Source organism: Sorex araneus, chromosome 3, assembly GCF_027595985.1.
Source record: "Sorex araneus isolate mSorAra2 chromosome 3, mSorAra2.pri, whole genome shotgun sequence".
Taxonomy (NCBI): Eukaryota; Metazoa; Chordata; class Mammalia; order Eulipotyphla; family Soricidae; genus Sorex; species Sorex araneus.
In genome coordinates, this window is record NC_073304.1 from 76,758,641 (window position 1) to 77,002,628 (window position 243,988).

General features: G+C 44.0%; 13 protein-coding genes and 1 pseudogene across 17 annotated transcripts; 7 read left to right on the forward strand and 7 right to left on the reverse strand.

Annotated features, from left to right (window-relative positions):
* Positions 1 to 249: 249 nt before the first annotated feature.
* Positions 250 to 12,826, reverse strand: PNP (purine nucleoside phosphorylase). Its single transcript, XM_004609714.2, has 6 exons — positions 12,673 to 12,826; positions 8,649 to 8,818; positions 3,079 to 3,182; positions 2,714 to 2,889; positions 2,416 to 2,606; positions 250 to 924 (listed from the first exon to the last, which is right to left on the reverse strand). Exons 1-6 carry the CDS (start codon positions 12,681 to 12,683, stop codon positions 707 to 709), a joined length of 870 nt encoding a protein of 289 aa, XP_004609771.1. The 5' UTR covers positions 12,684 to 12,826; the 3' UTR covers positions 250 to 706.
* Positions 12,827 to 13,694: 868 nt separating this feature from the next.
* On the forward strand, positions 13,695 to 13,850 carry LOC129404059 (small nucleolar RNA SNORA53; annotated as a pseudogene).
* Positions 13,851 to 23,627: 9,777 nt separating this feature from the next.
* PIP4P1 (phosphatidylinositol-4,5-bisphosphate 4-phosphatase 1) lies at positions 23,628 to 28,185 on the forward strand. Of its 2 annotated transcripts, none has more exons than XM_004609514.3 (7): positions 23,628 to 23,936; positions 24,224 to 24,414; positions 25,051 to 25,157; positions 25,960 to 26,065; positions 26,260 to 26,312; positions 26,406 to 26,496; positions 27,360 to 28,185. In XM_004609514.3, exons 1-7 carry the CDS (start codon positions 23,774 to 23,776, stop codon positions 27,501 to 27,503), a joined length of 855 nt encoding a protein of 284 aa, XP_004609571.1. In that variant the 5' UTR covers positions 23,628 to 23,773; the 3' UTR covers positions 27,504 to 28,185. The 2 variants fall into 2 exon arrangements, with proteins under 2 accessions (XP_004609571.1, XP_004609572.1); XM_004609515.3 differs by having other exon boundaries at positions 23,628 to 23,915.
* A 258-nt stretch (positions 28,186 to 28,443) lies between these two features.
* On the reverse strand, positions 28,444 to 31,004 carry APEX1 (apurinic/apyrimidinic endodeoxyribonuclease 1). Of its 2 annotated transcripts, none has more exons than XM_004609516.2 (5): positions 30,909 to 31,004; positions 30,483 to 30,608; positions 30,109 to 30,296; positions 29,408 to 29,600; positions 28,444 to 29,281 (listed from the first exon to the last, which is right to left on the reverse strand). In XM_004609516.2, exons 2-5 carry the CDS (start codon positions 30,538 to 30,540, stop codon positions 28,764 to 28,766), a joined length of 957 nt encoding a protein of 318 aa, XP_004609573.1. In that variant the 5' UTR covers positions 30,541 to 30,608; positions 30,909 to 31,004; the 3' UTR covers positions 28,444 to 28,763. The 2 variants fall into 2 exon arrangements, with proteins under 2 accessions (XP_004609573.1, XP_054987046.1); XM_055131071.1 differs by having other exon boundaries at positions 30,791 to 30,930.
* Positions 31,005 to 31,404: 400 nt separating this feature from the next.
* OSGEP (O-sialoglycoprotein endopeptidase) lies at positions 31,405 to 40,531 on the forward strand. Its single transcript, XM_004609517.2, has 11 exons — positions 31,405 to 31,673; positions 34,080 to 34,199; positions 34,564 to 34,739; positions 38,167 to 38,262; positions 38,589 to 38,638; positions 38,776 to 38,854; positions 39,446 to 39,511; positions 39,625 to 39,715; positions 39,931 to 40,006; positions 40,108 to 40,206; positions 40,353 to 40,531. The coding sequence occupies exons 1-11, from the start codon at positions 31,559 to 31,561 to the stop codon at positions 40,390 to 40,392; spliced, it is 1,008 nt and encodes a 335-aa protein (XP_004609574.1). The 5' UTR covers positions 31,405 to 31,558; the 3' UTR covers positions 40,393 to 40,531.
* Positions 40,532 to 47,080: 6,549 nt separating this feature from the next.
* Positions 47,081 to 57,062, forward strand: KLHL33 (kelch like family member 33). 2 transcript variants are annotated; one of them, XM_055131068.1, is made up of 5 exons: positions 47,081 to 47,271; positions 47,500 to 48,267; positions 52,772 to 53,696; positions 53,812 to 53,979; positions 54,117 to 57,062. In XM_055131068.1, the coding sequence occupies exons 2-5, from the start codon at positions 47,517 to 47,519 to the stop codon at positions 54,667 to 54,669; spliced, it is 2,397 nt and encodes a 798-aa protein (XP_054987043.1). In that variant the 5' UTR covers positions 47,081 to 47,271; positions 47,500 to 47,516; the 3' UTR covers positions 54,670 to 57,062. The 2 variants fall into 2 exon arrangements, with proteins under 2 accessions (XP_054987043.1, XP_004609575.2); XM_004609518.2 differs by lacking the exon at positions 47,081 to 47,271 and having other exon boundaries at positions 47,318 to 48,267.
* A 6,820-nt stretch (positions 57,063 to 63,882) lies between these two features.
* On the forward strand, positions 63,883 to 111,911 carry TEP1 (telomerase associated protein 1). Of its 2 annotated transcripts, XM_055131067.1 has the most exons (54): positions 63,926 to 64,067; positions 67,541 to 67,955; positions 70,280 to 70,459; positions 70,928 to 71,041; positions 71,788 to 71,949; positions 73,721 to 73,972; positions 78,229 to 78,353; positions 78,733 to 78,890; positions 81,166 to 81,275; positions 81,707 to 81,797; positions 82,152 to 82,326; positions 83,313 to 83,481; positions 84,007 to 84,165; positions 84,345 to 84,440; positions 85,515 to 85,645; positions 85,953 to 86,012; positions 88,187 to 88,345; positions 88,879 to 89,055; positions 89,251 to 89,371; positions 90,043 to 90,167; positions 90,389 to 90,502; positions 90,586 to 90,703; positions 90,854 to 91,048; positions 91,138 to 91,313; positions 91,416 to 91,572; positions 91,684 to 91,863; positions 92,438 to 92,530; positions 92,804 to 92,936; positions 93,064 to 93,214; positions 93,633 to 93,766; positions 93,978 to 94,066; positions 94,301 to 94,415; positions 95,374 to 95,614; positions 95,839 to 95,962; positions 97,584 to 97,708; positions 97,810 to 97,909; positions 98,045 to 98,200; positions 98,348 to 98,560; positions 99,082 to 99,235; positions 99,527 to 99,739; positions 100,984 to 101,144; positions 101,407 to 101,520; positions 102,821 to 102,928; positions 103,561 to 103,693; positions 103,777 to 103,853; positions 104,074 to 104,209; positions 104,338 to 104,474; positions 104,608 to 104,732; positions 106,783 to 106,926; positions 107,180 to 107,273; positions 110,593 to 110,695; positions 110,801 to 111,003; positions 111,117 to 111,221; positions 111,699 to 111,911. In XM_055131067.1, the coding sequence occupies exons 2-54, from the start codon at positions 67,569 to 67,571 to the stop codon at positions 111,819 to 111,821; spliced, it is 7,695 nt and encodes a 2,564-aa protein (XP_054987042.1). In that variant the 5' UTR covers positions 63,926 to 64,067; positions 67,541 to 67,568; the 3' UTR covers positions 111,822 to 111,911. The 2 variants fall into 2 exon arrangements, 1 of the variants encoding a protein (XP_054987042.1); XR_008629189.1 differs by lacking the exons at positions 104,608 to 104,732; positions 110,593 to 110,695; positions 110,801 to 111,003; positions 111,117 to 111,221; positions 111,699 to 111,911 and having other exon boundaries at positions 63,883 to 64,067.
* Positions 111,912 to 116,212: 4,301 nt separating this feature from the next.
* Positions 116,213 to 129,781, reverse strand: PARP2 (poly(ADP-ribose) polymerase 2). The gene is made up of 17 exons (XM_055131070.1): positions 129,684 to 129,781; positions 128,217 to 128,378; positions 127,224 to 127,385; positions 126,179 to 126,249; positions 124,369 to 124,419; positions 123,015 to 123,111; positions 122,480 to 122,555; positions 121,479 to 121,581; positions 120,424 to 120,586; positions 119,858 to 119,996; positions 118,633 to 118,696; positions 118,418 to 118,552; positions 118,035 to 118,162; positions 117,776 to 117,875; positions 117,155 to 117,253; positions 116,568 to 116,692; positions 116,213 to 116,475 (listed from the first exon to the last, which is right to left on the reverse strand). Exons 1-17 carry the CDS (start codon positions 129,772 to 129,774, stop codon positions 116,316 to 116,318), a joined length of 1,926 nt encoding a protein of 641 aa, XP_054987045.1. The 5' UTR covers positions 129,775 to 129,781; the 3' UTR covers positions 116,213 to 116,315.
* Positions 129,782 to 135,238: 5,457 nt separating this feature from the next.
* Positions 135,239 to 142,812, forward strand: CCNB1IP1 (cyclin B1 interacting protein 1). The gene is made up of 3 exons (XM_004609519.3): positions 135,239 to 135,535; positions 138,978 to 139,311; positions 142,610 to 142,812. The coding sequence occupies exons 1-3, from the start codon at positions 135,239 to 135,241 to the stop codon at positions 142,810 to 142,812; spliced, it is 834 nt and encodes a 277-aa protein (XP_004609576.1).
* Positions 142,813 to 146,862: 4,050 nt separating this feature from the next.
* TTC5 (tetratricopeptide repeat domain 5) lies at positions 146,863 to 165,040 on the forward strand. Its single transcript, XM_004609520.2, has 10 exons — positions 146,863 to 146,959; positions 151,203 to 151,335; positions 153,047 to 153,258; positions 153,639 to 153,789; positions 158,727 to 158,818; positions 159,482 to 159,538; positions 160,846 to 160,992; positions 161,177 to 161,391; positions 163,989 to 164,133; positions 164,486 to 165,040. Exons 1-10 carry the CDS (start codon positions 146,909 to 146,911, stop codon positions 164,603 to 164,605), a joined length of 1,323 nt encoding a protein of 440 aa, XP_004609577.2. The 5' UTR covers positions 146,863 to 146,908; the 3' UTR covers positions 164,606 to 165,040.
* A 30,731-nt stretch (positions 165,041 to 195,771) lies between these two features.
* LOC101538992 (olfactory receptor 11H4) lies at positions 195,772 to 198,378 on the reverse strand. The gene is made up of 2 exons (XM_004609521.2): positions 198,363 to 198,378; positions 195,772 to 196,754 (listed from the first exon to the last, which is right to left on the reverse strand). Exons 1-2 carry the CDS (start codon positions 198,376 to 198,378, stop codon positions 195,772 to 195,774), a joined length of 999 nt encoding a protein of 332 aa, XP_004609578.2.
* Positions 198,379 to 212,817: 14,439 nt separating this feature from the next.
* On the reverse strand, positions 212,818 to 217,179 carry LOC101557711 (olfactory receptor 11H6). Its single transcript, XM_004609717.2, has 3 exons — positions 217,100 to 217,179; positions 216,400 to 216,589; positions 212,818 to 213,810 (listed from the first exon to the last, which is right to left on the reverse strand). The coding sequence occupies exons 1-3, from the start codon at positions 217,177 to 217,179 to the stop codon at positions 212,818 to 212,820; spliced, it is 1,263 nt and encodes a 420-aa protein (XP_004609774.2).
* A 4,449-nt stretch (positions 217,180 to 221,628) lies between these two features.
* Positions 221,629 to 225,735, reverse strand: LOC101539254 (olfactory receptor 11G2-like). The gene is made up of 2 exons (XM_055131072.1): positions 225,723 to 225,735; positions 221,629 to 222,566 (listed from the first exon to the last, which is right to left on the reverse strand). Exons 1-2 carry the CDS (start codon positions 225,733 to 225,735, stop codon positions 221,629 to 221,631), a joined length of 951 nt encoding a protein of 316 aa, XP_054987047.1.
* A 5,900-nt stretch (positions 225,736 to 231,635) lies between these two features.
* Positions 231,636 to 232,561, reverse strand: LOC101557975 (olfactory receptor 11G2-like). Its single transcript, XM_004609718.3, is given in 2 exon segments — positions 231,636 to 231,856; positions 231,859 to 232,561. Coding segments are annotated over 2 exon segments (921 nt in total). The 5' UTR covers positions 232,559 to 232,561.
* Positions 232,562 to 243,988: the final 11,427 nt, after the last annotated feature.

Sequence of the window (243,988 nt, forward strand, 5' to 3'; positions counted from 1 at the left end):
GTGGTCTCAGAGCCTTTAGCCTATGTCCCAATCTTTTTTATTTATTTATTTTTTTTGCCTTTTTGGGTCACACACAGCAATGGTCAGGAGTTTCTCCTGACTCTGCACTCAGGAGTTACTCCTGGCGGTGCTCAGAGATCATATGGAATGCCAGGAATTGAACACAGGCTGGCCATGGCAAGGCAAATAGTACCCGCTGCACTATCGCTTCAACCCCCATCTTATCCCAAGTGCCCAGAAAAGAAGAAATGATCACATTTTTCTCTTTATTGTCAAAATATGATGGTATTAAAGTTCAAGAGGTATTGGGTTGGTCTTTGGGTGGTCTCCAGTGCTTTGGGGGAAGGCAGAAGCGAGCCCCCAGGAATGTGAGAGAATCATCTCAAAAAAACTAGCAGCGTCTATTATGCCAAGTTTACTGCCCAAAGCCGAGCCTGGGAAGATCCATGGATGCAGAGATCAAGGGCTTTTGGGCTCCAGTTCTTGGAGGAAACATAGGTGGAAACTGTTTTTGAGAAGATGATTTCTCAAAAGTGAACCTGGCACCAGAAGGGTCTTGTGGAAGAAAAGGGCAAGATGAAGGACAGGAGAGATTGTCCTTTCCTTTCTGCTGCTACCTAAGGGTCTTGTGACCCTAGCAAAGGCCTAAAGTTGATAATAGATACATGGCTATCATAGAGGAGCCAACATCTCACTCCAAGCCTGGTTAGCTGCCAGTTTTAGGCTGTGGAATGCTTGCCATCAGATTGGAGATAAACTGTTCCAATTTCTGTGCAGCTTGCTTCCCGGCTTCTAGGACTTCATCGTGATTGGCTTTCTCCAGCGATTCATAATCCATGATGACCTTATTAGTGATGAGAGAGAACCCAAAGACTCGAAGTCCACAGTGCCTTGCAACAATAACTTCTGGTACTGTGCTCATGCCTTGATGGGGAGAAAGAGGAAAACCAACTGTTAGGATCCTAAAGTGACTCTTTCCCTCATCCTTTAGCTCCTCCCTTCTGCTCAATTCCTGGACTGGCAATTTAACCTCTCAAAAAAAAAAAAAGTCAAAGCAAATAAGTTAGTTTTGAACTTCAAGCTTCGTTTGCGTAGATGACCTTACATATTTTGGAGCCAGGATTTCTGGGTCACACCCAGTGGCGTGCTCAGGGATTACTCTTGGCTTTGTGGAGGAGTGTCACTCCTGGTGGTGACCAGAAGTTACCCAGGATTGAATGCAGGCCTCCCTTAGTCTGTTGAGCTCATTCCAGTTCCACATTTCCTATGCTACCAAAGCAATACTCTATTTCCACAGATGTCTGTGGCGCTTCTTTTTTTTTTTCTTTTTGGGTCACACCCGGTGATGCACAGCGGTTACCCCTGGTTCTGCACTCAGGAATTACTCCTGGGGGTGCTCAGGGGACCATATGGGAATATGAGATGCTGGGAATCGAACCTGGGTCACCACGTGCAAGGCAAATGCCCTACCCACTGTGCTATTGCTCCAGCCCTGTGGCACTTCTTTTTTTTTGGGGGGGTAGGGCCACACCCAGCACAGGGGCTACTCCTGGCTCAGTTCCTGGAGGTAGTCAGGGGACCATGAAGTGCTAGGTATAAAACATCCCAGTCCACTGTGGCAATTTTGAAGTCCGTTTTATGCATGTTTCTCTTCTGTCAGAGACACAAAAAGCACCCATGAAGATATTTGTTACAATAATCCTTAGAAGGCCAGAGCTGGGGTAAATGTTTTGCATGCAGAAGCCTGGTTCAATCCATAGCAATGCACAGTTCCCTGGGCACCCCCAGGAGGGAGCCTCTAGAACCTAACTAGGGGTGGCTCCTGAACAATTCTAGGTGTAGCCCCGAATAATAATCCTCAGAAATAGTCATCAATCATTGGCTACAGTTGTTAGAATTTTAGAGCTATAAATTTTGATGCTAAAATGCAACCAACCTTCATTTCTTTTTTTCTTTCTTTCTGGTGATACCAGGCATTGAACTTAGATCTTACACATGTAAGCCATGTGCTCTACCACTGAGCCCACAACTCCTGACCCCAACCTTCACCACTTTGATATCTTCGAGAAGTCATTTTATTTATTTATTTATTTTTTATTTTTATTTTTTTGCTTTTTGGGTCACACCCAGCGATGCTCAGGGGTTACTCCTGGCTTTGCACTCAGGAATTACTCCTGGCAGTGCTTGGAGGACCATATGGGATGCCGGGGATCGAACCCGGGTCGGCCGCGTGCAAGGCAAACGCCCTACCCGCTGTGCTATCGCTCCGGCCCTCGAGAAGTCATTTTAATTCAATCTTTCCTCAGTCAGGATCTCTCTCAACCTATCATCTAGATCCAAATCTCTTACTCCCTCCCATTTCTATTTTATCAGCTCTTTCCATCTTCAAGCCTCCCGCCATAATCCCCTTCTCACCAACAGCATCCGCTCCCAGCTTCTGCAAGAGACGAGACTCTGCCACGGTCTCAAAGCTGGGGCCAGCCACCATGACATAGGTCCCTTCCTGCAGCTCTCGCTGCTCCCCCATTTGATTCCAGATATTACGAGCCAAATGCCTCATATTCCGGTCGTAAGCATCAGACATGGGTGGGAAACGAACTCCAAACCTAGGACACAGGTTGGATTATTTCAGATTAGTGGAATATGCTCTCTCCTAGCTACTAGACAAGTTCCTAAGCCCTGCCTTCTATAAACCAAGGAGCAAGATGCATACTTATCATCATTGGGGCCTCTGAGAGGGTTCTGACCACAGAGGCCAGGTAAGTTGATATGATCACGGATCAACATGATATCTCCAACTTCAAACTTGGGGTTGAGGCCTCCAGCTGCATTGGTGACTACTAGAGTGTCCACACCCAAAAGATGGAAGACCCTTACTGGGAATGTCACCTGAAAAGCAAAAGAGCAGTCTGTTAAAATTTCACCAGTCTGTTCACAAATATGCACGACACATATCATTAGGGAAGAGAAAAAAAGCAACCCCAACTCTGCCTCGCCCTGGTCAGCAGTCAATGAAACTGCATCGCTAATTCTCCCCCTCCTCTTCCAGATGCAACCAAGTTTATGTCCATATTTTACCTTTGAGAGCGAATAGCCTTCATACAGGTGGAATCTGCCCTGCATCATCACACAGGCTTTGCCATTCAGGAACCCAAACACCAATCGACCTGCGTGGCCTGGCACTACAGACAAAAAGAAAGGAAAAGGAAAGAAATGAAGCTTTTGCAAAACACATCCATCCATTGAGCACCTACCTGAGTAAGCGCATTATGTTCAACATACAAAGGGATAATTAAGCCAATGGAGACATGATCGCTACTCTCAGAAAGCTTAAGCCTGGTGAAAGAGACAGATATTGCACACACATTTACAAAAAAGTACAGATGCACACCCAGTGATTAGTGATACTCAATGTGAACATATGTTGAATAAAGGCTGTTAAAATAGATTTCCAAGTCTCGGGCCGGGGCGGATACTGGCGCGTGCTCCGCCGAGACTCGACCCAGGTGGCCACACTTTGGTGCGGCCGTTTTGCTGCTGATTGACCATGATCCGGAGGCCAGCTAGACTACTTTTGGTCCCAGAAACTGCTTGCAGCCATGTCTCTAGACTGTGAACTAAGCCATTGCCCCATACTGCCCCAGGAAGGGAAATGATGCAATTTCTAAAATAAATCTCCCTAGACTTAATTACTAAAATACTAAAATACAGAAATCCTAAACCACGCGGCTGCTACTGCGGCCTCACGACTTCATATCTCTTCATTCTCAGCAATGGAAAACTAATTATCAAATGCTTCCTTGTCAGTAGGGCTGTATTTTTTGGGGGGGAACTCCAACAACAATAGTGAGTTTTGTGTTGAAATATGGAATGTAACCAAGGTAAAGAGAAAATGGGGTGAAGTTTATCAGTTATGCAGGTGGGGGTGGGGGGTGGGGGGTGGGAGGTATACTGGGGTTTTTGGTGGTGGAATATGGGCACTGGTGAAGGGACGGGTGTTTGAGCATTGTATAACTGAGACATAAGCCTGAGAACTTTGTAACTTTCCACATGGTGATTCAATAAAATAAATAATTAAAAAAAGAGAAATGTCTGTTTATTCCTAGTTTACTAGGGGATTTTCAATAATGAATTAATGTTTCATTTATATTGAATGTGCTGTGTCTATTCAGGCAATATTTGTATACCAGTAGAGATTCTTATTATAGTCTTTTACTTATGAATGAAGATACTTAATCGTTATCTAAAATGTAATATTTTCTAACATAAAGCCAATGTTTTCACATTTTTATATTTATATATAATTCTCCTCTTCTCACTCTTATTAAATATTTGTCGAATTTATCTTTTTCATGTCAATTTTAAAATGCATTAGCATAGAACTATTCACTCTTCATTTTCAAAATGTGTATGTTCTTAGAAAAGATTATAGCTCTTGAAAAAATAAACTTATAATTAATAAAAAAAAAGTAAAAAAATAAAATAGATTTCCAAACTATTCAGCTGTTAGGACTGGAAGATAGCTCAATGGCCTAATATTGCACTTAGGAGGCCTAAGTGGGTGGGTTTAACTCCCAGTACTGCATGGGCCCCCACGCAACATGGGGAGTGATCCCTGGGCATAGAGCACAGAGCCAGGCAAGGTCTAAACAAAACAAAACAAAACCAAAACCAAAACTCCTAAAACAAGAAGCTCTTTAGGGGCTGGAAAGATAGTACAGAAGGTGAGATGCTTGTCTTGCATGCAGCCAGCCCTGACTGGATCCCTAGCACCAGTAGGTGTGGCCTGAACGCTCACCCGCCAATCCCAGGAAGAAAGAAACAAAACTGTACACAGGCGTCATCCTAAGTAGAGAATATGGTTCCCTGCTCCAAAAGGGAGCTCAGAATCTAGTCTAGCTCCCTAAGAGGCTCCTAAATAAGGGGAAGAGTTTGGATTCAGAAAAGTTCCCTGCATCATGACTCCTGAAACCTATGGGAACACTCACCCGTGATGGTGCATGCAGGGGTGTGGGAGTGCGAAGATAACTCCCCACAGGCATTAATAACTATGATTATTGTGCCTTTATCTGGCATTTTTTCCCTAATGGACATGACCAGCCTGTCCCTTAGGGACAGAAGAGTCTGGGAAATGGACCAAAACCAAGAATATGCGCTGGGGAGACAGCTCAGAAGGCCAGTGCGTATGTTTTGTATCCAGGAGACCTGGGTTTGATTTTTGGTACCATATAGAATGATCTGTGAGCACTGGTGATGTGATCCTAAAGTCAAAACCAAACGTAAATGAAACAAATAAACCAAGAAAAACTGAGGGATACTTAGAAAGGAACTTAAAACATATTAAAGGGATGGGGATATGTTTGATTCCTGACATTATGCTCTCCTCCAAGCATCATTGGGAGTGACACCTGAGCTGAGTCAGATCCCTGAGCACTGCCAGGTATGACCCAAAGCAAAAAAAAAAAAAAAAAAAAAACCTTGACTGTCAATTCAGGAACATAGCTAAAGATCCAGTGCACATGGCTTATATATGCTAGTCCCAAGTTTTGTCCCAAACACACACACACACACACACACACACACACACACACACACACTCCCCAAAGATAGTACAGAGGTTAAGACTCTCCCTAAGCACAGCCAAAGTGGCACAAACACCAAAAAGAAATTAAAATTTAAAACAAAACAACAACAACAACAAAAAAGCCAGAATAAGAGAACAGAGATAACTACAGATGTGCAAACTGAGGAAAATTCAAGTAAAATACAAAAAGTGGGTGAAAAATTGGTAATTCTCTCATACCCATTTAAAATAGGTTGATGTGGGGAGAGGCAAGCTGGAGATATAGTACAGCAGGTAAGTGCTTTGCCTTGCAATGTGCTGACCCAAGTTCAATCAACAGTACCTTCTATGGTCCCCCAAGCATGGCCAGGAATCATCCTTGAGCACAGTGCCAGGAGGAAACCATGAGCATCACTGGGTGTGGCCTAAAATTTAAAGAAAAGTTAACTTTGCCCTTTGCCTCCCTCTCTTTTTAATATTTCCTTCACTCACCTCCATCAGCTCAGTCTTATCTCCAGTCTTCCTCAAAAAGGTTTGAAAAAAATGTTAACCTCAAGTAACCATAATACCTAAATAAATTTGTTTTGTTTTATTTTTTCGGGTCACACCTGGTGATGCTCAGGGGTAACTCCTAACTCTACACTCAGAAATCACTCCTGGCAGTGCTTGGGGGACAATGCAGGATGCCAGGGATTGAAACTGGGTCAGCTACATAAAAGGCAAACATTCTACCCACTGTACTATTGCTCCAGCTCACCTAAACAATTTTTAAAAAGAACTCTGGAGAGATAGTGCAGTGGGTAAGGCTTGCACTAGGCTGATCCATGTTTGACATATGGTCCCTAAGCCTGCCAGGAGTGATCCCTGAGCACCACAGTGATCTGTGCACAGAGCCAGGAGTAAGCCCTAAGTACCACAGGATATGGTCCAAAATAAATAATAATGATAATGATAATATAGTTCTCTTTTCTGGAGAAGGCTGTGTTCTCTCTTGAACACACAATTCTCTTTCTTTTCATATTTCTATAAAACCATTGTACTTTAAAATAATAATAATAGGGGCCAGAGTGATAGTACAGTGTATAGGGCCTTGCATGCAGATGACCTGGGTCAGATCCCCGGCATTCCATATGGTCCCCAAGTCCACGAGGAGTAATCCTGAGTGCAGAGCCAGGAGTAATCCATGAGCATGCTGGGTGTGACCGAAAAACCAAAAATAAATAGCACTGTAGCACTGTTGCCCTGTTGTTCATCAATTTGCTCGAGCGGGCACCAGTTAGTCTCCATTGTGAGACTTGTTGTTACTGTTTTTGGCATATCAAATATGCCTCGGGTAGCTTGCCAGGCTCTGCCGCTCGGGCAGGATACTCTCAGTAGCTTGCTGAGCTCTCCAAGAAGGACGAAGGAATTGAATCCGGGTCGGCATAAATTAAATGAAATTAAAAATAATAAAATTAGTTAATTTTAAAGATGAAAAATAAAATCACCAAGATCTGGCCCTCACCAAAAATCTCATCTCAGGCTAGAGATCTGGTTAAATGGGCTAAGCATATGCTTTGTGCACAGGAGACCCAGGTTTGATCCCTGCCATCCATTATGCTGTTCCTCAAGCATGAGTCAGACCCCTGAGCACTGCCAGGTATGGCCCAAAGGCAAAAAAAAAAAAATCTTGACTGTCAATTCAGGGACATAGCTAAAGATTCAGTGCACATGGCTTTTATATGCTAGTCCCAACTTTTGTCCTTGGCACTACATGGCCCCCCAGTAATTCCAGTGGTAGCCCTATAACCCCACAGCCCTACACACACACACACACACACACAATCTCCCATACTACTTTGCCTGAACCTGAACTACCAGGCCTGAAGAGGAAGCTGAAGCGGTGGGCCTTGTGCCCCCTGATCTCTGCTCAGAAGTCCCCCACCCCCAAAAAGCCAACCCTTCCAGGAAAAGAGGAAGTAAGGTAAAAGTTAAAAAGAATTATAAACTAAAGCCAGAGAGATAGTTCAGCAGGCTGTAGGGCAGGTTTTACAGGAGGCCTGAATTTCCATGCCCAGACACACACGCAGACCTGGAGCACAGAATCAGCAGTAGCCCTAGGCATTGCCAGGTATGGTTCCACAACAGAAACAACACAAAAGTAATAAAGGAAACTCATTATCTTCAAATTAAAATTCATTTCAGAAATTAATAAGTAACTCAAATTAACTACCCTGTCCTTTATTTAACCCTGGGTTGGTTTTTTTTTTTTTTTTGCTTCGTTTTGGAGGACCACACCCAGTAGTATCAGGGTCTTTTCTGGCTCTGTGCTCAAGAGTGACCTTTGGAGGTGCTCAGGGAACCATATGCGTTGCCAGGGGATGGATCTATAGTCTGCCATATGCAATGTAAGCATCTTACTTCTTGTATTATCTCTCTAGCACCCACTGACCTACCTAACCCTACTTCTCCTGGTCCTTTCTAAGCTTTAGCCTCAAGATTTTTCAGCTCTGATACAGTATTTTCAGACCCCTCAGAGCTCCATAGTGTATAGGGGGTACCTATCTGTCTATTTGTCCCTTTGAAGGGAAATGAATGAATCTTATATGTCCACAAGTCATTTGTGCATTTACTTGTCTGCAAGGACATGGTAGGCTGTGTGCACAATGCCACAGGCTTTCCCAGGATTGGAGCAAGAGCTGGGAGCATTGGGAGTAGCCAGAGCACATGGGACAAGAGAGGCCCATCCTTCTCCTGGCAGGTTGGACACTGCCCTTTCACAGTTAAGCTGCAGACAGAAAGAAATGAGACGGGTGAGTGTGTCACGACCACAATGTCTACAGTGGGAGGAGGCGGGGGAGGTGTGACGCTTTCCGGAGCTGAGTTATTAAAGTAAGGAAACTGTCATCTCATAAGTGACACTGACACTGTGAAATTTCTACCAGGGGGGTTTCCTGTAAAGTCACTCTGATCCTTCACAGTCTCTTTTTACTCACCATTAGTCAAATGTTACAGAATTATCAGGTCCAGGTGTAGAAGCACAGCCTTCCCCTCAGGACCCCACCAATACCCTTCATTGCTCCCCTCTCGTTTCCCTTGCCAGTACCTGTACTTTTGGGAAAGTGTGGTATTTCACTGTAGTTAAAGATCTGCGTCTGTGTTAACTTTTCTGTCAGTCCTCCTAAACCAGAACCACAAATCACCGCGACTTGAGGTCGGTGGCTGATGTGGGACTTAAGCCATTCTGTAGTCTTGTGATAATCTTCATATTTAAATCTGGAAAAGAAAACACAAAATCAAGGTCAACTCCACTTCCATTACATCCACAGACTAACAGCCTTCCATGTAGAAAGGCTGACAGATAAGCAGAGGGGGCATGGAACAGAGCTTAGGGACCAGGAGCCACCCCAGAAGGGACACTCTCGTCTCAGATGAATTTTTTTCTGACTCATCTGAACCACAGGCTCCTGCAAAGTCTGATGTGAAACTCCCATCTCATTCTAGAACTCACACAGGTTAACAAAACAAGTTGTCACCACCAGTCTCAACTTCCTTTTTGGTGCCTGATAGATAACACAAAGGCACTGGAGCACATATTTTGCATGTGAGATTCCTGTGTTTCATTCCGAGCACTGCCAAGAGCTACCCCTAAGCATTAAGTCAGGGCTGGCTTCTGGGAACACAGGATATGATCCAGAAAACAAAAATAAAACATTGAAAGGGGGAAAAAAAAGACATCTGCTTTGCTGCCACTAGCATGATTAATGTCTCTCCCAATGACAAAGATTTAGAGAGGAAGAGACAATAGAGTTGTAGAAAGAAAGAGACAAAATGGAGTTATATGTGTGTTATGTGTCAAACAAATCTACAATGGACCCAAGAGGAATATAGGATGTATAAGTTACGCCAGTTCCTACCCCAGTAGAGCTGAATAGAGCCGGTGATTGCAAATACACATCATGGGAACCTAACTCACAACTACAAAGTTTAGTAACAGTCGAGAGGCTGAGCAACAGGCCATTTATTCTTGCTTGAGTCACCAGAGACTGTAACTGATCACACAGCTGTGAGAGGCTGACTAGTAAATCAAACCTAAGGAGGTAAAAGACTGGGTGTGAGGTCAAAGGCTATGGAAGACCTGGAAACTGGAATTGAAACCCTGTCAGACAGGCTGGGGGTGTGGCTCAGGGGATGGTGCATGTGGAGCCAGGACCAAGGGTCCCCCACATCACACTCCCCTGTCACACACTGCCCAACTTTCCCTCCTACTTTCCTTACCACTTCCCATCTCCCTGCAAAAGGGAGAGTGGCCCCAAGTCCCCATTTGTGTGACATCCCCAGAAAAATTAAAAAGAAAAAATTGTTAACCCTCTGCTCAGAGCAGTACAGTAATAAACCCCATACAGCCCTCCTTGAATGACACTCAACATATAAGCATGACTAATGACCCTGAGGGTAATGATCTGCACACCGATAAGTGTGCAGATCGTTACAACATGCCAATCGACCAAAAGCTTACATTCAGTAGACTGGGGACACTTGTAAAGGTGATTAGAGGCCACCCCAAAAGCCTCTGTCCCTTTCAGAGAGCCCAGCTAGCTACCGAGAGTATCCTGCCCCCATGGCAGAGCCTGGCAAGCTACCAGAGGCATACTTGATATGCCAAAAACAGTAACAATGACGGTCCTCATTCCCCTGACCCTGAAAGAGCCCCCAATACGCCACTGGGCTACACTAGCATGCAACAGGGATGAATGGAGACATTACTGGCGCCCACTCGAGCAAATCAATGAACAATGGGATAACAGTGATACAGTGAATGACCGTGAGGGTAGGGATAAATCCGATTTCCTTCTGTGTCCTCACTCTCCAGCTCCTTCTCAGAGAAAAGCTAGGGACCAAATTCTTAGGTTGGCCAAGAAAATCATGGGAACACTCATAAAACAGTTTAGATGGGCCCTCACTGGATGACCTCCATCAGTGTGTCTGGGACCTCTAAATCCCCAGAGACGCTAGCCATGACCCTGAGTCATTTAAATTAAAGACTAAGATAAGCACCAGAAAGCAGAGCACCACAGCAATCACAGGCTGCTCGGCAACTGCTACCTAAAATGCAGACCATGGAGTTCACTCCTACAAACTCATAATCCTAGGAAGAGAACCCAGAGTTATATTTTGTGTAAGCTTCTCAGGTAATTCTGACTTAAAAGCCAGGTCCTGGGGCTGGAGAGCTAGTAGAGGGGTTAATGCACGAGGCTGGCATGTGGCCAACCCTGGCTTGATCCCTGGCTGTGAATGGACCCCCAAGAACAGAGCCAGGATTAGCCTCTGAGTACAGGGCTAGGAGCTGACCCCAAGCACTGCAGGGTATAGTTCCCCAAGATCCCCCCCCCCAAAAAAAAAGAAAGAATATAGGCTTAGGAACTGCTCTTCTAGAAGGAAGTAGAGCTCAATTTAGATTCTAGTCCCAATTTTGTCTTTTGAGGCAAGTACAGCCTCTGCTTCAAGTTCTTTCCTCTGGTAAAATGGAAGCAGGCATAAAGAACATTGGAAGCTTTTGAGGTCAAGGATCAAAGTCCTACAAGTCCACAAATCCTGGTTCAAGTCCAACATACTTGAATTCTCCTCCCTTCCCAACTTTCCCTTTCGGTATTCTCATCCCTCCTCTTACTAGGTATCCTTGTTTTATCAGCGCTGTACCTGGCAATGCTGCTAGGAGTGCTAGAGTAGGGATGAGGGTGGGTGATTACACCAGGACCACACCCAGTGATCTGGGGAAGGACAATGAAAGGCGGGTATGCCACCCTGCAGAGCATCTAAATCGGACCCTGGGTATGCTAGTTAGTGTTCTTCAACTTGTGACACATCCTCAGCCCCATCACCAAGAAGGTTCTTCACCCTTTAGAGACCCACTTACAGAGAGCCTTACCACTGGAGAATCAACCAAGAATTCTCAGTGTAATTCTCTCAGACTGACTTGAAAAGACCAAAGTTTTAAAAGGAGGAAGGGGGGGAAAAAAGAATTCAAACTATCTCAAAGGTTCCATCCCTAGCACCACATGGTTTCCCCTCTAGTGATGCCTGGAGCCACCGTGAGCACCATGCCAGGAGTAAGCCCCAGCACCAACAGGTGTGGACTAAATACCAAAAAAATCAAGCCAGAAAAGAACAACTAAACAAAGCAGACCCTTTGAAACCAGATAACTCTAACGACTGGGCTGTCTTCAGGGAAGCCGCTGGATAAGGGGGGAGGGGGGCTGGGGGGTCGCTCAGTAGAGCTGGAGCTTCAGGATGCCAGAGAAGCAAAACAATGAAAGGACAAAACGATAATCCAGTAGTGTCTGCAAAGGGGGCAGCCAAAATGAAAGAAGCAAGAAACCCTGTAGCACATTCTAACCACTCTCTGTCGTGAGCATCCATCCTCTCCCAAGAACACCCTGAATCCCTGGGCTTCCAAAAGCCACAGGGATCTTTAATACCAGAGACCTGGACTGGGATTCCTAGACCCGTTCCGGGAAGGGTCTTCTAAAAATGGGAGGGGTCTGTGGCTCGGTTGGATGCAGAGGGAATTCATTTCTCTCCTGGGGTCCTGAACTCTCAATTGGCCAGAACTTCCAGTTTGGAGGCAAGGAAAGTAGTGGCCGAGCGATGTGAGTAATCGCTCTTCTAAAGGAGTGACTCTAGATAGCCACACTAGAAGAAGAAGGGGGTGGGGGGTGGGGACCGCCCCGTGGCTCTCCCTAGACCCTAGAGTGGGAGTATAGGGGAAAGCACAAGGTTTGGGGGCGAGGCGGGGGCATGCCTTTTTCCACACTCCCACCAAAGAGCACGAGCACACAACACGCGCTCACACAAGCCCGCGGCTCCTCCGGGCGACATTGTAATAATACCTGTCCCCTTCCTGCTCCGGTGGCGCCACCCCTGCCCGATTCCCGCGCGCGCCCCTGCCTAGCGCTGGCCGCCCCGCGCCTACCGCCGGGCTCCGTGCCAGGCCGCGAGGCATCTCCAGGGCACCCGCTCTCTCTCCCCACCCCATCAGGACGCACCAGCCGGGTTTCCCGGCCGCGGTGACAGCGCCTTCCCCTCTCCGGGGGCCCCCGGGCTTCCCCCGGGCCTGGTGCCCGCCTTACTCGTTCTCCATGGTCCCGCCAACGCCCTCTGGATGAGTCTGCCCTTCCCGGCTCCCTCGCGCTCCGCGGAGTTGCCCTCGCCGGGTCAAGTCGGCACAGTTAGCGCGCTGTTTGCTCGCTGCCTTTATAGCCCCGGGAGGCGGCTCCAGCCAATGGCAGCCGCGCACGCGGGCCGGCCCATCTCCATGGTGACACACCCTGTTTCCAGTGTCCCAAGCTCGGAAGCAAACCTCCCGCGGCCGGCTGGTCAGCCTTTCGCGACTCACCCTCGTGCCTGCCGCTCTCTCCCGCGCGGGGTGGAAGGTCCGAGAGACACCTGTGTCCCCACTGCACCGTGGGAGCAGGACGCAAAGTTCCCGAAAAAGAAAAAGCCTAGAAGTCGAGGAGACTTGTAGTACATGCTAAGCCAGCCCGCGCGAGACAAGTCTGGAGACATTTGGAGGCGAGGGGGAGAAAAAAAGTATGTGTGTATATATATATATATATATATATATATATATATATATATATACATACACACACACACACACACACACACACACACAAAGTGTAGCACTGTCGTCCGTTGTTCATTGTTGTTCATCGGTTTGCTCCAGCAGGCACCAGTAACGTCTCCACTGTGAGACTTGTTATTACTGTTTTTGGCATCTCGAATATGCCACCGGTAGCTTGCCAGGCTATGCGGGGGGAGGGAGCGGGGGAATACTCTCGGTAGGTTGCCAGGCTCTCCAGAGGAACTGAGGAATCAAACAGGGTTGGCTGCGTGCAAGGCAAACACCCTACCTGCTATGCTGAAAGTCATCAATAAAAAAAAAAGGCAGCTCATATATATATATATGTATATATATATATATATATATATTTCCCCCTCGCCTCCAAATGTATATTCGATCTTAGGTCGTGTGAACCAGAATGAAACGAAGCGAGCTTGTGTCAGAATTGCCTCCTGGAACGCGGACAACAGGGTCCAGCAGTACTGACCTGCCTGTTCAAGGATTTGGAAGACCAAATTAGGGGTCTAAATTCAGACCCAGTTGAAAGAGACGTCCTGCAGTTTTTCTGGTTGTAGAGTCAAAAGTGCTTGAGTCATTATGCATGTTAGTTTTAGGTTCTAAAGAAATGATATGCAATTATGCTGTCATTCTTGACTATCAGAACTTAGCTGGTGTGCAGCTAAGTTTTCATTTACTGATGAAAATTTCTGCTGGGAAGTGGCTACAGCTGAGTTAAGCAAATCCCCTAGATTCTACACAGGGGTTGTCTGTAAAATAAAATGGAAATTTTAATGAGAGTTTAAAAACTCAAGGAATAAAATGCTAATTTAATCACTTAAAAAAAACAGACCCAGAATGGGAGAAGAAAACATTCTCTGGGGCAAGAATTTTTGTATATAAGATAGAAACAGAGAAAGGCTGGGAATGGGATAAAGAAATACAGGTTATCTCTTGATTTACATAGTAGTGGATCCAAACCATTCTGTTAACTAGAGAAGGCTCCCCCACACTGCACCAGGTGAAAATTCCTGTAATAGAACTATAGAATAGAGGGCCAGAGCAATGGTACAGCATGGTAGGGCACTTGCCTTGCATGCAGCAGACACAATCCCAGTTCCATCCCTAGCACCCTGTATGGTCCCCTGAGACATCAGGAGTGAGTGATCCCTGAGCACAGAGCCAAGAGTAAGCCCCAAGCATCACTAGGTGTGACCCTAAACAAAAAGAAAAAGAAACTATAGAATAGAATGGCTTTGAAAAGAATTTAGATGTTACAAGTTTAACCAACTTCTCATAAAATCCAAGTCTTAGGTAGGCTATTGGAATTATCATCATCATTATTATTATTTGCTTTTGGGGTCACACCTGGCAATGCACAAGGATCACTCCTGGCTCTGCACTCAGGAACTACCCCTGGTGGTGCTCAGGGAACCATATGGGATGCTGGGAATCGAACCTGGGTCGGCCGCGTGCAAGGCAAACGCCCTACCTGCTGTGCTATCGCTCCAGCCCCTTTTGGAATTATTTTTACCTCTTACCACCTGTGAGCAAAGCCACTATTTTGCAACACTGTTTCTAACCTATGTAACAAATATATAGAGAGCGTCAATTATTTATGCTAATTATTTATGTCCTTAATCCTGTTTTAGGCTTAGGGATGTGAGAGTAAAGGTAATATCTGTAAAGAAAAAAATACTAGGGACCAGAGTGATAGTGCAGGGAGCAGGGAGCTTACCTTGCACTCAGTCACATGGGTTCAATCCTAGACATCCCATATGGTCCCCCAAGGACCACTAGGCATGATTCCTGAGTGCACAGTCAAGAGTAACCCCCAAGCATCACTGGGTGTGGCCCCCCAAATCAAAATAAATAAATAAAAAAGAGAAAATATTATAAAGAATTTGGTTCAAAAACTAGTTAAGTAGTATAGAGATTATGCTTCTTGCCTTGTATGTGGTCAGCCCAATTCAACCTCTGCACAGAAGTTATCCATGAACACTGAGTCTGGAGTCTGCCCTGTGCACTTCCTGGTATGGCAAGGAAAAAATAAAGGGGGGTTGGAGTGATAGTATAGTGGATAGGGCACTTGTCTTGCACACGGCTGACCCAAGTTCAATCCCCAGCATCCCATTCCATATGGTACCCTGAGCACTGCCAGGAGTAACTCCTGAGCACTGCTGGGTTTGAGCGACTCTCCCCCACAAAAAAAGAGAGAGAAAGAGAGAAAAGGTAGTCGATAACAAATAAAACAATCAAAACCTGCCGTTAGGTCAAAGGCAAATCATTATCTGTATGGCAAACCATAATACCCATAAATAGAGAGAGTAAGAGGGAAATTGTCTGCCATAGAGGCAGGGGGAGGAAAGGAATATGTGCACTGGTAGAGGGATGGGTGTTTGATCATTGTATGACAAACTCAAACATGAAAGCTTTGTAAATGTAGCTCACAGTGACTCAATAAAATAAAATAACTATATTCAAATTTTAAAAAATCAAAGACAAAAATGTATCACTGTAGCTCATTGGTAAACAAGCAAATAAATGTTTGTATTTTCTATAGCGTTTTTTAAAAAAGAAAGGAAGGACATAATGGAAAAAGAAAATTCAAATCAAATCAAATAATTTTTTGTCTTTCCATATTTCCACATAAACCTAGCCCTCACACATTCAAAGTATATGCTCTCTCCTAATCAATTTAAGTACTTTGTCTAAAGCACATATACGTAAACAAAAGATGATCTCCTATATGGGCCAGAGAGATAGTACAGGGTTCGAATCCCCAGCACTACCTGTGGTTCTCCCTGAGCACCACCAGAAGTGATCCCTGAGATAGAGTTAGAAGTAAACTCTGTCAGGTGGCCCCAAACATGTCCACCCTCAAGGAAACTAAAAAATGAAAATTGTGGATACAAGTCTCAATATTCCATGTTTTTTCAGTGTCACATGAGGAAGAAGTTGTAGTATACACAAACATGCTGAACTATGTCCCCTCACCCCCTTGAACATACACACACTCACACACACACACACACACACATACACACACACACACAAAGTACTGTTATGTGATAAGCAAGGGTAATTACCAATCTGCTAGGGTAAAATAACCTGAAATAAACAGTCACCAAATACTGTGTAATCACTTGGCCTTTTAATCTATTTCATCTCAGACTTGCCAGTGGACCAGAAAGTTGTCTACCAGGCCAATAAGCGTCAGATCATTTCCATCTTGCCACCTATCCAACAAAAGGTTGCATCAAATCCTACCACGGATCCCACGCTACCCAAAACATGGTTTGTTTTACATCTCTTAATTGCTTTCCTACCAGGCTTTTGATCTTGAAAAGGTATGGATTTGGGTATTTTGTGTGTGTCTGCTGCACTGTGAATACTGGTATATAGTACTTAGTGAAATGTCTGTTATTTCCCTGCAGGCCATCTATATCAAGTTCTCATACTCTGTTCCCTTTGGGCCATTTTTACCTATTTCCAACACCCCAGTTGAGAGATTCTTTATTTCTGTTTTTAGCACAATCAAGGGGTCCTGGAATAGCTCAGCAGTAGAACCTGATAAGGCTGGTGAGCCCAATAGTCCTGATAGCTAGTAGCTATTGTAGATCACAGAAGCCTTTTGATCACAGACAGTTCTATGCATAATATTTCTTTTTAACCTTTTTATGTACAGCTACCCTGTGTCTACATAAAAGAAGTAGGAGGGATTTTATTCTGTAGTTATAGGGTTCCTATAATTAGGAACCAATCAATCATCAAATTTAGGGTTATTAGAACTCATTAAAGCTTTATTATCCTTACTTCTATCACTACTTTTCTAGCTTCTGAGGGACTCATGTCAGGTATATTCATAGGAACACTGTCATGTCCAGCATCATTTATTAAGCACTCCTTCATGAATGGAGAGATGTCTCTATAGAGTGGCTTCCAATGTAGCACTTAATGAAGCACATCAGCCTTTCAGGAACCTTTAGGTGTGCATAGTATTTTATTCGTATGCTCTTGTCTGAGGCATATTTCTAGCAGATGAGAAGATACATATTCTCCTCATTAGAAATCTACTTACCACCACAGAATCTTTGACCTTCCACTTATCAAATTCTTGAAGTACAGATATTATTTTATTTTAGTTCTCCCCTCCCCACCCAAAGGATCAGCTTCAATTCTCTATCCTTATCTGTGCTTCACCCTGTGGTAGAAACAGAGAGGAGATTAAAAAATAAATAAATAAAAGAAGAAGAAAAAACAGATTGTACACCCTTAAATTTTAGCTTTTCTTTTCTCTTTCTTTCTCTTTCCACCATAGAGATAAGCACACTCTACCTAAAGAGAAAACAGGCAAACAAACAAAAAATTGGAAGCAAAGGCTCATTAAAATATAAATTAATCCTTTAAAACTAGACCACACCCTGAATCCCTGCCCCCAATCTCCTGTACCCAATCTTATCTTATTAGGCACAAAAGCATTAAGGTATAAATCAGAAGACTTGGACCTTTAGTTCCACTTCAGTCTCTTATTTAGCTTAAGTGATTTGAGTTTACAGAATCTCAGTTTGCATTTCTCAAAAATATACTTGTGCCTTCCCCCTTCATCTCATAACAAGTTTTGAAGTCACATAAACATGGATATTAAAGTGCTTAAATACTTGAGCAAATTACAAATATTTGTGTGATTTTTGCATTTATCTGCCTATTGGTCTAATCAGGAGAAAGCTCAGGTCCAAGTCATCTATGGACAATAATATAGTACTTTTATGTATTAAAATATTTTAATTATTAGAAATATAATCTATCCTGAATTTGGTTTTGTTTGTTTTTGGACAACTCCAGCTGTGCTCAGGACTTACTACTGGCTCTGAGTTTAGGGATCACTCCTAGTAGGTTTGGAAGACCATATGAGATGTTGGGAATCAAACCCCAGGTCAGCTGCGTGCATAGTGCATACTCTACCCGCTGTACCATCATACCAGCCCCTGAACTTGTTTTATACTCCTTAGTTCATCTGTTATAAAATATGTGTTGTATCGTAAGTTTCTAGCATTTTTTTATGTAACAGATTTCTAGTGCTGATATTTCAATACCAACCAGATGGGAAATTTCTGAAAATTTTTTACAAAGGTGATATATTTTTGGGCTGGAGAGATAGTACAGTGGGTAGGTTGCTTGCTTTGCAAACTGGATTTGACCCCAAGCAAGGAAAGCACCTTAACCCTTATTTTACTTTTTTAGCCCCTCCCAGCCCCAGATTTTTAAAAAATTTTGGCACCACATCTGGTAGTGCTTGGGGGACTGTGTGTTGCTGGCGAAAAAAACCTGGGGTTCCTATATGCAAAATATACACACAGACCCTAGCAAATGTTTGTTTGTGAATGACAGTTAAACTTATTTTTCTTCTCTTCCTCTTTCTTTTTTCCTCTTTCCTCTCTTCTTTTCTTCTTTCTTTCCTTCTTTCCTTCTTTCTTTCTTTCTTTCTTTCTTTCTTTCTTTCTTTCTTTCTTTCTTTCTTTCTTTCTTTCTTTCATTCTTTCTCTCTTTCTCTCTTTCTCTTTCTTTCTCTTTTCCTACAGCTTCTCATCTCCCTAAATGTATTGACCACTAAAATTCTATCACTTGAAAGCTGGGATTATGGCTCGGTGGAAGACCACTTTACTTGCATATGTAAGGCCCTGGGTTCAATCCAAAGAACCACCCAAAACACTTAAAATAAATTTTACCACTTGTACTGGGCTGGAAAAATTAAGTAGGATTATATTATTTTGCAGCTCTTCTCATCAAGAATTAAAAGACTCACCACACCTTGAATCTATTTTGTCCTTATGACTTGCTATGACCACAGGAATGTAGACAGAATGAAGTTGTTCTAGTGCTGGAGCATAGGTCTGAAGAAGCCTTGTTGCTTCTTCTTTCCCCCTTTGGACTATCTCCTAATTACTATCATACTACAAGGAAGCCCAGTCATGTCAGTCTGTTCAACTGCCATACTGGTGGGTGTGTTCAACTGCCACACTGGTGGGTGAGGCCATTGGATCATTCACTTGTTTCAAGTCACTTCTAAATATATGTTCATGAATAAGCCCAGGTGGGACTAGTCAAAGAGACATCCAGCAAACCATAGGACCAAGAAGGATGTTATTCACTGGCAACAAGAGAAAACTAAAGACCAGGAGAGTTATTGCTCTCTGTGCTCTTGTATGACCTTCCTTTTGAAGTACCTTCCTTTCTGGGCATATATCTTCTGGCCACTACCAGACTGCAATGTCACTGAGGGTGAGATGATATTTACTGATCTTAGATTTTTCCTAAAGGATCATGTCAAGAACTAGGCAAATAATAGGTGATCAATCCACTTGCACAATCATTAATAGCTCCTTCTTGAATCCTGGGACTCCAATCCCAAGGGGATTTTTAAAAATAAGGCAGTGTCATCATGAGAGTACCTAGAGAACCATTATACTCCTCACAGCCCTGTCCCATACTGCATGTCCCAAATCTATATACAAGTTGACCTTAAAAGAATATACGGAGCCATGGATGCAGCTCGAGAGCAGAGTTCTTGCTTTGCATGTATGAGGGCCTGGATTTGATCTCTGGCACTGCAAAAATAAAAAAGGATCTATATAGTTATTCTGGAATTATTCCACCACTCCCTGACATCAGTGTCCTCCCAAACTATCAACACATTCTTCCTACTGATTGACACTTCTTCATTTGCCATTCTAGTCACAAATCCCTACTACATACTACATAAATACATATTTGTTTTGTAGGTCATCTCCAGCATGGAGATACTTTGGAGGATACTCCTAGCTCAGTGCTTGAGGGTCATTTCTGGTGGTGCTCTAGTGACCACTAACCATGGGGCTCCAGCATACACATCATGTTCTCCAGTCTGTTGAGCCCATGTCCTGGTTTTAGAAAATATCACTAAAAGCCCAAACTGTGAAAAAAGGCAACCGATCTATTAGTCCATTATTTTGAGTTTCTTCAGGCCACACCTAGTGGTATTCAGGGTTTACTCCTGGCAGTGCTCTGGAGGCTATCTATAGTGCCAGGATTTGAATTTATCTGTCTCTCTAGGATCCAGTTTTCCATTTCTCCCACAATTTTATAAGGATAAGACTCCATTTTGAATGAACATCAAATATGGCTTTGCTGAGGGCTAGAATGCATATGTAATGAAAGTGCAAATAATGAATGCTATTGCATTCATTTCACAATGCCCCTGGGTGTATGTGCACCAGAAAGAGCACAGAGTATGGAATAATGTCCCAATCTTCTATGAATTATAACCCCACCCCATTTTGCACCCAGAAATTACTTGTTTCTTTAAGTTTAATTGGGACCTAACTAGTGGAGTAATATTAGCTTCTAAGTGGAAGTTGGCCTGGGAGAACTGTTTGTAAAAAAAAAAAAACAAAATCTAGGTGAAATCTCTGGCTCCCAATCTAGCCACAGGTGCTAAGACAGCAACAGTTTCTTTGGGGGTCAGGAGGGGAGATGTTTGGGTCACAAACATCTGGTAGTGCTAAGGAGTAAATCTTGGGTATTTGAACTGGGCTCAGTTGCATGAAAGGTAAGTGCTCTAACCCCTATCTCTCTGGTTCAGCTATAGTTTATTAATATTAGTTGCAGGGGACAGGCTGCACTTTCCTGTAGGTTGTTAGATTCAGCAGAGTTTGTTCAGTCCCTAAAGTTTGTTCAGGCTCCCATAAAAAAGCATATTTAATCAAGGAAAAGGGCTGGCCGGGGCCTTTAAATTTGGTTTTAGAATTACTGTAGGACTTCAGTAATACCAGATAGTGATTACTTCTTCCTTTATAACAAAGTATGAAGGAAAGAAATAAAACAGAACCTTTTTTGGGGGGGTGGGGCATGAGGCGGTCTGGGGGTTTTGATTGAAGGTGTTTAGGATTTATTCTTGGTTTTGTCCTCAAGGGCAGTGCTCAAGACACCATATGCAATGGCATGAATCACACAGGGTCCTTGCTGCCAGTAAGGCAAGTGCCTTAACACTTGTACTATCTCTCTGATTCCAGAACCTTCTTTTGTCGTGTTCTTCAGGAAATACAGCCATTCTAGTATACCCTCACTCAAGGAACGACTACAGTTAATAGAACTTAGCTTGAGCTAGAATCCTTTGATCTTCCAGTAATCCTCCTGTGATAACTGCCCTTCCTGTCTACACTTGCTTAACTAAGGTAAATTACTTCAATAGCACTATAAAACAAATGAGATCTCTTTAAGGTGATTTACTTTTACTTTTATCCACCATTAACTCCAGAATTATAGTCAACTCACCCTACACATTAATAATAATTAACATGGGAGTCCTTCTAAATTATTCCTTCTATAATAAGCCATTCATTCACTTTGACTGCTGGTCCCTGCTTTACCCTGAAATACCCAACAAAGTTGCAACAATTAAGGGGAAAAAATTCCCAGAGGGACCTTACACATTTTGTTTCAATCTGGGTAACCATTTAGTAGAGTATTTTGATAAACTGTAAAAAAGGTCGTATGGAGGCAGAATACAATATTGGGGACAATATGCAAGGTAAGGTGCTCGCCTTGCAAATGCCAGACCCAGGTTGGATCTCCAGCAATCTATATGTATGATCCCTCAAATTCCCCAGAAGTGATCTCTGAGTGCAGAGTCAGGGGTAAGCCCTGAACACTTCAGGGTGTGCCCCAAAAAAGCAAAGAAAAGGGAAAAAAAGAGAAATCTTATATGCTGTGGAAGCAGTTTGAAGAATATGTTGTAACATACTATGGGGTGGTGGATTGACTGGAGTAAATGTTGCTTACAATCACTATCAAATTTGTTGGGTGGCTAGGGGCAAAGGTGAGACAAGTCCGAAGATCCTCTGATCTCCAGAATAAGGAACTAAAATAGCTTACACTCTGTCAAAAAGACTGACTCAATTAGAATTAGGAATCAAAGTTGAGTAAACTACAACTCTTACCTAGTGCTAGGCAGTTATAAAAGAATAAAGTCCAGAATTTAATCAGGGATAGAGAGAGGAGGGCATCTGCATGGTAGCTTCCAACCATTCAGAAATCCCAGTGAGATTCTGGGTTGTTCACCTTTTAAACTCATTATTATCTTTTGGTGAAAACCCCCAGAATCCAGCCACAGCCATGCTCAAGGCCACTCTCCACACGCTTGGACAAGCCTCACCCATGAAAGAACTAACAGAGGAACCCAGGTATCCAGGACCTGTGGCTGAGATCTCCAAGCCTGCTCAGATCGGAACTGGGCCTCCTACACCCAGATCCCCAGTTTTCCAATAGCTTGGAAGTCACACCCACAATGCCCCCTCCCCCCCATGTAATGTCATCAACGGCCAAGATTCAGATACTATAAAACAAAGCTCCGGGAAGAGAGCAACGCAATTTTTCCTGGAGTGCACGGTCGCGCGACCTCCTTATTTTTACTTACTTACTTATATTATTATTATTCCTCAAGGCAGAGCCTGGCACGCTCTCCGTGACGTATTTGATATGCCAAAAAACAGTAAAAACAACATGCTTTTGAGTTCCTAGAGCGAGCAGACTCCGTTGGGCTACATAAGCACATAATAGGGACAAGTGAAGACGTTACTAGCGCCCAATCGAGCAAATCAATGAACAACGGGATGACAGTGATGTGACAGTGATTATCTCTTGCAATAGCCCCTAAGAAGCTCGGGAGCTATTCCTAGCTTGGTCCTCCAGATAGCGGTGAGGAGACCATGCAACGCTCGGATCTAACCTAGCCTACTGTATGCAAAGCAGGTGCTCTAGCCCATGGGGCAACCTCCTCAGCTGAGGTAATCGCGGTACCCTTCTCTCCTGGCCCGTCTTCACTCTGCGATTTCTCAGGGAGGATAACCGTTTCTCCATCACTCTCTGAGAAGCTTTCCGCACTTGCGGGGCTCTCCCCTTGAGCCACGCCCCTTGAGCCACGCCCCCTAATTAGGCGTGAAGTTCGGGCCAATAAAGGGCGCCTCAAGGATCACAGGACCAGAAGAAAAGTCTTCGCCAATGACAGGCTAAGAATAACCGCACAGAGGAAGAGCACTCTGAGTGGTGTCGCTGGGCCAATGAGGAGCAGTGATTAAATACTGGCTCCCAGCGCAGAGCCCCGGACGCCGGGGCTCCTCAGACACATGACCCGCGCAGCGAAGTCGCCCAGCCCCACCTCCTGATCTTGAGGTAGCGCGATGGGCCACGCTGCCAATGGTTCTCAGAGCCTCACGTCACGTGCACTGTGTGCAGGCCCAGCGGCCTCTGGAACGTCATGTGACAGTTGACGTTAGCGCGTAGCTGCCCAATGGCAAAGAAGAGCTGCGTTGGCAGGCCCGGAGATTGGTTTCTTTCGGCGAATCTAGCACGAGGGGAGGGCGGACAGAGCCAATCACGAACCGCGGAGGGCGGAGAGAGCCTATCACGTGCCGCGGGACGGAACGGGGCGGGCCCCTGGTTGCGGGGTGTGCGGGACTCGCGGCGCGCAGGCGCCCTGGGGACCCGGTAGCGGCGGCGGCGGTGGCTTCGGCGACGGCAGTGGCGAAAGGGAGCCGGGTCTTGGGCCGCAGCGGGAGTCGGTGGCGGCGGCCATGGCAGCAGATGGAGAGCGATCACCGCTGCTCTCCGACCCCGTCGACGGTGGTGCCGGCGGCAATGGATTAGTAGGGCCGGGCGGGAGCGGGGCTGCGCCCGGGGGAGGCCTGACCCCCTCCGCACCACCTTACGAAGCCGGTAAACATGCCCCGCCCCAGGGTAAGCCGGGGCGGGTCCGCGGTGTGGCCGGGAGAGGCGGGCCGGGGGCGGGGCCGGGCTCCAGGTGCGCAGTGGAGGCACCTGTTACCCCCTGAGGCTTCCTGGCCTCCCAACCCCACCCCCGCGATCGCTACCGGACTGGGGTGTGGAAGGATTTCGGAGGAGGCCGACAGACGTTGCAGAGCTGGGTCGCAAGGGTTTCGGACCGGGAGTGCCTTCATCCTGTGCAGCATGGCGGGGGCGTCTGCCAGCGATGCCAGCTTGTTTTCCTTCCCCTTTCTCTCCAGCGTTTCCCCCCTTCCCCCAGGGGCACCCAGCCGTGTTGCCTGGGGAGGACCCACCCCCTTACTCGCCCCTGACCAGCCCGGACAGTGGGAGTGCCCCCATGATCACTTGCCGAGTCTGCCAGTCTCTCATCAATGTGGAAGGCAAGATGCATCAGCATGTCGTCAAATGTGGCGTCTGCAATGAAGCCACTGTGAGTTTCACAGATTTATAAAATGGGCCCTTTTCTTGGATCCTCTTTTTTTGGAAGTGGGGGAGGGGGGACTGGGGCCACACCCGGCAGTATTCAGGCTTACTCCTGCTCTGTGCCCAAGGGATCACTCCTGCAGGATCTCAGGGGGCCTTATGGGATGCCCAGGATGAGCCCTTGTTGGCGGCTGCACTATCTCTTTTACCCTAGTGAAGATATATTTGTTTATTTGGGTTTGGGGCCACACCCAGCTGTTCTTATGGTTTACTCCTGTCCCTGTACTCAGTGATTACTCCTAGTGAGACTTGGGGGTCCATGTGGGGGCTGGGGTTTCGGTATCTACCGTACTCTCTGCAGCCCCTTGGGTCCTCTTCTTTAACCACCCCTGTTCCCCCACCCTTCCCCTTTTGGGGGGGATCCACGTGCTTTAACGAAACTCAAGTTTCACTTCCAGCAGTCTCAGTCATTGCCTAATCACATGTGCCCGGATGCCCCGACTACTTTTTTGCTTGCTAATTTCTTGCTGTATACCATTTTTACTGTCCTGTCTCTTTGATTTCACCTCCAAAGGTGCTTTGGAGGAAATGGGGAAGAATTCAGGGCAGAGGTTTGCTTACAGATGTTCCTGTTATTCTTTAGCCAATCAAGAATGCACCCCCTGGGAAAAAATATGTCCGATGCCCCTGTAACTGTCTCCTTATATGCAAAGTGACTTCCCAACGGATTGCCTGCCCTCGGCCCTACTGGTAAGGCTTTAGGTCGGGAGTGGCATTAATGGACAAAAATTGAAAGCAGAAACCATAGGGTTTATAGAGAGTATAGAAGTGAAGAGATTCTGGTATTTAGAAGAGAAGGTGAACTATTGTGCCTCTGTATAGCCATCTTTCTGATAAAAAAGAGTAGGGCCTTTAGGGGAGAAAGGGGGAGGTGGGAGCTTACTGAGTGCTCCTGACGAAAAAGGGGAATTAGAAGCCTGTCGTGTAAGCAGTGTCTCTTCCTCGGTAGTATAAGCAGGCCTCAGCCCTACCGCACCCCTTTGGGATAGGGTTGGGACAGAATACCTTCAGGGTACAACTAGAGGAGCTTGGGCAAAGGGTGGTGGTGGGGGGGCTCTGAAGGTAGAAGAGTATGGGAGTCCTTAGGATTCAAAACTTCTTGTTAGTTTTTAGGCCACACCTGCCAGTGCTCAGGGCTTACTCCTGGCTCTACACTCAGGAATTATTCCTGATGGAGTTCTGGGGATCATATAAAATGCCAGAGATCAGACCCAGGTCATCTGAGTACAAGCATCTTAACCACTGTACTTACTCTCTCCAGCCCCTAGGATTCAAAACTGTTCTTGTTTATTTGTTTTTTGACCACACCTGCCTATGTTCAGGGGTTACCCCTGGCTTTGCACACAGGAATTACTCATGGTGGTGCTCAGGAAAATACAGGATGTCTGGGTTCAAACCTTGGTCAGCCATTTGCAAGACAAGTGCGCTGTCCCCTGTACTGTTACTCCATATTCAAAACTTTTTAAAAAAACTGTCTTTGTCTTCTCTACAGCAAAAGAATCATCAATCTGGGGCCTGTTCACCCGGGACCTCTGAGTCCAGATCCGCAACCAATGGGTGTCAGAGTTATCTGTGGACATTGCAAGAATACTTTTCTGGTGAGGAGGTGCATTGGGAGGCTCTAGGCTGAGGGGTAGGAGTGGGAGAAGGCATTAGGAGTCATCAGGATTATATTTCTGAATTACAGCAAATCCCAACATCTGTTCTGTGGGAACCTATTCCCCACCCACCCCCACGCTGAACCCAAGGTCTGTTTAAGATAGTCTCTGCTTCTCTTTCTCTTTTTCTGTAGTGGACAGAGTTCACAGACCGAACCTTGGCCCGTTGCCCACACTGCAGGAAAGTGTAAGTGGTTACAGAGTTTCATGGTTGATTGGGTAATGTGTAGAGTCAAGACTCCATAGCCTTGCAAGCATCCGTTTCTTTGCCTCCTTGCAGGTCCTCTATTGGGCGCAGATATCCACGGAAGAGATGTGTCTGTTGCTTCTTGCTGGGCTTACTCTTGGCGGTCACTGCTACTGGCCTTGCTGTGAGTAATCAGGACCCGTTCCTTCATTTTTGAGCCTCTCTCTCCTCCACCTCCCTACACACACACACACACACACACACACACACACACACACACACACACCACCACCACCACCACCACCCTTTCCTTCATTTTTGAGCCTCTCTCTCCTCCACCTCCCTACACACACACACACACACACACACACACACACACACCCACCACCACCACCACCACCACCCTTTCCTTCATTTTTGAGCCTCTCTCTCCTCCTCCACCTCCCTACACACACACACATACACACACACACACACACCCCACACCACCCCCCCACCACCACCACCCCCATGATAGAAGCTGAGGGATTTTTGTCTGCTTTGTCTTGATTTAATATATAGAAAGTCTTTGTTACTATTGTAGAAGTGAAAAAGAAGCCATCTCTATTCTGCTGAGGATAAGACATGGTGAAGTGCTAAGTAAAGAGTTGATAGTTGGAAACCTGGCCCAGTTGTCAGACAGTAAGAAAAACTGACATGGGACCAGAGAGCTCAGTGGGCTAAGCATCTCATGAAGGTCCCTTTGATCCCTAGCACTGCACGGTCCCCCATACACCGTTGGGACTGACCTCCCCCACACAGAACCAGAAGTAACCCCCCTGGGTACTGCTGGGTGTGGCTTTAAAGGAAAAAAACACCTGACAGATGGGGATTGTGTGGGTATGTTACTGTCCAGGGGAAAGGTACCCAGATAATTGGGCCCCTAGAAAGGTCCTAAAGGGGACAACACTGGAGTAGGGAACAAGGCAGCTTGAGGTATGTGTTATTTATGATAGCTCCTAGAAGTTGCTGTATCCATAGTGAACCCATCTTTCTTTTTCTTACCAGTTTGGCACATGGAAACATGCGCTGCGATACGGAGGCATCTATGCAGCCTGGGCATTTGTCATCCTGTTGGCTGTGCTGTGTTTGGGCCGGGCCCTCTATTGGGCCTGTATGAAGGTCAGCCACCCTGTCCAGAACTACTCCTGAGCCTGATGACCCGCAGACTGTGCTTGGCCTCTCCGTGGTGGGGACTGTGACACTACAAAGGGAGCCGTGGTGAAAGGTTCCCTGGGCTCCTCTAAGGGGAGCCAAGCAGCTGCCTGCCTTTTCCTGGGGAGAGGTGGGAAGGCACCAGGCCTGCATCTAGGTTTGGGAAGGTAGAAAAGACTACTACTGGCCCTCTGCTTTCCTCCAAGGGTTGCTGTGTTTAGGGTGAAATAGGTGAAGTGTTGCCCCTAAACTTGGATGCTGAAAAGACGGTTTTAGACTCGTCCTTCCTGTATGCTCCCTGAGCCATTCCCGTCCCTTACACATTCCAGGGCATGGTGGGGGTGGGTAGCCCTGGGGGTTTCCCTCCTTCTTGTGCACCATTAGGACCTTGCTGCTGCTATTGCACTTCTCCAGGGGCTGGCTCTGGCCTTGGTACCCTCAGTCTCCTCTCCCCCCCATTCTGTGTCCTGTGGGGGTGGGGTCAGCTGCTGCTCTGTACAGAACCACTGGAACTTACATGTATATAACTATTTAATGTGGGGTATGTTCCCCTAGTCCCGGGTCTGTGAATTCCTCCTTCCAACCTTGACACCCGCTAACTGGACTGGGTCCCGGGGTTGTGGTCTTGGGGGAGGTAGGGACTTCTCTGTGCTTGTAAATAAATAAGGTCATGACTCTACCCTTTTCCAGTTGTTAATCCTATGTATAAAGAGGAATTTGTAGGAGCCAGGGAGATAACTCAAAAGGCTAGTGCATACTTTGCATGGAGACCAAGGTTTGACAGCTGACACTTGGAACATTGCCCAGTGATAATTCCACCCTCCTCCCCACACACACACTCCCTTTGTCAGCTGTGGTCCCAAAACCAAAAGAAAAAAAAGAGGGGTTTATGATTTGATAGTCTCATAAACGGGTAGAAATAACAAAGACAGCACACTGAAACTATGGCTTTTTTATTTTCACAAGAATAGTTCAAAGGAAGTAGCTGCTTTTGGTGCAACATTTAACAAACAAACCCCCAAAATGCCAAAACAAAAAAAGAAGAAAAAACCCCAACAAAACCACCCTTGAGTTAAAGGATTAACTTGTCTGTCACTAGAAGCCTGGTTCAAAGGCTCACATTTTTATAAGGGAAATGCAATGCAGATTTCTTTAGAAAGCAGTAAAGCAATTTGGGAAATAAGAAATTTAAAGCTAACAGGGGTGTGGTGTGGGTACAGGCATATTTCCCAGGCTCAAAGTGGTTTAGGGGAGGTGTCACAGTGCTAGGTAGAGGGTAATAGGACAGTGGTCACTGCCCATAGCCTTGGAACGAATCTTGCTGTCACACAAGGCAGGTAACAGAGAATGAGACAACAGGAAGTAGTCAAGGCGCCAACCAACGTTTTTGGACCGAGCATTCATCATGTAAGTCCAAAAGGTGTAGGCATAGGCCGTGTCAGGGTAGAGGTGACGGAAGCTGTCAGCCAGAGGCACCGCCTGCAGGAGCTCTCCAAAGCCTTCACGTTCTTGGGGTGTGAAGCCAGCATTCTTTTTGTTTCCTTTGGGGTTGCGAAGGTCAATTTCTTCATGAGCCACATTGAGGTCTCCACATAGCACAAGGGGCTTGTGGGAAGCCAACCCTTTGAGGAATTTTCGAAAAGCTTCATCCCAGCGCTGGCGGTACTCCAGGCGCACCAGACCACGGCCTGCATTCGGTACATAGGCGGTTACCAGCACAAACGCCTCAAATTCAGCCACGATCACTCGGCCCTCCTGATCATGTTCTTCCTCACCTGCAGGAATAGAAACGGCAATGATGTGGAGAAGTGAAAGCAAGAACGTACATGAATGGAGAAGTGGGATAGAAGTGATATTTGCATTTGGTTTGGAAGCTCAGCAATCAGGAAACACGGTCTCACCAATGCCATAAGAGACTTTTATTGGGCACTGGCGACAGAGTAGGCCCACGCCACTGTACCCTTCCTTGTCTGTAGGGGCTGCCCAGTACTGATGTGATAGTCCAGGCAGCTCTTGAAGTTCAGCTGGTAGTTTGTTCTCTGAACATTTGGTCTCTTGGAGGCACAGGATATCTGGTGCTTCTTCCTTGACCCACTAGGAATGAATTGAAAGGTAGAAAAAAAAAAATTAACAAACATTGAAGAATCCATGGCGAGTATTAGAAACATAAGTTAGTCACAGTTCCTATACATAATAATTGTGCAATATTTATATAAAAATACAACCAACAATGGAGGAAGGTAAGAGTTCCTATACATGCCACACTGAAGAGATTCAGTGTTTTTTTTCTATTGGTACTAGGGAACCAACAGATTTTGAAATAGCTATTGAAATAGATAATACTGGAAGCAAAATGGAGCAAGTCAAGATTTTTTTTTCCCCCAATAAGCTGGGGGTCTTTTAACAAGGTAAGGCAATGGAATCAAAGGAATGGATTTAGGAAGTGTAATACCTCCCACCTCAGAAAAGGGTCCATATAGCTCAAAAAAAAAAAAACAAAAAAACCTGAGATTCTCAAAGCTAAAAGGGAAAAAAAAGGTGAGGAAACCTCAAGATCATTTATTACTACAGAGCTGTCTTCCCTTCCTTAAATTCCACTCACATCTAAACCCTTCTTCTTAATCCAGGCCCGAAGCCCATCCACATTCCAGGAGCAGATCTTGACCGAGGCTGATTTGCCACTGGGTGAGGTTTTCTTGTCTGGCGGGTCCTCATAAAGGGCTGCTCCTTCTCCTGCTGCCTCTTTTTCATTTTTCTTTGCTCCCGCCTTACTTTTCTTAGCCTCTGGCTCTATAAAATGAGTAATATATAGTGACAGAAATGACAGGTTGCAACTTTGAAGTTACGTTCCTCAGGTCTTGCAGTCTAACAAACGGCGAAAATGCACGAGTTGGTTTTACTTCCCGTTCGTGGAAAGCCTTCCTTGCAAGACCTCTGCAGCGGCCTCCCTTCGGGGCTTATAATAAACGTTCTTACCAGTCTTGGGTTCGTCTCCATCTTCTGCCACCGCTCCCTTTTTTCCTCGTTTCGGCATCGCGGTAATTAACGCCCTTCGGCACCTATTCCACGTCGCCCACCGAAACAGTTTTCTTAACGCGTTGTCTAAAGAGGCAAACAAGTCATAAAACCATCTATGGCTAGTGAAAAGATCCCTCCCTCAGGCGCTCCGACGCCAGGTCCGGCCTTGGCAAACGTATCATCTCTCCATCTTTCCCCCGCCTCCACGCATCGCGGTCCTTCAACCCCTCACCCACACAACATGATCATTTCATGAGGTCAGGTACCCTCTTTCGAGAGCTGCCCTCCAAATGAGACGCTAAGTAGGGCTCCCGGTTAGCGATCACTGACTACGAGTCCAGCGAAACCACCTTATGGCCCGAGAAAAGCAACCCTGGATCAGACCTGCTCAGGTCCCAAGCCTGGCTCCTCCTTTTAGCCAAGCACAAAGAGTCGAGCACGCTGTGTCTGCACGTGGGTAACTCGCGTGGTCACGTGAGCTGCGAATCGTGTCACGTGGTGGAGAACTGCGGCGTGATTGGCCTTCCTAGCACCCCGTGACGGAGAGCATCGACCTTCTCCGGGTCGTCAGGGGGACCGAAGGCCCCAATCCTCCATGTTGGGGCTGCCTATTGGGTGCCAGATTTTAATACCCATTTCAGCCATCGTGAGCATAGAGCCCAAGGACGTGGAAGGCACGAAGTAACACAGGGGAGAATCCTGAACTGGGTCGCGGGATTGAAGCAGAAGCGCGGGATTGAGGCAGAGGAGCGGATAGGAAGGGAAGGCGTACACGCCAGCTCACTGTTTCTGGCAATTACGAGGACAGGCTCTGAGAGGGGCCTTGGTGGGTCGCCATGACGACGGGGGCGGGGCCGGCGAGCGCGCCACCCCAGGGAGCCCCCGTTCCTTGGCTGTCTGGCTTCGTGTCGCTCCTGGGCTTCCGTAGGCCGCTCCTTTCCCTCTGCGCTCGGGGATTCTGCGGCCCAACACGAATTATTCAGCTTCTCCGTTGGGGCTAGGAGCCTTGTCGGCGTTTGCTCGCAGTCGCAGGCATGCCGGCGGTGCTGGGCTTTGAAGGCAGCGCCAACAAGATTGGTGTGGGTGTGGTGCGGGATGGCGAGGTGCTGGCGAACCCGCGGCGCACTTATGTCACGCCTCCAGGCACAGGTATGGGAGATGGGAGTGCACCAGTCTGCAGCGCAGCCGGTGGGCTCAGCATCCTCTACCGCCTTCTAAACCCTGGTCAAGCAGGATGCGGAGCGCGTGTTCCCGAGTGCCCGAGGTGATGGACAGTGTTGAAGTCATTAGGCGGGTGCATAGAAGAGTCACAGACCCATGAGCCCTGTCTTCGGGTTTCGTTCAGTTTTTATTCGGCCCACTTCTGTGAGCTAAGCATCAGTTGGCTGCCGGATATAACAATAGATGTTTGGGCCATGTTGATGTAATAAGCACTTTCGTAAATGCCTTAACGTAAATGCAATCAAAATATTGTAGTCTGAGCAGAGAGAACTGTGTAAAGATTCGTAACTTGGGTGTCTGATTTGCAGTAGACAAAATTTAGCTTTTATGACCCTGGACTTAATACCTTACTTTTAAAAGTGGGAATAATACCTGGGCCTGAAACTGACAGTAAAGGGGGTAGGGGCGCGCGAGTTCAGAGCCAGGAGTAACCCTTGAACATCACGAGATGTGAATTCCGACCCCCCCTCACCAAAAAAAAAAAGTGGGAATAATCCTGTTGTGTTGAGTACCAGGGAAAAAAAGTTTATTGTGCTTTGGGAAGACTCCCAGTAGTGCTTGGGGGTTTGGGGTGGGGGCGGGGAATCATGCTTTGCCAGGGATCCACTTGGGTGTTCTGCATGCAATGCATGTGCTTCTGCCTGTTAATCGGCTATGCTTGGTTTTTTTTTCTGGTTCCGTGCTCAGGGATCACTTTTGAGGTTATATAGAGGACCATGTGGTATGAATGGAACCCCAGTTGGCTACATACAAAGCAAGAATTCTGTTTCTCTGGCTCACCAGATACACTTTTTGGGGGGGCGAGAGGGGCACACCTGAGGATGCTCAGGGGTTACTCCTGGTTCTGTAAGGAGGACAATATGAGATGTTGAGGATCAAACCCGGTTGGCTTCTTTCAAGGCAAATACCCTACCCACTGTACTATCACTCTGGCCCACAAGACACTTTTAAATGAATGTTACTTGTAAGCTGTTATATCTTGCCTGCCCACACCTGTACCTGACTTGTATATACATGAAAACATTCTGTAACAGGCGGTATAGGGATAGGCCATTTATTAAGAACATATGGCGGGGGAATGTAAATTGGGGCTAAAGAGATAGTGCGGTGGGTAAAGTGCTTGTCTTGTACATGGCTGACCTGGGTTCGATCTCTGGCATGGTTCTTGGAGCATTGTCAGGAGTAATTCCTGAGTGCAGAACCAGAAGTAATCCCTGAACACTGCCAGATGTGGCCTAAAAACATATATGTATATATATGTATGTATGTATATATATGTATGTGTATATATAGGTTTATATATAGGTTTATATATGTATATGTATATATATATGTGTATATATATATATATGTTGGGCTGGAGTGATAGTACAACTGGTAGGACAGTTGGATTTCACATAGCCAACCTGGGTTCGATCCCTGGCATCCCAAATGGTCCCCTGAGCCCCACCAGGAGTAAGCCCTGAGTACTGTTGGTTGTGGCCCCAAAACACCAAGAAAAGAATATATGTTTGTGGAGTATTCATTCTTAGGCCACGTTGGCAGCAGATAGATAATAGCCAAGGCTTAGAGATAATCATGGCTAAAGTAGGGAAACTGCAAATAATTGTAAGGTAGTTGTTATGTGTTAATTGCACTGTAGCACTGTCATCTCGTTATTCATCGACTTGCTCGAGCAGGCACTAGTAACGTCTCCATTGTGAGACTTGTTACTGTTTTTGGCATATCGAATATGCCACGACGAGCTTGTCAGGCTCTGCCATGCAGGATATTCTCGGTAGCTTGCTGGGCTCTCAGAGGGACGGAGGAATTTAATCCAGGTCGGCTGTGTGCAAGGCAAATGCCCTACGACACACCCCCCAATCCCGGGTGCTGTGTAATCCCATCAACGGCCAACATCCAGAGACTATAAAACCAAGCTCCCTTAGAGAGCCACACAGTCTCTTGCCCTTGTGCCTGGCTGTCTTCACTGGGGCCCCTTTCGGAAGGGGTGGGGTTAGTCTCCCTCCCTCTGATAGCCTAGTTCTCCCTCTCAAAGAACCTGGCAAGCTACCGAGAGGTTCCTGCCTGCACAGGAGAGCCTGACAAGCTCCCCATGGTGTATTCATATGCCAAATACAGTAACAATGATTCTCCTGACCCTGAAAGAGCCTAATGTGGCACCGTTGGGACGAGTAAAGAGAGGCTGCTAAAATCTCAGGACTAGGACAAATGGAGACATTACTGGTGCCCGTTCGAGCAAATCGATGAGCAACGGGATGACAGTGACAGTGATTATTTTTATTTCTACTTTTGCTATAGAAAAACCCTGTGAACTCTGTCTTTGTTTCTCAGGGTTCCTTCCAGGTGACACTGCCAGGCATCATCGAGCTGTTATCTTGGACCTGCTGGAGGAGGCTCTAACAGAATCTGGATTAAAGCCTCAAGATATAGATTGCATTGCTTTTACCAAAGGTATGCAAAGACCGGAGTCAGCAGTGGGGAAGTAAATCTGGAGCAACCTGACAAGATCTAAAAAAGTTGTGCTAGGGTCAGAGTGACAGTACAGTGGGTAGGCCTTGCATGCAGCGGACCTGGGTTCAATTCCTAAGTATCCCATATGGTTCCCTGAGATGGCCAGGAGTGATCTCTGAGTGCAGAACCAGGAGTAAGCCCTGAGCAGCTCCTAGTGTGGCCCCAATAAATAAATAAGAAGGTTGTGCTTTGCTTTTGCTGCTACCTGTATCTCTGTTCTACCTCTTATAGCCTCTGCTTCCCCCAACTCTGTTTTTCCCAGTATCTAGGAATAGGATTCTGAGTCTTGTTTCTGTGTGCCTAGGGCCTGGCATGGGTGCCCCCCTGGCTGCTGTGGCTGTTGTTGCTCGTACTGTGGCCCAGCTGTGGAATAAGCCGTTGCTGGGTGTGAACCACTGCATAGGCCACATTGAGATGGGCCGCCTCATCACCGGAGCAACCAGCCCAACTGTACTGTATGTCAGTGGCGGAAACACGCAGGTATTTAGAGTGACCCTTCATTCCTTTGTGTCGTAGTGATTGTACCAGCAACTTCCATAGCCTACCTCAGTGGCGGAGATTGTAGGAACAAAGCAGGGCTCCTCTGAACTAAAATGTTAGACCCTAAAATATCCACAAAGTTTGTAATATTGCAAATTTGGGGAGGATAAGAAAAATGTTAATAACTTTCATGTCTGTGCTCATTAAGATTAGTGATCTCCAGTTTTGGAAAAGCAAAGTGGGAAGGATTGATACAGTCAGAATATTTGAAGGATTTTCATCTTGATTATTTGGAAACTTATTTTTCCTATAAATCTTAGCAGCTGAAACTAAGGGCATGCTCAGTTTATTTCTATAGTACAACTGTATTCTTTTTGTGCTAAATATCTGGAAGTTATTATAAGAGTATGAGAAACGCGCATCATTTGAGCAATGCTTTACAAATAGAAGAAGGTATTTTAAGTTTATAGGTGAAGTCACAGTTGTTTGGAATTCCTTTTAATTTGTGATTGAAGAATTTAAATTTTTGTCTTCCTTTGCCATAGAGTACCTAGTGAGTATATCGTCAAAACTAATTACTGTCTGGGATGAGGAGATGGCTCAAAGAACTGAGTGCATTCTTTACCTGAAATGTTCCAAACCTCACACTACATAATCCCCCAAGCGCCGCTAGGAATGACTCTCTAGCACTAAGTCAAAGGAGTTCATGACTTCCATAGGATGTGACAGAAACCCCAAAATTATGTCAGTAAAGATAAGAGACCAAAGAGATAGAGTAGCAGGTAAGGCACTTGTCTTGCACACAGCCACCTAGGTTCCATCCTGTCACCACATATGGTCCCTTGAGCCCTGCCAGGATTAATATCTGAGTACAGGAGCATTACCAGAGTGGCTCCCCTCCACCTTACTCTCCCCTGTCTGCCGCGCCCCCCCCCCCCCCCACTGCAATAGACATGGATACACATTATCTTGAAAATGCCAGGGGAATTTTAGCAGCTCAAGAACAAAGTTCCTACAAGATTAGGGCCATGGGGAGTGGAAAATAACAGTGGAGGTTATAAGGGTTAATAGATATCAATGACTTTTTTCTTTTCCCCTTTTGTTTTTCTCTTTTTGGTGGGGAGGCCCACCCAGCAATGCTCAGCAGCTGTTTTTGGCTCTCAGCTCAGGAGTGACCCCTGACGGTGCTTGGGGACCATATTTGGTACCAGGGATCAAACCATCAAACCAGGGCAAGCACCTTAACCTCTGTACTATATCTCAAGTCCCACCTATGGGAAGTGAGCTTAGATAAACATGGAAGATGGTTGTGTAGAGAGGAGTGGATAACAGATATCAGGTAAAAAGACAGGATTTTTTTCCTGACCCTCCAAACACACACACACACACACACACACACACACACACACACACACACACACACACACACACACATGCACTTTATTTTTTTAAAAAAAATTCTACTTACTTTTGTCTTTTTGGGGCACACCCTGTGATGCTCAGGGGTCACTCTTGGCTCTGCACTCAGTAATTACTCCTGGAGGTGCTCGGTAGACCATATGGGATACTTACCCACTGGACTATTGGGTTTTGTGGTTTTTTTTTTTTTTTTTAGTTCTTATTTATTTATTTATTTATTTTAAATTTTTATTGAATCACCATGTGGAAAGTTACAAAGTTCTCGGGTTTATGTCTCCATTTTACAATATTCAAACACCCATCCCTTCACCAGTGCCCATACTCCACCACCAAAAACCCAGGTATATCCCCCGCCCCCCCACCCCCAACTGTATAACTGATGAATTTCACTTCATTTTCTTTTTACCTTGATTACGTTCCATATTTCAACACAAAATTCACTATTGTTGTTGGAGTTTCCTCCCAAGAAAGACAGCCCTACTACCAAGGAAGCATTTGATAATTAGTTTTCCATTGCTGAGAATGAAGAGATATGTAGCCCCACTGCTCCAAGTACATAACTCTTTTTTTTTCCTTTTTCCTTTTCCTTTTTTTTCCCCCCTCATCCCCCTTCCCGCACCTCATAGTATGGTGGACGCCACGCCTCGTTTCTCCCTGAAAATGGGAAACAACTGGGAAAGAGGGATATTTCCTCTCCTCGGCCGGTGTGGGGCTGTTGCTTAGTTCACAGTCTAGAGAAATGGCTGCTACTTTAATAACCTTCAGTATTTCAACAAAAACTCACTGTTATTATTTGGAGTTTCCCCCCCAAGTCAGACCTGTTAAAAAGGAACCGTTTCACATTGCTGACAATTATAGATGTTAAGTTGTGCAGACACAGCAGCATCCGCGCGGTTTTGGATTTCTGTATAAAGTCCAGGGAAAATTGTGCCAGAAATTGCATAGCCCAGCTCACAGTCCCAGTGCATTGCTGTAAGAAGACTCTGGAATCAAAGTCTTTAGGCACAGAGGGTCCGTTTCACTCTCAGCAGCTCTGAATTTATCTGGGCCGAGGGCATGCTGGTTATACTCACTTCCCATGAGTCCCTAGGAGCCCCAAGTGTAAAAATCGTCTACCTCTGGGTTAGGAGTCTTAGAAGATGGCTCCTGCCATGTGGATGATGCTGCCGCCGCCATTTTCCATGCAGGGAGACAGGGTGGGGAGGAGAGATCCACCCCCAGGTAGCACGGAGTTGTAGCCCAATTCACAGTCCCCTCCCAGTGCATTGCTATAAGAAGCTGTGCTGGATGCCCGAATGTGTTAGGTCTCTGGAATCAAAGTCTTTAGGCACAGAGGGTCCCTGGACTATTGTTTTGACCTTGTCCCTTCCCCTTTTATTGCAGGCCTTTTGACAGCAGAATAAGATCTTTGTTGGGATGCAATAAATCCCTTATAGCAGCAGGTAGAAAAAGGACCTATTTTGCTATCCAGAAAATACTTGGTCTCAGAAATAGGGAATATATGTGTCAATAGGGGATAAATAGCATCTGCTAGATGTTTGAAGGATGGACATAAGTTGATTGTGGTGCTGATTGGCTAGGATATTAGTTTGATCCAATGTAGGATTTTTTTAGTTTTGCATTTCAGTGTCATCTCTTGTTTTCAAATACCACTGGCCTGAAAACAGTTTAGGATCTGGCTTCCTGTCTCCAACAAGGAAAACTTGTCTCCTGATCCATAGTGTCAGACTTACTTTTAAGAAAAATACCTAGAATCTTCATGCTAGAAAAATGTGTTTGAAATGACAGTTTGCTTAAGAATCTATTTTGGGAGGTTCAGGGTATCTACCAGGCATCTCAGGTACAAACTATTAAAAAAAAAATTTCCCATTTAGGATTTGGGAAAGTGCTTTTTTCAATTTCTTACTGGAATCTTTGGCAGCAATTTGTTCCTTGGCTGTGTTCTTCCCCAAGCCAAATACTCCTCTTTACAGACTTGAGGTTTCATGGACACCCTCGTCACTCTTAGGTGATTGCATATTCAGAACATCGTTACCGAATCTTTGGGGAAACCATCGATATTGCTGTGGGTAACTGTCTGGATCGGTTTGCTCGAGTGCTGAAGGTAAGACTTCGGGGCTGCAGAGAACATAAGATAACGGGCAAATTTTTGGGGTCATAGAAGTACAGAGAGAAAGCAGTAACTCAGCTTCTTACATTGCCTTTTTCTCTGAATTTATCCTTCCCACCTCCCTTCTCTCCCTCCTTGCTTTTTGGGTCATGCCCGGCGGCGAACAGGGGTTAGTCCTAGCTCTGCACTCAGGAATTACTCTTGGCGGTGCTCGGGGGGCCAAATGGGATGCTGGAGATTGAACCTGGGTCAGTCGCGTACAAAGCAAACGCCCTACCCGCTGTACGATGGCTCCAGCCCCATTCTCATTTTTCTGCTAGATTTCCAATGACCCGAGTCCAGGCTACAACATTGAACAGATGGCAAAGCGGTAAGAGATGTCAGTGGGAGGAGCCCAACTGGTGCTTCTTCCGGGAATCCCCTCTCTCTGCTCAGGAGGTGTGGGCGGGGCTGTGAAGGGCCAGCAGCTGGCTCCCCATCGCTCCTCATGGACTCACTCCCACATAGAGGCAAGAAGCTGGTTGAACTGCCCTACACTGTAAAGGGGATGGACGTTTCATTCTCAGGGATCCTGTCTTTCATTGAGGTGAGTGTGGAAGAAGTGAGATGTTGGGCACTTTTAAGCTTTTTAACAAATCATGTTTTTTTTTTTTTTTTGCCCAACCTTGTATTGCATGCAGGTAGTATAGTACTGGCTCATTAATTCTGAGTAAGTCTGTTTAGCAGATATTTATTGAATAGCTTTCATTTGCTGATGCTGTTTTAGGTAACAGTGATAACAGCATGGAGTGAAATAAAAATCCTTGTCTATATGGAGCTTGGATTCCAGTGGGAAGATAAACAGCAACCCCCTCCCCACAAAAATAATTGATAAAGCACATGCCTTGTATGTGTAAGGCCTTTGGTTTGGTCCTGACTTTAAAAAAAATTAAAGGGGAAAAATAATAAAACATAAGTTCTGATTAAGTGCCATGGAGAAGGATTAAGCAGGGTCAGGAGTGGTGGATGTGGCAGGGTAGTCGCTTCTAGTTATTGATGCTTGACTGAGTGTTGTTGAAGGGCAGAGTGTTGTATGAGATCTGGTGTTATGGTCGAGCACAGTGGTCCTCCGAGAGTCATAACTTTTGCTCTCCAGCCATCCCCCAAACACTCTCCATGTTTCCCCCTTTAATCATAGGACGTAGCTCAGCGGATGCTGGCCACAGGCGAGTGCACTCCTGAGGATCTGTGTTTTTCCCTGCAGGTAATGGAATAAAAATCAGGGACTGGGAGTCGGGGCTGGAGGAACTTACATATAAAAGATCAGAGGTCATATGGGATCCCCTTTGATGTCTTTACCTTGTCTGTTCTCCCCAGGAAACGGTGTTTGCTATGCTGGTAGAGATCACAGAGCGAGCCATGGCCCACTGTGGCTCCCAGGAGGCCCTTATCGTGGGAGGTGTGGGATGTATGTATCCTTGAGCTCCACTCATCTCTCATTTGTGCACATGTATCTTCTCCTAACACTTTAACTCTCTAAGTTCTAGAAAAATCATGTGCGTCAGTTGTAGTCGTGTGCTTTTTAATTATCTTCTCCTAGCTCCCTACTGCTTTTTCCTAATAAACACACGAGGTGTATAGCTGGACCCTGGAGATGGCTAAAACCCCCTTTCCTCATCATAGGTAATGTGCGGCTACAGGAGATGATGCAAATAATGTGCCAGGAACGTGGAGCCCAGCTGTTTGCCACAGATGAGAGGTAAAGGCAGTACTATGCACACTACCCCTCCTCTCCTCCACCCCCCATGCATCACTGTGTTTAAACGCTCAGGTATCCAATGTATGCCTATTTTTTCTCAGATTCTGTATTGACAATGGAGCAATGATAGCCCAGGCTGGCTGGGAGATGTTTCAAGCTGGACTTAGAACCCCCCTTACTGATTCTGGGATCACACAGAGGTAAGTGCCCCTGTGGTGGGAGGTAAGATAGATGGGATTATATGAGAGAAATGGTGGAAATCAGCAGGGACAAGAGTCTGGAATCATGAGGGCAGAGGAGAAAGGAAGGTGCTGGGGGATAACCATCAACTTTTTTTTTTCCACAGGTATCGGACAGATGAAGTAGAAGTGACCTGGAGGGATTAGAATGTTAGCAGGATGGTTGCTGAGAGTGCCCTTGGGGGACCCAAGGGATTCTGGGCCTTAACCTCTGTCCTGACATGGGAATCTGCTCTTCCATCAGTTGGTTGATAACCTGACAATAAAATATTTTTTGTATCTTGGTGATCAGCCTTTGTTGCTCAGGTCTAATACAGAGTGGGTGCTGGATACATTCTTGTGATGGAGTGAGGTAGGGGTCAGAGCAGTGCTCTGGCTCACTGTCTCGATAGACTTAGGACTATTGCTCTGAGCTAAAACTGAAGGGATATTTTAGGCACTCCTGTTTAGGTACATTCCCTGATTAATAGCACAACTAATACTGCTGTAGTATTTGTATTTTATTAATCACTTTACATTATTGCCATTAATTAAATTCTTTGAAATTTAATATTTGAACTAGATGATTGGGAATTCCTTTAGAATAGTATGGAGACAATGTCTGAATTTATGTTAATGTATAACTCAAGGAAAATCCCACTAGTCTCTGTATTTCATTGTCTGGTTCAAAGTGGGGACCCAAATACAACCTTCAGAAGTAAACTTATCATGTCTTTTATCCTGTTTAAATTATTCATCATGAAAGTTCTGAACTACCAAGTTACCTCTCATCTTTTACACAACTAATTAAAACAGTTGCCACCTTTATTTTTGGTTTCATTTCCCTCTTCCGCCTCCTAAATTATTCAATTCCCCAGTCCTCAGTCTCCCTTTACATTCCTGCTCTGAGCTGTTTTGTCCTATAATCTCTACTGATGGTGTTTTCTTTCCCAGATATATTGTGCTACTGAGTGTAGAGGCAGTTCTTATTTTCTCTGATACCATTATCTTTTTTTTTGGGTCACACCCAGCAATGCACAGGAGTTACTCCTGGCTCATGCACTCAGGAATTTCTCCTGGCAGTGCTTGGGGGACCATATGGGATGCTGGGAATTGAACCCGAGTCGGCTGTGTGCTGATGCCAGTTTCACTGGTCTCTGATGCAGGGATTTTCCACCTTTCACACCTGCAGATCAGCACCAGTCCATGGGCCAGTGGTTGGGAACCATCATTCAAACATCATTCTAACATCGTCTTCAGCTCTGAAACACTTTAGATTTAACTGTGTCAAAACCATTCATGTTCAAATGATTTCAGTGTCCATCTAGATCATTATAACATTCTCTGGTTTCAGTTCCTTGTATCTTCAATCAGCCACTCATTCCCTTGGTCATATTCTAGACTACAACTCCACTTCTCAATCTCAGGTGTCCTACAAAACCTGTCTTTCTGGTTCATTCCTTTTAGTGCATTCAATCCAGCCATTTATCCCTCTACCAGGACTTGGAGTCAGTTCATTTCCACTGACTTCATTGCCCACTTCTCTTCATTTCCCTTCTCTAGCTAACTCCCCATTATAAGTACTTGTGTGAAAAACACCTTCTTTGCCTCTCTTGCTTTTCGTGTACTTGTCTCTTTGCCTAGGACCTGTGCAACTGAAAGAGCTAACTAGAAATATCCAGGTTGACTTTAAACTCATCATGAATCTTAGTTGGATGCTTTGTGCTTCCTAGTAGTATTATTCAGCTCTTTCATTTGCCCTCATTTCTGATAATTTGCATACCTCTGAGTGCTCAAATTTCTGACACCATTCCCCACTCTTTAATTCCTGTTTCAAGGAAAATAGATGCTCAGAAAGTTTGTGCAGGCTCCCCCTTCTCCCCCCATACTACATCTACCAACCTTCCAATATCTGTACCTCATATCCTCTGCTTTCTTTGCTATTGCTATAAACCAGTCTTCCCAACCAGGACTAGTTTTATTCCCTGGAGGAAATTTGGTTGTCACAACTGGGAGACAGTACCACAGGGTTGAAGCTAGGGATGCTGCAACATACTCTACTGCACACAGAACAGCTTCTTGCAATAAAATCTGGGCTAAAATGCATGAATGTCATTTTAAAAACAAATTACACTCAGGCCCAAATTCTGCCATCTGTTATTTTGGGCCATCTACCAACAATTTACTCTGTATGAGTCAGTATTTCTCTTCTAGCTCTTTCGCATCAGCACACAAATACATTATCATTTTTCACATGAGTATATGAAGCTCAATCCCATTTCTTCCAATTCTTTGCTTTTTTTCCTGCTCCACTGTAAAAAGTCCTAAAGAGCTGTTTTTTTTTTCTCATCAGGCCACTATTCTTGTCATTTTCGCCACTGACTTGCACATGCTAAGCCTAAAGGCAAAATTCTGCATCATCTTACTACCCTATCTGGCCTTTGACACTACCTATTTGAAACATTTCCTTCACTTGGCTTTTGAACACAGTCTCATGTTTGCTCATGCATAATCCAGTGTCTATCTCCTTTGCTGGTTTTTCTTCATCCCCACAACCTGTTCTCCACACAGCTTCCCTAGCCACATCTGCAATTAGTGATTTAATCTAGTGTTAAACATTCAAACGCTTTCAATAAGACTCTGTAGCTCCAACCTGGACTTTTATCCTGAATGTCTAGCTGCTCAGTCAACTTATTCTTCTGCTCAACTTAACTGCTATAGTTTTTTCAATTTAAGATAATGGGACTCCATCGTTTTTTATTTCGGGAAGGGGGTTGGTGTTTGTTTTGGTCACCACAAGCAGTGCTCGGACTACCCTTGGTATTCTGCTCAGGAGTGCCCCCTTGGGGTGCTTATGGTTTACTCCTGGCTCTGTAAGCAGGTGTATTCCTGATAATGTTGGGTGACCCATATGCAGTGCCGGGGATTGAACTGGAGTCAGCTGTATGCAAGGCATTCTCCTTACCTACTATATAATCTCTCTGGCCCTGAGAACTTTTGCATTAAATTGTTCATGATGGGCCAGAGCGATAGTACAGCAGGCAGGTCACTGGCCTTGCTCACCACCAACCTGGGTTTGATCTCTGGTATATTGATCCACTAAGCCCTACTAGGACTGATTCCTGAACACAGAACTAGGTGTAAGTCCTGAGCACCATTGGCTATGCCTCCCCCCCTCCCAGATACAAATTCATGGCAAACAATTTTATCTTTTGACACTTCTCTTTTATCTCCAATTCATCAAATTGAAATGTACTGATTCAACATTTAGAATGTATCCAGAATTCCATTTCTCCTTACTGCTTCCCTAGAGCAAAGTTTTCTCTCTGCGGTTACTGTGGTTGCAGGTATTACCAGTGTCATCCTTGCCTGCTTACCGGAGTTGACCATGTTATGCTGGTAGCCAGGTAATGTCACTCTTCTGCTCATAACCTCTGTGTTTTCCTATATTAGAATGAAAATCAGACTCCTCCTGGGGCATCAGTAATCCTCCATAATGAGCTGCCACTCTTTTCCCACTGCTGCCTTAACCCCACTTTCTACTGCTCTTCTTCACTCGGCCAACATTAAACATTTATGGTATGGGCCCTCTAGGGACGTTGCACTCGTTCTCTCTATGCCTGGAAGCACTTTCCCCAAGTACTACTTCAAAATCCTTTTTGCTTCATTTTTTTGTTTGGCAGAGTGGCAGCTGGGTTTGGGGGAGGGGGGATGGTTACTCCAGACTCTCCTTAAACAGGACTCCATGCAAAGCAAGCACTCCTGTCCAGTAGACTCATTTTTATTTATACCTCTATCCTCTCCTGGATTCTGAGAAAGGCAGAATCCAGGCCTCCAGGTCACTCTGCACAGAGAGCAGGAGTGTAAGGCCTTACCAGCTGTGCCAGAAATACCCAATAGGACAGAGTGCTTGGGGGATACACGCTGGGAATTGAACTGGGATCAATGGTGTACAAAATAAGTTCCTTATGGCCTGTACTATCTCCCTGGTCCCCAGGAGGAAAATATGATTCAGATGATGGCAAGAAGGTTCGTTTGGAGACAGCTGGTTAAAGGTTTTGGGAAAAAGCAAAATTCGGTCACTGGTGAAGAACAGTGTGTTCTCTGCCTTTTGGACACTTCACCATGAGGTCACCAGAGAAATGAATTTTTATTGACTGATTTTTGGGGGCCTCTCAAGTAGTGCTCAGGAGACCACCAGCCCCACTGGTGATTCTCAGCCAATCATACCAGTGGTTTGATGCCCAGACCCTGAAGTGCTGGGGCTACCCAAACAACACCCACTCATGCTCTGGGCCTCAAGGGCTGCACAAGGTAGTAGTTGGAGGGCCAGGTGATAGGTGCCAGGAATCAAATAATTGTTGGATGTCCATGCTTTAATTCCTGTACTACCTCCAGCCATATATATTTTTTCTTTTTTTGAGGGGGTGGCATGCCCAGCTGTGCTCAGGGATCAGGGCTCAGGGGACAACATGGGGTGCTGGGGATAGGACTCATGTCAGCCACATGCAAAGCAATTGCCCTACCTACCTCTCTGGCCCCTTTTATTTACTTTTTGTTGCCTTGTGGTGTGTGAAATTGAGCCCAGATTCATGTAAATAAGCCAAGTACTTATCACTGTTATGAACAGGTCATGAGCCAAACTGTCAGGCCTACCCCAGAGATATTTGTTCAGAAGAGTAACCCGGTTGCCATGGAGATAGAAAACATACTTTAAAGAAGATACAAGGGAGGGGGGTGCAGAGTGATAGTACAGTGGGTAAGGTATTTGCCTTGCATGTGGCTCACCCAAGTTTGATCCCCAGCATCCCTTATGGTACCCGAGCACCCCCAGGAGTGAGTGCAGAGCCAAGAGTAAGTAACCCCTGAGCATCACTGGGTGTGACCCCCCAAAAAAGACAAAAAATAGATAAAGATGCAGGGTCAGAGCTAGAGAGAGTGTTGTGGGTAGGGCATTTGCCTTGCACAAGTCTGTTATTTTTTTTTTTATTTATTCATTTTTTTTGCTTTTTGGGTCACACCTGGCGATGCACAGGGGTTACTCCTGGCTCTGCACTCAGGAATTACCCCTGGCCGTGCTCAGGGGACCATATAGGATGCTGGGATTTGAACCTGGGTCGGCCGCGTGCAAGGCAAACGCCCTACCCGCTGTGCTATCTCTCCAGCCCCACCTTGCACAAGTCTGATCTGGGTTTGATTTCCAGGATCCCAAATAGTAACTCCAGGAGTGGCCCCTAAGCTCAGAGTCAGGAGTAAGCCCTGAGCACTGTCAGGTATGCTCCTCCCCAAAAGCCCCCCTCAATTTTGGGACTGGAGCAACAGTACAGTGGGTAGGGCTATTACCTTGCACATACCCTACTGAGATTTGATCTCCAACACCCCAGGTGGTCTCCTGAGCCCACCAGAGTGATTCCTGAACTCAGAGCCAGAAATAAACCTGGAGCACCACCAGGTATGCCTACCCATTTTTTTTTTAAATCTATAAAAATGGGACTGGAGTGATAGCACAGTGGGTAGGGTGTTTGCCTTGCATGCGGCCAACCCAGGTTTGATTCCTCCATCACTCTCAGAGAGTCCTGCAAGCTACCAAGAGTATCCCGCCCGCATGGCAGAGCCTGGCAAGCTACTCGTGGCATATTCAATATGCCAAAAGCAATAACAAGTCTCACAATGGAGACGTTACTGGTGCCCCTTCAAGCAAATTGATGAACAAGGGATGACAGTGCTACAGTGCTATAAAAACTGGGTCAGAGGGCTCAATGGACTGAACACATGCTTTGCATGTGGGGAGGCCCAGGTTTGGTGCTCAGCACTGCATGATCCCCTGAGCACCATTAGGAATGATCATTGAGAAGAAAGTAGCCCCTGAGCATTGCTAGTGTGACCCCAAAACAAAAACAGCGAAACAAAACCTAACAGCATCTCATGCATGTTCACTACTGTACTACATCCCTGGCCCCAAACCTACTCCATAGACGACACCATAGTGAGACCATCTTTTCCAACGAAAGTGCTTCTAACATAAAAGAAGAGAGAAAAGGTGGGGGGGTTGAGAAGTGCTTCTGGCTTCTTTCCACTCAGCCCAAATCATGTATTACTGTCTACAGTTAAGAGCAGTGATTTAGTTCCTGCTGGGAAGACTAAGGGACGTTTTGTACACTAGTTAACCCTGAGACTTAAGGTACCCTGGATGGTCAATTTATAAATGGCAAACGGATTTCGAAGCCAGACTTTTCTGTGGCTAATCATGTCCCTGGCTCCCAGAGGAGGTGCCATTCTGAGGCACTCATTCTCTTCAACACATTTCTGAGCCAGCTCCCCACTCTTTTACCATGAAACCCTAGAGAAGGCAGTGGGAGTGTGTGGGGGTGGGGGCAGGGAGTCCCCAGCAGGTGGTTGATAGGGAAAGATCAGGCAGAAGTAAATTATTTGAATCTGAACTACCACCGATAACAAAAGAAGGGGGGGGGGGATGAGAGGGGCAGGGTAGAGCTGTCGTCCTCGCCCTCCTTAGCCCATCTCCACTCTCCACTCTCCACGCTAGTTCCCTCTGCCAGGAGCCCCTTCTGCAGAGCCCACACTCACCCTCCACTCTTCCTGCCTCACGTTCCTGGGGTCCGCGCAGCACAGGCTTCACCGACGCGTCCGAACCCGTGCAAAGAAGCGCAGCCTTTCTGGCCCCACTCTCCCCCGGGGCTCCCCGCAGCCTTCTCTGCGTCCCATTTCGCCTCGCTCAGCAGGAGGAGCGGGACATGCATGACCGACAGGGCGTGTGTTTGTGGTAGTGGTGGACGGGGTGTTGGGGGTGGGGGGGTAGGTGCTGGTGGTGGAGGTCATCCCGGGACGTCACGTCCCTCCCCACCCCGACGATCGCGGGGGGGATTGGGTGTCGCAGTCCGAGCCCCGGGAGCCCAGCCCCTGGCCCGCAGCTCCGTGTATAATTAGCCGCGCGCCACTGCCACTGTCGGCGACGTGGGGGTGCTGGACGTCGGGACACGCGAACCCGCGCGCAGAGCAGGAGAGAGGGAGCTGCTGCACCCCCGGAGGGTGACTACGGGGATGGGGACAGGGCGGGGGGTCCGGGGACCCGAGCGTGCTTGTTCTTAATCCGGTCCCCGAGCGCCGCACAGCCCGGCGGCTAACGCTCGCGCCTTGTTTTCAGAGCTCGCGACTAACTCTTAGCTGGGGGCCGCTCTGGGGGTACTGGGAGTGTCCCCCCTCTGACCCCCTCTTCTCTTTCCTCCGCCTCTCCCCCGCCCCCCCGCTTGCAACAAGTCCCGCGGACCTGGGCCATGAGCGTCTCCACGCACCGCCCCTCGGACCCGGGACGCGCGTCCCTCCTTGCCCCGAAGGACACCTTGGACCTGCCTTTACCCACCCGCAGAAGCCCCTCCTGGCCTCCGTCCCCGGACGACGACCCCGGCCTGCCCCCCTTCCCTCGGGAAGAGCCTGGCCCCAGGCCCATGGCCCCGGGGTCCCTGCCCTCTCCAGCCTTGCCGCCGGAGGAAGACGAGGACAGAGACGAGGACGAGGGGGGCGCGGGCGCGGCGGAGCCCGAGGGGCTGCGCAGCGAGGAGCACCCCAGCCAGTTCTTCGCCGAAGCCCAGAGGTTGCGCGAGCAGAGGCTGCTGCTGGACGAGGAGGTGTCCGTCGGGGGGCGAGTATACGGGGTGCATAGGGTGATTCTGGCCGCCGTGAGCAGCCTGTTCCGAGACAGGCTGCTGGGGGACGGAGGACCGCGAGCCCCCTTGAGCCTCGACGTGTCCCCCAGGGCCTGGGAGGCCGTGGTGACCTTCGCGTACGAGGGGGTGCTGGGCCCGGCCCCGCCGAGAGATGTGCTGCTGGCGGCCGAGGCTCTGGGGGCGCCCCGGGTGAAGGCCGCGGCGCAGCGGGGATGCAAGGCCGTCGGAAGCCCCAGGGACGAGGACCAGCAGAGTAGCCAAGTCGAGGAGCTGAGGGAGAGCCTGCGCAGCATCGAGCTCCTGTACCAAGAGGGCGTCGGGTGCGACCTGGAACTGGAGGCTGCGGGCTGCAGGCTGCGGGGTGAGGGCGTGTGGGGCGCTACCTGACTACAGGTGCATAAGTCACCCAAATGCGGGGTGGGGAGTGGGGTGGAAGCAGCAGGAGGCTTGACCACTGCCGCGGTGATTTCCAGCCCTCTTGCCTTCGGAATCTCCTCGGGTGGCCTTGGGTGCCTCCCCTGACCCACTAAGAAGAGGGCATGCGCAGTTGAGTTGTTTTCCTGGGCTGTCTGTCCTGACAGACTTAAGCTGACCCTCTGCCCTCTGGCTTTGCCTGTGCCCAGTGACAAGGAGATTATAGCCAGCTAGCTGATGCCAAGGGTACCGGCATGCCAGCAAAACAAGCAGAGAGTGATTGACTCAACAGGGATTAACGTCTATTTGAGACACAAAAAGGCACCGTGGAAAGCTAAGAATGTTTTCCTAAGCATGTTGGAAACCATGTCAGAGATGGATTCTGCAGTCAATGAGTAAGATTTCGCACTGTTTTCCTGCCAGATTAATAGGAATAGGTATATGTATATACCTATTCATATGTATATATATGAATAGTTTTTTGTTGCTGTTGTTGTTTTGCAAGACAGGAGATTGAGCCCAGGTATCATGCATGCAAGGAACTACTTTCACTGAGTCACATCCCTGCTAGGCCATGGTCATTTGCAATTAACTCTGCTCATCACCAGGAAAACTTAGGAGGCCTGAATAAATATTATTCAGATTCTACTAGCACTTAGTGAGGTATTGAGTACTAAGAATTTTTACATGCCATCTCTTTTCATTCTCAGGGAGAACTAGTGATTTTCCTAACATTTAGTGAGATATTGAATACCAAAATTTTTATGTGCCATCTCTTTTCATTCTCCTGGAGAACATAGGCACAATTGTTCCTTGATGCAAATAAAAAGCATTAAATCCAGAGATTGGCTGGAGAGATAGGTGGTAGAGGGGCTACCTGGCTTACGGACAACCTCCATTCAATACCAAGCACCGCATATGATTTCCTGAATACCACCAGGAGTGATCCCTGAGCACAGAGCCAGAAGTGGCCCATGAACATTGTTGGGTAAGGCGCAAGCTTCCCCTAATCCCAAATTAAATTCCAAGACATTAACTGGTGAGAACCTAGATACAAAGTCATAGATACCAGCCAGGTCTGATTTTGGGTTGGGTGGCAAAATGCTTAGGGACCACTCCTGGCAGTGCTAAGGAGATCATATGCAGTGCAAGGGATCAAACTGGGGCCTGAACCATTAAAGGCAAGTAAGTGCCTCAAACCCTTTTACAATCTCTCTAACCCCTAGCCATATCGGCTTTTACTAGGGTATTTATTGCCTCCTATGCTACTAAAAACATGTATGGCCTGAAAAGTAGAATTAAAATGTAGACACACCAAAGTTTAAAACGAAATAGTTTACAGGTGAGCCAGTTCAGTTTTTAAACTTTATCAATAAAGAGGTCAGACTTCAAGATATTTCCAAATCATCATACAACTATTGTTTATTAGAGTACTGATTGATGCCCAATGCTTCTGGAGACTCCAGAAGAAAAAAAATTCCTATTTTAATCCTCTTCAGATGCTATAACAAAAGTACCATAGAGAGGGGTGGCTTAAAAACAGAATTTTATTTCTCATAGTTTTGGCTGTAAAAGTTCAAGGTCCGGTCCAGGTTTTGGTAATGGATCCTTCTGTATCTTGGTGGAGTATACCATAAAACACACATACACACACAGAGGCACGTACACATGCACACAACACCACCACCATCATCATCATTATTATCATCTTGACAATAATCATTCATAAGGGCACCCCTGTTCATGAACCACAGTTACACTGGGGATTGGGACTTCAACACATGAATCAGTGGGGGGGCAGTGCAGAGAAAGTATTAGGTTTATAGCAGATCCTCAATGTATTTGTCCTCTCTGCTAACACTGAAAGGAGAGGAGGCTAAATTTTCACAATTATAAAATCTTCACTAGTGTTTTGAATATGAGTATACTCATATTAGTGATATATTTCCTTTCCTTTTTCTTTCTGGACTACACCCAGCAGTACTCAAGGGCTACTCCTGACTCTGCACTCAAGAATTACTCCTGGCAGCGCACAGGGGGCTATGGGATACTGGGGATTGAACCAGGGTCAGCCACATGCAAGGCAAGCACCCTACCCGCTGTACTATCACTCTAGTTCATCCATTCCCTTTTTCTTTTGGTGACAAAGGGGAGTTGGGTCACATCCAGTGGCTCTGTGATATTTCTGCTCAGGGGTAATTGCTGGAAGTACTAGGGTAACTGGGCTGGAGCGATAGCACAGCAGGTAGGGCGTTTGCCTTGCATATGGTCAACCCGGGTTTGATTCCTCTGTCCCTTTCGGAGAGCCTGGCAAGCTACTGAGAGTATCCTGCCCACACAGCAGAGCCTGGCAAGCTACCCAAGGTGTATTCGATATGCCAAAAACAGTAACAAGTTTCACAATAGAGACGTTACTGTTGCCTGCTCGAGCAAATTGATGAACAATGGGATGACAGTGCTACAGTGCTACTAGGGGAACTATATAGAGTGCTGGAGATCAAATTGGGATTGGAATTAATTTATGTGCTGTCTTTCTGATTCAACTTCTTTTTTTTTACTTCTCAACTTAATGGTAACCTGTGATTTATAATTCTAAGTAGTATGATGAGTAAGAGGAAAGAGTACAAATAGTTGTGAGCCCTTTCATGGGAACACTGAGCTATAAAGAAGCCAAAAGGGTTCACCTGCCTTCTTTCTCAGGCAGTACATGTATTTAGACGCTGTCTCAGAAGTTTGGTCCTTGGTAAGCATTGAATTACTATCAACTGCCTCACAGGACAATGCTCTAGTATCTCTTGCCTTTTGAGAGAAGTGAATGATCCTCAGCTGGTTAAAGCAGCCAGAGGCTTCTAAGCTTCCTGGGGAGCTTGACCACGAGACTCACCTTAGAGGACTTAGATCTTCATCAGCCTCTTTCTCTTTCATTGTTTTGGTTGTGGGGTCATACCTGGTGGTACTTAGGGCTTGCTCCTGGCTCTCTGTTCAGGGATCATTCCTGCCAGTGCTGAGGATCAAACCAGGGCTGTTCATGTAAAAGGCCAGGGATTTAATCCCTATACTATATCTCTGGTTGTGATGCCAAAAAAAAAAAAAGTGATTTTTCTGTGCTAGGAATAGACTCCAAGGCCTCACACATGCAAGGCAAGTACTCTATCACTGAGCCACATATCCAATGTATAAGGAATCTTTTTTTGGGGGATGGGAGTGTTTATGGGCCATATCTGGCAATACTCAGGGGTTATTCATGACTCTGCACTCAATAAGTACTCGTGGAGGTGCTAGGAAACCATAAGGGGTGCTGGGGATCAAAACCAGGTTGACTACATGCAAGGCAAGTGACCTTACCAGTAGTACTATCTCTCTGGCCCCAGTTCATGAGGAATCTTAAGTATTAAAACTTGGGTAGAAGGAGAAGACCATAATAAAGTTTGGGTCAGCCATTCCCAAGTGAAATAACTTTCTGAGAAAAATTTTACTAACAGAATAGATGATGCTGGGGTTTTCAATTGTAAAAGGAAGGAAATGTACCCAGTGCACAATATAGAGGGACCTATATAAAATACACATTGATTTTTTTTTCTTTTTGGGTCACACCCAGCGATGCTCAGGGATTACTCCTGGCTCTGCACTCAGGAATTACTCCTGGCAGTGCTCAGGGGACCAAAGGGGATGCTGGGAATCGAACCTGGGTTGACTGCATGGAAGGCAAACAACCTACCCACTCTGCTATCACTCCAGCCCCTAAAATACACATTGATTTCTACCGCTCATTTTATGCCTCATTTTAGTAAGTGTCATCTATAGCATTTTCATCTTGATTTATCAAGGTTCTTCTTCAAACTGACCTGGACCAGAACAACAACAACAAACTAAAAAATAAAAGCAATGTTTATCAAAGTATTTGTAGGCCACTAAAATAAAAATCACAAAAGGTCCTCAGAAATGTTGCAATACAAATTCCTGGACACAGAGGTAGTGCTTGCCTTTCGTGCCCCCTCCACCTTGCCCTGTTCAATTCACAAGCACTGCCAGGAGCATGCCCTGAGCACAAAGTCAGAAGTAGCCCCTGATGAGCAATTCCAGATTTGGCCAAATAAACAAATGAACAAAAGTTCCTAGACTATCCATTCAGAACTATGTGTCATAGAGGGTGAATTCCTCAAAACTTCATTTTAAATTTCTTATTTTTTAAGGTGTAAGGCACATTTCAACATGTGATATCTTTTCTTTTCTTTTCTATAGTTTAGCAACATGGTTATAATAATATGAACAGCTTTAGTTCTTATGTACAATGTCGTCGCATTTTAAAAGCACCTCATGGTGTTCCGGTGCAGGCCACAGTTTGGTCTGGCCAAAATTTGGCACTGGCCAAAAATTAGGATGGTGGGGATTGGAAAAGTGCCTGGCGGTTTGCAACACTCTGGGTCTCCTTCTGCTTCTCCCTCCTGCAGTTCATCGAGCAGCCCTGGCCTGTGGCAGCGAGTTCTTTGGGGCCATGCTCCTGAGCGGAATGAAGGAATCCCAGGGCACAGAGGTCTCTCTGCACACCATCTCTGCCCAGGACCTGCGACTGCTCGTCTCTTTTGCCTACTCCGGGGTTGTGCGGGCAAGATGGCCAGGACTGCTGAGAGCTGCACAGGCCGCTCTCCTGTACCAGAGCGCTTCCTGCCTGGCTCTGTGCCAGAATGCCCTGGCCCAGGGTCTCAACCCGGCCCGTTGCCTGGTCCTGTTCCCCATGGCCGACGCCCCGGGCTTGGAGAGACTCTGGAGCAAAGCCCGTCACTACCTCCTCACTCACCTGCCTGCTGTGACGCTGTGCCCCTCTTTCCCGTCTCTCCCGGCTGCCTGCCTGGCCGAGCTCCTGGACAGCGATGAGCTCCACGTGCAGGAAGAGTTTGAAGCCTTCACGGCTGCACGCGTCTGGCTGGCGGCCCACCCCGAGATGCCAGAGGCGGAGGCCAGGGCCCTGCTTCACTGCGTCCGCTTTGGCCGTATGTCCACCAGGGAGCTGCGGAAGGTGCGGACCGCCGGGCTGCCGCCCCCGCTGTCTGCAGACTTGCTGCACCAGCTGATGGTGGAGGCCGAGATCCCGGGCCGGGCGAGGCGGAGGGAGCCTGACCAGGCCCTGATAGTGATTGGTGGGGACGGGCTCCGGGCTGACATGGCCGTGAGGCAGCCGTCCCGGAAAGTGTGGTGGGCACGGGCCTTCTGCTGCGGCACAGGCCTGGTGCGCACGGTGGAGTGGGGGCGGCTGCCCACACTGCCTGCCCCCGGGCGCTTCAGGCATGGGGCTGCGAGCTTGACCGGAAATGAACTGTACGTGTGCGGGGGACAAGATTTCTACTGCAACTCCAGCACCCTGGCCTCGACTCTCAGGTACGGCCCTTCCCGGGGTGTGACATGCCCCAAGCTGAGCAGCTGAGGAAACTGTTCAGTTGACCTCAGCACCCCAGGGTCACTCTCCTCATCTCTTGTCCCTCTGCGTGTCCAGGTGGGACCCCAGTCAAGAGGACTGGGAGGAGATGGCCCCTCTGTGCCAGGCTCGCTGCTTTTTCCCACTGGTGGCACTGGATGGGCTTCTGTATGCCCTGGGTGGACGAGACAATGGTGTCGCCCTCAACTCTGTAGAGACCTATAACCCAGAGCTCAACGTCTGGAGGTGAGCTGGGGAAGAGGGCGAGCAAGGGCCAGGGTGGGGGGTGGAGGGTGTTAGGGTGTTGGGCATGGGGAGGCACTTGGAAGAGAAGGGGAGTTGACCATCATCAACGCCTGCTCATGTGTCCTGTCCTTCCTCAGGCCTGCACCACCACTTCCGGTGCACTGCTTTGCTCACGCAGCTGCTGTTTTAGATGGACGGCTGTACCTGAGCGGCGGCTGTGGCAAGACTGGTCAATTCCTGGGCTCCTTGCTTCACTATGATCCCAAACTGGAGAAGCCGGGCACGTTTCTGAGTCCCATGGGAGTCTCTCGGGCTGGCCACGTCATGGGTGCTCTAGGGGGGCGGTTGTATGTGGCGGGTGGCCTTGATGAGACTGGGGATCTCCTGAGCTTTGAGGCCTACGACGTGAGGACTAACAGCTGGACCCACCTGGCACCTCTGCCCTCGCCCCACGTAGGAGCTGCAGTTGCTGTCCTGCAGGGGGAGCTGTTGGTGTTGGGGGGCTATAGCCACCGCACTTATGCCCTGTCTCACCTGATCCATGCCTACTGCCCGGGCCTGGGCCGATGGCTCTGCCTGGGAGCGCTGCCGCGGCCCCGGGCCGAGATGCCCGCCTGCATCCTGAAGCTGCCCACGGTTCAGCACGTAGCTTTGATTTCCTCCCAGCTCCAATCCAAACCTGCTGGATGAAGGAGAGCCGCAGAGGAAGGGGGGCAGTAGGGATAAGAAACATCGGCAGAGAACAGAAGTTGGGGGCAGAAAGAGAAGGGCTTATTCATGTAGGAATTTCTTCTTGCACAATGCTTAACAACACACAAACTGCTTTTGTATCTGTGACCTTCGTGGAGGAAAAGGTGTTTTAGAGGAGGAAAGGGTGTTGGGGAAAGGAAGATAGCTGAACAGTGAGGTTAAAAGAGGCTGCCCCAGAACAACTCTACAAGGCTTGGGAACTCCGGTATGATTCTTGGTCCGAAAGAGCATCTGGCTGGGGAAGGCGATCAAGAAGTGCCAGGGGCCAAGGTACAGGGGTCATGAGCAGACAGTTGGAAAAAGGATGATTCTGACCCAAGGATTAAGGAGGAAAACATGAGATCATCTTTGCAGGAGTTTAAGGAGTGCGGGGAAGGACTGTAATGAACAACCTGCCTTTACCAGGATTTGTTTCTGTCTGTTTCCTGTTCACTGAGACATCTAACGCTCTTGACAATATTCTTCCATTTTCTTTTTCTTTTTTTGAATGAGGGGGTCTTCCTCATTCAAGGTCACCAGGGTTATCCCTGGCAGTGCTCAGGAGGCCATGTGATGCCAGGGATCCAATCTGGGGCCCTGACAATGCCAGGCATGAGCTCCAGCCCTTTGAGTTATCTCATTGGTCAATTGACAACATTCTTTCTCGGCTTAGCCTCTCAATTTCTCGACTCAGACACCACAGGTTACCCCTATGACGTTCTGGGTTTTCAGTCAGAGACAGAAATTCTTGCCTGGACCTGGCATAGCAGCAGGGCTGAGGTGTCAGAGTGATGGGGAGAGGATGCTGTATGTGAGGAAGAGGAGGAGGCAGAACAAAGGAGAAAGGCATCCATGTTGGAAATGGGGTGTTGTGAGGCCATTCTGGTGGAATGGAAGCAATCAAAAGCCTGGCTGGTTCATTTCTTCCTTTTGGAGTGAATTCAGGGACAAAGAGTAAAAACAGGGCAGGTGTGGAGTGAGGCTCTAAGAGGAAGTGGCAGAGAAACCAAAGAGATGGCTCAGAAGGCTGGAGCATAAGCATCCCCAGCACCACATGGTTCCCTAAACACCACAAACATCAGAACCCGAGTCCTGCTAGGTGTGAGCTAAAAAAAAAAAAAAGAAAGAAAAAAAGAGAGAAAAAATAAGGTGTGGCAGAAGAAAGAGTGAGAGGCAGAGAAGAACAAGAAAAAGTCGCATTTCTCTTTCCCCCTTCTGTCACTTTCAGTTTTTCAAATTCATTTCCCTTTTTCTTGGTCATGGAAGAGTGAGTCATATACTTTCTCCATTCTCCCACCTTGTTCTTCCTTTTCACCCTTTCTTTTCTCCTTTCTTCCAATTATTAATTACCTGCTCTGTACCATACACCATCAGAGACACTCATGAGAAAAAGGTCAGAGAGCACTTGACCAGCTGACCGATTTGAAAATGAATGTATTTTGTGGTGGATGTGGGTTATGGATAATGTGCTGTGAGGTTTCAGAGGGCAAGGAGTGAACTCTGCCAGGGAAGGATTCTTGAAGAGAAGGAATCATCATATGGGTATAGAGGCACACGTCAAGATCATGTGGGTTCAGTTCCAGACCACTACAGGGAAGCAAATATCATCACAATAAAGTGGTTCAATTTTTTTTTTCTCAAAGAATATAAAAAATCATGCTTTCCCTAGACTGTAGTCTATTAAGTGAAATAATGTTATGTCTAAAGAAATGATATCCGGGAAAATGGTCCAATAGGTTTACTGGACACATAGTTGCTGCAACCCTTTAATTGGAAGATGAAGAAAATCTGAAGTGCAAACAAGGAGGTTTGAAGGGGAGTTTGAACTGGATATGAAGATTGTCTGGTCAGAGAGAAGAAGCAAGTGGGGATGACATGTGGTGGGAGGCAGGCATGTAGCCGAGCTCAGGGAAGTCTGCGTTGCAGCTCCTGGTTACACAAGGCTCCTTTCTGGAGTTTATCTGAAGGCAATAGCTTTCACTAGCAACTGTGCCTTCCCTCCTTCCAATCCCAACTCCACTAGAATTTTTCTGTCTGTATTTCCATTTCCCACTCTGAACAGCTCAGGGCAAAGCAAGGTCAATTCTTTATACAGGTTAATTATCTATTACTATTGCTCACTAAGATTCTCACGCTTGCTCCTAAGAGTTAGATGGAGCCTCTCTTGCATCTTTATCCTGACATCGCTTTTGGTTGCTGTGTTTTGGCTAAATTCTATTAAAGTTATTTTCCCTCTGTATCTCTGTTTAGGAGTATAGTTGAAAATGAGGGACTCGTAGGATCTATAAGAGAAAAGAGGAAGACGACTGAAGAAAGGGAAAAGGAAATTAGAGACTGGCATTGAGTCTTTAGTGTGAACTTGGTCTTTGTGATTTGTTACTCAAAGACAGGCTTGAATAAAGCTTTCATCATAATTTAAACATTATTTTCGAGTTTGTCTACTATAAATAAACAGCAACAAACTTCCTAAATCCCAGGAAGTGTTGCTTCTATTTCCATCTCACCCTCCACTGTTACCACAAACTTCCTTTACTGCACCACATCATGGAAGGCCATCTTAATTCTGCTTCACGTTTCTGCAGGAACTGATTGGCTTGAAAAATGCCTCTGACCCTCAATATTTCTCCTCCACTCTTCCAGAGAAGCATGTTCTTTATGAGCCTAGCTTCTTTAATCCATGAGGTTATAGGCAAATTATCATGTCTAGGAGAATGTGACTCCATCCCAGGTAGAATGGAGAGTCAAAAGTCCAAAAGTATGCAGATGGGAACCTGAGTTGCAGAAATCTCTATTTTTATTTTTTTTTTTATTTCTAGCTCTGTGAAAAACTAAAGCTTACGCCGAGGGGCGCGCTCACTCGTGGGCTCTCCGGGCAGCTCTGTCTCACCGCCCGCGTTCCGTGCTCTGGAACCATTGTGTATGGACTGGATCGGGACGGCCATTGGCCAAGGACAGGCGAAGGAAGAACGAGGACCAAGCTGTTGCTGATTAGTTACCATTTATTCAATCTTCCATCTTTCCCATCTCCCGAACTCCCAGCTCCGTCCTCTCTCTGGATCTGCTGCTGCATCTCTCCCATCTCTCTCCTCCCCTTTTCCTCTCTCACCCTTGCCCTTAGGTTACACCCTGCCAGGTAGCAAAATCAACATAAGAAAACCCTTCCTGAGGGCCTGCATCCAAAGCCCTTCCTGACTCTTAAGGTGTTTTTTTCCTTTCCTTAGTCCAAAGACTCATTAACATCTTAATATTAGTTATTTTTGTATGGACATAGCTAGAGATACATTGAGGCTTGCAAGGCAGCTCTCCTGGCAACATCTTGCCACAGACTCAGACCACAGCACTCAGGCCAGATTAATCATTTCTCACCCTAACAGGGTCCAAATCTAGTTATCACTGTTTGGATCATGACAACATTTGTCCATGATCAAGCTCTTAACTTATAGTTAAGCATTAGGCACTCTGGCCAGGCCCATCTCAATGCCAGGGTAGCACACAACTCACCACTTGCCCAGGGTCCATCTCGTCCCTCGGCGGGACCCTGCTTTTGGGGTTGCTAGGAAGTAAGGGCAGCTGAGGCTTAGGTCGAGAAAACAGATGCCCAGGAGGAAAATATCATGTAGAGTCAAATGACTCCCAGGTTACAAAAGCATAGCATTTGCTAAGTCTTCCTGTGTCCATACAAAAAGGACGTGGCTCTGAATAAGCTATGCAAAGGACTCAAGGAGAAGAGAAAAACAATATTTACAAGTCAACAGAACACGAAGAAGTTACAAATAAAGACGAATGGGAGCACTGTAGTGGGACTAACCCAATAAACCTAAACTACCTGAGGCTATGTTATCCTACATAGCTCAATTTAAAAATAATAGGGAGGGGCTGGAGTGATAGCTCAGCGGGTAGGGTGTTTGCCTTGCACGCAGCCAACAGGGGTTCGATTCCCAGTATCCCATATGGTCTCCTGAGCTCAGCCAGGGGTAATTCCTGAGTGCAGAGCCAGGAGTGACCCCTATGCATCGCTGGGTGTGACCCAAAAGCCAAAAAAAAAAATAGGGATGGGGTGGAGCTGGAGAGACAGAACAGCAGGTAAGGCACTTGCTTTGCATGTGGCCAACCTGTGTGCATTCAATTCCTAGCATCACATATGTTCCCCAGAGCACCTCAAGAGTGATTACTCAGCACAGAGCCAGGAGCAAGCCCTGAGCATAGCTGAGTGTGGCCCAAACACCCCTCTTCAAAGTAAAAATAATAAAAATAGGAGTGAGAAAAAAGAGGACATCACTAATTTAAAACAGGGCACTTGTTAATGGACTGTTCATTAGATAAAGACTAGGTTAAGAGGTTGGAGCCTTCTCCAAATGGGCTGTGATTCAGGTTGCCCTTCCCTGTTTAAAGTCTATTCCCAGTACAAGGTTCTTCTCCATTTGTTGTTTGTGCCTTAATGAACTATAGCATATCTCACCATCTGCCGTGTATTCTGAGGCTTCTGTTTCACATGTCGTTTACCACCTTTCATATTTGACAGGGGAATGTGATGTTTGTTGAGTTAAAGTGGGGGAGGACAGGAAGTGTTCAGTGAAACACATAGAGGTGAGCACTTTCCATAGGTAGTAGAGCCCTTAAGGGCTTACAAGGGCTAAGGGGATGGCACTACTGCACCTGCAAGGGAATCAATCTGGTACTATGCTCATTAGTTGATGATTCCTCTGATCAATAGGAATTCTGTATACTGCTTAGGGCTGTAAGCAGTATACAGAAGACAAAGTGAGTCATCCTCTAACAACTTGGAAACAATGGAAATGAGGCAGCCTGAGGAGAGTCAACCAGTGAAGAACAGAATCAGGCCTAAAGCCCTGATCACATTATTTAATTGTCAAATTGTCCCGATTTCATAGGTGATAGTTGTAAAAAAACTATGGCTCGCCGAGGGTCGAGTGCACTTGAGGGCTCTCCGGGCGGCTCTGTCTCACCACCCGCGTTCGGTGCCCTGGAACCGAAGCGTGTGGACTGGATCGGGATGGCCGGTGGTCAAGGACAGGCGAAGGAAGAACGAGGACCAAGCTGGTTGCTGACTAGTTACCGTTTATTCAATCTTCCATCTTTCTCATCTCCCGCACTCCCAGCTCCGTCCTCTCTCTGGATCAACTGCTTCTTTCTAGCTTCTCTCCTCTCTCCTCCTACTTGTCTCTCCCACCTTGCCCTTTAGGCTACACCCAGCCCGGTAGCAAAATCAACATAAGAAAGCCCTTCCTGGGGCTGGAGCAATAGCACAGCGGGTAGGGCGTTTGCCTTGCATGCAGCCGACTGGGGTTCTAATCCCAGCATCCCATATGGTCCCCTGAGCACCACCAGGGGTAATTCCTAAGTGAAGAGCCAGGAGTAACCCCTGTGCATCGACGGGTGTGACCCCCCCCAAAAAAAAAAACAAAAAAAAAAAAAGAAAGCCCTTCCTGAGGGCAGGGCATTACAAAGCCCTTCCTCACTCTTAAGGTTTTTTCTTTTCCTTAGTCCAGGAACTTATTAACATCTTAATACTAGTTATTTTTGTATGGACATAGCAAGAGATACATTGAGGCTTGCAAGGCAGCTCTCCTGGCAACATCTTGCCACAGGCTCAGACCACAGCACTCAGGCCAGATTAATCATTCCTCACCCTAGCAGGGTCCGAATCTAGTTATCACTGTTTGGATCATGACAACATTTGTCCATGATTAAGCTCTTAACTTATAGTTAAGCATTAGGCACTTTGGCCAGGCCCATCTCAATGCCAGGGTAGCACACAACTCACCACTTGCCCTGGGTCCTTCTCGTCCCACGTCGTCGGGACCCTGCTTTGGGGATGCTAGGAAGTAAGGGCAGCTGAGGCTTAGGTCAAGAGAACAGATGCTCTGGAGGAAAATATCATGTAGAGTCAAATGACTCCCAGGTTACAAAAGCATAACATTTGTTAAGTCTTCTGTGTCCATACAAAAAGGACTTGCTCTGAATAAACTATGCAAAGGACTCAAGGAGAAGAGAAAAACATTATTTACAAGTCAACAGAACACTAAGAAAGAAGCTACAAATAAACAAAGAGGAATAGGAGCACTGTAACGGGAGTAACCCAATAAACCTAAACTACGTGAGGCTATGTTATCCTACAATAGTGATCTGGAGGAAGCTTGCTTCAACACCAGAGTGTGGCTAGATTCGCAAAACAGGATACAACAGAACAAGCACGACAATGTGCATTCAGCACTGGCCATGGGGAAGAAAGCTGAATTTGATTTTGTAAACATTTGTGTGAAATATTTACTCTGTTGCAGTGATAGTTTATCTGACTCTCTGAAAACCCAATCCAAACATCTTCTAGGGTCAGTCAGTGGTTCTCTGGTAAAAATAACAGTTTTGAGAATTGGGTCAGCCTGCCCTATTTAAGGGTTTCTTTTGTGTGGTTTTAGCATTGGGGGCCACACTTTGTGGTTCCAGGCACATGGTGGGACCATTCTAGTATAGTGATTTTCAAAATGGAATACTCAGATCAGTGAGCAGAATCATCACTATTTGAGAACAATCTAGATACGTAACCTCCTTACCCCCAAGCACTACTTGGGAACATCCACCCAAAGCAAAATAAAAATTTTAAAGCTTTAAGAAAAACCCAAGTACTGATACCTGGGTCCAACTCTGGAGAATCTGATTTAATTGGTGTGGGTGTGACCTGGGTTTTAGAAAACTTTTACTATTATTCTTGCTAGTTTGAAGGCCACATCCAGCAGTGCTCAGGGACTACTTCTGTCCTTGTGCTGAGGAAAAACTATAATTGGTGCTTGGGAAAATTATATGCAGTATCGGGATCAAACCAGGAATGACTGTATGCAAAACAAGCAAGCACCTTAACCCCTGGACTCTCTCTCTCTCTCTCTCTCTCTCTCTCTCTCTCTCTCTCTCTCTCTCTCTCTCTCTCTCTCTGGCTCCTGGAAAAAAATGTAAAGATCTCTAGGTGTTCCAAAATTTGCAGGCATTGATGACTTTAATTATTCTTTTTTCTACTACGACTAACTAGAGTGTGAACTGAAGATTCTCCTGGCCATTCAGGAAGCCATGGCAGTCTTTGCTGCAGTAAGTCTCCCGAGATCAGAAGCTTCAGTGCTCTTTGGACTCCACTTGCATATCTTGTTCTTCACCGATGGGCAGGTAATTCCTGCAGAGGGCAATCACAGAGGGCCCTGAGGTTGGCACAGTTCAAGGGAGGAGGACATATAGATTTAGGAAAGATCCTGTGAATTTCCTCCTCTTTTTATGCTGCTCCCACTATCTCCTTAGACAATCTTTTTCATGTTTCTTAGTTATTCCTCATTTTCTTCCGTTCCCCTTTGGCTAGACTTCCAACAGTGGTTCTCTTTGTGGGTGGTACTATCGCGTAGTGGTGATTCATACATTTGTGGAAGCTGTGTGTGTGTGTGTGTGTGTGTGTGTGTGTGCGCGTGCGCGGCGTGCGCGTGAGCATGTGCGCACAAGTGCGTGCACCCATAGAGAAGAGAGCTTACTTATATGGAGTATAAAAATCAAAGCAAGGGATTAGACAATCCCCAGTGAAAAGAATTCTGAGATAATGTCAGTAAAATTGTGATCTGAGAATAGAATTGTGAGCGCTGGGGTTGGGGCATGAGAGAGAAGAGAATGTGAAATAATGGTGGAGGGCTCCTGGCACTCTGGTGGGTAGGTCTGGTGTTGCACCACTACAAGTACAAACAATATTGGTATTGGTACAACTGTGATATGCATATAAATATATATACAACTCCCCCCACAAACAAATGAAAAAGAACGCTGCTGAGTGCTTAGTGTGTGCCAGTGGCTTTGTCATGTGCTGTGCCATGTCCTCTGTCATCTCTCCTGTGCTCCCAACCTCCTGCTGAGCTGGGGTCACTCTCCCCTACTTTTCAGTGAGAAGTCACTTCACTCTGGATCCAAGAGCTAATTTTGCCCTAATCTCGTGGTCACAGATGAGTGCTAGAATCCTATATTGACTCCTAGATAAAGTCACTCATGCAAAAAAAAAAAAATCACAGATAGTATAGTATTTTATAAATAACTTCCCTTCTACTACTTATTTGTGTCTTTTTAGATTATATATATATATATATATATGCACATGTAGGTAAATTAGATTTTAAGTTGTAATTCAGGACTATAAAGAGGATATGTTATATGTTATAAAGAGGATATGTTATTGAAATAGTGTTGGGGTCAGAGAGAAAGTACAGTGGGTAGGACACTTGCCTTGCATTGTACCTACCTAGGTTCCATACCCAGCACCTTATGTGGTCCTCTGAACCCTACCAGGAGAAATCCCTGAGCACAGGGCCAGGAGTAAGCCCTGAGCACTGCCCGGCCTGGTCCAAAAAGCAAACAACAAATAAATAAATAAAATGCAGTGTTGGGGTCAGAGAGATAGTAAAAGTTAAAGCATTTGCCTTACATGAAGGTGACCCTGGTTTGATCCCTAGCACTGCCAGGTGTGGTTTCCCCGTCCCCCACAATAAAAACAAACAACCCGTGGTGTTGTCCACTATTTGACCTTGGTGGGGCGTCCCCACACCCACTCCCACTCTCCTCCCCCACGGAGTACTGAGACTTAAGGGTAGTATCTAAGGAAGGAAGGCGGGATATGCCTCAGTAAGTTGAGATGACAGATGTCCCCCGATTCTGGGCTGAAGCTCCACTGTTAGCTGGAAACAAGGACTACGTATGTAAGGAAAGGGGCGTCCAGAGGACAGGTCGACTTCTCCCTCGAGAAACAGCTCTAGCTCTGCTATTCCCACCTGAAGTTCCCCTGTGTCCCCGCCCCCGTTTCCGGGAGCCGGTTCCGCCTTAGGGGGCCTCTCAGGGTGGTTTCAAACAGTCTTTGCAAGGTGGGGACTGCAGGAGGGACGCGAGCTGGCGCCCCGCCGCGACCTAAGTTCCTGCCGACACGGGCCGCCGGCTTTCCCGAAGCAGCTAAGGGAAATGAAACGTCCAGGAACCCGAGAACCTGCGAACATATTCCCAGGAAACGACTTCCTAAGATTTGATCGCAGAAATGAAAGGAGACTTAAGAACCGACAGACGGGAGAGAAAGTAGTACAGGAAATAAGGAAAAAAGAAAAGAAGGGGTTGGGGTGAGCAGGACTTGGCCAGCAGGGGGGTAGGTCGCCGCCCCGTGGGCAGCGCCCTGCGCTGGGCCCTGCGGCCGCACCCGGCGCGTCATCGCGGCGCGCAGCTCCGGCCGGCTCCGGCCGGCCTTTCGCGGCGGCTCCCGGCTCCCGGTGGACCGCGGCGGGGCTGCTCGCGCTCCGGCTTCCCGCGGCCGAGGACCCGCGCCGGGGACGAGAGCGCAGGTAGACGCCTGGGCGCGGGCCGGGCTGCGGGAGGCGGGAGGCGGGAGGCGGTGGGGAGCGTCCGGGAAGTGCCCGGAGGTTGGGTGTAAGTCAGAGAGAGAGAGAAAGATGAGACGGTGAGAGGCGGAAGACTCGAGGAGGGGCACCCGGGACCGTGGGAAGCGGAGTCCGGGGAAGCGCCGAGCGCGGCTGAGTCCCTCCCCTCCCCGCTCCGTGCTGGGCGGACAGAGCGAGCGCGAGCCCGGGCGTGGGCTGCGCCCCGTGCGTGCACGGAAACGCCTCTGTGTTCCATGAAACCCCACGCAAGATCGCGTGCGGCCAGCGTACACTGGGCGGGAGGTCGTGCTCCACTCACCCGAGGGGGGAATTCATGTGTGACGACGCCTCCGAGATGGGAGTGCAGGATGCTGTCTTAAGTGACGTTCCGGTGTCAATCGAACACTAGCACCGCCACCACCATCACCACCACCGCTCCCACTGCTGCTTTTATACAGGTGGCTGGCCTAGACATAGATTTGTATATGCCCACAAAATTGTTACTGGCAAACTACCACCAGCAGTGATTAGCTCTTGGAGCATGGGCAGAGATGACCAGTCGAGAGGAATTGAGCTTCCACCCTGCCCCCACCCCGCAAGGTGCAGCAGGATTGCCCCTTCGCAAACTCCAGGATGTAAAAGAATTGTTTGTCTGGGGTCGCTCACACCCACAGGTGGTCAGGGGATACTCCCAGCAGAGTGCTGGGTGTGGTGCTGGGGGTGGTTCTGTAGTACTGAGGATCAATCCATAGCTTCTTGCTTGCAAAGCACGTCTCACCCCATTGAACTATCTTGAGATTAAAAAAAAGAAAAGAAAATGAAAATCTCCAGTTAATTTTGATGCTCATTCTTCCCCTGGGGGCTCAGGTAATACACCACAGGAGGGAAGTGTACAGGACGCTGGAGGCTGCAGTTCCTGATTTAATTTCTTTTTACCTATGTCCAGGGAGATATTCAAAGTGTTTTCTGGTGTTGACATAAAAAAATTTTCCTCTTCCCTCTAGATTTTTTTTTTGAGGGGAAGGGGTGTGTGTGTGTGTGTGTGTGTGTGTTTGTACACTCCAATGGAGCTTGGGGACTTGAGGGTTGTACCCACTGATGCCTAACTCTTTCTCCAGCTTCACCTTTCAGGGTTCTTAAGCTGATTTAATAATTAGGTCCACACCAATTAACAGGAAAAAAACAAAATGAATTTTACGTACAAGGAACCCACATAAAGTAAGTCAATAGAAAGTTCATGTGCTATCTTGAATGGCACCTGGGCTTCAAAACAGAAGAGGAAGAATTCATAGGATGAGAAGAAAACGAGATGTTTGATAATTCACTGTTTACTCTGCCATAAAGATAAGTCATGAACATTTATATTTAGTCATAACTCTCACTATGGGCAAGGCCTCTTATCTAAATTCTTTCAGGCAGTTAAGGTAGGTGTAAATAAGTTCTTCTTTAGTCTTGATTTTTCACTCAAACTCATCCACATGCTGAAGTGACACAATTTGGTGAGGTATGTTCTGAGCCCATTCCCTAGATTACTAGCCCATTCAAATCTTGGATTACTGCCCTTAAATTCTTGCACACAAAGGCCTAAGTGATTAACTTAACAAAATATTTATTCCTTAATTACTTAAACACAAATAAAGAGATAAGGTTTTGCCCAGGTAAATAAATACATTCCAAGTGACACAAGTTCAAGCATTCTCTCAGGTAGAATGGAAGTTAATGGAAGTTTTAGGTGATCTTTGGATGGACTCCTTAAAAATTGTGTGCAAATATTATACACTTTTAGTTTTTTGTTTTTTTGGTTTTTGTTTTGCCTTTTGGGTCACACCTGGCGATGTACAGGGGTTACTCCTGGCTCTGCCTCAGGAATTACTCCTGACAGTGCTCGGAGGCCCATGTGGGATGCTGGGGATTGAATCTGGATTGGCCATGTGCAAGGCAAACGCCGTGCCCACTGTGCTATCAATCCAGCCCTTACACTCTAGTTTTCGATGGAAGGATCTTATAAATTTCACTAGATTCCTAAAAACCTCCAAATCCTGGGGCTGGAGCAATAGCACAGCAGGTAGGGCGTTTGCCTTGCACGCGGCTGACCCGGGTTCAATTCCCAGCATCCCATATGGTCCCCTGAGCACAGCCAGGGGTGATTCCTGAGTGCAGAGCCAGGAGGAGTAACCCCTGTGCATCGCCGGGTGTGACCCAAAAAGCAAAAAAAAAAACAAAACAAAAAACCTCCAAATCCTACTGAAGTTGGCATTGTAGATACACTCATATTCAAGGCTAAAAATGTCTCTGGGGGGTTGGAGAGAGAGTACAGCAGGTAAAATTTTTGCTCTGCATGCAGCCAATCCAGGTTTGATCCCCAGCACTCCATATGGTCCCTTGAACCTTGCAGGAATGATCCCTGAGTGCAGAGCCAAGAGTTAGCCTGGATATGACTCTAAAAAGTGGGAAAAAAATGTCTCTGTCCTCAGAAATATATATTCTGGTAGGTTTATAGATGGATGAGCAGGGGATGTGTTTTTATGAGACAAGGAGCATAGTGCTGTAAGAAGGAACAGAGAGAGAGGGCCACCTAAACAGACTGGGGGCTGGGTGTCAGCCAGTCAGAGGAACTGACTGGCAGAGGCTGCAGAGGGAACCACAGAAATTAAGGGAAGAGAGAATTTCAGTGAATTATCAGAATGTTATACTTTCCTTGAATATAACTTGAGAGGTGAAGTCAGATAAGGACCAAGACCTTGTACTAACAATATTCTTATAGTAACAAGAGCTCTATTGCTTACCTAAGAGAGAGAAGAAGTGGGGACAGAAATTCATTTATTTGACTGAAGAGTGAAGGGAAGAAGGGAATAACTTGATCAAAACATGTTGTTTCTCTGGAGTTACAACTCCAGAGTGCAGATTTTTTTTTTTTTTTTTTAGCTTTTTGGTCACACCCTGGCTCTCTGGCAATGCTCAGGGGTTACTCCTGGCTCTACACTCAGGAATTCTTCCTGGTGGTGCTCGGGGGACTATATGGGATGCTGGGAATTGAACCCGAATCGGCCGTGTGCAAGGCAAACGCCCTACTCCCTGTGCTATTGCTCCAGCCTCCGAGTGCAGATTCTAAGTGTGACCCTACTAGGTTAGGATCACACAGAGTGCCCTGGAGGTCTCTTTCTAAGAAACATGACCTTTTCCTCTCAAGCCTTCACCTTATTTGATTTCCCTGATCCTTCAATCCTTGGTACCACAAAACAACAGAAACAAAACTCCCCTACTCTTGCCCTTCTCTAAGAACCTTTTCCCAACTCCTTTCCTTGGGAATGTTCTCTCCAGGATGAACCCAGTCCTGGAAAATGAAACATTGGTTGTTCTCTGCCTATTGCTCACTGACATTTCTGGGAGGGCCCTCTGTACAGCCAGGTGCTCATCCCATCTCTTTCTCCTCCTAGGTATCTCGTGGTCGGCCAGGTACCAGTCATGGAGAAATCTCATGCACATGTGTCTGCCCACCGGGACATCCTCTCCTTGGAGAACCGCTGCCTGGCTACACTTTCTGAGCTGGGGACCATAAAGAAGTCTCACTGGCGTACATATGCCCATCCAGATATTCTCTCCTTGGAGAACCGCTGCCTAACTACACTTCCAGATCTAAAGAGCACTGTGTCTACCAGCCCCTTGCTCCAGTGTCTCCAGAAATCTCCCCTGCTGCAAAGTGATCTGTGCAGGCTGTACAGCACCAAGGGTCAGCTCTCTGCGCCTCCAAGCTGGAAGGCTCAATGCCTCTCTGAGAAACTAGACCCGCTGATCCGCCCCAGCACCCTGACATCCATCTCTGCCCGGGAGACTACTCTGGGAACTGCTTCGGTAATAGGTCCTGGCCCCCCTGCCCGTCCATCCTGTCACATTGGATGTTCATGGGCCTCGACTTCAGTGTCTCCCCTTCCGTCTATTCTCTGTCTGTATACCTTCTCTGCTCGGACCCTCTTCCTGAGGCACCCTTCCCCACAGAAGTGTCTTCATCATTTTAGTACTCTTACTGCAGGTCAAATTCAGAGGCTCTGTCCTTATAAACCTTCTTCTCAGGAAGAGAATCAGCGTACTATTGGGGTGGCTGCATCAGTTTGGTGCTTTTGAGGTCTTACATGAGGCACAAGGCATCTTTCAGGGCTCACTTTTCATCATGTGTGGATAATAAATGCACATTTAGGGCCGGAGCCATAGTACAGCGGGGACAGCATTTGCTTTGTATACAGTCAACCCAGTTTCGATCCCCAACATCCCATATGGTCCTCCAGCACTGCCATCCAGCACTGCCAGGAGTAACTCCTAAGTACAGAGCCATGAGTAACCAAGCATCGCCAGGTGCAACCCAAAAAACTAAAACAAAACAAACCAAAAAAATGCACATCCAATTTTACACACTAACATAAATAAATTTACTGCAGAGGCAAGTATAGGTAGAAAACAGACTCGCATTCCTTCCCTAAGCATTTGGACTTCAGACGGAAGTGGGGAGAAGTTAATCTGAGCCCTATACCATCTCTGTCAGTTACAAGACATTCAATCACAGACACGTCTCTGGAAGCCTTTATTTCATTGCTTCTGATCTGAGATCAGTGAGGTCCTGGGGAGATAGCTCAAAGCTCTAGAGTGACTCCTGTGCTTATGGGAGACTCCTTTTCATCCCTCATTACTGCTGAGTACCCCAAGGCCCTGAAACTCAAAATCAAACTATTAAATATGAAGTCAGTGAAAATCTACCTCATAGGACAGCTATGCTGAGGTTTTAAAGCAGTGAAGGTTGGTTGGGGCGGGGTGGGGGGGGCACTGATCATGCTAGAACTTGGCACTTTTTCTTGACTCTAAAGCATCTTAAGGGCTGGAGCGATAGCACAGTGGGTAGAGCATTTGCCTTGCACGTGGCTGACCCGGGTTCAATCCCTGGCATCCCATATGGTCCTCAAGCATCGCCAGGAGTGATTCCTGAGTGCAGAGCCAGGAGTAACCCCTGTGTATCGCTGGATATGACCCAAAAAGCAAAAAAAAAAAAAAAGCCACATCCAAGTTGTGTTGTGAGGAGCTCCAGGCTGTGACATCAGTAAGGTGATGCAGGCAGTAGGCTGGGCTGGTCATGATGTGACTGAGAAAAGGCCCAGAAGACCGAGGAGAGAGAGGTGGTGTGTGACAGTGAAAAATCCTGCAGTTAGATAGGGTGGGCAGTAAGGGTGTGAAGGGAAGTGACTTAGGTGCTAAAATATATTGATATATAGATCTCTCTAAGTAAAAGGTATAACTATATTATATATATTATACAACATGTTATATAATATATATCTCTAGGTAAAAGGTATAACTATATAATATATACTATTTAATATATATGTTATATAATCACTGTATCACTATCATCCTATTGTTCATCAGTTTATTCGAGTGGGCACCAGTCACATCTCCATTTGTCCCAGCCCTGAGATATTAGCAGTCTCTCCTTACTCGCTTTTCCCAACAATTGGAAGCTCTTTTCAGGATCAGAGGATGAGATGTGTTATTGTTACTGTATTTGGCATATCGAATACGCCACGGGGAGCTTGCCAGGCTCTTCCATGCAGGCAGGATACATGTTGGAATATTGACTGTAATAAATTATTGTGAACAACTTTTAGTTATGAGATTGGAATGTTGTTCCTCTGCAGAAAGAGGGACTTAAGGATAAAACATCTTAATATTATTATGGAAAGTTTTGCAGATTACCCAGTGCATAAGAAGTGACAGATGGTGCTAGTAGTATAGTGGTGTTACTATTCTGGGTCCTTTGACTCTTTATTGCTGCAGTGCTGAGGTTTCTTCTATTTCTGCTCCTTTTTGTCTTCCTAGAATAATCAGATCTATACCAGCCTGTATTGGTGTCTGTGCCATGAAAAGATGGTTGTTTCTTCTTTTTTTTTTCTTTTTGGGTCACACTTGGCGATGCACAGGGGTTACTCCTTGTTCTACACTCAGGAATTACTCCTGGTGGTGCTCAGGGGACCATATGGGATGCTGGGATTCGAACCTGGGTCGGCAAATGCCCTACCCGCTGTGCTATCGCTCCAGTCTTGTCTTCTCTCTGGGAGTCACCTTCTGATCCACGTGCATGTGTGCACGGGTCTGTGGGTGCATGTTGTGGTTCATAACTGCTCTGTCGCTAGGATCATCATTCCTCGTCAGAAGAAGAGAAAAATGCAGAGAAGAAGGAATGGGCGGAGGTTCAAATGCCTTTTTACAGCCTGAGCTTGGGCGAGGAGAAAGAGGAGGATGTTCTGGCCCTGCAGTTCAGCTCTGGAGACCCTTGTCCTGAGTCCACTGACCACATCCTTCAGGAAAAAAAGGTGACATTTAGAGTGGATGGTGGGGGTGGAGAGAAAGATGGGTGGAGGCAGAAGGAATAGGGACTGGAGGGTCACCCAGTTTTATCCCTGGACTGGAAGGGGAGAGAAGAGGTATCACCCAGCTGTTTTCTTCCCCAATTCTCACCTCTGAGGAAAAATATTTTTCTGAGGGTTGGAAGAGATAGTACCATGGAGTAGGTCACTTGCCTTGCACGCGGCAGACCTGGGTCTGACTCAGCATCCCATGTGATCCCCTAATCTTGGCCAGAAGTGATCCTTGAGCACCGAGTCAAGAGTAAGCCCTGAGCACAGCAGGGTGTGACCCCCTAAACAAAACAAGCAAGAAAAAATCTTTCTGAATGGGAATCCATGTCTTTTTCCCCTGGATTTGAGTGTTGTCAAGTGGATACTTACTGCTGGTCCTTATGAGCTCTTTGTTCGGACCCCCTCCTCCTTCCCCTTTTCTAGATGGCTCTAATAAACTACCTGTGCTCTGCTTTGGTATCGAATATAAAAGATATAGAAGACCTCTTGGAAGCCTGTAAAGAACTGGCACCTTTGGAACCCGAGTTTATTCTTAAGGTATTGTGGTGTGAAGGAGGGGATGGGAGTAGAGGCTGGGAGATAGGGAATGTGTGTGGGTTGTGAGAGGGACACAACGAACTCCATATTGGGGTGGAAGGAGTTATACTTAGAAAGAGAGCAGGAACTCAGGGTGAGGCTAAGACTAAGTCCTGAGATTTGTGAGGAGTGGGGGTGGGGTATAGAACTGGGAAAGGGATACTAGAGTTTTTTCAGCAGGTATACAATGGTAGTTAGAGGACCACTCCAGCAGAGAGAATGAGAATTAGATCTAGCTCTTAAGGAACTTACGGTATCATTAGGGAGGCAAATCTCTCCCAAATACTATACAAATACAAAGGTATCATTGATAGTGAATGTTCAGAAGGGGATATTGGGAGAATATGTTTGCTTTGAGGCTTTGGAAGATGGAAAGTTTAATCAGCATTTTGGACCATGGGTAAGTTTCTGATGTGGTGCTGGGAGATCTCCCAAAGAGAGAAAGTATGATTTGGGAGGTGACCAGTAGAAGAGGAAGAAGAGATTCTACAAAGAAGGATGTGGGCTCAATTACTGGGAACAGAGATTGTAAGATCAAAAGGCATGAACTTCTTGTCTTACAGGCAGTCTGGTGGGCTCAGGAAAGGTTTTATAGAGGCAGATTAGCAAGTATTAAGCAAGTATTTATTAATTAGTTCAGCAGTGTAATTATGACAGGCAACTTTGGGAGTAGCAGAGGTCCCAATCTTTCCCACCCTGTGCCCTAGGCATCTCTGTATGTCAGGCAGCAACTCAACATTCGGGACATGGCCAACAAACTCTTGGCCATTGCTGCCTTTTTGCCTGTCTGCCGCCCGTACCTGCGACGCTATTTTAGTGCCATTGTCCAGCTGCCTTCTGACTGGATCCACGTAGCCGAATTCTACCAGGTATGGTACTCACTTCCTTATCCTTGCTTTGATCAGTTAATTCCCTCCTTCTTCACTGCATCCCTGGAGAAGAGTCTCAGAACCTGTTCTGTTCAGCTGACCTCAGCTTTGGGGCTCATACCAAATGACTTCTTCTACATCAGGCTGAGTTGCCAGTTGGGAGAATATATTTGAGAAGGGCTAGATAGTAGTTTGAGAAAAATTGGACTTGTTTTGGACTTGGTGTTTATAATGAAAGAAATAAGAATCTCAAAGCTGGAGAGATAGTAAAGAGGTTAAGGCATTTTGCCTTGCATGTGGTTTGTCCTAGTCTGACCCCCACCACTGCATATGGTTCCTGGAGCTAAAAACCAGGGCTAAGCCCTGAGCATCTCTAAGCACCTCAAACCCCCCTAAAACAAACAAACAAACAAACAAACAAACAAACAAACAAACAGAAAATCTACTAACTGGCCCACATGATTTGTCATTTTTTTTTTAATAAAAATTTTATTTTATTAAATCACCATGTGGAAGATAACAATGCTTTCAGGCTTAGATCTCAGTTATACAATGCTGAAACAACCATCACTTCACCAGTGCCCACATACCACCACCAAAAAAAAAAAAAAAAAAACCAAACAGTACACCTCCCATCCCGCCCCCCACCCCCCCGCCTTGTAACTGATAAGTTTCATTTTACTTTCTGTTTACTTTGGTTACATTCAATATTTCAACACAAACCTCACTATTGTTAGGAGTACCCCACTAGATTCAGACCTACTGTGAAGGCAAATGAGGTCTGCTACTGCGGCCACGCGGTTTTGAATTTCTCTACTTTAAAAACTAAGTCCAGGGAGATTTCTTCCAGATATTGGATCATTGCAGGCTTGAAAACCCAATCTGTGGTCGTCATAATATGGCGGACACCGCGCCCTTCCTCCCCGGAGAGAGAGAGAGAGAGAGAGAGAGAGAGAGAGAGAGAGAGAGAGAGAGAGAGAGAGAGAGAGAGAGAGAGAGAGAGAGAAATACCTTTCCCCTCCTGGGCGGGCACGGGGCCGAGGCTCAGTTCTCAGGTTGGAGACACTCTGCGAGGAGTTGCCCATGCCGGAAGAGGTTTTGCTGGGTCTGGATTCACGCTTGTGCAGCTGTGGAGAGGCCACACACGTGTGCGGCCCCCGGGATCACATCTCGGCGGTCTGATTTGTCATTTTTGAGGCCAGGAACTTGTTCTCTGTTCTGTGTTCTCAAGTGGTCTTTGCTTTATTTGATATAACAATTCATTTATTCCTTTGTTTTTTTGGGGCCACACTGCTGTACTCAGGGGCTATTCCTGACTCTATGCTCAGGAGTGACCCCTGGCAGTCATTGGAGTATTAAGCCAGGGTAGGAGGGATGCAAGGCAAATGCCTCAACTCTGCGTCCATGTTTTATTTAATTTTTTAAAAAATTTATTTATTTTATTGAATTACTGTGTGGAAAGTTACAAAGCTTTCAGGCTTATGTCTCAGTTATACAATGCTCGAACACCCGTCCCTTCACCAGTGCACATATTCCACCATCAAACCCCCCAGTATACCTCCCACCCCCCTGACCCCCAACCCCCACCTGATTTTTAATTTGTTTTGTTTGGGGGCCACTCTCAGTGGTACTCGGGGACCCTGAGGTGCCAGGGATTGACCTTAGGCTTCCTCCCACATACAGAACTTACTCTCCAGCCTGATGAACTGTATCTCTGGCCCCTCGTTTTATTTCAGAAGCCTTGTTTGATACCTCTTTCTCTGTCTGACAGAGCCTGGCTGAAGAGAGAGTGAACAAACTGGCTCCCCTGCCGGCCTGCCTGCGCGCTGCTATGACAGACAAATTCGCTGAGTTTGATGAGTACCAGCTGGCTAAGTACAACCCTCGGAAGCATCGGGCCAAGACTCACCCCCGACGACCCCCCCACCCTTCAGTCAGTTGTGGCAAGACGAAGCGTTCATTTTTTGAGTCAGGACGCTATTTGCCAAGGTGCATTCAGCGATTTCGGAATGAACAGAGGGAGGTGAGTGCCTGACTGGACGTCTATGTGTGCATGAATTATTTTCTGGCTAATATTTGGAGGTGGAATTCCATTTGCTTTAGAAATACTAAGAATGGGTGTGATAGGCATAAAGTTGGTTTTCTACAAGGAGATTCTCTGCTCGGATGAAGAATGCAGGTTTTGAGAGTACTGGGAAGTCTCCTCCAACCTTATAATTCTAATTTCCTTTGGATTATTATTATTTTATTATTATTTTGTGAAACATGATAGTTTTTTTTTTTTTTTTTTTTTTTTGCTTTTTGGGTCACACCTGGCGATGCACAGTGGTTACTCCTGGCTCTGCACTCAGGAATTACCCCTGGCCGTGCTCAGGGGACCATATGGGATGCTGGGATTTGAACCCGGGTCGGCCGCGTGCAAGGCAAACGCCCTACCCGCTGTGCTATCTCTCCAGCCCCGAAACATGATAGTTTTTAATTGAAACTTACTTGAGAAAATGTGAGGGAAGAGAAAGAGAGGAAATACGTGCTCAAGAGAGAACAGAGGGTTCTTCATAGAGGATAAAGCAAAGAGACATAGAGACAAGCAAAGCAAGATGTGAGCTCGAGAGAGAATATGGGCTTGAAAAAAGCCTCCTCCAGATTTTTTCAAGCAGGTACAAAATAATTTGTTTTATATTGCTTGTTACAAAATAAATTACAAGTGGAATAGTTCGGTAAAAGAAAATTTGTGAAAATCTCACTATGGTGTTATTCGTCTTTGTCTGAGGGTTTCTTGAGCTGTTTGTTGCTAGTTGATCAGTTCTTTTTTTTTTTATAGCCCAGCCCCCATGATCAGATTTTTTGAACTGATAGGTGGCCTATCCAATTGAATACATGAGTTAAGAATATTATGAGACACCTATATTCCAAATGTTGTTTTAGAACAAAATAAGTTTTTAAAAACTTTACTAACAGGGTTTACTGAGATAGAACATGAACTCTAAACTCTCAATAAATACCTCTTTATTCTTCAAAAGGAAATACATGAGTGGCTTTAAAAATTGAATATTATAGCATCAGTAAACTTTTAGTGATTACAAAATGTACTACCTCTATTCTGGTATACTTTGTTGCTTTTAAAAAATCTAAATTCTGTGGAAGAAGGTACGTTTTACCTCAACTAATGGAGACACAGCATGTGCTCTGTTGTACATATTGCTATAGTTTAGCTTATTTTTGATTTTTTTTTTTTTTTGCTTTTTGGGTCACACCCGGTGATACACAGGGGTTACTCCTGGCTCATACACTCAGGAATTATTCCTGGCAGTGCTCAGGGGACCGTATGGATGCTGGGAATCAAACCCGGGTCGGCCGAGTGCAAGGCAAATGCCCTACCTGCTGTGCTATTGCTCCAGCCCTGATATTTTTGGTTCTTATTTTATAGCTACAGTATCAAATGCAAGTACATATTTTGATTTGTTTTACTGGTACATGAAAATACATTCTTTCCATTCTATTACTCATAATAGTATTGCTTAAATTTTTGTACACGTGAACACACAGGACTCTGTCAGTAGATACATTCTTAGAAGCAGAGTTTCTGAGCAATTTTAGTAAAGGCAAACTCAATTACCAAATAGGATTGGAAATGCTATTTCATTGAGAGACCCACGGGGACATTTAAAAGGAAAAGCACTTTTGCATAGCTCCAGATTTTAGTTGTTCTGATTTCATACTCTTGAGTTCTTCATTGTTTCTCTTTAGAACATTAGGTTTAAAAGTCATCAGAAATAGGACTGGAGAGGTAGCACAGTGAATAGGGCTTGTGCCTTTCATGTGGCCATATGGTCCCCTGACGCTGCAATGAGTAATCCTGAGCAAAGGGCCATCAGTAAGCCCTAAGCACCACTGGCTGTGGCACCAACAACATCAAACAAGCAAACAAAAAAGTAGAAACAATCAGGATTGTCCATAGCTTCAAAATTACCCCAATTATTAAAGAAACAAAAATTTCCAGTCAATGATGATATTTTCTTTTATTCTTTGAGCACTTAGGCTTTTTGCAAACATCAACTAATTTTTTTTCCAAAGTAATAATGTTGTTTCAATACTTTAAGCCATTCTCTCTTTGGAAAGGAAAGTATAGCTTTTCACTTTCCTTGTCTTAAGGACAATCTCTTTAATTCTTGCAAATTACAGTTTGTATTGGGTCTGCCAAAAATAGGGTTCATAAGGAAAGAAGGGCAGCCTTTTCTCTTTTATACTAGGAAGAGTCTTCCATAATACTTGATCTTTACTTGGACTACCACAGCTTGGACTGGAGTGATAGCACAGCAGGTAGGGTGTTTGCCTTGCACTCAGCGACCCGGATTCAATTCCTCCGTCTCTCTCAGAGAGCCCAGCAGGCTACCAAGAGTATCCTGCCTGCCCGGCAAAGCCTGGCAAGCTCCCTGTGGTGTATTTGATATGCCAAAAACAGTAACAATAAGTCTCACAATGGAGACATTACTGGTGCCCGCTCAAGCAAAATCGATGAACAATGGGACGACAGTGCTACAGTGCTACTGACAGGGTACTGCACTTAGTGGCTTATGAGCATTGGATTTAGATTCAGAGCACATGAATTTGAATTCCACCCTCCACAACTTGCTGACTATGTGACCTTGGCCAAATGGCATACACTTTCCTGTTTCAGTTTCCTCAGCTATAAAGTGGGAATAATAGCAGTACCCACTTCATTGCATTTTTTTCTTTTGGTTTTGGGTCCAACCTGGTGATGTTTTCAGGCTACTCCCAGAGTATTGCCCAGGGTTCTCTCAGGGGTCATTTCCTGCAAGGCTGGGGGTTATGAATCAAATCCAGGCCTCATGCATGCAAAGCATCCACTACTTTGAGTCATCTCCCTGATTCTTCATTGGTTTAAACAAAAAAAAATTAAAACAGTTAATGTTTTTGAAGTATTTTAAACAATACCTAACATTGTGTTATTTATTACCACCACCGCCATCTTAGAATAACAGAGTGTTACGAAAATAAATATTTTCAATGAAAACACATCTCATTTGGTCATCTTTGTTAATGTGTCCCAAATTTAGCTTTTTCTTTCATTTCTTTGTTTTTATTACCATAGACAATTCTGGCAGCTAGTTCTCTATTTTTTTTTTTTTTGCTTTTTGGGTCACACCTGGCGATGCACAGAGGTTACTCCTGGCTCTACACTCAGGAATTACTCCTGGCGGTGCTCAGGGGACCATATGGGATGCTGGGGATCGAACCCGGGTCGGCCGCGTGCAAGGCAAACGCCCTACCCGCTGTGCTATCGCTCCAGCCCCTCTCTATTTTTTTTAATTAAAATTTTAATTTAATATTTTGTGGTTGTTGTTATTGTTTTGGTGCCACATCTGGCAGTACTCAGGGGTTACTCCTGGCTCTGCACTCGCATATTACTCCCAGTGGTGCTCAGGGATCAAATGGGATTCCGGGATCAGCTACATACAAGGCATGCACTATCACTCTAGCTCCCATTTTAATTTTGCTCTGGGGGGCCATGCCCAGTGGTGCTTCAGTGCTTACTCCTGGTGTTGCTCAGCAGACCATAGGTGGTGCTGGGGATTGAACATGGGTTGACTGCATGCAAGACAAGCATCCTACTCACTGTAGTATCTCCCAGCCCCTCCTTTCAGTTTTTAGGGGCTCATAGTCTCTGTGGTGCCAATGCCTGCATCAGTCTGTTCCTGGAACCATGAATGCTGCTTGTCCCTTTCCCTCACTCTAAGAATAAGGCATACTCTGATCATTCGCCCCCCCATCTAGTTTTTCACAAACCATTCATTCCTTATTAACCATTGATCATTCTGTCTCGTGTAAATGCAAAACACAGTGCCCACCCAGTGGACTGATATTTCAGTTTGTTGCAGGGAATCTTGTGCCTTCAGATTCTCCTACCCTTTGTCCAAAACTGCTTTGGGGAAAGATACTATTTCAGAGGGATAGGATGGTCTTTAGGCTCTTCTTTCTTAAGATGGTGACATAGTTATGTATAAATAAGAACTGTGTTGGGACTGGAGCGATAGTACAGTGGGTAGGGTATTTGCCTTGCATGCAGCCGACCCAGATTCTATTTCCAGCATCCCATATGGCCCCCTGACCACCGCCAGGAGTAATTCTTGGGTGCATGAGCCAGGAGTAACCCCTGAGCATTGCCGGGTGTGACCCAAAAAGCAAAAATTAAAAAATTAAAAAACCCAAAAAACAACAAAAAAATAAGAACTGTGGTACTGACTGGTGTTTTCACAGTTTGAGAAAACCTACTACACAGAGTCAGGGAAAAAGGAGCAGTCGAAGTTCACCCTGAAGAAGCTAGTACAGCGACTGCATATTCGGGAGCCTGCGCAGCATGTCCAAGCCTTGCTGGGCTACAGGTGGGTTCTGCTCTGAATCTGTATTGCTTGCAGGTAAACTTGAGTTTTTCTTTTTTCTCTTCTTACTTTTTAGGGATTTGGGGAAGTACTCCCAGCAGTGCGTGGGGTTATTTCCAACAGTGCTTGGGGTCTTTTTCCCAGCTTTGTTGAGGATCACTCCCAGTAGTGGCAGAGATCAAACTCCTCGCTTCTTGCATGCAAAGCATGTACAAAGCCTGTTACGGAATCTCTCTGGCACCCTCCATCTGAACCTAGAAACATTAGTGTGGGCAAACCTGGCCACAAAATGACCTACTGGCTTTGACCCACTGTACTTTCCTCTTCTGAGTTTTCTTCTTTGATTCTAAGGTGGCAAATTCTTTCTCCTTCTCTGCCCCAGATACCCTGACAACCTACAGGCCTTTTCTCGGAGTCGCCTTCCAGGGCCATGGGATTCGAGCAAAGCTGGGAAGAGGATGAAGCTCTCTCGGCCAGAGACCTGGGAGCGAGAGCTGAGCTCACGCGGGAACAAAGCCGCTGTCTGGGAAGATCTCATCGGTACTGTAACTCTCAACACTTAGCCCCATCCTCCCTTTCCTATTTATACCTCTGCATTTAGGAGCCTGACTAGGCTATTTCCAGGGCATGATGGAGCTATCTTCTTGCTTGATAGCTTCATCCCAGGAAAGATTAGATTTTTTTTGTTTGTTTGTTTTTTGGGCCACACCTGGCAGTGTTTAGGGCTTACTCCTGGCTCTGCACTCAGGATCACTCCTGGTGATGGGGATTGAACCTGTGTTGACCATGTGCAAGGCAGTAGAAATGATTGGATTTCTAAGACCTGCCAATAAGTACACCAAAGTGGACATTGGTGCCTACTCTGATAGCATTGGTATTGTAGGTAGATCATTATTCTAGTTGCTACTAGGTGATAACATGTCTTTCCCAACAGGACAAATACAGTACCTTTTCTCTGATTGCATTTGTGTCAATGTCAACTAAAAAAAAAAAAAAAAGGTAAAACCAACAAAGATAGGACTAGCACCTGGCATGGTGAAATCTCCACAGGAGATACATAGATATCTCAAGTACCTTTTTCATGCTGATTGAAAAAAAAAATTCATGGGGCTAGAGTCATAGTACAGTGGTTAAGTTGCTTGCCTTGCACACAGTCAACCTAGTTTTGATCCCTGGCACTGCATATGGTCCACTAAGTGCCACCAGTGAACACGGAACACAGAGTGAGGAGTAAGCCCTGTGCACTGCTGGGTATTCCAAAAACAATAAAGAAACAAAAACAAAATTGAAAAATTGAGTTGTGGTGGCTCAAATTTATTTTTTTTTAATTATTTTTGTTTGTCTTGGGGCCACACCTGGAAGTGTACAGAGCTTACTCCTGATTTTGTGCTCAGGGATAATGATCCATATAGTCCCCGGGCAGTGCTTAGGGGACTATATGCATTGCCAGGGATTAAACCGGGTTGAGCTGCATACAGAGTACATGCTTGTACTATTTCTTCGGCCCTGGTACCAAGTTTCTTTCAATCCTCTTTTCTATCATTTTGTTAGTTTTATTTTTTACTATAGAATGCTTTTTAATTTTTCCAATTCCATTTTATTTTCTTTTTTCATCTTTGACAATTTAAAGTCAGTGTCTTTCTTTTGAAAAGCATCTAACTTTATTTCCTTGAATTGCTTGACTTTTGTAGAATTCATAATTTGGAGCTTGGAAAGTCCAAGTTGACATAACCTTATTTCTCTATGCAAGCTATTTGCATGTTGTAATTGGGGCAGCATGATTTGCTCAGCTGCTTGTCACTCCTTGCATTCTGGCTGCCCTGATGGTGGATGTAGCAGAGTCACATGTAACTAAAACACACACACACACACACACACACACACACACACACATATACACATGCATGCACATACACACACAGACACACATGATAACCTCCTCCCGGAAATCGATACAACTTCAGGTGGTGTGGGAAACAAGTGGTGTGGGAATAGTCATATGTGTAGATGACTCCAGTATTGTCTTCTCCCTCTGCCCTGATAATTAAAACTGTCATTTAAATTGGGAGAGATCCATAATTCACAACAGAGGTCTCCAGAGGTGTAGTTTTAAAAAAATACTGCAAAATGAATCTTTAGAATACTCCAGAATAGGGCGAGTGAGATATCTCAATGCTCTACAGAGCATGCCTTGCACGAAGAAGGCCTAAGCATGATCCCAGTACCACTTGGTCCCCTGAGCAATGTTGGGAATGACTCCTGAGCACCAAGCCAGGAGTAGCCCCTGAGCATTGCTGGATGTGGCCTCCAAATCAGAATGAATAATAAATAGAATATGCCAGGATATATGCACATGTAGTTTTATAACTACCGTGTTATAACACATGTGGCTGGTGACCTGATGCCACATGCAAGACAGGTGCATTATGCTCTTTATAGATCTCTAGCCCCATCTGTCCTGAATTTTCTTTTTAAAATTTTTTTCCTTCCTGTTGAGTGTGGGGAAACTTCATGTTTTAGATGTTATTTATTTTGTTGTTGGTGGTGGTAGTAAGGGCTTTGGACCGTACCTGGCAATGTTCAGGGGCTGTTTCTGACTCTGTGCTCAGGAATGAGTAAGGTTTCAGGGGACCATATGTAGTGCTAGGGGTTTGAACCACGATCAGCTGCATAGAAGGCACATACTCTAGCTCCTGTGCTGGCTCTCTTGTCATTGTCCTGAAGTTTCTATGAAATTTTTGTGTACTCCTTGCTCTGGTCTGTGCGCTGTCTCACTCATCCTTCGTGCATTTTCCACTCCCTGCCTGCCCTTCAGGCAACGGGAAGCTTCCCTTTATGGCCATGCTTCGGAATCTGTGTAACCTGCTGCGCGTCGGAATCAGTGCGCATCACCATGAGATAGTTCTCCAGAAACTCCAGAACGAGGTACGTGAGGAGGGTGGGCACCAGAGGTGGGTGTGGAGAAGCCGGGCTTTTCTGAGTGATTTCGAAGGTCCTGGCCACCCAGGACAGTAATACCTTCTGTGGAGTTCATGTCCAATTCAATCAGCTTAATCAATGGCTGAATAAATAGCAGTACTCCTACATTAAAAGAGACACAGAGAAAGAGAGAGAGAGAGAGAGAGAGAGAGAGAGAGAGAGAGAGAGAGAGAGAGAGAAATGTGTCTCTCAGTTTGAGATGCAGGAAATATTCATCTAACATCCATTTTATCTTTCCTTTCTTCCTTCCTTCCTTTCCACAAATATAATAATTAACTCATGTTCCTGGTCCTTGCGGCCCCTGAATACAGCCCCCATTCCTTGCAATATTCTCTGGTCCTCTGCTCATGTCTCTTCTCTTTCTCTGTGCTTTCCAGAAGTCAGTGATCCACAGCCGACAGTTTCCATTCAGGTTCCTCAATGCTCATGATTCCATCAACAGTCTTGAGGCTCAGCTGAAAAACAGAGGTATTATCTCACTTCTCACAGCTCCGATTTTTCTTTCATGTCGGGCATAGATGAGAAGCTGTATGGTTTTTTTGCTTCTTTCCTTCCAGTCTTGAAAATGGGGTGGGCAGAGGCTAGATTCTTGCCAGGGTTGGATTCAGGACAGTTCATTTATTCCTTTTTTTTGAACCACACCCAGTGGCACCGAGGGACCATGTGACCTAGGGATTGAACCCTGGGTTCCAGCCTGCAAAGCATGCACTCAACCCTTTGAGCTCTCTCTCTCTCTCCAGCTCCTCAGGACAGTGTTTGAGAGGGTGACAAGGTGAGAGAATAGATGATACCTGACACAGAAACTTACCTATTGTCATGCAGCTTTGCCATTTCCTTCCAACATAAAACTGATGAGGCGGATAATTAGCAATCCAAAAAACAGAAGGAAGTCTGCCTATCAGCAACTCTCAGGACGTCGGGAATTTCGGACAGCAATGATGTTGCCTGTGATATATGAGCAGCTCAAGAGGGAGAAGCGGAAAATAAACAAGACCAGGTGTGTATGTGTGTGTTTCTTTCTATTTTGTTTTCATTATTTTTTAATTTTTGATTTATGAGTCACGCCCAGGGGTGCTCAGAGTCCTCTTGTCTCATGTTGTTCCTGACTGTATTGCCGGGGATCAAACCCATGTCTCCTGCATACGAGCACATACTCTGGCCCTTTGTGACCTCCCTTGAGCTCTCTCTATTTTTTTTCTTTCCTGTTACTTAATTTTTTTCTTTTGACACATATGACGATAGTACCATCAGGCCAGAAAGATAGCTCAATGCGCTAGAATGCATGCTTGCTATGTGGGAAGCTTAGGTTCAATTCCAAGGTCCACAGGAAGTCACCTCCAACACCTCCCCTGGAAGAGGTACCCAAGCACACCATCCACTGTCGCTCCTGAAATTTGCTCAGGCTGAGAGATAATAATACAGGGAATAAGGCCCTTGTCTTACATGTGGCCATTTTGGCCAACCTCTATTTGATCCCCACTACTTGCACATGGTCCTTTGGGCACACAGGGCTCACTACAGAGCCAGGAATAGTGTTCTTTTTTTTTCTTTTTGGGTCACACCCGGCAATGCCTCAGGAATAACTCCTGGCGGTGCTCAGGGTACCATGTGGGATGCTGGGAATTGAACCTGGGTCAGCTGCGTGCAAGGCAAATGCCCTACCCGCTGTGCTATGGCTCCATCCCCGAGCCAGGAATAGTTCTTAAGCATCCATTTGGATGTGCCCCAAATGAGTGGCCCCTCTCCATCAAAAATTATTTTGAAAATTTTTAAATAATGTCATAATAATGAGAATAATGTAGGAGGTTGGCTTTGGCTCAAGTGATAGAGCACATGCCAAGCGAGAAAATGCATGACTCTGAGTTTGATCAGCACCTTCGGGTGTGGTCCTGGTGGCTCACAGCACCGGCAGGGCCGAACACCACGCTGGTGAACACAGCAGGGCCCCCTGAGCCTTTCTTTCTGCATCTTTCCTGCCTGCAGACAGTGGAAATACGATAGTGCGATACTAGCTCGCTATCGACAGGCCCTGGAGACGGCTATGAACCTGTCCGTGAAGCACAGCCTGCCCCCGCTGCCCGGCCGCACCATCTTGTTCTACCTGGTTGATGCTGATGCAGACAAATTCTACCCCAAAAGCAATCCACAAGGGGTAAAAAAAAAAAAAAAAAAAAGCTAATTAATAAAAAGCTGAGGGAGGGCCTGGGTATTGGTGGAATGCTGGAGATCCTCAGAAAGTCTCTGCCTCCAGATCTGATTTCACCAGTGAGGACTCAGAACCAACATAAATGGCATGCATTTGCTCCCCACTATTTGATCTTGGCTCCCAGTCACAATTCCTGGAATATCACCTGTTGATAGGTTACAATTACCAGCATTTCACACCAGGCTGGGACTGGGTCATCTCTAAACTTCTCCTGTCACCAAACTTGTTCCACTCTTACCTTCCCTCCCCAGTGATGCCTTAAGGCACGGGATGCCTTAAGACACGCCTGGGTATCCCTCTCCAGTTAGCTGTCAACCTGATGCTGAAATTGCCCCCCTCTGACTGGAGAAGTTGTCACTTTGCTCTTTCCTCCACCCCTCAACCCATGGAGATGATTGGTTTTCAGGCCTTAATTGGTAAAAGTGTATTCCAAAATAGGGAACACTAATTTATTTCACCCTATTCTCTCAGCCACCCCTCAACTATGTGCTCCTGTTGATGGCGATGACAGTGGCACGGGCCGAGCATGCAGATCTTGTGCTGTGTGGGGGAGGCCTTTGGAAGTCGGCTGTGCTGAAAGCAGGTGAAGGCATCCTGCAGACCGCCACCCAGCTCCAGACCCAAGTACAGGTCAGACACCCACACTGCCATGCCAAAGTATAGGCCTGGACACTAATCTGGGAAGAGCTTGATTCTCAGGAGAGGCGTGGAGAGCCACGGTTCTAAGGAGTTTTTAAGCAGACAGCCTGTGTTGTTTGTTGCTGACAAACATCTCTCCTGCTCACCTGACTTGAGCATCTCTCCTTCAGGAGTTCACCTCGAGTGCTGATTTTTCAGAAAACTCCGATTGGTCCATGACTCCTGTGGGCAAGTACCTGCTGTCTCTGGCTATCCAGAGGGTTCCGGTGAGTACTGGCTGGTTCCTAAGAAACCCTGTTTCCCCACAACGGCTGCATCTCGTTGCTCCAAGTTAAACGTGCCAACTGTGTTCAGTATCCACGTCAGCTCCATCCTGGCTACAGCTCCTGCTTGGGGTATGCTAGTTGAGGTTTAGCAATTGAGTCTCCAGAAAAAATAGTCTCCAGGGGGTGGGGAGATAGTATGAAGGGTAGAGCATTTTCCTTGCTGGTGGCCAGCCCAGGTTTGATTCCTGAGTACACCTCAGGAGTGATTCCTGAGTCCAGAGCCAGGATAAAGCCCTGAACATAATTTGCTGTGGCCCCAAAACAAAAACAAAAGTCTCCATCAGTAGCATTTACTACTTTCCTGGGTGTCCATACTCCTACCGTGACAGAGTGCAAGCTCCCAGCATGATGTCAGTAGACAGAGTTGGCAAGAAATGCCCAGTTGCATTTGTGAGCAGATGGTCTCTCCACAATGAAAATAGGGAATAGAGCAGGTGAAAATAAGATCATAATAATGGTGAAATATGATAATACAAATAGAACATGATGAATTTTGTGAATACCTTTTGAGTTTTGTTTTTAATACAATGTTTCACACAATGTATGGTTCTACAATTTAATTTGTTTTTTGGCTTTTTGGGTCACGCCCGGTAATGCACAGGGTTATTCCTGGATTTGCACTCAGGAATTACTGCTGGCGGTGCTTAGGGGACCATATGGGATGCTAGAAGTCGAACCTGGGTTGGCCGCATGCAAGGCAAACGCCTTACCTGCTGTACTATCCCTCCAGCCCCTACAACTTAATTTTTGAGAGTAGTTTTGTTTAACAGCTGGCTCATAAAGTTTCTAAACATTTGATCCCTGAATTAACCAGTTACAGGACCACTAACACCCACCTCCATGTGGATGCCCAAGTCAGAGTGTTGTATTTCCACCCCTGCCCAGGGCATTCTCAGGGAGATGGTTGCTAATCCTCTCTGAGTACTCCTGCATCCCTTTTCTCTGATCTTATGATGTCCTGAATTCTTTAGCATCTCTTTGATGCTCTCATCTCCTCTCTTTTCACCTTTTCAGGTGGACAGGGTCATCCTCTTTGGTGACAGAATGACTGAAACACTAGTCTATTTGGCTAAACAGATCTTCTGGCAGCATGTAAATCCCAAGTGCCTCTTTGTGGGAATTCTCCTAAGAGAGACGTATAATCCGTAAGTGTCCTTCCCTGCTTGCCCAGTGGTAGCAGATGGTGCTCCCTGTCCCTCTCTGCCCTCCCAGTGCTGGGAACACTTTCTGGACTCATCCCTTTGTCTCATACTTGTATGTCACTTCCAGTGCTAGATGGAACTTTCTGTGAAGTCTTCGGCATAGTCTTGTACTCTTTTGTGAAGTTCTGCCCCAACCCAGCCTGGCACATTTAATTGGCAGAGGTGGCATGTTCATGCTACAGTGGTATGGGGCAGTAGTTCTGTGTCTCTGTCATTGTTTCTAATGGTTGGTGACTTCTTCCTTTGTCAGGAATCTGACTCAGAGACCCAATGATGTGACGTTCTCGGGCTGTACGGATGGGCTACTGAAGTGAGTATGGGCCTCACACTGAAGAAAGGGGTTGGGGTCTTAGAAAGTTTTCTCAGAATATCTCTGACTTATATTACACTTACATCCTTCTTTTAGGATAGACATTTTATTCCTCTTTGTTTTGTTTATCTTAGTTTGTTTTTTTGTTCTAGGGCCATAGCTGGCATGTCTGTGGGCTATGAGACAAGTCATTTAATTCAGGGCTCCAGCACATTGGATGTGCTCCAGCTGTTTGATATTTTATTCCTCTCAGGAATAGGATTTATTACAGCCCTATTTTATTCCTTTTACAGCTGTTTGGGCATATAAGTGACACAGTGTTAGAGGGACCCAGTGACCTCCTGGCTTATTGCTCTATCACCTTCAAGGATTCTTCTTCCTTCTTCTGGTTCAAAATAGCTGCTTCAGTTCCAATACTTGTGTGTTACATCTAAGCAGAAAGTAGAAAAAGGGGACAGAAAAAGCACTATATGCTTCTAAGGGAACAGTATTTACTATTAAGCCCCTTTAATGTGTTCTTTTTTATTATTTATTTTTAAAATTTTTTTATTGAATCACCATGTGAAAAGTTACAAAGATTTCAGGCTTAAGTCTCAGTCGTACAATGCTCAAACACCCATCCCTTCATCAGTGCCCATGTTCCATCCCCAAGAACCCCAGTGTACCTCCCACCCCACCCCATCCCCCGCCTGTGTAGCTGATAATTTTCACTTTACTTTCTCTTTACTTTGATTACATTCAGTATTTCAACATAAAACGCACTATTATTATTTGGAATTTCCCCCCCAAAATCGAACCTGCTGAAAAGGCAGCATTTGATAATTTATTTTCCCTTGCTGAGAATAAAGAGATAGGTATCGCGGCTGTGTGGTTTTGGATTTGTGTATTTTAGTAACTAAGTCCAGGGAAATTTTTGCCCAAAATTACCTCATTGGAAGCTCGTACCTCTGTTTAGTGGGCCTTATAAGATGGTGGTCGCCACGCCTCCCCCCCACCCCCCAAAGGAAAAGCCTAGAGAGAAAAATCTTTCCCCTCCTAGGGTGGCATGGGCTGTGGCTTAGTTCACAGTCTGGAGGCATTTCTGCAAGAAGCTGCTGGAGCCAAAGGTAGTTAGGTGGCCTCTGGGATCACGGGCGTTCAGCAACGGAGGGGCCGCACATCTGTGGCCGCTCAGATCACATCTCTCTAACGTGTTCTTTAGATAAACACTTGCATTTTAAAAAGTAATTTCTTTATTTCTTTCAATTCCTTCCTTCCTTCCTTCCTTCCTTCCTTCCTTCCTTCCTTCCTTCCTTCCTTCCTTCCTTCCTTCCTTCCTTCCTTCCTTCCTTCTTCCTCCCTTCCTTTTTTTCTTTTTTCCTTTCAGGCCACGCCTGGCTGTGCTCAGGGTTTCCTCCTGGCTCTGTGCTCAGGAGTCGTTCCTGGTGGGCTATATAATAGGGTGTCAGGGCTTGAACTTGGGTCAGTCACGTGGAAGGCAAGTGCCTTACTTACCGTGCTATCTCTCCAGCCCTAAGTTCATTGTTTCTGATTAAATTTAAAAAAATATTTTCTCGGGGCCGGAGTGATAGCACAGTGGGTAGGGCGTTTGCCTTGCACGCGGCTGACTCGGGTTCGATTCCCGGCATCCCATATGGTCCCCCAAGCACTTCCAGGAGTAATTCCTGAGTGCAAAGCCTGAGCATCGCTGGGTGTGACCCAAAAAAGAAAAAAAAATACTTTCTCTTTTATTATTACAAATATCATTTTGTTTATTGACTTTTTTTTTAAATTCCATTTTAACATTGTATAACGGTCACTTTATATGGGTTGAACTTTTTCCCGGGGTTTTATTTTGTTTCATCACTGGTGAAAAATTACTATTTCATCACTTTGTTTGTGATTGTGCATTAGATTTTTTGTTTTTTCTGACAAGGGGGTACTAAGTATGATATAGATGAGTTTGGAAGCAGCCATAGAAAGCCTGTGATAGTGAGACATACCTGAAGGGGCTGTGTTTTATTCTTACTTTTAATTTTTTTCCTGTTTTTTCTTCATTACTGGGGTTCTGCAGAAGCTGAAGAGAACTGATTGACCTAACCTGCTTCTATCTTTGTCCCTTGGTCCCTTGGGGAACTTTTCTGATCCTGACTCTGACACTCTGCTCTCATATATTTTGTCACTGCTTATGCCAGGTTCATTGCAGAGCGTGGGGCTTCACGTCTTCTAGAACATGTGGGACAAATGGACAAAATATTCAAGATTCCACCTCCCCCAGGAAAGACAGGGGACGCTGCTGTCCGGCCTCTTGAGGAGAATACTCTGAGCCCCTTGGCTTCTGTTTCCCAGCCCAGGTCAGTAGTTTGTGTTTCTCTGCCTTTGTGAGGGGCTGACATCAAAATCCGAAGAAACTCAGGGGACAGAAACTCTGCCTCTTGGGTGCTGTTTGCTGTATTCACTGAGGGTGTAACCTCCCTGCCAGCTAGGTGCCTGTCAGGCCCTGGACATGCTTTGTCCCATGCTGGGCGTGTCGGAGTGTGGCGGGGGCAGCAGACACCATGGACGTATAGCCATGGTGACTCCCCCCTCCCTGAGAGGATGGCCTTTCCAAACAGTCACTTGAATCTTGGGCGAGTTGCTTCATTGCTTAAGGCCGTAGCTTCTTCATGATCGCCTGGGGTGGCCATGAACGTCCCCTGGGCAGACGGTAAGCAAGGAGGAGTGCTTGAGAGGGTACGAGCGTGGCTTTATCTCCAGGGCTCTGAGCTTGACTTGCCGGGCCTTTCTCAGTGGCCACTCAGCTCTGCAGCATCGATCCCAGCAGAACCTGCGACTGTGGAGTCACGGGCCTGACGTGTGGGCTGAGGTGAACCCTTTGCTTCCACAGGTGGCGCAGCCTCCGGCTCTTCATCTCGTCCACTTTCCGGGACATGCACGGGGAACGGGATCTGCTGCTGCGGTCGGTGCTGCCTGCCCTGCAGGCCCGCTTGGCCCCCCACCGCATCAGCCTTCACGCCATCGACCTGCGCTGGGGTATCACGGAGGAGGAGAGCAGAAGGAACAGGTGTGGGGCCACCCGCAGGAGGAGGGTGTGAGAGGGGGAGCGCAGGAGGGCAGGAAGGCTGAAGGCCCTAGACCTGGAGGTCGGCCCGGGACGCCGACTGGCAGCTTGCCTCCCTGTATGGGCTGAGCCAGCACCCGGGGATGCCCAGGCCTGGACCTGTAGCCCCTGACACGATGCTTCCGACTGCGTCTGCAGACAGCTGGAAGTATGCCTCGGGGAGGTGGAGGACTCGCAGCTGTTTGTGGGAATTCTGGGCGCCCGCTATGGATACACCCCCTCTGACTACAACCTCCCCGACTACCCTCATTTCCGCTGGGTAAGACAGCAAGGTGGGAGCTGGGCCTGGAGGTTGAGGTGAAGGGGCAAAGGTTGGGCAGCGGGGGGCAGAAACTGTAGGCCACAGGCGCTCCAGGCCTGTGAGTGCTGCAGTGAGATGGACGGTAGAAGCCAAAGGTGGGTCCTGGAGGGGGTTGCCCGTGAGAATTCCTGCCAGGTTGGCCGGAGAGTGTGGGAGGGCAGAGGGGAAGTCTGTGTAGACTCTGCCACCAAGTGAATGTGAGCGCTGATCTTCTCAGCGTGTGGCCTTGTGGGAAACGCTTTCTCCTTACCAACCTAGCCTCCGTGTTCCCAGGTAACAAAGAGAAGTGTGATTTCTCCATGGTAGGCTTGTTAGGAAAATTTGAAACTCATCTGTTTAAAATGCGGCATACGGGCCAGAAAGAAAACATGGGGGTTAAGATACTTGTCTGGCATGTGGCTGACCCTGGTCTCATCCCTGGCACCTCATAAGGTTCCCTCAGCACAGAGCCAAGAGTAGCCCCAATCAGCAAGCAAAATGTTCCCTACATTTTTGGCATTTGGGAAACATTAGCTTGTAGCTGTAGGTGATCGATCTGTGTCTAAAGCAGGGAGGGAGGCTGGTTCCTGAGATGAAAGAGCTGTGAGGGGGGACTGTGAATATGACCTGGCACTGTGCTATGCGTGCAGGCCCAGCAGTACCCTCCAGGGCGTTCGGTGACCGAGATGGAAGTGATGCAGTTTCTGGACCGGGGCTCCCGCCTGCCGCCTTTGGCCCAGGCCCTCATCTACTTCCGGGACCCCGGTTTCCTCAGGTACCTGGTGATGTCTAGCCTTAGTCTCCACAGGCTCTGCGGAGCCCATGGGGAGTGACAGGGAGGAAATTAGGAGAGAGAAGCAGGGATCAGAGCCCATCAGCTGCAGCCAGGAGGGCACCCCTTGAAAGAGCTTCAGGGATTCACAGACGGAGGGTAGGGGGTGCAGAGGGGCAGGTCCCTGAGCCCAGTCCCACACTCGAGGTGTCTTTGCTGGTCAGCTCTGTGCCGGACGCCTGGAAGTCTGACTTTACTTCTGAGTCTGAAGAGGCTGCTCATCGGATCTCAGAACTGAAGAGCTACCTGAGCAGACAGGAAGAGGTTCTTTGTCAGAGGTGAGCTAGGGGAGGTGGATAGCACCTCTGGGGATTTGGAGGCACCGGGCTGCCCTAATTGCCGATGCTCCTTTGGCCCCCAGATACTCCTGTGAGTGGGGCGGTGTGGCCGCCGGCCGGCCCTATGTGGCAGGGCTGGAGGAGTTTGGGAAGTTGGTCCTGCAGGATGTGTGGCACCTGATTCAGAAGCTGTACCTTCAGGTCAGTGGAGTTCTAGCGGCTGGTGGGGTGGGGGGAAGGTTCAGTGGGGTCAGGGTGGCAGGAAAGCAGCGTGGCGAGAGCGTGGTGAGGCTTAGGTCTGGGGGGCGTGAAGGGGTGTGGAAATAGAGTTGTTGTCCCATGTGCCCTCAGCCTGAGGCCGAGAGGGAGCAGCCAGCGTCCATCCCAGATGACGACTCGGTCCAGGAGACGTTCCAGCAACTGCAGAAGCCCCCGCACCCCGCCCGACTGCGCCTTCTTCGTGACACAGTTCAGCAGCTGAGGCTGCCCCAGGGGAGGCTGAGCCTGGTGACAGGACACTCAGGACAGGGCAAGACAGCCTTCTTGGTACGAGGCCCAGCGGTCCGGGCAGGAGGCGGGCCCAGATGGCGAGTGCGTGTCAGCCGTGACTGTGTTCCCTCTGTTTTCTCCCGCAGGCGTCCCTCGTGTCGGCCCTGCAGGCTCCTGAGGAGGCCAAGGCGGCTCCCTTAGTTTTCTTCCACTTTTCAGGAGCCCGACCCGACCAGGCTCTTGCCCTCACCCTGCTCAGGCGCCTCTGTACCTATCTGCAGGGCCAGCTGCAAGAGTCCCGTGCCCTCCCCCAGTCCTATCGGTGTGTATCCCCCTACGGCTCACCCTGGTGGGTACCACGTGGCACCACCCCTGTGCCGCCCTCTCCCCCTGACCCAGGGTCTTCGTTGCCTCCCACCCCCAGGGGCCTGGTGTGGGAGCTACAGCAGAGGCTGCTGCCCCAGTCAGCTCAGTCCCTGCAGACAGGCCAGGCCTTGGTGCTGATCGTCGACGGGGCTGACAGGTTGGTGGACCAGCGTGGGCACCCGATCTCAGACTGGATCCCCAAGACCCTTCCCTGGGTAAGTGTGAAGAGGCGGTGGGCGCAGGCGTAGGACGTGGACGGGAGAAGGGCTTAACAGCACTGATGTCCCTTCCCTTCCGCTTCCGCACCTTCTGCTCAAACACGGCAGAGAGTACACCTGGTTCTTAGCGTGTCAAAGGATGCAGGCCTGGGGGAGGCCCTGGAGCTGAACCTTGGTGCCCACGTCGTGACCCTGGGGCCCCTGGAGCCACGTGCCCGGGCCCAGCTGGTGAGGGACGAGCTGGCTCTGTACGGGAAGCGGCTGGAAGAGTCGGCGTTTAACAATCAGGTTGGAGCAGGTCTCGGCTGCTGGGTGTGTGGGTGGGTGAGGACCAGGATGCAGAGGCTGCTGGCCGCCTCCCATAGACCTGTCACCTGGCTTGTCTCCAGAACTCTGCGCAGGGGGCATTGGTTTTTTTGTTTGTTTCTTTTTCTTTTGGGGTCACACCCAGCGACGCTTAGGGGTTACTCCTGGCTTTGCACTCAGGAATTATTCCTGGCAGTGCTTGGGGAACCAACCAAATGGGATACTGGGACTCGAACCTGGGTTAGCCGCGTGCGAGGCAAACACCCTACCTGATGTGCCATCGCTCCAGCCCCAGGGGGCATTGTTAAGGTTCCTGGAATTGCATATGCTGCCACCCAGCCTTTCCTCACTGGTGGACCTCAGACTCTGGGCCTGAGCGGAGCAGGGCAGCCGGGCCTTGAGGGTGGGATGAACAGACTGAGCTCTGGGGTTGAGGGGGCAGAGTCGTGAAGGGAAGGGGGCTGTGTTCTGAGGTGACCTCAAGGTCTGTGGGAACTCCCGGTGGGCTGAAGGCAGGCTCTCTGCTGCTGACCCTGAGCCCTCTGCGTGTCCACAGATGCAGCTGCTGCTAGTGAAGCGGGGGTCTGCACTGCCGCTCTACCTGCGCCTGGTCACGGACCACCTGAGGCTCTTCACACTCTATGAGCAGGTCGGTCATGCCTCATGTTTTAAGTCCCAGTCCCACTTCCGTTTTCCCATTCTGCTGCTTCCATCCCTCACCTTGGCCGTCTCTGACCCCCTTACTTACCCCTTTCACCTTGCCCTGACCCAGGCTACCCTCCCACTTGTCCCTTTTTCCTTTTCATCCCTCCCCCACAGTTTTTCCTGCTCTCTTCTCCCTTCCCTACAACCAAAGCCGCTCTCCCTTTCTTCCCCTTTGACCAGTGTCCATCTTTCCACCTACCTTCTCCTCCCCACCCAGGTGTCTGAGAGGCTCCAGACCCTGCCCGCCACTGTCCCCCTGCTGCTGCAGTACATCCTGGGTACTCTGGAGCAAGAGCATGGCCCCCATGTCCTTTCCAAAGCCCTGGCCACTCTGAAGGTCACTCGTAGCGGTCAGTGCTTGGGGCTGGTTGGGAGGCTGAGGGCTTGGGTGTTGGGTGACCGTGGTTCGTTTGGAGGAATGTGGCATCTTGGGGCTGCTGCGTGGTTTGTGAGACCTCAGAGAACTTGGGATTTCAGGTCTGACAGTGGACCAGCTCCATGGGGTGCTGAGTGCATGGCAGATGCTTCCCAGGGTGACCAAGAGCTGGGAGGAAGCATCAGCCGCTGTCAACAGTGGGGACCCCTTCCCCATGAGCCCGTTCGCCTACCTTGTCCAGAGTCTGCGCAGGTACAGTTGCTCCCAGCTGGGCTCCCACCATCCTTACTTTGTCTTCTTGTCTTTGTTTGTTCGTTTGTTTGGTTTGGGGCCACACTCAGCGATGCTCAGGGGTTACTTCTGGCTCTGTGCTCAGGAATTACTCCTGGTGGTGCTCAGGGGACCATATGGGATGCTGGGGATCAAACCCTGGTTGGCTGTGTGCAAGGCAAATGCCCTAACCACTGTACTAACTCTCTAGACCCTGTCTTCCTGTCTTTGACCCCCCTGACCTAGACACCCTCACACCTGCCTCCTGTACCTCAAATGGCTACCTCTCAAGTATCTACTGTCTCTGAGGTGGGAATGAGTGCCCAGAGTGGGGCGGTGAAGCTCACTGATAATTCTCCTCTGTCTCCTTTCCCGCCTTTGCTCCCTCATACGGCGACAGATTGCTGGGAGAAGGCCCCCTGGAACGCCCTGGAGCCCGACTCTGCCTCGCTGATGGCCCCTTGAGAACAGCAGCTACGTGTCGCTATGGGAAGAAGCCGGGGCTGGAGAACATGGCCCACCTTCTCCTCGCAGGTGATTGCAGCCCCCACTTCAGCCTGGACCCGGACTGTGGACCTGGAGACCAGGGCCACCCACTGAGGCACCCTTGTTGACAGACCCCCTCTCCTACTATCTCAGGGGGTAGATAGCCAGCTCCTTGGTAGCCCAAGGGATGTGACCTCAGGGTTGCTTGGGGGCCGAGTCCATCTCAGTCAGTGTCCATGCTTGTGACCCATACCTACAGCTCAGCTTTGGAAGGCCTGTGACCCTGACGCCTCAGGCACCTTCCAGAATTGTCCTCCCGAGGCTCTGGAAGATCTGCCATACCACCTGGTGAGTGCTGAGACCCCAGAGGCACCTTCAGCTTCTGCTGCTCTGAAATCCCTCTCCCACGGGGCCACCAAAGCCTCCCACTCCCCAACCTTTCCTTCCTCCTTTCCATTCTGCCCCTGCTCTCAGCTCCTTTGACCCAGTCCCCTGACGGGATCCTCGAGCCACAGGCAGAGGAGACTGACCCTCACCTCTCAGCCTCTTTTTTTCCCTGATCAATCCAATCTGTTCTTTCAGCTGCAAAGCGGGAACCGTGGCCTTTTGGCGAAGTTTCTCAGCAGCCTCCATGTGGTCGCTGCGCACCTGGAGCTGGGTCTGATCTCACGACTCCTGGATGCCCACGCTCTCTACGGTGAGAAGAACCGGGGAGGCCACGGGAGGGCTGCCCTGAGAGAGGGGGCCCATGGGTGGGCTCATGGTGACCAGCTCAGGGGGTGTGTCATGGAAAGAGCAATTAACAAAAGTTAATTTTCCAAGTGGGTAAGCAAGAGATTCCAGGGAGGTCTTGGACCTCTGAAATCAGAGGTTTTGTATTTTATTTAGTGGGCCTAAATTTACCTGGGAAAATTATTCAGATTGTAGATCCCTAGGTCACAAAAATTCTAATTTCTTAGGTCTTGAATGGGCCTGAAAGCTTTGTACTTTTTTTTTTTGTAAAGGGATATGATGGGGCTATACCCGTGTTGCTTAGGACTTATTCCTAGCTTAATGCTCTGGGGTCTATGTTGGATGGTGCTCAGGGAACCATATGGTGCTGGGAATTGAATCCAGGACTCCTGCATGCAAAGCATGCACTCGGATTTTTGAGCTATATCCCCAGTCCCTGCATAGCAAAAAAATTTATCTTTAACGTTCTTCTGGAGAAAGATCATAAATGAAATTCATTTGGGGATATGCATGCTCTTATGATGTTGGAATCCGTGTCATATTTCCTTTTCTCTTAGCCCTTTGAGTGATTGCTCTGGCTCCAGTGCTCTGTGCTTGAGAGGTGTTTGTTTTTTTTTTTTCTTTTTGGGTCACATCCAGCGATGCACAGGGGTTACTCCTGGCTCATGCACTCAGGAATTACTCTTGGTGGTGCTTGTTAGGGGGACCATATGGGATGCTGGGAATCGAACCTGGGTAGGCCGCATGCAAGGCAAATGCTTTACCTGCTGTGCTATCGCTGCAGCCCCTGAGAGGTCTTCTTGATCGGGGCGCAGCGGGCCACACATCCACACTCTCTGTAGGAGACTTAGCGTTGTGTCAGGTATGCGGGGGCAGCAGTCCAGGCTGGCTTCCTGGTGTTACTTTGCTTTTTTCCCCTGCAGCTTCTTCAGTCCCTGAAGAGGAAGAAACGTTTCCAGATGCCGATGTTGCTGTCTTCAACAGCTTCCTGAGGCAGCAGGCTCCAGTCCTCCGCCAGTACCCCCTTCTCCTGCCCCAGCTGGCCGCCAACCAGCCCCTGGACTCTCCTCTTTGCCGCCAGGCTCCGCAGCTCTCCAAGCGATGGCGGCTCCAACGCATGCTGCGATGGCTGAATAAACCCCAGACTATGGGGAGCGGCCAATGGTCAGACCCCTAAGAAAATAGAAATAATTAAAAAGATAAAAATCAGACCCCTGATGCCAGATTCTGAGAGGCTCATGGAGAGCAAAATGCAGCCTCCTCTGAGACTGGATAGACTCAAATCCCTGTGGAGAGGGGTACTTGGGCACAGAATTGAAGATATTAATGCCCGTTTCTCTCCCTTCCCTCATTCCCCATTTATTCCTTTTTTTTTTCCCTTTGTCTAGCTCCAGCCTGTCTCTGCTGCTTTCTTCCACACCCACAGCTGTGGCCTTCTCTCCCAGTGGGCAAAGGGCAGCTGTGGGCACTGCCAATGGGATGGTTTACATATTGGACCTGAGAACCTGGCAGGTATGGCACTCAGGATGGGTGGGGCAGAGTTTACCTTCAGAGAGGCCTCACAGCATTCCTGAGGCCCCTGACAAGCCACCTCGACTGTTACTACCCTGGTTTATTTGATCTTTTAGTTTGGGAGCTGCACCCAGCAGTGTTCAGGGCTTACTACAGGCCGAGTGCTCGAGAGCCCTCCTGGCACTACCCTGCTGTGGTGGGACTGTCCGCAAAGCCCTAGGCAGTGAAGCTCTCGCTCTAGCCTCTGTTACCCTGTTGGATTCTGTGGCCTTCCCTCATGTCAGATTGATTGGCTGGCAATGAGGCACAGGTCGAGCGCATGCCTTGCACGTGTGTGGCCGGGGGTTTGGTCCCTGGCACCACCAAAAAGGGACTTGGTCAAGAAATCAGTCACCCCCACGCCCTCAGGCGTGATCCCTGAGCACAGAGCCAGGAGTCAACCCTGAGCACTGCTGGGTATCACTGTATCACTGTCATCCCATTGTTCTTCGATTTGCTTGAGTGGGCACCAGTAACGTCTCCATTGTAAGACTTGTTGTTACTGTTTTTGGCATATCAAATACGCCACGGGTAGCTTGCCAGGCTCTGCGTTGTGGGCGAGATACTCTCAGTAGCTTGCCGGGCTCTCCGAGAGGGAAGGAGGAATCAAAGCCAGGTTGACCATGTGCAAGGCAAACACCCTATCCACCGTGCTATCGCTCCAGCCCAAGCACTGCTGGGCATAACTCACAAACCAAAAAAAGAAAAGGAAAGGAAATTAGTCACACAGCAAATATTTGCTGCCTGTGTCCATTCAAGGCACTGTACTGAGTAAGCGTTGCCAGGATAGTGGGGCTTAGGTGGTTGCCCTTTGCCTACCAAGTGCAGAGTTTTATTGAAAGATAAGACACCCGCGGGCGAGGTGTGTGTCTAAGTCATTGTTGAGTGAACCATGCAGGTTGCCAGAGACACGGGGCGGAGACTGGCAGGCATTCTGGGCTGAGTGACAGAGCTCAGAAACAGAGTGGGAGAATGTTCCCTGAAAAGTGCGTGAAGCACGAGTGCCGCTGAGGGTGCTTACAGGTGCTTACGGCAGAGTCGGCCAGGCAGGTGGGGTGTAGCCTCCCACCCCCGTACCCCCACACCCCGTGCACGTGGGTGCCATCCTTTCCTCAGACTGGTCTAAAGCTGCTAGGATTTGAGGATATGTATGGAGTTTGGAATTGGTGGCTGGGGTGTGTGGGGGAGGGGGTGGCGGGGCAGGCCCGGTCATAAAGCCCTCACTAGAACCTCAGTTGGGTTTAAGTTTAGAGTGGAACCCCAGGCTTTGCATTAAAAAAAAAAATAGAAGAAGGTGGGGGAAGGACAGGAGGAGAGTTGCCTCTGGCCTTCTGCCTGCAAAGCACTTTCTCCAGCATGCTGAGCGCTGAGCTCTCTCCCACCATGCTTTGCTTTACCAGGTCTGCTGGTGCCCCCCTGCACCCCCCCACCCCCATCGGGGTCACCTTCTGAGCCACTCTCGCCGTGGACATCTGGGGCACTGCAACCGCAGCTTCCTTTCCTGCTGGGACATAGGGCAGCTGGACCCAGGGTGGGGGTGACAGGAGGGTCCTGAGTATGCATTGCCCATTGGCTCTTACAGGAAGAGAAGTCTGTGGTGAGCGGCTGTGACGGGGTCTCCTCCTGTTGCTTCCTCTCAAACAACGCCCTCTTTCTGACCGCCTTTGACGGGTTCCTGGAACTCTGGGACCTGCAGCACAGCTGCAGGTGAGAGAGGACTTCCCTTATGTATTGGAAGCCCAGGGGGTGGGGAATGAGGTGGGAACCTGCACCCGGGGGTCCCTGCTGTCTGACTCTTCTTGAAATAGGGTGCTCCAGACCAAGGCTCACCAGCACCAAATCACCGGCTGCTGCCTGAGTCCGGACCGCCGGCTGCTGGCCACCGTGTGCCTGGGGGGATGCCTAAAGGTAAGGGGCAATGGGGTGATCAGAGAAGTTGTTCTGGTTCTGTCCTCTGGGTGCAGCAGAGGCTGTGATCACAAGGCCCAGCTGGGGGCAGGGAGCAGCTCAGGCCTGATTCCGCTGCTTCATCTTCTTTTCCAGCTGTGGGACACCGTGCGTGGGCAGCTGGCCTCCCAGCACACCTGCTCGCATCCCCTGAACTGTGTGGCCTTTCACCCTGAGGAGCAGCTCTTAGCTGTTGGCAGCTGGGCCGGCAGCCTCAGCTTCTTCCAGGTGGATAGACTCCGGGTCACCAAGGTGAGATGGTTGAGTGTACCCCCAGGGAGGAAGCCTGGGTGGAGGGGCGGGAGTGGGAGTGTGGGAATGTCAGACAGCCCCATCGATGTCACTCTGGGCTGCGGTGAAAAGTGGGTCCTGTCTTTCCCTTTCAACCTCCCTGTGCAGGAACTCGGGGCTCCGGGCATCTCCGTGCGCACTGTGGCCTTCAGTGAGGCGGGACGGGTTGCGGTCATGGGCCGGCTGGACGGGACGCTGGAGCTGTGGGCGTGGAAGGAAGGGGCCCGACTGGCGGCCTTCCCTGCCCACCGGGGCTTTATTACTACTGCCCTTTACCTGCACTCTAGACACCAGTTACTGACCACTGGTGAGGATGGCAAGGTGAGGTCATGGCAGCCAAGGATGATGGGCAGGGATGGAAGGTGGGGCCTTTGTTGAAAAGACTCTGGAGAAGTTAACTGGGTTGGGGGTACGGCGTGTCTATGGGAGCACGGAGGGAAGAGCCTCTGGAAGGAGGACTTTCAACAAAGCTCTCACTCAAAGTGAAAGTGGGGTGCCTTCAAGCCTTTTTTTCTTTTCTTTTTTCTTTTTGCTTTTTTGGGTCACACCTGGTGGTGCTTAGGGGTTACTCCTGGCTCATGCACTCAGGAATTACTCCTGGCAGTGCTCGGGAGACCATAAGGGATGCTGGGAATCGAACTCGGGTCGGCTGTGTGCAAGGCAAACGCCTTACCTGCTGTACTATCGCTCCAGCCCCTCTTTTTTTTTTTTTTAATTTTCTTTTCCCCTTACACCGTATATAAACACTGTGATTTACAAAGTTGTTCATGACAATTTGTTGCAATGTTCAGTATTCCAACACCGACCCCACCTCTACGGCAAGCTCTTTTCTTGGCCCTCAGGTTCGTGTGTGGTCTGGTTCTCTGGGTCAGCCCCGTGGTGCCCTTGGCTCCCTTCCTCTCTCTCCTGCCCTCTCCTTGGCTCTCAGCCCGGATGGTACTCAAGTGGCTATTGGGTACCGAGAAGATGGCATTAGGATCTACAGACTCTCTTCAGGTACCGGAGGGAGAAAGGATGAGGTGTTTGAATCCTGAGAAAGTGCACCCCACCTCCACCATCCTGATCCCCCTTCTGCAGGTCTTATTGGCTTGGGGCTGGGGATTTGGCTTGGTGGTAGAGCACTTGCTTACGTGAGACCCTGAGTTTGAGCCCCAACAATGCAAAAAAAAAAATAAAAGAGACAACCACAAACAAAAAAATCCCCAACAAACACCCTTATCCCCCATCCCCCCACTTTCAAAGTTGAAAGCCACGAGTGTAACTCATTCCGTTTTTCTCGTGTCCCAGTTTCCCAAGGAGCTCGGTGTCAAGAGCTTGATGTGGCAGTGACAGCGCTGGCCTGGCTAAGCCCGGATGTGCTGGTGAGTGGGGCAGAAGATGGGTCCCTGAAGGTCTGGCAGCTCCAGATCTGCGGCCTTCAGTTGCTCCGCTTCCAGTTCACACATCAGAAGCCTGTACTGAGTTTGGCTACCTCCCAGGAACTCTTGGCTTCTGCCTCAGGTACTTCTGGGGCGTGGGCCTGGTTGGTACATCGTGTTCCTTTCAGCTATGCTAATATGGCTTTCTCCATGAAAATATATCCACATGCATAATTTGTTTCACAACTTTCAAAAGGCTTTAAGGGCATTTATCTTGCTTAATACACGTAGACTCTTCTGATCCTGGAACTTCCCAGAACTTCCTGTCTTTTTTTAAATTTCTGCCCAAAGGAAGAGATGGCTTAGGAAGGGCTGGGTTCAGGACTGGGGAAATGGTTTAGTGGTGAAGACGCTTCCCTTGTCCGCAGATGATCCAGGTTCAATCCTTGCACCATTTCGGTTCCTCTGAGCATTGCCAGGAGTGATCCCTAAGTCAGGAGTAAGCCCTGAGCATCGCTGGGTATAGCACAAAAACCAAGGGAAAAGAATGGGGAGAAAGGAAAAAGGGTTAGATTTTCCAGATGAGGGGAGAGTGATGTGGTCGCAGCACAGAGAATGAGTATGTGGGATGACATTTTTCTCTAGAGAGGAGAGCCGAGAGTAAACATCTCAGGTGCAGATATGCCCCCCCCCCCGACCCCACAGAATGGGAAGTGCCCCTCTTGCCTTTAAAGAGTTGGTTTCATAGGTTTTCTCCCCAAGTAGTGCCCGTACATGGGGCTTATTACCTAGATAAGAGTCCATTGTGATGGCGTTGTTAAGGACAAGAGCTTGAAACTTTTGGACACCTTTGTGTCCTTATCACATACAACCTTTGTCCCTGCTGGAGCAGTCCAGCCTTCTCTGGGCCTGTGCAGAGAAGTATCGGGCCTGAGTTCCTGTGTCCACTAAGTGTGTCTGGCCATTATACTCTTTGACTGCTTTTAGGCCTGTGACAGAGTAACTTCTTTGCCAGCACCACCACCCCCACTCCACCACCACCACCATACACACACCTCTGCCCACCCTCATCAGTTCGCAAAAAGGGAGCGGTCTTGGTTGAAGTGACACTGGGCACTTGAGGAGGGTGTAGAAATTCAAGAAATTCAAGGGTGTAGGGTAAAAATCCAAGCCTGGAATTCCTGTGATGTGTTCTCACAGGATCCTGACCCTTGCCCAGGTGCTCTCTGCAGCCTGTGACTCACCGGTTCCCGCCCCCATCCCCCCACCTCCTTTGGGCTGTGTCCTCAGGCTTCACCTCAGTCTCCTTTGATTGCCTTTGTCTCTGGCCCCAGAGATTGTGATTCATCTTCAGGGATTCTCACACTCTTCCTGGTTCCAATGCAGAGGATTCCACTGTGCAGCTGTGGCCGAAGCTGACCCTGACTTTGCCCTCGAAGACCAAAGACTTTCCCACTGGTACTATGGTGCTAGGACACACCGGGCCTGTGAGCTGCTGTAGCTTCAGCATTGATGGAAACAACCTGGCCACTGGGGGCAGGGATCGGGTGAGCCACGGAAGGGAACATCCCAGCCATCTCCTCCCTCTGTGCCCCCAGTCCTCCCTGGGCCCTGGGGTTCCTGGATGCCTGAGCAGCCTTTCTCCCATCATTTCCTCTGCAGCATGGCCAAACCTCCTGTGTTGGGTCTGCCCACCTCCCTCCCTCTTACTCCATTTTTCTCTGGAACTCTGCCCCTGAGCTGTCTCTGGGATCCCTCCCTCCCCACATCATCTGGTCCTGACTGTTTCCTCTCCTGGGACCCATTCAGAGCCTTCTCTGCTGGGACGTGAGGAACCCCGAAATCCCTGTTCTCCGTTACGCCTTCAATTTCTGCCACCGTGACTGGGTCACTGGCTGTGCCTGGACCAAAGACAACCTACTGGTGAGTGAAGTGCTGAGCTTACAGAGCTGAGTAGGCTTCCTCTGGGGGAGGACAGTATGCCCCCAGCCTGTTCTAGCACTCCGAGCTGCCATCTAGTAGGCCCGTGTGTTCCAGGTCTTGTGCTGAAGCTCTTAGCGCGTGTGGCCTCTTTTGGTCTTTACCACAGTCTGTAAAGGAGATATGACTCTTATCACAACTTCACAGATAAGGGAATTGAGCTCATTAGATTAAAGGGCATGTCCAAGGCCATAAAGAAGAGGGCAGGGGCTGGAGCAATAGTACGGCGGGTAGGGTGTTTGTTTGCCTTGCACACGGCCGACCCGACTTCGATTCCTAGCATCCCATATGGTCCTCTGAACACCACCAGGAGTAATTCCTGAGTGTAAAGCCAGGAGTAACCCCTGTGCATCGCTTAATGTGACCCTAAAAGCAAAAAAAAAAAAAAAAAAAGTGGGCAGCGAGTGTGCCGAGAAGCCCAGACTCTGGTGTGGTAACACACATTTGAAGACGTGACAACCACCAATACCCCTGTCACCATATAAAGTGCTGTCAACCAGCACTACCACAATTAAAATAAAAAGCATACGAGGACACAAAAAAAGAGGTGGTTAAAAAAGGGAAGAAGGGGTTGGAGCAATAGCACAGTGGGTAGGGTGTTTGCCTTGCACACAGCCAATCCGGGTTCTATTCCCAGCATCCCATATGGTCCCCTGAGCACTGCCAGGAGTAACCCCTGTGCATTTCCAGGTGTGACCTAAAAAGAAAAAAAAAAGGAAGAAAATGCATGCTTAACAGAAACATTAGACTGTACTCTCAAGGGCTTTGGACACCCTGGACCTACAGATCATTATTGTATTTCTTCCTGATTTTTTGGGTCCTAAGATTATTTCTTTGGTGTCCTTGGGTTAGGTGTGGTGAAGTGAGTTTCTAAGACATGAGTGTTTCTCTTTAGTCTGCCATGGTCTTGTCCTATCCAGTCTCTAGGCAGCCGGGTCTTCCCTTTGTCTGGTTTAGGGTCTGATATTATGTTCATAACAAGGACAGTGGTTGCTATTTATTCAGCGCTCACAGTATACCAGGCTTGGCGCTAAATCTGAGGTAGACCAGCCCCATGGCAACCATTTCAGATCCATGCACAGATCATATGTCATTACCCTTGTTAAACGAAGTCTACGGAGATGGACTTGCCCAGGACCACAAAGTAATGACTAGTGGAGGCAAGATCTGAACCTGCTCTAAATCCAGCCAAAAATGCTGGACACAGCCTGATCTTCCCATCTTCTGACCCTTGCTTCCGCAGGTCTCCAGCTCCAGTGATGGCTCTGTGGGGCTGTGGAACCCCCAGTTGGGACAGCAGCTCGCCCACTTCCTGGGCCATCAGAGTGCTGTGAGCGCCGTGGCAACCGTGGTGAGAAGAAATGCTGGCTGCCAAGGGTCTACAAAGGCGGGGCTCTTTGGGAGTTGGAAAGCACTGGGTAGAGAACCCCAAAGGCAAAATAAGTATAAAGAATGAGCTTCTTAGGCTGGAGAGATAATACAGGGGTTAAGGCACCTCCCTTACACATGGTCGGCCCCCGTTCAATCCCCAGTATCTCATAGGGTTCCCCTGAAAACTGCCACCAATGATTCCTGAATACAGAGCCAGGTGCAAGCATTGAACAAAGCTAGGTGTGACTCCCTCTCTCCACCCGACCCCCCCCCCCAAATAATGAGGTTTTAGGGCCTAGATTAGACCAGGATTAGAATATTGAGTCTGAGGTTGGAGTGAGGAGAGGGACTCTACGAAAAACCGTGAAGGAGCATCTTTTTTATTTTGGGGGGAGGAGGGTCATACCCTGCATTGTTCAGGACTCACTCCCAGTTCTGTGCTTAAGGCAGGATCAGGGGTGTATTGGGGATTGAACTCAGGTCAACTGCCTTCAAGGCAGACACCCTCCTCTCTGGACTAACTCTCCAGCCCCAGAAAGAAATTTCACTTCTTCTGAGCCCTTGATGTCCTTTTCCCCCCAATGTGACCACTCTGATCCTGCTCTGGGGCAGGAAGAACATGTGGTATCAGTGGGCCGAGATGGAACTTTGAAAGTGTGGGACCTTCAGGGTGTGGAGCTGACCAGCATCCCTGCACACTCAGGACCCATCAGCCACTGCATAGCTACCCTGCAGCCTCGATCAGGTGATGATAATGTCTGCCACCTGCCCTTCCCATGGCCTCCCCTGACCTCCACTCCTCTCCCATTTGACTCTGTTATCTTCTAGCGGGCCAACCTGGGGCAGAGCTGCTGGTGGTGACTGCAGGGCTGGACGGGGCCACTCGCTTGTGGCATCCACTCCTGGTGAGTTCCCTGAGCACTGGGGTGGAGACTGGGGAGTGTGGGACAAACTCCTGCTGGGGTAGGTACGCCCCTACACACACACACACACACACACACACACACACACACACACACACACGGGCACGCGCGCACACACACACACACACACACACACAGATGCATGCACACATGCATGCGTGCACACATGCACACACTGTTCCGCCCTCATGTTTCCTTCTAGGTGTTTCAGACACACATCCTCCTGGGACACAGTGGCCCTGTCAATGCAGCTGCTGTTTCAGAGACTTCTGGCCACCTGCTGACCACCTCAGAGGATGGTTCTGTCCGCCTCTGGCAGGTACCTAAGGAGGAAACAGGTGAGTGAGACGGAGAGAGGCAAGGCCTGAGAGACAGGTGTGCCAGGCACCAGCGTCGTTGGGATCCCCTCTTGTCTTCCAGCAGTGGTCCAGCTCCTGATGGATTATTTCAATCTCTTCCCCCACAGATCATCCAAGTATCCCTAGGAGTCCTGAAGCCATCACTGCTGTGGTCTGGGCCCCAGATGGCTTCCTGGCAGTATCTGGAAACCAAATTGGGGAACTTGTCTTGTGGCATGATGCGAAGGCTGTGGCCACAGCACAGGTGAGTCGGGGAAGCTGCAGTCCTGGCATCGATTGCTGGATTTGGAGTTGCCTTGATGGCTGGGAAAGGAGATGGGGTGAAGCCTGGTCCTGGTCCCTTGGAAATCCTGAAATGAATCTGTGGTGTACCCCAGGCTCCAGGCCGCATCAGTTCTCTGACCTGGCTCTCAGCACGCACCTTCATCGTTCTCACAGCTGATGAAAAGCTCAGCGAGTGGCAGGTGCATCGAGAGAAGGGCTCATCTTCCAGAAACTTCAGGTGAAAGAACGCAGCTGTGTTAATGAGATAGCAACTGAACCTCCTAACTCTGCCCCAGATGACCCAGAGCGTACCTGAGTTATTCGCCTCCACTTCTGAGATGGCCCAGTAGGATGCTCATTATTAAATAGGGAAGATGTCCTTAGGAGATTATTTTTTTACTCTGTGTTGTGTCAGTTTTAATATTAATGACCAAGTGTCTGTTGTATGCTAACTCCTGGGTCAGGCAGCATGGACCAGATTGATGTTTATGTTTTTATTTTGTTTTAGTTTGATTTTGTCTTTTGGACCATTCCTGGCAGAGCCAGATCTACTCCTGGACTGGTGCTCAGGGGACCATACAGTGTGTGGGGGTTGAATGCAGGCCTCTTGAGTGTAAAGCATGAGCTCCAGCCTTTGGATTACCTTCCTGGCCCCAAACTTGTGTTTTAATGAAGGAAATTCATAAATAAGTTATCAGCAGCTTCCAGAGTGCTTAGTGCTATAATGAAAAAATATATAACATCTCCTTATATATTATATAGCAATATATATGTACATATATACATATATAATATACGCAGCATCTGCTCTACTTTCTGGTTTTCTTTTTTAATTCCTGAAGCTGTAGAATTTGAGAAATTTGTAGTTCACAAAGGAGTTTCTCTTTGCATTTGGGTTTAACAGATGAGTAGGAGTTTTTTGGACCAGTTTGGGAAGGAAGTGATGTTTTAGGAAGAGGAAGTAGCATTAGCCAAAGGCATGGAGACATGAGCATGTGTAGTGTGTTCTGGGGATAGCTGAGTTCTTAGATTCTTAGTCAGAGTTTGTGTGGGTGGAGATTGAAAAGATCAACAGGGGCCAGGCTGTAAAGGGCATGCAGAGCGCTCAGGATTTTGAGTAAAATAATGGTTTGAATTTTAGAAAGAGAATGTTAGTGGCAGTATGAAAGGTGAATGGGAAGAGAGACAGTCAAGATAGAAGGACCATCTATAGAGCTTTTCTTGAGTCCAGGGAAGAAGTTCAGTGGACCCTGTCTTGGGCCATGGGGACAGGAAGGAGAAAGACTTAAGTGGGTGTTGCAGGTAGAATCCAGAGTGCTTGCTGATCTGTTGGAAATCAGGAAGGAATGAAGCAGTAAGTGTGTTAGAGATTCCTTGTACAACACATGGCCCCCGAGCACTTCCAGGAATCACTCTTTTCTTTTGCTTTTGGGTCATACCGGGATATGCTCAGGGCTTATCCCTGGCTCTGTGCTCAGGGATCACTCTTGGCAATGTTCAGGGAATCATATATGGTGCTGGGGATCAAACCCAGGTCAACTGCATGTGAGACAAGTGGCCTACCAGCTGTACCATCTCTCTGGCCCCTGGGAGTCACTCTTAAGCACACAACCAGGACTAACAACTGAACACTGGTGCATGTGCCCCACTCCCCAATAAAAAATGTTGGGGGAGAGAGGCCAGAGCAATAATAAAGTGGGCAAGGTGTTTGCCTTGCACATTGCCCACCAGGGTTTGATTCTGTATGGTCTCCTGAGCACCACCAGGTGTGATTCCTATGTGCAGAGCCAGGAATAACCCTTGAGCATTGCCAGGTGTGGACACCATCCTCCCACAAAAAAAGAAGAATGTTAAAAGAGTCTTATATTAACCAATTAAGGAGAGGGAAATGATAAACATGGATATTGAAAAAAGAAAGGGGGGCAAGTTTTATAAGATGGATAGTATGTTATGTTTTATTCTTCGCCTCTGAGGAATCTTTTGGAAACTGGACTGGCAGTTTCCATCTTACAAAGACCTACAATCTTTTTTTTTTCTTTTTTGGGTCATACCTGGCGATGCACAGGGGTCACTCCAGGCTCTGCACTCAGGAATTACCCCTGGCGATGCACAGGGGTCACTCCAGGCTCTGCACTCAGGAATTACCCCTGGCGGTGCTCAGGGGACCATATGGGATGCTGAGAATCGAAACTGGGTCGGCCACGTGCAAGGCAAACGCCTTACCCGCTGTGCTATCACTCCAGTCCCTGACCTACGATCTTTATCTCATAACTTTTCTTGAACTGCAGTCTTCACCTGAATCGAGTTCTGCTGGAGGACCATAGGTTCCTGTCAGTGGTGGGCCTGGCCCCCAATGGTCACTTACTCATCTTTGTCAGTGGGAGTTCGGAATTTATGAGCATAAAACCAGGGGATGATCCTTCTGTTATCTGGTAAGATCCAAAATGCTGTTCCTCTTGGGATGAAAAAGAGGAAAAGTGGGTTACTGGTCACCCTGAGATTAGGGCTAATTTAGGATACTCTTAATTATTTATTTGTTTTTGTTTGAGAGCCATACCCAGAAGTTCTTGGGGGCTAAAGGGACCACTCAGCAGACTCTGTGGTGCTGGGGATTGAACCTGGGCCTCCTGCGTGCTCCAGCCCTTTAAGCTTCTGTCCCAGCCCTCCTTCTTTCTTTTCAACTAGGTACTGCCATGTAGTACAACCTGTAATATCCACCTGTAAAGACCTCGGTGTGTTTGTCCTGCAACCATTGGGATATACATATGTTTATAACTTGGTAAGTTCTGTTTGGATGTGTGTTCAAACAAATATTTGTCCAGGACTAATATTTTTAAACCTTGAGGTCATGTTAGAATATAAAAGGAAGGAAATGACAGTTGGTTCCACATTACCTTCTCTTCCTTCTTCTGGAGTAATTATGCTTAAGAGGATTGTATATTTAGTGGGTTACTCTATAAGATTTCATTGGTACAAAAAGGTTTATATTGTTTATTAAAACAAGGGGAACCACAAGCGTAAGGTCTTTCCTTCCTACCTACCTTCCTTCCTTCCATTCTTCCTTCCTCCTCCCCACTCCCTTCCTCCCTGTTTTTGGGCCAAACCCAGCAGTGCCCATGCCAGGCCTCCTTCATGAGAAGCATGATGAGTTACGTCCCTGGCTCAGCTGGGCAGAGTAAGAATTTTTTTTTCCTGAGGGTTGGTGATTTTAAGACCTCCTGTAGCTCTGTGTTCAGGGGCTGCTCCCAGTGGTGATCATGTATTACCAAGAATCAAACCCAGGTCTCCAGCAAGCAAAAGCATATACTAAGAGCTTTCTTTTTTCTTTCTTTCTTCTTTTTTTTTAATGTAGGAGTAGTGCTATTTATTCAGTCATTGATTAAGCTGATTGAATTGGGCATGAACTCCACATTCCTTTTTTTTCTTTTCTAATTGAATCACCGTGAGATACAGTTACAAAACTTTCATGTTCGAGATTCAGCTGTACAATGATTGAACACCCATCCCTCCACCAGTGCCCACTTTCCACCACCAGTGTCCCTATGATACCCCTCCCCACCCATCCCAGTCCTCACCCTGCCTCCATGGCAGGCAGTTTCCCCAATACTCTCTCTCTACTTTTGGGCATTATGTTTTGCTCAAGTTTTCCCACCACCATTCAAGCCTGCCTGCCAGGGGCAGATGCTAGATCATTTATTGTCCATTGCTCATTTAAATATCATGGGTGGTGCGGCTGCGTGCTTCTGGAATCCTAGATTGTAAATGATTGAGTTCCAAGACATTTCTGTAGGGCACTAATCCATTTTGGGATTCAGTTGGGCATCTCTGAACCAGGGATGTTGGTGTGCAAAGATGGTGCCCGGAGGCACATTGTGGGTGTGACAGTCAGGCCGAGTGGGTGGGGAGCTGGGAAAGGACAGTCTGGCACCTCTGACTTCATGTGGCATGGAGACTTAATCCTGGAGCCCTCATACCCGGGCCTTGCTTGTGGAAGCTCTTGGTTGCCAAGAGAGTGCACCTGCTCCATCTGGGGTGTCCTGGTGAAACTGGCTTGGTATGGGGCCTGGAGAGATCTCTGGCTCTGTGGTGTCTTCCAGGGCTCTCTGCTGTCCCTAGCTTTTGATCTCTTTTGAGATTTATTTATGGGTCTCTGAAGTAAGGCCAGTAGTTGAGTTTACAGGGTGACGCTGAATTTTGGTTCATGGGGGTGACTGCCAGTGCTTCCATGTGTATTGGGAAGTGAGGAGGAGGTAGCCCACCCCAACTCCATGAAAACCTAGAGATTTCAGTCACAAAACCCGCATACCCAAATTTTCAGCAGATTTTATCTTAGTGAGGTCTGTCCTGAGACGGTGGAGTCAGGCAGGGGGTATGGCGGTGATTTTGGATTGTGGAAGCAAACGGCTGCTGGGGGCTCTGCTTGGACAGGCACAGGCCAACTTGCCCCCCTCTGACTTACCCCAGTCTGTCCAGCCATGCGCGGGTCCGAGCTTAACTGAGACTTTTGATCTCTTTCGAGATTTATCTATGGGTCTCTGAAATAAGGCCAATAAATGAGCTTGTATAGCTGAGCTGGAGGTGGTTTGTGGGCATGGCTCCCACATACCTAACTTTTGGCTGTTTAATTTCTTTGTAAACTTGGTCCCAAGTTGTTGGGATCTGGCCAAAGGCATGGCGGCAATTTTGGGGTGTCAGGAAGCCTGAAGGCACCATCAGGCTGCTGATGCACTCACCCTGCGGGTACAAGTAGACCTGTTGGTGGTACCATACCACCACTAAGAGCTTTCTTAATTGAAATTAGGGGAGTTGTTTTGGACCAAACCTGCAATACTGGGGGCTACTCTCTACTTTGTGTTTGGGGGTCATTTCTGGTGTTCTCTGGAGACCATGAGATACCTAGGGGATTGAACCAGAGTCAGTCACAAGCAAGGCAAGCACTTTAATCATTTCTAGGTCCTTAATTATGTTTTCTACTTGTTTTGTTTTGTTTGTTTGTTTGTTTGTTTGGGGGCCATCCTGATGGTGCTCAGGGCTTACTGTACTCAGGGATCACTCCAGGTGTGGATGGGGACCACATATGGTGCTGGGGATTCAATCCTGGTCGACTGTATGCAAGGCAGACAGTTAATACAGCAAGTGCTGTACTATCTCTCCAGCCACCTTAATCACATTTTAGTTTCTCTTATCTTGCCAATGTATCAGCAATACCTGGAACAATTCAGGTATATCTCATAGACATAATACTGGGAGAAAGAAATTAGATACAAAATTACTCTATGATTTCATTTAAATGAAGGGAATCAAGAAAAAGCAAAACTAGTTTACATTTTGTAGGGAGAATATTATTAGCTCTGGAAGCAGCTGCACTCTGCTGTTGACTAGGAATATGCATAAGGGTAACATTTTGGGGGACAGGAGTGTTTCACATTTTGATCTGGGCTGTGATTTTATGCGTGTATCCATGTATAAACATTCACTGGGATGTTTATAAAACATCATTAGGATGTTTATAACATTCATGCAGATTGTTGTATCTTTGACAGAGGTAAACAAAAACAAAAACTTTCAGGTTGGTGAAATAGCAAAGCAGTAGGGCTCTTGCCTTGCATGCAGCCGACCTGGATTCAATCTCCAGCACTACATATGGTCCCCTGAGTGCCACCAGGAGTGTTTCCTGAGCACTGAGTCAGGAGCTAGCCCTGAGCACTGCTGGGTGTGACCCAACATCTTAATTTTTTAATTTTAATTTTTTTTGTAGTAAAACAGATTTTATTTGGAGGTTTTGAAGGGAAGGAGGAAGAGAAAGGCGGGGAGAGAGAGAGTAATGCACTCAAGAGAGAACCCGGGCTTCTCCAAGGGTGGAGAGAGCCCCTACACACATCCCAGCGTTAGACATGAAAGCATGAAAGTACACATCTCAAGAGGGAAGATGAGGGTGCCACATGTGCTCAGCCACGTGGGCATAAGCAGCACATGGGCTCAGGCAGCAAATGCGCTAAACAAAAAACTTTGATCAGCTCTGAGCTGAAGATGGTGGTTTTGTCTGGACAGTTAAATAATCTGAACCAGTTAGCTGAAGTCATCTAATCCATTCACAGAGACAAACTGAATCAGGAGACTATGAGAGTATAGAATTTTCTCTGGACTTAGAGAATCCTACTCAGAACCAAGTGTCGATAACTCAGGCCAAAGTGGAGTCCGGTGAGTGATGATGGGAAGCCCAAGGGGTGAGGTAATGGTTATGGGGAGTATGGTGGGGCCTTGGAAACATGAACCCTGCCTCTAATGCGGCCCTTGAAATGGCAGAGTCATCGTTTTTGTGTGCCAGTGACGATGGGATGCTGTGGAAACTAGGCAGGCGCATCAGCGAAGATAAATGGATGACAGACAACATCTGGAAGAAGCAAGAGAAGATGCAGGACACCCAAAATTCAGAGACCGAGAGTGTGCATTCAGACACGTCCAACTGGACAAGCACCATAGAACTCATGACACAGCAGCGTCGAAAGGTGAGTCTGAGGGGAGGCTACCCAGGGAGGGGAGGAGACTCCTGGTCGGGTTGACCCCACAGAGCTGAGGAGGGTCTGCTGTGATTCACTATACTGCTTTTTCCTCCTCTCAGATTCACTCAGGCCCTGTCACTGCCCTGCATGTACTGCCTGAATGGCTGGTGACAGCTTCAAAAGACAGAGATGTAAAGCTGTGGAAAAGATCCAGTATGGAGCTGGTAAGTGTGTGTGTTTGCAAGAGCAGCAAAGGGATGTTTCAATAGAGCACAGTAGGGGAACAAAGGGACAGAAGGTTAGAATTCTAGTCTCTCTCCTCTCTTTCTCTGTCTCTCTGTGTCTCTCCTCTCTCTCCTGTCTCTCTCTCCTCTGTCTCTTTCTACCTCTCTCTGTCTCTGACTCTCTGTCTCTCCCCCTTTTGGGTGGGGGGGTATACCCAGCATTGCTCAGGGACTGAGTACACTTAGGGATCATTCTTGGCAGCTTGGGGGACCATATGGGATGCCAGGGATCGAACCTGGGTTGGCAAGGCAAGCACCCTACCCACTGTACTATTGCTCCAGCCCTCCCACTCCCCAATTCTGTTTTCTTTTTTTTTGCAGCAATATACAACTAACTAAGGGCCTAGGTGAGGGAGGGAGAAACACAGATAATGGAGGCTTGGGGTCCTCATCGTCTCGTTTTGGTTCCCATTATAGCTGGGCCTGTTCCGATGTGAAGGGGCAGTGAACTGCGTTGATCCTCACATGAACCCTGACTCTGGCCTGCAGCTCGCAGTGGGAGACGCACTGGGCAACGTGTACTTTCTCTCCTGGGAATGAGGATGCGTGACTCAGAAATTATCACCTGGGCCAGAACTACAGAGCCTGAAGACACTGGAGGCTACTTTCTTAATAAAATTCAAATAATGATCAGAAAGTCTCAAGTGTAGTCCTGCCTGTGTTCTCATGTGGAGTTGGGCCAAGTGGAAAGTTTATGGATACTGTAGTGTTTCCTCCTTGACGTGATAGTAATCCTTCCTAGAACCGAAAAGAAGGGAGCCAGCTCTTTCAGCAGACAGATATCTTTCAAAGTAGCCTTTAGAACGATCCTGTTGTTTGCTGGCTCAAGAACCTCAAGCTGGCCTTTCTGCCGGGAGGCACCAGGGACAGGGAAACGGCTCCCTGGGTTGCAGCTCAGGCTCTGCTTGCAGGAACCCCTGTTGAGTTCCCTGGCACTGCTTGGGTCCCCCTATCAAGCGGCCCCTGCAGGGTGTGGACACCAAGCTAAACAAAAGCAGGAGTGAGAATGATGTTGGCCAGCACTCAGCGTGACTGGAGAGCTCTCTGGGTGGAGGATTGATAAAATACTTTACAGCGGCCCCAAGCAGTTAAGGAAAACTGGGACTAGAACGAGGACACTGGGTTCCTCTCCCAGAAAGAGCCCCATCTGCTCAGAGCTGCTGCCACCTGGGCAAGTGAGAAGGTGGCGCCTGAGGTGAGGTGAGTGCTCTGACTGACACAGCAGCTTGTGGCAGAGCAGCACCACCACTGCACCTGTCAGTGTGACAGCTGGCATCACAGTTGGTAGAGGCCAAACCGAAGTGGAGAAAGAATTAAATGAGTTGAAAGGTGCAGCTGTCATATGCATGGATTTACTGGAACTGCAATCCTCTTAAGTTGTAGAACGTTTAAACTTTTCTTATAATTAATTCTCTCTCTCAAGGAGAGAGAGCATTTCCCGAAGTTCGTTCCTCTTTTTTTTTTTTTTTTTAATGGAAGCCACACCCAGATTAGGCATGGGGGACCTGGCTTGGAACCACATGCAGATGAGTCATTTCTAAGGACTGTTCTGTGCTCAGGATTTCAAGAATCTCAGGCTGGAGAGACAGCACAGGCAAAGGTAACTGCCTGGCAAACAGGTAACCCTGGTTCCATCTCTAACACCTCCCAGGACCATAAGACCACCTGGAATGGCCAGCACCCTCTCCCCCATCAAAAAAAAATTCAAGAAAGTGTATCTAATAAATTATGCCAGTCCTGGGTGGTAGGGCTTTTTCAAAGGAATGCCACAACAATCTAGAAATAAATTTTTTAAATTTAGGAAGTTTAGGTGTACTACCCTTTGTTTTCATTTCACTCAGACATATTTTTGGGTCACACCTGGTGGTAGTCAGTGATACTCCCAGCTCATTGTTCAGTGCTGGGGAATCCTGGCAGTGCTGGGGAGACTATGAGCTATCTCTCTGGCCCTCAACCGGAGGATAAAGACATAAGGAATGTCATCAGTGACTGGAAATGTGGCTCAGCGGTGGAGAACTCGCCTTATATTTGGGAGGCCCTGGATTTGATTACTGGTCCAGTCTAAAAATAAAATTTAAAAAAAAAAAAAAGGAACGTCATCAGCTGATACATCTTAATCATAGGTCATGCTTCTATCTTTTCTCATGTGCCTTATGCAAGGGCTCTAAATATACCTTCCCGACTACCTCTTCCACATGTACTTTGTGACTAGAAGTCCAAGTTAAGGTACTTTGAAACATTTTGATAAGAGCCACTCCCAGAGGTGCTAGGAGATTGAACCTGGAGGGCTCCTGTCTGCAAAGGATGTGCACTCCAGCTCTTTCAGTTGTGTCTGGGCTCCTGAAATTTATGATTTTTAATCCTCCCCCCAAAATTCTACAGAGAGGCATCATCCTAAAAGTCACTGGTTTCAAACTTTGACCTTTTATCTGGAGGCATGGGGTCAAGGACAGGAGGAAGCCCAACATGTCTTGTTTTCCATGTCCTATAGATTCTGTAGACACTCCAGCTAAGACGGGAGGAATGGGGTGATGAAAGTGAAGACAAACTCTAGACTCTGCCATGTTGCACAAATTGTTCTCTAATCTTAGAGATAAACAGCTGGTCATGTTACATTACTGAGGGAAGTCGAAGATGTGTAAGTAAATATATACCCAGTAGAGTTGAAGGGCAAGAACTGTTTAGGTTTTTATTTACATTTTGGATTTTGTGCTATACCCAGTTGGGCTGGGTGGAATAGAGGGGTTGCTTCTAATCTGCTGTTGCCATCAATCCCAGGCCCTTTAACTTATCTCTTTGGTTAATTTTGAACATCTTCTCAATTCTTTTTTTTTTTTTTTTTTGCTTTTTGAGTCACACCTGGCGATGCACAGGGGTTACTCCTGGCTCTGCACTCAGGAATTACCCCTGGCCGTGCTCAGGGGACCATATGGGATGCTGGGATTTGAACCTGGGTCGGCCGAGTGCAAGGCAAACGCCCTACCCGCTGTGCTATCTCTCCAGCCCCTCAATTCTTTTTTTTTTTTTTTTTTTGCTTTTTGGGTCACACCTGGCAATGCACAGGGGTTACTCCTGGCTCTGCACTCAGGAATTACCCCTGGCCGTGCTCAGGGGACCATATGGGATGCTGGGATTTGAACCCGGGTCGGCCGCGTGCAAGGCAAACGCCCTACCCGCTGTGCTATCTCTCCAGCCCCCCTCAATTCTTATTAAACAGAATTTCAGCATCTGTGCCTGAATGCTACGAGCACCCAGTAGTGCCAGGGATCAAACCCGGGCCTCACACATGCAAAGCTTATCCTCGACCTACTCGATGACTCCCCCATCAAGTGTTTAATTCAGCGTTGTTTTTTCTTTTTTGGTGCTGTTGTTCATTTTGTTTTGGGGCCACACCTGGCAGTGCTCAGGGGTTACTCCTAGCTCTGCGGTCAGGAATAACTCTTAGTGGGCTAAGGGGACCATATGGGACTCTGAAGATTGAACCAGGGTTGGCCGCATACAAGGCAAGTGCTTTACCCACTGTACAATCTCTCCAGCCCCTAATTCAGTGTTTTTAAGTATACCTCAACTTTTAATTCAAGGCCACTTTTATCAGCACAGTGGGAAGTGTTGCATCCACAGTAGGAAATGTTAATCTCCTTCCACTTTCTCCAGTCACTGGTAATTGCTATTTACTTTCTCTCTATGGATTTGCCTATTCAAGACATTCTATATAAATGGAATCATACAAGTGGTCTATTATGTGGCTCAGCTTAAAGCTTTCAAAGTTTATTTTGTAGTGTGTATTGACACTTTGCTCCATTTTATAGTTCACTATGTAGATCTGCTACATTTTTCATCTATCAGCTTTGTTTATACATCTCTTTCTGTGCTAGGGATTAAGTCCTGGGCTTCACACATGCAAGGCATGCATGGAATCTATCATGGAGCCCTGTTCTTGGGCTCTGCTTAAGTTTTTGAGAAAAAATGTATCGCTTACTTCAGTTTAGCAACATGGTAAATACATTTAATTAGCTATTTATGGGGTTTTAATGATTTTTGCCTGTAAGAATGCTACAGTGACATCAACTCAAACACCTGTCATTTTTAGGTCAAAGGGTGTGTATATTTCATTGACAGATATTGGTAATCCATTCTCTAAAATGTTATAGACTACTGTTTCCACTTAAGCAAGCCTTCACCAAAGAGATAATACAGGATGTCAGGCATCTGTTTTGCATGAGGCTGACCAGATTAGATCCTCAGTACCACTGGTCTTCCGAGCACCACCAGCAGGAACGCCTGAGCAGTTAGGAGTAGCTCCTGAGCACTGTGTCAAACCCCTCTGTGCATGCACACACACAAACACATATCCCTCTAGTCTAGCCATTTAACCCTCATTGTTACATGAGGAAAAAGTGTGTTATATGCATTTCTGTGTTTATAAATAACTAGGAAGTCTTTGGATCTGATTGGACTTGGGTACTTCTTACTTGGAGCAGGTATGTCAGAACTTATTCTGTTTTTCTCTTTTCCTCCTTGAGATGCATTTAGATTTACTCGCAATTCTCCAAGTGTTTCCAAAATTCTGGGTATCTCCTTTGTCCTAGGTGAGAGAATTAATCTAATTTGCAGATGGGGGAAAAAGGCAAGTGAGACAATTGATAGGGAAAAGGGGAATAACTCAGCCTTTGCTGCTGCTCTCCTTTTCTCAGCAATACCCAACAACCTCTATTGTGCAGAAATAAAATAATAGGGAGGAGTATCAGTCACTCTTGGTGTCCCTCAGTGCATAGTGGCTATTCTGCTGTGCAAAAACTGGACCTGAGTGACTTGCAGCTAGCTATGGGATACACAGAGCAATGTATGATTTCTGTCCTAGAAATGTAGCCTAATTATCAGAAGAAATGCGTGCTTGGAGAAGTAAAATCCAAAGAAGCCAGGGGTGATTTTTCACTATTTTTATTACATAAAATATAAGAAAATCTAAAAGAACAACCCTGTCTGCTTTAGTGCTTGAAGAGACTATCTTTTCTGGTTTTATAATATCAGCATTCACCATAGCTGCAAAAAATTAAACTGAACCTTTAAGAGGTATCGCATTCGGACTTGATTGGGGTTATAGACAATAAATTCATTGTAGTTGAGAGTGTAACCCTCCGGATTCAGGACACCTGTGTCACTTGCTGGTCCTAAGGGCACTGTACTCCCATTCCTGTCAGATGAAAGAAAGTGTATCAATATTACTTCTAGCTCAGAAGACAGGATAGAGAAAGCTTATCTGGCCCTTCAGCTCCTGGTACTTACAGGGTGACGGAACAGGCAGGACTGGGAGCCATCTTGCCCAGCCCCTTAGTGCTGTGTTTGCCCTGAAGTAATCCTTCTGCCTCAGGATTGGCCTCTAGAAGCTCATTACACTGACCTAGAGCTACCTGTGGAGAAAAAGATCTTTTAAAGCCTCCCCACCCCCATTCCTACTGAGAACTGGACTGTTTGAAGGCAAACAGAATCCCTTCAGCAGGTTCTTCCCCTATTCCAGCAGAAGTTCAGTGCACTGGAAAGTGCCTTTGGTTTTCCTTGGTTGTCAAGTTCTTCCAGATGAACCTCTTGGTTCTACAATAAAATTTCCCGGGGGCTGGAGCGACAGCACAGAGGGTAGGGCATTTGCCTTGCACGCGGCCGACCCGGGTTCATTCCCAGCAACCCATATGGTCCCCTGAGCACCACCAGGGGTGACTCCTGAGTGCAGAGCCAGGAGTGATCCCTGTGCATCACCGGGTGTGACCCAAAAAGCAAAACAAACAAACAAACAAACAAACAAAAATACAATAAAATTTTCCTCCTTGGAAAAACAAGCCAATAATAAATTAGAGATCAATGTGTTCTTGCCTTACCTCTGATAAAAGCAGCAGTCCAATATTCTTTAGGTGAGAGGCAAAGCAGTAATTGGCACTCTTGGAAGACATGTCAGCAAAGTAGATCCCTTTTCCAAACTGAAATGATAAATACACAGCGAAGCCATCTGTGTCAGAAGGCGGCTCACATGGGTTTCCATGATCTTAAACACAACAGAGAGACTCTTCTCTATTTCCCCCATGATTCTACTTCAGAGAAGGCAGAAGTATCAGTGATCTTTGCTTTGCAGGCAGGGGAAAAGGGATATTTCAGAAATTTAAAGACAGACAAACTACAGCAGGAAGGCTGTGTGTCTTACATGCTGCTGACCTGGGTTCAATCCGTGGCACCACATATGGTTTCCCAAGTGATCCCTGGGTACAGAGCCAGGAGTTGTCCCTGAGCACCGCTAGGTATGACCCAAATCCTCCCTGCATTCCCCCCACCCCCAAAATTAATACAAAGCGATATAGTAAAAATGTCAGGATTGTCAGTCAACTTGTTTAATTCTTGGGACAGGCCCATTGAACCTAATCTAGGCAAGAAAAAAAAGAAGGAAAAAGGAGATAGAGGAACAGACTGAATTCTTTACCCTGGGGCTCCTTCCAAGGTCCACTCACCATGTACCCTGTGATGGGAGCCTCAGGTGGGGCAATTCGAAGCCCATGGCTCAGGATTCCCACCCAGTTACTCAGCCTGGAACCATGCCACAGAAGCATCCTAAAGAAAAGACATTATTTCTTTAGTCTCTACTGCTCACTTGTAAGTGTGTGTATAGAAAGGGCAACAGCGCCCTCTGCCACCCTCTTCTTTCAAGTTCCCTAAATACACTTCAGGTGAAGGAATGGATTCCTAAACCTAGGAATCTATTCAACAGACCTGTTATGAAGATCCTCTCTGAAGGCTTCTTTCTCACCCTCCTTCTGAACTTCAAAAACATCCAGCAAGGTCATGGTATAGTCGCTGTGTGTGGGAGCGTGGGTAGACTGCAGGTACTGGGAAATCACCTGCACGGTGGGGCAAAGGACAGCTGGTTAACGCCACTAGAGACGTGGCTAACATAAAGAACTTCAAGGTTTCTGGTGTAAACTGGCAGACCTTCCTGTTCCCGTATGGTCTTACCTGGCATCTCCTTAAATTCCTTACATACAGAAACTCTTACCTTTATGAAAGTTTGCTCTTAACTAGAAGTTAGAGAACAGTGGGGCTGGGGAGGGTGGGTCTTATCATTTCTGAAGGAAATAAATGATCACATTTCTTACTTTGAACTCAGAACTCTCGTGGTCCAGAGGGTGCAAGGCACAATGTAGTTTTCTATAGTGTTGATCAAGGGGATGTTCTGGGCTTTGTAGCTCCGTCTTCACCAACTTGATGGCAATTTCAATGTCTCCCAAAGCCTGACAAGGTGAGATACAGGATCAGTCTGGGAGGAGCCAGGACAAAACGTTTAATTCTTCTCTGTGTACATATGCCTCACCTCAAGTAGCTGAACTTTATCTGATAGTTCTTTCTCTGTCCGGATTAATGGAGGGGTACGAAGTCTAAGAGAGGGATATAACCATAATGAATTTCCTGATGTATAGTTCAAAGGCACACAATAAAAACAACAGACTAAAGTCAAATCCTTTATAAAATAGGTTTAAGAAATTGGGGATCTCTGTGAGAGAGAGAGATCTATAAAAAGATTTTTGTTTCCAAATATACAAAGACCTATATAAACACACACACACACACACACACACACACACACACACACACACACACACGCACGCATGCATGCATGCACGTAAACACCTGAGTAGAAGAAATTCAACTACATGAATTTTGACATTTAGAATTGAAACTGAATTTTTTATGGGATTAAAAATGAGATATATTTTTAATCCAATAAGAAAAGTTTTGGGCACAATCCCATCTAAAAGCAGAAGCAGATCTATTGACCAGTGAGATTTCCAGGTCACAGGGCTCTAGAGAGGAACAGAATTAAAATAGAGGCACTACTAGAACGTACAATCAACACAGATAAAAGAAATTTTATATACCAAATACCTGTATTCACAGATATGGTATTAATGCAGTTATAGTAACCCTGGGCTGGAGCCACCAGTGATAGCGGTTGGGCGTTCGCCTTTCATGCGGCCGACCCGAGTTCAATTCCTCCGCCCCTCCTGGAGAGCCTGGCAAGCTACCGAGAGTATCGAGCCCACACGGCAGAGCCTGGCAAGCTACCCGTGGATATGCCAAAAACAATAACAATAGGTCTCTCAATGAGAGACATTACTGGTGCCCGCTCGAACAAATCAATGAGCAATGGGATGACAGTGACAGTGAAAGTGATAGTAACCTTAAAAAACAAACAGAAAGGAGTGCCAGGGATGCGGCTCAGTGAAGTACCTGCCTTAACATGTGTGAGGCCCCGATTCTGGTCCTGGGGATCACAAAACAAGAAACACACAAAAAATAAAATGGGGTATACTTGATGGTGTTTTACTAATTGGGTGGACAGAGGGACCTATTCTCTCTTCAGTTGATAAGTTCCACATGGGTTAGAGAGTAAGTTTTCTAAACAGGCCATCTAGAAATGGTCTTGACTATTTATTCAAGACGATCATTTCCTTAGAAAGACGCAAAAGATACTGGTGAGTAGTGTAGGGGGTGTGGTGGGATAGGTGATCAAAGTGAAGCAGCAGTGCAGGACTTACCCAAAGTCATGTGGGATCCTGGTGTAGAATTCATTGCACGCTTCCACAAGCGCTCGTCCTTGCTGCCCAGCTCGAATACAATCCTCAATCTTTTTAAGAGACTCGTATCCTGCCTTGATTTGTCCAACTGTCAGTTTTCCTGCAGGCCCAGCCAGAGATCAGACTCCACAACTAGAATCCCATCCTGTAAACTGTATTTATGTCAATGCCCAACAAAGACCGTTTAATGAATTCTTCCTTCATCTCCACCCTCAACCTCTCACCCAAATCTTTTTTCTTCATATAATCAGCTGACATTAGCAAGCTTTAAGTCATGGTGGTAAAGGCCAGAGAGGTAGCTCAACAGTCTGGAACCCATGTTTTGCATGCAGAAGGACCAGAGTTGAGCTCCAGCACTGTATGGTCCTCCAAGTACCAGAAGAGGTGAACCGACGGCACTGAGCCTGGTCCTGAGTACTGGGTGTGGCCCCAAACTAAAACCCCACCAGATGAAAATCATCATGACAATAAAATATCCCTTTAAAAGAAACAGGAAATAGGAAGAAGGACAGACTATGAAGTCCTACCAAGTGGGGCTTTCTTAGTATCGTACTTCATTTCTATCATCATCTCTTCCATGGCCTGGACGTTACAGATTAGTTTGATCAACTCCTGCACACGAAGATCTAGCTGTGACTCTGGTTTCTGGGGGGATTTAACAGATTCCTCTGTTTTTGTTTCCTCTTCACTCTGTAGCAAAAACAGAAAATGCACCATAAAATTTGAAGGATTCATTTTGTTGTTTACAAGGACTGATTCTAAAATATCCTTGGCATGTAAACAACAATCAGTGTCTACTTGAACATAGGCACGTTAAAAATAGACCACTACTAATTTTAATGGTTTTCTCCTTCTCAATTCTCTGCCTTCCATAGGTTAATGCTTAGTAAGTCTGAAAGGTTCTCCTAACTTCATGTTCTTACATATAAAAAATACAATTATATGTCTTTTATCTTTCCATTTAAAAAATATGTAAGATTTATTCATTGTTCAGATATGTGGCAGCTTTCAGCATCTTGGTTGCTCTTGAATTTGTAAAATTACATTTAAAAAAACAAAACCTGTAGTCAGTGACAAGAATGAAGAAAACCTTAAATGTACTTTTTTTTTTCCATTTTGAAAATATTTTTTAAATCCTTTTATTATTCTTTTTAAACAAACGGCCCCAGGGATAGGAGATCAGGGGAAGGGGGAGGAGGGGAAGCGAGGCCCCAGCCCCACAACCCCTCCCCACCCACCCCTCCCCACCTTCCCTCTGATATACTTAAATATACTTTTAACTCATTTGGCTATTTATTACTGCTTTCTTGCTGCATCACATTCAACTTCTGGGAAAAGGAACTAAGATTTTATAAACTTAGAAAATAGAAGAAATTAGAAAAGCATATTCTATAGCTCCTTCAAGATGAAAGGATCAGTAACAGTTGCCCCTGAGGGAGCTGTATGCTTTTCTCAGGTGGAAACTATTAAGATTTAAGATAGCTTTTCTTGTCTTAGTGTAGATATTGATCTAAGCCGTTTCTGGTAGACTTTGCCCTGATTAGGAAAAAGAGCTTTACCCCTACGTGGGTCACCAGCTTACCTGTGCACTGCTGGTGTAGTCCATTTGGAGCATATCATATTTTCCAGGCACCTTCTCAAACTTCTCACGATCTTCCCAATTATTTTTTGTTTTGTCGAGGAACCTAGAGTCCAAGGTGTTTAAGAAAATTTATACATAAGGCCTACTGCGGGGAAAGATTTACAACTGCTTCCTTAGAATGGCTCCAAATTTATTCTCCAAACAGAACTCTGTTACAAATCAACTTTCCGTATGTCTTGGAAGAACCAAAAAATAGAGAAAAATAGGAATTGATTTCCAAAGCCTCCCAAATACCCTAAAGCCATTAAAATTTAAAATAGATCTCTTTCTGATCTTTTTTTCTCTAAAAGAAATGTTCACAGAGACCTCAGAAAGCTCTTCATCTGTATCGTAGTAAAAGAGCATAGCAAGAATTCCCATCATATTCGAGCATTGTATAACTGAGATTTAAACCTGAAAACTTTGTAACTTTGTAACTTTCCACAATAAAAAATTAAAAAAAAAAAAAAAAGAATTCCCATCACTTTCCCCAAATTTCTGAAATCGTTGGTCACATACTAAACATATTAGGTTCTGGGGCCGGAGTGATAGCACAGCGGGTAGGGCGTTTGTTTGCCTTGCACGCAGCCGACCCGGGTTCAATCCCCAGCATCCCATATGGTCCCCCAAGCACGCCAGGTGTAATTCCTGACTGCAAAGCCAGGAGTAAGCCCTGAGCATCGCCGGGTGTGACCCAAAAAAAGCAAAAAAAAAAAAAAACCAAAAAAACAACAAAAAAAACAACAAAAAAAACAAAACCTAAACATATTAGGTTCTTTTGTTTAGTCAATTTCAAGGTGTCACATGATTTCAGCATGAAGGATGCGGTTTGGTCTTGCAGTCACAGAATGTTATGGTGGAAAGATATTAACAACCTATTTGGCCTAATCGCACTTATTCAGTTCTTAAAGAAGATAACCCCAGGAAAAAGGGTATTTCTGTACTTAGTTCTTAGCACTCACTTCTTCTGAAAGATTTCCTTGGCCTTGTTGAGGTCCCTTGAACAAGCCACCAGGCTGTGCTGCCCGAGTTTCCCAACTGCAAAGTAAATGTTACACATAAGACGGTTCGCAGCCCCCCAATCCAAGAATTCTTTAGCAGAAACAAGCTGGTTCTCTGAAATCTCTCTGCTTAGCAGCTGACATACAGGCAGGCAGGGGAGAAAGGAGAGGTGGAAGGATGTAGGGAAGTTTCTCTTGCTAATTTCGCTGCTGACTGCCCTCTTCTTTGAGCAGTACTGAAGGGGAATTCACAGCATCAACAGGCTGTGCTTAGTTTTTCTAACGGGAACTTCTAAGAACGGGCCATTTCTCAATTTCAAAAAGCACAAATTGGTTTCCTAGCCCTCCTCCACCCCCACCCTCATCCCCCCAAATTACAGACTTTTCCATTCTAATTTGAATTTAGAACATCCTTTAGCCACTCAGTAAGCTGCTTCTGGATTTCAAAATGATGATTTTAAAAAAATAAACCAAAATCCACAACACAAGTCATTACCTCGGCCCCATCTCATCCAAACACTGAAGTTTCTCTGGGCATCATCTTCTAACAGCTGAATCAGATAGTACTTATTGTTGTTGAACTGGAGGTTGGTCTAGACGAGTTTTATAAATATGAACATAAGAGGAGAGAGGATTGCATACTGAAGCCAAATAAACCAAGAACTCACAGTTCCAATAATTGCCATTAGGTCAATGATATGGGACAAGAAAATCAGATTTTCCTAAGAGTCAAGATATAAAGGAGGAATGGGGTTTCTATATTTGGGTCCTCAGAATTAAAGCTAAAAGCTTCCTAAACTGCACAACACATTTTAATAATTTGTCACACCGGTGATGCTCAGGGGTTACTCCTGGCTCTCACTCAGGAATTACTCCTGGCAGTGCTCGGGAACCATATGGGCTCTGGCCTGTGCACATGATATTTTAAGTGAAAGAAGCAGCAACAAAGGAACTTGAGATGATAAATGATGATCGGTATGATCAGTATATTCAAATACATAACAAGATATCCTCGAATTATATTAGGCAGATAGATTACCTGCTTAAAACAAAATTTAAACAGAGGGGGCTGGAGAGAAGAGACAGTAAGGTGCTTGTTTTGCATACAGCTGACCTGGGTTTAATCCCCAGCACCCTATATGGTCCTCAGTGTCCATCCAGGGGTGATCCCTGAGAGCAGAGCCAGCAATAAGCCCTGAGCAATGCTGGGTGTGCAATCTTTTTCCAAATTAAACAGAGAAAAAGGTTAACTTGAAAGGAAAAAGTCAATAAATTTAGCTACAGTAAAAGTTAAAAGTCCAATAAGGGTCAGGGATATGGGTCAGCAGTAGGATGCTTGCCTTGACTATGAGACCCTGGGTTTGATCCCTGGCACTATAACAATAAATAAGTATAATTTTAAAAATTATCAATAAAATCAAATCAAAATAAAAACTGTCAATAAAATCAAGAGGTATACCATAAAGAAAAGCCAAGAGGCAAATGATAAAGCTAGAAAATATCTAGCAATTTATTTTATGAGCAAGGTCCCATTCTCCACATTAAAGTGTCTCTAAGCTGGTGATAAAAGACCAATAGGGTAGGAGAGAGAACTGCACGGGCAGAGCACATGTAGGCATATAGGATGCCTGGGATCAGTCTCCAATTCTTGTGCACTGTCCCCTAAGCACCACTAGGAATGACAGCACTGACCCACAGTAGCCAAGATCACTGCTGGGTGTGGCCCGAAACAAAAATCCAACAAAATGAAACAAAAGAGCACGAGGGCTTTTAGAGCAAAAGATCTGGACATTAGAATACTGTCACCAATAATTACCAAAACGAAATTCCCAGGGAACCCTAATCCTTACCTGATTTAGCATGACATCATAGACATCATTCCCTTCACAGTACACATGCGCCTAGAGAAAGGGAAAAATGATAAGCCTTAACTGACACAGGGTCCCGAGGGACATATTACATTTTATTTTGTTTTCTTTGTCATGGAGGGCCACACCAGCAGTGTTCATGGGACCATGTGCTGTGCAATATCCAACCCGGGGTTCCTCATGCCTGCCCTCGAGCCAGCCTCCCTCCCTCCCTCTCTTCCTTCCTTCCTTTCTCTCCACCTCCCACCCTGTACCCATTGATACTCTGCGGTTACTCCCAGCTCTGTGCTCAGGGGTCGCTCTAGGCAGGTGCTTATGGGACTCTGGGGTGCCGGGGATCAATCCCAGGCCTGCATGCATAACATGTGCTCAGCCTGTTAAAGCTATCTCTCTGGTCCAATACTACTTTTTCTTGTGTGGCAAGGTGTTATTCTCCAAATCAACTGACCTCTATTTTTTAAACAAATGGAAAAGTATGCTCTTCTGAGAATAATCTATTAATTCTTTTCACTGGTCACACCTGGCAGTATCACTCTATCACTGTCATCCCGTTGCTCATCGATTTGCTTGAGTGGGCACCAGTAACATCTCCACTGCGAGACTCGTTGTTACTGTTTTTGGCATATCGAATACGCCACGGGGAGCTTGCCAGGCTCTGCCATGTGAGTGAGATACTCTCAGTAGCTTGCCGGGCTCTCTGAGAGGGGCGGAGGAACCTGGTTTGGTGCTCTCAGGACCACACAGTGCCAGGGATCTAAGACTGATTGGGGGCTGTTCCTGGCTCTGTGCTCTGTGGCCCTCTGAAAACACTGTTGCCTTTTTCTAATCATATAAACACAAAGGATTCTAACTCAGTTTTCAAGGAAACCTGCTTCAGAAGAAGACTTTTTTCTGTATTCTCCAGTTCTTTCTCCCCACTGATTAGTAATTCATGCTACACTAGAGCAGTTTCTCATTAGAAGACAGTTCTTCTTTGATAATGATACAATTTTCTAAATGACAAAGAACAAATGTGGAAGGCTGATGAATAGAAGTCAACCATGTAAAAAAAAAAGGCCCTTATTTATTTATTGATTGATTGCTTTTTTGGGTCATACCTGGTGATGCTCAGAGGTTAGTCCTGGCTCTGCATTCAGGAATTACTCCTGGTGGTGCTTGGGGGACCACCTGGGATGCCCAGGATTGAATCTGGATCGGCCACATGTAAGGCAAATCCCCTCCCCGCTGTACTATTGCTCTGACCCCAGACCCTGATTTTTTAACACCAAACTCCATCACTGGCATCCATCTTTTAGCCTGTGCTTATCTTTTTGGGGGATGTTGGTCTGTGATTTTCTTTCTTTTTTTTATTGGATGAGAGAAGGAGCAGAAAAGGTCTTCCAAGAAATGTTCAGGGGGTTCAGGGGCCATGCCCAGCCATACTGGATACTCAGCAACCAGGTCATGCTTGGGCCCAGAAATGATATGCTGCTTGGGCTCAGTTGTAATGCTGAGGGTCTTCAGAGTTATATCTAGGAGTGCTCAGGGGCCTCCAGGGATATACCCAGTGGTGCTGGAGAAATGGGGGTCATGTGACACAAGGGAAAAATTTGGGGCCTCTGCATGTTAGACATGTGCTCCAGCCTTTTACGTCACCTCCTCTGCACCATCCATCTCTAAGTTTTGGAGAAAAATCATCACCAGTATATTTTGAAGTTTCTTAAAACAAACATAGCAATATTCTCCAGGCAGGAATTCCAATAAAAATAGAGCACTGCTCTCTGAGGACTCAGTGGACGGAGTAGTTTCTTACCTTCCCCACCTTCGCTGTGCACTCTGGGTCGACAGGAGCTTTGCCTTTTAAAAGCAAAGTCTTCACAGATTCTGAGGAGAGACAAAAGAGGTACAGTGGCTACTTGGATGACAACCAAAAATAGCTGTATGGTTAGACAAAAACATGTCATAGTTTACTTTGTTCTTCCCTAGAAATCTCGATTTGTCTGGATCACAATCCATCTCAAATATATACATGTGAAGATTAAGCAGCGTGTCCCAAATTTAATTCTGTCTTCAAAAACAAAGAAATAGGGTCAAAGGAACAAGGAACAGAACACAACTAATCCCCTATCTGTGATTTTGATTTCTTTGGTTGCAGTTATAAATATCAACCAGTCCAAAAATATTACATGGAGAATATTAAGTGGAAAATTAGATATAAAATAAAAACAATGTGTATGGGTTTAACTGAACAGTATTCTGAGTCACGTGATGAAATGTTCCTGCCAGGGTGTGAATCATCTCCTCCTCAGGGTATGTCCAGGAAGACAGTGGATAAAGGGCTCCATACTCCACCCACTAAGGGCCTATTATTCACTGAGTAACTGTCCTGGCTTACTTATTCATAGTTCTAAAGTACAAGAGCTGCAAAGTACTTTCTTTAAAGTAATCTCTTACTGGGCTGGAGCAATAGCACAGCAGGTAGGGCGATAGTAGGATAGCACAGCAGGTAGGGCGTTTGCCTTGCACGCATATAACCCGGGGTGGATTCCCAGCATCCCATATGGTCCCCCTGCACCACCAGGAGTAATTCCTGAGTGCATGAGCCAGGAGTAACCCCTGTGCAACACTGGGTGTGACCCAAAAAGCAAAATAAATAAATAATCTCTTACTGTGCTTCACTTATACTGAAACTTTATTACTGGTTTGGAGGAAAACAGCAGATACAGGGGCAGGGTTAGGTAGTATTCAATTTTCAAGCACTTAGTCTTGAAGGCATTCCCTAAGGCTAAGGAAAGGGAGTTGCTATAACACACCTTCCGTTTGACAGCCCAGGTTCTCCTGGACTACTGTAAGCTCACCTTGCTGTTCTCCAGGCCTGTTATTATCAGGTCTTCCCAAAGCCACAGTCTCATTTTTCAAATTCTTCTTCTGGCCACTTCGAGTTTTCTTGGCAGGAGGAGGATCTTCCAAAGCAGTGTTGCCATTACTAATTCTGTCAGTTTCATTTACTGGTACAGAAGCTAAGGATAAGAACAGGCAAGGATGAAAAAAAAAAAAGGGCAGACACTGAATATAATCTATGGGCTGCACCCAGTAGGGCTCAGGGATTAGCCCCTGTTCTGTGCTACCCCCTGTTCTGTGCATGCTCTCAGCTCATTGAGCCATTTCTCCAGCTTTCAAAACATCAACTTTAAAACACAAGTGTGCTTTTTTTTAAACACCTCTTTATTTTAGCAGTGTCAAGGAGCAAACCAATGGCTTCATATACAAGTGGCAGTTATTCGTGTACTTCATCACTAGCTACCCCTCCCTCAATCGTTTTCACTTTGTTTTGGAGCTACACCTGACTATGCTAGGTCTTACTCCTGGTTCTGCGCTCAGGGGTCACTCCTGGTCAAGCTCTGAGGACCATACATGGTATTGGGGATTCAACAGGGATGTAGGCCACATGCAAAGCAAGCATCTTAACCCTGTTCTCTCTGACCCTGTCTTGTTTTTGACCTTCACCAGGAGGTGAGGTATCAAGTAACCCTTGAGTACCTGGGTGTGGCCCAAAAAACAAACACAAGAAAAGGAGTAATTCCTGAGTGCATGAGCCAGGAGTAACCCCTGTGCAACACTGGGTGTGACTCAAAAAGCAAAATAAATAAATAATCTCTTACTGTGCTTCACTTATACTGAAACTTTATTACTGGTTTGGAGGAAAACAGCAGATACAGGGGCAGGGTTAGGTAGTATTCAATTTTCAAACACTTAGTCTTGAAGGCATTCCCTAAAGCTAAGGAAAGGGAGTTGCTATAACACACTCTCCGTTTGACAGCCCAGGTTCTCCTGGACTACTGTAAGCTCACCTTGCTGTTCTCCAGGCCTGTTATTATCAGGTCTTCCCAAAGCCACAGTCTCATTTTTCACATTCTTTTTCTGGCCACTTCGAGTTTTCTTGGCAGGAGGAGGATCTTCCAAAGCAGTGTTGCCATTACTAATTCTGTCAGTTTCATTTACTGGTACAGAAGCTAAGGATAAGAACAGGCAAGGATGAAAAAAAAGGGCAGACGCTAAATATAATCTATGGGCTGCACCCAGTAGGGCTCAGGGATTAGCCCCTGTTCTGTGCTACCCCTGTTCTGTGCATGTGCTCAGCTCACTGAGCCATTTCTCCAGCCTCAAAACATCAACTTTAAAACACAAGTTTTTTTTTTTTTTTTAACACCTCTTTATTTTAGCAGTGTCAAAGAGCAAACCAATGGCTTTATATACAAGAGGCAGTTATTCGTGTACTTCATCACTAGCTACCCCTCCTTCAATCGTTTTCACTTTGTTTTGGAGCTACACCTGACTATATGCTAGGTCTTACTCCTGGTTCTGCGCTCAGGGGTCACTCCTGGTCAAGCTCTGAGGACCATACATAGTATTGGGGATTCAACAGGGATGTAGGCCACATGCAAAGCAAGCATCTTAACCCTGTGCTCTCTCTCTGACCCTGTTTTGTTTTTGACCTTCACCAGGAGGTGAGGTATCAAGTAACCCTTGAGTACCTGGGTGTGGTCCAAAAAACAAAACACAAGAAAAAATAAAGTTCAGATGATTTTCATGTTTCTATTTGGAAACAGCAACTCTTGAATAATGATCTGCTTCCCCAATACTAATCTAGCAAGACAACACTACCATATGAGAGCGCCCAAGGGATCTAGGCTAGTGAGTCATATTTAAGGTTTATCACTTAACTTCCTTGTGGTCCCCACCTTCACAACCCGAAAGCTAATCTAAAACTACCCAAAGTGGCATGAGACAACACTTGAGTGCTTTGTGCCTGGCTTAAGACTCAGCTGTCTCTTCTAGTTGTTGAACCTCGAATATACAAGTTATTTTATTGAATATATTAGTTGCCCAAAACGTAAAAACCGAATCTGTATGGTGAACCATACATTTAAGTGCCTAACACTCAATAGCCAAGATCTCCTCAAATAAAAAAATTAACATTTTACTACCTTTGAAACTGGGATGCATCTTAGAATAGATGACATCTAAGCAGTTTTAATTGGAAGCCCTTTTCCTTTCTTGATCGTTCATAAAATAATGACGCATCTCAATTTTTTTAATTGATGACATCAGTCAGATATTTACAGCAATGCTAACTAAGCTATTGCGGGTCTATAATCCCGGAACTCCAAAGACTCTAAAAACCGCAATTTTTAAAGTTTAGCAAGAAAACCCAGCGTGGGTCAGAAGCTACGGGAGGGAGACACGGGATCCCCCTAGAACAGGGGGCGCCTACTTCCCAGCACCCAGCATCCCACCCTCGACAATGAGCTCCGAACCTCGCCTCCGACCACTGCGGGTTCCCCGCCGCCGAGACGCCATGGAGTCTAAACGTAGACGTCGGAAGTGGCGGGAACCAGCACTACACATGCGCCTAGCCAGACCCCGCCCCCAAACCTAAGACCCGGACTAGACACGCCCTTCATATTTGAATACCGCCGTGTACTGTGGGAAGTCACCCTAACTGTAAAAGATCGTTGACCAGGGGATCCTTATAAGTACGCGATGCGGCGCGTCTTACGCGTAGGGCGGAGGGAAGCTCATCAGTGGGGCCACGCGCGGAGTGCGTCTCGTCACTCTATCCAATGTCCCTTGGGAAGGTCTGAGACTAGGGCCATTAGCGGCCCTAACAGGGCCCTCCCCGACCTCGGGGAGGTGAGTTCCCAGAGAATGGGTCTCTGGCGAGGGCAGACTGGGCAGGAGATGCTACGGGTCCCCTCTCCCTCGCGGAAGGGGTCCTAGCGGATGCCTCCTTAGCCGGAGCTTGGAACAGACTCACGGCCAGCGAAGTGAGTTCAATGGCTGAGGTGAGGCACCCCGGAGGGGGCCTCATAACCCAATTCAGACTACTCTCCCGCCGTCCGCTTTTTGAACTTTCCTGCTTTATTATTTTTCAATTAAGAAAGCACAGGAGAAAGCACAGGGGCGGGGAGCTTTGAGAACATACACAACCCTCTACAGGGCAGGGAAGCGTCACACTTCATCATTTTGGGGACTAACGGATAAAAATGTAAGCAGGAAAATTGATTCTTTGCCACTGTAGGGGCCAGGTAAGGAACTCGGTGAGGAACTTGAAAGGTGGTGGACTCACATCCTAGAGAAACTGCAAGCTTAAAAACGGCATATGTAGAAAAGACATGTAAAATTTTTTTTTTAACAAAAAAATCTTTTTAAATTAAATCGAATCACTGACGCACACAAAGTTGTTCGTGGCTGAGTTTCAGTCATACAATGTTTCAGCACCCAGTGTAGGGAAGTCGTTTTTCAAACAGTATTTAGACTGTTTAAGTCAATACCTGAGATTACGGGTTTTTAAATGTTCACATTGCTGTGTAGGCTAATATGCGATACAAATATAATTGTAACTATTTTCAGCTAAAATCATTAAGTGCAGTGCAACGCATTTCCTAGTCAGTAGATTAGGTGAACTATGGGAACAGCCTGAAGGTTAAACTTCCAAATCTCTTTGATCTGAAAGTGCAATTACACTCACCGCTCAGAAGGAAAAAAAAAAATCTTATATTGCCATCTTGTGGTTGATTTGAGCAACAAATAATGTGAATGCAATTTGCTATGAAGGTGGAGGAAGTGGACTCTTAATGGGTGTTGAAACAATGCATATAAAGTGTAATTAACAGTATGGTAAAGCATGGTACTTCAATAAAAGTGGTTAAAAAAAAGTTAAAAACTATTGTCAAGTGAAGGCCTTTAGTTTTTTTGTGATAAAAGTTCATTAAAAGTTAAATATGGATAGTTGCAAATCAAATTGAAACATGCCTTAAAAAAAGCTTTTTAGAATACCTGCTTTTATTTTTGCTTGTTTGTTTATTTGTTTTTGTGGTGCCAGAAATCAACCCCAAGTCTTGCACATGTGAAGTGGGTACTCTAGCACTGCGCCATATCCCTGGTTCTGTCTTAACCTTCTCATTTTCTTACGACTTGTTGACTCCTGTCTTTTTTGATTTTGTTTTTTGTCTTAGTTATAACCTTATGAGGGTTTTCCTAGTTTAGAAATTATATGACTGTAGGCCTGTGTGGTTTATCCTTCACCAAGGTAAGCCCTTCATCATTTATAATTTGACTTGATAAAATACATGTTAGGTCAGGTTTCAGTTCTAAACTCATGATATGGGCAGACCTAAAATAAGACAAATAAATGCAAATTAGTACTTCTTAGCATTCTTATTGGGATCCAATTCATGTTCACTAGGTAGACTGCTGGTATAGAGAGGTAGGGTCAAGAATGGTGAATCTGAAAATTCTAACATTGGGGGGAAAGCACTGACAGAATTCATAACTGAATCAGCATTTGATAAGAAAGTTTTAATTAATTGCTGCTTTATCATTCTGTGAGATTAAATGAATGAGGTACTTAAATCTACTTAGATCATATTATGCATTGTTCAGATCCTATTATGCAATGCCTATTATACATTGCATATTATACATATTATACAACTGTCATTTGACAGTTCTGACACAACTTTATCTTTTTGTGTGTATAGATTGGGTCACACCCAATGGCACTCAGGGGGCCATATGTAGAGCTGGGGAATGAACTATGGTGGGCCCTGAGCAAAGCAAACACCTTATCCACTGAATTCCTTTCTGACTCCTTGTTTTTTGTTTTTGTGTCACTCCTGACACTATGCATGGGTGGGGGTTACTCATGGTGGTGCTGGGAGATGATATAGTGCCAGGCATAGAACCGAGGCCAACGACACGCAAATTATGAATTTCAACCCATTGATCTATTGCTCTGATCCAGTTTACTTTTTTTTTTAACTTAAGAAACATTAAGTTAAAAACAATTTATAGAGCATTATGCATAAGATTCTTTTTCTGTGGAAACATCTTACATTCTATAAGATGTCATCTGAAAGTATGACCTCGCCTCAAATAATAGGGATATTGTTTCCAGAATTGTTCTTCGAGTGATATGAGTGATCTTGCAAACCTATATTTTCTGACTTTATTATATTGTATTATTAAAAAGTAATTTTAATAAACCTTTGTGAAACAGGTTTATTTTCTTTATTTGTGCAAATGTGGGAACCTTCATGTTTCCTCAAAGAGTGAGCATGCATCTGGGGGTAAATTCAGTAAATATACATAATTCAAAGTAACCAACACATGAAATAAATTTTCAGGTTTTTTTTTTTTAGGAATTAATTTCCCAAAACTAAATCTAATTCTGAGTCTCACTTTTTTCCCACCTGGAACTCTTACATATTTTGGATATATAATAATGACGATAGTAGTTTTCTTTTATGGGAAGATTGAAGAGGTTTGGTATACACATGAATCTAAACATTCAGTTTTGTAATTTTATGGTTAATGGCTAAAGTGCTGCGACAAAGTTTATTGCTATTATTTTGGTTTATGGGCCACACCAGGCAGAGCTCAGGAATCACTTCTGGCAGGGCGCAGGGAGACTATATAGGGTGCCAGGGATGGAACCCAGGTTGGCTGTGTGCAAAGAAAATGCCTTACCTGCCTGCTCTCCTATCTCTACCGCCCCCAATTCTATTATTTTCTATTTTTAATCTTTGGTGTTTGGGTCATACCCAGTAGTGCTTGGGAGCTACTCCCAATTCAGGATTGCTCTTAGCAATGCTCATGGGAACATGCAGTGCTGAGTATCAACCTGGGTCCTATGTGTGCAAAGCATCTATTTGGACTCTGAGATCTCTCTCTGGTCCAAAATTCTATTAATTATTTTTTTTTTGGAGGGTGCAAGGACATACCCTATGGTGCACAAATCTGGGATCAAATCTTTGGCCTTTGGTAGGCAAAGCAAACACTAACCTGTGAAACTATTTAACCAGTTATTTTATTTATTTGCATGCCGAAGATATTGAGATGTATGTAAACTAATATAGTACTTAGATGTGGATTCCAGTCAGACTGGGTTCAAAATATTCCTCCGTCACAACTAACTACACCACCTTGGCAAGTTTCTTCTCTGATCTCAGAGATCACTCCTGGTGTGCTCAGAGGTCCATGTGGGATATTGTAGATGGGACCCAGGTCGGCCACGTACAAGGCAAGTGCGTTACTCCCCGTACTGTCAATCCGATCACCTTGGCAAGTTTCCTAACAGGTAGTGTCATGGCGTGGTTTTTTTTTTTTTTTTTTTGTTATGGCGTTTTTATATCTTAGAAGAGGATAATAATAGTACCTGATGTGAAGAATTAGTACTTGGCTTTGAAGATAAAATCAAATAATAAATGTGAGGCATTGCTAAGCATACTGTAGGAAATGTTCAAGAGATGCTAGCCATCCTATCAGAATCCATGTGTGTGGTTAGCTTAGAATTTTTACTATCTAGCAATTTCTGAGGTTTGTATAATAGGTTGTCAGAACCCTTTTATTCCTTTGTTTTGGGGATGAGGGAAGATCCTCCCAAGCGGTGCTCAGGAGGTCTTGAGGTCCCGGCTAGTGATTCAATGTGAGGAACAAAGGAGGTGGTGCTGGGAATATCTGGGTCACCTGGAGGTGCTTGTGGGTGCCTCTATGGCTGTACCCAGTGATGCTCAGGGGGCAACATGGCTCTGGGGATCAAAGTAGGAGTGACTGCAGCATGTGCCTTTACCCTATACTCTTATCTAGACCTTGTCCCCCTATTGTGCAGAAACCCTATTGTGTAGAAACCCTGCGGGATTCGAGCCTTTACAGCCTGAGCCTCATGGACAAACTCTTGCCCAAGATGCTGCACGGCGAGACTCCTGCTAAGCCATTACCCGGCAGGCCCTGCAGCGACTCATGCCAAGCCATTACCCGGCAGGCTTTGCGGCGACTCGCGCATGCGCCCCGGCATCAGGAGCACGCGACGGCCATCCCGTCCCCTCGGCGCCTCGTGTCGGCCTCCGTGTTTTCCCGCGCTTTTCCACGAGCCCCCAGGTTAGAGATTCCATCTGTGTTATACGAGTTGTTATTCTCTCTAGAGGGTGTTGTGACCTGGGAAGTTCCCGTGAGATGAAATCTCAGACACGCGAGGGGAGTAGCCGACGCAGTTTCGTCTTTCAGCACGCACAGTCCCCCTCCCCCCCGGCGTGATTTGTGTCTCCTGGGCCCGTGACCCCGTGGGAGGTTTCAGACACCCCAGGTCCGGCTGCCGGGGCCCCACTTACCAGTGAATGGTCTCAGCGGGAACCTCGGGAACGACGGTGCTCTCTGACCACGACCACACTCAGGACAGAAGTCGCCGGGGCGGGAGCGATAGTCCAGCGGGGAGGGCGTTTGCCTTCACGGGACTGACCTGGGTTCGATTCGCGATCCCATATGGGCCCCTGAACAACCCCAGGAGTAACTGCTGAGGTCAGAGTCAGGTTGGACCCCCTGAGCATCTCCGCGTGTGACCCAAAGAGTCAGTGTCCAAAGGTAATCAGTTTCCTTTGGTGCATAATTGATGTCAGTGACTCGTTTGGGACGATCCAGAACTTGACTGCCATAGTTTGGGCTAAGATAGTGAGAGCAGACACGCTGAGCGGAGAATAAACTGGACAAAAAGTGCTACATTTTCATTTCTAACCCCTGCTTTGAAGGATGGGTAGCTGGAAAGCGTACTGACGTTCCTAGGTCTGTGTCTTTTGCCCTTGACATAGTCTTTCACGGCTTTTGGAGTGGTCGGTGTCGGGGAGGTCGGTGTTGGTGGAGGGAAGGGCACTCGGTCCTCTGTGGATTCTGATCCATCACTACCAAAGTGGGAACGTGCCTGTTCTTTGTTCACAGCGAAGGGAGGTGTTCTTTATTCGTCACTTTGGTCTCCCCGTGCCCACCTCATCTCCTTTGACCTTGTCCTTTCCTCCCTTGTTAGGCGTCCTGACCTGCCATGTCGCTCTGTGAGGACATGCTGCTCTGCAATTACCGCAAGTGTCGCATCAAGCTCTCGGGCTACGCCTGGGTCACCGCCTGCTCGCACATCTTCTGCGACCAGCACGGCAGCGGGGAGTTCAGCCGCTCTCCCGCCGTCTGCCCGGCCTGCAATAGCACCCTCTCGGGAAAGCTGGACATTGTTCGCACAGAGCTCAGCCCGTCTGAGGAGTACAAAGCCATGGTCCTGGCAGGCCTGCGGCCAGAGATCGTGCTGGATATTAGCTCTCGGGCCCTGGCCTTCTGGACCTATCAGGTGAGTGCTCAGGCTAGTTTCTCTGGGCAGTGTATTCAGAGGATCATAAGGTGATCTTCTTTTTCCCTTTCAGTGTTTGTATTTACTGTTATTAATATATAAATGGTACTCCCTGCCAGGCTGTTTCCATTCGGGGAGCCCCAGAAGGAGGCGGGTGAGAACCCTTCCCACCCCAAGGGACCCAGCCCTGGCAGCTGACCTCCACTACTCAACTGCCACCACGGTCCAGGCCGCTTTCTGGACAGTGTGGTCCCAAAGCAGTTGCGCAACATATTATAAGACACTTAGACACTTCCTACCCATTTTCCATAATTACCATACCATATTTGATGGAGTTCAGACAGTAGGCGACAAATCATAGAGTTATATATATATATATGTAAATATACCTCTTGGAGAGCCTGGCAAGCTACTGAGAGGATCCCACTCCCATGGGCAGAGCCTGGCAAGCTACCCATGGCATATTTGATATACCAAAAACAGTAACGATAGGTCTTATTCCCCTGACCCTGAAAGAGCCTCAAATTGTTGAGAAAGATGAGTAAGGAGAGGCTGCTAAAGTCTCAGGGCTGGGAGGAATGGAGACATTACTGGTGCCCACTCAAGTAAATTGACAGACATCGGGATGACAGTGATACAGTGATACAGTGAATATATAAACAGTTCCTTTTGCACTGCGCTGCTGGGCCCAGGCACTGAACCATCCTGCCCGTCCTGCTGGATGAGCATCCCTCGGAGTGGTTCCCAGACCCCATATGATGTTTCTGCATTTATTTTAGTTATGGTGCTCACCAGGGTTATGGTGCTCAGTTCACTCGACCAGTAGTGCTTTTGTGGATTATGCTCCTCCAGTTACATTTGCACGTGTGTTTACTGGAGAGTTGCTTTCTTTAAAATTGTATTCCTCATGCGCATTCTGCTGTAGTGCTTGACTGGGTGGTGGTAGGGGTCATTGTGATACTCACATTGTATTCACTAGGCGTTGTTGTTCTTGCTCTGGTACTCTCACATCTTTATGGTTCTTGCTGAGGATTGCAAACCTCCACTCAGCGAGACACTCCCAATGATGCTCATCCAGCAGGGCCTGCCGGATGGGTCAGTGCCTGGGCCCAGCAGCGCAGTGCAAAAGGAACTGTTTATATATTGCACTGTAGCACTGTTGTGCCGCTGTTCATCAATTTGCTCGAGCGGGCACCAGTAACGCCTCCATTGTGAACTTGTTACTGTTTTTGGCATATTGAATACGCCACAGGTAGCTTGCCAGGCTCTGCCGTGCGGGGTTTATATATTAATAAAAGTAAATACACAGAAAGGGAAGGAGAAGAAAAGACACATATACCTTACAATACTCTGAATATGCTCCCCACTTTTTTTTTTTTAAGTTTTGGTGGTAGCACACACTTGGCTGTGGTATGGCCAGAAGTCATTTGTGGTGCTGGGCAATCACAGATGGCAGAGCTGCAATGATTGTGCTTGATGCATGGAGAGGGAACTCATGCCCTTGTTTAGCAAGTCAGACATTTGGAGCTACAGAGGTATTTCTCTGCACCCCTGAGATAAGTTTGTGAAGGATGTCAAACTTATGTTTAGATTCCTCGTGTTCTCAATATTTTAGTGGCAATTTTCTAGAGACTGTTAACAGTTTACTTGTTTTGTTGTCATCCCAACATGACTGCTTGCTTCCACAAGGCAACAAAAGAGAGAATTTCTAGTTAGACAAGGCCATTTAGTCTTACATCATGTACTCATGAAGTGGCATCTAGTTACTTGTTACAGTTCCTATTCATGTTTAGGAGCAGTCGATAAGTACGAGGACACAGAGATAAGAGGAGACTCTTATATAGACTTTACACTTGGAGTAGAGACCAATTATATGAAACATTATAAAGTCTCATACTTAAGGTTTAAGATTTTATTAAAGAAAAACCTTAGAACTACTTACTATCTGTGAAGATTAGACATATACTCATTTCTTGTGTTGATGCTAGAGTAGTGGTTTGAGAGTATTCCTCCATATTTTATTTTAGTCATTTTCAGACCTTGAGGAACATAAGCTACTAATTTTCTATAATAACCAGCCTCTTGTATTTGGTTGCTTTTTAATCTGGTTCAAGATATTGAAGTAAATCAGAGAGATGCAGATCAAAACAACTTTGAGATACCACTTCACACCACAGAGACTAGCACACATCCAAAAGAACAAAAGCAACCGCTGTTGGAGAGGATGTGGGGAGAAAGGGACCCTTCTTCACTGCTGGTGGGAATGCCGACTGGTTCAGCCCTTCTGGAAAACAATTTGGACGACACTCAAAAAATTAGATATTGAATTCCCATTTGACCCAGCAATACCACTGCTGGGAATATATCCCAGAGAGGCAAAAAAATACAATCGAAACAACATCTGCACATGTATGTTCATCGCAGCACTGTTTACAATAGCCAGAATCTGGAAAAAACCCGAATGCCCCAGAACGGATGACTGGTTGAGGAAACTTTGGTACATCTATACAATGGAATACTATGCAGCTGTTAGAAAAAAGGAGGTCAAGAATTTTGTAGTCAAGTGGATGGGCATGAAAAGTTTCATGCTGAGTGAAATGAGTCAGAAAGAGAGAGACAGACATAGAAAGATTGCACTCATCTATGGTATATAGAATAACAGAGTGGGAGACTAACACCCAAGAACTGTAGAAATAAGTACCAGGAGGTTGACTCCATGGCTTCGAGGCTGGCCTCACGTTCCGGGGAAAGGTCAACTCAGAGAAGCGATCACCAACTACATTGTAGTCGAAGGCCATGTGGGGGAAGGGAGTTGCGGGCTGAATGAGGGCTAGAGACTGAGCACAGCGGCCACTCAACACCTTTATTGCAAACCACAACAGCTAATTAGAGAGAGAAAACAGAAGGGAATGCCTTGCCACAGTGGCAGGGTGGGGTGGGGGGGAGATGGGATTGGGGAGGGTGGGAGGGACACTGGGTTTATGGGTGGTGGAGAATGGGCACTGGTGAAGGGATGGGTTCCCAAACTTTGTATGAGGGAAGTATGAGCACAAAAATGTATAAATCTGTAACTGTACCCTCACGGTGAATCTCTATTTAAAAATAAATAAATTAAAAAAAAAAAAGATATTGAAGTAATAATATGCTAGTACAAACATCTTTATTTTTGTGCAAGATTTGTATAAGGTTTATAATATTTAGTTTTGTACTTATTTAAATGTCTTTTTCTTTTTAGGACTGGGAGATATCTCAAACAGCCCTGGGTTTAATTCCAGCCACTGTTTGGAGACACTTTTGAGCACAGAGCTAGTAACTGCCCCTGAGCACCACAGGATGTGGCTCCAAAACCAAAAAAACAAAGCAGAAAAAAAAGACAAAAAGCAAACAAAACCCTTCAGAAATAAAAACCCTAAATCAAAAAACCTTTCTTTCTTTACAACAGGTACACCAGGAACGTCTATATCAAGAATACAATTTCAGTAAGGCTGAAGGCCATCTGAAACAGATGGAAAAGATTTATACTCAGCAGATACAAAGCAAGGATGTAGAACTGACCTCTATGAAAGGGGAGGTCACTTCTATGAAGAAAGTTCTAGAAGAGTACAAGAAAAAGTTCAGTGATATCTCTGAGAAACTTATGGAGCGGAATCGACAGTATCAGAAACTCCAAGGCCTGTATGATAGTCTTAGGCTGCGAAATATGACCATAGCTAATCAAGAAAGTAACATTGAACCAGCCATGATTACACAGTGTGGTGTTTTTGGCTTCCCAGTAGGTAAGCAAGAACATGTAATATCTGTTTTTTTTTTAAAATCGGTGATTTTTCACACTGTGCTCTGCGTAGTTCCAAATAATTACTGGGGACTTCAAGGGCTTAAACAGATTGTAGGGTCTCTGTTTTGCATTCTTTTTTTTTTTTCCTGCACCCTTATGGTCACTGTCACTGTCATCCATTGCTCATCGATTTGTTTGAGCGGACACCAGTAACATCTCTCATTGTAAGACTTATTGTTACTGTTTTTGGCATATCCAATACACACGGGTAGCTTGCCAGGCTCTGCTGTGAGGGCTCCATACTCTCCGTAGCTTGCCGGGCTCTTCGAGAGGCGTGGAGGAATCGAACACAGGTCAGCCACGTGAAAGGCAAACGCCCAACCACTGTGCTATCGCTCCAGCCCACACCCTTATATTTTTTCTTAATGTGCCCATCATTGATTATCTTTGCTTATGTTTAATTTAAACTTGAATATGAACACAGTAAACTTCTCCAAGATTAATTTGTAAGTTGTTCCCTTGAGTGTAAAGCTATTTAGTTTCAGTAATAATATTAGCTGCTGTTATTGTTTCCTTACTCAGTACTAGGCAATGTTATGATATTACATATATTCACATTATTTTATTTAAAATTTTATTTTTATAAAGTTGTTCACAGTAATTGATTACATTCAGTATTCCAACACCAATCCCACCACCATTACACCTTTCCACCACATTTTGAATTATTCCACCCTGATCCCCAAAGCTTGTCCCCAAAGGAGAACATAATAATTTGTATTGCCTGTTATGAATAATCCACTAAAGATGATCCAAAAAAGTTTTCTTAGAAGAAAGAGTATTCACATTATTTTACAAACTTTCTGAGGTAGGTATTTTCATTAATCTCTATTTTACAGAAGAGAAATTTGAAGCACAGAAAATTGAAGTAAATTGATCAAGGGCATTGAGCCATCTAGGCTCATAATTTTCATCATTTCCTACTTCCTCAGCATGGAATATTTCAGTTTCTCTCACATGGTAATTTTTAAGTGATTGTTAGTTGGTTCAGTCTATATTTATTCTTTCTCCAAATATTTATCAAGCATGATTCATGTGCCAGATTTCTGGGCGTGATTCTCCACAATGAGGACATAAATATTATCCAGTTCTGAGTCTTGTCCGCTGGAGGTTCTTCTTCATGGATAATACTGACCCTTCTCTGCTTGTTGGGTTCCTTGCCAGAGACCTTGAATTCATATCTTCCCTTTGTACTGTTCCCCCCTTTGTATTACTCCTGGCATAACAGAATATAATAAATTTTGCTCTGATAATAATATAAATCATTTTTGACATTCAGAAAATAAATTGTGTGCTGGCCTTTTCTAAATATTCATTTTTTCAACTTTATTGTAGACTGAGGAAAGATACGTGGAGCAGGAGTCAGTACAACTAATTATTAGAAAAGGCTTGAAGTAATGAGATGAAGATATTAGATATGAGAGTTGAAATAAGACCTGAGAGGATAGCTCAAAGGACTGGAGCTCATACTTTTTATGTGATCCCTAGCACCGTATGCTCATCTGAGCACTGAGGCTGGAGTAGCCCTGGAGAACTGCTGGGTGTCACCCTCCCTCCTAAAAAAATAATTGAAACCAAAAGTTTCTCCATAACTTTCAGTTAATCACATAATTTATTCAAAGTATCATTGTGTATGATTATATGTGGGTATTGTAGATATTCTTAAATTTTTACTTCTTTTTTTTGCGGGGGGGAGTACTCAGAAGGTATGGGGGCTATTCTTGGCAATTGTTAGCCACTAATCTGAACCAACATTTCAATGTGAAGGCTCAAATGTAGTGTTGCTTTGGCCTGTCTGGAGATTATTTGGGCCACTCTGGTGGTCCTCTGGGTCCTCCATGGCCACACTGGAAGATCCTTAAGGCAACTTCAGGACTACATACCCTGTGATGCTTGGGGCTAGTGCTGTGTGGTGCTGGGGATTGAACTGAGATCGGTGCATGCACCTTCACCTCTGTACTATCAGTCTGACCCTAGATGGACCTATTTTTTCCCTTATTACTATCCATATTTATTTTGAAGTATTTTATTATATTTTATTAGTTCTTAGTTCTTAGTTCTTTCCGAATATTCTTGAATATTAACCTTTTGTTCCTTTCTTGAATATTAACCTTTTGTTACCATTGTTGGCTTGAAGCAGATAAAGTAAGCATTCTACTTTAGTTACCTGGTCCTTTTAAGACTTGTAGAAATCTTTTGGTTGTTTGTTGCTGTTTGTTTTGAGCTACATCCAGCTGTACTCAGGACTTACTCCTGGCTCTGCACTCAGGGACCACTCCTGGTGTGCCTGGGGGACCATCTTGGGTGCCAGGGGTTGAACCCTGTTTGGCTGCATGTAAGACAAATACTGGGTCCTCTGTACTATCACTCCATCCCCAAAACTTGTAGAAGTTGGACCTGGAAAGCAAGTCCAAGAACTGGAGTGCATACTTCATTTATAACAACCTCAGGTTTTATCCTTGTTAGTGAATGGTCCCCTGAATGCTTAGGGGAGTGGCCCCTGAGCAACACTGGGTGTGACCCAAATCACTCAAAAATTTAATTACTTATAGAAGTCAGGGAAGAGATCAGTGAAGTTGTTAAATGCCGATTTAATCTGATCTACTGTTTTGAGTTTTCTTAAGGCTATGCTGATTGATCTTGGGTTACAGTATGTCCCAATTTTACTATAATATAGTTGTTTTCCTATAAAATATTTGTCATCTATTTTCTAGAATATTTGTCGTTATTTTATATTGCTTCTAAGCTACATCCAGTAATGTTTGGAGGTCTATTTCAGGTTAAGTGGTGAAAGGGCGTGGTTCTGGCCAAATATTTTGGGTGACCCCCAAGGTTCTGGGGATTGAGTCTTGGCCTCCAGCATGTAAAATGTGCTCCAGCCCTTTGAATTATCTACCTGGCCCTACAGTGTTTGTCTTTGAAAAAAATTATTAACAAATTCTAAACAAAAGACTTTACATACGCATATATGTATGATCTGATATGATTCCTTTGAAAAATTAATATGTTACAACCTAGTTGATAAATTTATTGTATCAAATTACTTTTGATGATGTCATTGGAAACTGTGTCACAAAAGAAAGGCACAGTGATAGGGACTATCAAAGTCTTTTCATGTGTGTTAGTCCATCTCATGGGAATTGAGGTCTGTTAAAATATGTATTTTTAATGTATCATTTTATTTCTAAAGATCTGTAAGAGAAGAAATGCTTAAATTTTTCGTTTTTCCTCTCCTTCAGGGAACAACACCAGGTTTCCTTTGGACAACACACCAGTACGAAATCGGGGTGGTGGAGATGGAGATTTTCAGTTCAGACCATTTTTTGTGGGTTCTCCCACAGCACCTGAACCCAGCAATGGCTTTTTCAGTTTTGCCTCCCCAAGTCATGAATTAGAGCAGCAGCAAGGCTCTAGCAGGGCGTGTAAAGTAAAAAGAATTTAGCTTACTTTACGGAATGTTTCTCTTTTCACTTTCAGTGATGTCATTTAGCAAAAAAAGATCTTTATTCTTGAATAGTAGTTACAAATCTGTCTATGCTATAAAATGTTTGAAGTTGTCTTCACATTTCAACTTATAATAAAATCAGTGGCAGTAGAGGATTTTTTTTCCTATTTCCATTATGTAAAGCTTGACCAATATATTAAACTCAACTTCATTGTAATTGAGAAAATGGTTGTTTTTTTTCTAGTAGTGAAAAGACTACAATATTATTGGGTATTTTGTAGACCACTATTTGTTTCTCTTATTGATCTATGTGTTTACATGTAAAAATCAATTCTGTTATATGTCTTTATCTCAATTTGTATTCTGGAATTTGTGCATATTTGTAAATTTATGCTCATTGCTATTTTGTCCATTTTACTAGTGTGTTTATGCTAAGATTTTGGTCTCAGGAAATTGCAGTTGTATCTGTGACTTATTTGGACTTATAGATTTATACCTTTGTAACTTCTTGTATCTTCCCTATATTAACTTGTTTGGAGGCTTATTATTGCTGTGTAAATGAAAGTACAATTTTCAGTTTTGATTTAAAATTTGTGTGTGCACATGGTGTTGGGGATCACAACAGGCCATTATAAAAATGAGGCTTATGTTCTACCACCCAACCACATCCCTGGAGAGAATACAGTTTTGTGTATGTATTTTCAGTGTCAGTATCTTCTTTAAAATAATTCACATTGATAAAACTACTTTGTAAATTGGACTTTTGGTATTTGTCTTAAAATAAAATTACATCTTTATCCTTTTGCTAGTTGTGGCCTTGAATTTATTTAGATAAGTACATCTATTGAAATAAATGCAGTAGGTTTTTGACCTTAAGAAATCATAGTAAAACCTTTTTGATTCAGACACTTACCTATTTTCCGTCATTAGGTGTTTCTGACTTATCACCAATAATTTATTTAAAACAGTCAAGATAAATGGGAAAAACATTATTAAGTAGCTTTATGTCCTGTTAAGCATGACTTAAAAGCATACTGAACATAATTGTTTGTGTTACAGATTTTTTATTCGTTTATTTTATTTTATTTTTTTTAATTTTTATTATATCACCATGTGGAAAGATACGCAGTTTTTAGGTTTATGTCTCAGTTATACAATATTCAAACACGATCCCTTCACCAGTGCCCATATTCCACCACCAGAATCCCCAGTATACCCCTGCCCCCACCCCCCACTGTATAACTGATGAATTTCACTTCATTTTCTCTTTACCTTGATTACGTTCCATATTGCAAAACAAAACTCACTACTGTTGTTGGAGTTTCCCCCGAAGAAAGACAGACTTACTAAGGAAGCATTTGATAATTGGTTTTCCATTAAAAGATTGTATGTTTTCAGTTTTTAGAAAAGGTCGCGCGGCCACACTAGCGGCCGCGCGGTTCGGATGTGTTCCAGTCCCGCACCCCGGAGCCGTGTTAGTTGCTGCTCAGTGTCGCCAGGGCTCCATTTGGAGAAGGAGTCCCAGCTGTACCTCCTCCGCCTGGATCCCTGGTGTTGTTGGCCCGGGTTCCGGTCCGGAGCATTTCTCCGGCCGCGTTGCTCACCAGACTGCCTGGCCTCTTCTCTTTTATTCGTTTATTGCTTATGTGACAAGTTTGAACTTTCTAGGTCTTTGCTTCATTATCTGGGTTTTTGCTTCAATAGATGTTTGAAATTTCTTTGCTTCAATGAGTGTTTGAAGTTATTATTACAACTTTTCCTTACTATTAAATTTTATTATTTGATCATAATCATTTCATATTATTATGAAATTAGCTCTTTGGGTCACACCCAGCGATGCACAGAGGTTACTCCTGGCTCATGAACTCAGGAATTACTCCTGGTGGTGCTCCGGGACCATATGGAATGCTGGGACTTTAATCCGGGTCTGCCTCGTGCAAGGCAAAGGCCCTACCCACTGTGCTATTGCTCCAGCCTGAAAATGATTTATTGAGGCATACTGTAGCACTGTCATCCTGTTGTTCATCGATTTGCTTGATCAGGCACCAGTAACGTCTCCATGTGAGACTTGTTGTTACTGTTTTTGGCATATGAAATACACCATGATAGCTTGCCAGGCTCTGCTGTGTGGGCAGGATACTCTCAGTAGCTTGCCAGGCTCTCTGAGAGGCATGGAGGAATTGAACCTGGGTCAGCTTCATGTAAGGCAAACGTCCTATCTGCTGTACTATAAATATTCTTCAAGAGTATTTTTTACTGTGTCCCAAGTTGAGATGAGAAAGAGGATGAAAACCTTGGCTTAAATGTTTTAAAGCAACCTTAAAAACTTAGTCATTTCACAGTTAGTAACATAGACGTTTTATAGAGCAAACTATTTTCCTTCCCTGTTCAGTTTTAAATGTCATAATGATTGAAGGAAGTTTTGTGTATGTTTTAAGATTTCTGTCTTTAGGGGGCTGGAGCAATAGCACAGTGGGTAGGGCGTTTGCTTTGCATGAGGCCAACCTGGGTTTGATTCCCAGCATCCCATTTGGTCCTCTGAGCATTGCCTGTGGTAATTCCTGAGTGCAGAGCCAGGAGTAACCCCTGTGCATTGATGGGTGTGACCCAAGAAGCAAAAAAAAAAAAAAAAAAAAAAAGATTTCTGTCTTTAACCTTTCCTTCTTTTGCTTAGTTACTGAATCAGTTTGAATTATAGGTTATACCTGAAATTAAAAATTAAAGAGAAACCTTTTTAGGAATGTTAAATGTTACATTACAATTTTTTTTTTAAAATTTAAGAGTTAATGCATTCATGGGGCCGGAGCGATAGCACAGCGGGTAGGGCATTTGCCTTGCACGTGGCCGACCTGGGTTCGATCCTCGGCATCCCATATGGTTCCCCAAGCACTGCCAGGAGTAATTCCTGAGTGCAAAGCCAGGAGTAACCCCTGAGCATCGCTGGGTGTGACCCAAAAAGCAAAAGAAAAAAAAAAAGAGTTAATGCATTCACAAGGTACAGATTTGAAAGGTACAGAAAAAGCACATTTCTATCCTGGGATTCATTGGAATCTCAAACTGAAAGAAGCCTGCTGGAGAAGCCCATTTTCTCTTGAAAGGAATCTTAGGCTCTTCCCAGGCCTAAGGAATCTTAGGCTCATCCTAGGCTCTTTCCAGGCTGGAGAAGTTTATGTTCTTTCTTTTTTTAGTAGATAACTCTCTCCACTCTCTTCCTCTGCAAAGTTTTCTGAATGGAACCGTTAACTTCACTAAGTAAATGGAAGCAACACCTCCCCCAAACAGAAAAGGCACAGAGCGAAAGGTTCCTTTTTACACTGTCCCCCAGCCACTGATTTATTTTCTTTTAAAATAATTATAGTTACTGGTTTCTAATTTAAGAGATCGTGTATTTGAAATCCAAGTTTAATTTAAAAATGGTTTAGGTAATATGTGCACACATTCAAAAGAGTACATAGTACAAAGAATCTTTTTTCTCTTTCAGCGCCTTTGTTTTCCCCTTCTTACACAGCTGTTGTTTCTTGGGTATGCTTCCAGGTATAATCAATATAAAAGAATGAGTGTATTAATATATATTAGTGTACTAATGATGACCTTTATAATACTGAAACAGTTGTAGTGGATTCATCAGAATAGTGTGTTCAAATGATTACATTACTCACAAATTTAGGAAATCACTGTCAATTTTGGGAAAGATTCCAATAAGTTGTGGTGCCCGCTCGAACTGTTGTATTACGTTTCCTTAGAAACTAAAATCACAGGCACACGGTCTTTTTTGGGGGGCTATAAAGGAAGATATGAAGCAACAAAATGCATGTAGTGCAGTTGACAACATTTTGTTTCTGGGATACAAGTTTGTGGACTCAGAAGTGACTCGTATAGAGCATTTTTTTTGAATTAGAGACTTTGGGTTAAGTTGTTTTGGAGCAAGGTGCTTTTTAAACAGGCTTAAATTTTTTTTTTTTTTAATTTTTAAACGCAGGTGCAGGTAAGCCTCCGGCACACTAGATGTCGCTGTGGCTCGAATCCATGACTCGTCTGGGTCTGAGTCTCAGTGGTGGTAAAGTTGGGGGCGGAGAAGCCGAGTGGCTGGGAAATGATGGCTGATGAAGAGGAAGAAGTCAAACAAATCTTGCAGAAATTGCAGGTAGGTCCCTAGATTAAAATCTCTGTGTACAGTTGTTACTCGAAGAATCAGCGAGTCCAGTGTTCGTAGTGCCTGCGAGTTCCTGGGCGCACGGAGGAAGCAGCCGGTGCGGTGCGGTTACTATAACAACTACCGGGTGCAGCTGCAGTGAGCTAGGGGAGCGTGCCCCGCGGCCGGAGCCGCGCAGCCCATGTGTTGGCACCTCTTGCTGCCGACATATTTTTAGTACTGTGTGGGAGAGGATTTGTTCTTAACTTTATTCCTGTCGAATTTTGGACAAGTTTTCCCCCTTCGATTCACCCAGAACAAGTAGCACACACACACGTGCATGGCAGATTTGCAGGAGCTCTAGTCACACACTGTTTGGAGCCACACAAAGGCCATTTCTGAAGTTATTTTCAGCTTTGAAATAGCAATCACAGCCCCGGCTTGGAACTCATGTGTCTTGGTTACAACACATAGGACTTCACAGTTTTTGTTTTGCTCCTTGTGCAAACGCATTTTCGGGTCTGATGCTGCGGGGGGGAGATTCAGAGACCTCCACAGTTTAGAGTTAGTCATTTGTAGATGGGAGGTAGGAGCTGAACAGTTGTTTGGCTCTTTTATCTTTCCTTTAATGACCCAAGATTTCTCTCAGACCTCAGAAACACAGCTCTTTCGAGATCTAAGCCTGAAGTTTAAACATTTGACCTATGACATATGGCATATGACCTATACATAGGTTTGTGACTTGCTTACAGGCTTTTGTGAAAAAGTTTAGGCATTTTTGACATGTCTTTGCTTCTTGAGCATATTAAAATAATATCCTTTAGTGTATGAACTTTATTTCACTTGAACTGATTTTGATAAACTTAATTTTATTCCCTAGGGTGACTGGCTGAAATATTCTTAATCTTATCTCCATATTAAAAACATTGCTGCATTTATTTATGCATGTACAGAAAAAGATAGGAAAAGATATTCTAAATAGTAGTCATTCCTGAGGGTTTTTGATTATAAGAATTTTTTGGTGGTGGTGAGGGGCACCCCTAGCTTTTTTCAGGACTCTTGACTCTGAACTCAGGCATCACTCCTGGAAGGCTTGGGAGACCATATAGGGTAAAAGGGAATTAGACCTGGGTCAGCTGCATGTAAGGCATGTACCTTACCCCTGCTATACTATCTCTTGGGCCCCAGGAACTTTTTTTTTCTTTTTTGGTCACACCCAGCAATGCACAGAAGTTCCTCCTGGCTCTGTACTCAAAAATTACTCCTGGTGGTGCTCAGGGGACCATATGGAATGCTGGGAATTGAATTGAATCCGGGTCAGCTGCGTGCAAAGCAAACGCCCTACCCGCTGTGCTATTTGCTCCAGCCCCGGGGCCCCAGGGGCTTTTTTGTTTTGTATTTTTATGTGACGTCTTTGAGTATATTTAAAAGACACATTTAAAAAATTTTCTTTCCATCCCCTCGTTGTTGCTGCTGTTATTTTGATGAGCAGAGGCTGCACACACACATCTAGCTATGTTTTTAGTGCTGGTGCTCTCTGGGATCACATAGCAGGTGGCAGTTCTCAGACACGGCCTTGGTAGTCACTGGGTTTGCACTCTTCTCAGTTGCAGTGTTTATACAGGTGCTTACAGAGCTCCCCTCTTAGTTTTTGGCACACATTATAGCTGTGGCACTTGCCTGAGGTCACACTTTCTGTCTGCCATGCTAGCACATCTCCATTTGTTTCAGTTGTGGCGGTTGCTAGGGGTTACTCCCCTTTTGTGTGGTGCTCAGACACTTCTGGCTGTGGGTCAGTGAAATTGCTTGTAGCATCCGGAACTGCAGATAGGAGAGCCTGCTAGGCTCAGTCCACAGAACAGCCAGATACTCACTTGGCTCATGCAGGACACTAGGGATTTGAACTCATGACCGGTGGATATGCTAGCAAGGAAAGTGCTGTACTGTTCTGCCACCGAACAATTCAAATGAATTTTTGAATCTTTTCAAACAAATGTTCTACATACATTACTGATTGCCTTGAGAAAAAGTTACTAAACTTCTTTTTCCAGGAAAACAAAGCCAAGAAATTTTATGCATGTTTGCTTTACAACAGTAAGCAGCAAGATCCTCTCTGAACTTCTAGGTTTTTGGCATGTTGATTTCAGAAACAAATGAAATGGGTTGTAATTTTTGCTGCGAAGTCTGTTTTTCTGGATGGACTTGTGGTAGATGCCCTAAGCAATGAGGTAGAGGAAACTTGGAATATCTTAATTCCTCCTCCAGGAATTGGAGTAGAGGTGTTATAAATAAATAAGTAAGGGAAGTGGAGTAGAGGTGAAGACAGTGAAGCTGCACTCTATGTGAATATTGGGTGGCAAGCTTTGTTTGATTTCAGTCACAGATATTTTAGGGTTGGAGGAATATATAAAAGAGTTATTCTTAAAGTGTTTCTTTGTGGACCATTTTCATTACAGTCATTGAGATAGTTGCTATAATGCAGAATTTTGTGCCAGAGAAAGAGTTCAACAGGCTGACTACATACTTCGCATACAGGAGGCCTGGGTTCAAACCCTGACCCTGGACGGTCCCCTGGGATTCTTTGGGAATGACTCATGAGCACAGAGCTGGGAGCCCCCAAGGGTGGCCATATGGCTTCTGGATGAGAAATGCTGATATATTTCAGTTGCTCCTGGTTTTTAGGAAAGAACAGAAAACGGAAAGAAAACTTATAGGAAGACTTAGAAATCTTTCTTTCTTTCTTTCTTTCTTTCTTTCTTTCTTTCTTTCTTTCTTTCTTTCTTTCTTTCTTTCTTTCTTTCTTTCTTTCTTTCTTTCTTTCTTTCTTTCTTTCTTTCTTTCTTTCTTTCTTTCTTTCTTTCTTTCTTTCTTTCTTTTTTTGTTTGGCTACTCCTGGCTGTGTGTTCAGGAATCACTCCTGATGAAGCTAGGGAAACCTTATGGAGTTCTGGGGATTGAACCCATGTCACTGTGCAAGGGAAGCACCTGACCTGCTGTACTATCTTCCTCTGGCCCAAGACTCATAAGTATTTAAAAAAGGAAAGGGAATATTTACTTGGAAATAGTGAAAGAGAGCCAGAGGATGATTTGACTAAAATAAGACAAATGAAAAACCCAAAACTGTCTAGTAGTATTAGAAGAATAAAACCTGGGAGACGGGTGATAACCGATTGTATAGGAGTTAAGGTTCTTGCCTTACATGTGGCTGACCCTTGTTTGAATCTCTGGTCCCCTGAGCACTTGGTGGGGGGTCACTCCTGGCCAAAGTGCCAAGAATAGCCTGTGGGTATAGCTCACTCAATTCCTGCCCTCCTTTTCCCCCAACAAAACAAAATAAAGAAGCTCTGGAAAGAATTCCAAGGTGTTCAAGTTTAGGTTTTTTTTTGGTCTTGGAAAACAATGACTCACATGTTTGTCATAGTCACAAGGATCACATGTTTTCAGATTACAGCACGTGTATTCAGATACTAGCTTAGGGAAAATGAGGGCTAAGATTTTTGTTTTTGTTAGGAAGTCTAGTGCTAAGGGTAATTGAAGTTTTATTTTTCTGGGACCGGCACAAGATAGGATGATATTAACTTTTTGGAGGGTTTTGTGTTTTGGGCCATATTCAGCAGTGCTCAGGGGTTACTCCTGGCTGTGTCCTCAGAGATCACTCCTGGTGTGGTTTGGGGGACCAAATGGGATGCCAGGAATTGAACTCAAGTAGACTGCATGCAATGTACTATTTCTGGACCTATTTTTTTTTTTTTTTTTTTTTTTTTTACCTTTTGGGCCATCCCTGTTTGCACAGGGCTTCCTCCTGGCTCTGTGTTAGGGATCACTCCTTGCACTGCTCAGGGATGACCTTATTTGGTGGTAGAAATTGAACTTAGGTTGGCAAGTGCTTTACCCACTAAACTATCTTTCTGCTGTCTCTCAGTAGCTTTTGTTTGTATTTCAAGTTGAAAAGTGAAATACATTCTGGCCATTGTATGTTGGGTTAAACATATTGGAAGGCCTATGGGGTTGGGAGAGAAGGAGCTATCATGTTTGAGAGCCTGGAATACAACACTGAGGTGCTGTGGGACTCTGCCCATTTTTCTTCATGATCTGTGGCATTTTGATGGACCTGTCTACCAGCTTCTTGTACCATTTGTATGTAGGTGAGGTTCAGAATAGGTATTTCTAGGCTAAGGACTGAAAAGTTAGACAGTCTCAAATGCTCTTATCTGGTGTTCTCTCCACTTGATTGAACCATCTGCACACCTTCTAGGAACTAGTGGATCATCTCTATTCATTCCGAGACTGCTATTTCGAGAGTCACAGTATTGAGGATGCTGGGAAGAAGCAACAGGATGTGCGAGAGGAGATGGACAGAACCTTGCAACAAATGCAGGAAGTAGTGGGTAAGAGTTCCAAGAATACCCAACCCCTTGCTGTAAAAAACTAAAGCTCACCAAGGGGCGTGTGCACTTGTGGGCTCTCTGGGCGGCTGTCTCAACACCCGCATTCGTGCTCTGGAACCGCTGTGTATGGGCTGGATCGGGACGGCCAGTGGTCAAGGACCGGCAAGGGAAGAACGAGGACCAAGCTGGTTGCTGATTAGTTACCGTTTATTCAATCTTCCAATTTTCTCATCTCCCGCACTCCCAGCTCTGTCCTCTCTCTCTGGGTCAACTGCAGCCTCTCCCCTCCTCTCATCTCTCCTCCTACTTGTCTCTCCCACCTTGCCCTCTAGGCTACACTCAGCCAGGTAGCAAAATCAACAAAAGAAAACCCTTCCTGAGGGCAGGGCATTCCAAAGCCCTTCCTGACTCTTAAGGGTTTTTTTTCTTTTCCTTAGTCCAAACACTTATTAACATCTTAATACTAGTTATTTTTGTATGGACATAGCAAGAGATACATTGAGGCTTGCAAGGCAGCTCTCCTGGCAACATCTTGCCACAGACTCAGACCACAGCACTCAGGCCAGATTAATCATTCCTCACCCTAGCAGGGTCCAAATCTAGTTATCACTGTTTGGATCATGACAACATTTGTCCATGATCAACCTCTTAACTTATAGGTAAGCATTAGGCACTTTGGCCAGGCCCATCTTGATGCCAGGGTAGCACACAACTCACCGCTTGCCCTGGGTCCTTCTCGTCCCACGTTGGGACCCTGTTTTGTGGGTGCTAGGAAGTAAGGGCAGCTGAGAGAACAGATGCCCAGGAGGAAAATATCATGTAGAGTCAAATGACTCCCAGGTAACAAAAGCATAATATTTGCTAAGTCTTCCTGTGTCCATACAAAAAGGACATTGCTCTGAATAAACTATGCAAAGGACTCAAGGAGAAGGGAAAAACATTATTTACAAGTCAACATAACACTAAGAAAGAAGCTACAAATAAACAAAGAGGAATGGGAGCACTGTAACGGGAGTAACCCAATAAACCTAAACTACCTGAGGCTATGTTATCCTACACCTTGCCATTCACTGAAATAAAGGAGTTTTGCTTTATTTTTCTAGATTCTTTGTTATTTGTTTTTTAAAAAAATTTTATTTGTTACTTTAATTTTAATTTTATTTGTTGCTGCTTACAATATTTCTTCTCAGGAATTCTGTGAAAGATGGCAACACTTCTGTCCTCTAAACCAGTGTTTTCTCAACCTTTTCCTTACTGTTGCATCCTTTTCAACTTGTTTCCTTCCTGTGAACACCCTGTCCTACTTGTTGGCTCTCTAGTCTTTTACCATGGCCCTTATTTGTGTTATTTTCACCTGTGGTCCCTTGCGGGTCCACTGAAGGGGGTCACTTGATCTCAGTTTAAGAAACATTGCTTCAGGCTACTTTCCCTAAAGTTTAACTGTAGAAATTGCCATGAATTGTAGTGTACTTGTAGTTTGAATTACTGTGACTTTAATTGGCCTTTCTGTTTCTTATTTCTTTTTCTTTCTATATATCTTAGTTATAGTTTTTTTTTAGATCATAGTAGAAAATTTTTACATGTAGTCTTATCCCATTGTATAATTTCTGCTCAAATATTTTCAAGGATTTCTACTGTTTATTGGTGAAGTGTCACCTCCATAATCTTGTGAAAGTCTTCACTGTCTGACACTCTTCCTCCTTTCTCCTAGGTTCTGCCCAGGGCAAGGCACAGGTTCTGATGCTGACTGGGAAGGCACTGAATGTTACTCCTGACTATAGCCCCAAAGCGGAGGAGCTTTTGTCAAAAGCTGTGAAGCTGGAACCCGAGCTGGTGGAAGCCTGGAACCAGCTGGGTGAAGTGTACTGGAAGAAAGGGGATGTAGCAGCTGCCCACACCTGCTTCTCAGGAGCCCTCACTCATGTGAGTCTTTCGTATGGTCTTTAAGAACGCAGATGGGAAGGATGGGATCCTGTGCTTCTGTGAATTTTCCTATGGTGTAATTGAGTTGAAGCTAGGAGAAGAGAGGAGAGGAAGAGTGGGGATAAAGACCTGGATGGGGAAGTCAGGGAGAGGGATCTGGGAATGGAAGAATATGACATAAGGTTCGGGTAGACGAGAAGTGAGTAAATGTCAGCAACCAAGTTCATCCTTGTAGTTACTGATGACAGCAAGAAGTAAGATGAAAAATTTGATTTAGAAGAATACTGGTAGAGTAGCTCTGGAAAGGAGCAGCAGGATTCTGGAAAGGTTGAATTCCCAAAATTCTGGAAAGATTGAATTTTCATCTTCTTCCCTTGCAGTGCAAGAACAAAGTCTCCCACCAAAACCTGTCCATGGTGCTTCGCCAACTGCGAACTGACTCTGGAGATGAACACTCTCGCCATGTCATGGACAGTGTCCAGCAGGCTAAGTTGGCTGTGCAGATGGATATTCATGATGGGCGTTCCTGGTGTGAGTGCTCTCAAATGCTCTCCAACAAGTTTCTAGAGCAGTGGTTCTCAGCCATGGTTGCACACCAGAATCATCTGGAGCCCATCTATTGAGTCTGACTCTGAGCGTGAAGCCAGGGCATCTTTGTTTTGAAGAAACCTGAAAGGTATTTTGATGAACCACTATTCTAGGAACTCTTGGATCTTACTATCCAAGAGAGGAAGCTTATGTCTCTACATGAGCAAGCGGGATTTTTGTTCAGTCATTCGAGTAGCTCCTTGGAGTCCATGTTTGTCATTTTATATCACTGGGATTTAGAGCATAGTAAGTGATCACTGGTTTGCCTCAGACATGAAACTCTTTAAATAGAAATTTGAGGGTGACGACAGAGAGAGAGAGAGAGACAGACAGACAGACAGACAGACAGACAGAGAGACAGACAGACAGAGAGACAGAAACAGAGAGAGAGAGAGAGAGAGAGAGAGAGAGAGAGAGAGGGAGACAGGAGAGAGAGAGAGAGAGAGAGAGAGAGAGAGAGGGAGACAGGAGAGAGAGAGAGAGAGAGAGAGAGAGAGAGTTGTTGGGCATTTAACCTTGATCATGCACTTCACTATTAAGTTACATCATGCATGGCCCAAAATAGTTTATATCTTGATCTTGGGTTCTAATATCTTCAACCCCTGTCTCTCAGTTCTATTTCCTTAAAGATGAACGATGACTAGAACAGACTGAAGTGGGTATTTCCGCTCTCCCCTTAGGCAGGCAGGCATTAGGCAGGCAGGCTGGGCTGGAGCGATAGCACAGTGGTAGGGCGTTTGCCTTACATGCGGCCAACCCGGGTTCGATTCCTTCGCCCCTCTTGGAGAGCCCGGCAAGCTACCGAGAGTATCTCAGCTGCACAGCAGAGCCTGGCAAGTCCCCCGTGGCGTATTCAATATGCCAAAAACAGTAACAACAAGTCTTACAATGGAGACGTTACTGGTGCCTGCTCGAGCAAATCCATGAGCAACGGGATGACAGTGACAGTGACATTAGGTAGGCTAGAGCAAACTTTAGATGGTTATTTTCCTTCTTCATGTCACTGAGACTGGTTAACTAGTTTCTTCGGGGACAGTCCTTTTTTTTTAAATTTATTTTTTAATTTAATTAAAATTTTCTTTCTATTTTATTGAATCACCATTACAAAGCTATTTATGATTGGGTTTCAGTCATACAGTGTTCCAACACCCATCCCTCCACCAGTGGAATTTCCCAGCATCAGTGTCCTCAGAACCCTTGGCCCCTCTCCCCCATCCCCTCGACAGGCCTTCTTAAGAAGTGTTCTAATGCAGTATTTCCTCAATATTTTTCCATCTGTGATCTCTTTCGACCTCTTTCCTTCCCCTGTCCTACCTGTTGGCCATCTATCTCACTTTGTGTTTATCCATTGATGTGATTTTTACTTATGGTCCACCCTTGTCAGATCCTGGAGGCCCTTTAAATATTTTCTTTCTCTTTCCCCTGTTGTAAGATAGAATTTTTCTCTTGATTCTTTAAATTTTTTTTTTTTACTGAATCAGTGAGATAGACCCTTACAAAGTTGTTCATAATTAGGTTTTAGTCATACAGTATTCCAAAGCCCCATCCCTCCACCAGTGTACATTTCCCAGTACCAGTGTCCTCAGGTTCCCTCCCATCACCCCCCACCCCCCACCCCCTGCCTGCTTCTATGGCAGGCACTTTTCTTCTCTCTCTGTCTCTCTGTCTCTCTCTCCTTTTGGGCATTGTGGTTTGTAATACTGATATTGAAAGGTTATCAAGAATATCCCTTTATCTACTTTTAACACTCAGTTCTTGTCCAGATTGATCATTCCCAGCTATTATTGTCATACTGTTCTCTTCACTATCTTACCTACCCTCTACCTCAAACACACTTGTGGTTGATTCCAACCATTGACCAATTCTCCTAGCCCCTGTTTTCCCTGGCCATGGATATTAGTCTTCTACCATATATATTTTTTATATAACACAAATGATAGTCATTCTAAATCTGTCCCTCTCCTTCTGACTCATTTTACTCAACATGATACTCTCCATGTCCAGCCATCTATAGGCAATTTTCATGACTTCATTTTTCCTAACAGCTGCATAGTATTCCATTGTGTAGATGTGCCATAATTTCTTTATCCATTTCTTTGTTTTTGGGTGCTCAGGTTGTTTCCAGATTTTGGCTACTGTGAATAGTGCTGCAATGAATATAGAAATGCAGATGTTGTTTCTACTGTGTATTTTTGGTTCCCCAAGGGTATATTCCCAGAAGTGGTATTGCTGGGTCTTATGGAAGCTCAATTTCTAGGTTTTTGAGGAATGTCCATATTGTTTTCCAAAAACTCTGGACCAATCAGAATTCCCACCAACAATGAAGGAGAGTCCCTTCCTCCCCTCAACTGTGCCAGCACTGCTCGCTCTTGTTCTTTTGGATATGTGCCAGTCTCTGTGGTGTGAGATGGTATCTCGTTGTTTTGATCTGTATCTCCCTGATGGTTAGTGATGAACAGCTTCTTTTTCATGTGCCTTTTGGCCATTCAGATTTCTTCTTTGAGCAAGTTTCTGTTCATCTCATTGCTCCATTTTCTGATGGGGTTGGATGTTTTTTTCTTGTAGAGTTCAACCACTGCCTTGTACATCTTCGCTATTAACCCCTTAGTAGACGGGTATTGGGTGAATAACCTTTCCCATTCCATGTGCTGTCTTTGTATCTGGATACTGTTTCTTTTGAGGTGGAGAAGCTTCTTAGTTTAAGATAGTCCCATTTGTTTATCTTTGCTTCCACTTGCTTGATCATTGTGTCAAATCAAAAAACTAAGGCTCGCCGAGGGGCGAGAGCACTCTCAGGCTCTCCGGGCAGCTCTGTCTCACCGCCCGTGTCCGGTGCACCCGGAACCGCTGTGTGTGCTGTCAGTCAAGGGCAGGTGACGGAAGGAAGAAGGCCAAACTGGTTGCTCGATCAGTTTATTTCATTTTCTCTCCCTGCTTCTCTCCCGGCTCTCGATCTCTCTCAGGATCTGTGGATCTGGCCCCCATGGATCTGGCCCCCCTTCCCACTCTTACAGCCTAGTTAAATCTCCACAGCATGCGGAGGGGGTGGGGTGGGGTGTACACATAGGTGTGGTCACCATCAATAGGGTAAGGTTCTTTTCCCTTGGGATGCTTCTCCTAGGACTTATTTCTCTTTCAGCAGGAGGATCCACCCAAGGGCGGAGTCCCATGAATGTTTTTCTCTTCTCCTCAGCCAGCAAACATATAAGCATTCATAATATTAATCATTTTGTATGGACACAATAAGAGATGCATTAAAGCTTATGGAATTGCTCTCCTGGGGCCATCTGAATCTCAGACTACAGTGCTCAGGCCAGATCAGTCTTTCCTATCCCTAGCAGGGTCCTAGTCTCGTCATTACTTTTGGATCATGACAGTATTTGTCTATGATCAAGCTCTTAACTTATGGTTAAGAATTAGGCACTTTGGCCAGGCCCATCTCGATGCCAGGGTAGCACATAACTCACCGCTTGCCCTGGATCCTTCCCGTCCCTCGTCAGGACCCTGCTTTTGGGGTGCTAGGAACTGAGGGCAACTGAGGCTTAAGTGGAGAAAGCAGATGCCCGGGAGGGAATAATATTCGAGGCCAATTAATTCCCAAGTTATAGAAACATAATATTGTCTTCTTGTGTCTATACAAAACAGACATAGCTTTAAAGTAAATTATTCAAAAGGCACAAGAAGAGGAGAAAGGCAATATTAACTTATATAATATAAATTCAGTATCCTAGGAAGGTCTGACCTTACAAATTAGCAGAGACAGATTAAGGGAAAGCCGGGGATTAACTGTTTTGGGGAAGAGAGCATGGAGAAGTGATTATAGCTAAACAAAGGGATGGGAGAGATTCGGGAACACCTTGATGGGTGAGACTGGGGTAAGCCTAAACTCCGGGGAAAACCGGGACAAGCTACTTGTGGCAAGGGGGGAGAAGACAAAGTAATGTCATCCTACAATCCTGTTCTTTTTTTGGCTCACACCTGGCGGTGCACAGAGGTTACTTCTGGCTCTGTGCTCAGGAATTACTCTTGGCGGTGCTTGGGGACCATATGGGATACTGAGAATTGAACCTGGGTCGGCTGCATGGAAGGCAAATGCCCTACCTGCTGTGCTATCACTCCAGCTCCTGCTTGATCATCTTGATTCTTTTTTTACCCTCAATTTTTGTTGAGGCACTGTGATTCACAATAACCGAGTTTCATGCATATAGCATTCTGACACCACATCCATCACCAGATTGTTGACTTCTCTCCACCAATGACCTTTGGACCCCTCCCATCCAACTCCAGCCCCATTGCTTCTTTGTTTCTCTGATTATTGCTGACCAGGGAATTTGGTCAGCCTGTTGATGTAGGTCTTACGTAGGTCTCTCTGATTGTTTTTAGCTATGAACGTTTTTTTTTTTTTCTTTTTGGCTCACATCTGGCGATGCTCAGGGGTTACTCCTGGCTGTGCACTCAGGAATTACTCCTGGCGGTGCTCAGGGGACCGTATGGGATGCGGGGAATCGAACCCGGGTCGGCCGCGTGCAAGGCAAACGCCCTACCCGCTGTGCTATTGCTCCAGCCCCTAACTATGAAAGTTTTGTAACTTCCAGACATGTCCAGTCTGAGCATCTGACATCTCATCAATTACAGTCCAAGTTGTCTGACATCAGCACTGTTTCTTGTAACAGTTTGTGAGTTTCTGTTCCAGTAACCCATAATTCACTGTAGTTGGCTGTGTCTACTTCTGGGTCATTTATTTGCCCCATGTGTCCTTTCTCTTGTGGTGTCAAAAACAGTCGGGAATATTTCAGTCCAGTCAGTTTTTTACTTATTAACAGAGCATCAGCTTTCCAGCTCCTAATATGCAGAACCAGAAACTTGTGTTTCTCTTTCAGATATATTGGGGAATGCATACCTTTCTCTTTACTTCAGCACTGGCCAGAACCCTAAGATCTCCCAGCAAGCCCTCAGTGCCTATGCCCAAGCAGTAAGTACTAAAGGCTACGGTCACCCCAATATATAAATGGAGTAGCACTAAAAGCCATAGTGTCATTGAGCTCTCCTGTGGCTCTTTACTCATGGGTAGTGTTCGCTGGCATTGAATGTATGGTTTGGCAAAGCTATGCCTATAGAAGTAACTTGTTTCTTGTTATTGATACTAGGCAGCATTTGCAGTGTAGTACCTCAGTGTACCTTGCTTGAGGAAACTCCTTGAACTTTCTAGATTTCTTATAGGCATATACAACCCAATGACAGAGCCCATCCCACCATGGTTTTTTTTTTTGTGCATTAAGTAAACTTAATTGCATTCATAGATGCAATTATGCAAATTATTGCAAATAGATGCTTTATTTGTACTAGCATTCAGAACAACAAATATTTAGAATAGTTCCACATTTTTAGGTGTTTACAGTGTCAGAATAATCATATTTTAAAGTCTGATGTGCATGCAAAAAATTAAATTCTTGAGGTTTCAGGGATTGGTTAAGACTATACACACAAGCAGTGGTTGTTTAACAGTGTGGGTATATGTCACATTTTGACAAGGGAGAAACAAACTTTTTTTAGGTGAAAAAGGCCTACAGCATGTTGTGAATACCACTCTTAAGACAAGCTATGATCCATTGATGATCTCTTTATTGCCCAATAGGAGAAGGTTGACAGGACAGCTTCCAGCAATCCTGATCTCCATCTGAACAGGGCAACGGTAAGACATGTGGTGTGGTGTTCACCTGAAGGGCAGATGAATAAAGATGAGTAAGTCTTAGCCTGTGAGAGTAGATGGATATTTATGGGCACAAGGTGTAAGATAAAAGCTGAATTATTTCTGAGGATCACTAAATCATTTTGACTTTAGCATCTGGTAGAATCAATGGAGAGAAGGGAGAGGGGACGGAAAAGTAGAAACAACATAGAAAATGGGGTAGGGGACAGCTTATTTATTTATTTATTTAATTTTTTTTGGGGGGGGCGGAGTGATAGCACAGCGGGTAGGACGTTTGCCTTGCACGTGGCTGACCAGGGTTCGATACCTGGCATCCCATATGGTCCCCCAAGCACTGCCAGGAGTAATTCCTGAGTGCAAAGCCAGGAGTAACCCCTGAGCATTGCTGGGTGTGACCCAAAAAGCAAAAACAAACAAACAAACAAAAACAAATTTTTTTTTATATAAAGTTGTTCACAATATTTGATGACATTTAATATTCAAACACCAATCCCACCACCATTATACCTTTTCACCACCGTATTTTGAATGTCTTATCCTAAACCCCAAACCCTGCCCCCAAAGTGGAACTGAAATAATTTATTTTGTATTGCTTGTTATGAAAAATCCACTAAAAATGATCCTAGACAGTTTCTTAGAGGAAAGAGTGTGAAGATTGTTGTATTTCACGTGGGAGCCATTAAGCCCTTCTATAAGGGATTAGTAACATGTTGTTAAAGGTTGAGCCTTGTGTGCTTATATATATATATATATATGTATATGTATACATATATATATAAGCTTATATATATATAAGCTTATATATGTGAGATATATATATGTGCTTATATATATGTATAAATATATCTCCCCCTAAGATTGGTTGCCTTCTACTCATCACATGTGGTGTGATACTCTTGGTATATTGGTGGTGTAAAATATGAGATGTCAAAGAATAGATTTCCTTATGGGTGAGGTTCATCCGGGCGTGTGGAGAGCAGCCGTGAGCATGGCGGTGGTTGAGTTCTGGAGGTTTTCAGCTGCTGGGGCTGGCTCTTTTGGGTGGGGAGGGGACAGTTTAGAAGACTTCTGAAGTGTTTTTAAAACATTTTTAAGTAGATTCACCCTACATGTGCAGCCTAATGTTTGGAAGTCAACTGCTTTGAAATGGTTTCATCTTTGAGGTTATAGGCATCTTCGCCAGTCCTTCAGGTTGCTCGTTGAAAGACTGGAAAAGAACTGTGCCATTGCTCAGTCTAGATTCCCTACACTCATGCTGGGAAGGTCACTTTTGGTTACTTCTTACGCAGTTACATAAATACGAAGAGAACTATGGGGAGGCCCTGGAAGGCTTCTCTCGTGCTGCAGTACTGGACCCTGCCTGGCCAGAACCGCGACAACGGGAACAGCAACTCCTGGAATTCCTGAATAGATTAACCAGCCTCCTGGAGAGCAAGGTAAAGATGGCTACAGGCCGAAGTTTGCTTTTTCATTCTACTGTGAGTCAAACCAAAGTCACCTAAGTAAAGATAGGATGGACATGAGTAGAAGACGCCTATAGAAGTAGGAGGTTGGAAGGAAAGGACTAAACGCTTTAGTCACTGCTTTCCGGCTCTTAATCTGTTTCTCTTCCCTCCACAGGGGAAGGTGAAGACCAAGAAGTTGCAGAGCATGCTTGGAAGCTTGCGCTCAGCCCACCTTGGTCCCTGTGGTGATGGGCGCTATCAGGCAGCCTCTGGGCAGAAGGTCACCCTGGAGCTCAAGCCACTGAGTGCGCTGCAGCCTGGTGTCAACAGCGGTGCTGTGGTGCTGGGCAAGGTGGTGTTCAGTCTTACTACTGAGGAGAAGGTCCCCTTGTGAGTTTCTTTTGAATTTCCCCCTTTTCATTCTTCTGAACTATTTATTCCCCCCCTTTCTGGCCTTTGTGGAAGGAAGTTGATACACTGTTAATGATCACAGGTCACAATTGGTGGTGCTCAAGGTTTACAGCTAGTTCTGTGTTAGGGTCACTATTGGGGCTGCTTGGAGGACCATAGGTGGGCAGGGGTTGAACAGTGTAAGGTAAGCACCCGTACTCTATCTGTGACCCCTAACATTTTTTGAGGGTTTTGGATTATCAGTGCCTGATTATGTGGTTGATTTGTTCCATTTGAGTGACATGGCTTCAAAATATTTTGCTTTACCTCTCACTATTCTCATTCTGTTCCACTCAGACTGAATTATAATACCCAGTAAGTGCCAGAACATTCTCCATGGCATTTTCATGTTATGTGTTTGAGAAGTTGAAGAACAAGAAGATAATTGAGGGGCTGGAAAGATAGTGCAGTGGGTAGTTCACTTGCCATGCATGTTCAATCCCCAGCATCGTTTGGTCCCTCAAACCCTACCAAGAGTGTTCTCTGAGAAGAGCCAGAGTAAGCTGTTTTGAGCACTGCCCAAAACAAAACAAAAGAAAATAAAACAAAAAAGACATGGACAAAGGTTTTAGGGAGTATTGAGAATAAGTGAATAGATATATTTAATATTTTTGACCATTCTTTGGCTTTTCTTCTTTTCAGTTTCTAAATGTTAAGTTCCAGGAGGACCGTTTTTGTTCCTTTCCATTTTCCTTTCGCTGCCAGAATGGTAAATTGGCTCCATTTCTGATCACTTAGTTGTGGCTGCCTGCCTTAACTGTGTGGAAGGATTCTGAGGCTTGGCTTGGTTCTCCGGGAGGATGCTGTGCTTGACTGATGTGTTTGCCATGAATTGCGTTAGGTGATGGCATGAGCACAGATTCTCCACCATCTCATTTGTAGATCATCTTGCTTAATGACATAAACACACAGACTTCAGTTGCTGCATCCTGTACGCTTACTGGTATATCTCCAGCCCAGGTCTCATTCCCAAGTTTCAGATTCTTGTGTCCTATCAGAAATCTTGTAATTCACTTTCTCAAAATTTCTCACCTTTTCCTCTCTTTCAGTCTTTCTCCTCCTTGAACATCATGCAGTGGTATGATATTTCTACAGTCACTTAGTAATACTTCAGAGTTTTTCTAGATTTCCTCATTCTCTTACATGTAAACAATGACCAAATCCCTGAGGTTTGTGTTTTTGTACCACTGTGTCTCATCTGATTTAATTCAGTCCTGTATCACTTCTCCAGAAATATCTTTAGCTCCCCTTTTCCTCTTTAGTGTTCCATAGTGCAAAGAAATGTTACCTAGATGTAAATCTGACTATTCCCCTTTTTATTGAAAATTTCTTACTGAAAAAATAATAAAATGAAATATTTTACTAATTCAATATAACCCTTAAGATTGTTTGAATTTCTTTAGGCCAGCTTAGTGTAGAAAGTCTGATTTGTCTCTGCCTCTTTCCACTGTCTTCTGTCATTTTTCCACTTGTGTCTTTTCTTCCAACTATGAGATTATTTTTCAGGGTCTTAAATAGTTTTATTTTTTGGGGGGGTGGGCCAGGGTGCCATACCTAGCAATGTTTGAGACTACTTAGGGGCCCATTTGGTGCTGGAGATTGTATAGTGCCTTACCTGCTGTACTAGCCCATGCCTTTTAATTTTTATGTAAAATTCACATACACAATGAGATCTACAAATATTCATGTACATTTTCTGAGTTTTGTCAGATGCATCACCAGTGTAACTAGATGCCTCTCACTGTAGAACATGACCACCACCCCAAAGGTCTTTTGTCAATCCCTATCTCACACCATGCCTTGCCCTCCAGAAGCCTAATTTTTTTTTTAAATTTCAACAGGATTAATATTCTTTACACCTATCCTATTCTTCAACCTGTAAGATTCAGTGTGTAAGATTCAGTGTGGGAGGCTTAAAGGATACGTTTGATTTCTAATTTTGATTAGATTTTTCTCCTTTGGAACATTTTTTCACAACACATTCTGTGGCTTCACTGTATTTAGCATAACAAAAAAATTATTGTAGCACCTATCATACTTGTACTATAAGTGATGCTTTAACTCCTGGTTGCCCACTCAGCTCTGAAGTTTACTTTTTAGGTATCATATTCCTAAGCACATTACTTGATGCAAAAATAAACAATGAATGTTTGTGAAGTTAAATTGATAGTGATGGTTAGACTGTTAATGGTGAAGGTTATAATTAAATGATGGACTAGAAATGTTTCAGCTATGATCTTTTGGGCTTTTTCATTATTAGTAACATTCATTGATTTTCCTAGTTCTTGTAAAAGTGACAGACTTGTGAATCTTACGCTTGTTGTGTTAAGCTGTTGTTTGTTATTTTATGTGTAAGACAAATGAAGTCTCAGGTAAACATAGGTGGTTGATGTTTGGTACCTGTCTTAAGTTTTCAAAATAAGTAACTGCAAAAGTGTTTCTTTTGCAGTCCTTTTGAAAATCATTAATTTTGCTCTTCTTTTCCACTTCTTTCCACCCCACCATCTCTCCACTCTTAATCCATCTTAACGTGGAAGTACATTTGGCCTGGTAGACTCGGATGGGCCTTGCTATGCAGTGATGGTGTATAATGTGGTGCAGAGCTGGGGAGTGCTCATTGGGGACTCTGTAGCCATTCCTGAACCCAGCCTTCGGCTCCACCGAATTCAGCACAAGGGAAAGGTAAGTCATGGCTAGGATGCTTTCCCAACTCAGTCCCTGAAAGAGGAACCAAATTTAAAATATAGGTAGCACTGTTAGTGTCAGGAACTTGTGTGTTTGGAATCTTAATTCTTGTAGTGACTCTCTGAATCCCTGCTCACCCCAGGTTTTCCTTCTGCACATTGAAAGCTTTGGGAAAATCGCACACTCTCTCTGTTAACCCAGTGTAACAGAGTTAAGGGAAAGGTCGATGAGGGTTGTGCTTGCGAGTGGGCAGAGGGCAGGAGCAAGTCCCAAGTGCTGTATTTATTCCTTGCTGGTGTCTCTTCCACTGTGGTATGTATGATGACCGCCGTATATTTCTTCGTTCTAGGACTATACCTTCTCCAGTGTCCGTGTGGAGACCCCCCTCCTGCTCGTGGTGAACGGAAAGCCTCAGGTCTCCAGCAGCCAGGCTGCCGCCACTGTGGCATCTCGGCCACAGTGTGAATGACCTTCCCTCACCGGCCGGCCTGAGAGGGAGGAGAGGCGAGGCGCTCCGTTCCCGGGTGCTGGGCAGCTGGACTGGACTCAGCCAGTGACTCCGTTGGGACGGGGAGATGTTTTAGATGAAGACTTGCCCTTTCTCTGCCCTGTAAGACGTTTGTGTTCCCTCTTTGCTCTTCTGTCCCAGCTCTCTCAGGGACGCTGCGCTCTCCGGTACAGCTCCTCTGCGCTTCTGCCTGTTAGAGGTGTTGGGATTGTGCCATGGGACAAAGTCCTCGCGGTTCCTGTTACCTCTTCCCTGAGCCTCATGTGTATATATCATTTCAATATTTATTGCTAAAGGAGGGGGCTAAATTTTTTTAATGGCTTTTTCTTTTTTTAATTTTTAAAATTTAGATTCTTCCCCTTCTTTGGGGTCAGAAAAAAAATAAACTCATTTGGAAAAAAAAATTCCGTGTAGTTTAGTTTCTTTCTCTTTTTGTTTATTTTTTTTCACACCTGGTGGTTCTCAGGGCTTACTCCTGGCTCTGCACTTAGGGATCACTCCTGGTGGGGCTTGGGGGAACCATATGGGGTGCCAGGGATTTTACCCGGGTCAGTCATATGCAAGGCAGGTAAATTTCATTACATTTAATATTCATATTACCTGCTATAATATGGCTTCGACCCTGCTTCATTCTCTTTAAACTTGACGCTCTTGGTTTCAGGATCAGTTTTTGGATCAGTTTGATCTCTTTAATTCATTTAGAGTACTACCCCCTTTTAAAAAAATATAAGCCAATTTATTTCTTTTTTTAATATACAGTACATTTTTTTTTTTTAACCAGTGAAAAGAAATCCTGTTGGTCTGGGGAGATAGAGCAGCAGACTACGTGCTCAGCATACTGAAAGCCCTGTGTTTGATGATCCCTGGCATCTCATGTCAGCCTCCCTCCTGCAGTGCAGGGTAGCTCCTAGGACCCCGATTTTTGCGGGGTGTGGGCATGTGTGTGTATATGTATGTGTGTGTATTTGTGTGTGTGTGTGTGTTTGTATGTACTTATATATATATATTTATATATATATAAAGATGTTTTTCTTTTTTATTTTGCAGCCACATCCAGCAGTGCTCAGGGATATTCCTGGTTCTATACTCAGGTGTGACCCCTGGTGGTGCTCACAGGACCCTATGCTGTGCTGGGGTCTGGGGTAGGTTTGTGGCAAGGCAAGGGCCTTTTTTTTTTTTTTATGAAGTAGTTCACAATATTTCATTACATTTAATATTCAAACACCAATCCCACCACCATTAAACCTTCTCACCACCATATTTTGGGTGTTTCCATCCTGAACCCCAATCCCTGCCCCAAAGCCGAACTGAAATAATACATTTCGCAATGTTATGAAAAACCGCTGAAAATGCTACAAAAAAAGTATCCTTAGAGGAAAGAGGGTGAGGATTGTTGTATACCACCTAGGGGCCATTAAGTCCTTCTGTAAGAGAACGCTAACATGCTAGAAGTTGAGCCTTGTGTGCTTTATATGTGTGTGTGTGTGTGTGTGTGTGTGTGTGTGTGTATACACACACACACATATATATCTGTAAAAAAATTTTTCTCTCTAAGATTGGTTACCTCCTACTTTCAACCAAGGCAAGGGCCTTAACCCCTGTACTATCTCTTGCTCCCTGAGCCTTAGTTTAATTAATTAATTAATTAATTTGAAGGGTGGGCAAGTCAAGTGTTCTGGTCTCCTGAATTTCACAGGTGAGTTTCCTCTTCAAGGACAGTGAGCTGGGGGTTCTGTGTATCTGTGTAACCTGGAGATTCTGGGTACCCGCGACAAGAGCCAGGCAGCCCTTCAGAGGTTTGAGGATGTGGTCCTCCTAACCTCGTATAGGTTGGTCATTATGTCTGTGATCGGGTGGGCCTGGAGATTGACCAGCTTTAGCCTCTTCTTAACTTCCATATCATGAGTCCTGGCACTCGGCATTTGTGATGGTGATGTTGGCCTGGTTAGAGTCCCACCCGCAACCCATGGCCCTGTGTCCTCCCGGCAGGGCCTGGACAGCTAAGTAGACTGGAGGCTGCTGCCCTGCTGAGAATAAGGGCTCTGGCCAGGCCAACTTCAAGCACAGCTCTTGGCTTTACAGACCAAGAAAGGACAGCGGAGTTTTAGGATGAATGGGAGCAAAGAGAAAGAAATCCTGGCAGTACGTGGTCCAGGGGAAGAATGGCCACTCTACACATTCACGGAACATCAGTAACTATTTTCTTACTCTGTCCTGCCTAGAGGCGGTCACTGTACAAGATGACAGTGATTGCATTCTGATAGTGTTTCTACTTGGCTGACAGACAGGTAGAATATTTAGTTTTTTTTTAGATTGTTTATACATTTTATAACAGTTAAATTTATTCTTGCGGGGAAACGTGGAAATGTGAGAGGATTAATAACTAATGGAGTGGTTGTAACCAGAGTACAAATTAATTTGGAATGCTTTTAGTGAGACAGCTCAGGACTTTGTCCTATCCTATTCAAGTCTTAATCAGTGGCTTGAATATCAACTCTTGATAACCAGTATGATATAGTTATCCCAAATAATTTTTTAGACATTGTACCAGTGGACATAAAGTAATAAAAATTATTTTTCAATTCTATGTCAGATCACGTGGAACCTTATTTTCTAATTGTTAATTTTGAGGTCTACACTGTCATAGAAGAATGATTAGAAACTTGAGGAAATAAAAAACTATCTTGAGAAATGACTGCAAACAACTGGGGAAGGGAAGTGGAGGTACATTAAAGGCACTGAGGAAGATATCCAATATTTGTTCTGCTTTATTCAAATCTGTGGGCATTTCAGAAATAATTCAACATTTTTTTGCAGGGCTAGACATTGGGAAAATGACAGTAGGAGGTAGAAGTGTAACTTAAATATTTTATGATGAGATATTTCCAAACAATATTAAATTTACAGACAATAATATTAAAGTAATTTAAGGAATAGAATTACTAAAAATTTACCTAGTTTAAAAATAGGTATCAGTATCTTAGACATTGTTTTATGTGCTTTTTCATAATCTCGTCCCATTCTTGTATAATTATTCAACTTACCCTATAATTTTTTTTCTTCTTTTTCAGGGCGGGGGTGGGCACACTTGGCAGCACTCAGGGTTACTACTCAGGAATCACTCCTGGTGCTTGGGTATCATATGGGATGGGAAGAATTGAACCCTGATTGGCCCATGGCAAGTGACCTACCACATATTTTCCCTCTGGCCCCTACTCTGATTTTTTATTTGTTTTGGGGCCACAGCCGACTGTGCTCAGGGCTTACTCCTGGCTCTGTACTCAAGGATCAATATTGAGGCTTGGGGGAGCAAATGGGATTCTGGGGATTAAATCTGGTTAGCTCCTTGCAAGGCAAGCGCCATACCTTCTGTAATATTTCTCCAACCCCTCTTATCCTGTGATTTAAAGGATAGTTCTTTCTTTTCTTTTTTTTCTTTGCCAGATGCTGTGAGCAGTCCCAGTTTTGACTGCTCTTTTATTTTTTTTTAATTTTATTTATTTATTTATTTTATTAGTGAATCACCGTGAGGTACTGTTGCATGTTTGCGTTTCAGTCATACAATGATCGGGTACCCATCCCTCCACCAGTGCCCATTCTTCACCAGCAATGATCCCAGTATCCCTCCCACCCACCCCCATTCTATCCCCCTCCCCACCCCGCCTCTGTGGCAGGGCATTCCCTTTTTGTTCTCTCTCTCCTTTTGGGTGTTGTGGTTTGCAATACAGGTATTGAGTGGCCATCGTGTTCGGTCTATAGTCTATTTTCGGCAGCCCTCAACCCGAGCGGGTCCTCCCAGGACCCTTTACTTGGTGTTCCCTTCTCTGTTTGAGCTGCTTTTTCCCCAGCATGTGAGGCCGGCTTTCAAGCCGTAGGGCAAACCTCCTGGTCCTTTTATCTCTACTATTGGGTACTAGTCTCCTATTCTGTTACTATATATTCCAGAGATGAGTACAATCTTTCTATATCTGTCCCTCTCTTTCTGACTCATTTCACTTAACATGATACTTTCCATGTTGATCCACTTATACGAAAATTTCATGACTTCATCTTTTCTAACAGCTATATAGTATTCCATTGCATAGATGTACCAAAGTTTTTTTAACCAGTCATCTGTTCTTGGCCACTCTGTTTTTTTCCAGATTTTGGCAATTGTAAAGAGTGCAGCAATGAACATACAAGTGCAGATGTCATTTCTGTTATATGTTTTTGCCTCTCCGGGATATATTCCCAGAAGTGATATTGCTGGGTCAAATGGGAGCTCAATTAAAAAAAAAGTATAGTTCTATTAAAGCACTTCATTACCAATATTCTATTTTTGTTCTGATAGGTAAACACAAGAGTTTCTTTTAAAGCACTAATTCTCAATTCAGTAACCTGTGTTACATGTATTGGATTATACCTTTGTGGTCCTCAATTCACATTAGATAATTGGCTTGAGAATCTTTTCATGTATTTTTGAGTCACTGAGGGCCATTTGTCTTTTATCTCATATAAAAATCTCTTCATGTCTTTGCCACTATTGTGTTGAGTTTGAAATTGATTTACAAGATTTATCCCTTGTACTAATTTTTTTTGGTCATTTTGTGTGCTATAAACATCTAATATTTTCAGCTTGTCTTTTGTCTTTTTACTTTATTGTACCTATTGTTGAATGGAGTTTCTAATTTAATTTGTTACTGAATCTATCAATCTATTTTTATCATGAGTGGTGTGTGTGTACGTGTGTGTGTGTGTGTGGGGGGTGCCTGAGATTAAACCCAGACAGAGTCTAACATATACAAGGCAAATTCTCTGCCACTGGATTATATCCCCAGCCTTTTTTTTTTTTTGGTCTTTTTTTTTTGGCGGGGGGTGGGGGGGGGTCACACCCAGTAGTAGTAGTCCAGTAGTAGTAGTAACCAGCCAGGTTATTCCTGCCTCTGCACTCAGGAATCACTCCTGGTGGTGCTTGGGGGACTATATGGGATGCTGGAGATCAAACCTGGGTCAGTGATGTGAAGACAAATACCCTACCCTCTGTACTACTATCACTCTGGCCCCATTTTTGCTTACTGAATAACTGACCTAGCATCTTTCACTGAAGAATCCACCTTTTACTCATTCATTTTATTCCCCTTCCCTTTTTTAGTTGTCTGGAAGCCACACAGTTGCAGTGATTCTCTAGGCTTACATTCTTGGTTGTCGTGCACTGGTGATTGTAGACGACTTGATTGTGGTGCCAGGGATCTCACACACACACACACACACACACACACACACACACACACACACACACACTCCCCTGTTAAGGGCTGGCGTGCAGTGTAGGGGGCAGGGCTGAGATGGAACTGTGGTCTCATGCTTGCACAGCAGGTTCTCCGACACTGAATTTATTCCTAGGGCCCTTTGTATATTTTTTTGTCAGGTTTATTTCTAGTTATTTTATAATTTCCATGCTATTATAAATAACATGTAGCACTGTAGCACTGTCGTCCTGTTGTTCATTGATTTCCTCGAGCGGGCACCAGTAACATCTCCATTGTGAGACTTGTTGTTACTGTTTTTGGTATATCGAAAATACCATGGGGAGCTTGCCAGGCTCCCTTGGGGGCGAGATATACTCTCAGTAATTTAAAAAAAGTTCCAGGGTCTGGAGTGATATCTCAAGAGGCTGAAGTGAATGCATGCTCTGTTTGCAGGAGGCTTGGGGTTAATCCTCAGCACTGAATGGTCCCCTGAGCACCAGCAGCAGTGACCCATAGCACTGAACCAGGATTAGCCCTTGGATATCAGAGGGGTGTTGCCAAAAACAAAAAATAAATATAAACTTTTACCGAACACAGAAAAAATTCCACTTTATATCTAAATGCCCCTGATAATTTCTTTTCCTTCCTTCCTTCCTTCTTTCCTTCCTTCCTTCCTTCCTTCCTTCCTTCCTTCCTTCCTTCCTTCCTTCCTTCCTTCCTTCCTTCCTTCCTTCCTTCCTTCCTTCCTTCCTTCCTTCCTTCCATTCCTTCCTTTGTGCTAGGGATTCAGCCAGGGTCTCACATGCAAGTGCTCTACCCTGGCTCTGTTTTTTCTGTACAAAGGATTGCACTGTACCTTCCTTTTTATTGTCTTTATTTTCTTGTCTATATTAGTTTTGATTTAACAAGACTCTGGACACAACTGATGATTGCAACATCTTATATTTAAAGGAAAAATTTTAATATTAAATAATTTTTGGGGGAGGTTCTCCAAGGTGGTGCTCAGGAGGTCCCTTCCCAGAGATCCTTGTCCCACCTGACCTGTGGCTCAATGAGGGGCTGGAGGACGTGGTGCCCAGGCCCTCCAGTGCTCACTACAGCACCCTCATGGAACACTGCAGCTAGTGTGAGCCACACTCCTGAAGGGAGCAGCCCACAGCGAGCATGAGTGCAGACTCCATGTGGAAGGAGTCAGGGCCTGGGGAGCACGTGAGTGCCAACAGGGAGTGAGTACCACAGCCAAGCGTGGATGTGACCCCTGTCGTCACAACAGCAAAGGGAAGGGAAGGGGGAATTAAACTAAAAATAAAGTTAATAGAAACTAAGTATCTTTTTCTTTTCTAGGACTTGTGTAAAGTCACCAACAACTGCCATTTTCTCTATAGAAAGATGAATAGGTTGCTGATCTCTCTCTTGATTAGCTTTGATATTTTGCGTATATTTTTAGTAATGTATACATTTCCCTTGCTTCCAAATAGTTGTGTTTTTTTTTTTTTCTGTTTTGTTTTATTGGGGGTCGAATCTCAGCAATGTTTAGGGCTTACTCCTGGCTCTGAGCTCAGACAGATCACTCCTGAGGCTTGGATATCACGTTTGGAATCGAATCAGGTTGGTTATGTGCAAGGCAAGCACCTTATCCACTGTACTATCTCTCCGGGCCACATTTGATTAAATTTTTGGGGTTTGGGCCACACCTGGTGATGCTCAGGGACTACTCTCTGCTTGGTACTCCTGGCACTGCTAATGAGGCCATGTGGTGCCAGGGATCAAACAAAGCCTTTGGCTTTGTTCTAGCCCTTTGTGCTCTCTCCCTGTCCCTATTTCACTACCTTTAATTTTTATCTTTATAATTTATTTTTTCATTCCCATCTGTTCTAAGAATACCTATTCCTGTGCTGGGAATTCACACTGGGGTCAGCTAGATGTGAAGTAAGCACCTTAATCCTTGTACTCTTTCTCTAGCCTACAACATTTTATTTTAATTAGTTATCCTTTGTAAACTGGGAACTTTCTGAAGGTTCTCATCTATGTGGTCTAGCCTTTTAGTTCAGAACTCGACACAAGTGCTGAATAAAATTAGATGGAACCGATAAATGACTTTAAGAGTTTTATTTATGCTGTTTCTGGACTGGAGAGATAGTACAGCACTTGCTTTGCATCTAGCTGATCCCAGTTTGACCCCTGGGACCACACAGGGTTCCCTGAGCACCACCAGAAGTAATCCCTGAATGCAGAGCAAGGAGTTTCCCCTGAGCACCGTGACCCACTCCAACCCCCCAAATAAAAAGAGCATCCATGCTGTTTCAATGGTATTCTCCTAGTTTAGTGCATGATGATGCCTGCCCCTTGGTGTTAGGATTGCTACTCGCCTTTTGCAGTCAAATGAAATCTGTGTTGAGAGCGAGCGGCCCAGAACTAAGGCTCAGCAGTCAAGTACCTGCCTCGCAGCCTTGGGAACATGGAATTTTGTCCTCAGTATATGCTGAATGTGATCTTCGGCACCACCACAAAGTGTGTGATCCTTTGCGTATTGCTGTCTATCAGTTGTGACCCCAAACCCCGAGTCAAAAAGTCAGTGAGTACCACAGCCCAGTTAGCAACCGGTAAGGCAGTGGGGAAAGCAAGTGACCTGAGAGGTATTTTTTAAAAAAATTTTATTGAATCACTGTGAGATAATTACAAGCTTTCATGTTTTGGTTACAATCTTACAATGATCAAACACCCATCCCTCCACCAGTGCACATTCCCCACCACCAACATCCCTAGTATACCCCCCCTTTCCCACCCTCCCCCTACCTCCATGGCAGACAATATTCCCCATACTCTCTCTCTACTTTTGGGCATTATGGCTTGCAACACAGACACTGAGAGGTCATCATGTTTGGTCCATTATCTGCTTTCGGCACGTGTCTCCCATCCCAACTGGTTCCTCCAGCCATCATTTTCTTAGTGATCCCTTCTCTATTCCATCTGCCTTCTCCCCTCTGCTCATGAAGCAGGCTTCCAGCTATGGGGCAATCCCCCTGGCCCTTGTATCTACTGTCCTTGGGTGTCAGCCTCATGTGATGTTATTCTATACTCCAAAAATGAGTGCAGTCCTTTTATGTCTGTCCCTCTCTTTCTGACTCATTTCACTTAGCATTACTCTCCATGTCTACCCATTTATAAGCAAATTTTATGACTTTATCCTGAGAGGTATTTTTTACTGGTATTCGATGAATCTTATCTCTAGATAGTTTCTGCACTGTTGCACACATCCTCTTTTTCTTCTGGGAGGCTCTCTCCCTGTATCAGACCCAGGGATCAGGGGAGGGTCTTCCTCTTTTGTCAGGGATGTGTCAGCTGGTGAGTGTTAGGGGACCACATTGCCAGACTGTTTGTGGCATGTGTTCTTTCTGTTCTTGATTATTTCTTGTGAAGTGTGTGTTAGTTTATTTTTTCTGTGGTGATATGCTTTTCGTGTTCCTGGAGCGAGCAGACGCCAGTGGGCTACACTAGCACGTGACAGGGATGAATGGAGACATTACTCCATTCGAGCTTGCTCGAGCAAATTGACGAGCAACGGGATGACAAGTGTCTTCTTCACAAGTGATAGGGGGCTACTCCTGGCTCTCTCTCTGTCTGTGTATGGAGTCTCTTCTGGTGGTGTTTGGGAGACCATGTTTACCAGGGATGAAACTAGCGTTGGCCACATGCAAGACAAGCACCTTAACCCTTATCTCTCTGGCTTATCAGTTCGTTAAATTTCTGCACACCTTTGCCTTCTGACAGATCTGGACGGAGCAGACAACCATGGGAAAGTTCTCAGGATATTGTCTATGTTTTTGTTTTGTTTTGTTTTGTTTTTTTGCTTTTTGGGTCACACCTGGTGATGCCTAGGAGTTACTCCTGGCTTTGTACTCAGGAATTACTCCTGGAAGTGCTCGAGGGACCATATGGGATGCTGGGAATCGAACCTGGGTTGGCCGTGTGCAAGGCAAGTGCCCTACCCGCTGTGTTATCGCTCCAGCCCCAGAAGATTGTCTATGTGAATGCAACAGAATGAAGAGTAAAGTGGAAAAGCACAGGAGAAAAAAACTTCCTGGCCTTTTTCTCAACGTGGAAGGCAGCATTGTACCCTGGGAAAGAGAGCTGGATTGTGGTTTTCCACTTCCTAATCAAAACCTTTATTGCCTTTAATTGCAGGAACCTATACATCTACAGATAACTGTAAAATTTGAAGGTTGTAAAAGTAAGATAAAAGAAAACATCATTTTTACCTCTGTTCACTAGCTTTTGAGGCATTCCTTTTTCTTATGTTGCCTTTCAGAGATGCCCTATGTATCTATAAGAATAGTACGATATCACATAATATATGCAATTTTTACTGTGTGTAACTTTAGGCAAAACCTTGAACTTTAGCTGCACGGATGTGGTTCAGTGCTAGAGTACATATCTCACATGTATGCGACCCCAAATTCAACTACTGGAACCCCTTAAAATATGAACTTTGGCATTAACTTCTTTACATTCTTAGATGGAGATAGGAATATCATCCAATCATCCTTAGGGATTTTTATGACAATGTGTTAAATTGCATCAATGAAGTGTTGATGAATACACTTTGAAAACCACCGGAAATCTTACAAGTACAGGGTGGAGGGGAAAGTAGTGATGGAATTAGTTTTGTCCTGCATACAGGACAATTATTCACATGTGACCCAATTTGACAAAGCAATTTAGAGTGGATGGCACGGCTGTTGTGTTAACAGTGCCCTGCCCAACTGTGTTGGGGTGTTTCCCAGCCAACAGGTCCTATCTTCTTGTCTGGCATGTTCTTGGGGTTTCTACAGGGCTAATCAAGAGCTCCCACTTAAACCTTAATTGTCAGTATGTATTCACTTGAGATAAAAAGTCAAAGCTTGCCAGTGTTTGGGATGTCTCTGCCTCCTTCTCTTCCCCCTGTTCAGGGACTTGGTATTGGAACTTGACTGATGTAACAGTTTGAGTTAGGGTCCCTGGGTGCTGCAGGAGCGACTCACTTTTTAATTGGTCATTGCTGGAGGCATTTCTCCCATCCTCACCGTGATTTCCTTTTCTAATTGGCTCTCAGGGACCTCCAACTCCTGTTAATGAACAGGGGCAGAGTTGTTGCGGAGAATTCCAAACTGGTGCTTGGGGACCTAGGGTTCTTGTGAAATGACTGCTTCTTTAAGTTTCTTTTCTAATCTGTTGAAGCAACTTTGTTTTTGGATTAGCCCAGTGGGAATAGGAATCCTTTGGGTATGGCTTTCACAGAGATAGAATGAACAGTGCCAACCTCTCCTAGACTAGACACAGACAATTACTGTGTTTGGCCTGAGCTTTTTTTTTTAAAAAAAATTGTTCCAGCTAGCAGAGAGAGAGAGAGAGAGAGAGAGAGAGAGAGAGAGAAAGAGAGAAGACAATGAGCAGATCGAGGTGCTTGGAACAAACCTGGTGAACAATGAGAGAAATGAGCGAAGAAGTTTTATCAGTGGTACAGGTTACAGTAAAAAAATTTATAGTCACACATCAATAAAATCCAGCGTCCATAGTTACCATAGGATTGTTTTTTTTTATTAATATTTTGTGGGTTTAGACCTGAATCCACCGTCATATCATTCAGAGTAATTTCACTGCCATAAAAATTAAAATATTTGAAGAATGAGAGCTTCAACATTTGGTTTGTAGACTTCTTCTCATAGCAAAACTCTCTCTCTCTCTCTCTCTCTCTCTCTCTCTCTCTCTCAGTCTCTTTCTATTGGTGCCAAGCAATGAACCCAGGACCTCAGACATGCAAAGCATGAACACTGCATGATCGTCTACATCCTTAGCCTTCTGTCTGCTTCTGTTTGTCAGTGTTTAAAAAGAGAAAATGCCAACTTTGAAAATAATCATGATTGGGTTACATTTAAATATTATGTCATAAATATACTTTAATTTTAACTGGGGAGAAGTTTTAGATTTATGACAGAATTGTGTGACAAATGTCGAGAATTTCTAAGTAACTTCTGCCCTAACACATACTTCTCTCTTTCACTTTAATTTTTTCATCAGTGGTACATGTTACAATAAAAAAATTTATAGTGAGACATCATTAAAATCCAAAGTCCATAGTTACCATTGGCTGTTTATTTAACATTTTGTGGATTTAAACTTGTATCCACCATTATACCATCAGAATAGTTTCATTGCCCTAAAAATCCCATGTATTATATCTTCCTCTTTTCTCTTCCCCTTGCCCCTCTCAAACATTGGTTTTTAAAAAAAGCAATACACTGCCTTTATTCTAAAAAAGATTGTGGGGCCAGAGAGATAGTATAGGGGGGATAACGCTTGCTTTGCATGCAGTTGACCCCAGCACCACGTATATCCCTCTGAGCATCACCAGCAGTCACTCTGCACACAGAGCCAGGAATAGATCTTGAGTACTATTGGGTGTGGTCTACCCCCAACCCCCACACAACAAAATCAGATTGCATAACTACCACAAGTGTAATTGGTTAATATTTAAAGATTAGGGGAGTTTTATGTTACAGACTCTAAAGCAGAAACGTTTTCAGAGTATAAAGCACACATCGAAACCTACTAAATCCATTTCATTATCTTGCCTCTACCAACAATACTTATCATTAATGTATTAGGTATGAAAAGTTAGTTGGCAAATGCAATAGACAAATGGAAAGTTAGTTGGGATGTCCAACTTGATGTTGGTGCTTATCATTTCAGAATAAATTTTGTGCGGCTCCCTTTTAGCTTCCCAAGATGAATAAAAGATTAAAGAAGAAGAATTTCACTTAAGGTGAAATATTTAAACATAAATTATAATGTTAAGAAAAAAGTCTGGACTGGAGATACAGCTCAGTGGTAGGGTACTCGCTTCATATGTAAGTGGCCCCGGTGTTGATCCCTAAGATGTTCCCTAGCCCCTGCATGCAAAAAGAAAAAAGGCAAAATCAGAATTTACATATTATTATTATTTTGTTTTAAAATTTTTATTATTTAAAAAAATTTTTATTGAAACACTGTGAGAGCAGTTACAGAGTTTTCAACTTAAGTCTCGGTCATACAATGATGAAACACTCGACCCTTCACCAGTGCACATTTTCCATCACCCAAAACCCCGGTATCCTCCCCATCCTATACCCTCCCCCTACCTGTGTGGAATATGATTTCCACATTACTCTGTCTACTTTGATTACATTCAACATTTTGACACCAAACCCATAATTATTATTTGGGGTCTTACCCCGACACTCAGATCTGCCAAAAAGGCAACATTAGACAATTTGTTTTCTATTGCTGATTATGAATTGCATATGATAATGCGCAGCTACTATTGCGGCCACTCAATTTTGGAATTCTGAAGTTTTAGTAATTAAATCTAGAGGGATTTCTGCCAAAAGCCGCTGTGTTCCGAGCTTTGTTTCTGAGTCTCTGGGATCATGGGTGATAAGCAGCTCAATCAGCAGCCAGAGGGCTCGTTGGTGGGCGGCAACTTGGGGTCTCGTGGTGGTGGGGTGGGAGGGAAGAACTGGCTCCACCCTCATCCCATGAAGCCCCACATTCCTCATCACTTCAGGCCCCTCCCTGGTAGATGGCAGCGGCGACCAAGAGCCAGGGCAAACAGGCCAACGCACGAAACCCATTCCTACCTGGGGTGGTCTGGTGTCGGAAACCTAATGTGTATTACGGACACATTTCTGCCCAAAGCCGCATGACTGACATTCAGCAATACAATGATCGCCAATCCCTCCACCAGTGCAAACTTTCCACCACAATATCACCATTATCCCTTCCTTTTCCATTTCAGTCCTTATCCTGCCTCTACGGCAGACAATTGTTCAGATACTCTCTATAGTTTTGGGCATTATATTTTGCTTGGATATTTCCACCATCATTCAAGCCTGCCTTCTAGGGGCAGAAGCTAGATCATCTATTTTCCATTGTTCACTTTGCATACACGGTTGTGTGGTTCAGAGAAATAGTCCTGGTCCCCACATACTGGAGCTCATGGTTGCTGGGATTCCACCTGGAGAAGGCGGGGAGACTAGACCTGCCCCATCTAGGGCACTCTGGTGATATCGGCTTGGTTTGGGGCCTGGAACATTCCCCGGTGTTGTGGTGCCTGCCAGCCAGGATTCTTCACTGCTGAGTGCCCAGAATTTACATATTATTAACAGACTTTATTTTTGCAGTCCCACAGATACTACCCTTTGACATATATTTTTTTCTTATCACACCCAGTAGTATTCAAGAGCCATTCCTGGCTCTGTGTGCAGAGTAACTGCTGGTGGTGCTCAGAGAAACATATGTGGTACTGGGGTCAACTGCATTGCATTCCTTCTTTCTAATACTGCAAGGCACCCCAAGCTCATCTTGTGTTTTCTTTGTACCACTTCTCCAAGTCTGAGGCTCTGTTGTGTTAAATTGCACAGGAGAATGCAGTGTCAAGGGTCCTAGAAGAAAGTAGGATGTTTGAAGAGAAAGTATATTATGACTGAAGGAGGGAAGGGAGAGCTGAGACATAAAGTGGGTTTGGAAGAGAGAGAGAGGAGTGGGGAGAGGGAGAGAGGGAGAGATGGGGGAGAGAGAGGGAAGAAGAGAAAGGGAGGCAAAGAGAGAGTGGGAAGGGGGAATTGAGGCATCTAAAGAGAGAATAATGCTATAAACTGGCTTTGGGAGGTTATTGTTGGAGTTCTCCCTGGCATGACCCCTTGACCACTAGAGGTAGCTGAGTCTGTAGGGAGGGCTCCAGGTCCCAACATCTCTGGGAACCAGGCTATTGTCAGTGAAAACTGACATTTCTAAGAATAACATAGATTAATTTGCCTTGATAGCACAGTGGGTAGGGCGTTTGCCTGGCACTCGTCGACCCGGTTTTGATTCCTACATCCCTCTTGGAGAGCCGGGCAAGTTACTGAGAGTATCCCGCCTGCACAGCAGAGCCTGGCAAGTTCTTGATATGCCAAGAACAGTAACAAGTCTCACAATGGAGACGTTACTGGTGCCCGCTCGAGCAAATTGATGAACAATGGGATGACAGTGCTACAGTGCTACAATTGGCCTTGATTGTCAGTGGCTGATGGTTTGAGACATGGGAAACAGACATCTTTGGGTGTCAGGAGTACTAACAGAACTTTGCCTCTGCCTTAGAGCTTCAAGGACAGAGCTCCAGCAGCTTCTTCCTAGTCATAACAGTACCCTGCTCCCTCCACCACCTGCTCATTAGTGCATGGAGGCACATTCCCTCAAGCTCTATTTAGCCATTGTTTTTCCTAATAAACATGTCCTATGACTCTGAGTCTATGGCCTGTGTGGGTGTGGGTTTTGTCTCGGCCATGCTGTACATGCGAGGTTTTGAGCATCTGTTGCCCTAATCTGACAGACAAACTCTACATTCCCGGGAACCCTGTAGGTATAGGATAACGAGAGGTTATATACACCTTCCCCCCAAATTGTCTTGGTCAGGATCTTTGCATTCATAAAAGTAAATCTGCGTGTTGTTACAGGAAATGTCTTTGGCCCTTTCACATTCTTATCAGAACTTTCAGATTCTCCTAGTTTCTTTTTCTGAGGCAGTTCTTTTTTTCTCAGGCACTCTTGTCTGGTTGGTGCCTCAGTTTTTGCATCTCCAAAGAGCTTAGCATTTGGAAGCATCTTTCTTTAATAATAAAGGCATTTCTTTAGTAATCTTTACTTATGACTCCACAGTTAATATGCATTTTCTTTGCTTTAGTTTCTCAAAATGCTTTTTAATGAAAGATATCAAAACAATAATGGTCACATGGAATACTAAACATTTGCTTTTCCTTTTGTAGTAAATTTTTTATTTAGAAAGATGTAGACCTGAGTGAGAGAGAGGGAAAGAAGGAGCATTCATAGATGAAGAAGTACAAATCACAGACTATGATGTGGGCATCAGAGTATGAACCGCTTTTAATTTATTCTTATTTATTCACTTGTTTGTATTTGGGTCACACCTGGTGGTGCTCAGGGCTTACTCCTGGCTCTGCATTCAAGTATCACTCTTGGTGATTCTTGAGGGACCATATGGGGTATGGGGGTGTCATATGGATGTTGGTTCAGCTACATGCATGACAACCTCTCTACTATTGCTCTGGCAACTGCACCTGCTTTTTAAAAAAAGTTAAATAATATTTCCCTGAAAAATATTTTGGTCTTAAACTTTTGTAAGTAAAAGATGTTTAAGCTTTGATGGTTTTGTTGCTTCATTAGCCAATTTATCTGTAAATAAACACTGGTTTTAGCACTTTGTGCTAAATATAGCACTTTCAGCTATATAATTTAAGACATGAGGATTCATACTTTTGAGTAAACTTATGAAGTCTTCTTACCCTTAATTTTTGTGGGACCATTTTTATTATTATAATTTGGTCTACTTATAAGACCTCATTCAGAAAAACACCTGTTTTTAAAATTTTGTTTGTTTTTGGGGCACACCCAGTAATACAGATTTCTTCGGAATTTGCACTCAGGAATTACTCCTGGCAGTGCTTGGAGGATCATATGGTATGCCAGGGATCTAACCCAGGTTGGTGACATGCAAGGGAAACACCCTACCTGCCATGCTATTATCCCAGTCCCAGAAAATGTCTTTTCTTAAAAAGACTTCAGTAAGTCTTATCTTACCACAACTAGGTCACAGTTAAAAGTATGTACTAGTGGGTCAGGGTTCAGTGTTTAGGTCATGCCTGGCCAGGTTCAATTATTGGCACCCCACAGACACTCCAGCATTGTGGGAATTGAGTCTGAGAAGTGAAGTGAATAAAATAAGGACACATATCTAGGTGATGGTAGAACTGGCTCTGGAATGCCCAACTTCTGATTCTGCTCACTGCTTGTCCTAATATTACACTTCCTGAGTTCTTATGGAGATGATAACTAAGCAATTTTCCATATATACCAAGGCCAGAAGGTGGGAAAATATACTTTATACAAGTTTTTATATCTATGTCAGATGAATTTTTCTTTTTAAGTTTCTTTTTTTCTCTTTTTTTCTGCTTTTGGGTCACACCTGGTAATGCACAGGGGTTACTCCTGGCTCATGCACTCAGGAATTATTCCTGACTGTGCTCAGGGGACCAAATGGGACGCTGGGAATCGAACTCGGGTCAGCCGCGTGCAAGGCAAACACCCTACCCTCTGTACTATGGCTCCAGCCCCTTAATTTTCAATAAACTAGAATTCAGTGAACAATCTTGTGGGTTGAAAGGTTTCCAGTTTTCTCTACTAGAAGCAAATTGGTCACAAGAGGGCAGCAGAATGTAAGTGGATAAGACCGCGTTATGCCTCCAACAGAGAATGGTAGGGTAAAGAGTTCAGAGTTTGGAAAGCAGAAGAAGAGAATGACAGGGAAAGGTATGGACACACCACTGAGAACTAAGAAACCTGGTGTCCTGGCTATAGGTTTAATTTTCTGCACAAGTTTCCATTTCAGAAATTACACTCTGACACTCTAAAAAAGGTTAAAAAAAAAAAGGTAACGAACTACAAACTCATCCTTCAAAATTCCCAGGAGCAATATACCCCGGAGAGGCAAAAAGGTATAGGAGATGATATCTGCATTTCTATGTTCATTGCAGCACTGTTTACAATAGCCATAATCTGGAAAAAACCAGAGTGCCCCAAAACAGATGACTGGCTAAAGAAACTCTGGTACATCTACACAATGGAATACTATGTAGCTGTCAGAAAAACATGAAGTCATGAAATTTGCATATAAGTGGATCAACATGGAAAGTATCATGTTGAGTGAAATGAGTCAGAAAGAGACAGACATAGAAAGATTGCACTCATATGTGGAATATAAAATAGCTGAGAAGTACAAGTTTGCAATGATGCAATTTCTGGCAAATATTTCTCTGGACTTAGTTACTAAAATACTAAAATACAGAAATCCAAAACCGTGTGGCTGCTAGTGTGGCCACTCGACCTCATATCTCTTCATTCTCAGCAATGGAAAACAAATTATCAAATGCTTTCTTTTCAGCAGGTCCCACTTTAGGGGGGAGAAACTTCAAACAATAATAGTGAGTTTTGTGTTGAAATATTGAATGTAATCAAAGTAAAGTGAAAGTAAAGTGAAATTTATCAGTTACACGGGGGTGGGGGGCTGGGGATGTGGGGGGATGGTGTGGAGCTATTCGTATTGGTGGAATATTTGCACTGGTGAAGGGATGGGTGTTCGAGCATTGTATAGCTGAGACTTAAACCTGAAAACTTTGTAACTTTCCACATGGTGACTTAATAAAATAAAAAATAAAATAAAAAAAATAAATAAACAAAAAATTCCCAGGAGCTACTGATGTTGATGTTAGTTACTCCTTTCTTGGGAATATTTGAAAGGTGGATTTGTTGAGATTTATTGGAATGGAGGAGGGGTCATATTTGGATGTCGTGGATACAGATGGTTTCTGCTTTTCTCTGTCAGCCCTTCTCTCTGCCCGAGTCAATGATTCTAAAAGCCTCTGTCTGGAGCACTCAACACACTGCATTGGAAAGTAGGGTTTACTAAACCTACTTCTTTTTTTTTTTTTTTTTTTTTTTTTGCTTTTTGGGTCACACCTGGCGATGCACAGGGGTTACTCCTGGCTTTTCACTCAGGAATTACCCCTGGCTGTGCTCAGGGGACCATATGGGATGCTGGGATTTGAACCTGGGTCGGCCGCGTGCAAGGCAAACGCCCTACCCGCTGTGCTATCTCTCCAGCCCCAAACCTACTTCTTTTTCTATTACTTCCCAGTGTAGATTCTCATTTCCACTCAGATCTATCTATCAACTCCACACATTTGCCTAGGTCTCTCCCTCTCTCTCTCTCTCTCTCTCTCTCTCTCTCTCTCTCTCTCTCTCTCTCTCTCTCACCCTCCCCCTACACACACACACACACACACACACACACACACACACACACACACACACACACAGAGTCTCTTTTAGTTTTGGGGCCACACCCAAGGGTAGGGGCTACTCTTGGTCTTGTGTTTGGAGGTCACTCCTGATGGTACCAGGAATCAAACCTAGGCCTCCTGTGTGTAAAACATATCAGCCTGCTGTTCCTGCTAAACGTGGGCTTTGATTTTGTTTTTGCTACATAATTTGAGGAAGATAATTAACATTCAGTGTCTTAGGATCTCATTTTGTAAGTGCATGTAATTTACATATAACAATGTCAGAGATTAAGTAAGATAATTTCTGTTAGTACCACAACCTGGTAAAAAATATATAGAAGGCCGATGTTTGTTCCTTTCTTCATTTGCAACGTACAGATCAACTACAACTTCTTCTTCTTCTTCTTCTTTTTTTTCTTTTTGGGTCACATCTGGCAATACACAGGGTTATTCCTGGCTTTACACTCAGAAATTACTCCTGGTGGTGCTCAGGGGACCATATGGGATGCTGGGACTCAAACTTGGGTCAGCCGCGTGCAAGGCAAATGCCCTACCCTCTGTGCTATCACTCCAGTGAATAGCAATTTTTTCTTTCAATGAGTTTTTGTTTATAGAATAGAGCAATAAGGCATTAAAAAAACTTTACAGCACTTAGTATTAAATCAATAAGTATTAAATCAATCATCACTGTATCACTGTCACTGTCCTCCCATTGCTCATCGATTTGCTAGAATGAGCACCAGTAACATCTCCATTGTGAGACTTGTTGTTACTGTTTTTGGCATATCGAATACGCCATGGGGAGCTTGCCAGGTTAGTGATGTGCAAGGCAAACGCCCTGCCCACAGTGTTATCATTCCAGCAAATCCCCTCACATCCTAAAAATCAGCCTCTAGGTGGGAGCCATTAGCATAGCAGGTAACCTTACCTGGATGGAAACCGTACTGGGGTTCCACCCCACACATCACATAGGTCCCCTGAGCACCGCCAGGAGTGATTTCTGAGTGCAGAGCCAGGAGTAACGCCTGAGAATTGCAGGGTGTTCCCTCCCCAAAAAAGACTTTTAGCCATAGTTCGGGGCTATTTCCTGCATGCTGTCTAAGGACCCGGCTGACCTCCCCCACCTGAAACCATAGCATTTCATGGCTGCCCTAGGCCAAGATTTCAGTTGCTCCCTTGGGTTCTCTGCCTGTCTCTGCACACTCAAATCAAGCATAGCCAAAATTAACACAATACCAATATTATTGGTATTGACTATATGATAAATGAGACAGTGATAAGATCTAAAGTTTGGGAGGCTGAAGGAAAATGAACACATAATTTTATACAATATTTTGATATAGTATAAAATTTACCTTTTAAAAATGTTTGAAAAGTTTTTAGTATCTTCAGAAAGCTGTTCATCTTTTGCCACTATGTTATTTTAGAATGTTATTCACCCCAAAAGAAACTGGATACCCAATTATTGTTGCAATAATTCCCCCTTCCAGGGCTAGAGTGATAGTGCATGCTTGCTTTCCACGTGGTCACCAGGACTTGATCTCCAGTACCTCATATGGTTCCCTGAGCACTGTAAAGAGTGACTCCTGAGTGAAGAGCCAGGAATAACCCCTGAGCATCTCCAGATGTGGCCTAAAAACAAAACAAAACAAAACAAAACCATAGCCCAAAACAAAATCCAGGCTCCAAAATAATCCTTTTCTTCCTTCTGCCTGGCCTTTAGATATTAACAATTTATTTTCTTTACTAATTTTTATGGTTTTCAGGTTGTACCCGGCAGTGCTAGAGGAAGAGGGACATGGAGTTCTGGGAATTGAACTCAGAGTTTTGCTCATGACAAGTATACCTTTAGCTTTTGGAATGATCTCTCTGGTCTCTAAATTCTTTTTTATTTTTGGGTCATACCTGGCGATGCACAGGTATTACTCCTGGCTCTGCACTTAGGAATCACTGCTGACAGTGCTCGGGGGACCGTATGGGATGCTGGGAATTGAACCCGGGTCCGCTGCGTGCAAGGCAAACGCCCTATCTGCTGTGCTATCACTTCAGCCCCTAAATTTTTATATTTCTTTCTTTTATTTAAGCAGCAGAGATAAGTACCAGGAGGATTACTCCACAGCTTAGAAGTCAGCCTCACATGCTGGGGGAGAAGGCAGCTCAGATAGAGAAGGGACCACCAAATAAAGGGTGATAGAAAGGCCCGCTTGGGATGGGAGAGGTGGGTTGAAAGTAGACTATAGACCGAACATGATGGTCACTTAATATCTCTACTGCAAACCACAACACCCAAAAGGGAATGCCCTGCCACAGAGGCGGGGTGGGGTGTGTGTGGGGGGTAATGGGGTGAGGGTGGTGGGAGGGATGCGGGGGCGATTAGTGTGGAAGATGGGCACTGGTGGAGGGATGGGCATTCGATCATTGTATGACTGAAACGCAAGCACAAAAGTTTGTGAGTCTGTAACAGTACCCCCATGGTGATTCACTAATTAAAAAAAAAGAAGGACTGCACTCATCTGTGGAGTATAAAATAACATAACATGAGACTGATACCCAGGGACAGTAGATACAAGGGCCAGGAATATTGCTCCATAGTTGGAAGCCTTCTTCATGAGCAAGGGGAAGAAGGCAGCTGGAATAGAGAAGGGATCACTAAGAAGATGATGATTGGAGGAATTGGTCAGGATGTGTGCTGAAAGTAGATAAAGGACCAAACATGATAACCTCTCAGTATCTGTATTACAAATCATAATGTCAAAAGTAGAGAGAGAGTATGTGGAATATTGTCTGCCATGGAGGCAATGGGAGAGTGGGAAAGGGGGAGTATGTTGGGGATATTGGTGGTGAGGGATGTGCACTGGTGAAGGGATGGGATGGGTTTTTGATCATTGTGTGATTGTAACTCAAACACGAAAGCTTATAACTATATCTCACAGTGATTCAATAAAATAAAATAATGAAAAAAGAATCTCGGACATTTAAGCACAGAGCCATGTGGGGACGCTCCTTTCCGGCCCCGCGCGAGATCGACCCCGGAGGCAACTGAACCACTTTGGACAGAGCAGTGCCCCCAAAATGCCTCCAAACTGTGTGCTCGGAGCTTCTGGCCCAGGCGCTGCCAGCGAGTGATGCAATTACCAAAAGAATTTTCCCTGGACTTCATATAGAAATCCAAAACCTAATATCTCTTGATTGTCAGCAACGTGTAAATGTTCCTTTTTGGCAGGGCTTAACGTGGGGGGAAACTCCAAACAATAGTACTAAGTTTTTTGTTGAAGGGTAAAAGATTGTAGCGATAGAATTTTAGGCAGAATTTTCCCTGGACTTTATATAGAAACCCAAAACCGCGCGGCCGCGGCAGCCTAATGTCATCTAATCATCAGCAATATGAAATGGTTCCTTTGTAATGGGTTGGACTTTGGGGGGACCATAATAGGGTTAAAGTTTGTAGCGACGTGTAATTTCTGGCTGTACTTTCCCTGGACTTTATACAGAAATTCAAAGCCGAGAGGCCGCTGCCATGGCCGCGCAACCTATTGTCATTTAAGCATCACCAATATGAAATGGTTCCCTTTTAACGGGTCAGACTTTGGTGGGAAATCCTAACAAGAATAGTAAGTCTTTTGCTGAAATATTGAAGGCTACCAAAGTGGTAGCCATCTCTATAGACTGAACTAAGCCATATCCCCACGCTGGCTGAGAAGAAATATCCTTCTTTCTCGGGAAGAAACGAGGCGTGGCGTTAACCATAGTATGATGTCCATTAAGCTGACACGGACCTGGTGGCGTGGGAATGGGATACAAGGGAATAAATTATTATGTACTTGGAACAGCGGGACGCTGGTGGAATCTTGAGCCGGGGCTGATACCAGCGTATTACTTTTGGTTCCAGAAACTGCTTGCAGACATTCTACCAGACTATCAACTAAGCCAGAGCCCCACACCGGCTGATGACGAGAAATAACCATCTTTTTTGGTTTGTTTTCCCTTTGTCAGGCAGCGTGGTGATTACTAAACAGGCGTGATCTCGGTGGCGCGGGGCGAGGGGGGAAAAAAATAGAAAAGTTATGTAACAAACAGCGGGACTTAATATCTCTACATTCTCAGCAATGGAGAGCCATCAAATGCTTCCTTGACAGTGGGACTGTCTTTTCTTTTTTTGGGGGAAACCCTAGCAACAATAGTGAGTTATGTGTTGAAACATGGACTGTAACCAAGATAAAGCGTAAACGAAGTGAAACTTATCACTTACAAGGGCGGGGACTGGGGGGGCGGGAGGGGGCGGGAGGTATAATGGGGTGGTTGGTGATGGAATATGGGCACGGGTGAAGGGAAGGGTGTTTGAGTATTGTATAACTGACATAATCCTGAGAACTATGTAACCCTCCACATGGTGATTCAATAAAATTTAAATTAAAAAAAAAAAGAATCTCCATAAAAACAACATCTCAAGGTGAATAGCAGAAGCCAAGTTAAAGCTCTTAGGGTTTAAGGGCAGCCTAAGCAATGATGCAGAGATGATAGAGAGCTAAGTATTTACACGACTGACTTGAGCAGAGCTGAGGATTCATATGGGGAAGTGACGGAAAATGAAGTATGTTTGCAGTTGATTGAACTAAGATGGGTGTTTGTAGGCTTTTTGTAATGCAGGAAAATATATATCATGAAGCACATGTGGCATCTTCAGGAAGATATTAGAAGGGATTTTTTTTATTAATGAATCACCATGAGGATACAGATACAGATTTATGAATTTTTGTGCTTGTGTTTCAGTCATGTACAGCTTGAGTACCCATCCCTCCACCAGTGCCCGTTCTCTACTGGTGATTTCAGCATCCCTCCCAACTCCCCATTCCATTCCCCCCACCCGACCCCACCTCTGTGGCAAAGCGTTTCCTTTTGTTCTCTCTCTCTCTCTCTCTCTCTCTCTCTCTCTCTCTCCTTTTGGGTGTTGGTTGTGGTTTGCAATGGAGATATTGGGTGGCCATCGTGTTCAATCTATAGTCTGCTTTCAGCACGCCTCTCCCATCCTGAGCGGGTCCTCCCACCACATTTTACTTGGTGTTCCCTTCTCTATCTGAGCAGAATTTTCCCCCAGCAGGTGAGGCCGACTTCCAAGCCATGGAGCAAACCTGGTACTTATTTCTGCTATTCTTGGGTGTTAGTCTCCCATTCTGTTATTTTATATTCCACAGATGAGTGCAATCTTTCTATGCCTGTCCCTCTCTTTCTGGCTCATTTCACTTAGCATGATACTTTCCATGTTGATCCACTTATATGCAAAGTTCATGACTTCATCTTTTCCAACAGCTGCATAGTATTCCATTGTATAGATGTACCAAAGTTTCTTTAACCAGTCATCTGTTCTCGGGCACTTGGGTTTTTTCCAGATTCTGGCTATTGTAAACAGTGCCACGATGAACATATAAGTGCACATGTCATTTCGACTATACTTTTTTGTTTCTCCAGGATATATTCCCAGAAGTGGTATTGCTGGATCAAATGGAAGCTCAATTTCTAATTTTTTGAGAATCGTCCATATTGTTTTTCAAAGAGGCTGGACCAGTCGGCATTCCCACCAGCAGTGTAGAAGGGTCCCTTTCTCTCCACATCCTTTCCAGCAGCAGTTGCTTTTATTCTTTTGGATGTGTGCCAGTCTCTGTGGTGTTAGGTGGTAGGTATCAAATAGTTGTTTTGATCTGCATCTCCCTGATGATTAGTGAGGAGGAACATTTTTGCATGTGCCTTTTGGCCATTCTTCCTTGAGAAAATTTCTGTTAATTTCTTCGCCCCATTTTCTGATGGGGTTGGATGTATTCTTCTTGTAGAGTTCAACCAGTGCTTTATATACCCTTGAGATCTAAACCCATTTTTTTACAAGTGGTTGTCCATTTATGCCAGCACCATTTGTTGAAGAGGCTTTCTTTGCTCCACTTCACATTTCTTGCTCCCTTATCAAAAATTAGATGTTCATACAATTGGGGTTGCATTTAGGGATATTCCACCTTGTTCCTTGGTCTGCGGGTCTGCCTTTGGACTAGTACCATGCTGTTTTTATTATTACCGCTTTATAGTAGAATTTGAGGTTGGGGAGGGTGATGCCTCCCATCGTCCTTTTTCCAAGAATTGCTTTAGCTATTCGTGGGCCTTTGCTGTTCCATATGAATTTCAGGATTGCTTAATCAATTTCTTTGGAGAATTTCATGGGTATCCTTATAGGAATCACATTGAATCTGTATAGTGCTTTAGGGAATATTGCCATTTTGACAATGTTAAGTCTTCCTATCCATGAGCAGGGAATATGTTTCTATATCCTCGTGTCTTCTTTTATTTCGTAGAGTAGAGTTTTGAAGTTTTCTTTGTAGAGATCTTTAGTTAGGCTGATTCCGAGGTACTTGATTTTCTGTGGCACGATTGTGAATGAGATTTTTTTTTTAATGTCACTTTCCTCTGTCTCACTATTTGCGTATAGGAAGGTTATGGATTTTTGGGTATTGATTTTATAGCCTACAACTTTACTGTGCAAGTCAATTGTTTCTAGGAGTTTCTTAGTAGAGGTTTTAGGATTTTATATTTATAGAATCATGTCATTTCTGAGTAATGAGAGCTTGATTTCTTCCTTTCCTCTCTGGATGCCCTTAATATCTTTTTCTTGCCTAATTGCTATTGCAAGTACTTCCAGTACTATGTTGAATAGAAGTGGTGAGAGTGGGCATCCTTGTCTTGTCCCTGATCTTAGAGGAAATGCCCTTAGTTTTTCTCCATTGAGGATAATGCTTGCCATGGGTTTGTGATAGATGGCTTTGACTATCTTGAGGAAAGTTCCTTCTAAACCCATTTTGGTGAGAGTTTTCATCATAAATGGATGTTGGATTTTGTCAAATGCTTTCTCTGCATCTATTGAAATGATCATATGGTTTTTATTTTTACTTTTGTTGATATGATGGTTTTTGTTGACTGATTTCTGAATGTTAAACCATCCTTGCATCCCCGGGATGAATCCCACTTGGTCATGATGTATGATCTTTTTGATGAGTTGTTGGATTCTATTTACTAATATTTTGTTGAGGAGCTTTGCATTGGTGTTCATCAGGGATATTGGCTTGTAGTTTTCTTTGTTAGTAGTGTCTTTATTTGCTTTTGGTATTAGGAAGATATGTGCTTTATAGAAACTGTTTGGGAGAGTTCCTGTTTCTTCAACTTCCTGGAAAAACTTGAGGAGAACTGGCAACAGGTTCTCTTTAAATGTTTGGAAGAATTTGCTAGTGAAACCATCTGGGCCTGGGCTTTTGTTTTGAGGAAGACTTTTGATTACAGTTTCAATTTCCTTGATATTAATGGGTCTATTTAGGTATTCCAAGTCTTCTTGGTTCAGTCTTGGGAGATTGTAGGAATCAAGGAATTTATCCATTTCTTTTAGGTTCTCTTGTTTCATAGCATACAGACTTTCAAAGTAGTCTCTGATGATGTTTTGAATTTCATTGGTTTCTGTTGTGATGTCCCCCCTTTCATTTCTGATTCGGTTTATTATGGTTCTCTCTCTCTCTTTCTTTGTGAGTCTTACTTATAAAATAAGTAAGATTTATCAATCTTATTTATTTTTCTCAAAGAACCAGCTCTTTGTTTCATTGATCTTTTGGATTGTGTTTTGGGTTTCCATGTCATTAATTTTGCTCTAAGTTTATTATTTCTTTCCTTCAGTCTGATTTGGGTTCCTTTTGCTGATCATTTTCTAAGATCTTGAGCTGTGAGGTCAAGCTATCTATGTAGGCCCTTTCTTCCTTCCTGAGGAATGCTTGCAGAGATATAAATTTTCCCCTTAACATGGCTTTAGCTGTGTCCCGTAGGTTCTGGTAGCTCTTGTCCTCATTCTCATTTGTTTCGAGGTATCTTTTGATTTCTTCCTTGATTTCCTTCCTGACACACTCATTGTTCAACAATGAGCTGTTTAATTTCCAGGTGTTCGATTTGGTGCTCCGTGTCTGTGTGTGATCAGCTTCTATCTTCAGCGCATCGTGGTCTGAAAAAATAGTTGATACAACTTCTATATCCCAAATTTTATTGTGTTTTGTGGGTTTTGTGAGTTTTGTGACCCAGCACATGGTCTATTTTGGAGAATTTTCTGTGTGCATTGGAAAAGAATGTGTATTTTTTCTTTTTGGTGTGTAAAGTCCTGTACAGGTCTATTAGCCCTCTCTCTTCCATTTCTTCCTTCAGAGCCATTGTTTCCTTGCTGAGTTTTGTTCTTGTTGATCTATCCAGAGGTGATAAGGCAGTGTTGATGTCTCCAACTTCTTCTGTGGTGGTAGTGATATCCCCCTTAAAGTCTGTTAGGAGTTGTTTTAAGTATTTAGCTGGTCGCTCATTGGGTGTGTATATGTTTAAGAGTGTGATTTCTTCCTGTTGTACATATCCCTTGATGAATAGAAAATGACCTTCTCTGTCCCTTCGTCTTTTTCAGCCTAAAATCTATGTTGTCAGATACTAGTATGGCCACCCCAGCTTTTTTGAGGGAGTTGTTTGCTTGCAGGATTGTTTTCCATCCTTTGACTTTGAGCCTGTGTTTGCTCTGACTGTTCAGGTGTGTTTCTTGTAGGCAGCAGAAAGTTGGGTTTAGTTCCGAATCCATTTTGCCACTCTGTGTCTCTTGATTGGTGCATTTAGACCGTTGACATTAACAGAGATTATTGTCATGAGATTTTGTGCCATCTTTTTGTAGGGTTTGTTGTTCTTGTAAAATTTTTTCTTGTCTTACAGTAGCCCCTTTAGTCCTTCTTTTAAGTTTGATTTTGAGTCTGTGAAGTACCCGAGTTGTTGTTTCTCCGTGAAATAGTGTATGGTTCCTTCGAGTTTAAGTGAGAGTTTAGCCGGATAAAGTAATCTTGGTGAGGCATCCATTTCATTGAGCTTTTTCACTATATCCCACCATTGTCTTCGGGCTTGGAGGGTTTTCCTCTGATAGGTCTTCTGTAAATCTAAGGGGTGCTCCTTCATATTGATTTCCTTCTTTGACCTTGCTGCTTGCAGTAATGTGTCTCTATTTACAGCATCCGTCATTCTGACTATGATATGCCTTGAAGTCTTTTTATTCAGGTCTCTTTTTGCTGGTACTCTTCGGGCTCCTTGACTTTGGATGCCCGCCCTTCTCCAGCTCTGGGAACTACTTAGCGATGATCTCTTCAACTGTGTTTTTTTCAGTGGGGTTACTTCCCTGTGCTTCTGGTACTCCAACGATTCTTATGTTGTTCCTCTTGAGGTCATCCCCTAGGACTCTGATTCACTCTAGAGCCATTTTGAGGTCTTTTGCCATTATTTGTTGTTGTTTGTAAGCTTTCTGCAGCTCATCTTCAAGCTCATTGATTCTGTCTTCGGCTGTAGCCATTCTACTGCTGAGGGCACCTACTGAGATTTTTAATTCATCTACCGATTCCTTTATTTGTGTGACTATAAATAAAGTCACATATGAGGAAGTCGTATTTGTAAGTATACACTCTTGAGGCTTCTGAGATCTTTTCTTCATTCTCTCTTGGTGGTGGGGATTTTCATGTTATTATGGGCCTACAGAGGTGGAACCTTCCAGTTCTCTATCCCTATTCCCTCTTGCTGCAAGGGGGGATTCTGGATGAGCTAAGTTGATGATGGTAGCCTTTTCCCCCTTCTAGAATAGTTCCTTAGTCTCAGGTGCTCTTCCTAGCCTATGTAGGGCCTCTAGTGAAGACTTGAGGCTACGATCTCTTCATAAAGGGCTTTGTGCAGCTTCTTGTGTTCACTGACAGTTTTTGTGAAATTAGGATAGGCTAATGGACTATTGGCATATAGTGATTGAGATGGCCAGGGTGTTCTTCAAAGAAATAGGTTATACAGATTGTGACTTAAGTGGGCATTGCGAGCCCAACAGGAGGCCACGCCCCTCTGAGACCACGCCCCCTTGAGACCACGCCCCTGACGTAAGGTCACGCCCCCACCAACCTAGTGGAGAAGGAGGGCTGAAACCAGGGCAGTGTGGGACAGATACCTGGAGGGGAGGCAGGAGTTAGGGCGGTGGGAGGAGGTGGCTCATAGCAAAACGCAAGGGTTGGCAGGATTCCCGTTCGAAGGGATTTATGATTAGGGTAAAATTGATTTTGGGAAGAGTTTATGAAAATAGGGGTATTTTTCTGGTTGGTCAGAAAATTGAGAAAAATTTTTTGAATAGGTATCTTAATTTCTATCAAGAAAGCAGTTAGGCTAGAGCTCTACTTGATAAAGGGGCAGCTGGCACTCCTATTTGACTAAAAAGGGATGTTTGGTTAATATTCTGTGGCTGTGACAGTGTTCTTAGTGCTAGCTATACTTGTACTGATTAGAAAGTGGTCTTGTTTTGATAACTCATGTTCACACAGAGGTCTTGTCAGATATTGGCGTTCTAGAATTATTGCTATTCCCTAGGGTTATACTGTAGCTTGACTGATGGTGGGGGTGTGTGACAAGGCAAGTTTATCAACCTCACAAAGAACTCACTGGCAGATCTAGTCTAATTTCCTTCTACTATAGGTTACTTTCATCTCTGTCATTGTATGTTTGGGGGTTTGGGGTAAAAAAATTTAATTTTTTTATTTTTTGGTAATACTTGTGATGCTCCAGTCTTACTCCTAGTTCTGTGTTTGGGGGTTACTCCTGATGCTGCTCGGATGACTATATGTGGTGTGGGGGATTGAACTATGAGGTCAGCTGCATGCAAAGCAGGTGACTTAATCCTTATTGTCTCTTTGACCTGGGTCTAGAAATTCAAAAAAGAAGTTTCTGTTCTAAGGAAGCTCCCTCAAGAGAAGTACACGTAAATAAACTACACTATAATGTGAAACGTGTAATAATGAAAATGATTTTGTTTATCTATCTGTTTATTTGAGTTTTCAGGCCACATTGATTCTGCTTAGGGATTACTTGGGCTTGACTTCATGCAAGGCAAATATCTTAATCCTGTATTATCTCTTCAGCTAAAAGCAATTTCAACAAATTAGTATTTAGCATGTATGAAATTTTATTTCAAACTTCTTTTAAAAAAGAACCATTTTTCTAAGAACATTTGTTGAAATAATTTCACTTTATAATGTAATTTTTCACTGTATCACTGTCACTGTGATCCTGTTGCTCATTGATTTGCTCGAGTGGGCACTAGTAACGGCTCCATTGTGAGACTTGTTGTTACTGTTTTTGGCATATCGAATACACCAGGAGTAGCTTGCTTGGCTCTGCCATGGGCTGGAGCCATAGCACAGTGAGTAGGGCATTTGCCTTGATGCAGCAGACCAGGTTCAATTCTTCACCCGTCTCAGAGAGTCTGGAAAGCTACTGAGAGTATCTCGCCCACATGACAGAGCACATAAGTTTTACCCTATTTATTTATTTTTTAATTAAAAGTTTGAATTCTTTGTGATCAGTGATCTTGAAAACATTTTTGTTGCAATTCTTTATTTTTGTAATCTGAATTTGGAAATGAATAATAATGATCCTCCATTGAAAGTCATTTCTGTGTTTTCTTAACATCTTTTGGAATCATTAACAATAATCGTTTCTCCAAATCCATTCTATTAGAAGGGCTTATTCCTTAAGCTCTCCACTTCCATCATAGATAGAAAAAGGATAAGTATAAATGCTTTCAATCAAAAATAACATTTGTAAATTATAATGCAATTAATTGCTTAGTACCATACACTAAATACTCTTTTAAGGTTTCTGAAGGTTGTATATGTGTGGTCTCAAATAGCACAGCGGGTAGGACGTTTGCCTTCCATGAGGCCGACAGGGGTTCTGTTCCTCCGCCCCTCTCAGAGAGCCCGACAAGCTACCGGGAGTATTTTGCCTGCAAGGCAGAGCCTAGCAAGCTACCTGTGATGTACTCGGTATGCAAAAAACAGTAACAAGTCTCACAATGGAGATGTTACTGGTGCCCGCTCGAGCAAGTCAATGAGCAACGGGATGATAGTGATACAGACAGTGATTAAAAGTATCAATTTTTTGTTTTTAATTTTTTGTTTTGTTTTCTATACCTGGTAGTGCTTTGGGGTCACTTCTAGTGGTGTTTGGGGGACCCTGGGTACTGGGGGTAGAGCCAGAGTCCTTTGCATACAAAGCGTGCCCATCAGCCTGCTGAGGTATTTTTTGACCCCTCTTCTATGATTCCTATTTTCAAAATAGAAAGTATAACTACAGAAGATTATTACATTGGGTAAAATAAAGGAATCTGTTGAAGATTATACAAATGTCTCATGGTGAGTTGAAAGTCACCATGCCTGTAATTTCCACCAAGCATGTGAAGTATTTTTCTATATCAATTATATACATCTAAATAGAGGCTGACAAGAGAAGCTCATATGGACCATATGCTCTGCATTTGCAAGGCTCTGAGGTCTATCCTTGGAAACACATGCTCCTTTCCCAGGCACTGACAGGGGTATCCCTAGTGGCCCCAGGAGTACATATTTTTTTTTTTTTTTTTGCTTTTTGGGTCACACCTGGCGATGCACAGGGGTTACTCCTGGCTCTGCACTCAGGAATTACCCCTGGCCATGCTCAGGGGACCATATGGGATGCTGGGATTTGAACCCGGGTCGGCCGCATGCAAGGCAAACGCCCTACCCACTGTGCTATCTCTCCAGCCCCAGGAGTACATATTTTTAAAATTTATAGCATTTATACTTTTAAAAAATGTGTTGCACTGGGCCATGCCCAGTGGTTCTCAGGCTTCCTCCTGGCTCTGAGTTCAGGGATCACTTCTGGTGGGGTTCAGGGGACCATATATGGTACTGGTATCAAGACTGATTGTGCTGAAACCAAATGCTTTAGCCACTGTGTTAACTTTCTGACACCATTATTTATATATTTTAAATAAATAACATTTTAAGGAACGTCTAACATCTAGTCTCATATAGCAATCCCATGATGTTATTCCATCAGAGACCTTGTAAAAAAACTTCATTGCATGTTGAAGTACGGCACGTATCTGTAAAGATCATGAATTTTGACTTGTTTTCATTCCAAACAGGACATTCCTTAAGGCAAGCTTCATGTCTTTATTACGAAGACTATAGATCAGGGGATTAAAGAGAGGAGTCATCACTGAGTATATCAGTGTGATAATCTTCTGCATCAAAACTGGAATTCCATAGGTAGGACTAACATACATCACCATTACTGTCCCATAGAAAAGTGACACCACAGCTAAATGAGAACCACAGGTGGAAAAGGCCTTTCTTCGGCCAGCTGCAGAAGGGACCTGAAAAACAGCTCTGAGCAACAAAGTATAGGATCGAAGAATGTATAAAACAGTGAAAAAGAGGACAAGGGAGCTCTGAGCATAAAAAATAAATTCAGTTATGGGGGCTGGAGCACAGGCCAGAGCCATCAGTGGGTCCATATCACACAGAAAATGGTCAATGATATTGGGACCACAGAAAGGAAGTTGGGAAATAAAGAAAATGGGGATGGGGTACCCAAGGAACCCAACAAGCCAGCACAGAGACACCAGCATTCTGCACAGCTTCCCAGTCATGATGGTGGGGTAGTGTAATGGGCGGCAGATGGCTAGGTACCGATCATAAGCCATTACCGCCAGGAATAGACACTCAGTTGTGCCCAGGGAAAAGAAGAAATAGAACTGGAGGAAGCAGCCCGAAAATGAGATGGTCTTGGTTTTAGAGAGAATGTTGGCTAGCATGTTAGGGACAGTGGAGGACACATACCAGATCTCAAGGAAGGCAAAGTTTCCCAGTAGGAAGTACATGGGGGTATGTAGCCGAGGCTCCCTTCTCACAGCGCAGACAATGGCTCCATTTCCCAGCAAGGTTAAGACATAAACCACCAGAAGAAATGAAAAGAGGAAGATCTGTATCTCCCAGCAGCCAGGAAATCCCAGGAGAACAAATTCAGTCACAAAATGTGATGCTGACCTGTTCATGGGTCTTAAATCTAAGAAAAAAAAAGACATAAATGTAACTCCAAGGCGCTTTTGATTTTTTTTTTTTTGTATTTCAAGGATTTAATTGGCAAAAGAGGCTAAAGTCTGTAGGAAAATATCTGATAATATCTGATTATATTCTGAGAACAGGTGAAATAATACTGCTATATTTTTAACTCATTATGGTTTTAAATCTCAATAGCATTTTGCTGGAATCCAGTACAGCAAGAATTTCCAATTCAATGATAGAAACAAAGGCTTTTAAACTTTTTTTCTTTGATCCTTAAGAAGCTCTTTTCTGTTTTTATTTCTTTGTTTTTAATGCCGATTCTGGGTTTTCATACACAAATTCATTAGTTTTCCTTTACTCAACTTAGATTGTGGAAAAAAGATGTGTTTTAAGGACAGCTTGTATGAAATTGTATTAAACCTTTGGCAATAAACAGAATTTAGCTTTCATTGACAGAATTTATCTTTATTTACAAGTAAAGCTAAAGTCCGTTCAGAACACTAGCTTAAAAAATAAAAGTATAGGGGCTGGAGCGATAGCACAGCGGGTAGGGCGTTTGCCTTGCACGCGGCCGACCCGGGTTCGAATCCCAGCATCCCATATGGTCCCCTGAGCACCGCCAGGGGTGATTCCTGAGTGCATGAGCCAGGAGTGACCCCTGTGCATCGCCAGGTGTGACCCAAAAAGCAAAAAAAAAAAAAAAAAAAAAAAGTATATAAATAGTTTAATCAACTGACTGAATTGCCATAGACACCACTACATTCAAAACTAAAGCTTACTCTTAATTGTTCCCTTACAGATTTTCATCTTTTTTGTTTGGGTGGGGGCGGGTGCTGTATTCAATTGTGGTTCTGGTCTACTTTTGGCTTGGGAGTTGTTGAAGGTTGGGATTGTTCCCATTATGCTCAGGAGACCATGTTGTACCAGGAATCATACCCGGATCCTGAATATAAAGCATGCACTCTCATCCTTTCAACAATCTCTCTGGCCCCAGGGTTTCCTTTGATTTTATATGTAAATATATGCATATATATTTTTTGGGGGGTGGGAGGGTCATCCTCAGGTATTACTCCTGGCTCTGAGCTCAGGAATCACTCCTGGCAGTGTTCAGGGGACTATGTGAATGCTGGGGATCAAACCCAGATCAGTCCTGTGCAAGATAAATGCCCTACCTGCTGAACTATTGCTCTGGGCCCCAGGATTTCCTTTTAATTTGCCTTAGCTATTGAGTGACTTCTTGAGTGACATTGTATCACTGTATCACTGTCATCCCATTGCTCATCAATTTGCTCGAGTGGGCACCAGTAACGTCTCCATTGTGAGACTTGTTACTGTTTTTGGCATATCGAATATGACACGGGTAGCTTGCCAGGCTCTGCTGTGCTGGCGGGACACTCTTGGTAGCTTGCTGGGCTCTCCGAGAGGGACAGAGGAATCGAACCCGGGTTGGTCATGTGCAAGGCAAACGCCCTACCCGCTGTGTTATTGCTCCAGTCCGAGTGACTGGAGTACAGCATATCAAATATCGTTTTTTAGAGAACAAGTGGATTTTACTTCCAAACATCAGTTTGTGTTTATTTTCATGTCTTTATCCTCTCACACTATATTTTACTTTTACTATTCAGATTCTCCTTGCATAAAATAAAGAACATGGTACATTTATATATATATTTGTGATTGAAAACAGATATTGGATCAAATGGGGTTTTAGCTGCAATTTTATCTGGTACAATGAATTTTGTTTTCTGAGCAGAAAAGAGAATATTTTCAAATATTGGATGTGCATTTACTTTATAGTAGTATTTTAGCATTTATATTTAAGAATTAAGATGCACATGAAATTTGCATATAGATGGATCAACATGGAAACTTATCATGTTAAGTGAAATGAGTCAGAAAGAGAGGGATAGAGATAAAAAGATTGCACTCATTTGTGGAATATAAAGTAACAGAATGGGAGACTAACACCCAAGAACAGTAGAGATAAGTACCAGGAGGATTACGCCACAGCTTAGAAGCTGTCCTTGCATGCTGGGGGAAAAGGCAGCTCAGATAGGGAAGGGAACACCAAGTAAAGGGTGCTAGGAGGGCCCGTTCAGGATGGTAGATGTGGGCTGAAAGTAGATTATAGACTGAACATGATGGACACTTAATACCTCTACTGCAAACCACAACACCCAAAAGGAGAGAGAGTGAGTGCAAAAGGGAATGCCCTGCCACAAAGGCAGGGTGGGGTGGGGGGAGGATGGGATGGGGGTGGTGAGAGGGATGTGGGACCATTGGTGGTAGAAAATGGGCACTGGTGGAGGGATGGGTACTCAACCACTGTATGACTGATATGTAAGCTCGAAAGTTTGTAAGTCTGTAACTGTACCTCATGCTAATTCACTAATGAAAAAAAAAAGATGTACAATCCTGTATTTAAAAACTAGTGTAATAATGTGATTGACTAGTATTTAAAGAACACTGATTAAGCCTTAAAAATAAAATGATAGGGGCTGGAGTAATAGCACAGTGGGTGGGGCTTTTGCCTTGCACTCGGCCGACCTGGGTTTGATTCCCAGCATCCCATATGATCCCCCAAACATCACCAGGAGTAATTCCTGAGTGCATGAGCCAGGAGTAACCCATGTGCATTGCCAGGTGTAACCCAATAAGCAAAAAAAAATGATAGTTTTGAAATAACTTTTCTTGTTAAATTCAGATCTCTTGCCTTGTTCATTAAAAGTCACTAGTCATAACATTGTCAGGAACGGAAGAGAAAGAAATTTGAAAAATAATGAACAAAGAATTTAAAAGAATCATGTGTGTGATCCATGGGAACCAAGATTTATTTGGGCTTTGATATCATTAGTACCTGGCTGGATAATTTCTTTAGTTTTTATGCCACAACTGGTGGTACTCAGAGGCTATTCCCTACTCTGTGCTTGGGAGTGATTCCCTGGCAGTGCTTGGGGGATCTTATTTGGTGCTGTGGATGGAGTCTGTGATGACCACGGGCAGGGTAAACACCTTACTTCTTGTACTCTCTCCCTGGCTTCTGTTGGTGATTTCCAAGGAAGGATAAAAGAGAGGTCTGAACATCTAAGCTTGACACTTGTCTAGTTTTCCAGTCAGTACTGAACTCAGAAGACACCTATTCCTGACTATTATGTATAAAGCATAAATAAGTCACCTTTCCTATTACTGGTCAGGAACTAAGTCCAGGCTTTAGGATTTAAATCAAGAACCAGAATCATAAGACTTAACCTTCTCTCTGAAAATTGTAACTTGTCTGCTTAATATGAATGATAATTTAGAACAGTCTATGTACGTGTTGATAATATTTCATATCATTTTATTTTGTCTACCTACATATGTTGTGAAATTTGCTAGAAGTAACATTAATCTTCCTATGGCCTTTGGTGAGAGTATAGATAGGTCAAAGGATGATGATCTAAAGTGTGGGGGAAGGTTTAAATATAAAAATCACGAGTCATCACTTTTGATTTTAATCCTTGTTATAATAGCTTAAGTTCTGCATAACTCTAACCGCCAAAGCCTCCAAAATTATTTGGTGGGAATAGTTAAAATTAGAATGGAATATATATCATTTAATGTCAATATAATCATATACAGTTTCCCATGCTTTGGGGATTAATAAATAACTATATAGGCCACAGTTCTAGGGAACCCGCTCTTTCATGCAGTTCTTTCCAATGCAGAAAACCAACCAGCCAGTCTACTCACCTCAACAATAGTAGTTTGGATGAATATGCTTCTTCCAAAGCTTCCTTACTTGGAACTTTATTGTCAGGCACTCTGAATGAAGAATACACTACCTGAAAATGAAGTTGTTTTTCAGAAAGAGGATAGCTAAATTGGCATAAAATTATATTGGGCAAAAAAGGTACAGAAAATATTCTCTGCTTATTTTATGGATTGGTCTCAGAAAAGAAGCATGAATTTTAATACAATGAATGTATGTGCTATGTTTACTTTATACTATCAGAGAGGAAGAGCAAATAGATGCACTCTATAGTGTATAACAACAGTGACACTTTCTCTTACATTCAACAATGAATTTTCTGATCCAGCTTGGAGAAAAGGATGATACAGTAGAGTTGAACATCACTCTAGCAGCAGGCATATCCTCGTCATTGGCTTCGATGAGAAAATCTCCAGATGAGGCCATTATGTGGATAATTGAACACCCTTCATTTCTGGAGGCTCCAGAGGCTTGTTTGCTAAGAGTTTGTTGAGATATTTATCATGTGAAGAGTTTAATTTGTTTCCCCTCAGGGGTTACTCTAAAACTGTTCCCAAGCAGTCTCTACTCTGTCATATTTTCCCTTGAGTATACCCTTTTATTCTTTCTTTGAGAATCATCTCCACTGCAGTAGATTGGTTCCTAAGGGGTGGCTAGTATTAAGGAAATAGAGAATCAAGAAGGAAAACCGGGTAAACTCTTGAAGGCTTTACACTACACAGATTACTTTCTATTAAGGGATAACTCTTCTGTGGGGATCAGTGCAATGAATGGATGTTTTGCCCATGACTCTCTTTTGGAACTGAGACATGTTTATGAATAAGAATTTCCTTTCTAGATTAAATAAAGTGCTACAAACCAGAAACAGGAGATGGCATTCTGGTGGTCTTTTAAAAATTAAATACATTAAAATTTTCTGTAGTGATACATTATAATGAGCACAGGGTTGGCACCACGAGGTAACTGCCATGGGTGATCTGATTATGATGTGTCCCTGTCACTGCCATCCCATTGCTCATCGATTTGCTCAAGCGGGCACCAGTAACATCTCCATTGTGAGACTTCTTACTGTTTTTGGCATATCGAATATGCCACGGGTAGCTTGCCAGGCTCTGCTAGCCCATTATGATGTGCAGCGATCTTTTTTTTAATTTTTAAAAAATTTTATCGAATCACCGTGAGATAGTTACAAGCTTTTATGTTTGGGTTACAGTCACACAATGATCAAACACCCATCCCTCCACCAGTGCACATACCCCACCACCAATATCCCGGGTATATCCCCCCTTTTCCACCCTCCCCCTGCCTCCTGGTGCTGCTCAGGGAACATACGGTTCCTTGAGCAGCACCAGGAGTAACCCCTGAATGCAGAGCAAGGAGTTTCCCCTGAGCACCGTGACCCACTCCAACCCTCCAAATAAAAAGAGCATCCATGCTGTTTCAATGGTATTCTCCTAGTTTAGTGCATGATGATGCCTGCCCCTTGGTGTTAGGATTGCTACTCGCCTTTTGCAGTCAAATGAAATCTGTGTTGAGAGCGAGTGGCCCAGAACTAAGGCTCAGCAGTCAAGTACCTGCCTCGCAGCCTTGGGAACATGGGATTTTGTCCTCAGTATATGCTGAATGTGATCCTTGGCACCACCACAAAGTGTGTGATCCTCTGTGTACTGCTGTCTATCAGCTGTGACCCCAAACCCCAAGTCAAAAAGTCAGTGAGTACTACAGTCCAGTTAGCAACCACTAAGGGAAGGGAAGGACAGTGGGGAAAGCAAATGACCTGAGAGGTATTTTTAAAAAAATTTTTATTGAATCACTGTGAGATAATTACAAGCTTTCATGTTTGGGTTACAATCTCACAATGATCAAACACCCATCCCTCCACCAGTGCACATTCCCCACCACCAATATCCCCAGTATACGCCCCCTTTCCCACCCTCCACCTGCCTCCATGGCAGACAATATTCCCCATACTCTCTCTCTACATTTGGGCATTATGTCTTGCAACACAGACACGGAGAGGTCATCATGTTTGGTCCATTATCTGCTTTTGGCACATGTCTCCCATCCCAGCTGGTTCCTCCAGTATGATATTAGGTAAAATTAGACTGATTAAATAAATATGTATATTATGTGATGTAAATATGTGATTTTGATTAGGATGCAAAATCACTTTGAAAGAGAGTTTGTGTAGGATAACATAGCCTCAGGTAGTTTAGGTTTATTGGATTATTCCCGTTACAGTGCTCCCATTCCTCTTTGTTTATTTGTAGCTTCTTTCTTACTGTTCTGTTGACTTGTAAATATTGTTTTTATCTTCTCCTTGAGTCCTTTGCATAGTTTATTCAGAGCAATGTCCTTTTTGTATGGACACAGGAAGACTTAGCAAATATTATGCTTTTGTAACCTGGGAGTCATTTGACTCTACATGATATTTTCCTCCTGGGCATCTGTTCTCTCTACCTAAGCCTCAGCTGCCCTTACTTCCTAGCACCCCCAAAAGCAGGGTCCCAACGAGGGACGAGACGGACCCAGGGCAAGCGGTGAGTTGTGTGCTACCCTGGCATCAAGTTGGGCCTGGCCAAAGTGCTTAATGCTTAACTATAAGTTAAGAGCTTGATCATGGACAAATGTTGTCCTGATCCAAACAGTGATAACTAGATTTGGACCCTGCTAGTGTTAGGAGTGATTAATCTGGCCTGAGTGCTGTGGTCTGAGTCTGTGGCAAGATGTTGCCAGGAGAGCTGCCTTGCAAGCCTCAATGTATCTCTTGCTATGTCCATCCAAAAATAACTAGTATTAAGATGTTAATAAGTGTTTGGACTAAGGAAAAGAAAAAAAAAACCTTAAGAGTCAGGAAGGGCTTTGGAATGCCCTGCCCTCAGGAAGGGCTTTCTTATGTTGATTTTGCTACCTGGCTGGGTGTAGCTTAGAGGGCAAGGTGGGAGAGACAAGTAGGAGGAGAGATGAGAGAAGGGGAGAGGCTGCAGTAGATCGAGAGAGGCTGGAGCTGGGAGTGTGGGAGATGAGAAAGATGGAAGATTGAATAAACGGTAACTAATCAGCAACCAGCTTGGTCCTTGTTCTTCCCTTGCCGGTCCTTTGCCAACGGCCGTCCCGATCCAACCCATACACAGCGGTTCCAGAGCACCAAACACGGCCGGTGAGACAGAGCCTCCCGGAGAGCCCGCGAGTGCACGCGCCCCTCAGCGTGCCTTAGTTTTTTTTTTTTTTGCTTTTTGGGTCACACCTGGCGATGCACAGGGTTACTCTTGGCTCTATACTCAGAAATTACTCCTGGTGATGCTCAGGGGACCATATGGGATGCTGGGATTTGAACCCGGGTCGGCCGCGTGCAAGGCAAACGCCCTACCCGCTGTGCTATCTCTCCAGCCCTCTTAGTTTTTTTTTTTTTTTTTTTTTTACAAGTTTGGTGCTTTCTCTTTTTCGTTTCTTTGTTTTTGGGCCACATCTGTGTTCAGGACTTTCTCTATTCCATCTGCCTTCTCCCCTCTGCTCATAAAGCAGACTTCCAGCTATGGAGTAATCCTCCTAGCCCTTGTATCTATTGTCCTTGGATGTCAGCCTCATGTGATGTTATTCTATACTCCACAAATGAGTGCAGTCATTCTATGTCTGTCCCTCTCTTTCTGACTCATTTCACTTAGCATAATACTCTTTCTGTCTATCCATTTATAACTAAATTTCATGACTTCATCTTTTTTAACAGCTGCATAGTATTCCATTGTGTAGATATAACAAAGTTTCTTTAACCAGTCATCTGTTCTAGGGCACTTGGGTTGTTTCCAGATTTTGGCTATTGTGAACAGTGCTGCAATGAACATACAGGTATAGATGTCATTTCTACCATGCTTTTTTTGCGTTTTCGGGATATATTCACAGAAGTGGTATTGCGGGGTCATATGGAAGCTCAATTTCTAGTTTTTGAAGAACTGTCCATATTGTTTTCCAGAAAGGCATTCCCAGTCAGCATTCCCACCAATAGTGAAAGAGTGTCCCTTTTCCCCCACATCTACGCCAATACTGGTTGGTTTCGTTGTTTTGAATGTAAATCAGTCTCTATGGTGTGAGATGATATTTCATTGTTGTTTTGATTTGCATCTCCCTAATGACTAGCGATGTGGAGCATTTTTTCATGTGCTCACAAACTCTTACTGTAGTCAACATTGGAGTGTGGGGCGGCTGTTGTCTTTAAAATTCTTTTTCATTAAAGAAAAGTACATATATTTCTCTTTGTGTCACACCCGGCAATGCACAGGGGTTACTCCTGGCTTTGCACTCAGGAATTACTCCTGGCGGTGCTCTGGGGACCATATGGGATGCTGGGAATTAAACCTGGGTCCGTAGCGTGCAAGGCAAATGCCCTACCCCACTGTACTATCACTCCAACCCTAAAATTTTTTTTTAATGAAACATGTGAGATACAATTACAGACTTACACACTTTCATGATTACGTTTCACTCATCAATGGTCGAGTACCCCTCCTTCCACCAGTGCCCATTCTCTGCCACCAATGTTCCCAGTATTCCTCCCGCCACCCCCACGAACCCCTCCCCAACTGCCTCTATGGCAGGCACTTTCTCTTTACTCCCTCTCTCCTTTTGGGTGTTATGGTTTGCAATACAGGTATTAAGTGGTCATCATGTTCCGTCTATAGCCTATTTTTAGCATGTATCTCCCATCCTGAGCAAGCGTCTCCAAGCATCCTGTGCTTGGTGTTCCCTTCTCTATCTCATCTGCCTTTTCCCCCAGCATGTGAGGCCAGCTTCCAAGCTGTGGAGGAATCTTCCTGGTCCTTATCTCTACTATCCTTGGATGTTTGTCTCCTATTATGTTGCTTTATATTCCATAAATGAGTGCAGTTATTCTATGTCTGTTCCTCTCTTTCTCACTCATTTCACTTAACATGATACTCTCCATGTCAATCCACTCTTATGAAAATTTCATGACTTCATCTTTTCTAACAACTGCATAGTATTCCATTGTGTAGATGTACCAGAGTTTCTTTAACCAGTCATCTGTTCTCGGGCACTTGGGTTTATTCCAGATTCTGGCTATTGTAAATAGTGCTGCAATAAACATACAAGTGCCGATATCATTTCTACTGTAATTTTTTGCATCTCCGGGATATATTCCCAGAAGGCTGTTGTCATTTAGAAAATGAATTTATTGATGCATATATAAATCTATTTTATTTTTGGATTGCATATGGTTATGCTCAGGGTTTACTCCTGGAGGTGCTCAGAGAACCAGATGCAGTATTTGGGATGGAACTAGGGTCTGCCACATATGAGGTAAGTTTCTTAACTACTGTATTGTCATTTTTGGCCCTATAATTCTTATTTAATTTGTTTTTCATGATATCAAAATAAAATCAACAAATGCGTCCAGATAATAAATTTTAATGTATCTTTTTATTTCCTATTTTAGTGTATCTATATTACTATTATCCCATATAAAATGTGCAATTTTATTTAATTCTTTGACTTTAAGCAATGAAAAGTCAATATTGTTCACTCAATGTCAATTTTACATCATAACTTATTATGATTAATATATTTAAAATATATGACATTAAAATAAATATAACAAGATTTATTGAAGAAGAAATTAAAATCATCATGAGATTCTCTTTTACAGCCCTTCTGATTCTTTTTCAATTGAATCACTGTGAGGTAGATTATTACAAAGCTGTTCATGATTTGGTTTCAGTCATGTCACGCAGTGTTCCACACCGATCCCCCCACCAAAGTGTACACCAAAGTGTACATTTCCCACCAACAATGTTCCCAATTACCCCCCCACCACCACCACCACCACTCCCTACCTCTCCACCCAGCCTGCCTCTATGGCAGGCACTTATCTTCTCTCTCCCTCCCTCTCTCTTCCTCGACTCTCCCTCTTTCTCCCTTCCTCCTTTCAGGCATTATGGTTTGAAGTTCAGATACTGGAAGGTTATCATATATATATTCCTTTACCTACTTTTAACACTCAGTTCTGTCAGAATGATCATTCCCAGCTATTATTGTCATACTGGTTTCTCCTCTATCTTACCCACTTTCTGTTCCACACACACACTTATGGTTGATTTCAACCACTGACCTGTTTCCTAGGCCCTGTTTTCCCTGGCCATGGATATTAGTCTTCTAGTATATATATATACTAGAAGCTCAATATATAGATATATATGTATATATATGTATATATATATACCCCACAATACCACTTCTGGGAATATATTCTGAGAATGCGAAAAAAGCATGGTAGAAATGCTTTTATATATATATTTTTCATACCACTAATGATTACAGGCATTCTATATCTGACCCTTTCCTTCTTTTATTAAATTTTTTTTAATGAATCACCATGAGATAGTTACAGATTTACAAACTCCTTGATTACATTTTAGTCATACAATGATTGAGTACCCATCCCTCCACCAGTGCCCATTCTTCACCACCAATGTTCCCTCCTGCCATGCCATCTCCCCCTCCCCCCGCCCCCGCAGTCTCTGTGACAGGTACATTCCCTTTTATTCTCTCTCTCTCTTTCTCTCTCTCTCTCTCTCTCTCTCTCTCTCTCTCTCTCTCCTTTTGGGTGTTATGGTTCACAATATGGGTACTAAGTGGCCATCATGTTCGGTACATAGTCTACTTTCAGCACACATCTTCCATCCTGAGTGAGCCCTCCAAGCATCATTTACTTGGTTGACTTTCTCCTTCTGACACATTTCACTCAGCACGATACTCTTCATATCCATCCATTTATAGGCAAATTTCATAACTTCATTTTTCCTGACAGCTGCATAGTATTCTATTGTGTAGATGTGCCATAGTTTCTTTATCCATTTGTCTGTTCTTGGGCACACAAGTTGCTTCCAGATTCTGGCTATGGTGAATAGTGCTGCAATGAACACAGGGGTACAGATGGTGCTTTTACTGTGTGATTTTGGGGCCCCAGGGTATATTCCCAGAAGTGGTATTGCTGGGTCAAATGGAAGCTCAATTTCTAGTTTTTTTAGGAATTGAGGAATGTTCATATTATTTTTCAAAAAGACTGGACCAATCGGCATTCCCACCAGCAATGTATGAGAGTTCCTTTCTCCCTGCATTTGTGCCAGCGTTGGTAGTTCTTGTTCATTTGGTTGTGTATCTATGGTATAAGATATCTCATTGTTGTTTTGATTTGCATCTCCCTGATGAAGAGCATTTTTTTCATGTGCTGTTTGTTAAAGCTCTCCTTATTGCTGTTGAAAGTATCCCTCAAAACTCATCATTTGGAAGAGTTCACTTTGGACTATTAAAAACCACTTTCAAGTTTCAAAATAACAGAATACAAGAGTCAAAAATAACTATGCAGGTTCCAAAAATTGCTTTATTCATTTATAAATGCCATCACCAAAGGTGTTTTTTAAAAAAGAATCAGACATACAATAATATATTTAATATATTGAAATTTCCAGAATCAAAAACTAAGATGAGTTATTTTTTTTGGTTGGTAAGATAATTTAGAAAACCTTGACAGAAGTGGCATATATATGTGAATATTTAATATACATATATAATCTTACTTGCATGCAACTGAATGAAACCAAATAGAAAAAATTCACTTCTGTTCAGTGAGTTAAATTGAATGAGAGAAATATACCTCTCATACCACAATCTCATTAAATTAGTGAGTCAATAAGTTAAATATGAAGTATCATTTAAAAGCAAGCATCTTTCTATTATTCCTATCTTCCTATAAATCTTCTATTGAGTTGGTTATGCAAAAGTAAGCTATAGTCTCATGAACAAGAAACTGAAAAAAGGAAACTTAAAGACAAGAATAGTAAAATAACTGAAAAAATACTCCTGGCCTGAGATCATCCGCACATCCCGCTGTTGCAAGTTTGGCGTCTCTCTGCAGATATGCAACCCGGGTGGTCGCACGTGTGTGTGGCTGCTCTCTACTGCCGATCGACCACGGTCTGGAGGCCAGCTAGACTACTTTTGGTACCGGCAGCTCCTTGCAGAAATGTCTCTAGACTGTGAACTAAGCTGTAGCCCCATGCTACCCCAGGAAGGGAAATGATGCAATTTCTGATATAAATCTGCCTGAACTTAGTTACTAAAATACTAAAATACAGACTTCATATCTCTTCATTCTCAGCAATGGAAAACTAATGATCAAATGCTTCCTTTTCAGCAGGGCTGTTTTTTTTTGGGGGAAAGTCCAACAACAATAATCAGTTTTGTGTTGAAATATGGAATGTAATCAAGGTAAAGAGAAAGTGAAGTGAAATTTATCAGCTACACAGTCAGGGGTGGGGGGGTCGGGGGGTGGGAGGTATATCTGGGGGTTTTGGTGGTGGAATATGTGCACTGGTGAAGGATGGGTGTTCGATGCATTGTATAACTGAGACATAAGACTGAAAGCTTTGTAACATTCCACATGGCTATTCAATAAAATAAATAAATTAAAAAAATACTAAAACTATCATCGAGAGCTAACCTTACTGCATTGATGATCACTGTGGTGAGACCATTAAGAAATGATTCTTAATGTCTACAGGGGACCACATGCATTTCAAGTCAGCTTTTCATCTCTCCTCAACAAGATGAGAAAGCAGCAAGAATGGTTTTAAATGAGATGCACAGACTATGACACAAATGCATAAGACTGAGCAAATGTATCTGTGCTATAGATTACTCTTTGGACATTGAAATAAAGAAAAAACTTGTAAAAAATATAGCTGTTAGTAAAGCATTGTAAATGAATTACACAGATATTTTAGAACTGAATTATATGAAGCAGTTCTCTAACTAATTTTCCTAGTGGAAATATAGTAATCAATAAAAATCCAATTTATACTATTCCTATAAATAAATGTGATTACCAGAGCTATGATCTCCTCACATGCACTGATTTTACCCATTTAAAATTTCTAAAAATGCACCCTTTTCTAAAAACGCATAATGGGTGATTGATGAACAAAGAGTAGATACCCGCCAGCCCACTAATTCTTATTTTTCTCTCTTGATTTCAATCTATGTTATAGAACTAGTTCACATGACTTTGTACAAAGTATCTATAAACAATGTAGTACTTCTGTGCTCCAGCTACAATCTAAGAAGGAAGACCTGTGAAAATGTACTTTTAGTTCATTATTTTGAGAGCTTGAGTTCTAATGTGACTTAGCATACACAGCTTTCTTTCTCTCTCTCTCCTTCTCTCTCTCTCTTCACTCACTTCTTCTTTCTTTCATCATTCAATCAAAACTATAAAACTAACTTCTAACAAACTAACTATCAAACAAAACAATCAAACATACTAACTTCAATCATTCTTTCTTTCTTTCTTCTTACTCTAACAATCATACTATACAAACCTTCATAACCATCTTATCTTCCTTCTTCCTTCCTTCCCTCTCTCTTTCTTCTTCTCTTCTTTCTTTCTTTCTTTCTTTCTTTCTATCTTTCTATTCTTTCTTTCTTTCTTAATTTCTTTCTTTCTTTCTTCTTCATTCTTTCTTTCTCTTCTTCTTCTTCTTCTTCTTATCTCTCTTTCTCTTCCTCCCTTCCTCCCTCCTTCCTTCCCTCCTTCCACCCTCCCTCCCTCCCTTCCTTCCTTCCTTCCTTCCTTCCTTCCTTCCTTCCTTCCTTCCTTCCTTCCTTCCTTCCTTCCTTCCTTCCTTCCTTCCTTCCTTCCTTCCTCTCTCTCTCTCTCTCTCTCTTTCTTTCTTTCTCTCTTTCTTTCTTTCTTTCTTTCTTTCTTTCTTTTCTTTCTTTCTTTCTTTCTTTCTTTCTTTCTTTCTTCTTTCTTTCTTTCTTTCTTCTTTATCTCTCTTTCTCTTCCTCCCTTCCTCCCTCCTTCCTTCCCTCCCTCCCTCCCCTTCCTTCCTTCTTCCTTCCTTCCTTCCTTCCTTCCTTCCTTCCTTCCTTCCTTCCTTCCTTCCTTCCTTCCTTCCTTCCTTCCTTCCTTCCTTCCTCCCTTCCTCCCTCTCTCTCTCTCTCTCTCTCTTTCTTTCTTTCTTTCTTTCTTTCTTCTTCTTCTTTCTTTCTTTCTTTCTTTCTTTCTTTCTTTCTTTCTTTCTTTCTTTCTTTCTTTCTTTCTTTCTTTCTTTTCTTTCTTTCTCTCTCTCTCTCTCTTTCTTTCTTCTCCTTTATCTCTCTTTCTCTCCCTCCCCTCCCTCCCTCCCTCCTCTTCCTTCCTTCCTTCCTTCCTTCCTTCCTTCCTTCCTTCCTTCCTTCCTTCCTTCCTTCCTTCCTTCCTTCCTTCCTTCCTCCCTCCCTCCCTCCCTCCCTCTCTCTTTCTCTCTCTCTCTTTCTTTCTTTCTTTCTTTCTTTCTTTCTTTCTTTCTTTCTTTCTTTCTTTCTTTCTTTCTTTCTTTCTTTCTTTCATTTCTTTATTCTCGAGACAAAAGAGAAGCCTGTATACTTTGATACTATTTTATCTCTTGAGCATGTTGAATGAGCGTGTATGGGTGAATAGGCCCACATGTGGTGTACATAACAGTAATACCCATTAACGACAGTGTCTTTTATACCATGAAACCTTCCTAGGTCATCTTGTATAGAGTTCACAAGGAGGCACAAAGTGTGTCTTCCTTCACAACTGTATCATAGAAGTGCTCTGTGACAGGTCCCTAGAGGCTTGTTTACTTGCTGACCAGCTTCAGGTTCTGGTAGCATATATTCTACAGAGTTCCAATTTATGTCTCATTTTCACCACTATCAAGAATTGTCTAACTTTTGATGCTTTCTCTAGGGACCTTCCTATTTCTTGTTTGGGGTTTCATTCAAGTTTAAAAAATTGGCCTAAAGGGATTGTTAAAAATAATGTGTTATATTGACTCTGGGGGCATCTCCTTATGTTAGTGATTTGCAAATAGGGCATTGATTCTGTGCCACAATATACCAATTCTTCTAATTAAGTGCCTTCCTGAAGGAACAAGGGATAATTTCATATTACAAAAAATTTTGTATATATGACATAATTTATAATAGATTTATAATAGATTCTTTAAGATAAATATTTGAATTTCAAAAAAAATGTCCTCAAATACTCTCTATTCTCTGACTCCTGCTGCGAAATATGCTTTGGTGGTATAAAGGTATGAGAAACATTTTGCTAGAATATTCCTTCAGTCAGCACTAGCAGGTCTAGCATTCTGGTAGACATACTTTTATTCTCAGTATGTCCACAAATGGAATACTCTTATTTTCAGTAGGCTGGCCTCTGAGTTGATTAATTTCCTTTTGCAGTCTAGGTTTGGGGCATAAAAATAAGAAAGGAAAAATTTATTCTTGGTTTGGGTTTCTTTGAATACTTTTCTGACTCAGATTTTTCATGGTAACACTGTGAAAAATATACATATACTTAGGACTTTGTTGTTCTATTTTCTTTTGCTGTGGACTCCTCAGAAATTGTCAGAACATCTGGTGTGTGTGTGGGGGGATTAGTGGTTTCTACTGACAATACTCTGCCAATTGGTTCAATGGTTGGCCTGAGTCTATAGTACTGCTTATGCCTGTGCTGCCAGAGACCACTAAGTGTCTTCAAGACAACAGCCAATAGTGGTGGTTGGGCAGCAGTTCAGTGCCAGGGATTGGACCAGGTTCTAAGTATAAAAGCATGTACTTCTTCTTTGGTGTGATCTCTGTTACTCCATTCTTATTGCAAATGATAATGAGGTGGTCACAGGTGATTTGGGGGGGAAGCACTTTGAGTAAAGATGCTCAATTAAGATAAAATGTATTTTAGGTAAAATAAGATTTACCATCATGAAATGCAGCATTTAGAAATGTGTCACAAGAGTGACAGTTGAATGACACAGTCCAGTGACTAAAGACTTTGAATATCAAGAAGAGTTTGTACTTTATAGTTAATGATAAAGGTGTTGAACACATTTCTACTTTTGATGTGAAAGGCAATCTCAAACAATGGAAAAATCCATTATCACGTGTTTCTCTTTTGTGGCTTCTTAACCAGTTGCCTTAAGTTATATTCGCTTAATAAATTTAGACCATGTCCTTTCTTAAAAGGCTCTAGGTACACATTCACTTGTTTACTTCCACCAGCCAAGATTAAAACCAGCGAGGATACTTATAGACAAAGAACATCTATAATGTCACCATATACTCAGAGAGATCACGTAGCTCTAAAATGTTTTACTGAGCAGTTATCCTCCATGAACTGAATATGAACTGCTAAGGAACTGTGCACATAAAGTCTGTCCATTTACTTAAGTGTGAGCCAGAAGATGATTTACCAAAGTCATTCTCTATTGTTATAACAACTAAGGCAAGAAGTGACAAACCCTACTTTCTTTCCAAAGATGTCTCAGGTTTGGTTGACTTTTAATCCCAGAACTTTCTTTAAGGCATCTTTCATATCTTTGTTTCGAAGACTATAGATAAGGGGATTCAACAGTGGAGTGACTGCTGAATATATCAAAGTGACGATCTTTTGCATTCCTGCTGGATTCCCTGATGATGGGCTCACATACATCACCATAAGAGTTCCATAGAATAGAGACACCACCACTAAGTGGGACCCACATGTGGAGAATGCTTTGGTTCGACCAGCACCAGAAGGAACACGAAGGACGGCTCTGAGTACCAGAGTGTAAGATCCTAAGATGGAGAGGAATGGTCCGAAGATAATCATCGAGTTGAAGGTATAACAAATGAGCTCAATATAAGGATCTCTGATGCAGGCCAAAGCAAACAATGGGCCTGGGTCACACACGATGTGGTCAATGATGTTGGGTCCACAGAAGGGAAGTTGAGAGATAAGGGCAATAGGTACTGGATAGCAGAGAAATCCACTTACCCAACAGATACACACCAGGATCACACAGAACTTCCCAGTCATGATGGAAGGGTAATGTAATGGGCGACAGATGGCCAGGTACCGATCATAAGCCATAACGGATAAGAAGAAACACTCTGTTGTACCCAGTGAAAAAAAGAAATAAAATTGGAGGAAGCAGCCAGTGAAGGAGATGGTCTTGGTTTCAGAGAGGATGTTGGCCAGCATGTTAGGGACAGTCGAGGAAACATACCAGATCTCTAGGAAGGCAAAGTTTCCCAAGAGGATGTACATGGGTGTGTGAAGTTTCCTTTCCCATTTTACTGCACAGACAATAGCCCCATTTCCCAGGAGGGTCAGAAGATAGATCATCAGGATTAATGGGAAGAAGAAGTTCTTTCTTTGACCCGGAAAACCCAGGAGAACAAACTCAGTCACAAAATTCATTGTTATGTTCTGCGATCTCACATCTATTTGAGGAAACAGAAGCAAGTAAAAAATAATGAAAATTTGTTGGTTTTGCTAACATATTGTTTGAAATTACAGGAGGCACTTTTATATATATAAAATGTTCACTAAGGAGCTGGAGCAATACTACAGCGGGTAGGGCATTTGCCTTGCATGTGGCCAACCCAGGTTCGATTCCCAGCATCCCATATGGTCCCCTGAGCACCTCCAGGAGTAATTCCTGAGTGCATGAGCCAGGAGTAACCCTGTGGATCGCCAGGTGTGACCCAAAAAGCCAACTCCCTCACCGCCAAAAAAAGTTCACTAAATGTTCTAATAAAAAGGTCATTCAAGTGAGCCTTTGAACTATAGGAGGCGGATTGCTCTTTTTTTTTTTTAAACTTTTTCTTTAACAGTAAAGGAAATTAATGTTTGGAGAGATTTAAAAGACTTTTTAAAGTGTGCAAATCCAGTAATTTCAAGATACATGATCCTATCTGGAGGTTAACTTAAAACAAACCCCATTTGTTTTCAATATTCCTATAATTTTGAGTCTAAGTACTGTTCAATCTTTCCTTTTAAACTCAGCTCCTTGGAGATCCTACACTGGAAGCATCCTTTTATTTTGAAACAAAAACCAGTATAAGTCCGAAGCAAAAATTGTTGTTAAATTGCCTTATCAATCAGAGTTTCATATGTGGAAGTACAAAAAGACTAAAACTATGCACTGAGAGTGTTGAGTATTCTTATTGATTTATTTTGCCACACAAAGCACTGCTCAGGGATTACTCCTTATAGAATCAGGACCATACTGGGTGTTGGGGATCAAACCTAGGTAAGCCATGTGCAAGGCAAGCACCTTACTCACTTTGTCTGGCCTGAGTCTTCTTGTTTTATTGATTTTCCAGAGGCGCTAACTTCAGTCCATTCTCCCTTATTATTTCTACCTATTGGTCTTGGAGCTCCCTTTTATTGAAATTACATAAAAATAAAACTAATTCCTCTTTTATTATGGTGACCATGGGCAGGGTGGGAATGCTTAAACAATTCAAGGCAGCTATTTGTTCCATAAGTTTGATCTATTTTGGAGACAACTGTTTCCCCTTGGCTTGTCTCCCCTCAAGCTGCACTATTTTATCTGATCACTGGGCTGTTGAGATAACTTGCCAATGGTATGTGATTTTTTCTAGCATTTAAAATAATGTGATTTTGCTTTTTCACTAAGAATTAAGTCATAAGCACCATAAATGACAACCTACCCACTTGCTTGCATTCATCTCAATTAAATAATGAATATGAACATTCTTTTAAATGTGCTGAGACCAAAAAGATCTTTCTCAAGTTGGCTGAATCAAGACTAAAAGCCTGAAAAGTTTGCTAAGAACCTTCCTCGAACTATTGATCTAGGGTTATTTCAGTGTCTTCAATTATTTTGGTTAAAGTTAAAAAAATATTTGACCGGTTAGGTCTTATCAATATTTAGCAATATATTGACCAGGTAGGGTGATTAACCATATTTGCTAAGGTAACTGTTAGAATACTCACAAAATTCCATTTTTTATGCCATTTATACAGTCTGGAGAGAAAGAGCAAGAGGTCTGTTTCTCAGTGCTTGATCAAGCCTGCAGTAAAACCCACAGAATAAGTGTTTCAGTACCAAGGAAATTTTGAATATTTGTATTAACAATTTTTTCAGAATAACAGAAAAGACTTTAAGTACAAAGTTTTTAAGATGTAAGTTTTCATATGTTTATGTAGTTCAGGCTATGTAGTTGAATGGACTATAATTATGGTGACCATATTTATAATTTTGACCATAATAAAAATCTCTGAAAGCTGTAATTTCCAGGATAATTACCATAATTATATTTTTTCCGATCACATGCTGTCATTTTTGGCTGGAAATATGGTTACTGGGCTCCTAAAAAAAGTGTTGAATGCTAAATTAAATTGTACCACTCTAGTTATTCATTTATATGTTAAAATGTCCATTAACCTTTATTATATTCATTGCAATGTCTTAAGCTCTAGAGTACATGGTGACAGCAAAAAATAAAATTTATTCTTTTTTGGTGTTGTGGTTAGTAAAAGTAATTGAGGCCACCTGCGTTTGTCTATTTATGACAAACTGTGACAAACTGCGACTGGAGTTTTCTTGAATTATATTTCAGATCATACCCATTAGATGCTTGGACCTGAATAAAAAGTTTGGAATAACTTAGATAATCTCTGTTGTGAGGGTAGTTGGGTGAAGACAAGTTTAATTTGGCATCAGTGAAATATTTTGGGCTTCTTAAGACTGTAAGCAGATAATCAATGGCTGAATAAATAGCAGTACTCTTACATTATATATATAATGTATATAAAGAAATATATATATGTATATAAAGAAACATGAATTGACTTACACACAGACCAGGAAATTCTTGGAACCAATAAAAGAAATACAATACCAATTTATGATATTTGATCTGAAACCAGATCTCATACAACTTGACTCTTTTAGTTGGCACTTCGCTCTGATAATGTCTTTGACCTTTTGACATTTGTGCTGACATTTTAGTTATCTCTGGAATACAGGGACAGAGAAAGATGGATAAATGAACATTGTAGGTAATTTTAGATCCCATTGTATTCATTTATTTGCCACTACCTACAACTTACATCTATTAGTACCTCAACTGGTAAATTTAAAACCACCTTTTTCACTTTTCTATTAGCCTCAAATGATAGAAAAAAAGAAACAGTTGGAAAGACAAGAAGGAGCACAGAACCGGTCAATCCCTTCAGGAGATACCGATAAGGAACCAAATACTCTACCATAATCACAGTCACTTGTTCTGGATTTAAGCCTCTAGACCAGCAAAAGAGAATTTTAACATTACAAAAGCAGAAATTCTTTGGTCTTTAATTATTTATGCTTCTGAAGTTAATCTGTAAATAATGTAAAAGACATGTGCTGACCCACTTAATTTCTACTTGTCCCTTCTCACTTCCAACAACTCTAAAAAATAGCAACACGCTTGGCATTTAAAACGTGTCATTCAAAACCTCACTGATCAAAATTAGAAACAAGTGGTGTAAGACTCAGGCTATATTCTCACCATGGAATTCTCACTAAAGTAGACAATAAAGTCCACCCACTCCGAATTTCCAAGACCTCTGAGCACTATTTCCAAAAGTGAATTGTCTAGTTACACAAATATGTTACTGCATGTAAGTGCTTTGCAGAAGAGAACAGAAGGGTGTAAGCCATTGTTTTTCCAAAGAAATAAATCCTCAACAGTTTATAGAAGTCCTAGTGTGTTCTTAGTTCTGGGAGTTGTGGCAATGCTGGCTTTATTCAGGCTGTTTCCTTACATACCTGATGCAGTTTTTGACTCCAAGAGGAAAGTGTGTAAGAAACTCTGGCCACATGATTATTTTCAGAACACTGGTATTCATGGACTGAAAACAGAATCTGTGGCTCCAGAGATTTGTTTCCTTTAGTATTCGGAAGTCAACAAGCTGTAATTTTCATGGCAGTGATTACTAAAGTATCGCAAGTCTCTGCTGAATAAGAGCCCTAGTTCCCTGATGTGCTCATTGGGAGGCAGCTAGTTCTCCATGAGTGTGGATCTGTGATGCAAATAACCCCACTTATACTTGTTTATGTTTTCCCCCAGTGGCTTGGATATTGAGACAAAGGTCTGGGTAATACCCAAGAGTGTCCAGGAATACCTTCCTCTTTGTGGAGGTGTGTTTCCTCTAAGGAACTAATCTACCTAGGGTGAGGGAGAGAAGAGTGAATGGTGAGTGACACATGGTAACGGGGGCAAAAAGAGAAATGAAATGTGCCCATGGAAACTGTGTGTGTGTGGTGGGGGGGTGGGGAAGAGAGAGGGCTCATGACCTCTGAAAAGTAGATCTGCTTCATTCTGGGTACAAAACCTGTACTAAACACTTAAAAATAAAACAACTTTTCCCATAACATTTGACTTCATTTTATTTTGTTTGTTATATATGTTACATATATGCACACATATATTTGTTTTTTGGCCACACCCCAAAACAAATATATGATCACACCTGGCTGTGATCAAAGCTCACTCCTGACTCTGCACTCAGGGTCCCTTCCTGGCTGGCTGGTGATCATATGGGATATTGGGGATCGAACCCAGGTTGGCCACATGCAGGACAAGCACAAATTCTCCGTACAATTTTCTCTGGCCCCCATTGTTAAATATTTTGTCATGTATTTTGAAATCAATTTGGTACAGAACAAGATTAAAAATATACATTTTTTGGGGGGGGTAAGGAAGATTGCTCAAAGGTTTAGTGTGCTTATTTGCATGCCAGGAGCCTGTGTTTGATGCCTGTTGCCTACATGTTGATCTGTTTTATTATTTAAAAAGTAACCATTCTAACAAGTATAAAGTGATATCTCACTATTGCTTTAGTTTTTATTGGTTTAATGATTGCAGATGTTGAGCATTGTTTCATGTGCTATTAGCTACTATTATATCTTTTCAGGATGTCTATTCAATTCATTTGTTGATTTTTATAATTTTTTGGTTGTGTTGTTTCAGGAAATCCTTATAAATTCTGAATATTTATTCATTTTCAGATATATGAGCAGAAGATATTCCTCCCCACCATTTAGTTTGTATTTTCAATCTGTTAAGTATTATTGGATACACAAAAGCTTAACTTCTAATATAATTTGATTTGCTTATTCCTTTGTTGCCTGTGTTTTTGGAGTCATATCCAAGGTATCATTGCAAAATCCAATGTCATGAAGTATTTTCCCTATGTTTTTAAAGAGTTATTTAAAGTTTTAAGTTTATGGCTTTGATTAATTTTTTAAGTTAAATTTTGGCATTAGCTAAGATTCAATTTTACATTTTTCATGTGAATATCCAGAATATCCAGTGTTCCTTACTTTATTTGTTTTTTATTTTTTCATTTTCTTTTCTTTTATTTTTTTCTTTTGGTTGACACTCAGCTATGCTCAGGGGTTATCCTTTGCTCTGCATTCAGGAATTACCCCTGGTGGTGCTTGGGGGACCATATGGAATGTCAGGGATTGAACCTGGTTGACCGTGTGCAAGGCAAATGCCCCACCTGTGTCTTATCGCTCTGGCCCTATTTGTTGAAAAGACTGCCCCTCCCCCATGGAATAATTTTGGTACCCAGTGCTATTCCATTGATCTACAATTTGTTTTTATACCAATATTACATTGTTTTTGACCACATTAGTTTATAGTGAGTGTGGAAATGAAGAATAAAAGACCACTAACTTGGCTCTTTTTTTGGTAAGAGTTTTGGTTCCTCTTTTTTTTTTTTTTTTTGCTTTTTGGGTCACATCTGGCGGATGCACAGAGGTTACTCCTGGCTTATGCATTCAGGAATTAGTCCTGGTGGTGCTCATCTGGAATGCTGGGAATCAAATTTGGGCTGGCTGCATGCAAGGCAAACGCCTTACCCGCTGTGGTATCAATCCAGCCCCATGAAGTTCCTTATTAAATTTATTATGCACTGTATATCTGTTGTCTCATTGTTCATCGATTTGCTTGAGCAGGCACCAGTAATGTCTCCATTGTGAGACTTGTTGTTACTGTTTTTGGCATATCGAATATGCCACGGGTAGCTTGCCAGGCTCTGCCGTGCAGGTGGGATTCTCTCGGTAGCTTGCCGGGTTCTCCAAAAGGATGGAGGAATCAAACCTGGGTCGGCCACGTGCAAGGCAAATGCCCTACCCGCTGTGCTATCGTTCCAGTCTGAATTTATTATAGATTTTTTTATTCTTTTTTTTTTTTTGGGGTCACACCCGGCAATGCACAGGGGTTACTCCTGGCTCTGCACTCAGGAATCACCCCTGGCAGTGCTCAGGGGACCATATGGGATGCTGGGAATCGAACCCGGGTCAGCCGAGTGCAAGGCAAACGCCCTACCTACCCGCTGTGCTATTGCTCCAGCCCCCAGATTTTTTTATTCTTACAAAAAAAAACCCACAAAAACTCACCTCATTGGGGTTTTGATCATTATTGCACTGAATCTGTAGTCACTTTGGATAGTACTGACTTCTTAATATTATCTTTCAATCTATAAATATTGATGTCTTTTCTTTTATTTGTCTTTTGTCTTTTATTTTCTTTTATTTATTTCTTTTATTTCTTTTATTTGCCTTCTTTTATTTCCTTCAGCAACATTTTATATTTTTCAGTATATAAATCCTTTGTGCACTGTAGCACTGTTGTAGCACTATTGTCCCGTTGTTCATCGATTTGCTCGAGCGGGCACCAGTAACGTCCCCACTGTGAGACTTGTTGCTACTGTTTTTGGCATATCGAATATGCCACGGTTAGCTTGTCAGACTCTGCCGTGTGGGTAGGATACTCTCAGTAGCTTGCTGGACTCTCTGAGAGGGATGGAGGAATTGAAACCCGGTTGGCGGCATGAAAGGCAAATGCCCTACCCACTGTGCTATCTCTCCAGTCCAAATCCTTTGTGATTAGATTTTTATTGTTAAGACAAAGGAACTGGGATCGGGGAAAGTTTTTTTTCCCCCTCTGCTTTTTCTTTTTTGCACTGCTGGGGGATTGAACTCACACACTCAAGGCAAGAGCTCTGCCACTGAGCTACATCCCTAACAGGAAATGAATATTGAAGAGAAAAAAGATCACATGGATATAAGGCATAAGCTGGAATGCAATCTCCTTTTAAAGAATTTTTAGATTTCTAAGGCATTTCTATACAAGTTGAGTCCTTAAGAAATCTAAGAAAGGGGCCGGAGCGATAGCACAGTGGGTAGGGCACAGTGCATGCGGCCGACCTGGGTTCGATCCCCGGCATCCCATATGGTCCCCCAAGCACTGCCAGGAGTAATTCCTGAGTGCAAAGCCAGGAGTAACCCCTGAGCATTGCTGGGTGTGATCCAAAAAGCAAAAAAAAAAAAAAAAAAAAAAAAAAGAAATCTAAGAAAAAGTGAAATCTGGGAGTCTGAAAACCTGAACAGAGGTCTCAGAAGTTACAGGGTTCAAGGAACATAGAAATAAGATGTCAGGGTCTGCTTAGGAGTCTTGGAAATAGTCCAGGTTTGCAGTTGAGATATTAGACAGACCAGCCTCTTACAGTAAGGCCCATATTCCAGGAAAAAAAGCAAAATTATTATAGACTATTTTCATAACATCTAAAAATATTTTTTTAAATGAGATCAGAATGATAAGCTTCTACTTTATCTTCATACTAGAAAATAAAAGTCATCTTCGTTTCCACTACACCCATTGGAGTGATAGCACAGTACGTAAGGGGTTTGTGGCTGACCCGGGTTCGATTCCTTCATCCTTCTTGGAGAGCCTGGCAAGCTACTGAGGGTATCCTGCCCACACAGCAGAGCCTGGCAAACTACCCTGGCATATTTGATATGCCAAAAACAGTAACAGCAAGTCTCACAATGGAGATGTTACTGGTACCCGCTAGAGCCAATTGATGAGCAACGGGATGACAGTGCTACAGACAGTGCAATAGTTAGCATTCTATTAAAAACAGTTGAGACAAAGTTAAGAAAGAGGACAAATGATTCAAATCCAAGAGAAGAAATACACAACAAAAACATGCTCATAGCAGTTCAGGTTTTGCCTAACTAGAATAATAATATTCTGCACAAATCAGTTTTCTGTTGTTATCTGTTTCTTGCTTTTAAGTCACATCAGGTGGTGCTCAGATGCTGCTGCTGGCTTGGTGCTTGGGGAGACCGTTAAGTGCTCAGGACTGAACCTGGGTCTCCTGCATGCAAGACTAATACACTAGTTCTTTGAGCCTTCTTCTTGCTCCTAATAAGTTATACTTTTTAGCCTGAAAATAAATTAAATGTAAGTCTAATTACCCAAGAACCTTATTGATGAATAGTTTTTATATTCCCAGAAATTTCTGTAGGGCCTTTTTCATATCTTTATTCCTAAGACTATAGATTACAGGGTTAAGGAGTGGGGTCACAACAGAATAGAACAGAGTTACTATCTTCTGGGTTCCTGCATCATGCTCAGATGTGGGGCTCCCATACATGACCAGTACTGAGCCATAAAACAGTGAAACCACTGCCAGATGAGAACCACAAGTAGAGAAAGCCTTTTTTCTCCCAGCTGCTGAAGGTACTTTGAATACGGCTCTTAGAACCAGAGCGTAGGACCCCATGATGAAGAGAAAGGGAATGATGAGGGGTAGAGGACTTAAAGTGGAGAAAACTAGTTCTATTATAGGAGCTTTTTTGCAAGTGAGTGCTAAAAGTGGACCTGGGTCACAGAGGAAGTGGTCAATAATCCTGGATCCACAGAAAGACACTTGGGAGATGAGGATGATGGGAACCAGGAACCAGAGGAAACCAAATACCCAGCAGCCAATCACAAGATTGGTGCAGAGGCGTCTTGTCATGATGGTCGGGTAGTGCAGAGGCCGGCAGATGGCAAGGTATCGGTCAAATGCCATAATAGCCAGGAAAAAGCATTCTGTAGAACCCAAGGAGAAGAAAAAGTAAAATTGGAGAAAGCAGCCAGAGAAGGAGATGACCTTGGTGTCAGAGAGGAAGTTGGCCAACATGTTGGGGACAGTGGAGGTGACATACCAGATCTCCAGGAAGGAGAAGTTGGCAAGCAGGATGTACATGGGGGTGTGGAGTCTCTGATCCCAGCGTACAGCGCAGATGATGGCACCATTGCCCATGAGGGTCAGGAAGTAGATGGTTAAGAAGAGCAGAAAGAGGAGGATTTGTCCCTCCTTGGAGCAAGGGAAGCCCAGGAGGATGAAGTCAGTGATGATATTGGAATTATTGGAGATTTTCATGTGTTTGATAGCTGTGGAAAAAATAATAAAATATTGAATGACTGTACAGCAGAGATTCATGTTCATATTTAAGTATTCTTGGATAGGATTATTGCCCCATAGTTGGAAGCCTGTCTCATGAGCTGGGGGAGAAGGCAGCTGGAATAGAGAAGGGATCACTAAGACAATGATGGTTGGAGGGACCATTCGGGATGAGAGATGTGAGCTGAAAGTAGATAAAGGACCAAACATGATAACCTCTCAGTATCTACATTGCAAACCATAATGCCCCAAAGTAGAGAAAGAATATGGAGGAAATTGTCTGGCATGGAGGCAGGGGGAGGGTTGTAAAGGGGAAGGTATACTGGGGACATTTGTGGTGGAGAATGTGCGCTGGTGGAGGGATGGGTGTTTGATCATTGTATGATTGAAACTCAATCGTGAAAGTTTGTAACTGTATCTCACAGTGATTCAATAAAAAATAAAATTTCTTGGATAAGAAAATACTTATTAATAACTACATTATTTTTTCTTTAAAACTGAAATATTTACCTGAGTTGCATCACTATTCTTACTCACATTTCCACCGAGGACTAAATAAACTGTTGGTTGTTGTAACTGTTAAAATTTTTGATGATGGGTGTTGTGGAAGTATTTGAATGTTAAATTATATCTTGCACTTAATAGAGTATCTCTCCTAAAAGTGAAATTTATTTCGTTTTGTGAAAAGACATCACTGCAGTTATGGCAGAAATGGAGTCAAATTATGTAACAGGTAAGACAAACTCATTGGACTTTTAAAACTTACTTTTATATCACATTTAAAAATAGCTGTATACAAAAAGTTATTAACTCATTAATTTAATAATATTATATTACCAAGTCTATCTGTAAAACAGCCAACCAATCTAATAAAACAAGTTTTATGTCTTGTGTTAAAACAGCTATCCTATCCATAACAGAGACAAAGGTGGAAGAATTATTAACCAGCCATGTTGAAACTGGTCGGTGGAAATATGATTTTTTTCCAGTCTATACTTTCAGTTACAAATCTACTCTCATTGTACAAGTTTGGATATTCTAAAACATGAAATTCTAAACAAGAATAGATTTTTAGGGGATAGAAACCTAAATCCTTGACTCATCCATCATTACTTGGGAAAATCTCAAAACAGTGCCTCTCAAAGCTGAGTATTGCATAATGACTTTCTTTTGTGCTTTTTTTTCAGGGAACGGGGGAGAGTGGGGACTTTGGGTCACACTCAGTGGTGCTCAGGGGCTATTCCTTTTTCTCTGGAGCGATCCCTTGGGTGCTCAGGTACTTAATTTTGTTCAAAAGGAGTTGAAATACTATTGTTAAATAACCGTGCACTTCTACACTTTTTTGTTCTTATTGTCCTTTATGCTTATTATCATCCATAATGCCAAGCATAATATAAGGGAGATGGTAAGTATTTTGTAAATATTTCTTAAAGAAATTATTTTTTTACATTGTGACAAACATAGATAATATAGATGATGATAGATATTAACCAATGAATTCATTTGCATTTCAAAGAGTTTGGGGACAAAATATGCAAAACTCTAAATCACCTGAGGCTAATAGAGTGTTGGCCCAGACTCAAGGAATTCCATTCAAAGGAAGTAATGGGAGACTGAACATTTTGGATAGAACTTATTTCTTCTCCAATTGTTAAAGGTAATTGTGATCCCACAGATCTAGAGGATGAGATAGGAAACAAAAAAAATTCTAGATCAATATTAAAATATAGCTGTCCAGGTCTGACTTTAGGGGAGAGACTCTCCAAACAATAATAGTGAGTTTTGTTGAAATATTGTATGCAATCAAAGTGAAAGTAAAGTGAAATTTATTAGTTACACAGCCGGGGGGGGGCTAAGGGTGGGGGGCTAGGGGTGTGGGGCATTAGGGGTGTGGGGGGGCGGGGTGGAGCTATACTGGGATTCTTGGTGGTGGAATATGAGCACTGGTGAAGGGATGGGTATTCAAGCATTGTATAACTGAGATTTAAACCTGAAAACTTTGTAACTTTCCACATGGTGACTCAATAAAAAATTAAAAAAAATAAAATATAGCTGTCAAGTGGCTCTAACAGAATCTGTAAATCTTTATAAGCTTGTTTTCTCTTTAGGAAAAGGGAATAGGATTATGATATTTTTGTTTAGGAGCCATACTGCTGGTGCTCAGGAGTTACTCCCATGAGTACTTGGCCAGTTGAATTATTGCTCGCTCTCAATGATATGGGGCTGGAGCGGTAGCACAGCGGGTAGGCGGTTTGCCTTGCATGCAGCTGACCTGGGTTCGATTTCTCCGCCCCTCTCGGAGAGCCTGACAAGCTACCAAGATATCCCGCCCACATGGCAGAGCCTGGCAAGCTTCCCATGGTGTATTCGATATGCCAAAAACAATAACAACAAGTCTCACAAAGGAGACATTACTGGTGCCCATTCAAGCAAATTGATGAGCAATGGAATGACAGTGACAGTGATCTCAATGATATACATTTCTATTGCATTTCATTATAAATTGTTTACTTCTATTTTAAGTGTAGTGTGAAATAAAGAGGTAATTTTTTAAAGTTATATTTCTCTTGCAAATGAAAATATCAGTTGACTAGTTTGTCAGTTACATAAAATTCCAGAAGTTTGGGGCCAACTATCCTCTAGAGCAATGCTCCAATTTTGAGAGCCTGACAAAACTGCCTTAGAAACAACAAGAAGGATGTAAAAATGATTCTCTGTGTTCCACCACCATTCCCTCTTTACTAAATAGTGGGTGAAGACAATGCATTTCTTACAAGATTGTATTACTTACTATCTTTTATAACTTGCTTTCTCTGTACAGAAAGCAGCGGGGTTATTATTTATTTATTTATTTATTTATTTAATCATTTATGTCTTTTGTTTTACCTAGAACAAGACTAAGCAGGAACTGTTGGAAGAAGCAAGTAGATTCCCCTAAATTAACTGAAGAAACTGTTGTCGTAGAGGGATTATAAGTGTGGATGCAATATTGTCAAAACTGAGTTTGTGAAGAAAGAATGTTTGGACCAAGAAAATTCAAAAGTCAAACCAAACAAACTACATTCTTACTTCATTTCTTTATGATTCAGGAAGTTTGGATAGACTCAGTGTAGGTTAACCAGGTTCTGAGCTACACTATTTAAAACAAGAGAAAGACATTTTCTCCAGCATTTTTCTTTTCTTTCTTTTCAGGACAAGTTCAGGAAGACATGGAGGTGCAACACTATTGCATTGCTCACATCAGTACTTCCCTCTGCTTCATTTGGTCCGGTTAGGAGATTTTCATATTTTTCCCATTTCTGCAAACCCTTGAAAATAAGAACAATTTCTCAAAGACATTGATTGACAGCTAAGGAATAGTAGAAAAAGAAAGGATTTGAAGTAAGAAATTTAGGATTTAAGGATTTAAATTGCAACTCATATTTCAACAATGGTGGAAGTTCCTGTAACACGATTATGCAAACTATTTCTTAGTTCCTTTAGTAATAAAATGAATGCAGCAACACTTGTGCTAAAGGAGTAAGGTCCCCATGCTATAACACATGGAAGCACCTTGCTCAAGCCTGAAAACCAGAAACATTTAAGAATTGCTTCTCCGTATAAGTCACAGCTGAAGAAAAGTATAAGGGGACCTAATTTGGAGTTACTGTTTAATCTTTTTTTTGTTCATTTTCTCCTTTCAATAATACTTCATCTCCTTTTGTGAACAAAAGCAGGAATCCAAACCTGAAGTTCCTCAGTGTCTGCTCTTCCTGGCAAGGAGAGGAAGTCTTCATTACAGTAACCATCAAGGAGTGAAGGAGTAGGAATGGGATGACACGCTCTCAGTCTTTGCTGAGGGTGGAGGGCTAATAAGCAGAGCCTCCAGGGAGTGAGGGCTGTTTCCCTGAACAAACGAGGATTAATTTACTGCTTCAAGAAGGAGATGGTTCTATTCTAGTTCTTTCCTTCCTCTGGGACTTTTCTTTTTTCTCTGGAGACTCTAAGCCACTTGTCTTTGTCTTCCAAGCGATCAGAAAATATTATCTTTTCTGGTCCCAAGTTTCAGGTATATCACAAGAGCGAATCAATCTCCGAGTTCACTCATTGTACCTACCAGGCATTTAAGGGAAATATCGTTCAAAGGTCTTGAGAGCTGTAATGCAGGATGCATGCAATGGACCTCTAAGTAAGGGGTGTCTGTTATAATTTCTGGAGACAGTCTCCTCTAATTTTCCGGAAAGGAAGGAAGTGGTGTGAGGCGAAACTGACGCCATGACAAGCTATAGCTAACATTAAGTATCAACTACGCCTCAGTTTCTGTTTCCCTGAAGCAGAATTTGCAGTTTCTGGTAGAATCCCAGTTGAGTAATTTGCCAACCTAAGGAATTAGGCAGCTAGGTCTGACCAGTCCTGAGAGGTCACTGTACCCTATAGGCTTAGAAAGTGTTACTAACTGTTGTTTAATTGCTGATCACTGCTTGTAATTTGGAATTGGGGTCTTTGTCATTACTCCACTGTGTTGAATGAGACTTGGACCCTAGCTCGAGCTAGCAATGTAATAGGCTAGTAAGGCTAGTAATAAAGTTCCTTTGCTTTTGCATTCTCGTGTGTGGACCTGGGTCTCTCCGAAACTGGGGATCTGAAATTTGGGTGCAACAGTGGGAGGTACATAAAGTGCATACCCCTGTAAGACAGAATCATTCAGGGTCATGCAATTCAGGAATCAGTCTTCTCAAAGGACCATCCTGACTTTCATATCAATCATTTCCTTTCTTGTTTTTGACTGAGCCTGTGAACCTCTCAGGACACACATGTTTCAGGAAGCATATATGCTACCTTTTGTAACTCAGAGAGGTCAGAACAAGGCATTCTAAATTTCTTCTCTACAATTGTATCTGGAATTTGGATCTAAGCCTCCTCAATTCTTATAAAGTTGCAACTGCTTTAGCACAAAGCAATTTTTTTTTGATCAGCACAAAGTATTTTTTACCTTCAATTGTGGAAGTCATCTCATTTCAAAGACCATTCATTTATTTCCTTGTTTGAACAGCTAGCTTTTCTAATTTTTCTCTGTCTACAAAGAAAGATTCCAAATTTTCATACATGGGCCCTTACTATTTCCTTCCCTAACATTATTATTGCTGCTGCTGCTGCTACTACTTACGACGACGACGACAACGACTACTGTTGTTGTTAATTGATTTTTACCCCCTCATTATTTCTTGCATAGCTTTAAATTTTATTTTATTTTTTTGTTCTGGGGTCAAAACCTGTAGCGATTGGGGGCATAGGGGAACTGAAGTCTGGTTAGCTGGTTGCAAGGCAAATGTCTTACTCACTGTACTATCTCTCTGACCCTAATTAAAAAAATTAATAAATTAATTTTGCTTTTTGAGTCACACCTAGTAGACTTCTGAATTTACTCCTGACTGCTGCAGGATCACTTCTTGTTGGGACTCAAGGAACCAGATGAGGTTCTGGGGACCAGGATGGGCCTTGTGCCAGGCAAGCACCATATCTCCCGTAGTATCTCTCCAGTCCCTAGCTTTTTTCTTTTCTTTTCTTTTCCTTTTTTGCTTTATGGGTCACACCCGGCAATGCACAGGGATCACTCCTGGCTCTGCACTTAGGAATTACCCCTGGCGGTGCTCAGGGGACCATATGGGATGCTGGGAATCGAACCCAGGTTGGCCACGTGCAAGGAAAATGTCCTACCAGCTGTACTATCACTCCAGCCCTAAATTTTGTTTTTAAATGGTAACATTAAATGCTGTTTCAATGTATATTTAAATGCAACACATTCATGTGGAATGAAATTTTATTTTATTTTGTAATGCCAGGTTTCTCATGCTTGCAAGGCAATTTAATCCTCATCTGAATTAAATTAAAAAATACAAAAACCTGTGTAGTAAAAAACTCTCCTCTTCCTGTCCTCTAAGTATATTAAATTTCTGTCTATGAAGCAGTCATTGTTACTGCTTTTTCTTCTTCGAAAGGCATAAACATATTTATGAATGTAAATTACATACATCTATAGAATCTTTTTGACATAAGATAGCCCAAGAGACATCACATCTTTATTTTAGCATGTTTTTATATAAATATATCATACACATCTTTATTTTAAACAATTCTGTAGCTTTCCATTCAATGACTGTACAGTAATTTATTTAAGCAGCCCTTAATTGGTTGAAGTTTAGATTGTTCAAATCTTTAGCTTTACAAATAGTAGACAATATCTTGTACACATGACATTTTCCTTATGTGTGAGTACAACACTCAAGTAAATATCTAGAAATGAAACTGTTGAATTAAAGGGACTAGCCTTCTGATTTTTATAGTTATTGGATGCTGAGTCAATTTATATTCTACTGGCAAAGAATACGAGGGATAGTTTTGTTAATTTGGGAAAGAAAAGAGGTCTATTTACTATAGTCTTAAAATTACTTCTATGGCTCCAAATAAAATGGAATAGCTTCTCAGATATTTAAAGGTTTGCTATTTGCTTTTTGTTACATATATTTGATGCTTTTCTATAGTACCAGTGGTATTTTTCTCATTGACATGAAGATAATTATATGTACATGGATCTAAGATACTAATCTGTGACCTATGATCAATACTACTATAATAGATACTTCGGAGGACAGAAATATAAACTCAACTAGAAGGTTAAAGACAATATGTCACCTCCAAAAGGGTAATAAAATGTTTCAGATTTTTTCGTAGGGTTAAAACAGTGTGCAGTTTTTACAAATAGACATTTATATTGAAATAAAGACCCGGGGGCCACGCCAGGGGGCTTGGTGAGAGCAGAGCATGAGCTCTGGGCCTTCAAGGTTGCACTGCGATACGCTCAGCTTGCAAAGCACATGCTTGGTCCCTGCTCTTTCTCTTGGACTCCCTTTTATTATTATTTTTTTGTTTTATTTTATTTTATTTTATTTTATTTTTGCCTTTTGGGTCATACCCAGCGATGCTCAGGGGTTACTCCTGGCTTTGCACTCAGGAATTACTCCTGGTGATGCTCGGGGGACCATGTGGGATGCTGGGAATCAAACCCGGGTCACCGCATGCAAGGCAAATGCTCTACACACTGTGCTATCACTCCAGCCCCAAATTTTCATTTTATTTTATAGAACTTTCTACTAAGTTCTTTCTTTACCTTTGAAATGTATTATATTTTTTTTTAAGAAAAAGGTAAATAAGCCTTTTGCCATTTTTTTGTGACCCAGGAACATTTTTTGTGATCCTATAGGGCCTCTTAAATGTGTCATCTAGGTAGAGAGCTATCTTTCAGTTCCTGTGGGAGAATCTCAGAGACTTTTAGAGGCTTAACTTCTACATTACAGAGCAGCCTCCTATTTTATATATGTTTGCTTGTTTGGAATGTCTTAGCAAACACCTTTGGCCATCTAAAGTCCTGGATGAATGGTATAATTGATTAATGAATAGATGGATGGAGTGTATGACAAAAAGTTTCTTGTGAGGATTCATTATTGTTTACTTTTAGAACATGCATGTAAGGCTGTATTTACTTTGCTATATACAAAGATGAGATTTCTTTTTGTTTCTGCTGTTCTCTTAATGAATTTCCATTGATGTACATATTTGTAAAAAAACTAAAGCTCGCCGAGGGGCGTGAGCACTCTCCGGCTCTCGGGGCGGCTCTGTCTCACCGCCCGTGTCTGGTGCCCCGGAACCGCTGTGTGTGCTCTCGGTCAAGGGCAGGCGACGGAAGGAAGAAGGCCAGACTGGTTGCTCGATCAGTTTATTTCATTCTCTCTCTCCGCTTCTCTCCCGCTCTCGGTCTCTCTCAGGATCTCTGGATCTGGCCTTCGTGGATCTGGCCCCCCCAACCCACTCTTACAGCCTAGTTAAATCTCCACAGCATGCGGGGGGGGGTGTTGGGGTGTACACATAGGTGTGGTCACCATAAATAGGGTAAAGTTCCTTTCCCTTAGGGGATGCTTCTCCTAGGACTTAATTCTCTTTCAGCAGGAGGATCCACCCAAGGGCGGAGTCCCATGAAAGTGTTTCTCTTCTCCTCAGCCAGCAAACATATAAGAATTCATAATATTAATTATTTTGTATGAACACAATAAGAGATGGATTAAAGCTTATAGAATTGCTCTCCTGGGGCCATCTCAATCTCAGACTACAGTGCTCAGGCCAGATCAGTCTTTCCTATCCCTGGCAGGGTCCTAATCTCATAATTACTATTGGATCATGACAGCATTTATCTATGATCAAGCTCTTAACTTATAGTTAAGAATTAGGCACTTTGGCCAGGCCCATCTCGATGCCAGGGTAGCACATAACTCACTGCTTGCCCTGGATCCTTCCCGTCCCACGTCAGGGACCCTGCTTTTGGGGTGCTAGGAACTGAGGGCAACTGAGGCTTAAGTGGAGAAAGCAGATGCCCAGGAGGGAATAATATTCGAGGCCAATTAATTCCCAAGTTATAAAAACATAATATTGTCTTCTTGTGTCTATACAAAACAGACAGCTTTAAAGTAAATTATTCAAAAGGCACAAGAAGAAGAGAAAGGCAATATTAACTTATATAATATAAATTCAGTATCCTAGGAAGGTTTGACCTTGCAAATTAGCAGAGTCAGATTAAGGGAAACCCGTGGATTAACTGTTTTGGGGAAGAGAGCATGGAGAAGTGATTATAGCTAAACAAAGGGATGGGAGAGATTCGGGAACACCTTGATGGGTGAGACTGGGGTAAGCCTAAACTCCGGGGAAAACCGGGACAAGCTACTTGTGGCAAGCGGGGAGAGGACAAAGTAATGTCATCCTACACATATTCACTTGCTTTAATGCTAAAAGTTAAAAAAAACACTTTAGTAAATGACTGTTTTATTTGTGGGGAGGTTTCCTAGGTTGGCTGGAAATCTTTGAAATCTTTTAGTCTTCTAAATTTTAGGAGATAAGAAGATCACTATAGTGCATAAAGTTTAAAAACAGTAGGAACAATTTTATGAGCCGTGTCAGTATTTTCTTAGACTAATGTAGTCAAAGAAAACCTGTGTAGTCCTCCTCAGTCTTTCAAATGAAAATTCTTAATTTTATGTTCCCAGTAATTTGTTCATAGCGTGTTTCATATCTGTGTTCCTTAGACTATAGATCACTGGGTTAATGAGTGGAGTCACTACAGAATAAAACAAAGTGACTATCTTTTGCATTCCAGCATCATGCTCTGATGTAGGGCTCACATACATGACTATCACTGAGCCATAAAAAAGAGAAACAACTGCCAGATGGGACCCACAGGTGGAAAAAGCTTTTTTCGTCCAGATGCTGAAGGGACCCTCAGTACAGCTTGTAGGACCAAAGCATAGGACCCCATGATGAAGAGAAAGGGAATAAACAAAAGCAAAGAACTTAAGGTAGAGCTAGTCATCTCTATTATAGGGGCTCTGGTACAGGTGAGTCCTAATAGAGGGCCCGGGTCACAGAGGAAGTGGTCAATGATCCTGGATCCACAGAAGGACATTTGGGAGATGAGGATGATGGGAACCAGGAACCAGAGGAAACCAAATACCCAGCAGCCAATCACAAGATTGGTGCAGAGGCGTCTTGTCATGATGGTCGGGTAGTGCAGAGGCCGGCAGATGGCAAGGTATCGGTCAAATGCCATAATAGCCAGGAAAAAGCATTCTGTAGAACCCAAGGAGAAGAAAAAGTAAAATTGGAGAAAGCAGCCAGAGAAGGAGATGACCTTGGTGTCAGAGAGGAAGTTGGCCAACATGTTGGGGACAGTGGAGGTGACATACCAGATCTCCAGGAAGGAGAAGTTGGCAAGCAGGATGTACATGGGGGTGTGGAGTCTCTGATCCCAGCGTACAGCGCAGATGATGGCACCATTGCCCATGAGGGTCAGGAGGTAGATGATTAAGAAAAGCAGAAAGAGGAGGATTTGTCCCTCCTTGGAGCAAGGGAAGCCCAGGAGGATGAACCCAGTGATGGTACTGGAGTTGGAGATTTTCATGTGTCTGTAAACTGTGTCTGTAAACTGTGAAAAGACCAGAAAATACTGAATGATTATTAAATCATTAAACACATGAGGACCCAGACATAGCTATCCCGGAGAATGAACTAAAGGCTTACATATTGCAAAATCTACTATTTTTTAAAATGTAATTTGATGTATTCCCTGAGTTAGTTGTTCATCTGAAAGCATCAGAGATCAGTGAATATCAGTTAATAGACATTTTTAAAATTGTGAAATGTGTAAATAACAAATTTAATATGCAAATATGTGCTTGATAAATCATTATATAAAACTCTACAGTAACTACCAATGAGGTCAAGAAATAAAATATTATCTGCATATATCTTAGAATTTTCTCCCTCATACATTATCATCTTTCTTTGTGTCTTCCTAATTGCGACATCCTCCATTCATTATTTTAATCACTTTCCTATTTTTCTTCATAATTGAATAAGTGTTACGGAGTGTCCGAGAAATGCTGAAGTATTGAACTGATTATTTTAATGGTGATTATTTTAATAGGTGAATGAATAATACGTTTAACCTTTCTTTCACCTTAAATATTTTTCCCTGACATTTTCTATTCTCCCTTAAAGCAGGAAAAAACTCTCTGCATGAAAGGTATCCTTCCTACAGACAGAGATAGAAAGACACCTTTCTTAATAGAGAGACAGATAAGAAACTCAGCAGACAAGTGGACCTTAACACGTTGAATATGTTATGATAACTAAAATTCAAATATTTCCCCCCATATGTTCTTCATAAACTTACTACCTCTTTGTCCCAGAGCTATACAAATTGGTTATTTTAGTCATTGAGATGGTTCTTTATTCATACTGACATCTTCATGTGAAAGTAATTCAATTTGTGGGGCTGGAGCAATAGTACAGTGGGTAGGGAGTTTGCCTTGCACGCAGCCAACCCGGGTTCAATTCCCAGCATCCCATATGGTCCTCTGAGCACCGCCAGGAGTAATTCCCAAGTGCAGAGCCAGAAGTAACCCCTGTACATTGCCAGATGTGACCCAAAAAGGAAAAATAAAAAAGAAAAAAAAAGAAAGCCCTTAAAAGAGTAATTCAATTTGGCACTTTCTTCCTGTTAATTTGTTTTGTGTCAATTAAATATATTCTAGCTTGAAGGACCTAGAAAAGTATATCTATTTATTTAACTGAATCACTTTAAGATAAATGGTTACAAAGCTGTTCATGATTGGGTTTCAGCATATAATATTCCAACACCCATCCCTCCACCAGTGTACATTTCCCACCACCAATGTCTCCAGTTTCCCTCTCACAACTCCTCCAACCTGCTTCTATGGCAGACACTTTCCTTCTCTTCCTCTCTCTCTCTGTGTCTCTCCCCCCTCTCTTTCTCTGTCTCTTTTCTCTCTCTCTGATTCATTATTTATCCCTTCATAGAGTATACATTTATTAAAAATGTATTTAGATTTTTTTGCAATTTGCATAAATGAAATCATTTGTATGCTTTTGGATAGCTTTCTTTGTTCAAAGAACAAAAGTAAGTTTGTGGAATTTATGGTGCAGTTTGTCTAATACGTCATCTATGGTATTGCATTCTATAATAAACCACTACTTGGTTAACAACCCTACAATGGATAGATATTTTGATTATTTCCAGTTTGGTTTTATCAAACAAAATGCTACAATAAAAATAGCTCATTTCTATTGTATAACATAGTATGTCTGTCTTCAACTTAATTTTTTATTGATATAATTATTATATTAATGTATTTATTTATAATAAAGTAGGAAGGATTATGTTAAGTATTGCAGAAAATAATTGACTTTTTGTCTTCATTATTTCCTTTTTTTTTTTTTTTTGCTTTTTGGGTCACACCCGGTGATGCACAGGGGTTACTCCTGGCTCTGCACTCAGAAATTACTCCTGGCAATAACAAACGTCCAAGGATAGCTAAAACAATTCTTGGGAAAAAGATGATGGGAGGCATCACCATCCCCAACCTCAAACTTTACTACAAAGCAGTAACAATTAAAACAGCATGGTACTGGAACAAAGGCAGAGCTGTAGACCAATGGAACAGGGTGGAATATCCCTACACACAACCCCAAATGTATAACCATCTAATCTTTGATAAGGGAGCAAGAGATGTGAAGTGGAGCAAGGAAAGCCTCTTTAACAAATGGTGCTGGCACAACTGGACAACCACATGCAAAAAAATGGGTTTAGACCTTGACCTGACACCATGCACAAAAGTCAGATCAAAATGGATTAAAGACCTCAACATTAGACCACAAACCATAAGGTACATTGAAGACAAGGTCGGCGAAACCCTCCACGATATTGAAGATAAAGGTATCTTCAAAGGTGACACGGAACTAAGCAATCTAGTAAAAACAGAGATCAACAAATGGGACTACATTAAACTAAAAAGCTTCTGCACCGCAAGAGATACAGTGACCAGAATACAAAGACTATCCACAGAATGGGAAAGGATATTTACACAATACCCATCAGATAAGGGGTTGATATCAATGGTATATAAAGCACTGGTTGAACTCTACAAGAAGAAAACATCCAACCCCATCAAAAAATGGGGCGAAGAAATGAACAGAAACTTTACCAAGGAAGAAATACGAATGGCCAAAAGGCACATGAAAAAGTGCTCTGCATCACTAATCATCAGAGAGATGCAGATCAAAACAACCATGAGATACCACCTCACACCACAGAGACTAGCACACATCCAAAAGAACAAAAGCAACCGCTGTTGGAGAGGATGTGGGGAGAAAGGGACCCTTCTTCACTGCTGGTGGGAATGCCGACTGGTTCAGCCCTTCTGGAAAACAATTTGGACGACTCTCAAAAAATTAGATATTGAATTCCCATTTGACCCAGCAATACCACTGCTGGGAATATATCCCAGAGAGGCAAAAAAGTACAATCGAAACAACATCTGCACATGTATGTTCATCGCAGCACTGTTTACAATAGCCAGAATCTGGAAAAAACCCGAATGCCCCAGAACGGATGACTGGTTGAGCAAACTTTGGTACATCTATACAATGGAATACTATGCAGCTGTTAGAAAAAAGGAGGTCAAGAATTTTGTAGTTAAGTGGATGGGCATGAAAAGTTTCATGCTGAGTGAAATGAGTCAGAAAGAGAGAGACAGACATAGAAAGATTGCACTCATCTATGGTATATAGAATAACAGAGTGGGAGACTAACACCCAAGAACTGTAGAAATAAGTACCAGGAGGTTGACTCCATGGCTTGGAGGCTGGCCTCACGTTCCGGGGAAAGGTCAACTCAGAGAAGCGATCACCAACTACATTGTAGTCGAAGGCCATGTGGGGGAAGGGAGTTGCGGGCTGAATGAGGGCTAGAGACTGAGCACAGCGGCCACTCAACACCTTTATTGCAAACCACAACAGCTAATTAGAGAGAGAGAACAGAAGGGAATGCCTTGCCACAGTGGCAGGGTGGGGTGGGGGGGAGATGGGATTGGGGAGGGTGGGAGGGACGCTGGGTTTACGGGTGGTGGAGAATGGGCACTGGTGAAGGGATGGGTTCCCGAACTTTGTATGAGGGAAGTATAAGCACAAATAGTGTATAAATCTGTAACTGTACCCTCACGGTGATTCTCTAATTAAAAATAAATAAATTTAAAAAAAAAAAAGAAATTACTCCTGGCAGTGCTCAGGGGACCATATGGGATGCTGGGATTCGAACCCGGGTTGGCCGCGTGCAAGGCAAACGCCCTACCTGCTGTGCTATCACTCCAGCCCTTGTCTTCATTATTTCCTTTAATTTAAAATCTAGATGACTTTTTCTATCATCTTTAAAATATTAAGCACTATTTAATAAACATTGTACTATTTTTCACCGTCATTAGTAGTATGTTGATGCTAATTGTCAACATCTTTTTCTAATGTTAAGTTCTACACTTGCCAGGTCTTGGGATTAACAGATTGACTGAACTTAAAAGCTTCTTTCTCTATTTTTCTTTTAAGTAAAGTAGGACTGCACCATTCTCTTCTAGAGAAGAGAGAAATTAACTTTTTGTTCTTGCTACCAATCATTCTTGGAAACACCTCAAAGCAGAATAATTTTGGGTGTTTATACAATTATGTAATGGCTTTATATATTCTGGATTAAAATAAAAGCACCCCCTCTGTTAAATGATACCGCATTCAGTCTTGGTTATTATAGGCTCTATAAAAAGGACATGGATGAAGAACACAAAAGATATCTATTTTTGATGATCTGAGTCATTAATATTTTGTCATACATTTATGAGATTTTTTTGGAGAAGCTAATCAATTTGTCATCATCTTTAAATATTTTCTGCATTTGAATGGTTTAATTGATATTCAAGAACTTAAATTTTCTTGGACCATCTGCTTTAATGTTACATGTATCTATTTTATCATTCATATTTAATTCAGGACACTTTTTATGCAAGATACTTTTATTTGTAAACGATGACTCATATTATGCTTCTCTCCTCATTAATCTACTCTTTACTGTCATCTTCCAAGTACAAATCATCATACTTTTCCCACTGACCTTAAAGAGTACCCTGAGTTGTATGCATGATATATTTGCATTACTATCTTCCATTTTCCAAATGGCAGCAGAGTACTCTTTAACAACGTAGAAAGTTAGTATGTTGAGCTTTTGAGTAAAACCATTTCTTTCAGAGAATTTCTCTGAAAGGGTCTCATCATGCAGTTCTATAAGCCACAAACATGTGAAGTGATTATTGGTCACCACCATTTACTGACTATTCTATTTAACCAAACTGTATTGGTTCTCATCTTTTATTACTTAGCTTCTCTGTACAGAAGAAATGGTCATTACCAGTCACAATTCTGAGCTGGAACTGTTAAAAAATCTGGTTGACTCACTCTGCATTGCTGCAGTGAGCACTGTTAACTTTACTACAGATATATCTATGCTTACATATACAGCCTGCTTGGATGATATTAATTAACAATAAAAACTCTTACCTTTTTTTTTGTGGTGGAGTGTAGAGGGTGTTACTTGTTAGTCAACACCAGACTTGATGACATGAACTTTTTTGAATGAACCTGATTATGTGAGAAGGATATTTGCTTGTTATTTAAATTTTTCCTCAAAGATCAATATAGTAGTTGGTAAATTCATTTATTGATCCACTTCCCACAAATAGCTCAGTCTCATGACAACTCAAACCCTTCTTTAACTAATTTGAATGCTGAACAGTTTCAGTGAGGGGCTGCCATGTGTGGAATTCCAGGAATCTAATCCTAGAAAACACCTAAAATAGGGATAATTTTTCAGACAAGAATGAGTAAAATAGTAAAAGCATGTATCTACAGTCAAGAACTTTCTTTACTAAAAGAAGTGCATGTTAATTTTCTTGGCTATATATGGGTTTAATTGTGTCTCTTTTAAGGAATACTCTTAACTGAGATAAATGCCTGTCGAAATATTATGCCCAGTGCCTCACCAAAAGAGTTTAAGTTTACTCTGTATGCCTGACTGAAGTAAACTCAAAGAGAGCTACAGGTAAAACCCAATTCATGATTATTAAATACTATGAATAGTACATGTCCTTATTACCTGGATTAGCAAAGGAAATTTCAAAGTAAAGTGTCTCAGAAGTCTTTTTACATTTTTTCTTAGGGAAGAGATATTATTTTTGGCAATATGCTATGCAAAGAGCAGAAAAGAAGCAGAACTGGTTGCAATAAGAAGGCTTGGTTGTGTTGGCTGATAAATGGAGGTACTATAAGCAGAGAACGGCAGGAATTAAGTCTTGTTTTTCTTGTCCTTGAGGATTCATTTACTTGCTTCTAAACAGAGAACAGTGTCAAGAGATACCTTCAGGTTCATTATTTATTTCCCGTGGGGCCTGACTTAAATTTTGTCTTTTTTTCTATACAGATAGAAATAATGCTATTTCCTTACTTTGAACCTCTCACTCTGGAGTGAAATGCTAAATATTAACAAGTCAATTGTTTGATCAGTTAATCTAACAATAGGTATATGTCTAACTCCAAAGTGGGCTTATCATATGATTAGTTAAAAACCTACAAACCCAAAATATATAAAAGTTGTCTCAAGTATTAATAACTGATCTGATGTTCAACAGTACTATACTTCAACACCTGGGTTCCTCTGCCGGTTCCTTCATGTGGAGAGTGGCCTTGAGCATGGCTGTGGCTGGGTTCCAGAGGTCTTCAACTGACATTTCATTCATTGGCTTGATTTTTTTAAGGGTCGTGCACAGGTCTAACTCCTAGAAGTGTTTAAGGAAACAGATGTACAGTGCTTAAAGCCATGTGCAAAGCAAGTGCCTTAACCTCTGTACTGCTTCTCTGACCTTAATTTGCTGGCTTCTTTATTCAATTCATTAGTGTCCCATATTTTCCGGGAACAGATTTTGATTTTTAATTTTCTTTTTTAAATTTATTGCAATGATTTAACTACTGCCACTTTCAAAAATTAGGTAGTTTTCGTAATTTTGTGAGTACCTTCATGATAGCGTACAGGAAAACAATTTATTCTTGTATATTAATGGTATCCTGTAGCATAAATGGAATAAGTTTTAAGTTCAAATTTTTGATAAAGCCTATAGGTTTTAAAAATAAGATAAAGCCATCTGAAATTAATACATTTTTATTTTTATTTGAATTTTGAGCTTTATATATATATATTTGTTGTTTTTATTGCCAAATTGTTCTAGATTGGACTTCCAGTAAAATGTTGAGTAGGTGTGGTAAGTGTCAATCCATTTATTTTGTCTTTTATCTTCAAGGAAAACTTTTTTCTTATTTATTTTTTCTATTGAGTATGATGTTAGCTATGGTCTTGACTCATGGTATTTACTGTACTGAGGTATGTTACCATTATATTTATCTTGTTGAAAGCTTTTTAAAATCATGAATGGATGTTTAATTTTGTTAAATGTTTTATTAAAATTCAGATGGCCATCTGATTTTCTTCTCTGTTTTATTAATGTGTTGTATCATATTAACTATTATTTTCCTTGAGAAATTTTTGCATCCCACAGATAAATTCCATTTGTTCATAATCTTTGAAATGTGCCCTTGAATTTCATATGTTAGTATTTTTTGAAGACTACTGCATTTACTTTCATTGAAAATATTAACCTGTAATTTCTAACTGTTATACATGTGTGTATACATATGTATATATGTATATGTACATATATGTACATATATGTGTATATATACACATATGTGTGTGTATATATATATCTATATATATCTAGATATATATAGGAAAATGGGGAATCTGGGTGGAAGAGGCCCAGTCCTGATCTGAGCAGTCTTAAGATCTGGGCTGGGCTCCGGGTCCTGCACACCTGGGTTCCTCTCTGGGGAGGGAAACTCAACACACCCTCTCTCAGAGCCCCAGTGAAGACAACCAGATGCAAGAGACTCTGCATCTGGCTTCTAGGAGCTTGGTTTTATAGTCTCTGGATGTTGGCCATTGATGGGATTACATGGCGCTGGGGACAGTTTCTGGGTGTGATTGCCTAGCTACTGGAAAATGGGGGATCTGGGTGGAAGAGACCCAGTCCCAATCCGAGCAGCCTTAGAGATCTCAGCCCTGGGTCCCGCACACCTGGGTTCCTCTGCCAGTTCCTTCATGCATGAGGCTTGTCCGAACATGTGGAGAGTGGCCTTGAGCATGGCTGTGGCTGGGTTCCAGAGTCTTCAACTGACATCTGATAGCCTAGTTATCTCTCTTGGAGAGCCTGGCAAGCTACTGAGAGTTTACTGCCCACACAGGAGAGCCTGGCAAGCTCCCCGTGGCATGTTCATATGCCAAATACAGTAACAATGATGGGTCTCATTCCCCTGACCTTGAAGAGCCTCTAATGTGGCACCGTTGGGAAGGACGAGTAAAAAGAGGCTATTAAAATCTCAGGGCTAGGATGAATGGAGACATTACTGGGCCTGCACGAGCAAATCGTTGATCAATGGGACGACAGTGACAGTGACATATGTGTGTGTGTGTGTGTGTGTGTGTGTGTGTGTGTGTGTATAGCACTGTAGCTCTGCTATCCCATTGTTCATCGTTCATTGATTTGCTCGAGTGGGCATAAGTAATGTCTCCATAGTGAGACATTGCTACTGTTTTTGGCATATCAAATATGCCACGAGTATCTTGCCAGGCTCTGCCGTGTGTGGGGGATACTCTTGGTAGCTTGCCAGGCTCTCTGAGAGGGATGAAGGACTCAAACCCGGGTCGGCCTCGTGCAAGGCAAACACCCTATCTACTGTGCTATTGTTCCAGTCCTAAAAACTAATGAGTAAAATTAATAGACTAGGATATCTATCAGGTTTTAACAATCATAATAAACCCTAAGCACCAAGCAGACATTGTGTATTTCTTTCATTCCACGCAGCCAAAGCTTCCTTCTTTGACATATGTTTGGGCATCCGGCCAGCAGGTTCTTGCATCTAAAGATGGCAAGAACCTGAGCGCATGTAACACAGAAATATCTCAGTGAAGGAACACTAGTGGGAACTTATATAAGAAGCATATCTGCACCACCTATTCTTTGAGTAAGTTATACAATAGTTAATGGAAATATTTGACAAGCATTTCTGAGAAAAGGGCAGACTGCAGGAAAATAGTGAAAAGTAACACATGCACTTTGACACACACACACACACACACTCCATTAAAAAATGTTACTGATTCTAGGATTAATATACATGACCAATTTAAGGGTGAAATTTTCATTTTCTTCCTCTAATACCTGTAATTTGAGCATGATGTACTCTGTGCTAGTCAGACGTGTGCTAAATCCTTTGGAAGCATCTAACCTGCCATGAAGGTGTGTTAAGCCGCCATTTAGTGAGGGCTTCCAGACCCATCAGTGCTCAGAGGTTATTCCAGACCCATCTGTGCTCAGGAATGAGCCCTAACAGTGGTCTGAGGACTATATGTGGTGCCAAGATTTGAGCCAGGTTTGCCAGAATGCAAGGCAAGTGCTGTAAGCCCCTATACTTCTCTGCCCCTAAATCTTTAGCTTTTTTTTTTTTCTTGTTGGGTCACACCAGGTGATGCACAGAGGTTACTCCTGGCTTTGCACTCAGGAATTACCCCTGGTGATACTCAGGGGACCATATGGGATGCTGGGAATAGAACCTGGGTCGACTGTGTGTAAGGCAAACATCCTACTCGCTGTGCTATCACTCCAGCCCTTATAGCATTTTTTAATAAGTATCTTTACACCATTGTTGCTGCGGCGATCAAGGGTCACACCTGCTGAGCTTGCTGGGGGCTGCACACTGGGTGGCAGTGCTTGCATGCTTAGTCACAGTGCTCAGTTCAGGCCCATAAGTCAGGCATGTGCTGACTGCCAGGGGTCACTGAAGTGCTCACACACTTGCTATTCTGAGGTCATATTGACCCAGCACTAAGCAGGAGTCTTTATTGGGATATGCAATGATGAGGCCAAAAATCACTTTACAGCACCAGAGAGCAGAGGCAGCAAAACCATGGACTCCAACACACTGCCCGGATCACACTCAGCACACACAGGCCTCAACAACGTGGACACTGAACCCCATACCTGCAAGGGAGACCAAGTCCCTGGCCAAAATATTTGTCTTAAAAAGGTGAAAAGGTTTAAAGCTAGTAAGTGACAGAGAAAGAATATGAAAACAATGCTAACTCCAAAAACCTGTATATTCTCTGTTAGTTCTGAGACTTAAGTCAAGCTACAAAGACACTTTTATTTTCCATGGCTGTGGGGGCCACATCCAGCAGGACCCAGGGAATCATGAGTACTGGGGATCCAAGCATGGCTCACACACACGTGAGGAATGTGCTAAACTACTTAAGCATGTGTCTGGCCCCTCTACAAGAGGATTTTAGAAAATATGTTTTTATGTGTTTATTTGTTTTGGGCCACACCCATCGGCACTTAGGGGTCATTCCTGGCAGTACTCAGGGGACCATCCTTGGTACCAGGGATCGAACCAGGGTTGGCCACACACAAGAGAGCACCTTAGCCTCTATACTAGCTCTCCAGCCCCCATTTTAAAATTGTTAAATAAAAGTTTTTAAAAGCTTGAAATCCATTTATGGAAGTACCTGTTTAGATATTGACAAAAGTCATAAGAGGTCATGGTTAAAAATCTATACTTCTTTGGACAACTATCAATACACTTAAACTTAGGACATTTAAAATGATCGAATATAACAAGAACCTTACATTCTTCTCATGCTCACATAATCTTAAAATCTGTTCAAGGGAGGGAGGAAGCTATCTTTTACATAATAACATACTTTCAACCAAAACCCATCACAATGAGGCATGTGATCCCATTGCCTATAAACTAGTCATGCCACTCAAACCACAGTAGAAAAAATGATAATGCTTCCACAGCATTCTTTAGAAGAATGGCTGAAAATCAACCTACCAAAAATTCTTCCACTTTAAATTCTTTCATTTTGAAAAATTTGAAATGAGTAGATGGGCAAGGCAGCTCAGTAGTAGCTTGGACCTCAAGTCTATAAAGGCCTGGCTTCAATACTCAGCATCAAAACATAAAAGCCTAGAAGCTAAAATGAATGCTTTTCAACAGGGAAAATTTTTTAAAATTTATTTTTAATTAGTGAATCACCGTGAGGGCACAGTTACAGATTTATACACTTTTGTGCTTATGCTTCCCTCATACAAAGTTTGGGAACCCATCCCTTCACCAGTGCCCATTCTCCACCACCAGTAAACCCAGCATCCCTCCCACCCTCCCCAATCCCATCTCCCCCCACCCCACCCTGCCACTGTGGCAGGGCATTCCCTTCTGTTCTCTCTCTCTATCAACAGGGAAAATTTTTAATTACAAAATCCTCAACACATACATTTTTGAGTTACTCATACATTTTGAGTTATTCCTGAAACTGAATCAGCACTGTTTTTGTTTTGACTAGGTGGTTTGGGGACACATTCAAGGGTGCTCAGACCTTGTGGTGCCAAGGACCAAACCCAGACCTCCTGTGTGCAAAGAATAAACTCCTGTTGACCTTTCTCTTAGGCCCAACTCGCCACATTTTTATGGTGTTGTTTTTGTTTTGTTTTGTTTTGTTTTTTGGAGGGATCCCACCCAGCAATGCTCAGGGCTTACTCTTACTCCTGGCTCTGTACTTGGAGACCACTCCTGGCAGTGCTCTGGGGTCTATATCTGATACTGGGGATCAAACCCAGGTTGACTGTGTACAAGGCCAGTGCCCTTCCTGCTGTACTATTGCTCTGGCCCCTTGTCACATTTTTATGGAAGGGCGACATCCCCAGAAATACTGGGGGCCACCAGGGGTACTACACCCAGCTGTGTTCTGGAGGTCGTAATGTCAAGCATCGGACCCAGGGCCCAGCACATGCCAAGTGACCATGTGAAACATCCTGCCCACATG

What these genes read in the sequence shown, in the direction of transcription:
- PNP (XM_004609714.2), bottom strand. An exon ending in ACACTTTCCCAAAAGTACAG is followed by an intron (nt 3,183 to 8,648) that starts GTACTGGCAAGG and finishes TTTTGTCTGTAG; the next exon opens with TGCCAGGCCACGCAGGTCGA. An exon ending in GCTGGGAGCGGATGCTGTTG is followed by an intron (nt 925 to 2,415) that starts GTGAGAAGGGGA and finishes CTCCCCATCAAG; the next exon opens with GCATGAGCACAGTACCAGAA.
- PIP4P1 (XM_004609514.3), top strand. Translation starts at nt 23,774, where the DNA reads ATGGCAGCAGATGGAGAGCGATCACCGCTGCTCTCCGACCCCGTCGAC. An exon ending in GCGTCTGCAATGAAGCCACT is followed by an intron (nt 24,415 to 25,050) that starts GTGAGTTTCACA and finishes GTTATTCTTTAG; the next exon opens with CCAATCAAGAATGCACCCCC. An exon ending in GCCTGCCCTCGGCCCTACTG is followed by an intron (nt 25,158 to 25,959) that starts GTAAGGCTTTAG and finishes TCTTCTCTACAG; the next exon opens with CAAAAGAATCATCAATCTGG.
- APEX1 (XM_004609516.2), bottom strand. Translation starts at nt 30,540, where the DNA reads ATGCCGAAACGAGGAAAAAAGGGAGCGGTGGCAGAAGATGGAGACGAA. An exon ending in TGGAGACGAACCCAAGACTG is followed by an intron (nt 30,297 to 30,482) that starts GTAAGAACGTTT and finishes CTCATTTTATAG; the next exon opens with AGCCAGAGGCTAAGAAAAGT. An exon ending in TTAAGAAGAAGGGTTTAGAT is followed by an intron (nt 29,601 to 30,108) that starts GTGAGTGGAATT and finishes ATTCATTCCTAG; the next exon opens with TGGGTCAAGGAAGAAGCACC.
- OSGEP (XM_004609517.2), top strand. Translation starts at nt 31,559, where the DNA reads ATGCCGGCGGTGCTGGGCTTTGAAGGCAGCGCCAACAAGATTGGTGTG. An exon ending in GGTTTGCTCGAGTGCTGAAG is followed by an intron (nt 38,263 to 38,588) that starts GTAAGACTTCGG and finishes TTTTTCTGCTAG; the next exon opens with ATTTCCAATGACCCGAGTCC. An exon ending in GGATCCTGTCTTTCATTGAG is followed by an intron (nt 38,855 to 39,445) that starts GTGAGTGTGGAA and finishes CTTTAATCATAG; the next exon opens with GACGTAGCTCAGCGGATGCT.
- KLHL33 (XM_055131068.1), top strand. Translation starts at nt 47,517, where the DNA reads ATGAGCGTCTCCACGCACCGCCCCTCGGACCCGGGACGCGCGTCCCTC. An exon ending in TGCGGGCTGCAGGCTGCGGG is followed by an intron (nt 48,268 to 52,771) that starts GTGAGGGCGTGT and finishes TCCCTCCTGCAG; the next exon opens with TTCATCGAGCAGCCCTGGCC. An exon ending in ACCCTGGCCTCGACTCTCAG is followed by an intron (nt 53,697 to 53,811) that starts GTACGGCCCTTC and finishes CTGCGTGTCCAG; the next exon opens with GTGGGACCCCAGTCAAGAGG.
- TEP1 (XM_055131067.1), top strand. Translation starts at nt 67,569, where the DNA reads ATGGAGAAATCTCATGCACATGTGTCTGCCCACCGGGACATCCTCTCC. An exon ending in ATACATATGTTTATAACTTG is followed by an intron (nt 107,274 to 110,592) that starts GTAAGTTCTGTT and finishes ATCCATTCACAG; the next exon opens with AGACAAACTGAATCAGGAGA. An exon ending in TCAGGCCAAAGTGGAGTCCG is followed by an intron (nt 110,696 to 110,800) that starts GTGAGTGATGAT and finishes TTGAAATGGCAG; the next exon opens with AGTCATCGTTTTTGTGTGCC.
- PARP2 (XM_055131070.1), bottom strand. Translation starts at nt 129,774, where the DNA reads ATGTGTAGTGCTGGTTCCCGCCACTTCCGACGTCTACGTTTAGACTCC. An exon ending in ATAAAGTTCAGCTACTTGAG is followed by an intron (nt 118,553 to 118,632) that starts GTGAGGCATATG and finishes TCACCTTGTCAG; the next exon opens with GCTTTGGGAGACATTGAAAT. An exon ending in ACGAGAGTTCTGAGTTCAAA is followed by an intron (nt 118,163 to 118,417) that starts GTAAGAAATGTG and finishes CCCACCGTGCAG; the next exon opens with GTGATTTCCCAGTACCTGCA.
- CCNB1IP1 (XM_004609519.3), top strand. Translation starts at nt 135,239, where the DNA reads ATGTCGCTCTGTGAGGACATGCTGCTCTGCAATTACCGCAAGTGTCGC. An exon ending in TGGCCTTCTGGACCTATCAG is followed by an intron (nt 135,536 to 138,977) that starts GTGAGTGCTCAG and finishes TCTTTACAACAG; the next exon opens with GTACACCAGGAACGTCTATA. An exon ending in TGTTTTTGGCTTCCCAGTAG is followed by an intron (nt 139,312 to 142,609) that starts GTAAGCAAGAAC and finishes CCTCTCCTTCAG; the next exon opens with GGAACAACACCAGGTTTCCT.
- TTC5 (XM_004609520.2), top strand. Translation starts at nt 146,909, where the DNA reads ATGATGGCTGATGAAGAGGAAGAAGTCAAACAAATCTTGCAGAAATTG. An exon ending in TCCATCTGAACAGGGCAACG is followed by an intron (nt 159,539 to 160,845) that starts GTAAGACATGTG and finishes CTTCTTACGCAG; the next exon opens with TTACATAAATACGAAGAGAA. An exon ending in GAATTCAGCACAAGGGAAAG is followed by an intron (nt 164,134 to 164,485) that starts GTAAGTCATGGC and finishes TCTTCGTTCTAG; the next exon opens with GACTATACCTTCTCCAGTGT.
- LOC101557711 (XM_004609717.2), bottom strand. Translation starts at nt 217,179, where the DNA reads ATGAATACCAGTGTTCTGAAAATAATCATGTGGCCAGAGTTTCTTACA. An exon ending in GGAGTCAAAAACTGCATCAG is followed by an intron (nt 216,590 to 217,099) that starts GTATGTAAGGAA and finishes TTGCTGGTCTAG; the next exon opens with AGGCTTAAATCCAGAACAAG. An exon ending in CAGTTGAGGTACTAATAGAT is followed by an intron (nt 213,811 to 216,399) that starts GTAAGTTGTAGG and finishes ACAATATGTTAG; the next exon opens with CAAAACCAACAAATTTTCAT.